Here is a 206,786-nt window from a genome sequence, read left to right as displayed (position 1 = left end):
TTCAAAGCCAGCCTCAGCTACTTAGTGAGGCCCTCAGCAACTTAGTGAGACCCTGTTTCCAAAGAAAATATAATAAATAGCTCTGGGAGTTTAGCCTGGAGGTAGAAGGCCCCTGGGTTCCATCCCCAGTACCACAAACAAACAAACAAACAATGTACCCCTGGGTTCAATCTCTAGAGCTACAAAAAATAAATAGATAAATAAATAAATAAATAAATAAATAAATAAAAAGGCTGCCCCTGGGTTCAATCCCCAGTACCACAATGAATGAATGAAAGAATGAATGAATAAATAAATAAATAAATTTAAAAAATAGGGCTGGGGATGTAGCTCCAGTACCATCCAGGCGTGGTGGCGCACGCTTGTAATCCTAGCGCTTTGGAGGCTGAGACAGGAAGATCGCGCAGGTTCAAAGCCAGCCTCAAGTACTGAGTGAGGCTCTTAGTAACTTAGTGAGACCCTGTTTCCAAATAAAGTATAAAATAGGTCTGGGAGTATAGCCCGGAGGCAGAAAAGCCCCTGGGTTCCACCCCCAGTACCACCAAAAAAAAAAAAAAAAAAAAAAATTCCAGAACCAAAAAAAAAAAAGTCACTGTGACCAAGCAGACTGTTTGGTGGTTAATGCACATCAGCAGAGCTGCCCGGCTCTTCCTCTTCTGCTCAGTGCTGAGTAGCTCCCTGCACCGCTGTGAGTACATCTCGCCACCTCTCGGGTGTGTAGTCCCTTTTCTGTAAACGTCTAAGTTTCACAACACCTCTACAGCGTCTTCTCCAGCCACGGTGTGTGTCTAGTGCACCTGCGCCAACGTGTGTAGATCTTAATTAACAGTGACCTCCAACTTCCAGTAGTAGTCAGTTCGTTTCACCAGTGCGCCCACTCTTCATCCCCTAAAAACTCCTGGTGGCAAAGCACTTCCTTGCCTCACTCCCTGATGTCCACTGCCTCTGCCTCTGCAGTCGCCACTGTTATCCCTCCCAGGATCTACTGGGAGTGTAACGTTAAACAACGGAGAATCGTGTGTTCTTACAAAAACATTTATGATTAGTCCCATGAGTCAAGCTTTTCCGAATTACTGAAAATAAATAAATAATAAATCATCCCTGTTTATTCCAAGGCTTAAGCCCACCGAGGCCCCCAACCTGATTAATAATGCAGGAGGCAGCAAACTTCCCCTTATTAGCCGACCTTACACATTTCAGTGAGACAGACTCCACCCTGTGAAAGATGACACGCGCTCCCCCCAAACCCCGTGCAGTGATTAGATTAGAAAAGGCTTCGCTAATGTCTCCAAAGACAACCTTATCCTTCAGAATAAGATCCTGTCAAGAGCAAATCCTTCTTTCATTTGCTTTTAACCGGAGGAATAGAAGGAGTCAAATAGTGGTTTGTAATGGTTGGTGGGGGAAATTTCAGCTTTAAAATGAATTGAATCAATTTCCTTTATTTTATCATTTTAGACCATAGAAATTTAAAAGAATCCTGCCCAAGTAGAATCGCAGCGATCGACAATTCAGTCTTATATATCCCTCGTCCACTTCTTTTCTAATCTTCCCCTTTCCCTCTTTCTGACATTTCTATGTTTCTGTGAAGTTGAGAATCTCAAAGGGTAATAATTAGCTATGCATACCCCGTAACACAGCCACATGTTCGCGTGATAAGTGGAAACCTTACCGTATAGCACTGTTGAAACGACACTCTCATTGCAGGCTCGATTTACTTAATTTCGTGTCTTCCAACAACCAAGTCAAAGGTCACTCATTCTGCAAAATGAATGGCCGATATAAATTTTAAAAGGCATAAAGAAAATAGTTCTTCATCCAATGTATGGCCAACCTGTGGAATTTACTACTGGGAAGTCATAGATTTAGTGGCTGGATAAGTTAGAAAGGGCTAGATAATTTTTTATGACCCATCATTTTTAATAATTCTGTGGTTATGAGGACTAAGATAAAGGTAATGGAGTATCAAGGTTCAGTTAACAAGCTTATCATTTTAGGAGTGTAGAAGGAATTCTCTTGTGCCCTTATGAGGTTCTCAAGTGGCCAGATGCATGTTGAGATATCCCCTTTTGTGTGTGTGTATGTGAGTGGGGGATACTGGGAATTGAGCTCAGTATCCAAGCTACACTCCTATTTCTTTTTTTACTTTTTATTTTATTTTTATGTCTTTGGTGGTACTGGGGTTCCTGGAAACCCTTCCACCTCCAGGCTATACTCTCAGACCTATTTTTATATTTTTATTTGGAAACAGGGTCTCTTAAGCCAGCGCGGCTGACTTCGAACCAGCGCCATCCTCCTGTCTCCACCTCCCAAGCGCGGGGATTACAAGCGCGGGGATTACAAGTGTGGGCCACCACGCCCGGCTTACTTTTTATTTTGTAACAATCTTGCTAAGTACTGAAGATCTTCTCACTAAGTTGTTGAGGCTGGCTTCAAACCAGGGATCCTCTTATTTTAGCTTCCCAAGTACTGAGATTGCAGGTGTGTAGCACTGCACCCAGCAAGATTTGACCTCTTTTTAAAGTATTATAAACTGAACCGAATGTGAACCGAATATCACATGTAGCTCATACTGGTTTTTGTTTTGTAGTTTGGGGCAATGAAAACCACAAGTGTCTGCTTATTCTTTAATTCGGCAAATATTTATTGAGGATCTCCCATGAACCGTTATTGTTCTTAGTGTTGGGATATAACAATGAGCAAAACAGAAAAATCCCCGCTTCCACAAAACTCCCCCCATCATCTTATCCTACCGAAACAGGATCTAAGTTCAGCATCCCGTGATGTGTAACTAGAGTGCATCTGCCCCCACGCCCTGTGTGAAAGAGGGAGACAGGAAAGACTGGGTGCAGAAAACAGCCTCATTCAAGACAGGAGAGACGGGTTGTGAGAAGCCATTGGGTCATAGCAACTCTCAAGTCCAGCCAACCATGTGTTATTAGGTTTACTCTACTTTTTTTTTTTTTCTGTACTGGATATTGAACCCAGAAGCATTCTACCTCTGAGCTATACCCCTTAGCCAGGCCCACCACAACTTAGACCCTGTTTCACAATAAAAAATAAAAAAGGTGTCACTCAGAGGTAGAATGCACCTGGGTTCAATCCCCAGTTAAAAAAAAAATTAATGACTAAAGAGGTCAGAAATAAGAATTAGCTTTAACTATCTAGCTCTCAATTTGTAGCTCTTATTTATTTATTTGTTTGTTTGTTTGTTTGTTTGCTTGTTGCAGGTCTGGGGATGGAACCCAGGGGCATTCAACCTCCAAGCTACACCCACTGCCCTATTTTTTTTTTTAATTCTTTATTCTGAAACAGGGTCTCACTAAGTTACGGAAGGCCTCACTAAGTAACTGAGGCTCTCTGCGAACCATGATCCTCCGGTCTCAGCCTCCTGAATGCTGGGATGACAAGCATGCGCCACTGCGTCCGGCTAAGTTGTAGCTCTTATTATCATCTATGAATTCTGCAGGAAAACTGCAGAGTTCCCTCTTCAGTCCATTAAAAAATAAATCCAGGCCAGGCGTGGTGGCGCACGCTTGTAATCCCCGCGCTTGGGAGGCAGAGACAGGAGGATCGTGCAGGTTCAAAGCCAGCCTCACTGGCTTAAGAGACCCTGTTTCCAAATAAAAATACAAAAATAGGCCTGAGAGTGTAGCCTGGAGGTAGAAGGGTTTCCAGGAACCCCAGTAACCCCCCACATGCACACACAAAATTCAGGCCCGGGCATGGTGGTGCACACTTGTAATCTCAGTACTTAAAGAGGCTCAGACAGGACTGCAAGTTGGAGGCCAGCCTTTGCATCTTAGTAAGACCCTCAGTAACTTAGTGAGACTCTATTTCAATATAAAAATTGCCTGGGTATAGCTAGGAGGTAAAGTGCCCCTGGGTTCAACCTCTAGCACCACAAACCAACCAACCAACCAACCAACCAGCCAACCAGCCAACCAATCTACTTCTTTTACATGTTGCCTGGACATCTCCTTAGCTGATGCTGTGAATTCCCTGGGTCCGTTTCCATCTTCCAAATGGTCATAGCCAATAGTCGTGACCTCGCATCACTGCTCCGTCACACGGGCTGTCATCTTCTCAGGGTACTAGAGCAGTTTCTTCACCAATTTTCCATTTCCTGCTGACAGTTTATTCACCATTTTCTCAATTTGGGCTGACAGTTTTCCAGTCACTTTCCCAGCATCTGTTCATTGCTTTGTCTTGAAGCCATCACTAAGTAGTTGAAGTTGCTGTTACAGCAGCTTCCCAGTCCTGATACCACTTTAACAGTTAGCTTCTGCTGCATAACAAACTATCCAAAACTTTGTGGGTCATGACAATATTTACTGTTTCTCACAGTTTTGAATTGACTGAATGCATTTTTCATAAATTTTGTTTTCACTTGGTGCTAGATTGTCTAGGGTGGCTCCATGTACATCCTGTGGGTGTTCTACATCTGGGGGAGTGGTAGCTATGTGTCACATCAGTGAGTGGCCCACACTCATCCCTAAGACACGAAGATATATTGTACAGGCACACTCATGCCACCATTTGCAAGCTACCACAGTCCCCTTCTTACTTCTCATCTTCTTTATTCTAGTATGGAGAGAAACTATCTTTGTTAACAGCTTGACTCAATGCCTTACCAATTACTTAAGATTGGCTGAGTCAAGATTGTCATATTTTGGGGCATGGTTTAGTACTTGTGAGATTTTTTGCCCCTTTATTTATCATTAGGTGGCTGACATTTTCTATAAAACTCATTGCCCGTAAGATGCATATCAAATAAAATTATGCATTTATTTGAAGAATTGAATATAGTAGTGGTAGGTCACATGAAACTTTTTTTTTTTTAATGTTCTGTTTTCTCTGCATTGAGATTAGTGGTTTTAGAGAAGGAGGAAATTTTAGAAAAATAAGTAGGGGGAGTGGGAAATGGAATTACTTCTGGAGGAAATTATCTTCTTAAGGTTTCTGCATTCTTCAATCCCTCACAGGAATCATTTATTTCTCTCATAAATCTGTAACGATGGTACAGTTGCACCTAATGGTTTGTAATTTCCTTTGGTCAGCAAAGAGAAAAATGCAGGAATTAAACAGCACGTGAACTCGGGAACGTCCACCCCATATTTTCTAACGGCCTCTGAGATGGCGAGCCTAAATGATCTCACTGGCGGCAAACCACGGCAATATTTGAGAAGATGAGTTTCTAGGCATAAACGGAACGCAAATAATGAGATGGTTTCTTCTGCCCCACATAAATGAAATATTGGGCACTGTTCTCTGCAATGAGTCAGCCTGCCGCCTGCCCGCGGGCCTGTCATAGAATAACCAGTGTCGACGCCCATTTCCTATTCTAATCACATTTAAAAACTTAACATACTTATCCACTAAAGGCTTAAGCCAAAATTTTGATTTGTTTCACTGAACTTTCAAATTCATTCCTCGTTATTTCCAGATCATTATTCCGCTTCCCTCAAAACTTTAGTTTTTGTTAGAATAAATAAGTAAACCTTACTTAAAAGCATGTGTTTTAAACCAAGACGCATCTTTGTATGCATGTTATTAGGAATGATACGGGAAGAAATCAGCTTAGCTACTTGAAGGAATGACTTTGTGGAATGGGTTGCCCGGTCTAAGGTAAGATGAACACAGTATCATCTGAAGGGTAAACTGTTCGCTGCTTTTCCATGAGCAGTTTATGGGCAATAGGAGTCTTTTTTTCCCTTTATGTCATATCAGATACATCAGTGCTACTACTATTACTTACATGCCTGCTCTCTCTAATCTAGAATATTCAGTTGTCTTCTAAATTCTTTGGCCATCATCAAATCACTGTGCGCACTGCTATCAAAATAATTTTCCAAGCCGGGCGCGGCGGCGCACACTTGTAATCCCCGCGCTTGGGAGGAGGCGGAGACAGGAGGATCGCGCTGGTTCAAAGCCAGGCGTGCTGGCTTAGGAGACCCTGTTTCCAAAAATAAAAAAGTATAAAATAGGTCTGAAAGTGTAGCCCGGAGGTAGAAGGGCTTCCAGGAACCCCAGTACCACCAAAATAATAATAATAATAATAATAATAATAATAATAATAATAATAATTTTCCTTAAACAGTCATTCCCTAGTTCAGAAATAGTAACCATTTCCTCCTTGCCTACAGAATAAAACCCAGACTCCACCTCGCATCCCGGGCTGTCTATGGATAGACATATTCCACCTTCATCTTATCATAAGGATCTGAGCCGTGAGGTTAACTGCAGCTCAGCTCCCAAGTGGCTTGTTTGGTCGAGAGTTGACTGGGGCTTTTTTTTTAATTGAAGGTGCTGAGCATTTTACATATGATAAAGAAAAAAATCTCTTACTTTAAGTAGACAGAGGTGCCCGATTTTTTTTTTTTTTTTTTTTTTAGGTCTATGGATGGAACCCAGGGGCATTTGACCTCTGAGCTACACCCCTTGCCCTATTTTTATTTTTTATTTTTGAAACAGGGTCTCACTAAGTTGCGGAAGGCCTCACTAAATAGCTGAGGCTGGCCACGAACCATGATCTTCCAGTCTCAGCCTCGCAAATGCTGGGATTGCAAGTGTGCGCCACCACGCCTGGCGAGGTGCCAGATTTTTTTTTTTTTTTTGGTGGTACTGGGGTTCTTGGAAGTCCTTCCACCTCCAGGCTACACTCCCAGACCTATTTTATATTTTTATTTGGAAAGAGGGTCTCTTGAGCCAGCGCAGCTGGCTTCAATACCTGCACAATCCTCCTGTCTCTGCCTCCCAAGTGTGGGGATTACAAGTGTGTGCCACCATGCCCGGCAAGGTGCCAGATTTTTAACAAGTCTGAAAACCTTGTTTCATTTCAGTCTGTAGGAATTAACACTGCTCCAGGGCTCCTTTGCAAGTTGGATTTAACAAATAATTTATTAGAGCCGGGCATGGTGGTGCACGTTTGTAATCCCCGTGCTTGGGAGGCTGAGACAGGAGTATTGCGCAGGTTCAAAGCCAGCCTCAGCTACTTAGTGAGGCCTTTTGCAACTCAGTGAGACCCTGTTTCAAAATAAAGAATAAAAAAATAGGGCAGGGGGTGATGCTCAGAGGTTGAATGTCCCTGGGTTCCATCCCCAGTACCGCAAAAAAAAAAAAAAGAGAGATATTTATTAGGAGATCTTCATGTGTTGGATATTTTGCATATAATGATATGTGTGTGTACATGTGCATGCACGTGTGTGTGTGTGTGTGTGTGTGAGAGAGAGAGAGAGAGAGAGAGAGAGAGAGAGAGAGAGAATGCTTGTCATAAAAGTATTGAATACTAATAAGGAATGTGTATGTACTTAGGTGCACTGCAAGAATGAATTTGTTGAAGCTGAATTATTCCTCCTCCTCCTCCTCCTCCTCCTCCTCCTCCTCCTCCTCCTCCTCCTCCTCCTCCTCCTCCTCCCCATTTTTCTTCTTTGTGGTCCTGGGGATTGAACCTAGGGGCATTCTACCTCTGAGCTATATCCCCAGCTCTATTTTTTTTTTTTTTGAAACAGGGTGTCACTAAGTTGCCGAAAGCCTCACTTAAGTAGTTGAGGCTTGACTGCGAACCTGCAAGCCTCCTGTGTCAGTCTCTCAAATTCTGGGATTACAAGAGTGTGCCACCATGCTGGGCTTAAAGCTGAATTTCAATATATTTAAATTATATATTCCTCGATTGTGGCTGGGTTTGAGTTCTGAATTCCCAGAGTAATTAAAAAAAATAGAAAACTCAGTTTAATCCATCCACTTCCAAGATTTTTTTTTTTACATCTACTTTGAAATAACTTTCTCAAGAGCCAAAAAGAATCTGAAATGTTATCCTATTTGTAAGCTGACAAGTTAGGCTGTTATCCTAGTTGTAAGCTAACAAATTGCTGCCACAGTGTTAAGGGTGACCGCAGGAGACCTCATCCTCCTGCTCACAGTATTGGCAGTAGCCAGAGAATGCATAGCATTAGTGCCAGGTCCCTGAGCTTTTTTTTTTTTTTTTTTTTTTTTGTTTTTGGTGGTACTGGGGTTCCTGGAAGCCCTTCTACCTCCGGGCTACACTCCCAGGCCTATTTTTTTTAAATATATTTTTATTTAGAAACAGGGTCTCCTAAGCCAGCGTGCTCAGCTGGCTTCGAACCTGTGCGATCCTCCTGTCTTGGCCTCCAAAGCGCGGGGATTACAAGCGTGCGCCACCACGCCCGGCTTCCCTGAGCTTTTCTCCTTCCAGGCAATGTGGAGAGGATCAGGCATTGTCTACTTTCATAGACAATATTTTCGAAGACAATGAAGAATAAGATAGCCCAGGAACCTTGGTTTTAGAAAACTCAGATAATTTATATGGTCAGTAAGCACGCCTGCCATTTGCTCCAAGAGACAATGTCTCTATATTCCAGGGATGAGCGCTACCCTCACCCTTGAGAGGGACTATCTGTCGCACCACACTCACCCTTGAGAAAGCTGCCTGGAGCCAAGGACCACCATGAAGACTGAGCCCAGCATCCGGGTTATTTTGGGCTTGCTGCCAGCTAGACACCTTGAGTAGCAGTAGGCAAGCCGTGACTTGAGGGCCCTCAATTTAACTTCATATCTTGATTATCTTACCATTATATTTTATTTCTCTGGCTCAGACTTTAGGTCTACAAATGAGTCTCTTATCGATTTGCAAATAATGCTGGAATTAGTTTCATTTTATCCCTCCACACTTCAGCATGTAGAAGTTGGATTTTATAGGAAAAAAAATATAGGGCTTGAGGCCTGGTTCTGCCAATGACTACATTGTCCCTCTGTTTTTGTGGTTTATTAGATACTGAAAACTATGAAACAGTGGATGGATGATATAAAAATCCTGAGAGAAAATGTTTACCAAAAAAAAATTTTTTTTGGTGGTACTGGGGATGGAACCCTTCTAACTCCAGGCTACACTCCCAGACCTATTTTATATTTTATTGGGAAACAGGGTCTCTTAAGCCAGCGAGGCTGGCTTTGAACCTGCGCGATCCTCCTGTCTCTGCCTCCCAAGCGCGGGGATTACAAACATGCGCCACCGTGCCCGGCCCAAAATAAAACTTATATATGGAGAGCTTGCATCAGCAGGCACAAGGCCCTGGCTTCTGTGCTGGCACCATGAAAAATGAAAAGAGGGAGGAAAGAGGAAAAAAGAAGGAAAGAAAGAAAGGAAGAAAGGGAGGAAGGAGAAAGAGGAGAGAAAGAGAGAATGAAAAAGAAAAGGAAAGGGAGGGGGAAGAGTAATAAAGAGGAAGAAACAGAACATAGAATTAAAAAGATAAGGGCTCTAACAGGAGAGAGGCCAGGGGGATTCCAGGTGATGCGGAGGAAAGCCCACAGTGGCAGGTAGCCAGCAACCTGGCAAACAGTTCTGTAGTTTGTAATAGGACAGAGGAGTCTGCAGGGAGGTCTCCGGGAACAAATTAAATTGATAGATGACAGGAGGTGTTCTATCGCACCGAGAAATTTCTGACAGCAAGAGCGAGTCAGTGACAGGTACTCAGGACATCGGGCAGCAAAGAAAGAAGCGGAGGAAGGAAAAAGTCTTGAGAAAGGAAGCTGAGCAAGAGACGTGCCTATAATAGACTCCACCTGGGGGGTTAAGGGAGGAACTCACCTTTCATCAATGAACTACATAAATCATGCTTAAAATTAAAATAAAACAGCCGGGCGTGGTGGTGCATGCTTGTAATCCCCATGCTTGGGAGGCTGAGACAGGAGGATCGCACAGGTTTGAAGCCAGCCTCAGCTACTAGCAACTTAGTGAGACCCTGTTTCCATATACAAACATAAAATAGGTCTGAGAGTATAGCCCTGGGGTAGAAGGCCCCTGGGTTCCACCCCCAGTAACACACACACACATGCACACATGCACACACATACACAAATTAAATTGAAAAACCAAGAAGTGATAGCATTAGTCCATTATTTAGAAAATATATTTAAGCTGAGACAGGAGGATCACGGTTCGAGGACAACTTCAGCTACTTAGGCCCTTTGCAATTCAGTGAGACCCTGTTTTGAAATAAAGAATAAAAAATAGGGCTGGGGGTGTAGCTTGGAGGTAGTATGCCCCTGGGTTCCATCCCCAGTACTGAAAAAAGAAAAAGAAAAGAAAAGAAAGAAAAAAAAGATTTAAGCACCAAAAGAAATAGCTTAAAAAATTAAAAGCAGTTACCATAAGGAATCAGAAATAGGAGTTGGGGAAGTGTAGATTAGGAGGACCACTTTTGGTCTTGTTTTATTTCTTAAACTCTGAGCATGCACCACTTTGATTGAAATAAAAATGAACATCAACATGTAACACATTAGTTGGTCCATTGCTGGTCAAATGCTTAGCAGTGATTGGCTGAAATCAGAAGTAGGATGCAGCCCAGTGCCAGAGAGGGAACGCACCCAGAGGATGGGAGGTGATGTGGCTAGGAGAGGTGAGATGTGTATATCCAGCTCTTTTACAATTTTTTTCCTAGGGCCAACCTCGGCTGGATCTTTGATCTTACCTCATAAGCTGCATTAGAGCATGAATTCGCATTTAAAAGCTGCGCTGACTTGTTGGGTCTACATGGCATGTACTTCAGCACCAAGTGCTGTCTTGTCTGAATGGGAGGAGACAGCACAGCCTCACTGAGCACCTAACTCCATGGCTGGGAGCTTTGTCCCAGTGGAGGAATAGTGCATGGTTTACTGAGTATGTGTAGGGGATGAGACGGCAGAGAGAGAGAGAGAGAGAGAGAGAGAGAGAGAGAGAGAAGAGAGAGAGAAGAGAGAGAAGAGGGAGACAGAGAGAGAGAGAGAGGAGAGAGAGGGAGGGAGGGAGGGAGAGAGAAGAGAGAGAGGGAGAAGAGAGAGACAGAGAGAGAGAAGAGAGAGAGAGGGAGGGAGGGAGGGAGGGAGAGAGAGAAGAGAGAGAGAGAGAGAAGAGAGAAGAGGGAGACAGAGACAGAGAGAGAGAGGAGAGAGAGGGAGGGAGAGAGAGAGAGAAGAGAGAGAGGGAGAAGAGAGAGACAGAGAGAGAAGAGAGAGAGAGGGAAGGAGGGAGGGAGGGAGAGAGAGAGAAGAGAGAGAGAGAGAGAGAAGAGAGAGAGAGAGAGAGAGAGAGAGAGAGAGAGAGAGAGAGAGAGAGAGAAGTCAGCCATTGCCTTCCTGCAGAATTTAAATTACAGCTCCCCTGGGCAGGGATGACGCCCGATTCAACATTCTGAATTGCATCCAGCGATTGTTATTGCTCAATAAATATTATGGCAGTAATGTTTGGAGGGCTGGGTGCTTGCAGTTTAGACAAAACTATCACCAGTCGTGTGGAAGTGAGCTCAGCCCTCGGTCGTCTTTCGAGCTGGCTCTCAAGTGTTGAGCCTGCCTGTCGTGTGGTGCTTCCATGGTGGCACTCCCCAGGACAGGGGCTCCTAGCACAGGACCCGGAGCTCTGTGATGGCTGCAGCATCTTCTTTGTGGATTATATGCCGTGTGTAATATGTACCAATGATCAGGGAAGGTGGCTGATAGGGAAAAAAAAAAAAGGGTAGTGTAAGAAAACTGTATTGCGGCCATCAGACCCCCACAGACTCTATGTATTAAAGAAATTTATGTATTAAAAAAAGAATCTGAGCAGCTATTATGCTCAGAACTCAAGGCACGACACTATGGGGCTGCAGAGCCACAACCCCGTGTGCCAAAAGCTTGTACTTTAGATGGAGATGAGCCACATATAGGGCCGGTGTGGGCCACAGTGCCTGAAAAAGCATGGTCTCTGGAGTCGGAGGAGCTGGATTTGAACTCCCTACGTCCCAGCTGCATGGTTGTGAGTTACTTTGTAGCAGACTCTCTAAGATGAAATAATAATGGTGGTGATGAAATGAACTGCTTCCTGCTTGGAAAGTATCTGATAGAACACAGTAATATCTTGAAAGGTATTAATATAGCCGGGCGTGGTGGCGCACGCTTGTCATCCCAGCATTTGGGAAGCTGAGACCGGAGGATGGTGGTTCGCGGACAGCCTCAGCTACTTAGTGAGGCCCTTTGCAACTCAGTGAGACCCGGTTTCAAAAAATAAAGAATAAAAAATAAGGCAAGAGGTGTAGCTCTGAGGTAGAATGCCCCTGGGGTCCATCCCCAGTACTGAAAAAAAAAAAAAACCACAAAAAAACCAAGTGTCTTTTGAGGAAATTCTCTCTGTGTGTGAGTGTGTGTGTGTGTGTTTTACTAGAGATAGAACCTATGGGTAGTCTACTTTCAAGTTACAAGTTACATCCCTATCCCTTTTAAAATATTTTGTTTAGAAACAGGATCTCTAAGTCGCTAAGTATCTTGCTAAGTAGTTGAGGCTGGCCTTGAGCCTGCTAGCCTCCTGTCTCAGCCTCCCAAGCAGTGGGAGAACAGGAGTGTGCCACCATGCCTGGCTAAATTTTCAGTATATTTTTGACACATAGAATGTAATGATGATAATAATTTCTGCTAATATTGATTAAATTTCAAGGGCATATCCAGAACCTAGAATTTGAAATTATTTTCTTTCTGAAACTTCACTAGGACACTACTATGAGGAAATCTCATGTATAGTTTGTGCTACTAAAAACAAGCCAAAACAACAGAAAAACAGAGCCCAGGGCCAGAAAAAGCTTGAAGATATGTCAGATTTCAAAGCTCAGTTTCCACAGACAAGAAAATGTGGTTGGGTACTCCATAAAAGATGACATTTCGGGCTTATACGGTGTCATTTCTGGAGTCTGATACCACTAGATAAGATCTGAAGTCATTTATTTCAGAGCATAGAGGACCAATGCTATAATATGATACGTTTCTGACAGTAACAGAACCCCAGCTTGAAGTGGCTTGAACAATGAGGAATTTCCTTGGCTCATATAATGTGGACTAGAGGTAGACAAGCCGTCTGCCATCTGGTTGATTGACACAGCGACTCATTTCCTAGGGGCCAAAGCTCTTCCTCTTCTCTGTGGTGTCCGTGGTGTCTACTCTACCTTCAGGCTGGTCGTTTTCATGTTGGCAGAGGGACTTCCAGTACGAATCCCAAGTCTTCACTTTTCCAAGGTGGAATGGCGTGTAGACCATCAAGCGATGCCCAATAGCAAGAGTTCTGGGGAACTGGCCTCAGGGAAGACACAGGACTGATCTGCCAGGAGTGAGCTGGGTGAGTTTGCCAATAGGCGGATGGGCAGGCATGCGAGCAAGTGTACTTATTTGGAGACTTGAGTATATTTTGTTCGGAGTCAGTAGTTCTCAACGGAAGCTGTACATTGGAATCATTAGGGAGATTATGATGGATCAATGCCAAGTCCAGTTCCCAGAGACTGATTCATTTGTTTAGGTATTTTAACTTTTGCAGTGGTCCCTGGAGGATTTTTTTTTTTTTTTTTGGTGGTACTGGGGTTCCTGGAAGCCCTTCTACCTCCGGGCTACACTCCCAGACCTATTTTTACATTTTTATTCGGAAACAGGGTCTCCTAAGCCAGCGCGCATGGCTGGCTTCGAACCTGCGCGATCCTCCTGTCTCTGCCTCCCAAGCGCGGGGATTACAAGCGTGCGCCACCACGCCCGGCTCCCTGGAGGATTTTAATGAGCAGTAGGATTAAGAACCATCTTCTAGGAATGAAAGTCTAATGCTTTTAGAACACAGCGGAGAAATCAATCCTGGGATTGATTTTTTTTTTTTTTATGGTACTGGGGATGGAACCCAGGGGCATTGTACCTGAGTGACACCCGCAGCCCTATTTTTTATTCTTTATTTTGAAACCAGGTCTCACTGAGTTGCAAAGGGCCCCCTAAGTAGCTGAGGCTGTCCTTGAACCACGATCCTCCTGCCTCAGCCTCCCAAATGCTGGGATTACAAGCGTGCGCCACCACACCTGACTTTGGAATTACCTTTTATTTTGATTCCTACATTTTTATAATGACAACAAAAATAAGACGCTAGAAACACTCTGCTGCATTGCCCTCCCTTCGTTGCTAATCAACAGTATATTTGTTCATTGATGTCCAGTCCGTGTGTCATCTCCAAATCCCCTTTTTCTTCTAAGTTGATTGCTCTTACCTGTGGCCAACACGTCACGGTCTCTCACCTGTATCCATGTGCAGTCTTCTAACTGGATCTGGTATCTTTCCCTTCAGTTTTTCATTCAGGGTTTGCACAGAAATTGTCTGTTGGCCCAAATATTCCCATATCAATCATGGCATCCCTCTGTTCAAAGACGGCAGATTCGTTGGTGCAGCCCACTAAGCCTCCGTGGCCTGGTTCGTATCTACCTTTTGTCTTCATCTTATCTCATCACCTTTATATTCACGCTCTGCTTTTATGAGATTGAATTACTCAGTCTATCATACATATGTTTTATCCACCTCCCCACTAACACCCTGCTTAAGCTTGCCTTTTCCACAAAATACTTTCTGATAGTTCAGCTGAAAGGTATATCTTCTTTCTCAAAGCTTCATAGGACATTAGCTGAATTTCTCTTGTGGCTTACAGTCTACCTTGTAATGGAGAGACACGTACACGACTTCCCTCACAGTCTGACATCTTTGCATCCTTCCCTATGCTTATGTTTGTGAAATGAATGAATGAACTTTCACTCAGATTCTTCTTTTTATAAATTTTGTACTATTTCTGTATGCTTCTGTGGTTTCAGAACCGTTAGAAATTTTACAAGTGAGACTTGTAGCAAAAATGTCTCGTGTCACCAGGTGTGATGGTGCACCCTTGTAATCCCAGCTTTTGGGAGACTGAGACCAGAGGATCGCAGTTTGAGGACAGCCTCAGCTACTGCGCAGTGAGGCCCTTTGCAACTCAGTGATACCCTGTTTCAAAATAAAGAATAAAAAAATAGGGCTGGGGGTGTAGTTTGGAGGTAGAATGCCCCTGGGTTCCATCCCCAGTACCATCAAAAAAAAAGTTTTATGTCACCCAGTGACTTGGTAATGCTTGCCGTTATCTGACTAGTTCTACAACTACTGTCACCTTTATACAAAGTTAATAAAATTCACACAACTTCATCCTCATCTCTCAGATGAATAAACTGATACTCAGATAAATAAAGTAACCTGCTCCAGTTCCTCCATTGGTAGACAGAGCTGTGACACCTGCTCTCTCACAGAGGAGCCCTCCAGGACAGGGTTAAAACTGAAAATAGAGATGGAGGCTACATAAAAGCTGCTGATTCCCCCCACCCCAGCTCAACTAGCCAAAGTCAGGCTCCCATCTGCTCACTCACACCGCAGTCTAGTCTGACCTCTTCCCAGTCCTCCCAGCAAAGCCAAATTCACTATCAAAGAAGAGCCCAATCTGTGTGCAATACCGTGAATCTAGCCCAATTCAACCCAGCAGAAACCATTAGAAGTGTGTGTGTGTGTGTGTGTGTGTGTGTGTGTGTGTGTGTGTGTGTGAGAGAGAGAGAGAGAGAGAGAGACAGACAGACAGACAGACAGACAGACAGACAGACTGAGACTGGGGGTGGAACCCAGGGTCCAATTATTTGGAGACAGGGTCTTGCTAAGTTGCTGATTAGAATTTTAAAAATGAGAGAGAACAAAGCTATAAACGATAAATAAACTTTTATGGGGTAAACAAAGTTGATATGAAATCTCGGCCTCTTGTATTCAGTCTCTTGCGTGTGTGTGTGTGTGTGTGTGTGTGTGTGTGTTACTAGGAATGCAACCCAGGGGCATTCTACCTTTGAGCTACGCTCCCACCTCCATTTCATTTATTTATTTTTTGTTTTAAACAGGGTTTCACTAAGTTCCTGGGGGCCTTGCTATGTTGCAGAGGCAGCCCTTGAACCTTTGAGCCTCCTGTCTCAGCCTCCCAAATACTGAAATTACAGGCATGAGCTACCATGCCCAGCTCTTTCTTGCCTTTTACATATTCATAGGACACAGAGGTTATGCTTCCCTGACCTCAACGTTCAGTTTCAAGGTGAGTTTTTCAGACTGTTATCTAGATATTTTCCAATAAGAAGATTTGATTTTAGCCTTCTAGACATTTACCTAACACTTTCCCTTTCACCCACTGACAGCCTTACAGAAAACTATGAACACCAGTTGAATAAATATGGGTTTGGTGCTGTAGGTATAGACCTGGAAAATTAATTTTAATGGGAATTTGACAACCTGGTTCTGTAGCTGTTACGAGAACAGGGTTATTATTTAGTTCAACAAAGAGGAGGACATCGTAACATCGTTTTTCTTACTCAGAGGTGTCCCTATACTATAAATACCCACCCTAAATCAATCTTGTAAAAGCCACGTATAAGCATGAGAGGTTATACCAGGAGGGAAAGAGCTGGTGTGTGTGTGTGTGTGTGTGTGTGTGTGTGTGTGTGTGTGTGTGTTACTGGGGATGGATGGAACCCAGGAACATTCTACCTCTGAACTACATCCCCAGCTCTATTTTATATTTTATTTGGAAACGGTATCGCTAAGTTGCTGAGTCTGGCATAGAAACTGTGATGTCCCAATGTCAGCCTCCCGAATCCTGGGAAGGAGTCTCTTTTTAAACTGGGAGTGAGAACATGGGCCTGACAGCCTGAGGGCCATTAGGAGAGCTTTCTCTTGGACTCTCTTGGGAGCGCAGCCCTTTGGCTTTAGTCCCACACCTGCTCTATCTGGCCCCTGACCCTCCACCGAGCCATGTTCAGGATGAGATCAGCGTGAGCCTCCCTCAGCCCCATCTTCCAGAGGCGCATCTTTGTCTCCCAAGTAATAATGTACAAGTAGACACACGGGCTCCCCGTGCACCATGGAGATTGTATGACGAGATGTGAAACTAGAGAGAGCATTTCCCGGAATGTCTGAGGTACAGAGATTTGTACATCCCTAGAGCGCCGTGCTTCTCCCTGGTGGAGTCCTCTATCATTCTCTAGAGCTGCTACCTAACGAGTCCCACCTGAGAAAGGAACCAGCTTGGTCATAAGTACGACTCTGACTCTAAGTCAGAGAACAAATTAGGTGACCAGAATAGTAGCTGATGTTTGATGCTCATCAGTCTCTCCATATTCAAATCTCTCTCTCTCTCTCTCTCTCTCCCTCCCTCCCTCCCCCCCCCCCCGCCTCTCTTGCGGTGCTGGGGATGGAATCAAGGGACATTCTACCTCCGAGCTACACCCCAAGCCCTGTTTTTATTCTTTAGTTTAGTCTCACTAAGTTGTGAAGGGCCTCACTAAGTAGCTGAGCCTGGCCATGAACAAAGATCCTTCGGTCTCAGCCTCCCAAATGCTGGGATTACAAGCGTGCGCCACCACGCCCGGCTCTTAAATTTCTTTTAGTAATTTTCTGTAGTGCAGCTGGGCGGAGTGGCGCACGCTTATCCCCGCGCTTGGGAGGCTGAGACAGGAGGGTCGCACAGGTTCAAAGCCAGCCTCAGCTACTTAGTGAGGCTCTCAGCAACCTACTGAGACCCTGTTTCCAAATAAAATATAGAATAGGTCTGGGAATATAGCCCAGAGGTAGAAAGCCCCTGGATTCCATCCCCAACATGACCAAAATAAATAAATAAATAAATAAATAAATAAATAAATAAATAAATAAATAAATAACAAAGAAACTAAGCCATGCATGTAATTCCAGTACTTGGGAAGTTGAGATGAGACGCTTTCAGGTTCAAGGACAGCCTCAGCAACTTACTGAGGCTCTCAACAACTTAGTGAGACCTTGCCTCAAAATAAAAAATGAAATAGGACACAGGGTGTAGCTCAGGGGTAGAATGCCTCTGGGTTCAATCTCCAGCACCAAAAAATAAACAAACAAACAAATAACAAACACTCACTGGCCTGAGTGTCCACCTCGGCAGTACATAAAGTAAGAGTTGGAACTAGCCTGAAAGTGTAAGTTAGTGGTCAGATAATGTCACCACAAGGTAGGCAGCCAGCCTTAAAAATACAGCACTAATAAGATGTGTTAAGTCTCTCCTTCAGCTCTGTTCTCTGAAAATACTGCTGGAACTGAGCTTACTGAAAGACTAAATCATCCTTCATTGGTGAACACTGGTTTAATTTTCCCTATAAAAAAGTTACAACCTTTCTATTTAAAATAGGGTATTTTTTAACAAACAGTATCTCATCTGATTACCTGGCACCATAAATTGAAATGCAAGGAGCCTCTACTAAGTATGTCGTGAAGTCTCAACTTAATCTGGGTTAAATTTAGATTAATCTACTTTCTTCGTGTTCCGGTTGGTCATGTCATGCTCTGCTTTAGGTAAACAGAGTGGCTTTTACGCCTAAGGCCATCGGAGGTAACACAATAACAACGACAGGGTTCAGGACACACCTCAAAATATGGCACTGTGGCATCTGAGAACACAGTAAGGGTCGCTCACCTTTCTCCCCTCGAGCGGGCCATGAAAGCATTCTCTGACTTTCTTCTAAAAGAGGTCATGAGACCTTCATTCCGGAGGGATCTTCCTTGTACCTGAAGAGCAAGCCTGCACGACAGGCCCAGCTCGCTCGCCTCCGTTTATAACCATTAGATCAAGGCTTCTGTCGTCCGATGTTTCCACGCACTTCATGAACAGACACAGATTTCTTTATTCCTTTGGGTGTGGGTTTCTGAACACCTCTTGCGTAACAGAACTTAAACAAAATTGTGTGCTTTCATCGTGTTGATCTGTCTGCGTTACAGGACTCTTAATCATGAGTCTTATGATGGGCAAAGAAAAGATTGCTTTTCCTCTCCTATGCCGATTACTATTTGGTTTATAAATATTGCAAATCCATATCTGAGCCTCTCGGCCTACACAAAAAATAAATAGATGTAAGCTAATTTTTTTATTATCTGGTGCTTGAAACAGATTACTAATCTTCAAATTCCGAAAATGCCACGATTAGATTTGTAAGGAAAGATTTTATTAATCCAGACACAGAAACAAAGGAAAAGATTTTGTAACACACAACACTGAACTAGGAGAGGTGAGCAAAGGCAGCATGGGGAAAACAGACAGCAGACTAGAAAAAAATAATCCTTAAATTTTTTTCTTTTACCCAAGTTCTCTAGGACTTCAGAGCTTAGTGCCGGCATGAGTGCTATTTTATTCTTTGTGTGTTTGTGTGTGTGGCACTGGGGATTGAACCCAGGGGCGTTCTACACTGAGCTATACCCCAGCCGGATTTTATTTCTTATTTGGAAACAGGGACTCCCTAAGTTGTAGAGGGCCTCGCTAAGTTGCCAAGGCTGGCTTTGAACCTGCGATCCTCCTGTCTCAGCCTCCCAAGTACTCAGATTACAAGTGTGCATCATGACGCCCAGGTGCCGGCCATGGGACTACCCCAGGCCGACACTGCAAGACCCCTTCAGGTAGTGCTGCCAGTAACTTAGTCCTGGTGTGTGAGATGGAAGTGGGACTGTCCTGGCGGTTTGGAGCCCTTCATGCCAGAAGGATGGTGTGTGTCGTTTGTCCCTCATCCACATCCCTCCGTCTTCCCGTTTGGAACACAGACGCCACCGTCTTGGACAATGAAGTTAAAGGCTTACGTTACATTATGAAGCAGCCAGAGAAAAAGCACCAGGGTCTCTTCAGTGGGAAAACATTCCCGAATTGTGCGCCTGGACTCTGAAGCCAGAGAGAAATCAACTTTTATCCTGCTTACGCCATGGCACTGGCGCCTCTGTCATTTGTGGTCAAACCTGACTCTAATGCACACACCAACTTTAGGATCCATTAGTTAGCTGGGTGCGGTGGGGGCACGCCTGTATCCCAGTACTTGGAAGGTTGAGATAGAAGGATCACAGGTTCAAGAACAACCTCGGCAACTTAGTGAGCCACTCAGCAAGCTAATAAGACCATGTTTCAAAAACAGAAAACAGAGCCGGGCGTGGCGGTGCATGCTTGTAATCCCAGCTAAGACTGGAGGGTCGCGGTTTGCGGACAACCTCGGCTAATCAGTGAGGCCCCCCCCACAACTTAGTAAGAACCTGTTTCAAGTGAAAGAAAAAATAGGGCAGAGGCTGTAGTTCGGAGGTCGAATGCCCTTGAGTTCCATCCCCAGACCCGCAAAAATAAATAAATAAATAAATAAATAAATAAATAAATAAATAAATAAAACAAAAACAGAAAATAGAAAGGCCTGGGGTTTAGCTCACAAGTAGAATGTCCCTGGGTTAGTACCCCTCCTCCCAAAGTAGATCAGAAAGCAGCGCTGGGCTGGGGTGTAGCTCAGTGGTACATCGTGTACTTTGCTTGATCCCCAGCACCACCTACTCACACACAGCAAAGCACACACAAATATACACCAGTGAAAAGCGTTCCCCAGCACACAGGTGCACTGCAGAGTAGTGCTCATCCCAGTCAAAGTAATTTCTATCATTCTATAAAAAAATAAATCCATGAATTTAAAATATACAAATTAGCACCTGATTTGTTCTCAAGAGTGTGGGAAATTCATTGTGTTATGTGATATCTGACAGTACATTTGCTTGTGCGCACGCACACACACACACAGACACACACACACTAGCACTAGCAAAAGCTGGCTGGAGAGCAAGGAATTCCTACTACTAGACTCACTAATTTTATTAAACTTTTTTTAAAAGAGCAAATTTGTGCTTCTTTCTCCGTCCCACCTTCCTCCCCTTCCCATGCGCTCAGGAGACATTTCACTCTCTACTTAGAGAAAATAGAAAACTTTGAACGGTAAATCCTTAACTTTGTATTATCAAATCTCCAAGCCCTCATATGTTTATACACATACGAGGTGTTACAATAGAAGGGAGGTTGCTACTTACCCAAGGCCAAGTTCTCCATCTGTGCTTTGGATGCAGGCCTTCTTGTCTTCTCAGAAAGTCTATGCTATAGCCTATCTCCTCTCCTCTCCTCTCCTCTTCTCCCCTCCCCTCCCCTCCCCTCCCCTCCCCTCCCCTCCCCTCCCTCTACTCTACTCTACTCTCCCCTCCCTCCTCTCCTCTTTCTCTTTCTCTCTCTTTCTCTCTGTACTAGGGATTGAACCCAGAGGTATTCTACCACTAAGCTACATCACCAGCACGAGTTCATTCTTCATTATGAAACAGGGTCTTCCTAAGTTTCTGGGGCTGGCCTTGAATGTGTGATCTTCCTGCCTCAGCCTCCCCAGTACTGGGATGGCAAGACTCCTGGCTCTTTCTTGTATCTTAAATATTAATGTCTTTTCAACAGGATTATTCCCATATGCTTCTAAACAAGCTTATTTTTACCCATTATGGAAAGATTTCCTGGCTGATATTCTCTTCTTCCTCTGCAGTGTTTAGGGAACACGGGCAACACTTGCCTGTGTGGTTCTCTTTTCTGTACATTTGCTGCTGACCATGTAGCTGAGACAGTATGTCTCCATATTTAATTTGGTCACATTTTGTAGCCCAAAGAGACAGATATTCTATCAGGTGACTTCATATATCTGCTATTACTGTTTCTGTGGGTTTAATTCCCAGAAGGAAATCTTATTTCCTCTGTTCTCTTATTCCTAGGAAATACCTCAATGCAGCTCCCAGATAGACAGCATTAGTTTTTACAGTATTTTTTCTTAATAAAAGGCTTTCTCATAATCAGTGCGTATGTGTGCAGCAGCTAGATAATAGCAGATTCTGCAGATTTTTGTCTTCGAGACTTAGAGTTTTCAAATTTCCTATAGAAAGCTCACCAAAGCAAAGCATTGGATTTCAGTGACAGAGGTGGGATTGGGGTTCAGTGATAGAGGACTTGCCTAGCATGTGCAAGGGCCTGGGTTTAAACCACAGAATTAGAAAAACAAAAGCAAAACCCCAAAAGCAGTTCACCAAGTCGTGCAGTGTTCACCGAGCCATTCCAGCAGAGAACGAAGTTACCCCTCGCAGACCTGATTGTTGGAGCTTGTGTTTACATCAAGCCAAGAGTTATTGTTTTGCAAGTTAGTATTTAGTTATATGAAATCCAGTGCCGTGGAGCTTAACAATACTATTTTAACAGAAATAGGAGTGAATATTTGTAGAGAAACAATAAATGTTTCACATTTACTGCCTATTTTATGATTATGGGCCTCAGTAAAAAGAAGAAATTGAATAGGTTTTCTCTGCATGGAAATTATGTTAAAGCAAGGAGGAAAAAAAGAGAGAGAAAGAGAGAGAGGGAGAGAGGAAGAAAAATTCAAGTCAAGGCAATAAGAAGATGTATTTTAGGAACAGACTTTCATTTACATGTCTCCAAATAACAATTTAACCCAGGCAGTAAGAATGGGCACTTCCTCAGAATTTTATGTTGGTTTTCTGATTTGTTGCTACTTAAGGAAACACATAAGGGCGGCAAATCCCCAAAACATTGGAAAAATCTAGTATTAAAAAATTTCGGTAGTAAATTCTCACAGATGAACCTTCACGAGTACTAGAAATGTAAAGTGTGTTTCTACGAGCGTGTGGTGAGCTAGCGGAGGTCACGATGATGAAATGGAATAACTTCCATTTACCTGACATACAGGCAGCTCTTACTTAAGTGGCATCTTCAAGAGAATCAGAACATAGGTACTTCATTTAAAGCCCGCACACTCACAGCACAGGGGATTGAACCCAGGGGCATTCTACCTAATAGCCCAACCCTATTTTATTTTATTTTTTAATTTTTTTGGTGGTACTGGGGTTCCTAGAAGCCCTTCTACCTCTGGGCTATACTCCCAGACCTATTTTGTATATTTTTTAAAATTTGGAAACAGGATCTCTTAAGCCAGTGAGGCTGGCTCCGAACCAGCGCATCCTCCTGTCTCCGCCTCCCAAGTGTGGGGATTACAAGTATGCGCCACCACGCCCGACTATTTTTTGTTTTTTGAAACAAGGTCTCACTAAGTTGTTGAGGGCCTCACTAAGTTGCTGAGGCTGGCCAAAATCCTCCTGTCTCGTCCTCCCAAGTACTGGGACTAAAGGCAGTGTGTCACCACCCCTGGCTTCAATGGCTCTTTTGCAAAAAATAAATAAATAAATAAATAAATAAATAAATAAATAAATAAATAAATAATTTGCAATGAAAATTCAAAACTATCTGGTGGAAATAAATATGACTACTCCCCCAAAAGCTTAGTCTTTTCAAGAACAGAAGCTTGGACTGCTGTTGCACATTTTATAAAGCCAAAACATAAGTTTTAAAGCTTCCTGAATAAGAACTGTACAATCTAGCTTTTAAAATTATATGTTTTAATTTGCAATGTTTCTGAATTCCATCTGAAGAAATTTTATTCTGAGCACAAGTAAAGAAAAATGGCACTATTGGGGCAATCAGGAAGAACTTTAAAGATTCCTAGAGAAATTAATCAAGGCTGCACTGGTATAGATATGGCCTTTGTAAATATGAGTTACCAAACTATATTCATGAGCTAAACCAAAAGTTAGGGATGAAAGTAGTTTTGTTGATGGAAGATACGTTTGATGTATGAAGAAACTAACAATTGCGTATATTAATTAGTAAACTAAAGACATAGACATTTTATTTTCTATCAATAGTTCTATTAGTTAAAATGGCATGTAGTGACTAGTGTGATTACTTAATGCTCTTCTGTTGATTATTTAGAAATCTAGTTTATGTATATGAATTTCCTATTGCTGCTGTAATCAATTGCCACATACCTCGTGGCTTAAAACAACAGAAATTTAGTATTGTACAGTTGTGAAAGTCTGCAGGGTGAATTTTTTTTTTTTTTTTTTTTTTTTTTTTTTTTTTTTTTAGTTACTGGGGATTGAACCCAGGGGCATTCTACCTCCCAGCTTCACCACCCCTACCCCGCCTAAGCCCTATTTTTTTTTTTTTTTTTTTTTTTTTTTTGCGGGGCTGGGGATGGAACCCAGGGGCATTCGACCACCAAGCTACACTCCCTGCCCTATTTTTTATTCTTTATTCTGAAACAGGATCTCACTGAGTTGCAAAGGGCCTCACTAAGTAGCTGAGGCTGTCCACGAAGCACGATCCTCCTGTCTCCACCTCCCAAATGCTGGGATTACAAGCGTGCGCCACCATGCCCGGCTTATTCTTTATTTTGAAACAAGGTCTCACTAAGTTGCAGAGGGCCTCACTAAGTAGCTGGGAAAAAGTGTGATTCTCCTGTCTGAGCCTCCCAAGTACCAGGATTCCAGCGTGCGCCACCGCGCCTGGCTTCTGAAATGGTTTTAATTGGGCTTAAGCAATTTCAGGAGGCCTGACTTCCTTTTGTAGGTTCTAGGGGAGAATTCTTTGTCATTTCCAGCTTTTCAAGGCCACCTGCGTTTCTTGGCTTTGGAACGCTTCCTCTATCTTCAAAGCCATCAGCATAGAACCCTAAAATCTCCTTGTGTCTCTGTTGCCAACTCTTATCTCCAACTCTGACCCTCTTCTAAGGACTCCTATGATTATGTTGAGGTAATAAACACCTGGCTAATCTAGGATAATCTTCCTACCTCGGGATCTTTAATCATTTCTCCAAGTCCCTTTTAATATGTGTTCTAACATATCTACAGGTTCTGGGGTTTAGGATCTGGACATCTGGGGGCTCCTTATTCTGCCTACTGCAGTGTGATTGACTGGATAATAGTTCTAATTCTTTGTTCTCTGCCTGCAAATAGGATTGTACTTTCACATGCTTTCCAGAAATTTTGCAGTGCCACCCTCGGTGCAGGTAAGGAGTATTTGCCACCACTTGGCTCTGGGATTGACCATGCGGTTTGCTTTAAATTATGTTTTACACACTTGTGACACACTCAAAGGCCTGGAAAGTGCAGGACGGGGCTTCTCTCCCTTGAACTTCTGCTATTGCCAAGAGAAGATCACAGCCAAGACATGACTGCTGAGGAACAGAGCTGAGTTGCCTGCGCGGAGCCTACCCTAGATCAGGCAACTCTGTGCTCGCCTGGGGACAATCCACGGGTCTCTGCAAATAAATTATTGTTGCTTCTAAGTCAGTGAATTTTGGGATAGTTTGTGCTGCTTTATTTTTGTAGTAATAACCAAGGGATGGAGGTCTCAGATCTTTTCCTCTTTCATGATCTTATCTTCTGCTTATGGGTATTGTACTGCTGGAGAACATTTATTCCTTGAACATTCAACTACTAAATATGAGTGATATTAACAAACATTAATCAATATATTATAATATGTAATATTAATATTAACAAATATTGTATTATGGCAGTGTTAACAAATACTAAATTCTGGATAGAACCTACCCAGGCTTCATTTCTGCAGAGCTTATGGAGAATACTGAAGAAGAGAAAGGGGTGGGGAAGAGATGGGACTTGAAGTTAATATGGACGGCAAAGACTTGGTTGTGTTGATTCATCATGACAGATCTACATTGTATGCTATTCATTGCACATATTTTCCTTGATTAGTCTGTGAATGTGCTTGGTGTTAGAGATACATAGAAAAAGAAAATGCAGCTTTTGTTGTAGTATTTAGAAATTAGTGATCATAGTGTTGTAAAAAGACGGCAGGTTAATGAAATCTTTCTGATCTGTTCAAATTCTGTATTCATAACAAGTATTACAGCTCTGATTAAAAAGCATCATTGGATAGGAAATTCTTGCATGTTGGTGGTACTGGGAATTGAACCCAGGGCATTCTACCTCTGAAAAACACCCCCAGCCCTATTCTGTTTTTTTATTTTGCTACAGAGTCTCGCTAAGTTGCTGAGGCTGGTCATGAACCTGTGATCTTCCTGTCTCAGCCTCCCAGGTACTGGACTTACAAGAGTACCAACATGCCTGGACGGGAGGGGACATTTAAACTACTAGTTTAAGTTTGGGTAGTCTTTATTCATTTTAGTCATTTAGTGACATTTAGTCATTTAGTGCCTCTCAAGTTATGGGTTGTTTTTTTTTTTTTTTTTTTTTTTTTTTGGTGGTACTGGGGTTCCTGGAAGCCCTTCTTCCTCCGGGCTACACTCCCAGACCTATTCTATATTTTTGAAACAGGGTCTCTTACGTCAGCCCCTGGGTTCCACCCCCAGTACCACTAAATAAATAAATAAATAAAATTAAGAGTATCTTCTAGTATGTAAAAGTCATGCATGATAAAAACTAAAAGCATGTAATTTGGGAAAGATTCAGGAAATCCTTTTTTTAGTGCTCAAACAAGTAAGTTTATGAATTATATACTTGACAGCACAGCACAGGAAAAAAATATCTTTTGTTTGTTTTTAGACAAGGATCTCACTAAGTTGCTCAGGCTGGCCTCAAAACATTCGATCCTACTGCCTCGGCCTCCTGGGTAGCTAAATTATAGGTGTGTGCCAGTATAGAGATTCATTTTTTATATCTTTGAAAATAACTAGGGTATTATACAACCAAGTGCTTATAGAAATATGCAGCAAGTTGGCTGGAGAAGTATCAGGTTTATCAGTCCTTTTATACGTGGCTTCTTGGGGAATTTACGTGCTTGAAGTGGTAATACAGTCTTAGGGAAAAAGCAAAGGCGCAAACAGGCAGCTCGGTTCTGGATACGCTGTGCCTTTAGAATGGTGGTCAGATCACCAAAGCACATCAGGACATTAGATCGCAGAATTCTCCTGGCCTGTGTCTACATGCCTGGGATGGTCCACAAGCTCTGAAGACCTCATAGATGCCAACGGTACTAACTTTCTTTGCTTACCAACCAACTAGGAAAAAAAAAATATAAAAGAGAAGACTAGAGATGCAGCTTCTTTAAATAAAGGTGCCTTTAAGATTGTGTTGTTTGCCGGCGTGGTGGCGCACGCTTGTAATCCTCGCGCTTGGGAGGCGGAGACAGGAGGATCACGCAGGTTCAAAGCCAGCTGTGTTGGCTTAAGAGACCTTGTTTCCAAATAAAAATATATTAAAAAAAATAGGTCTGGGAGTGTAGCCCAGAGGTAGAAGGGCTTCCAAGAACCCCAGTACCACCAAAAAAATAAAAAATGAAATAAAAAAATAAAAGACTGAGAATTAAAAAAAAGATTGTGTTGTTGGGAATGAGGGTGAAAATAGTTTTGTATTAGGAAATGGGACTGAACACACATTTGATGGATGAGAAACAGGGGAAAAGTTTAAAAATTAAGTGGGCGGTGAAATGTTGAAAGGGATGGAAGAATTTCTGGGCACAGGGATGTACAATGGAAATTAAAGGCAAATATACTAAGTAAGTACTTCAAGTTCCACGAGAATGTATCTGTGTGTTTTTCTGTTTTCTCAGGAGTGGGATGTGGCTTTAAAAAAGAAAGAATTTGGTTGAGCCTTTTCAATTTTATCTGATTTTACTCTTATTGGTCTCGGAGTTATCATTTGTAAAACACTACTGTTTAATATTGACAACTTTGAAAGTCACTGAAAAAAATTAAATGGCAATTTAATGTTAACAGCTGCTTATGGTTACCAAATCCATCAAAGCCCTTCATGAATACATTAAGCACAAACCCACTAAATTACTGTTGCCGAAGACAGCTTGGTATTTTAAAATTGCCTGGTGAAAATAGGTGTGCTATAATAATCAGAAGGACTCTGGTCACAATGTGGTATTTTGTCTTTACATAGGGAAGGAAACTCAGATTATGATTTTAATTAGTGAATCTTCCAGAGCCTCTGTCAACTTAGCTACTAAGTGATCTCTAGGAGTCTATTAGAAAATCTTGTTTCACCTAATTCAGGCTTTTTAATTTCTACAATTAAAAAACAAAAATAAAATTCCTATCTCAGAATGATTTATATGGGAAAGAATAGAGAAAAATTCAGCAGATAATTCATAGAGCCACTTGTGATTCAAAGCCCAGATGTGAGGCCTCCACAGTTTAATAAGGCAGCTGTGTTCTTCAATTTTATTATTCTAGAAGGCGGTCTTTTCTAAGCATTGTTAAGGATGTTGTAGGAATCAGAGTTATCTTAAAGAGAAACAAAGCACACTGCACAAAATATGCCCCGGGACACCTGGCTTGCTCTGCACGCTAGTCCTGAAACCATTCTTTGGGGGCCCGGTGCTGCCTGGTTTTCCTCGGAATGTTGAAATTCTAAAATGCCATCTTAATGATCTTTCATGCAAAGGTGCAGTGTATTCAACTCAGGTATTATGAGATGTGATTTCTTAATCCAATCTAAGCCAAGATGCACGGGGGATAGGGCCCATCCGCTCTCCTGAGTCTAAATGGTAGAATTCCCAGGTGTGCAGGTTAAGGTCATTCTTGGGAGCAGAGTGCACTGGAGACGTTTACACAATACCAGAAATTTTACGCTTTACTTCTGAGGTAAGTTGAAGGATAACTTTCTCTAATTCTGTTATGAGCCAAAAATACAGTGGAATTTTCAAGGCCGCTCAATTGTGCCTCTGGGTAGAGAGTAGAGCTTTCAATGCAAAGAAGTGAAAGGGGAGAATCAAAAGTTTTTGTCCTTGGATGCACCAAGTGCTCACAGGGCGAGGTAGCCTCCCCAAGCCGGGGAGGAGGGTGGAGATCTCCTGGTGAGGAGCACTGTGCCGGCGAGACAGGGATCAGGAGTCTTCACCTCTCTGGAAGTCCAGGTGGAACATAACACAGGCCTATGAATCAAGACGAAGAGTGAGGCAGTAGGTGTCCATCAAAAGATAGAACGGATTACGAAATTAGGGGACATACACACAGTGCTCGCAATGGCATTTTTAAAAATTTTGTGGCACTGGAGATTGAACTCAGAGGCATTCTACCTCTGAGCTAAACCCCCAGACCGATTTTTAAATTTTCTTATTTGGAAACAGGGTCTCACTAGGTTATGGAGGGCCTCGCGTAAGTTGTCGAGGCTGGCTTCAAACCTGCGATCCTCCCATCTCAGCCTCCCAAGTACTGGGATTGCAAGCGTGCGCCACCATGCTGGGCTCACACAATGGCATTCTACTGAGCCATAAAGAAGAATAAAATTATGTCATTTTCTGGGAAATGGATGGAACTGGAGACGATTATGCTAAGTGAGATTAGTCAGTCACAAAAAGTGAAAGGTCAGATGTTCTCTCTCTTATGTGGAAGCTGGGGTGAGGGACACAGGACGGACTTTGGACAAAGGAGAAAGCTTAGTGGAGTGGGAGAGGGACCGCAACCAGGGAGGGAGAGGGAGACTCGGTAAGGAAGCACTTCGGACGTACAAGATGTACATACACAAACTTACCAAGGCCCGTCACAGTGTCCTGCCGGGAGGAAGAGATCGGGGTTGAAGATGGGGAGGCTCTCCGAGTGCGGCATCATAAACGCCCCTATCACTTGGAACTTCATCCCGATGTGTGATTTTAAGGCACCCCAAAGGGGGAGAGTGGGCGAGGCAGGGTCGGATGTAATTAAAATAAGTATGTCCTTTATTCAAAGAAGGCAAGGCAAGCACTTGCTCAGAGCCCAATGGGAGAAATTCAGTGAGTAGAGCTAGGCTAGAAGGGTGGAGGTCATGACAAGGCTCGCCTTGGGGAAGGCGGGCGTGTGGCTCGGTGGGAGAGCCCTGTGCGTGTGCAAGACCCTGGGTCCCACCAATGATGAAGCTTTTGAGCCCTGAGTGTTTGGAGGGGGAACCAGCTCAGCTTAAGGAAGGAGAAGGCTGCTACCTGCACAGGAACAAGTCCTCTCACAGGTCTCAATGGAATAGACAGTTTCTCACCTTATTTTTATTTTACAGAATGCTGAAGACATATGTCATTAATAACTCCAATCCAGTCCATGTTAAATTGCTGCTTCTTCTTATATTAAAATGATTGGCCAGGACAGCAAAGGGCCTGAGAGTATATTTGTGTGTATGTGTGTGAACAGGATGGACAGCAAGAGAGAATGAGTGTGCGTCTTATCTTGTTAACTCAATAAAGTAGGTGAATAAAATTAATAATAATTATGTCCTAAGCTTGGGTTTTGCTCAGTGGTAGAAAGCACTTGCCTGACATGCACAAGGCCCTGAGTATGATCCCCAGCAGAGTCAGAGTCAAGTAAATAAATAAATAAATAAATAAATAAATAAATAAATAATAAATAAAAATGATAACCTAAAAACCCAACTCATGAGCTGTACTTATCTGGTTGGGTTCAATGTCACATATTTTAAAAGTAAATGACTTCATATGAATCCTAGTGAGAATATAATTTTTTCTCTCTTGACAGCCACACAATGCTAAACTTATACCTATCACCTCTAGAAGATTCAAATAAAAAGAAGAAGAATCTAGAATATAAGCTGGGTATGGTGGTGCACACTTGTAATTTCAATACTTGAGAGGTTGAGACTCGAGGATCGCAGGTTCGAAGCTAGCCTCAGCTACTCAGTGAGGCCTTCTGCAACTTAGTGAGACCCTGTTCCAAAATAAAGGATAAAAAATAGGGCTGGGGGTATAGCTTGGAGGTAGAATACCCCAGGGTTCCATCCCCATTATCACAAAGAAAGAATTTAGAAAGTAAACACAAACCTTCATCTCTAAAATTTTTGTAAAGAACCATTCGTGGATGATTTGGAAGCCAATCTATTTTTAAGATTTTAATTAGTCTGTAAAATAAATGCAATTTTGGCTGCTTCTTTCATTTATTCCACTCTTTGCTTGCAATAGTATGAGTCTGTCTCGGTTGCTCTATCTCTTGGGTCACTTGTTCTGGGAGAAGCTAGTCTCCATATCACGAGCAGCCGAAGGGGCCTGGCGGGCTCCAGCCAACAGTCCTGTGGGTGAACTATCCTTAAATCAGATCCTCCAGCCGTGGTCCAAGCCTCAGATGAGTACAGCTGAGCCTGCATCTTGGCAGTAGCCTCATGCGAGTCTGAGCCAGGACCATTTGCTTCAGTGGCTTGTGGATTCTTGACCATCAGAAACTGTGTGAGATACTGTTTTTGTTTAAGATGCTACACATTTTGTCATGCAGCAATACATAATTAATGTAACGCCCGAGTACAAATATCTGTCTTCCATATGCATATAGAAGCTAAACAAAAATAAAAGTTAACAGAAGCAGAGAAGAGTATATTGTGTTTTGATCTATTATTTTCTTCAATTTTCCTCAAGATGTTTTAAGCCTAGGACCGTGGGCAAAAACTAGCCAGTTCTCTAGGCTAATTTTGAAGCCATAAAGGGTAGCTTTAGTTATAGGGCCATTTATGTGTATCTTTGAACCGGGAGACTTACTTTTGAGGACACAAATAATAAGATTTTCCCAGAGTCTGGTCTATTTTTTTTTTAAGTTGGATAATAGGAAGGCCACTACCTCTCTCTGGTACAATTTACAAGTTCATTTATTTTTATTATTATTATTATTATTATTATTATTATTATTTTATTATTATTATTATTATTAAAATCAAATATTGTCAGTTTAAAGAATATAAAGTATGATTTGACTTCCTTCTCAGTTTTTGTTATGGAAACATTTAGACATGATAAGAGAACATATTAACTTTAATCTCTATTTCTCTTTCCAGCTTACAATCAATTTCTAGTAACTTTCACAATAAACAGTAAAAATGATAGAGTATACAAAGCTTTGCCCTAGTGAATCTATTATGGACCTGTGTCTGAGAATGGTTTCCTAAATAGGAGAAGGGTGTTTTATACAAAAAGCCCATTTTCTGTTATTGCCTTTTTTATTTGGACTACTGGATGTCATCTATTTTAGGGCGATCTTAACAGCTTCCTGTCTCTCACTAACAAGAATGACTTGTCATAATGAGCAGTGTAGACAGTGTCCATTTGATCCACTCCAGAAAGCTGTCTATTTGATACATGAGTGAATCACCTCAATTCGACTATGGGAAGAGTGGAATATACGTAAATAAATGAGAGAGAATTAAAACAGTGGTCAGAGCCGGGCGTGGTGGCGCACGCTTGTAATACCCACACTTGGGAGGCTGAGACAGGAGGATGACACAGGTTTGAAGCCAGCCTCAGCTACTTAGTAAGGCTAAGTGTTTGGTATTATGTTAGAGAATTATATAAAAATATCATATTGTATTTGGATACTTAATTTTTAATAGTACTGCTTAGAAAAATATATACACTTTTTTTGTGTGTGGTACTGCGGATGGAACCCAGGGGCATTCTACCTCCAAGCTACTTTCCCAGCTCTATTTTTTTATTCCTATTTATTTCTTTATGTATTTATTTATTTGCAGTACTGGGGATGGAACCCAGGGGCATTCTACCTCCGAGCTACACTTCTGGCATTATTATTATTATTATTATTATTATTATTATTATTATTATTACTATTGTTATTATTATTTTGGTCTTTTTTTTGAAACAGGGTCTCACTGAGTTGTGAAGGGCCTTGCTAAGTAGCTGAGGCTGTCTGCGATCCCCGTCTCCGCCTCCCGAATGCTGGGATTACAAGCGGGCGCCACCACTCATATATACACTTTTTTGGTGCTCGGGATCAAACTCAAGACTTGTGCCACTCAGCATTATGAAATATCTATAAAGCCATGTTAGGTTTAGAGTTCCGGTTGGGGATGAAAGATAAGTTATTACTACTTTTGTGCTTTATGGGAACTGGGAAGTAGTACTAAAGTGATTCTCAAAATGAAATCTCTAGATTTCTGGCATTCATCTATAGGAATTGTATAAAAGACAATATCAGAATCTCTGGGGGACAGGACTTGAGAACCTACAATATTTTAGGAGGGTAGAGGAATAAACAATTTACACTTCTATGGCTGCCATGATACATGTTCCAGGTACAATAGTAACATCTAGGAGAGATAACAGATTATAGTCACTGTCTGTATCTAGGGAAATGTAGGTAAAACTGACATTCATGTGTGGTTTTCAAAATGATAACGCGGTGCCAAGCAGAAATGGTGGGTACGGCCTGGAGCACCCCAGTGGTTATTGTTCCTAAGCATAGTTTTACCAAAAGAAATACACAGTAGACACACACGGAACACCTTGCTCTGGTGTCTTCATTTTCCTTGATTACCAATAAAGCTACACACTAGGATTTGAGTAATTTTAACAGTTAAGAGGCTCTTGAATATCGTTATTTAACATCCCCATTACACACACCTTAAAAGAATTTAAAGACCCAAAACGTGGCTTTTTGGATTTTAGAGAAAACATTAAGATTTACAAATAGAAAACGCTAAGGATTCATTGACTAAATGATTACGTTGGAGTAAATAGATTTTATAATTTTATTCTACTAATCATGACCAACATTTTTTAAAAATGCTTGTAGGGCAGTAGTAGCTAAGATCTATTTAACCTTTTTTTGGTTTATTTTAACCCCCTCTTTGAAGGATCGTGCCTGGGACTCCCCATCCTTCCATGGTGGTGGGGGAAGGCAGTCACTCCAAGGGTAAGAATTATGCAGAAAAGAAACGTGAGAGCCAATCAGAATGTTCTCCGGGCTCCAGACAGGCGCCTCCGAAAGGACTGGCGGAAGATGGGACTTGGCTACTTTCATTCAATCGGACAAAGGCGACCTTCTTCGGTTAGCCAGGTCGGAAATTCCTTCTGGGTTACCAGACGAGGTGTTAATCCTCAGTGGAGCTGACCATTAGCTAGAAGGACCCTCGATCGGAAAACTTCTAGGCACGGCGGAGAGACTGTTTTTCGGGATCTTGGGGAAACGCTCAGGGGTGGCTGTGGTTCCAGTACCTAAAATGGCGACCAGGAGCTTCAGAGGCCGGTCAGGTGACGCAGACTCAGTGCGCTCCCTCCCCACTAGCGGCTCCTCCCTCGACGTCCTTACGCAGTGTGGGCGTGGCTTGCCCGAGGCGCTGTACTCAAGGGCGGGGGGGGGGGGAAAGCCAAGATTACGCATGCGCAGTCGGACGCTGAAGCCTCTGGGCCTCCTCCCCGCCCCTCGCCCCGCCCCGTTTCTCCGGGCGGGGCTGGGCCGAGAGTCCAGCTGCAGCTGGCTGGAGAGCCGGCGACTTCCTCGTTGAGAGTCCCGGCCTGGCAGCGTCCGGACTCGTAGCCCCGCTGGCCTTCCCCAGACCACTAGCCCGAGTCCAGGTCACACCCCAGTCCCGTCCCGCCGGCCATCCTTGCAGCACAGGTCCTCTCCCCGCACGCCCTGCGCCCCCTAACATGCCCAACCCCAGCAGCGCCTCCTCTCCCTACCCCCTCCCCGAGGAAATTAGGAACCTGTTGGCAGGTAACGAGCGGGAAGGGGGCGGGCGGCGCTGCTGGGGCGGGGGCGACGGGACGGCGAGCCGGCGGGGACCGAGCGCTCAGACCTTCCCTCCCCGCCCTCCAGAGCCCCCATCCCGCACCCCGGGTGCTGATCCGTGGGGGCGGGACGGGGGCGGGAAGAGAGGTGTTTGGGCCGAGAAAGGGAGTGGGCGAGTGTTTTGTGCGGGGATGGTGGCGCAGCCCCTCCGCCGTCCTGGGCTGTCCCGACCCCCACTAATGAATGGAAGCCGGACAGTTCGGTGTGCGTAAAGAGGGCTGAGTGTGCAGGGAGGGCAGAGGCAGGGGGATGATGAGTGTGCGCGTGAGAGCTGGGAAGGGAGCTGAAGCCAAAGAAGTGGTTCTAGGGTGGCCTGGCCCGCGGAGGTGGAGGATGACGTGCAGAGGTGTCAGAGCAAGGGTAGGGGTTAGGAGGTGCAACGTGCCCATTTTTCTTGGCCATGAAGTCCACTTGTATTTTAAGACCTTAGAGGAGGGCCTGGTTCTCGGATGGCCACTTGTCTTCAGCCTCAGTAAATACTAAGCCCAAAAGGAAGGATGTGTTAAAAGTCCTCCTTCCTGTGTCACATCATGAAAGCACTTCATGTTTGCATCCTCATCTTCCTCTTTTCAGTTCTGGGTTCCCATTTATGGGAAACTTTTTATTTTAGGAGTTAATGTGTTTCTTCAGAGCTGCTACGAACCCCCTATTGGTTCAGTAATGTATGGAGATGAGTGTCTTTTCTAAGGACCAATGAAAACTCGGTCTGCACAAGGTAGAAAACAGATACTTTTAGGAGAGCACAGACCTTGCCTATCCTGATGTTCTGGAATTCTTACCATCATTTACTTTGTCTCGTGCATTTCAGAATTCCGGAAATAGAATTGATTATTTTACGTTAGTTGTTTCCAACATATTTATCTTTCAGTATAGATCACATATAACTGGATTAAAAGAATTTCTCTTAGATGCCTCTGTTACAATTTGCTTATTTTAACTCTTGAAAAACTATGCCATCGCAAAGATGACATTTGAAATAGTAAATGACTGCTATAGCAGTATGACTGCAAATGTCCTCCTGTATTGTATATGCTATGTTGGTGGTTAGCATCATTAATGTGATTGAGAAAATAAAACTAAGGGTATGAATGCAGACTTCTGTTTGCAGGAACATGTTGGAGTGTGATGAAAGCATTCATAGCGGTACAGTATTTCACTCTTAAGATACGCTTGTTGTCATGATGGGTACCACTAAGGGAAATACTGAAGGAACTGTAGAGACCGATTCAAGTCACCTCCTATTTTACTATGACTTTCACATGAGTGAGAATTTTGTCTTACAGTGCTAGAAAGACTTGTTTAGAATACTGTTTTAATAAACAGATCTGGGAAGTGCTTGTTATTCTAGAAATAAAGGTCACCGTTTTCAGGTTACTGTAGGTCTGTACTTTTTAATTTTAGAAATAAAGGACAGATCTCTGCTGTGTGTTTTTAAAGCTTTACCATTCCCACAGCATGCAGTTTGCTATTGGATGCAGAATCACCCATTCCCAAGTGGTATGATGTGTGGGATATAAAACCCTTTATTCTCTGATCCCTACTGATGACAGTATTTCATGGGGCTCTTATTTGTGTAATGTAACTAAAAGCTCAGAATTACATATTTAAATTACCTGCCAGTGCTAACTTCCTAGTATTTAATTGACATTTTCAGTATTTCTTACTATTAAAGTAAACCACCTATTAAAACATATGAGATATTAAACACAAATATTAAAACTCTGGAGATTATAAATGTGGATTATACTTTATTTTCAGAGGATATATTCAAGAAGTATGGCTATGAGTTGGGATAGATATATTTTTAAAGAAATAAAACAAGTGAACCCAGGGTTTTCAGGATCTGAAGTATTTGTTTTATGTATTCAAAGAAAGTTATTAATGTTTCATGTTTAACTGTAATTAAAATCTTCTAGGAGACAGAGAAGGCTTCAAGAATAGATGATCTCAGCAGTCATTTTCCACGTTTCACCCAAATATATTTTTGGGAGCATGATGAGTTGCGTAATTCAAGTGTATTCAGTATAGTACATGAATACATTTAGAATTCCAAAACTACAAAGGAAGTGTTTGCATTGATTAGAATTTTGGAGATATCGCTGGCTTATCTAGTACATTTTTTTTTTTTTGAAACTAAGAAGGAGCTATTGGTACTGATGATTGTAAGTAATCTGGTGCTCTTAAAATGGGTGGCAGGTTCTGGAATTCCAAGGCAGAGAAGATAAGGACTGAACCCTTTCAGGAGTTCAAAATCTTTTGCTTTGAGGAAAAAAATAAAGTCAAAAGATAATGGTTTTCAAAATAATTTTGCAGGGCTATTTCGGTTTATGTTTCATGTGCCTATTACCTAAATAGTTAAATGTCATAGATGTTAAGTATTTGACATTTAACTGCTTGGTGGGGGAGAAGTGTTATCATAATTATTCCTTTTCTTTGTCTGTTTTTCATTCTGATTATGGTAGTTTTAATCTAACCTTTCAATATTTGTTTTCCTCTTCCCCTTTTAAGGGCAGTACATAGAAATATATTAAAAGAGATAATCAGTTTTAACTTGCATTTAATAATATCCTTGAAAAGGTGGCAATATAGTTTAACCATTAGTTTTATTTTCTGTATAATCAGTATATTAAATCTTGAAGGCCTATACTTTCTACAAGAAGCGTTCAATTATCATTTGGTTGCAAAAATAGAAAAGAGTTCACAGAATTGTGGTTAAAAAAATTTTTTTTAGCCACCATATACACTATAGGCAACTTTTTTTCTTTTTGCCCCACAATAGTGGAAGGACAGGTTTAACGGGATAATTAAAATCATAGTATAATCCCCAATATTGCCCATTTAATCTTCCCCTACATCTAAATATTTTGACTAGGACTAGGAATAATCTTGATTTATGTGAGTTTTCCCTCTGGCAGGCAAGAAGGTGAGAGGAACAAGAAATACTGCTCGCTGCCTGCTTTATTTTTTTTTAATCATCTTTGGAATATTAGCTTATTTGGGGGTTTGCTATCACATATTCTAATTCACTCTCATTCATTCATTTTACAGCAACAAAAATTGAAAGGGAAGCTTAGTATCTTTTTTTTTATTAAATTAGAAATTAAAGCACATGTTAAAATAGTTTTCAGTGCCCTGAAAAGTCAAACCGAACAATAAACCAAGTAGCTCTATGATTTCTTTGACCTTGAGATTTTGATCACATGGGACTTCTGACTCAAATTATTGCATATTTCTCTATTGGGGATTTCCAGAACATTTTTTTTAACCTTCACACATTGTAATAGATAACCCCCTTAGGGGCACTAGATGAAGAAGGCAATTCAGCTGAAGTAGGGGTGAGGTTTTCTCAATGCCAAGCATAGTTTATGTTGACTTCCATCTTTCCAAAGTCCTATGTATAATTTGGTCAATATTTTGGTTTTATTTCTCCGGTGAGAATTATTCATGGTGCATCTCCATACTCCCTCTGGGGTGCTGGGCCAGTCTGTAAAGGGAAGACTGCCACCTACTGAGTCACCAATAGGCACCTATTTCTTCGCACCTGGAGTTTTCAACAGAACAAGAACAAGCTTGCCTCATTTTGGCAGCAATAACTAATGAGCACAAAATTGAAATGAGAACATTTAATCTCAGAAATCCATCTGTGACAGACACCTCCAAGATTCCCTCTTCTAAAAATAGGAATATGAGTTTGTAAGTCAAGGGACCAGAAGTTTGTACAGTTTTTTTTTTTTGGGGGGGGGAAGGGGGGTGTCTGGGTCCAGTAGTATTTAAGTAGAATTAAGATGTGGTGTTAGGAAAATTCTTTGCCTATTCCTCTTAAGCAAATAATGATGCCCTACATTTTCTTGGGCGGGTATTTTGGATAGATTTTTCATTGAAACTATTTTCATCTCAGATTACTAAATGGCTTTTGATGTTGTGTGCATTTTTATAGTCACTCAATCCTGCTTATCATTGGTTTCCTTTAAAGAGAAATCCTAAGCATACTAAAAATAAGCAGTATATGAAAAATTTCCTAGTGAGTTTATCTCTACTGATACCAGCACTAAGGTATTGCTGGAAAGAAGGTAGGAACAACAGGGTAGGGGAAGCCTCTGGTGATTTGAAACAGTTCAGTTGTCGCTCATAAATTTAAGATTAAGTGTCATATATGGGTGATAAAAGTGGCATAGGCTAGGTTTTATATACTCATTATTCACTTAGTTTGTCTTTTTCAATTAAAGCCAAGTCTATCTTTTTCATTCTACTGAGTTTACATTTCTTTTTCAATCACATTCTGAACACATTATCATAGAGGCTGCCTAACAGTGAACACAGTGTAAATCTCCGACTAATGTGTTATTCACTGCGGCTGCTTTGAAAAAGCGCGGTAAAAAGATTTTGCTTATTGTAAAGTGCGATATTTCAAGAGCCATCTTTTAGAGGCTGAAAGATGGTCAGCCCCATCTTTCAATAGTCTGCCGTCCTGGCACAATAAATCACTTGGCCCGCAAAGCCAATTTTGAAAATTTCGTAGGATGATTGGATTATAAGATTTCAGTCTGTTTTCCTGTAGTCCACAGTTCAACCATAACCTATAAACGTGTTAGGTAATCAAGGGAAAGACATTGATTAGAACAATCAATAACTTTTCAATTAGCCATTTTCCAACTTTGGGCATTTGGCTCCATCGATCTGCAGATGCCCTGTTTAATTGATTTTTATATTTTCACCAGGAGCCCTTTGGTCAGACCATTCTGTGCTTTAACCGAGAAGAAAAGTATCTTTTTTTGTTCTGAGCTTAACTCCGGGCTACTACTCTTAACCCATTAAGTTTGGTGACAGCACGTTTGGTGAATATAAAGTGAAATCTAGAATAAGTGGGAAGGCCATTTGGGGTGCCTCGGACTGGTCTTTACAACTTACTTTATTGATCTGGAACTGAGCAAATGGTGGTGAATTTAGCCCACTTCCTGCCCCCTCCTCTATACAGTTCAGGCCATCACAGAGGCTGTGTGTGTGTGTGTGTGTGTGTGTGTGTGTGTGTGTGTGTAGATATTGGGTGCTTGGGGACAGGGGGATGGCCTGTGTGGCTATTGGCTATTTACCACCTCCATCCTGCAGGTCTGATGGCTAGCAGTTTGGTAGTGGGGGTTGGTGGAAGCAGTTTGGTAGTGGGGTTGGTGGTCAGTCTTTGCTATCTCCTGGAGTAAGAACCTGTACTAGGTACTCAGATCCCGGGAGCTGATTAATTTTATCCCGGGCAAGAATTTTAAAACTGTTCCGACATTGTGTGGGTCCATCTTTTCATTGTGTGACCTATAGGGAAATCGGTAGAAAGCTCTGTGTGTGTGTGTGTGTGTGTGTGTGTGTGTGTGTGTGTTAGATACCTGTCCCACTTTTCCCCAGGGGGAGGGGAGTGAATTGAATACCAGTTCTTGGTTTTCCTGTTTCTAACTGAGAGGTTTCTAACTGAGCCAGAACATGCCACCTTTTAATTTTGTTTTCAGACCCTAACATTTATGGACAGAGCAGTTGTAAATCTGAGATTTTCAGCCGCCCTGGGCCCCAGATCCTTACAGCTGTGCCTGGAGATAAGGCTCACTCCTGACCACAGGAAGGTGTAACTGGAATAGAAATTGCCACCCTGTTCACTTGGGCCCGAATAACTTTCCTAATGATGACTTGGAGGGTAGAGGTTCTTCTGGGGTTAAATGCAGACCTGCAGTACACACCGCTGCGGGTGGGGGACAGTTGGGGTCGGAAGGGGGATGCGTTGGGGACCCCCTTCCTTGGGCCTGCCTTCTCCACCCGGGCCCCCTGCGCTCCCATCCCCTTCCCTGGGCGGGCGCCCCAGGCCACGGGCCAGCGAGGCAGGCTGACCTTTTCTTGTAATCAAATTACAACGTTTCCCGGGATTACAGGCAGTGGGGAGTCAGTGAAATCTCCATATGAAGCCAGGGACACGACCCCTCAGGAAGGTAACGAGGCCGCGCTGCCAGCTCGCTGCTTGCAGGGCTATTTAGAGCACAATAAAGGCTTCAAGCCTCTTTCCCAACCGGCCAGAGGAGCGCTCGACTCACCCAAGACTTTTATTGCTGCCTTTTGAAATATTACCCCGGCTTTGAGCGACAAAGCCGCAGACCCGGCCCCATTTGTCTGGCGAGGGCGCTGGCCAAGCCCGGGGCTGCGGGGCAGCAGCTCCCAGGGCGGGAAGCGCGGGCGGAGGGTCCAGATGGGCCGAGCGCTGGGTGGGAAGAGGGGCCAGAGCATCCCTGGGAGTCCGGTCCCCCGAGCATCCCCGGGAGCCCGCACCATCCCCGCCGCGAAGGCCGCTGTGGTCCTGGAGCCCGGTGCTCGGGGAGGCTGGCCGGTCCTTTTGAAAATGACCAGGACAGCACGTAGATTTTAGGCAATCACCTGGCTTTCAAAAGCGTAAAAACCAACTGGGTCTGTGGACCACAAAGATGATCGCAGGGACGTCGTCCCAGTTCAAAGTTCTTGTGTGTTTAAACAGCTCAGCAGTTCCTTCTCGCTGTCGTCTCTGAGAAAATAATTACTGAAAAAGTTAGGGTTTGTTAAATCCCGTTAGTTGCCTTTTTTCTAGGAAAAGCTTGGGAATAAATATATTTAAAAGCGATCTCTACACGAACAGATCTTTTTCTTTACCCGGTCTCTGAATCCCCTTCCCTCAAAAAAGAGCGATTCTTCCTGCAATTCCGCACTCTTTCAACAAATGTTTTCTCATAAATAGAAGCACGGGCCAGTATTGCAAAAACATTTTGGGGAAGCTTTTAGGAAGTAGTCCACAGAGCGTTACAGCCCCCCCCCCGCCCCCAGTTTTTATAGAACCAAAATGACCTTTTAAAGAAATAACTCTTGGGCTGTAATTCGTTCTGTTATTGCTTCCGGAGATAGAAAATAGATCCTGTTTGCTCAAACTTGGATTGTATAATGAAAATGTAAAATAGGCAATTAAATACTCGAGGACGAGGGAATTAAAGACAAACATTGAGTGAAAATAACATTACGGAGAATATTCAGTAGTCATTGTCCCCGCGATTCTCCAAGTATCGAGTCCGCTTAGAAGACACAGAGTCAGCAGTTTGGATGGACGCTGGTCCCCCGCTTCTACCACTTAAGAAAAAAAAAAAAAGAAAGAAATATCACCATATAGATCTCAACAATCGTTTCCATTTCAGCTGATGGCTGGATATCCAAAGGTTTCCTGCTCCGCTGGGTACAAGTTTCTTACAAGTTTCATTATTTTGAACACACTTGCGGAGCCTCTGTCTAATCTGCACTGGCTCTGGGTTATGTCTCTGTCCCCGTTTAGAAATAGGGGCAGCTCAAGGAAAGTGAAGCTGGGACATTTTACTTTCATTTCATTTTGATACTTGCTTTTAACTTATTGGTCGTTAATGGACTTCAAAGCAGAAGCCATTTTAAAAAATGGTAAGGTTAAACTTTAATGCTTTCAGTGGCATATGGACTTAGTGAAGTTACCTTTACATGTTTGTTATGGGTGTATAAGAACTTAATCAACTTTCCTTCCTGGATCAAAATACTTTTGTAATCAAGAATTTAAAATGTATTACAAATATTACATCCCATATATCAATTATAAATACAGCTATCAATTATAAATATAGTGGAGAGATTATTTTTTTCCTATTTTGTATTACATGTAATAGGTTTTGATACCATCTTTTGTTAGTATAAATTAGGAGACAATGTAGTTAAATAAAAGGGAAGTAAAACATATATGTCTCTCCCATATGAAATCTGGGTGATTAGTCATGCCTACGTAAAATCTTTAGTGGTAGCCTCTATCCTAGATACTTCAATTTGAACTTTGAAATGCTCAAAATAAAATTCAGTTGGCGTTTTGGGAACAATGAGAATGAAACTATTACAAGATCAATGGATCAAGAACTTCTTGGAATTTTACATGAGAGAACCAGAGAACCGAATACTTTAGGAGTTTACTAAAAAAAAAAATTTTTTTAAAGAAGCTATGGGAGAATGTTAAATGAAGTCATAGAAATCTTATTTCTTGGATGTTGTATTTTTAAATAGCGGAAGAATCTATTTTTCTCTTCTCCCTTTTATGTATGAAATGTTCCAGGTGGTAATGCGAGACCCGGAGCAGAAGCTCCCAGGACATCACAGCTGGCTTTCTTTTGGGTTTGGGGTGACTAGAGTGGGTGGGACCCAAAGTAGGGAGCAGGCTGTGACTTGGGAATTTTAGTTAGAAAAAAACATTGATTTTTTTTCCTTAAAGCATTACACATTATGTACACCTGAAAAACGTATTACACCAGAAAAAAAAAACCAGACCCTTGCAGAGACGTTAGCATATATTCATATAATATTTGAATAACTTGTTCAGATAGGAACTCACAAAATACTCTAAAATGATAGTAATACATGCATAAAAGCTTAGCGCTTGCTTTTCTATAAGAGAATTTATTTTATGGGGCACCCTAGTTTATTAAAACTTGTGAGCTTCTTCCTGGTCTAATGATGCCTAACATTCAAATAGTATTTGCTGTGCTAAGCATAAGTGCAGCATACACATTTTATTAGCTGAGTGCTGAATAGATTTGTCCAACTTAGTGTTTGAAATGCAGTTCAGCTGTTACGCTTTGGGTTGATGAAGAACTAGAGCGGATTGTGCAGATATTAACACTTAGATGTGGAAACATTTATACTTCTCCTCACAGAAATGATTCTTTCCAATAATTCATATCCTCTTTCTTATATTTCACGGTAGATGTTGAAGCATTCGTAGCAGGTGTACTGAGAGGGGAAAATTTATCCAAGAAAGCAAAGGAAAAGAGAGAATCCCTTATTAAGAAGATAAAAGATGTAAAGTCTACGTAAGTTGCTCGCTTCTAATTACTAATTTCTTACTTAGAGGCAACTTTGTAATTAGGAATTGATTTTAATAAGGAATTGATTATGCAAAGTTAAATTTTTTTTATGTGCTCATTTATTGGTATTTCAAAAGGACAAAATGTATTTCCACTCTAATAGTTTTTAAACAGACATATTTATAGTGACTTGTTTGGGTGAAAGTTCTTGACTACATTTTGTTATGCATTCTAGCAAAATCCAACTGTTTATTTTGATTATCTGAGTATTTATTTGGCTTACATGATAAAATATAGGTAGATCGAGGATTTTAATATGAATAAATATAATATTTGAGGCACTAAAAATGATTTTCATTGTTACTATATTAAATTAGTAAATGTAACATACCTTAGAGGTATTAAAGATAGATGTTCACTTCGTTACACCACTCAGATCTTTAACAATAATTTTATTATAAATTCCAAGGGTATTTGAAATTGTCATTTCAGGACAAAATACAGTTTTTTGGGTTTGAATTATTAGCACTGATTAGATCTTGTTTTGATTTTTTTTTTCAACCTCACTTAAAAAATGGTATTCTTTATTTTGCAGCTACCTCCAGGAATTTCAAGACAAAGGTAACTTTCAAGCTTAAAATTTTTCTCTTCTGTGGAGATTTTCAAGATGATAACCTAACACATCCTGAAATTTGATCGCTGGAATTGAAATTTAAATTTCCATACTCTATATTTAGACTTTCAAGATGAGAGTGCTAGCTCCCCCTGCTGAGAAAAAAATTAAAAAACATATCCAGAACCTACTCTGCAGTCGGCTGATGCAGAAATTGTACACATTCAACATTCTTAGGTTTTGTGTTTTTAAAAGCACATTGTAACAGAAATTTGTTAGGACAGGTATATACCTGGAAAGTGTATACTTACAGGAGGGATATTTCAGGGAAGGGGAGGAGAGAGAGCTACCAACCCAGAGCCCTGTAACACTGCAGAGGTTTTTTTAATAGGGTGGTGGGAGCAGTGGGCCTATGGCTGGGGGTGCCCAGGCCAGGTTTTTAAAGTATGCTTTTATAAACAGTATAATTTTTTTGCTTGAGAACATGAGTAAAGTCTTCCTCAAAAGGTAGTTTTTATTTTTTATTTTTTATTTTTTGTGGTTCTTTTGATTTGAATAAACGTGCTCCTTAGAAGTTTTGGGGGTAGGAATTCAGTTTACTTTTTGAAATATATGGAGGTTCTGGTAAACCAGTTGTCTTGCTTTCGGTTGGGGACAGAGCTGCTTAGCGTGCTGAAAGCCCGATCAGGAAAGGCACAGGAAGTTTCTACCACGTCATGCATGGCTCTTCCTTCCATGATGCTAATTCACAGGTCACGACCTAAGCTTGTGGACACTGGTATGAGGCTCACAATCTGAGGCCAGTTAACCAGAAGGGAGCTAGGTTCTGGGTTTGGGGAAGGAACAGGGTGGCATCTTTTAATGGGGGTTAGCAGGTCCCACACAGTAAAATCTGCGTTTGTGCAACTGCTAAGTGACACTATAAGGACAGTCCCAGTAAACCAAGTACTCAGCAGACAGATGTAAACGCAGTTAAAAGGAAGCCACCACTTCTCTTCAAGATCAGTGTGATTGGAGGGGATGAGGAAAATAATCCTCTTACATTTTGCTTAGTTGAATATAGAAGTGAGTTTATGTGTTTTAATTATGATAGCTCTCTATATATGCTATTTATGGAGGAATATTAGATATCAGATTTTGCCTCTTTTCTTAAAAGACATATTTTGTTCCAGTGATTATTTATTGAGCTCTTATTGTGGCGTAATTATTTATGCATTAAAATGTGAAGTTAAGAAAGCATGATGATATGAAGCCATTTTGTAATTGCATATGGGTAGGGACTTTCCCTTTGGAATTCTGTTTTAGGACTTGTTCAGGTGTGTGGATATTAAAATTACATTACTGAGCTGCATTATTTGTCTCTGAAGAGAGTGGAAGTTTATATAGTATTTGATAGAACCTGAAAAATGAGCCGAGAATAAGGGTTCAAACAATGCGGAATTCAGACATCCCCAGGATCATTTTCTGCCGGATGACATTTGTAGTTGGGTGCTGCTGCAGTGAGTTAGCGAATCACCCAGAGTGCGGCTCAAAAGTGAGCTGGTGGGTAAATTAGGTGTATACCGTGGAGACACGTGAGAAGCTGAGTAATTTTAGGCCATCGTATCCTACAAGGGCATTCAGCTTGTTCTGAAAAGACTTTTTACAGTGGGTTAAGATAGTGAAGGGTGCTGACCCAGTGGTTGCAAAGTAACTAGTCAAGATACGAGAAATTTATTATCTGATCTTCGCATCCAGTGAATTCATCTTCGTGTGTGTCGATGGTGCCAGCCCCTCTCGTGTTCCCGTGGGGGTCTTGGGTTGTCCTCATTCAGGGAGAGCTGTGAAGAATCCCTTCTGGTTGTTTTCTTTTCTCTTTCTCCGTCTCTAACTCCGTCTCTCTGTCTCTATCGAGTCCATACAGGGTCATAATGAAGTAAGCAGAAGCTGTTTTCCTCTGTTTATCTTTATTATTGTGCGTAGCTTCTTTTTAAATGACAATTATATACCATTTTAGTACTATTGTTGGGAGAAAAAAGAACTGAGTAGAGAGGTATGCAATAGAATGAGTGAATTGGGATTTATTAATTTCTGATAAGCTCATTATTAAGTTCTCTAAGGTACACAGATGGCCGTCATCTAGTTCTTCTCCCTTACACTCTAGAGAATCTTCATTCTGAGCTGTAACACTCTAGAATTTATAGAGTGAAGTATTTCAATTCTTAAATTAATCGGATGTCATTGTTAGTGAAACAGCCGCAAGCTGCAGAAATCCTGAAAATCGTTTTCATATTTACACTTTTGATAACAAGAGTTTGTATTGTTAGCAATTGTTTTATTATAATGGCTCCTAGGTGGTAAAGCTCTGTTTGCTAAGCTCATTTTGTACTTGTTTTGTATATTTATTGCCATAGAAAGCTATTGTTTTAAAACTTCCCTTTTCGTTGCTTTTTTTTTTCTTGTGCTACTAGAGATTGAACGCAGGGGCATTGTACCTCTGAGCTCCACCCCCAGCTCTGTTTTTTATTTATTTATTTATTTTTTGATCACTGCTTTAATTTATGAAGGTGCCCCTGTATCTCCTTATATACTCAAGGCTAGATTCCCTATTGAAGAAGTCTGACAAATTGGAAATTTGCAATAATTTTTCAGTTGGTTTCCTGAATTCCTTTATTTGTATTTAAGATTTGAGTCCATTCAGGTGGAACACATTTTGCTTAGCCTAGTCTCTGTCATTCATTTGAAATATTGCCTGTTTTAGCTAAAATAGAGTTCTTTATTTCAAAAAATAGATGCTCAATAAAACCATGGCAACGCATAGTCCCCAGTTCAACTTAATTTGTCCAGAAGATTTAGGTTGATTTTGATAATAAATTCAGTTTTCAAGTAATATCTTGGAAATAATGAGAAATTATTAAGAGAGGGGAATGAATATCAAATAAAAAATATTCCAAGAGGAGTGGGCGTGGTGTCACACACCTTAATTCTAGTAGCTGGGAGGCTTAGACACAAGGATCACAGGTTCAAGGCCAGCCTCAGCTACTTAATGAGGTCTCCACAACTTAGTGAGATCCTGTTTCAAAATAAAAAATAAAAAATAGGACTGGGCGTGGTGGCGCACACTTGTAATCCCCGCACTTGGGAGGCTGAGACAGAAGGATTGCACAGGTTCGAAGCCAGCCTTACTGGCTTAAGAGACCCCGTTTCGAAATAAAATATAAAAATAGGTCTGAGAGTGTAGTCTGGAGGTAGAAGGGTTCCATCCCCAGTACCACCAGAAAAAAAAAAATCCACAAGAATGTTTTCAATATTTGCAAAATATTAGGGTCTACAAGGTGCCCTGGGCCTCGTGTACACTGAGCAGGCACTCTCCCACTAAGCCACACTCCCAGCCCAAGGGTCTACAGTTTTAAAAATGTGAATATATTGTTATAGATGCTATAGCTGAAAAGCTTTCATTTTCTCCTTCAAAATTTTTCTTCTTTTTAATTGTAAAAAATTTACTTTATAATAGATTTTGCCCCTAAGACTCCATTAATATTGTTAAATATGCACAGACTTAGACGGGTGTGGTGGCACACACTTGTGATCCCAGTACTTGGGAGGCTGAGGCAGGAGTATCACAGGTTTGCAGCCAGTCTCAGCTACTTAGTGAGGCCCTCTGCAATTTAGTGAGACCCTGTTTCAAAATAAAGAATAAAAAATAGGGCAGAGGGTGTAGCTCAGAGGTCAAATGCCCCTGGGTTCCATCCCCAGACCTGCAAAAAAGAAAACTAAGAGTGATGTGTGCATGTATGCCTATACCATCCTGTACACCATTAAGATGTATGACTATAATGCATACACACACACACAAAAAGTCTCCCTTATAAACAACCTTTAAAAAAAAGTAAACTTGCTGGGCGTGGTGGCGCACGCTTGTAATCCCCTGTCTTGGGAGGCGGAGACAGGAGGATCGCGCAGGTTTGAAGCCAGCCGCGCTGGCTTAAGAGACCCCGTTTCCAAATAAAGTATAAAAAATAGGTCTGGGAGTGTAGCCCGGAGGTAGAAGGGCTTCCAGGAACCCCAGTACCACCAAAAAATAAACAAAAAAAACAAAAACAAAAAACCCAAAGGTCAACTTTAGGTTTAAACAACGTTTTAGAAATAGCAGGACTGCTAGGTAAGAGGAGATTGATTTAGTGTGTCCTAATGGAGTCCTTCAGAAGAGCAAGAAAGGCACAGGTTTGGCGATGTCTCATTCCCCCTCTCTGAGCCTTCCTATCATGGTCTGGTGGAAGTTGGCCCGGGCTGCCGCCGCCAAGTCTGAGCAGGTAACCACAGCCCTTTCTTGCCTTCTGCCCTCGCCGCCCTTGCCCTTGTGCAGTTCTGGGGAGCAGGTTTGAGATTCTGGGGCCTCAGCTTCGCTTCTGAGGCAGTGCCTGAGACGCCTGTCCTTATTTTAACGCCCGGCCTCGGCTTCGTGCGAGAAATTCCATCTATTTCTCTGCCTGCTGTAAATCAGCTTTGCAGAAGAATCTCCAGGAAAATCTTATCTTTCGGTGACCTGTATCTTCCAACCTCTTAAAAATTAAAAATTTTGGCCGGGCGTGGTGGCGCACGCTTGTAATCCCCGCGCTTGGGAGGCGGAGACAGGAGGATCGCAGGTTCAAAGCCAGCCTCAGCTACTTAGGCTTTCAGCAACTTAGTGAGACCCTGTTTCCAAATAAAATAGAAAATAGGTCTGCGAGTATAGCTCGGAGGTAGAAGGTGTCTGAGTTCCACCCCCAGTACTACCAAAAAGAAAAAAAATAAATAAAAATTTGGTAAGCAGTTACAAGCTAAGTACTTCCTGCTGTATCTTTTGCTGTTTTATTATTACTTGAAAAATTCGACAGAAATTGATTTGGTTTTCACCTGGAGTGATTCTGACTTCTCCCCTCAAGTTTGTCTTGAATGGTTACCATCAAAATTGTGTTTTATTTATTAATGTATTAGTTTAAAGTTTAAATTTACATTTGCCTAATTATCTGTATTTTTGAGTACAGTGTGATATTTCAACACGTTCTGAATTGTAGATATACTATTTAGGTAATGTTTATCCAGGTGTGAGGGCTATGTTTGACAAACGTAAGCAGTGAATGGGATAAATCTCCCTCAATGGAGGGAGAGCTTCTTGGGCTGTATCTCCAGGAATTGAGGAAAATGTTACTTGGTGGTGCGCTTGGGAGGCTGAGACAGGAAGGTCACAGGTTTGAGGCCAGTCTCAGCATCTTAGGGAGACCCTGCTTCAGGCCTGCTTGGGGTGTAGCTTGGAGGTCCAGTGCCCCTTGGTTCATTCCCTAGTCCTAAGAAATAAAAAGATAATGAGCGATATAAAGCCAATGGCCATTAGTGATTTGAACCCAGGTCTTTTCATTGATAAATAGTTTTCAGAGAAACGTGCAGCTGTCACTGGCCCAGCTTCATTTTGCTGTGGCTGCTGCTGAAACCTCAGGAAGGAAGCCTGGGATCATCGTCTCTTAGGCTGTTAACTTTGTATCGTTAATTAAACTTTTGAAAGTTGTGGGATAAATCAAATGCTTTTCTAGGGAAACAAGAAACCGTATTAATGAGCAACAACCCCGTAATTATCCTTGTGAGTACATAACAGGGACACATTCATGTCTTTTCTTTGCGCAATAACTTTTACAAAGAAGTATTTTTAAACTGATCATTAATTTTATGGCCACAGAAATGAGATGCAAAATTTATGCTGTTGTCACTGGCACGGGCTCAAGACACCACTGGCATTATGTGCGAGCCTAATCGAATGGCTGCCAGCTAATGATTCTGTAGACATTTCATTTGAGCGAGCTCTCCTTTTAGATGTCTGATTAGTCTGTAATGCTTTCAATTATGTCGGTAAATCGTATTGGCTACGTTTACCTGATGCCCGCTGTTGATTTGGAGTTCAGTTTTTTTTTTATTACATAAATACAAGTTGAACATTTTCCTTTTAATTTATAGAAGTCTTTGCAGGTATAGCTACAGACACTTACTACCCTCCCCCCCCACCCCAGGAAAGGAAAAGGCTTTGTACTACTCAACAGCGACCCCTGCGTTCAATGAAAGCTTTTTATAACACAGCAGTTTTTATTCTTGATTGGCTCGGACTATAAGACTAGGGAGGGGTAAAAGGATGGTCAGGACTGGAACCGCAATAAGATGCTGGAGACCATCCCGAAAACGGATGTGTCTTTTCAACGTAACTCGGTTGTTAAATGGGCTTTCCCTGCACAGACGCGTCTAAATTTGCCTTCGGAGTGGATCCCAAGAAAGCTGGGATGGGACCAGGGGAGGGAAGCTATCAGGCCAGTAGCAGTAATTCATTTATTTTGTCTCAGATCGACACAAATATTATACTGATTTAAAAATGCTTTTCAATTAACTACAATTCTTAGGATGGGTAAATTGAAGAAAATTTCACTTTACTATATAATCTGAACTTAAAAAAAAAACCAAAAACGGAAATCTTTAACATGTCAGTGACCAATTTGTATAGAATAAATATTTTTATTAAGTTTTATTGAGCTTGTAACTTTAATAATGATCATTTTGCTTGTGTAATAGAGACTGTGTATATCAAATGTATATATGTGTATATAATGCATATATATATATATATATATATATATATACACACACACATTTGTACCTAAAAAGGTATAATGGATATTAGCAAAATATAATAAATTACTTCTGATTTTTTATGTTTATTTTCACATCTATCTTGAGAGATTTAAGCCTGAACACCTGAAGTTTTTGAAAACCCTTTTCATATTTTCTCTGGTTTTAATCTTTTTAAATTTTTTTTGTAGTTTAGCGTGGCATGATATGCTAAAAACTATGTTCTGGTGATGTATTTGGAATATCCTAATATCTTATTTTTATTTTAGCAAGATTAATTTTTCGAGTGTGTGATATGAAACGCCCTTAGAAAATTCATACCATGGAGGTTTGTTTTAAGAATAAAAGGATTCTCTAGCTACTAAGAGTGACTGAGAATTTTATGATCTGTTACTACGTATCCCATGCACTATTATAACACATTCAAAATATTTTTGGTAATAGCTCATGTGTCTTCTTTTTAACCTTATCTTTGAAATCAGAGCACTTTCCTTTTTCATTAAAGAAAATACTATCAGGTACCACTGAGTGGTCCAAAAAGGACTTTGAGCATCTCAGAAGAAAGATGACTTAAAATCTACAGAATGAGTGGTATTTATTTGTATTTCTTGGAATTAATTAACTAATTAATTAACTAATTAATTTATTTATTTTTATTTATTTATTTTTTGTGGTACTGGGGTTCCTGGAAGCTCTTCTACCTCCGGGCTCCACTCCCAGACACCTATTTTATATTTTTATTTGGAAACAGGGTCTCTTAAGCCAGCGCACACGCCTGGCTTCGAACCTGCGCGATCCTCCTGTCTCTGCCTTCCAAGCGCGGGGATTACAAGCGTGCGCCACCACGCCCGGCCTTAATTAATTTATTTTTACTCTTTTTTTTTTCCATGTTAGTGGGGCTGGAACCCAGGGACACTCTACCATTTCCCCACATTTCCAGCCCTTTTAATCTTTTATTTTTGAAACAGGGTCTTCCTAAATTACCACATGCCAGCCTCTAAACTGCTGTCCTCCAGTCTTAGCCTCCCAAGAACCAGGATTAGAGGGTGCTTCACCATGCCAGGGTTCTTTGGAATTGTAACCGGGGAAGAAGCATCACCTTATTAAGTAGCAGAATCCTTCAGGACTACAAAATAGCCATCTCTGTGTTCTGCTCTTGTCTCCATGAAAAATGGCACCATCATCACAAGATGTAGCTGACAGTTGCTCATGAAATAGCAAAAGCATAAGGAAATAAAGATGAATATCTAATTTAAAAATATGTCAGTTCTGTCCTAAAAGAGGCCTTTACCAAGGCTGTGCTGAAAAAATAGGGTGGCGCCAGCAAATGGGTGTCAAAGGGTACAGACGTTCTTTTGGAGAAGCTAGAAGCTTCCGTGTGGATGTGCCTGGCCACTGTGGCCTGCATTCATTCCTGGGGGATTATCACCATGCCTCTTGAGTAATCCTCTTGGGGGCGAGTTTTTTCTCGGATCCATAATGGGTAACTTGAATTGTTAACAGATACTTGATATGGATACTTTATTTTTGAATTCATGTGAAACGTAAGTGCTTGCCTATAACTAGGCTAGCATATTGCTGATTCAAGTATATTTTAAAAAAAAATGATTTCAACTCTATGTATGGAAAGAACTCAAACCACAAGATCTTATCATGGGGATTAAATGACCTAAAATAAATAGGCAAAAGAAAAAATCCCCAAACCCAAAACAAAACAAAAACCCTAAACCAACTCAACCAAAGATTTCAAAATCAGTAAACTGGCCAGAACATTAAAAAAATGGTAACATATCATTGAATGAAAATTGTTGCTAAATCACCTTGTTTGAATTTAGAAAGGATTACATGAGTTTTAAAGCAGTTTTCCCCAGAAAGGATTCCTGCTCTCGGAAATGCCACTGAGTATTTTTAATCCATTCTAATGTGATTTAGATGTATTCTAATCTATTCTACGATTTTTAATGAAAACAACTCGTTTATATGGCTTCACATGCCCAGTTTCTCATCACAGTCTTTCAAATTATTGAGTTGGTAGGTGGAATTACTTGAGTTATTTTCTCAATTTATACGTCTTATCTTTGAGTCTTGTTACTTTGATTTTTCAGCTGCTTGTTTTAGATAAACACTCGGCTATATTTTGCTTCCACTTTTTGAGTTCTTTGTAGAGGCCATTGTAAATTTGGGATTACATCCTTTTGTGTCACAAATAAGCAGTCGTGTACTGACCTTCAAAAACTCTCATGATGTTTTCATCACAATGGGTGCAAACTAAAATAGGGCCAGACCTGTTTTCTTCTGGTGACTGAATAGTAAAACTTCCCTCCTCTGACAAAGGTGACGTTAAGTTAAATGACTAAATCACTAAAGACAGTTCTCTGATTCCTTTTTAGGTGATGCAGAAGAGGAGGAAGAATATGATGATCCTTTCTCTGGGCCTCCGGACTCGATTTCCTTAGCTTCAGAGCGATTTGACAAAGATGACGAAGCCCCCTCTGATGGTACGCGACATCTTTCTGTTGAATCTACCCCTTTCATTTTCGTACAAAACAGTGCTTTTTACTTCTTGTGGTCTTATCAGAAAGCCAGAGGTGAAAGCTCTGAATAACTCACCTTTTACCAAAACCTTTTAAGGAACGGAAGAGCTCTCTCTAGTGGTCCTAGTTAAGCTTTCCCTAAGTATGTAGTGACTACTCTTTTCTAGGAAATTTTCTTCACTAGAATTTTTAGGAGAGTGCTCACATCATCATAAGGATATTGTTAGTAGCAGTGTGTTGGTTACTTTAATATGATCATATTCTTGCTTAATTTTATTGTGCTTCTTAATGGCCGATTGGATTATTTATTGTATAAATAATGAAAAGGGTTTTTGATCTATTTTTTTCTGAAAACTTTATACAAAACGAGTTCATAAAATATTAAATTAATTATTCCTCCACTGCCTTCTCACATCCAGACAGTTTTTACCAAATGGTTCTTATTTGAGTACACATTTTCAGTTTCCTGATTGTCATGTAAAATACTCTATATTCTACAGTAATATCATAGCAGTTTGTATTAATTGAGTTAGCAATAAAGTTGTTTTTTTTTTAATCTCTTAGTAATTTCTAAAAACTCCTGAATGTTGCCAAAGTTATGAAACTGACTTTAGTATGGCGTGTGCTGTCTCTGTTACAGCCGACTGAGTACTTCGGCATGACAGAATCCTTATAAGGGTGATATATAGGTATAAATTAAGAATGTGTATCGATAAATTAGCCATGCATATTAATTTGTGGCACTCAAAGTTTTACATAGGCATAGAAATGAATAATGCCTTCTGCCACTCCGTGATGATCAAACTGTGAAGTTCCATCTCTAAATACAATTGCTGAATGAAAATATGCTTCCTGCAGCAGAGCACTCCACATTTTATGTTATCCAGATTATTCCCTCTGGAAACATAAATTGCTTTTATGAGGTATAAAATTATGTCTATTGCAGAACAGGGATAAGTTGGGTACATGCATAAGTGATAAACATTCTAACCACTGATTCAGAACAAAACAATCTTTTTTTTTATATCCAGAACTTTGTACAATGTGTAGCAATAATAATCATATCCATTTTATGTTGAATTTTACATTTAATTTCTATTTTTGAAGGAAGGGGATTTTTTTTCCTCTTCTGTTCCCTTCCTATAGTTTTACAAAGATGCACATTTCTCTTTACTTCTGCTTATTATCCAAAACGGAACAGTACCATTTCTAACCTCATCTTTAAAAGCATTTCTGTTAGAAGAGGTTTTATAATTGATGAAATAATATTTTTTATGGTAAAGCAATGAATTGTTATGGAAGCTGTACTGTTTTTCAGACATATAACAATTATTTGTTCTGCTTCTCTATAAAATGTTGCATGAATATACACATATACACAGGCAGAAAAAGAATACTTCTACTCAGGAGTACATAAACACATACAAATATACAAAATGTACTCATAAAATAGATATACTTTGAATTTTTCAAAATAACATAAATATTTTGATGTATAGAGGAGCATTATGTGCATTCTTAAAAAATTGCAACCTAAAAAAAAAATCCAACAAGTAAATATCTTTGGAAGCCAGAAATCTTGTAGTGAGTGTTTAGAAAAAGTGTTCTTTTTTTTTTTTTTTTTTTTTTTTGTGGTACTGGGGTTCCTGGAAACCCTTCCACCTTTGGGCTACACTCCCAGACCTATTTTTATACTTTTTAATTTGAAAACAGGGTCTCTTAAGCCAGCGTGGCTGTCTTCGAACCTGCGCGATCCTCCTGTCTCCGGCCCCCAAGCGCAGGGATTACAAGAGTGCGCCATCACACCTGGCGAAAAAGTGAATTGTCCTTAAGTTATAGTGTATTTATATGCGTATCATGATTTCCTTTTTTGAGTAGATAACCTATCGGGTTTTTATAACCAGATATTCAGAAAAATCTATTAATATCACGAAAATATTTATTGTTAAAAGATTGGCTTATCTATTTGTATATTATTTAACGACTGTGTGTAGCATGAGGAGTTTTGTGTTTTGTTAAATATCAGTGCGTATTCATCAGTGTTTAAACAATTTGTAAGCAGGCTAGAAATTTAACTTTCAGTATTGTTCTCCTTCTATACACAAATAACATGATTTTTAATAGTTTTATTTTTTCTTCTATGAATGTTATTATATTATTGTTGGCTAATTTTCACACTACTGCTTGGATTTTTATTTTCCACTCTAGATCTCATCTTACAACAGTTTTCTCCCTGCGACTTAGATTTTGCTTGTGTTCTCTTTTCTTTGCTGAATAAATGTTCCTTTATTATGTGATCTCAGTAAAATAATATATTAATTATAAAAGCTAATGCATTTAACACTAAATGTAACCGATTTAGCACAGGTCAACGAAAGGCCTTTTGTCAAATCGGATTGTTGTTTTGTCCTTTTGACTTTTAGCTTATGGTAGGCACTAACAAAGTATCTGAACTTTGATGGATTATAAACTCTAAACATGATATGTATTTTTCATAATGCTAATGTAATTTTGAAGGTACTGAAAAGGTCAGACCTGCACATCTTTGTGTGCATTCTAAGTCTGTCTTTCCCTTTAATATTTCTTTTTCTCTGCGCCTCTGGTTCAAAAGTTCACTCAGTTCCCAAATGGCCACCTAATTTTCCAGTTATTCCCTCAAGCCATATGTGTTTTGGTTTCTTTATGGTTTATTAGGTACTGTAGGAAAGTAGCATAAGTTATATCTTCTAATGAAATTCAAGCACACTTCAGTGATGCTTCGACTTGATTGCTGGTAGCAATTAAATCACAGCCAAGGAGGATAATGCGTAATCTCACAAGGTCCAGACACCCTATAGAAATCGAATCGTGGTGGAAACAGAAAACACAAACAGAACCGCCAACCCCTGCCAGACACGCTGTTTCCAGCCTGCCCTTTCTTTCTCTCTTCCTTTTTTTTTTTTTTTTATTGGCCAACTGCCTGATTGATAGCAAAATCATAACTTGCCGCATGCTAACAGGCAGAGTTCACTTGTAGGTTATTGTGAGCTGATAAAGGGTTAGATGGAGTTTTGATTTTCGCATTGGACCTTGGTACACCAGATTAATGGAATTTCAATGAGCGACTAAGAGTAGCCACAGCGTTGTCAGAGAAACAGATGGAGATTCTATAGTCATGTCTACTCGTTAATACTCGTTGCCTGAAAGGTGTGCTGCTTCTCTACACAAAAGAGTTGATATAATTGATTTTTGAGTGGTACATTGAAAAAAGCACCTTATTGATGACTTAGAATTGTAACATGAATGTTGACAGCTTTTCACGTGGTTTGTAACAAACATATTGCACTCTGTAATTTTTCTTCTTTCCCTTTGAAATAAAATGGAAACATTAGTTTTTGAAGAGAAATATAGAGACGAATAGCAAAAATAAAGGAGAGAATTCTATGTTAAATTAGGAAAAAGAGAAGGAGCCCGCATTTTATGTATAAATGCTCACACGACTGATATGAGAGTTTCATTTTGATATGGAGATATTTAAAAGAAAGCACACTCATTAGAAGTTTCATTTTATTAACTTGGTGCTTTGGTTTTTTCCCCCCCATAAAATAACAAGAATTCAGAGTGGTTTCTGGACTATTGCAAATCACTGTTAAAAGTTTTATGCTTATTGTGTAGCTGGAGATATATTGGAGTGTTAACATAATTGGTGCATGTCAGTAATCAGATACGATTAGAGATGATGTGACTTAAAACCTTAAAGAAGACCGTGCCCCAGTGGACATGTTTTCAGCATACAGGCACGAAGGTAGTGGATGTAGGCTAGCCTTTAGATACTCCCCATGACTTGACTTTCCATTTTTCTATTCTTGAATCATTTTTTATTTATTTTCAGCATTTGTGAAGGAAAGCTGACCACCCAGCACTGTGGAAGGTCCCTGAGGTAGGGCGAAAGGATTCAGTGAGCTAGGAGACATATATTGGCCCCGCTCACCAACGATAGGTCGAAGGATCCCAGTGGACGTTGCTTACAGATCTGATTCAGGCCTAGACCGTAATCATTTTGTGGATAAGAATCTGGCCCCTCTAGGGTGTGAGCGTAGGAAGGCTAAAATGAAACCCAAGGTAAAGAAGAATCATTTATTGTCCTAGTATCTTCCTAACTAAAAAGTTCCAAATAAAATAGAGCTGTGGTCATTGGCAGGGATGTAGGTTTATATGGAACAGTATTTGTTTAGGAATGGAATTTAAAAAAAAAAGATTGTGTCTGAGAAAAGGCTAAGTTATTCCAATCTTTGTTTACAATATTATGTAATTTTTTTATTTTTGGTGTACATCTTTTTTAAAAGAAACCCATGTATAAAAGTTTGGATTTACAAAATAGGTAAATTACTTATTCCAAAAGATTGCTTAGGAAAGGATTATGTCTAGGATACCTGTGAATAGTGGGCTCTCACTACACACCTAAAATGTGCTTAGTTAAAAACCTCTCCATGTGTACACACATAAAATTCAGTGTACCAGATTTTTGAGGAAGGTATGGATTTTTGTGTGTGTGCATTTAAAATTAGACGTAGCACTAATCAGTTCTTGTAGAAGCCAAGAGATAGATGTTTTATCTTTCTTTGAGTATCAGTAGAAAGTGAAACAATATTTACAACTAGGAAAAGAAAAATAGATTCTTTAAATAACTTATCATTTAGGATGTTTTTTTAACTACAATATCATGTGTTTTTGATATGTAAAATTCTATCTTTGTATTTTAGTCTAACAATTTATTTGTTATCCTATTTTGCAGGACTGGGTATTGAACCCAGGGCCTTACTCATGCCAGACAAGTACTCTACCATTGAGCTATGTCCCTAGACCCTGAGAATTTAGATTAGCTTATAATTTGAACATATCTGTATAACATATATTACTACTACATGTATAGCATATTACTATTACATTCTTTTTTTTTTTAAACTTTTATTGGTTATTTCAGTATACCAAATTGCTGGCTTGTACATGTTCTAGCAGGGTAAGAACAGTGCTTATTTTAGTTATTTATGTGATGTGTGCAGCACAGTTTCAAGTATTTTGGCAGAAGAAAGGGGCTTATAGTGTGGGGAAGTGGTAAGAATATAAAGGACATGTTTTTAACTCTAAAGATAAATATTATGTGATTGAGGATATAAAGTACACAGCTGTGAAATATTTTTGTGGTACAAAGATACAGATGAGTAAATGAAAGCATATAGTCATTAAAAATCACCTAAATTTTTAGGCTACTGAGTGGGAAAATATCTTAAAATAAGCCAATCGGGCAAATAAGACTATAACACAGTAGACTGTAGAAGAATGGCTTCATAGGTCATAAAACTCAACATCATTAAAAGCAATGCATCTTTAACTCGATAAATAATCAGTTATTTACAGGATGAAGGGAGCAATAAAGGATTCAAAGATGAATAAAGTAAAGTTCTTATTTTAAAAAGCTATGCAATTGAGATGGGAAGTAAGGTAACTAAAATAAGGTAACTAGCAATCTAGCAACTTAGGGTAACGCAGACTCAAAAAGGAACAGACACCGTGTTACGATACCGGATTGATTTCATCTGTACTAAGGCAAGTAATTGGTTTCATTGATTTTACTTTCCAGTTTGTTGACCAAATAGGTCATATGTTTTAGCATCATGGCAAATAAGCCAAATCATGAACTTTATGCCTGAATTCTGAGAGTTGAGAGTCAGTTGTAGAGGGGGCCTTTTATTTAAGTGAATCTTACTTGGTTTTGAAGTTTGCTGGAGAGAGTGGGTAAAGATGCTGAAAAGAGCATTTAAAGGAAAGGTCCAGAAATTAGGTTTTCAAACTCATTGATGATCATTTTTTGGCCAAGCCACCTAGCCTTTCTGGATTTTTGTCTGGTTTGTTTAATGAAGTGCTTGAGTCTTGTGATTGCTAGAACACTAGATATCTGTGTCCACATTTCAGAATTAATACACTTAGTGGTAGCAGCCTGAAGAAAATAGGTTTATAATAACCAGCAGGGAGGTTGAATTGAAAGAGTAGAGAGGGTCTTGGTGGTAGGCGCACAGTTTGCAGTAGGAGGCCAATGCCAAGTTAAGTTAAAGAGTTTACCTCTGATTTGGTCATTATTACCTGAAGCAGTATACAGATGCCGCAAATGCAAATTTGAGGGATATTTTCCTGGCAGTTAAATGTAGGTTGAATTAAGGCAAAGCGACCATCTGGTGGAATCAGCAAGCTAAGTGCTCGACAGCATCTCTGCGAGGTAGATATTATTATTACTACTTGACAGTTGAGGAAATCTAATGCGTCCTACTAAGTGTCAGAACTGGAATTTGCTTTCATGACTCTTGGAGTTTGAGAATCATGCACCCCTCTAAAAACCCTTCCATTTTCCCTCTTCCCCAGCAGGGATACTGTGCTCTCATTTCGGGAACGTGTTGGCCAGAGCCCGGGCTGGGTTAGAGGAGTGGGCGTTGGGCTGAAAGGGAAGGGCGCTTCTTAGCATCCTCCTTCTCAGTGTGCTGTCCTCATTCCTGCAGAGACAGCACCGCCTGGGAGCTTGGCAGAAATGCTGAGTGTCTGTCCCCACCCAAGACCTACTGAGTCTGGTCAATACTGAATGAGATCGCAGGTTCATATTAAAGTTTGAGAGGCTCTGTTCTAGAGGCATTTATCGTATTGACCCTTGCTGCTGAAAAGTAGGGTGAGCCGGACCGTGCAGTTGCATTTAAGGGCTGCGTGTGCATAGATATACGCACACTTGGCTCTAGCAATGCCCCAACGTAGGTGAGAAACTACCCTTCTCTGTGCCACCTCGAGGTCTCCACTCCCAGCACTCTAGTCTGGTCACTTGGAACCTGTGCTGTGATTTCCTTTGCTGTACAGGACCCTTTTCCAGAGGCTGCTGCGTGTGGGTAGAGTTGTCCCATTTTGGAACCTCTTTCTAGAGTTCCTTTTATCTCAAACTCTCTGTTGAGTACAATGGAAAGGCTCTAATAAATTACTGCTGTGGATATTAGCATATTAATAAGGCAGTGCCTTTAGTCCAAAGGAGTCCACACCCCATTCAGACCTTTAGGGATCATTGCCTGGCTGGTGGTGAAGATGTCTGGCTACAGCAGAGCCTTATTTCTCATAAGGTTTAGGCTTATTTTCTTACTGTGTATCCTATGGATTTGGCTCCATTCTTTGAGGGTTTCCTGTTTATAAACTGAGCCACAGAGCAAATTTCATGTCTAAAAAGCAAAGCATGAAGGCTCCTTAAGATAGTGGAATGACCATTTCGGTTTTAGAGAAAGGCATGCTTTCTAGGTATAGGGTCCCAAAGATAGCCCCCATTTTTTTTCCCCCTAGGAAACCTCGTTTGGAGTGTATTGGCTAGCTTTTCCATCACTATGACCAAAATATTGGACAAGAGCAGCTTAGAGGAGGAAAGCTTCTTCATTTGGGCTCACGGTTTCAACAGTCAGTCCATGGTCAGGCTGCTCCAAGGCAGAGACATCATGGCAGCCGGTGGGGTGGAGAAAAGCTACCTAGTTTACGGCAGCTGGAAAGTGAAGAGACCCAGGAAGAGATCTGTGGAAGGGACCATTCCCCCACTGACCAGCCTCCGCAGCTGCACCCCGCCTGCCTTCATTACCACCCATTCAGTCCATTTCAGATCACTGATCCACCAATGGAATATTCCCGAATGAGTTAGCAGCCTGACTTGATGACTTCACCTCTGAACACTCCCGCGGTGCCTGCCCATGATCTTTTCTGAGGAATATGCCATATTTAAAGCATTACACGGAGGTGGGTGGTTGTGCTCATGGTTGGGCAACATCTTCAAGGAAAGAAAATAAATCAAAGATTTTAAACTGATATTTATTGAAGCAGTAGGTCTGGCACTGTCTGCCCATTCTTTCTTGGACATTTTCTTTAATCTCTTCAAAAGTACCGCAGGAGTACCACCTCGCCTCCTTTCAAAGGTGCAAAAACCAAGACTGAGACAGCTTAAGTCTCTTGACTAGAACTCCAACTCCTGAGCAAAAAACTTCAATTTCTTTGGTCTTTCTAGCCCATGCTACTTACAAAATGAAACTAGCCTTTGCTTTTCAATTGTAGGAGACCTATATGTGGTTAAAAATAAAAGCCAGCAGAAGGGGGTAGAAGGTTACGGCTTTCTTTTCAGGCTTACTCTGCCTGGGAGCACTCCCCAGAGGCAGCTCCTCCTAACGGGTTCTTCTGTAGTTACCAGAGTAACTGTAGACATCACATTTCTAGGTCTTGTTTGACCAGTATCTTTTGACTTTCTATGTGGTGGATGTTTTCTTAACCTCCTACTTCTACCACCCAGTTTTTAATTATTTTCTTCTTAGTGCTTTTTTGTTGGCTTTTGACTAAAATAGTCATCATTGTTCCTTCCTCTGGTGCTAGAGATTGAACCTAGGAGTGTTCCACCACTAAACTACCTCCCCAGCCGTCTTAAAATTGATTTTTAAAAGTTTGAGACAGGGTCTCACAGGTTTGCTAGGCTAGTCTTGAACTTGCGATCCTCCCACTCCCACCCCATGTGTTTCTGGGATTGTGGGCATGCGCCACCATGCCTGGCTTCTAATATTTTATTTTGTAATGCACCAACCTCATACAATGCTTATTGACTGCCTGTTTTAAAATACCAAGAAATTAGCGTGCCCAGCCTTCCTTCCATCTTTCTTCCCAGTCTTTAATTCCAGTTTAGTTAATTATGCTATTTTTGCATTGGTAAGCTCTTTAACATTTGTATTTGATCCTCTGGCTCTAAGTCGACTGCTTTGTCTGCATATTGGGTTTTAAACATTGGTTCTTTCCTTTCATGCTCTTAAGTTTCCCTCAAAGGATGGGAGAGCCTCTGAGCATCCTGTTATGAGAGAAAGACCCAGTGGGATGGTGAGGGAGGGGGTATGGGATTCTTTTTGCCTCTCCTGTTCTGAAAGGCTTTCTGCGAATGGGAGGTCTGGCCAGGGGTTTGAGTCAAGCGAGCTAAGCCTTCCGATAGCCAGCTTTCCCACAAGGTGTCTGAGGACCACAAGGTACGCTGATACCCACACAATTGCCAACGTTGATGTTATTAAAGTGTTTTTCTTTAAAAACAAAAAGAGGCTGGAGGTGTAGTGCACTGGTAGAGTGCTTGCCTAGCATGAACAAGGCCCTGGGTTCAATCTCCAATCACACACACACACACACACACACACACACACACACACACTGTTTCCATCGGGACATTAGGAGACAAGGTTGATGTTCAGCCTCCATTGCCCTTATAATAACACCAGCAGACCATATTTTCCTATTTCACAACTCATCTATTAGAATAGTTCCTAGAGGAAGAAGTAAGCCTCCTGGCCACCAGGCAAAGGTTGTCAAAATAGCTGGGTGTGGTGGCACACACTTGTAAATCCAGTATTTGGGAGGCTGAGACAGAAGGTCTCAGGTTCAAAGCCAACCATAACAAATTAGCAAGGTTCTCATTAACTTAGTGAGACCCTATTTTGTAATAAAAATAAAATAAAATAGTGTTGGGGGTGTAGCTTGGAGGTAGAATGCCCCTGGGTTCATCTCCAGTTCCCCCCCCCCCCAAAAAAAGTAGTCAAAATAAGTATCTCAGTCTAGTCTTAGATATAGTTACTTAGAGTAAATGCTGGATTTCTGGAAGAACCTAGATTCTATAAGCAATAGCAAGGGACTATTTCTTTCCTAAAAGCATCGCAGTCTTTTGAACCCTATGGATGGTTTCCTAGTAGTTGGGAGATACGGATGAACCAGCGTGGTGTGTAAAGAAGTCGGTGCCTCTTCGGGTCCTGATTTGGTCACTAGCTGACTGAGCTTCTCTGATTAAGGCACTGCCCTTAGGAAAAGGGCTTTAATTCTAGAGAAAAGATTACTCGTATTTTAGGCAAGGCAGAATCCAAGTTCTTAGGACTCAGAATGATCTCATAAGGAATTGATCCTACCAGTAAAACGAGTTTCTGTTTTGGACTTGACCAAGACCATGTGATGACAAGTGGTGTTTCGGGTAGATGGATTGAAGGGGAGGCTCTTCCATTACACCCCCAGACAGTGATCAGGGACTAGACCAGTGTAGGACGATGAGACTGGAAAGGAGGGATCCATGGGAGAGGAACTGACAGGGCTAGGCGGTGGATGTATGTAGAGTTTAGAAAAAGAGAGGCCAAAGACTCAAAGTTCTCAGTTTTACTGATTAGGAAAATCGACTGAAATGTGGAAAGTGGGAGGAGAACAGGTGTGGGGAAGATGAGGAGGATGCCGAGTGTGGATTTAGACTGTTGAACGGAGCTAAGGGCGGGCCACCAAACTGCCCAGAGACTAGTCAGCTCGAGAGGCGGGACGGGAACTCCCCGGGCCTTGGGGCAGATACAGGGTGATCTTGATCACTCGAAAAATGGATCATAGTGGCTGAGAGCAGGTTCTAGAATCATTTGGTTGCACGCAGATAATAGCCTCCTCATTACTTTGTGACCATCAGCAAGTCTCGAACCTCTCTGAGCTTCCTCATTTGTCAAATGAGGTTAATAATAGTACCCATCCCCCATGATTGTTACTAGGATTAAATAGGATAAATCCTACCCAGAGCTTAGAGTGCTTTCTGGCCCACAGTGAGGACATATTCAATTCAAGGCACTGTTACCCTGTTTAATGTAGGAGATTAATGTAGGAAATGTAGGAGATTGCCTACATTCCCCCCCCCATGTTTAAAACATGTGGGTGTCTGTGGTATTGTCTCTTTTACTCTTTAGCTCGTAGCCTTCACTGGCTACGCCGGATATTGTAGGATTTGCAGTTGGAAGTTTTAGGGATTCAGAATACCCGATCATTTTTTAAGCTGTTAAGCTGGATATTTTCTGTTGAAAACCATTAGTGGTTAAATTTTCTGTAGCAAATACATTATGTCTTTGCCCAGAATGATTCTAACTTTCTGAGTCTTAGGTTCTTCCTATTAAATAATGAGCATATTAAATATGAGAATGAATAATTTTTTTTGGCGTGTTTGGTACTGGGGATGGAATCCAGGGATATTCTACTTTTTAATTCTTTTCTTCTTCCTTTCTTTTTTTAGGTACTGTGGATTGAACTCAGGGGCATTCTACCTCTGAGCTCCATCCCCAGCCCTATTTTTTTTTTTTTTTCTGGTCTCGGTATGAAACCCAGGGGGATTCGACCTCCGAGCTACACCCCCTTCCCTTCCCTATTTTTTTATTATTTATTTTGAAACCTGGTCTCACTGAGTTGCAGAGGGCCTCACTAAGTAGCTGAGGCTGTCTGCGAACCGCGATCCTCTGGTCTCGGCCTCCCGCATGCTGGGCAGCCCTATTTTTTATTGTTTATTTTGAAACAGGGTTTCCCTGAGTTGCAAAGGGCCTCACTAAGTAGCTGAGGCTGTATTTGAGCTGTGATCCTCCTATCTTAGCTTCCCGAATGCTAGGATTATAAGTATGTGCCACCATGCCCAGCTGAGAATGAATAAATTTTATATCTAGAAAAGTTTTGTGGACAGGCACCATGAGCTCAGGAGAGAAGGCACTCTATTTTATATCTAAGCCTAAGAGCTAGTGCCCCCAAATGGACACACTTTTGAGAGTATTTGAATGAGCTTGAACTACATTAGAAGAATCTTATGTAAGGCAATGTATAAAAAAAGAGGGAAAATGGTGAAAATTATTATAAAACAAGGACATCAATCACTATCTAATAATGTTAAAAACAACAATTTCGGAAGAAAGCCCTCAACTAAAACTCAGGGCTGGGCAATCAGTAGGAGCAAATAAGTGCTCTGTTACTAGATAAGCCCAGAGAGGGGCAAGGCAAAGATTGTTTTGACATTTTTACGAAGATCAAACAAACAATACAGTCCTTAATATCTGCTTATCAAGTTTTTTTTTCCTCTCTCAAAACTTTCATTTGGTATCAGGGCTTTGGATCAATATATAAAGAAAAATTAAGCATGCTACGAATTTTAAAATAATGGAGATACTACTGGGCATGGTGGCATGTCTATAATTCCAGTACTTAGGAGGCTGAGACAGGAGATTTGTGGGTTCAAGGTTAGCTTCAGTAACTTAACAAGACCCTCAGCAACTTAGTGAGACCTATTATTGTTTTTAATATGGTTGAAAGTGTAGCTCAGAGGTAGAATACCCTGGGTTCAGTCTGCAGTACCACACACAAGAAATGAAAGAAGGAAGGAAAGAAGAAAGGAAGGGAGGGGAGGAGGAAAGATCTTAATGAAGAAAATGTCTCTGCAAGGTTTAAGTCAACCCAGGTCAGGTATTTTCTTGGTGACTCTCTATACATAGGTAACATTTTGTAGAACAGAGTTGGGAATAAGCCTGAAGCAAATTTTAAATTGAATCTCCTAAAATTATGACTTTTGAGAACATATACACTTACTGAGTTAGACAGATGACTTTGATTTTTACCAAGTCCATCAGCAGTCTGGACTAGGGTCTAGGATTTTTAAAGTATTTTTTTTTTACTGCATTATTGAAATATATTTAATATAACTATGGAATTTACTCATTGAAAGTATAAAATTCAGTGCTGTTTTCCTATATGTAGTCACAGAGTTATCCAACCATTATCCTCATCAGTTTTATTTTTTATTTTTTTAAATTTTTATTGGTGCATTATATTCATACATCATATTGGGGTAAAAAACTTGTGTGTACAGACATGTAATACATCACTGATTTAACCCCTACCCAATTCTCACCTCATCAGTTTTAGAACGCTTTCATTGCTACAGTAAACAATCTCATAGGATGAGTGATGAGGGGTGAGCAGCCACTCCCCAGCTCAGCCCGCCCCCCCCCCCCACCTCCTGCGTAGGCCAGCCAATCACGAATGTGCTTTCCCCATATATTTGCATAATCTGGATATTTCTTATACATGGAATCAGTATGATACCTAGCATTTGCATCTGTTTAGCATTTGCATTTGCTTAGCGTACTGTTTTCAAGTTCACCTATGTTGTAGCATGTATCAGTTTTTCGGCCCCTTTTACAACTCAGTAATACCGTCTGGTGCGTTATCATACATCTTTTGTTTCTCGCGTTGTTATTATACACCTTTTGTTTATTGTGTGTTATTATGCACCTTTTGTTTCTTCATCGGTTGATGGGCTTTTGAGCTGTCCCCTCCTTTTAGCTATTGTGAATAATGCTTTGTGAACATTGGTGCACACGTTTTTGTATGGATGTATGTTTTTATTTCTCTTGAGCATGTGCGGAGGAGTGAAATTACCAGCTCATATCATCTATGGAGGTTTTGCTCTCTGAGGAATTGCCAACCTTTTTTCTGAATGGCTGTACCATTTTATGTTTCCCAGTTACAGTGAGGATCTTGATTGCTGTATGTAATCTTCAGCACTTGTGATTGGCTTTATTATTTTAGGCATCCTAGTGGATGTGAAGTGGTATCTCATTGTGGGTTTTTTTTGTTTGTTTGTTTGATTTCTTTCTAATATTGGGGATTGAACCAAGGAGCATTCCACCTCTGAGGCACATCCCCTGCCTCCCTTTTTAAAAATACTGTCTTGTTTTGGAAACAGGGTCTCATTAGGTTTCTGAGAGTTTTGCTATGTTGCCAAGGCTGGCCTCAAACCTGCAATCGTTCTGTCTCTGCCTCCCAAGTACTGGAATTAAAGGCATGTATTACCATCCTTGGCTTAACTGTGATTTTGATTTGCATTTCTCTCATGACTATTGGTAGCGATCAACTCTTCTTGTGCATGTTGGCTGTTTGTAAGTCTTGGGAGAGTACACGTTTGAATCCTTATCCCCAGTTTTCACGTGGGTTTTCTTTTTATTGTTAAGTTCTGAGCTATTTATATATTGTAGGGACTGGTCTCTTATAAGATTCATTGCTTGTAAATATTTTCTCCAAATTGTTGAGTTGTCATTTCACTTTTGTGATCGAATCCTTGACGCACAAATGTTTTAAGTTGTGATGAAGTTTTAACTTATAAATTTATGACTTCTTTGACTTTTTTTTCTTTTTTTTTGTGTGTGTGTACCTGGGATGGAACCCAGGGACATTCTACCTTCGAGCTATACCCTCAGCCCTATTTTTTTATTCTTTATTTTGAAACAGGGTCTCACTGAATTGCAAAGGGCCTCACTAAGTAGCTGAGACTGTCCACGAACCGTGATCCTCCTGTCTCGGTCTCCCGAATGCCTGGATTACAAGTGTGCGCCACCACGCCTGGTTCTACTTTTGCTTTTGATGTCATGTCTAAGAAGTCTTTGCCTAAGTGAAGATTCTTAAGGTGTTCTCTCTCTTTTCGCTCTCGCTCTCGCACGCGCTCTCTCTCACACACACATACAGACGCACACTCTTGGTACTGGAGTTTGAGCCCAGGGGCGTTCTACCTCCGAGCTCCACCCCCAGCTCTATTTTATTTATGATTATTTTTTAAACAGTGTCTCACTAGGTTGCTGAGAATCTCACTACTTGCTAAAGCCTTGAACCTGCAATCCCCATGTCTCAGCCTTTCAAATACTGGGATCCAGCATACGCCACCATGCCTGACTCCCTCTCTTTTTCTCTTAAGGTTTTCTTAACTTGAGCCTAAGTAATTTCTCAAAATACTTAGATTTTCATTCTAAGAAATTGTGAGATTAGTACACTAAGTAAAACAGGGACCTATTATATTCTCCCTTTTCTGTTATTGTTGCTTTGTATATGTTTTAAAATTGTGCAAATGGCAGAAGATAGTTTTCTTGCTGTGCCTTTTCAGCTCAGTAAATGCCAGAGTCTTATAGCCTTTAATATCATTTAAAAAAAGAATGCCTACTTTTCCACGTAGCACGTGAAACCTTGTTCTCACTTCTAGCCCTGCCATCCATGTTTAATATTCAGTAAGTTTGCTGTATTACAAATATAACATGACTCTTTCCAGTTAGTTTTACTTTAACAAGTTATTTCTGAGAACACCTAGTCTAGGGAGATTATCTTGTTCGCTTTCTGACTTTCCTGGGCTCAGCTTGGTCAGTGCATAGTTATGGCGGTGGGATCTATGAGGCGCTGAAACTGAAGCCTGGAAAGTGCTTACTGTCTGTCCTTAGCTTTCAAAGAAGAAAGTTTGTTTCTTTGCATGGGTCTCTTCTCTCTTGGAAAGACGCTGTTGCTTCCTGCATGTCAGCCATCAAACTAAGCAATCTTGCTGGAAACTGAAACTAGGCCAGAGACACAAAGGAAGTCCTGTGGTGATGTGAGCTGCACTGCTAGTGAGCGGTGTCAGCCCCGGGCCTGACCTGTGATCTGCTCATCTGTGATCTATTGGGGACTGGTCAGCGTGAGGCAGCCTGCGTACAAAAATTGAGAAGAAGCACCAGGGAACACTAGAGCAGCTCACATGTAGCCTTAGCCAGGTACATAACATTTTATTTCCAGTGACTCATATTTATTTATTTATTTTTCATGTTTTGCTCTTGCTTTATAGAAAAATATTAGTTTGTGATGTCTTGGGGTGATCAGGGTAGAGTGCAATGTCGGGCCCTTTATCACACTGACCTAGGGTCAAAGCAAAGGATTAGAGTAGTCCCAGAGCTATGAACTCATAGTGTCGGGGAATTTTTTTTTTTTTTTTTTGGTGGTACTGGGGGTGGAACCCGGAGGCTTCCTACCTCTGGGCTATACCCCCAGACCTATTTTATATTTTATTTGGAAATAGGGTCTCACTAAGTTGCTGAGGCTGGCTTTGAACCTGCGTGATCCTCCTGTCTCAGCCTCCCAAGCGCAGAGATAGAAGCGTGCGCCACCACGCCCGGCTTAGGGATTTTTTTATTTAACCCTTATACCTTCCTCCATGCCGTCTTCCATGGTCATAGTTGTGTTTTGATTTTAATATTAGATTTATTTTCCTTATGTAGAAACTTTAGAGATTCCTAGTCCCACATTTCTTATCAAATAAACTTTTAGCTTCCAATGCCACAGTCAGATATTTAACTATATTTTCATGTGAAAGTCAAGCAAGGGGCCAGTCTCAAAGCTTTTTATGTGGAGTATTTAGAGGGTCGTGTAATGCGAATTTCATCTGGTTCTTCTTTATGCCGTGAGAAGCAAATAGCGTCATACTTGAAGACTCTACCCGAAAAGCGATTTCATCTCAGAGGTGTGCTTTTGTGTCAATTTGTGTAAATGTCTCTAAAAGCATCTCCTTGCTTTTGAATACCACCTGTGAGATGTTTTATTTTGAACATGCTTACCACTTTTTCAACAATAAAGGAAGTCAATAAAAATAACATTTTAATATAAAAATAGTAAAATGGCGCACTGTGGGGAACAGAAATGCACATATATTTCTTTCATTGAGTAGGACTTGCTTTGGTATTGGTATCCTGGGATCTATGCCCTAGAATATATGTACACTACAAACCTCTAATATGCTTAGAATAGGATTTCTCTGTTAAAAGAAAATTCGTCTTGTAGGAGGTGAGGGATTGATTTTTTAAAAATAAGTGTAATAAGAAAGGGTAACAAGTTGTATGTTTTAGGCAGGGTGCTAGATGGAATAAAATTTAATTCAATAGATTTTACTGTTATGTTAGACTAGGGCAGTAAGTAAAATGATTAATAAGAAATGTCAACTGCTTTTAAAATGTTAACTGCTTTTAAAGGCCTTAAGAATTTGTACAGGCAAGAAATGCAAGGATTAACTCTGAGGCAGGTTGGTATAGTCACTGCTACAAGAAGCATGTAAGGGGAAAGAAGAGAATAATTACGAGTGGAACGAAGGCAGACTTGATAGTAGAGGTGGCGTCTGGGCCCGATCTGGGAGAATCAGAAGGTTCTGCTAACGCATCTAGATTGGTGAAGCTGCCCAACGAAGGGGTGTATTGGCCAGAACTAGTTTAACAGAGGCAAATCACCACACTTCCGGCGAGGTGATTTGGATTTTTGACAAAGGAGCCAAAAACACGCTGGAGAAAAGACAGCCTTTTCAACAAATGGTACCCGGAAAACTGGCTCTCTGTACGTGGATTAGACCCCCGTCTCTCACCTGCACCAGAGTCAAGGTGGCTCAAAGACCTAGGAGTTGACCAGGACGTCTGCAGTTACTAGAAGGAAAAGAGTTTTACTCAGCCCTAAAGAAGAACAGGACGTTGTCATGTGTAGGAAAATGAATGGAACATTATGCTACGTCATCTCACTCAGTCTCGGAAAAAGTGAAGGGTCAGATGTTTTCTGTCATTTATGGAAGCTAGAGGGAAAACAAGAAAGAAAAGGGACTTTACATGTAAGAGGAGAGAGGCTAAGAGAATGTTGGGCGGAGAGAGGGCAGGAGGAATGGGAAGAAGCGGAAAAGGAGGCTCAAGGAAGGAACAGCTCAAGTCGTAATATGAAGGCATCTACCACGCTCAGTCTCACCGACTCGCACGGGGGGGTGGGGGGAGCCAGGCGGAGTGTGGGTGGAGACACACCAAGTGATGCGTGTGTGTGTGAATGTATCATTTGAAGCTTCATTATTGTATGTAATTACAAAGCACCAGTAAAATTATATAAAATAAAATAAAACCCATAGACTTTGCTTCTTTAAAAAAATGAGTTAGGAGCAGGCTGTGGTGGTGCACACCTGTAATCCCACTTCTTTTCTTGGGAGGCTGAAACAGGAGGATTGCAGATTCAAGGCCAGTTGCATTAACTTTGTGAGGCTCTCAGCAACTTAATAAGGCCCTATTTAAAAAAATAAAATAAAATAAAATGGTGCTGGGGGCATAGGCCAGAGGTAGAATACTCCTGTTTTTTGTGGGGTTTTTTTGCGGATCTGGGGGTGGAACCCGGGGCATTCGATCTCCGAGCTACACCCCCTGCCCTATTTTTTTTTTTTTCTTTTTATTTTGAAACCGGGTCTCACTGGGTTGCAGAGGGCCTCACTAAGTAGCTGAGGCTGTCCGCGAACCGCGATCCTCAGGTCTCAGCCTCCCGAATGTTGGGATTACACGCGTGTGCCACCACGCCCGGCTCTGGGTTTTTAATTATAGTATTAAAAAAAGAGGAATGCAAGGGCAGGGAGAACGAGGGCAGATGACCAAAGCTAGAGTTAATGTTTGTAACTCAAGCACTGTGAGTACTCTAGCTTTTGCAGGAGAACACCTACCTACTTTTCTCTGAGATTCCTCTCAGCAAATGCAAAGAGAGAAAACTGATTAGGTAAAAGGTTTATAGCGTTCTTGGTATAAATATACACTGGGTACTCTAGAGAGACGGCTCTTAGCAGTACTAGGATCAGTGAAGTGTCTTTTACGGAGGCCCAATTCTAGTTGGGTCCCCATACAAAGACACAGGGTGGTTGCAGACCGGGTGACATCTCCGTGCGAGATGGCTCGCTGCTTGGGCTCATCAGGGGTCCTACTTAACAGAAGAGACGGGGCTAAGCTGCCACCACACAATGAAATAGTAAAAGTTAGCCAAGAAAATAGTAGATGAAGCAAGCAGAGACGAGGGTTGTGAGGAATGAGTCCAAAGACGGGATTTAGTCTGTCCTGGGAGGGGAGCTGCAGAGAGAAGGGAGGAGGAGGACGGGCTGGGTGCGCTGCTGGGGAGAACCCAGCTGGAGGTCCCTTGGTCGGCTTGCCGGGTGGGGACCACGGAGAGCAAATTGGACTTCATGATTGTGTAAGGTCCACTCTTAGATCTTTTCATTCTTAGATCCTCCTTCGAAGGGTTCATTCTTAGGTTTTCAGGAAGTGAGAGCATCTATAAAAAATGAGAAAATGGATAAGAAAGATTGAATCGACTGAACTTGAAGGGGTATTGAGAAAACTGATTAGAGCTCTTTGGAAGGGAGTCTGAAATATGGGACAGAGAAAAGGAGAATCACTGATTTCTTTGCCTTAATATGTTGAGTAGCATGTGAAAGATACGACACAGATTTGGGTATTTAGAATCAAGACATCTGCCCCAACTTTCCTCACAGGGAAACCGAAAGAGTTGCTACATTTGTTTCTAAACAGTGACCCTAAGTTAGAAAATATTTCTTGGTGGCTTTCTTTGACATTCATTTGAATGCTGATATGACTGTCGGCCTTTATTTTTCTTCATTTTTATTGTCCCCCCCCCCCCTTTAACTCTGGAATCTTACCTGTTACTCTGTTTTGTCCTGGCAGCTCACTTACTGCTAGGCAATATTCAAGGCAGACTAGGTAGACTTCCAGTATCTGCATACTATGTTTTCAAGGGTCTTAAAGAGGATAAACTTTATATTTCATCATTTCAAGGATAAAGTATACTTTTGTGGTTAAGGGCTCAGATTATCTTAAATACTTCAATTTAATCCTGATTTAATACTATGATTTTGGAAAAATTATTTTCTCTCTAAGCTTTAGTTTTTTAAATTAAGAGAGGGGTGATTATAGCCTCTTACAATATTGTCGTGAGGATTAAGGTCCTGGTACCTAGGACATACCCAGTGTTAGCTCTTTGCCATTTTTATTATTATTATTATCATAATCATCATTATTATTGTTATTATTATTATTATTATTTGTGGTACTGGGGATTGAATTTAGGGGCATTCTACCTCTAGGCTACATCCCCAGGGCTTTTTTTTTTTTAATTTTTAATCAGGGTCTTGCTAAGTGCCTGAGGTTGGTTTTGAACCTGTGATCTTCCTGGTTAACCTCCCAATAACTGGGATTACAGGTAGGCAACATCATGCCTGGCTACTTTGTGGCTATTTTAAGGTCACAAGATAACCAAAGGATTGGATGTTTCTTTTGATGTTACTGCATGTTTTCTCTGGCATTTTTACCCATTTTGAGCATGGGTAGTTTTAAGTTGTGTCAGACAATATTGTAGTTAGCCATATAATATTCTAAGAAGCTAAAAAGTGAGTTGATAACACAGTGCTTGTTTTCACAATTTAACATTCAACTTTATTATAATTGCAGCGGGCACTTCCGTGTGGTAGTTCATACGTGTCTCAGCCTATGTTAAATTGCAGGATCTTTATTTGAAGTGTGTTTAGCTGCCTGTCTCTGTCAGGTGGTAGGAAGTAGTGAAACCATAGCCTGTGCATTTGACAGCAAGAAACCTGAGAGCCTTTAACTGGATTACTGTGTTAGGAAAATGACAATGGAATAGATATCTTCAAATTCAGAATGGCTCCGCCTTTGGCTGGCTTTCCCTATACTTGCTGACCAAAACCAGAACAAACAAATCACATTGTCACTGTGGAGTTAAACCAAAATTTTCTAAGTAATGCCACATTTAAAATGTGCCAGGAGATAACTTTAAAAGAACTTGTTAATGGATCCTGTTTTACAAAAGGAAGAATTATCTTTTCAGTGACAGTGACTCATTAAAATTTTAAATATTTATTTTTTTAAAGAAAGAACCTATACAATGACCGTATGTTTTATTATTCATTAAAACCAAAGTCATTTATTGCCAGTTGAATTTTCTCAACTGGAACTCGAATACCGATATCTGCAAAGTTTTTCTTTTGGTTGATAAAAAATGTCTGAGAGATAAGCATATTCTTTATCTGCATAGTATTTGGATATTATATAATCCTTTAGTTTAAATTGTACCGCAAAATATTTTTCCAGCCGTTTGGCTACTTATTGAATTTTACTAGAGCGTCTTATTACCATGAACTATTTTTCCCTATTGACATTATTTTAATTCCTATCTCTTCTTCTGATTTTTACCTAAAATATGCTAATATATTTTTATGACTCTCTCTATATAGAAGCCTAGTTACCTATATACATATATTTCCGTGAATTAGCTGTATTCCTCTGAGAGTAGAAAAACGTTGCTAGTTTGTTACTTAGGTTGAAAATATGAAAGTGGAGAAGGTATTTTTGCTGCAAAATTTTGATGGCGGAATGTGTCCTAAGGAATTGAAATGCTGGTGCCCATTTGAAACTTTATGTTTTTGGGCAAGCTCTTTGAAGTATACACGTCTAATTTTTGTTATATAAGAGAGAGTGAGTTAGGTGTGGATTAGGTAAAGCATTTCACCCAGATTAATTTTTCCACCCCTGTGGCTGCCAGTGCCCATGGTACAATTCAGATACTGCGTTGAGCAGCTCGGAGTAGGGGTAGCAGTGTTTTTCCTTCCTTCTGTAGCACGCTAGATAAGTGGCCTACAAGGTTTCGGTGAACAGCAGTCAGATTAGTGTGTACCTGTGCTTTGACTAAAACTTCTCTAGAAGCCTTTTAAATTCACTCCTTGATTTTAAACTTAAAATTGAATTAACTGGAAAACTTTTTGCCTTAGCAAATTTATTCACTAATGAAATCTAATTGATCTGTCACTGATGGGTGTTTGAGACAAAACCCAAAGACCATCTGTCAGTGTAATTGCTAATAGATTAAGTGCATCGACAAACATTTATACTGTAAAATTATACCTTTTTAGGAGCTGAAGCATCAGCAGCCTGAATTTTCTCTTTAATATCAGTACAGTCTTAATTTTCTTATCCCTCTATCTGGCCTACCAAAGCTGGCGTGATGCAAAACAGCTGTATGTGTTCATAAGTGATGGGAGGCCAAGGGAAGATGGTCATAAAAGAAACAAAAATTCCCCCAGCCCTAACGTTGCCAGTCGCTGCTGGGTGCACAGCCAGCTTACGTCTCAGAAGGATGACTAACGCAGATATTAAATTTCTCATCATCTCGCAGATTAACAATGTTTGTTATCTTTACCATACGATTCGACTTTAAAGATGTCTTGAGATATTGCTGTTTCTTTAGCATCCCTTAGATAGCACAAAATGGGAGATGCTTTTTTTGTGAACAAAAATGAGAACAAAGTTTTTTTTTTTCTTAATAAAGCGTGCAAGTCAGTTATTTAGTTATGAGCCCATCATCTGCAACTGTTATCTAGCCATAATTCTCCTTTTGGAAAATATACAGAAGTTTAACAAATGCCACCATCGTATATAGGGCAAAAGGAAAAATTAGAAAAAACACCATCTCCCCCACCCCCACCACATACTGAAATGTGTTAGTCTTTATCACATCTGGATCTTACGCATCTCATCTCACTGTCCTTTGCCAGGATTATGATAAAAACTGAGATTATAGCCTAATTTTTACTACACATTATTTTATCCTTCCCAGCGCAGGCTAGGACTCTTTAAACCTTGAAAAATTCTCAGGCACGCTATGTGGAATCGTTATTAGGGTATCATAGGAAGGATGTCGTGAGTTGGTGGTAATTGATTTATCCCCATCATACTGAACCTCCCACTCTTCCTCCACTTTGTCCTCCCTTGGGCAATAATCACGGGGTCGAGCTGCCAATCTGTAGACTTAATTTTTTGCAGCAGTACCATCTGGCTGCTTGGCACCAGAAGTTATATTGGTTCTTTGTGGTTGCTGCTGATTTTGTCATATCGTTAGACAGCTTAGAGGGTGCTTCCTGCTTTTCCATCCTACTTTTCTTTCAACTAATTATTGATTATTAGTTAGAGAATCTTCTTTTACCATTTCTGAGAGCATGGCAGGATTTTAATGCGAAAAGAATAGAAGGCACCCAACCAATTTCTGTGTGTCAGCCTGGGGACTCTTTTTCCAGTATTGTATTCTGTCTAGTTCTTGATTAGCTCTCCTTTTCAAAGAGATTAATTTAAAGTTAATTGTGGGGGTTTTTCTGTTTCATTCAAAGCCTGTATATTTGCTTAAAAATTACTCAAATGTATACTTAAGGTCCTCTTACGTTTGCAAATCATGAATATTTATATTCATCTACAATTATTCAAATGTTATTTAAAGTCCTCTTCTTATATCTCCTAATCACAAATATTTAGAGATCTCTATCAGTGGCACAGATAATTTCTAACTCCTTTAAAGAATGGCTACTCGTTTGTATTTATGTTTGATTTTGTTGATGAGTTGGTTTTCTGTCATTTCTAATTCCGTTGATAAACAATTGAAAAGGATGTGAAAAGTTCAGCTGAGTTTCAGTAGTTAAGAAAAATTGCCCAATCACATATTTTGACAAACTTCTCTTATTACTTAGTAACTAGGCATTTTTGATAAAGGCAAAAATTATTTTGACCCATTTGTTTCTAAAGATCATAAATAAAAATAATTTCTTGAACTTTTTAAAGAATCTGCATACAAAGCAGACCATTTCGACAGGTATTTATTTTATTATATTTGATCGCATTTACTTTTAGTGGAATAGGCGAGACATTTTTTAGAAAGTTTTTAGAGGTATTCATTCATACGAAAACATCGTGCTTTTAAAATTTCAATTACATGTTACGTAATCTGTGTTAAAAATATTTACTTTGAATGCTTTTTCTCATTGGCATAAGGGTATCTGAAGTTCTTAAACAGTGAGTTAGCTAGCAGTATTTTAATCCCACCATATCGGAAGCCTACTAACTACAAACTAGATTTTGCCGAGCTTTTTCAGAACGTTAGATAAAATATACCGCTAAATTGCTAAAATCGGGTTGTGGTGTGGTGTTAAAATCCAGTTGTTTATAATTTTTACGTTTTTAGGATCTGAAGAAAAGGAGCAATAAATGTCACTCTGTAAGAAGAGCTAAGTCAGGTGTCAGTGAAATGATTCATGTGCTAACAGGAATAGTTAACATGCATTTTATTCTACTGTCGAGCAGGAGGAGGTGGGCTATAGAAAAATGAATTCTTCACTAAATAATTCACAACAATTATATCAAATTTTAATAACTCCAGGTAAAAGGCACGCATATGATTCATGTTCTCACAGTCACCTACGTTAGAGATTGATTGTGCTTTCTTTAAACAAAAATGCACTCTTATAAATGTTTTTAATTGGTAAATCATGATTGCTCTCATATTTATAGAGTAGCATCGTTCGATCGGTTCTCAGCTACAACTTCACGTCACGTGAAGCCTACATATAACCACTAATCTCTTGTCTCGAGTGCCAGCTCATTAGAATTGGCTCCGGCATCAAAAAACGCCCCTGAATTGTTTGTTGGCTTTATCTTAACTCAAATATGGAAAGGGGACAGTAGAGCATTTTTCTTTAGAATCACAGAGAGTTCAGTGACCTTTCTGTGGCAAATTATGTAGAAAGAAAATATTTATATTCATTTAAAATAACCTCCGTGAAGAAATAGTCTCATTACCCTGTTTGATCAATTTCTTGTAGCCTGAGCTGCAGCAAGCTGCCACTGCCCCGGGTTGATGGAATACACTGGGTAGTGGCTAATGGTGATGGCGCTCATCAGGAAGGGTTCAGCCAGCGGTCAGCAACAAATAATTCAAGACTGTTTCTAAGTTTGTGGCTGGTGGAATTTGCTTCTTGCCCCAAGCCAGCGGCATTGCTGAGCTGGGCTATTTGATAGAAGAGAAGCGTATTTGCTTCTTAGCAACTGCACATTTGCACAGCCCACGGTCCTCCAGTTCCCCTTTTGTGACGCTGGAATAATACTTTATTGTTGATTGACGGACAGAAGAGTTTCTAATGCAAGGCATGCTTATAGCCCTTTCTGTAGCTGTTGCCTTTAAAAATTTTAGGCTACATATTCCCGTTTTTTTGGAAAGTGTAGCCCAAATATACACAGAGTGTAAACAGACATGGAAACTCCAGTGTGTTCGAATTTTAATATGCATGTTGGCAGGGAGGTTCCCTCAGCTCGAGTACTGTTACTTTTTGCCTAGTAGGTTCATTTATAGACGATAAAGCCTGCCCCTTACTACGTGTACACTCTGGGTAGATGCACCTTCCAATTAGAATTAATGCTGGATAAAATTTAACCCATATCGTTTAAAGGAAATTGATGTTAATAGAGTTATTGTATAGCTTTTTCACATTGAAGAACTAGTTTTTAATGTATGATTAATCCAATTTTGAGTTCTGAATACACTGTAGGTATCGAATTTGGAACAGAATTCTCACTGGACTGAATCTTTGAAAGAAATATGTGTCTATAATAAAAGACAAAAGTATTTACAGCCCTGCAGTTAAGAAACAAGTGAGAAGAGATAAAGTTGGGAAGGACAATTTGAGTTTTATGATCCTGAGAAACCAGGACTGGAAAGTTTTTTTTTTTTTTTTTTTTAAACATGGTTTTATGGCTTTCTCACTCAAATTATATGGTGAAGACTTGAGTTTTGAGATTTTTTTAAGGAAGATGGTATAGAAAAATGATACAACCATACATCATGTTAATGTTACTCTTGCATTATTTTCTGATGATTGGTTTTTTAGAAAAAATATACCTACTGTGTACCTAGCTGTAGAAACTATTTAAGCCAATATATTTTGATATACATAATTTAAATCCATTGTTTTGATAACTTATTGACTTAACTCAGAATATAATAAAACTACGTACATAAGATGAATATAAGGTTAACTTAAAAATATTTTCCCATGACATTATATTTAGAACATACCATGAATTAAACAAACCTTAAGGAAGGTTTGTTTAATTTTTGTCTCCTAAGATCGAGAATGAGAATTTCCACAAGTTAAAATGAACAACAACAAAAAAGCGCACTGGTGTGAGTTTTCCATTTAGCAAATTTTGAAATGTGTTTTGGGACTTGGGGAAAGTTAAAGCAAGTGTGGACATTAACACAGGCATGAAGTGTGTGTGTGGGCAAACACTCTGGATTCCCAATAAAAGGGCCTCAGGGCCTATCAGTATGCAGAATATGACCATCGCTGTACTTACTTACTAATAAATAGCCACTTTAGTGGCAACCTGGAGTCCAAAAAGGGAGAAGGAGTGAGGGTGAGCTGTCTGATATCACAGAGCAGTGATGTGCCCATCACATCAAGCAGCTGTCCCTTTGCAGTTTCGGTCGACATATTTGAAATAGTTCCTTGAAAAACAAATTGAAGCTCTAAGAAAGATGGAAAATACTTTTAAGTGTGGTTTTAAATTGTTTAAAAATTAACATGCCTGCAAGGAAATTGCCAAAGTTAGTGTGTGAGCTTGATGGGCTATAAATTAGGATTATAGCTTTTGCTAACATTTTATTTATAAGGTAAACGATGGGAGTTGAGTGTAATAAGGAAAATGTTCTTTAAATTGCGAAACTCTTGCAAATAGTTGCAAAATGGCATCTAAAACCTCCTATCCTACTACATTAAAATTACCTGTATTTGTCTATATCATTATGTGGCATTTATTGTTAAATGCTCTCTCTCTTTTTTTAAAATATACAAATAGCTTCACAGTTTCTTATTTTGGGATACTTAGCAAAGGGCACTTTTCTTAATAGGATTTATAAAAGTTATCACTCACAGGTAGCAGGATCTATTTGATTATTAACTACGTTCTTCCCATGATCTTTCATTGTAAAGATAAGAAAGACAAAGTAATGTGATTTATTGTTTTATTATTTAAAAAGTCATGGCCCAGAGAGCTTTGGTGACTTGTCCAAAACCTCAAAGCCAGGAACGGTGGCACGGAGGTGGAAGTTTGGGTCTGTTTGTTCTCTTAAGCGCTTTCTCCTGTAGAGCACTGACACCTCTGCCAGGCTTGTAGTGTATTGGATGTTAACAAATAGATGAAAGCTCTGATGCTTAGCTTTGTGACCTAGCCAAACTCCTTGGTTTCGTTTATATATTTGTTTATGCTGGGGACCAAGACAAAATCTCAAAGCATGCTAGGCAAGTGCTCTACCACTGAGCCATAGCTCCAGCCCCTCATTTCTATTTTTAATTAAAATGTTGGGGGTACTAGATATTGAATCCAGGGACATTCTACCTCCAAGCTATACTCCCAGCCATTTTTAGTTTTTATTTTGAAATAGGTTGGTTATTTGCTAAGTTGCTGAGGCTGGCCTCAAAACTTTGATCCTCCTGCCTCAACCTCCCAAGTACTGGGAATACAGGCAGGTGCCCAGCTTCCTTATAAATTTTAAGATTTTTTTTCTGTTTTTATGGAAAATGTCTTTAGAATTTTGGTAGGAGTTGCATGTATGGACTTGAGCTAGTATGGACATTCTCTTTTTCTTGTATGTGTGTGTGTGTGTGTGTGTGTGTGTGTGTGTGTGTGTGTGTGTATTGCTGGGAACTGAATCCAGGGACATTCTACTTCCTAGCTACACCCCTATTCCTATTTTTATTTTTTATTTGGAAACAGAGTCTCACTATGTTGCAGAGAGCCTGACTAAATTGCTGAGGCTGGCTTTGAACCTGTGATCTTTTGGTCTTAGCTTCCCAAGTACTAGGGTTATAGGTGTATGCCATCATGCCCAAGTATTTTCAAATATTAATTCTTCAAAAATTATTCAGGATATCTTTCATCTTTCCATTTTATTTGTATCTTCAGGTTTTTTTTTCATGAATGTTTTATAGCTTTCAGGGTACAGATCTTTATTGCCTTGGTTACATTTATTCTTAAGTATTTTTTTATAGCTTTTCTAAATGGAATCTTTTTCCTGATTTCCTTTTTGGATAGTTCCTTGTTAGCATACAGAAATGCTAGTGATTTTTTTCTGTTGATTTTTGTATCCTGCAACTTTCCTGAATTCATTTATTATTCTGTGTGTGTTTGTGTGTTTGTGTGTGTGTGTGTGTGTGTGTTACTGGGGATAGACCCCAGGGACTTTCTACCTCCGGGCTATACTCCCAGACCTATTTTATATTTTTTATTTGGAAACAGGGTCTCACTAAGTTGCTGAGAGCCTCACTAAGTAGCTGAGGCTGGCTTTGAACGTGTGTGACCCTCCTGTCTCAGCCTCCCAAGTACTGGGATTACAAGTGTGCACCACCACGCCTGGCTCGTGTATTAGTTCTAAAAGTATTTTGGTGGAATTTTCAGGGTTTTCTGTCTATAAGATCATGCCATCTGGAAACAGACACTCTACCTTCTTCTTTTCCAATTTGAGTGCCTTTTATTTATATTTTTTTCTGCCTAATTGCTCTGGCTGGGACTTCCAATGTTGTGCTGAATAGAAGGGCAAGAATAGATATCTTTGTTGTATTTCTGGTCTTAGAAGGAAAGCTTTAAACTTTTCACCATTGAGTACGATGTTAGCTATGGACGTGTCTGAGTATGACCTTGACTGTGTTAAGGTCCATTTCTGCTCTACCTAACATGCGGAGCTGTTTGGATTCCTTCAACTTTCTTTTCTAGTTAGATTAACCTAAGGATAATAATACCTATAATATAGTTATTTGAGATCCAAATGCAAGTTTTCTTTGTGAATCAGAAGGTATTTTATAATAAGAAGCGATTTTTCTAATTTAGTAGGTGGCAGATCTAAGATCTAGATAGTTGGAGGAATCTGAGTTGGTGTTTATTGCTTTCTGACCATGGGAACGATAGTCTTTGTAGTTCTTGAAGCCACTTAGCATCCTTGGGGATGATGTTTCCTCATCTTGAAGATGAGCACTGAGGATGCAGAATGGCCACGCAGCCTCCTAAGCTCACGTGTCTAATGAACGTCATCACTGCAGACTGCCATGTAGAGGACTTGACTGTACCGGCACCACGCTGGGTATCTCTTCTGTTATACTTCTAATCTTCTTAACGTTTCGATATGGGAAGCATTATATTGCTTTGTTGATAAAGAAGCAGCTGCGGCTTAGGGTGGTTACGCAGCTAGGGAACAGTTTGAAAGCCAGGATTCGAATCAAAATCTAGTTCTCCGGTGTGTGTTTTCCTTGTACAGCGTAACCTGCCTCCAAGCTCCACCCGTCTGAGTCCAGTGGTGAGACACGTTCCCCTCCACAGCATTCCTGTTTTCTTTAAGGAACAACCCATTAATATTAGCAAGTGTAATGTCTGAATCACCTAAGTGGCTCTTTATCCCCCTACTTTAATCCCTCCCCCTGCCCCAGCTCTAACACTAAGATGGAGAAATTTCTACTGGTTTTTCTGATGAAATTCGTTGTAAGGAGAGGTTTGAAGGCATATTAGCTGACATAGATACTAGTTAAATAAACTTCATTGTAAAGCTGTAATTACCTAATTATTCTTTTTCTTAAAGAAGAGAGATAGTGGTAACCTATACAGTGCTGACTGGTATGTGTGCTTTTTCTTTTTCCTTTTTTGCTTCTTCTTGGCACTGGGGATTGAACCTCTGAGCCACACTCCCGGCCCTTTTCATTTTTTTATTTTGGAACACAGTCTTGCTGAGTTGCGGAGGGTCTTGATAAATTGCTAAGGCTGGCCTCCAACTTTTGATCCTCCTGTTTGAACCTCCCAAGTGCTGTCATTATAGGCATGCGCGCCCTCACCTGGCTGAGATCACTTTTATAAGCACCTTCTTTTGTCATTTCAGTAACTGTTTTGCTCATTCTAACATTGTTCATCTTTCAATGAATGAAATTGATTTTATCACTAATAGTGTTTTAATTAATTAATTAATTAATTTTTGGTGGTACTGGGGTTCCTGGAAGTCCTTCTCCCTCCGGGCTACACTCCCAGACCAATTTTTATATTTTTATTTGGAAACAGGGTCTCTTACACCAGCGCGGCTGGCTTCGAACCTGCGCGCTCCTCCTGTCTCCGCCTCCCAAGTGCGGGGATTACAAGTGTGTGCCACCACGCCCAACTTCACTAATAGTGTTTTAATAAGGCTAGAATATTATATAATTGGTATATAAAATGCTGGAATAGACATCTTATTATAGTATAATTTTTAAGTGATGAAACTTTGAGATAAATTAATAAAAGTATAAGGAATTCTAGAATAGTTATTTTGGGGAAAATGCTCCCAAGTAAAAATACTAATAAGAATTAATGTCATCATGGTAGAGAAATAGAAAGTAAGACAAGATCCTTTGGTCATATACATTAAGAATCACAGGCTAAAATTTAATGCTGATGTACTATAAACTCAGATATGAATGGTGAGAATTTGATTCGCCAGAACCCAGTTATCCAGTTTCTCTTGTTAGAACCACTTTTAGGGAAAAAGCAGATACATTCATAAAAGCATTTAAAAAAATTTTTTTTGGTACTGGGGATGGAACCCAGGGGCATTCTTCCTCCAAGCAACAGTCCCAACCCTATTTTCTATTCTTTATTTTGAAACAAGGTCTCAGTGAGTTGCAGAGAGCTCACTAAGTAGCTGAGGCTGTCCGCGAACCATGATTCTCCTGTCTCGGCCTCCCGAATGCTGGGATTACAAGCATGTGCCACCACACACAGCTATAAAAACATACATACATACATACATATATATATATATATATATTTTTTTTTTTAAGTTTCTCCTTGAGTCTAATCTGGAATCTGTGTATATTCAGTTCAGTTGTTTTTATGTTGAGAGTATAATTTTGGCATTTATTAATTCAACAAACATTTAGTGTACACAGCTGTGTTCAACGATTCCTACCATAAGTGCCGGAGACCTAGCTTGGAAAGGTTAATAAAGTTATTAGAAATAATGAGGATGTTACAGAAAATTATTAGATCATGGGAAAGATAGTTAAAATGTTAGCCATGTATCCATGCAAAGATGTCAGCTGGAGTATGGTATTATGAGAAGACATCAGTAGAGAGAGAAAAAACGCGGAGCCGTGGCTTGAGCCCAAGAGAACACATCTCAAGAGTGGGGATTCTGCAAGACCCAGAGTGGGCTCCTAGGCCCCTGGACCTGGACTCAGAAGTCACACCGCGTCACCCCCAAAACACAGAGACTCGTGTAAATACGGACGTGTGTACATTACAGATCCATGTATTTCCCACTCTGCCCATTGCAAGAGTCTATAAGCAACGACGGGACACACGGAAGCCTGGGCCTCGGGCTTTAACACTCACCCCGTGCTGAAAGGAAGCGGAGCCTCTGAGAGAAAACGCTAAAGTCAGGCACAGACAAGGGAAGTCCTAGAGGAGCCTGGGCAGCGTACGACGTGACGTGCGCCCCAAAGAATGGGAATGTATTCTAAGAGTAACACAGGAGCCAGCCTGGAAGGGTTCTCAGTAGTCACTTCTGGACAATTTCAGCATCAAAGTAAGATAGTAAAGGGTAATAACAGACTATGTTGAATAAAATTGGAAAGGCAAGTCTATGCTGACATTCATAAATAAATGGAGAAGTGAGCCTCTTCCTTATCATGGAATGCCAACTAATGAACACATCATTAGAAATCTATCAACAGAGCCAGGAGGGTGGCTCACACCTGTGATCCCAGTACCTGGGAGGCTGAGACAGGAGAATCGGTAGGTTCGAGGCCAGCCTCCGTAGCTTAGTGAGACCCTCAGAAACTTAGACCCTGTTTTGAAATAAAACATTTCAGAAAGGATGAGAGTGCATCTCAAGGTTGAACACCCTTGAGGTCAATCTCCAGTGACACTTACACACACGTATCAAAAAATGCTGAAACTGACTTATAAAAATTCAATGAGAAATAGACTATTTATATTGAGGTATTCTCATAATTATTCATCAATTATAAGGGAAAAAAGTAGTAACTTCAGGGTACAGGAACCTGGAAGCCATTAGTTTAGCTAAGTGATTAAGTTAATGTTACCAGTATCAGACAAGCAAACATTATGTGTCTCCTTATATGAAAGTCCTACCAGAAATGTACAATCCATTTACCTTTTTGTTTTTGGTACTGGAGATTGAACTCAGAGCATTCTTCCTCCAAGCTACACTTCCAGTCCTTTTGTATTTTTTGTTTTGAAACAAAATCTTGCTAGATTGTGGAGAATCTTGCTACTTTGCTGAGGCTGTCCTCAAACCTCTGATTCTCCTGTCTCAGTCTCCCAAGTCCTGGGATTACAGGTGTGCACCACACCTGCCTTCCTCCCTCTGTACAATGTCTCCATCTTGCTGAAAGTGTGTGTGTGTGTGTGTGTGTGTGTGTGTGTGCGCGCGCGCGCGCGTGTGTGTGTGTGTGTAGGGAGGGGTGAAGAAACATTTGATTAATCTGAGTGAAGGGTTTATGGAAATACCTTGCACTGTTTGTGCAACTTTTCTGATGTGTAAATTGCATCAGAATAAAAAATAAATAAAATAACCAGGTGTGTTGGCACATGCTTATAATACCAGTACTTGGGAGACTGAGACGGGAGGATCGCAAGTTCAAATCCATCCTCAGCAACTTAGTGAGACCCTGTTTCCAAATAAAATAAACAATAGGTTTGGAGGTGTAGTTCAGAGGTAGAAGCCCCTGGGATGACACAAATACACACACACACACACACACACACACACACACACACTTTGATCTGAACGATGAAAGTGACACTTTCCTTCTGTCCTCCCAAACCCATATGAAAAACATCAGACAGATCCCAGGTGAGGACACTCTGCAGAACAACTCACTTGTACTCCTCGAAGCTTTCCGGGTGATCAGAAACCACGGCCAACCGATCTGAGAAGGCAGGGCCGCCGAGGGGGCCCGTGGAGACCGAGGCTAAATGTGGTGTGGTTAATCAGGGCGAGACCCTGTAGCAGGAGGAGGACTCTAGCAAAATACTTTAAATCACTTTAATTGAAATCACTTTAGGGTCAACATAATCCCTTCCTAGTCAAATTGATCTTTTTTTCTGGCTTTCCTAGTCAGATTTCTCTGTTTTCCTGACTCTGCCAGTGTCCGCACGATAGTTCTCACTGACACTGTGCCTCCCTCACCCCCCTTTTGCCACCCTTACCTCTCCTCTGGTTGTTTCTTTTCTTCTCTCGATTAGCAAACATCCCTGTGCTTTTATTCTGTCCTCCAGGGAGTCTGCAGGCAAGCCGTGCGCCCATGTTCTGGGTGGACGCGCAGTGGCCCAGCCTTTGGGCCCATCACCCGCAGACTGCGTGCCACCTTGGCTGTTGGACCCCAGCCGACTTTGCAGAAAACGATCGCAACCACCATCACATGGCAGAGAAGTGGCCAGTCCAGCTCAGCAGCCCACAGGATTATTGTTATTAATTAATTAATTTATTTATTATTTTGTGGTACTCAGGATGGAACCCAGGGGCATTCTACCTCCAAGCTCCACCTCCAGCCCTATTTTTTATTCTTTATTTTGAAACAGGGTCTCACTGAGTTGCAGAGGGCCTCACTAAGTAGCTGGGGCTGTCCTAGAACTGCGATCCTCCTGTCTCAGCCTCCCAAAGCTGGGATGACAAGCGTGCGCCCCCACACCTGGCTCTATTATTCTCAGTATATTTCCCCCTTTGCTCAAGCCTGTAATTCAGAGTAAGTCATTTCAGCTCTGCTAACTTACACCACTGCGAAAAGCAAAATTGTAACAAGAGATCAGCCTTTTTTTGTACATTTGAGGCAAATATTACATACGGCAAAATGTACAAGTTTTGATGTGCAATTTGGTGAGTTTTGAAACGGGCATGTATTCACACGGCCTATGCTCCTCTCAAAATGTAGATGATTTCTCTTGCTTCAGAAAACTCATGCTTTCCCAGCAGTCAGCTCCCACTCCACCCCTCTCCAGCGGAGCCTTCCGTTTCTGATTCATTTTCTCACTGTAAGTTAGTTTTGTCTGCTCTAGACTATTTTAAAATTGCTGTTTATTTTTGGGGTCCTGGGGATTGAATCCAGGGGCACACTACCGTTGAACTACATCCCCAGTCCTTTTTATTTTTTATTTTTAAATTTTTTTATTGGTGCACTGGAGTGTCCACATCATAATGTGGATCACGTTGACAATGACATGCATTCACGCCGTACTCGGTGCCCTCCCCGCCCCGCTTCCCCGTCTCCCTCCCTCCCAGTACTGAGTGCCCAGGTTAACAATGTCATATTCACAGGCACACACATAGTCGCCTATAGCTTTTCCACTAATGAACCTCAGCCTTCTTCCTCCCCTACCCCTCTTTTCTGGCTTTGCTGAGGTTTTCCCTTCATTATCTGGAGTCCCTCTGGTATCCCTAATAGTCCCTAGCTTGAGCATATTAGAGAAAAAAACATGTGTCCCTTCTCTTTCTGTGCTTGGCTGATCTCACTTAACATGGTGTTCTCCAGGTCTTTCCATCTTCTTGCGAACAGCATCTCCCTGAGTTGCTGCGATTGGTCTGGAACTTGAGATCCTCCTATCTCAGCCTCATCCTTTGTTTGTGCCTTTCCAGTGGCTTTCTAGTGAGCTCTCTACCTATAGTCCACTTAATGAATTCTCAGGCTTTTTTGCATGCTGGTATTACCAGGTAATCTTTAAAAACTACTGATACCTGGCTTTCATCCCTCGATAGTAGTATGGTCAGTATGGTTGTGACCTTACCATTGAAATTCGTTTTATTTGTTTCTCTTTTTGTATGTGTGTGGTCCTAGGAATTGAACCCAGAGGCATTCTGCCTCTGAGATACACCCTCAGATCAATTTTATTTCTTATTTGGAAACAGGATCTCACTATTTGTTGAGGCTGTCCTCGAACCTGTGGTCCTCCTATCTCAGCCTCTCAAGTACCAGGATAAGCGTGTGCCACCACACTCGGCTTGTTTGTCTCTTTTCAGGATGGATTTGAGGTGGCTAAAAATCTTTTTCACTGAGGATTCTGAGAATCACATCTTGCTAACAAGTGTGTGTGTGTGTGTGTGTGTGTGTGTGTGTGTTAGCAGGGATTGAATGCAAGGGCATTCTACCTTTGTGCTACACTCCCGGCCCTATTTTATTTTTACTTTGAACAGGGTCTTGCTAAGTTTTTGAGAGTCTCACTACATGCGAGGCTGTCCTTGAACCTGCAATCCTCCTGTCCCAGCCTCCCAAGTACTGGGATTACAGGTGTGTGCCACCGTGCCAGCTAATTAATATTGATTCAGTTAAAGTCACACTTCTAAAGCTATCAAAATGAAGTTTCATTAAGAAGAAAAATTTAAAAATCCACTTATGAGTTTATCCATCTTTTAACCTAACATTAAAATATGTAATACTTCAATAATTTAATTAGGAAGCTTGGAGCTTTCTTGTGGGAAAAATAATATGTCTTAACGTTAGTATGTTCATCAAAAGGAATAAATAATTTACTGGCAAGAACTAACGTCTGAATCCTTCACATTCTTCCTCCTTGGTTGTATATAATTACTGAAGTGTATCGTCAACGTGATAAGGAATTTGGCCAGAGTTTCAAAGATGGCGGAATTTGATTGTTTAAACTGAAGCAAATACCGGGTAGCCAGAGTCGTACCGAATTTCCGTGGCTCTTATCTTGAGGACCTTTAGGACTTTTCTGTTTATATAGTAAAAGCTCTTTAATTGATATATAAACATTTATGCACTCACGGTCAACCGTATTCCGCCCACTCATTTGATCACTTTCTCTTTCCTCTGAGATTATTGGGACAAATTATTATAGATGAAATATATTAGCTTTGTAATTTCTATCAGTGAAAATTCAAAGTTTTCTAATGTCTCACATTGAAAAATATAAAAGAGCAGGAATGATATCATTTCAAAATGAACAAATAAACAAGAAAATGCAAAAATGGATCAACTTTTAAAAATTGGGCTCCTGCTGTGGACCGTAGTTCAGTTGATTACAGAACCAGATGATGTCAGATAATTTACATCTTTGCTTTTAATTTGTTGTGACCATTTCCAAATCAAAGAATTGGATGACATGCTTTCAGCGACTCTGCCTAATTCTCCGCAGATAACATAACGCTCTGGTCTTGGCTTCTTTGGGGCTCTAGTTTTCTAAGACACGCACATTTCCTGACAGCCAGGCTAATGAATTGTTTTTTGAGCCTGGATCTTGTAGCTTTAAAGAGTCTGTCAATATTAGCAAGTGTACAACTTGAGTCATGTAATAGTGGTTCTGTATTTCCTTTGTCAGTTTTTAGAAATGATTTTTTTTTTTGATATGTGAAAGTTGCAAGTAGCCGAGAGGTTTTTCTTTGATACGTGAGATTTGCAGAGATTATCATACAAACTAAAGTGCTAAGTTCCGTGACTCGTTCGAGATTACGTAGCTTGCTAAAGGCAGAAACGCATCTGTAACTTAGAATAGATGCCTCTTATTTGGGGTTAATATCCTTGTCTAACACCCTTACTAGTCTAACGTCCTTGCCAGGTCACACAAAGCAGCAGCTACTGTACAGACTGTTTAATTAGAAATTAATTTTAAAACTCGGAATTATGCAAAGGAGACCGTTCCTAGGGAATTTGGTGGGGCAGTCTGCGGTGTGACTTAAGGGTCGTTGGGCTTCCCCGCACACGGTAGTGGTGCTGTGGTGTCTCTCATCTGGATACAGAGCGCCTAGGAATCTTAACGTAAGCATACTCCACTTAAGACTTTCCATTTTGGATTCTAGGGCACAGGGTTAGGGAAAGAGCTCTCCGGAGGATTCCTGAAACTTTTTCTCGTCTTGGGAGAATTAACAGTTGAATTTCTGGTCAACCTACTTTAGTTAAGAATCCTTGGTGACTGTGCCTTTTCTATTTCACATGCAGAAGTTCAAAGTCGGGTAAAAGTAAGCCTATCCGACCTGGGGTGGGTGATCCTAGAAACAGCGGTAGAGAAAGAAGTCCAGCATTTGAGAAATAAGGCCCTAATTGCTAGCAAAGTCTGTGCCACAGCTAGGCTGGAGTAGTCTCATTTTCATTAGGAAAGAATTGGTTTCTGAAAAGGAAAAAGTCATGGGGGAAACTTCCTAATAGCTTTATTACGTTCTTTCTTGTGAAATTATTTCTGCAACGTATTGATTAATATCTAACCTTAAGAACTATATGTAGGCATTTCCCCATTATAATTTTGAAATATGGGAAGTTCTTGCAAACACTCTTAGATTGCCTTCTGTCTGTCTGCCTTGTAAAAGATCCTTTTAGTTAAATGGACCATCCTCCTTAAATGATGTCATTAGCTCGGATTGAAAAGACATCGCCTGCGGGGAAATCATTTAATTGAACTAAAGTGCCTTATTTCTGGAGATCTTGGAGCTGCTTGCTCACTCTTATCATCAGATTAGGTAATTTATAGCAGATATTTTTTCAACTCTGCAGATGATAAAACGTTCAAAAAAGTAATCTCCCTTTTAAGATATTTTGGTGTTAACATAGTTTTCCATTTATAACAGAGTTAGAAATTGATGGTTCTTAAAATGTAGGCTAGCATCTTATTTTTCAGACAAAAAGTGTTTTAGCTCATTAGACTAAATTATTAATGTATTTGGGTTAGGCAGATCAGTGGGTCCAAAATAAATGTTTGTGACTTATGTAGAAATGAACCAACTATTCTGGTTAGTAAAATCTCTTCCCACAGCCTTTTTTTTTTTGGTTTGTTTTTTAGTCAGGTTTATTGAGGTACAATTTATATACAATAAAGTTCACTCTTTGAGTACCCACTTTGTTTAGCTTTGATAGACGTATGTATCTGGGTAACCGCTCCACGGTCATGCAGTCTGGAGCACGTCCACCACCCCAAAGCTCCCTTGTGCTCCTTTGCTGTCGCTCTCCTGCCTTCATTCCCATCTCCTCCCAATCACTGGTCTAATTTCTACCCTTGCAGTTTTGCCCTTTCCAGAAAAATTATGTAAATGGAATACAGTATGTGGCTAGGAAGTCCTCACACTGAGTGTGTGGCTTTTACGATTTAACCAAGGCGTTGCAGATACATGTAACTCTTTCCTCTTTATGGCTGAGTAGTAGTCCATCGTATGGACGTACCACAGCTTGTTATCCACTCACTGACGATGGGCGTTTGTGTTCTTTTCAGTTTTCATCAGTATGAATAAAACTGTGCCAAATGTTTGTGTACAGATCCGTTTGAGGACTCACGGTTTATTTCTCTTAGGAGCGGGATTGCTGAGTCTGTGTACGTTTAACTTGAGAAAACTGCGGTTTTCTGTAGTGGCTGCGCCATTTTTCATTCCCACCAGCTGCTTTGCCTCCTCGCCATGTTTGGTATCGCCCATCTTTGCATTTTAGTTCTTCTAGTAGGTGTGTTAAGGGTAGGGTTGCCTTTTTAACTACTACTATGTATTATGTTTATTTGTAGTTTGTAGGATTGCCAACTATAAAGCTTTTAGTTTTTTCTCTGTATTGTTTAAAGACACAGATTTGAAAACTCTAACCACTGTCTTTTCTTTTTTCTTTTGTGGTACTGGGGATTGAACTCCAGGGCATTCTGCCTCTGAGCTACACCTCCAGCCCTTTTCACTTTTCATTTGGAAATAGGGTCTTTGTAGGCTGCTGAGAGTTTTGTTTTGTTGCTGAGGCAGTCCTCAAACCTTGATCCGCCTACCTCAGCTTCCTAAGTACTGGAATTATAGATGTGTGCCACCATTACCTGGCTTAACCATTGTGTTTTTAAAAATGTGTATGCATTACATTTTGATAGCACTAGATAGCCATTTTATTATGTTTAATACTTTCATTGGTGCATTCTAATTATACGTCATGGTGAGGTTCAAAGCGATAAAAACATGCAGGCACACAGCACTTAGTGTAAAGGGATTTTAGGTAAGTGAGGAGAGAGATCAGTAAAATAGTGGGAGGTTGCCAGGTGTGGTGGCGCACACTTTATAATCCCAGCATTTGGGAGGCCCAGACAGGAGGATTGCGCACGTTCAAAGCCAGCTTTAGCTACTTAGTGAGGCCCTTTGCAACTCAGTGAGACCCTATTTCAACATAAAGAATGAAAAAATAGGGCTGCTGGGGGTGTCACTCAGAGGTAGAATGAATGTGTCCCTGGGTTCCATCCCCAGTACCACACACACACACACACACACACACACACACACACACACAAAACAGTGGGAGATTGGAGAAGGGAGATTGGGAGGAGAAAAAGGAGAATCGATGAAGATTAACAGCTCAGATAATACGATCTCTACATATGAAGGCACAGACACTACACCAGTGCTGCTGTTTATCATGCTTACAATCTTTGAAGCCTAAAAACTTAAACCCCAAAGTAACCAAAATAGAGCATCTACCTGCTTATCTGTGAGTCTGCGTTAAGCACACCTGATTGGTTTGGTTCATGGAATAAACTGAGCACATTTCAATTACTTTCGGTATTACAAGAATGCATCTGTTATCATTGAATCAGTATTTTGCCCCTGTTTCTAAAATGGAGGAAGCAACAAATGTCTCCTTACCTCTTGAAGTTTTCCCTGTTAAGAAATGTTCTACTGAATTTCTCGGCAACTCTCCATGTGCTGAGTTAATTTGCCGAATGAAGACAGTAGCTTTTAGAGTCTCAGTGCGATGTTCAATACGTACTGTTTCCACGTGTATTTCTTTAAGGAAGACATTTCACCATCTTTGACTATCAGGATTTTTTTTCTTTTTGCGGTACTGGGGGTGGAACCCAGGGGCTTTCTACCTCTGAGCTACCCTCCCAAACCTATTTTATACTTTATTTGGAAACAGGGTCTCACTAAGTTGCTGAGAGCCTCACTCAGTAGCCGAGGCTGGCTTCGAACCTGCGCGATCCTCCTGTCTCAGCCTCCCAAGCGCGGGGATTACAAGCGTGCACCACCACACCCGACTGGACTATGAGGATCTTGAAAGTTCTCTGCTGTAAAATCTTCTGGTCTCTTAGCACAATAGAGTGTTGCTATGTTGAAGGCTTTCAGTACAATATGATTATTTGGTAATAATTTTGAGACCCTATGAAGATGAGGTTCCTGATTTTCTTCTTAGATTACACAGTTTTGAAAGGGGAAAGCTATTTTACATAAAAATTAAGGGCAATGCTGTCCAAAGATTATTTAATAATCTGCAAATCCTAAATTAACTGCTTTATCCTGAGTAATAAAAAAAAAACTCTAGATGTCCTAGGATATTGGTTTCAAAGCATATGTGAAATATAAACTGTTTCATTAAAATGACCATTATATGAATGCTCTTACTGAAGTAAAAAGTAGTACCGATTAGAGCAGTATGTTAAGTCACATCAGTAATTGAATCATAAGTGGTAAGCCTTTTCCTAGTATTTCTTTTGAAAACTGGTTTGTTCATAAATACTAGCACCTCATAGTGTTTTTTTTTTAATATCAGTTCCTCATGCCTCATATTGCAAAATTCACATGTAAGAGTTCTAAAATCTCACCTTGTTACATTTAGGTAATTTCATGGTACGTAGCTCCTCTGCCATTCGTTTGATGTGACCCTCACCCAGATCAGTCCTAACAGCAGCCAATTTTCTCCTAGTCTCGAGTTCACTGCTGGGTCAGCAAACTTTTATGGAGAAGAGGGTGAAAGGGAAGACTGGTCTGATACAGGTATAATAGGCAGCTTTTTGTATCCAGGTGAGAAGGTTCCTTGCTTCCAGACCTAAGTAATTAGGGGGGGTGAGAATCCTCACCAATAATTCAGCCAATAAAGGTGTTTAATGATAGAATGAACAGTTAGAGGTGATGATTAATTAGCCTGGGCACGTTGGGCTGGCCAGTGTGCGTGCAGTAGCCCAGGCTGGCCATCAGCTGGTAGGCATGCAGCCCTGTAAAGGGCTTTCTGCTCTGACACTGGTCATATATCATTGCAGCTGTGCCCTTTGATTACTGGGAGGGCTTGCAGAGTGATTAATAGCCAGGATCAATGTTTCTGCCCAGCACATGACATTTGGTCACAGAGCAACCATATACTTATTCCCCTTTGGCACAACGCTTAGGAGGAATGAAGGATGAGACCTGCCAATTTATAGCTGAGGAGCTTCCAGTTTATAAAATGAGTCAACTTTGACTGTACAAAATTATTCCCCATTGAAATAATTAGTGCAGCATTAAACACAATTAGGACTAAAACTATGAGAGCATGCTCGCTGAACGCAAGCCAGTCGACAGATGGTTCAGGCTTGATATCTGGCTGCCCAGGATGACCAAGAGTTATTATTTTGCTGAGAGAATGAAAAAGCCTGGAAGTGAATAGTGGCTACTTAAAAAAAAATTAGGTAATATGATGTTAAAATGCACATTTAAAACACTGAAATGTTAGCGTGTTCAGCGAGACAACTCTGTGTCTGTACACAAAGTACTGACTATATCTATGTGGATGGCGCCTATTAGTAGCACAACATGCATCCGTTGCAAGCAGCCACTACTTAAAACAAATCTGGTTATATGAGGCCACTTTAATATCTGGTCTTACTTAATGGCATATTTTGGCCTTAAACTTACTGTTTTCAGTGCTTATAACCTCTGCCACCATTGTGGACATCATATATTAAAAATTCAACGACACAAAACTAATGTTTCCATTCAAACCGTTTAAAAATCTATAGCCCTTTACCTTGAAATCCTTGGTATGTAAATTAAGTTTCCTTATATTATGTCAGGATATAACGCTATAATGGCAAAAGATGTGTCTTTAGCTTTCCAAACTAAAGTTTCACGAATTAAAAGTCTGTGTATTCCTCGCTGCAACTTAGTGAGACCCTGTTCAAAATAAAAAATAAAATAGGGCTGGAGGTGTAGTTCAGAGATAGAGTACGTCTGGGTTCCTCCTCAGTAACACACACACACACACACACACACACACACACACACACACACACACACACACCTGTATATTCTAATGGGGCTGAACATATGTCTTGTGACCTTTGATTGTAATAATAATACTGATAGTAATGGTTCCTTTTGTGCTGGCAGTGCCGGGTGGCTCTTCGTGGCGTTTCCTTCACAGTACTTTACTGTTTCTGCACCAATGCTAGGTGTGCTTCTTGGCGCTGAGTCATTTAAATCTTGTTCACTATTACTCTAGAGAGGGTCTGTGGGGAAAAGAATGCCCTACCGATGTAGTATTCCATATAACTTTCAATTTATTTTCAAACTCCATGTGTACGCAGATGGCTTTTAGCATGTACTTTGAGGGATGCGAGATTTTAGGGTTTGGGAGATTGCAAGAAATATGTATGAAAAGAACTTCAATTTGCTAACTTACACACATGATTAGAATTGGATTTGTGTTTGTTTGTTTGTGTGTGGTACTGGGGGTGAAACCCAGGGGCTTTCTACCTTCAGGCTCTACTCCCAGCCCTATTTTATACTTTATTTGGAAACAGGGTCTCACTAAGTTGCTGAGAGCCTCACTAAGTAGCTGAGGCTGGCTTCGAACCCGTGAGACCCTCCTGTCTCAGCCTCCCATGCGCTGGGATTACAAGTGTGCACCACCACGCCCAGCTGGATTTGTGTTTTATGCTCAAGATTATAAAAAAAAAAATCGGAGCCAGGTGTGGTGGCGCACGCTTGTAATCATAGCATTTGGGAGGCTGAGAGAGGAGGATTATAGTTTGCAAACAGTCTCAGCTACTACTTAGTGAGGCCTTTTTAACTCAGTGAGACCCTGTTTCAAAATAAAGAATAAAAAATAGGACTGGGGGTGTAGCTCAGAGGTAGAATGTCCCTGGGTTCCATCCCCAGTACTAAAAAAAAAAAAAAAAAAAAAAAATCATTTTTTTTAACCTGAGGTTCTTTTTTCCCCCTGAATCATTAGAAAACATATCAGACTAATATGGTTTGGTATTTATACACCCCTTTATTTGCAGTTAGAAATCTGATGAATTTAAATTCTCACCATTTCAGGTTAATCACTTGATTTATGACATATTTACATTTCTTAATTTGTAATGTAAGAAAAATATGCTAATTATTACCTAGATTTATATGCTAGGTTTTTAAAAATACTAATTCTAGGTGCCTTCTGATTTCTCTTCTAACATTATTCTTTTCTTTTTTTCTCTTAACTTCTGGGAAGATGAAGGATAAAAAGGTTCTTTGCTTATTCAGGACGACAGCCAGTGGTACCTGTTGTAAGAAACCAGAATCATTGCTTATTATCTTCCGGCTGTCCTGACACTGTGACTTTGTAGGAATACAAGATGATCACAGTCATCTTTCATAAACATTTTAAATAGTTCTTTATAAATATTCAGACAAATTTTCTTCTTTGTTCCTAGAATCTATAGGGAGTCTATTCTTGTGTACCCACACAGTTCATAATACATTCCCTTGATCATCAGCAGAGATTTTATGAGTTGGTGGGAGTTCAGAAAGAAGAGTTTAAAAGTCATCATGGCTGTGAATGAGAAGGAAATTCTGGGGTCAGGGGAAGAGAAGAGTGTGGCTTCATTCTCACCTGTGCTCTAGTATGAGATAGCTGGACATCGTGTACATGCAGACTAAAACCAAGTTTAACTGATGGCTGCTGGGCCTTGGATACCCTTTCTTCATTTCCTGTCCCATGTGGATATATGTTTTCTAATGATTAAAAATTAATTAGCTCTGGGAAAGAGATGCAGTGTGTTGAGTTAATCACACAGCAGATAATTGCTCTCTAAACTAGAATGAACTGGAGGAGGAGGACAGAGAAGATTTTCTTGACCTTAAAAAGCAAACTGGACAAGCCTATTGCTAGATCCGAGAAGTAGGCTCTGAGGAGAGGGCATTTCAGAGCTGTCACTGTGGAGAAGGTACTTGATACAGACGGAGACGGCACACGCCCTGTAGTGAAGGCCATGGCAGTGCTTTGAGAGGCCACACTGATTACCACTGAGAAGACACACACGGGCACTCACGCACCCTGGCAAGGCGCCAGGCCCTGTGCACTGGGCCCCTGCCCTGGCTGTTCTGGACTTGACCGTTCAGCCTCTCCTGAGAGCTGCTCCCAGGCCTCTCTAAAGGACCCCCAGGCTCTGCCATCATTCTCTTGTGAGCTATTTCACATTTCTCCAATATGGGGCACTTTTTTTTTTTTACATGGTTTTAACATTTTATTTGTTTCTTGCGCCCCCCCCCCTAGAATGTAATTTTTGTGAGGTTACAAATCTTGTGTAATACTGTATTTTCAGTTCTGGAATGGTTGCTAACGACTATAGTCGAATCAGTAGATTTACTTTTCTACTAGATTTTAATCTTGACTTAAAGGAAGAAAAAGTTCCCTGGGTCCCGGTCTTTTCTGTCATGACTGTCAAATCATTTGTATGTGGTATGGTCAATACAGCCCTTGCAGACTTGTTACTGGGTGGAAAATTTGAAAATAACTCTGCATAACCTCAGCCCTTACTTATCTGCTTGGGAAACATTCAAACAGAAAGCACAAGTGGGGAGGTCGGGAGGTTTATTTAGAGAAGTGATGGGCACCATGTGAAAGGCCGTCAAGAGGGGGAGAGGGTTATATGCCAGGGAAGGGGCCTAGCATGGCCCATTCTTGGGATGGAAGGTGACCTGGGGCACCGGGGTCACGTTCCAGAGATGGGGCCTGAAGTGGTCCATTTCCAGGTGCAAAGCAGTGTAGAGCCTGCCACGTGTTGGGTTTTATGGTCTTCCTGGACACTTTCTTTATACAGGCTACATGTGGGGGTGATCCCTGCATTGTTTCCCTGCCCCCTTCCCACAGGAGAGGGGTCAAAGTGAGCAAGGCTCAGCAGGTGCACTTCGGTTTATCCCAGCTCACCCCATTTACTGATGTCTAGCTAGCTACCTACCAGACCCAGCCAGGAGGACCCTGCTTCAAGTGCTGTGCACCAGCAGGAGGCGCCGGCTGGGCATTTCCTCACGTGTACTCTGCCACACAGGTCCAGTCCTTGGGGCTCAGGGATGTGCCCAGCTCATGTCTGCACCTTACCCCGCTGCACTCAGGTCTGGGTTCCCAGGTTCCCAAGATAGCCCTGAGCTTCTTCCCATGGATGTGGGAGGCAAACCTACTGTCGTGTATGTGCACAGCCATCGGAGGTGGCTGTGGGTTGTGTACAGGGGAGCGCAGACAGAGCGTGGTTGGGTGAGCCTGTGCATGCAGCTCTTTGGGGTTTGGGATGGGGCCAGGGTGGGAATAAAAGAGATGTCAAACTCTTAGGAGTCTTCTACATTATTATTATTATTATTATTATTTTTTTTTTTTTTTTGCGGTACTGGGGATGGAACCCAGGGGTATTCTACCTCCGAGCTATACCCCCGGCCCTATTTTATATTCTTTATTTTGAAACAGGGTCTCACTGAGTTGCAAAGGGCCTCACTAAGTAGCTGAGGCTGTCCACAAACTGAGATCCTTCTGTCTCAGCCTCCCAAATGCTCGGATTATAAGCGTGCACCACTACACCCAGCAGGAGTCTTCTACATCATTGTGATGGTGTTTACTTGTCAAATTTGAAGGATAGACCGTGTTTTAGCTAATATTTTTGCTATTTATAGGTAGATGCTATGTGGGCTTCCATTCGTATTCTTGTTCCAGTCCCACAGATACCAGGGAAGGTTTGAGTGCTATATTTTAAACTTACCTTCCTCAGAATCCTAAACGCATGGCCCTTCCTTGGAGCTTGGGAATAGTTTTAACAGGGGTGTGTGTGTGTGTGTGTGTGTGTGTGTGTGTGTGTGTGTTTTGTTTGTGGTGCTAGGGATTAAACTAGCCCTATTTTTATTTTTATTTTTTTAAATTTGGAAATAGGGTCTTGCTGCTTTGCTGAGGCTGGCTATGTGTTTACCATCGTCCTGTCTCAGCCTCCCCATGGATTACAGGTGTGCACCACCGCACCCAACCTAGCAGGCTTTTAGTGAAGGTGAAACCAATTAGAACATACGCCTCATGAGCCAAAGGGAAAAAAAGAGGGATCCGTGCCCCCCCAATTTTATTCTGAACATTTTCAGACTTACCACAAAGAAATGGAAGAATTTTGTCCGTAACATTTTCCTCTCGTGCTGTATCACATCTCAGCATTCTGTCTCTCCTTTCCTCAGCACTCTTATTTTTTTGATGCATTTCAAACTAAATTGCCGATACCAATATGCTTCGCTCTCAAGCCCTAAGAGTAGGAATTCACTTTTAGTAGGAGACGAAAACCTCACTTTCGGTGCTTAATCTTCAAAATAACTTGACAGAGCTGGTCCTGTTCCCCCTGAGCAGCGAGTCTGAGCTCCTGGCACATGGCGGTCGGCTTTCGGAGATACCTCTGTGGATCGTTATTTTTTGTGACTTGACCGGGCACCCGGGGATTTATATCTGATTTCATTCTGGCAAATCAGACTTCAAGACTATAAGGACGAATACAACTGATTCATTTCCTTCAGAAACAAATCCTGGCTGGGGGCCTGGGACGGCAACCTAGAACACAGGGTTGTAAGCAGGGACTTAGAGGTGAATGCTTATTCACTGGCTCTTACGGCAGAAGGAACCCTGATTTTTAGTATTTGCTGATTTCCATTGGCAGATACTCCCACCACGGAGGAAAAGCTTTACCCCTATCAACCTAGATCCAGATGATTGAGGGCCTGGACATTTTGATGTTTATTCACACGTATGGGATGTTACGGTAAGAACATCCTGAGTGACAGTGGGCAGAGGTTGCCATATCAATTTAAAAAGAGCGTGGATGGTTTTGAGGGGGCTTCTGCAGCTGTTTTTGGCTGATTCTGGACAAGTTGTGCTGTAGTCAGGTAAGGGACGTTCACACAGGACTGTGTTCTGCCTCTGCTCTTGGGTTTTCGGTTCCTTTAACAACCAATATGGTATCACTGGAGAGTTTGAAAGAGATGCTAACAGTTGGTTTGTGGTCCAGCCGCAGGCGGCCATTGCATACCATGGGGAGTGTTATCATAGAGGAACATCTGTACAGGGGAGACATTCTGAAAGCTATGTCTTAAGCTGATTGTGTTTAAGCTTATGTGCTTAAGCTGACTCTTGAAGATGAGTCTAAGTTAATAATAAAGGGCAGGAGAGCGGGCTAATCGATGCTGGATGATAGTAGGTTGGTTCAGATCCCACTGGGTACAACTTATTGCTAGTGAATTCAGAGATAACCAGAGAAACGGTAGTGAGAAAATAGGTTTTGAAACTCACATTTTCCCCCCAAAGCATCCAGCTAATAACAGTATAGATTAGAGGAAGATCAGAAGAAAGGTGGGAGGGAGGGAAAGGGTAAACAAGATATTTTTAGGAACGTGAGTAGCCAGAGCTGGGTGACTTGTTTGGAGAAAAGAGCCAGGGAGAGCTGGATATCTGCTTTAGGTGGGTAACAGGGGGACAGTCTCTTTCACAAGGGTAATAGGAAAGAGAGAAATGATTTGGGGAGATTTATTTATTTATTCATTAATGTATTCATTTTTGTGGTTCTGAGCGTGGAACCCAGAGGCTTTTCAACCTCCGGGCTATACTCCCAGATCTATTTTATACTTTATTTGAAAATAGGGTCTCACTAAATTGCTGAGAACCTCACTCAATAGCTGAGACTGGCTTCAAACCTGTGCAATCCTCCTGTCTCAGCCTCCCAAGCACAGGGATTACAAGTATGGGCCACCATGCCCGTCTGATTTGGGGAGATTTAAAAATAGATTCAAAAATAGTCAGAATAGCTTTGGTGACATGAAGGTAGCAATGTTGATAGATATATGTCCAGAACTCAAGAGAGCAATCTGGGACAATCGTATGTATTAGAGGAAAGGCCAGAAGAATCTAGCACATTCTGGTGCTCTTTCTGTGCAGCTGTATTAGTCTCCTTGGGCTGCTGTAACAAAAAGACCATAAACAGGGCAACTTATAAACAATAGAAATTTTTTGGGTACAGTTCCGAAAGCTGGGAAGTCTGAGATCAAGGTGCCAGTGGATTTGCTATTTCTGATGAAGGCCCGCTCCTCATAGATGGAGCCCTCTCTGTGTCCTTGCATGGCAGAAGGGCAAGGTCGCTCTGGGGTCCTTTCTTATAAGGGCACTTTTATAACCCCATTCATGAGACTCTTTCTTCAAGATGTAGTCACCTCCCGAAGGCCCCATTTCTTAAACTGCCACATTTGGGGTGAGATTTCAACAATTAAATCTCATGGGCTACATAGTCACACCATAGCAACACGTTTCTAAAATGTATTACTTCATACAATTTTTTAGATAACTTTTTTCCCTTTGGTTAAAAGTAGACAAACTTTTGATCAATCTCTTTAGGAGGTGCCTGAGATAGTATTTACTTATTGGAATTTGAAGTGGTATATGGTGACTTACATCTGATTTCATTCGAGGATTCTCACTACCATATAGTAACTATCAGTTAGGTATGTGTTGTTGTTCAGTACTAAAAACCGTTCCTCAACATGTGTGTAAATGATATCACAGTGTCTTAGAGCCTGCGAAGGAGTCAGCAAAATCACCAACCCCTGCTCATGCCAGGGGTGAGCCAGGTATTGACACTCCACCGGCCCTTCCTCTGTGACGATTAGTTAGTGGAGACAGACAGACGTTAGTCATATAAGCGTGAAAACAAAGCCAGTATTTTATGGAAACTCCAATAAGCACGAACTTCAAGGAGAAGCGCCTGACCACCAACACGGGGATCTGTGTTCTGTACTTGGGCTGAGGTCTGAAGGGGCCTGACTGTGAAGAGCAGCGTGGGAAGTTGGTGCGGTGGCGTGCACCTGTAATCTCAGTACTTGGAAAGCGGAGACAGGAGGATCACGGGTTCAAGGCCAGCCTAAGGATCTTAGTGTGACCCTGTCTCAAAATAAAAATACATACATACATACATGGAGACTAAGAGTATAGCTCAGATGTGGGATGCCCCTGGACTCGATCTCCTGTACCATAAAATCAAAAAAGGAAAGAGAAAGAAAGAAAAAGAACAATGTAGAGAAGACTGATAGCAGGGCTGCTGCTGAGAGTCTGTGTCCGAGTGTAAGAGACGACAGTAGCCTGGTCTAGAGCAGCGGTGCAGGTGCTGATAAAGCGGAAGTCACGGAGAGCTTTGGTGGCCGTGCCATAGGCCTTGGGTGACGGATGGGTAGGGAGGGGGTGTCAGAAGTTGATGCTTTGCTTTCGATTTAATGCTCTTTGTTTTATTCAGGAGTTGTCACTGATCCAGTATTAAGTGAAATCAAATGGCAGCTTCACAAAGCCGACAGATAGTAGTTAGCTTCCTGTTAAAAAGTTCCCCATCAATAAGTCTTTTTTGGAACTAGGAATTCATTGCAAAATTGATTTATTGACTATTGTAGTAGCAGATAAATATGCAAATCTCTCTGCCAGGAGCAGTAGTGCCCAGGTTGGCGTTCGGACTTTTATCTTCTTTTGGCAGGTGTATGCAGTCGTCACCGATATGAATTGTAGCGGTATGCAAAGTGGGCAAATATACCATTATTGTTTTCAGAAAGACTTCATCTTTCTTTTACTAGGGGAAAAAGAAAACCACAAAAAATCCTTTTTCCATTGGGTTTTAGATGTGCCTGACTCTGTTCAAAGGCAACCATTACACAAGGCACGGTTTTATGCGGGTAAGAGGAGTGCATTTGTACTGACTGCGTATTTTTGAGGGACGTGTTTCCATCTTGGTCTTTGAATACAAGCACATCTCTTGGCAGGCATTTGGTAAGATTGGATAAATATCTTTTGTTGCACTAATGACAGACAACAACTATAGTGTGTGTGGGGGTTCTGGGAATTGAATCCATTCTACCACTGAGCACACCTCCCCCCCCCTTTAATTTTTTTTATTTTGAAACAGGGTCTTTCTAAGTCACTACGTTTGAATCTGCTATTCTGAATCAGTCTTCCAAACACTGGGATCTCCCAAGTAGTGCACCCCTGTGCCCAACTATAACTATAGTTATCTTGTAAAATAAAAAGTGGTAAATAAAGTTAACATTATGCTAGAAAAAATTATACTTCCCTCTTTTTTTTTTTTTGTAGTACTGGGAGTTGAACCCAGAAGCATTCTACCTCTGAGCTACACACCCAGCACTATTTTTTAATCTTTATTTTAAAACAGGGTCTCCCTGAATTGCAGAGGACCTTATTAAGTAGCTGAAGCTAGCTGCGAGCCTGTGATCCTCCTGTCTCAGTCTCCCAAGTACTGGGATTACAAGTGTGTCACCACACCCAGCTAGAAAATTTTATATTTCAGTGATCTCTGTAAGCTTTAAATTGCAGAAGCATATTCATAATAACTCTGCAGCGCCAGACCCTTCTGCTCTGCTGTTGGACTGGAGCAAGTTGGTAAAAAAAAAATTGGGCTCACAAGTTAGACAGTTAGGCATGATTTCTCATGTGAAAACAAATTTTGCCAGCTGCACATTAGAATTTAGGAAACCAGATTACATCCATTTTGGTTTTATACACAGAGAATTTGTGACTGCAAGGGTTTGTTTTTGTGTTTAGATTGGCAAGCTACAGCCAGCCACCTGTTTTTGTATAGCCTGTAAGCAAAGAGTGGTTTTTATATTTTTAAGTGATTGGAAAAAACTCAAAAGAATAATTTTTCCTGACACGTGAACAGAATATAAAACTCAAATTTCAGTGCCCATAAAGTTTTTGGGATACAAAAATACTTGTTTGTATATTACGTATGTCTGCTTTCAAGATACAGAGGTAGGATTGAATGGTGACAGAGTTTGGCCAGTAAAGCCCCAAATACTTAATTTCTATTCCTGATCTAAATAACCTCTAATGAAGAATGGAAATTTGGGTCATTCAAAACCAACTGAATTATTTTGAGAGCAGGACAACAGAAGTAAGAATTGCACTAAGCAGAATAAAACATCACTAGCCCCAAAACAATAGCAGTAGCTGGCACTTAGCAAGCATCTGCTATGTGGCAAGTACTTTTTTTTGGTGGTACTGTGGTTCCTGGAAACCCTTCTACCTCTGGGCTACACTCCAGACCCATTTTTTAATACGTTTTTATTTGGAAACAGGGTCTCTTGAGCCGGTGTGGCTGGCTTCGAACTTGTGCGATCCTCCTGTCTCCGCCTCCCAAGCGTGGGGATTACAAGTGTGCGCCACCACGCCCGGCAGTGGCAAGTACTTTTAAAGATACTTTAATGCACATTGACTTCATTTAACATGCAGGACTCTGGGAGAATCCTGCGTATCCTCTTGTACAGGATTCAGCACAGAGAAGTCAAACAACTTGTTCGAAGTCTGAAGGGCTAAAAATAGGCTAGTTGAGCTGCCTTTCCAGTTTATCTCAATGATTTTCTCACAGGTGTGTATCTTAGAACTACCTTCCATTGAGTGTATTATAGTTCTTGAGTAAGAAATAAGGACACGGGCTGAGAATTCCTAATCTGAAAATCCTAAATCTAAAACGTTCCAAAATCTGAAATATCTTGATTAGCACAAGTGGAAAGTTCCATACTGTGAAACTTTGTTTCATGTACAAAATTCTTGAAACTATTATATAAAATTACCTTCAAGCCAGGTGTGGTGGCACACACCTGTAATCCCAGTACTTAGGAGACTGAGACAGGAGGATTGCAGGTTCAAAGCCAGCCTCAGCTACTTAGTGAGGCTCTCAGCAACTTAGTGAGACCCTGTTTCCAAATAAAATATAAAATAGGTCTGGGAGTATAGCCCTGAGGTAGAAAACCCCTGGGTTCCACCCCCAGTACCACAGAGAAAGAGAGAAAGAGAGAAAGAGAGAAAGGAAGAAAGAAAGAAAAAGAAAGAAAAAAAAGAAAGAAAAGAAGAGAAAAGAATAGACTATAAAATAGGGCTGGGGTGTAGCTTGGAGGTAGAATGCCTCTGGGTTCTATCCCCATACTGAAAAAAAATACCTTCAGGCTTGGTTTATAAGGCATATATGAAACAAAAATGAATTTTGTGTTTATACTTGGATCTCAAAATACCTCATTATGTATATACAAATGTTCAAAAATGAAAACCCCAAATCATTTCTATTCCCAAGCATTTTTGGATAAGAGACATTTAACCTTTATTTCCTCTTGGTTGACTCTTTGCCTTATTCTTACATAGGGTATTTTAGGTTGTATTTGTTTGTTTTTTTTTTTAAAGCAGACTTTGGGTGTTTTATGTGATACTAGAAATTGGACCTCTTTTCTGTTATTTATCTCCAGTTTATGAACAATCTAATAGTTTATGCCTTACACACACACACACACACACACACACACACACACACACGTCCCTGATAAGAATCTTGCAGTAACGTCTTCCCATTGCTTTAAAGTCAAGTTCTGGCGTCTTGGGAGACCGCCATAAAGTCTTACACAGTCAGCCTGAGCCTGCCCGTCCAGTCTCACCTGGCGCCCTCTTCCTTTTCACTGTGCTCTGCTATGTGGGTCGTAAGTTTCTTGAACAAAACAAACCCTCCCTGCCTTCGCCCAAGCACATGCTTACTTCTTCTCTGTGCCCAAGCACATCCTTCCTCCTGCCCTCTGTTGCGTCCCTGGTGCAGGTCTCCACCCCAGCGCCTCCTTGGACCTTCCTTCTGCTAGGAGTTTCCTTCTCTGCCCCTGCCCTGTCCCCTTCCCTCGTTACAACGCTTTGCTCCGCGTGTGTTTCTGCGTCCCTTGTTGCTCCGTCCACCTCTCTCGCTGAACTCTCAGCTCCTCCAGAGAAGGGCCTTGGCACCTTGGGGACCGTCGTAATCCCCATGCTCAGCACGAGCGCAGCGTGCGGCCCGCCTTCAGGAAATATCTGGGAAGTGAGTAAATGGACGAGGTCTACTTTCAGTGCTACTCTGCAGCCTGAGAACTTGTCACCGAGAAATACGGTAGCTGCTTCCTAAACCAAAAGGCCTTTCAAATTCCCTTTCTGCTCCTAACTCCACCCCACCGATTGACCTTATGAAATAGTGCATTGATAGAGTCGTTTGCTCCCTCCAGATCCTACAGCATGGCAGACTGCCGACTGAATCAAGTCCAAACTCCTCTGCTTGTATTTTAAAGCTCCCTCATCATACTCTTTGACTTCTCTTTCCCATAACTCTTTGCTTTTATAGGCTGGCCTTCTCACAGACCATCGACATTTATTCTAAATGCTTTCTATTTTCCAACACCCATAGGAGGCCAGCAGCGTCCGTGCCTTCTCTTGGGAATCCAGCCCTCGTCCCCTGATTTCCCCTTGCAACTACTGCCAGACCCACTCGTAGAACTTAGAATTCGATCATATGCGTGAAAAGATCCGCCAATGGAAGTCTTATTTGTATGATGATATGGAATGTCCGTTGTGAAAGTTCTGTTTCAGAATCCCAATAAGAAGCTAGTTCTAATTTAACCAAAATATATTCTAAAATATATCATAGGATGGTATAGATACAAGTGCTTTGTCTCATAATTGTCAGTTTGGGGATTAGAGAAAGTTGGAAATGCATACCATTTCTGTCTTGGCTATTCATTGAGATACTGGATGTCAGTGGGTGAAGTTACATTTTTATCTTTTTTAAATTTTATTGAGAATAGTTAGGCTTCAGATTTTTCTGACTTAGGACGTAAAGAACTACTTGTGAACTCAATGGAATTTATTTAATTAATTCAGAATTTTTGTCAATATCACAGAGCCAGGAGTAGGGGTTGAATTATCTCTATAAGAAAAGATAGGGGTTTTTTTTGTCTCTTGTGTAGAAAAGATAGTAGAGGAAATTATATATATGTATATATATAATATATAGTATGTGTGTGTGTGGGGGGGTACTGGGGATGGAACCCAGGGGCTTTCTACCTCCAGGCCACACTCATAGACCTATTTTATATTATTTTGGAAACAGGGTCTCACTGAGTTAATAAGACCCTCACTAAGTAGCTGAGGCTGACTTCGAACCTGCACAATCCTCCTGTCTCAGCCTCCCAACTACTGGAATTACGAGTGTGCACCACCATGCCCGGCTCATTCTTATATTTTATAAATGGCCTTTTAGTGATAGCAATAGGTAATGCGTAAGGTATTTATAGGTAATTTGTAAGGTTTTAAAAGTAGAATGCATCCCATCAGACCTTTATGTGGAATTGTCGATATCTATTTGGAATCCATCTTTCTTTCCACAGTCCAACAAAGAACACTTATTACTTATACATAATATTTTTAAAAAATTAAATCCTGTCACTCATTCAGATTTATTGCTTTCATTTCGATTAGTAGGTTTGACTTCTTGAGACCTTTGAAATTCTAGAGTTAAGCTTAGGATGTCTTAGCTACTAAGGCACATGTTATATAGTCCAAAAAATTACTCCTTTAGCTACTTTTTATGTTGACATTGCAAGATCATAATTCATTTGTTTCTATCACATCAAGTATTTGAAGGAGAGAAAATAAATTTATTTTTGCTTTAAGTTCATGTTCTCCATTATAGGCACATAGGCTACATGTAGGTAACTTATATAGACAATGCTGGAATTATGTTACCATTACTTAGTCATGAAATATATTCCTTTTAGGCCCATAAGGAAGCCAGGCATTTGATGTGAGGAGTTACCTGCTGTCCCAGATAAGTGACTTGCCTGGGACCGACCGCTAGGAGTGGCAGAATGTGGACTGGGAGAGCCATTGTGATGACCCAGAGAGATGAGAAACGAGGAGCGCTTAAGCTACAGAAATACAGGATAGATCAGGACATACTTCAGGGATGGAGTTGATGGGACTTAGCGGTTGATTCGACGTGGAAGGTAGAGGAGACGTTGAGGCAGGTCCGAAGTTTTGCAAAGACCACCTCGATGTGGTGCCATTCATGGAGGTAGGGCCCATGGGAGGGAGAGGAGGTGCGGCTGGATTTCAGTGTCAGAGACAGGAGAGAGGGGGCGATGAGCCCAGTCTCAAACACATTGAACTTAGCAAACACGAGGTCGTTTGAAAATGTAGACTTGAAGTTGAGAAGAATGGCCTTGGCTGGAGTCCTCAACACAGAGGAGGCAGGCGTAGGTGGACTCATGGTGGAACTGTACGGAGGGCGTGAGCAGCTTTTAAGAAGAGAAAGCACCGAGGCTGGAAAGCTGGGGGGTATCGACCTTAAGGACTGGGATGAGGAGGGTGGGACCCTGAGGAAGCTGACGGATGCCAAACTGCAGAAGCACGGTCTCACTAGGTTGCTGAGAATCTTCTAAATTGCTGGAGGCTGCTCTCGAACCTGTGGTCCTCCTGTCTCAGCCTCCTAAGCACTAAAATTGCACCACCACACTCATCTAAACCATAGTCTTATAAAATATTACTTCTGGGGAAACGGGGCAAAGCGAACAAGGGACTCTTCTTATAACTGCATGTGAATCTATGATCATCTCAATGCACATTTCAGGGTAAAGCATGATTCTTGATGTACACTTGAATCACAGTCAGCGTTTGTTGGTCATTGGGCAGTTATTTTCATACTCTGTTGGTGTAAGATAGAGTGTGTGAAATATCTATTTTACTCTGAATTAAAGTTCTGAGGACCCGAAGCTACTGAGTTTAGATTCCAGCATCGCTTTATTAAGATGGTGTCTGTTGATGCTCCTTTGGAAGCGCATTGGTTGGAAGCTGTACAGCAAATATAGGCGAGGAAGGCCTGTTTCAGGCCAAGAAGTACCTCAGGAGAATTCAGACTTATTAAAAATTATCATGGATCCTCAGAAGGGTAATAAATTTCAATTCAGATAACCCAGAGTAGAGAAAGAAGGGTTTTCTCCTTTATATCCTGAGTGGAGGGACAGGAAGGGAGGCCTGTAGAATGGCAGCTCATACCATTTTCCATGGTAAGTGCGCCCGAGTGATGTTTGTGGCTTAGTATGGCCCCACATTACGTAATTACACACCCGGATTGCTCATTTGTCTTGAGGACTGTCAAGTGTGTCTGAGCTGCACGCCACGTGGAATGTTTTTCTGGATAATGTCATCTTGGTCCCATGTGAGATGTATTTCGTAGAAGACAGAGTGAATCATCAAGACGTCTGTGGATTTACCTAAAAAAGCTGGGATCACTGGGCGTGGTGGCGCACACTTGTAATCCCAGCGCTTGGGATTACAGGAGAGAGGAGGATCGCACAGGCTCGAAGCCAGCCTCAGCTATTTAGTGAGGCTCTCAGAGACTTAGTGAGACCCTGTTTTCAACTAAAGTAGAAAATAGGTCTGGGAGCATAGCGCAGAGGTAGAAAGCCCCTGGGTTCCACCCCTAGCACCACACACACACACACACACACGCACACACACACACATCTGGGAATGGGTGGGTAGACCAGGCGAAGAATTATCATGGGAAACGTGCGAGTAGTGTTAAAAGTATATTAGTTAAATACTCAGGATTCTGTGCACAGCTGAGTGAACAAGAAGTGTACTAGAAAGCGATATTTTATATCTGCCACCAATTAAAGTTACATGCCATAAAAATACTCTGGCTCCTGCAAAACAAGCGCCCGCGTGGGTTGAGTTTCACTTGGAATCTCTGGCTCTCTGGACGTTTGCCAAGTACTTTGTAAAGTGCTGCATACAAAAAATCCAATAGGCTTTGGTTTTCCTGATATTTACCTAGTGCGTATTGACTGTAACTTGGAGTTTTATTTCCTTCCAGTGGTATAATTTGACTTTATAGCCCACCGCGGTAATTACAGTTTAACACAAAAATTAAAGCCATCCTTTCAGTGTAAAGGATGATCCCTGTAACAGGTATCTTAATCTAATAACCTTTATTTCTTCAACATGCACTTATTGAATAATTATGTTCCAGGCATGTACCAGGAAGATGAATAAAATGTGGGTGTTTCTGCCCTAAAGTAGTTTATACCCAAGTGTGTATCTCCCCAAACCCGGTACAACGCCCTCTTTGTTGGTTTCCTGTTTGTGACACAGTAAAAGAACGGCCTGTCTAAAAGCGCTTCAACTTTTTCTTTGACTGTTTTCACAGTTTGCTATAAGAATATTAATTTTGCTTTATATGCAATTATCACTGTTTTCAGAATCTACTAAATCTGTAGCATTTTGTGAGTTTGTGCATTTACTGGCAGCTTATAAATTCCCATTTTATTGGTAAAGAAAGACAGTTACACAAATATGTTTATTCCACTTTAATAAGTAGGCAAATAGCCTATAAAGTGTCTCTGTGCTTTTGTCTTCATTCCATACACACAGGCATTCACATTGCTCTGCGTTCTGTACAAAATGTGCAGATGCTCAGTGGCTCCTGCCTAGACCTTATACCTACTCACTGGTTTTGCAAGTTCACTCTGACTTTGTGGGTACCGGTTACATCACCTGCTCATCTTTAGATGTCCAGTAGGTATGTTATTCTCCCTCCCCTTCCCATTAAGCCTCAAGGCTAAGTGTGGACCAAAGTTCAGATTTGCTTTCTCTGTCTCTGCTGGAAGAAGTCCGTTAGAAGCAGGCTCTGTGATTGGAGGGGGCTGATCTACCTCTTCTTCTGAGGGCTCAGGTTCCAGGCTGATAAGCATTAAAAACCCAGCTTATCATTAATTATGCCTTGGGGTAAGTTGATATATTAGCAAGTTACAATAGTTATCTTAGAGAAACCATACTTTTTTGCTTTTGTTGGGTAAAATTTAAACATCTAGCATAAAAAAAGAATAAAATTCTGTGTTATAAATCATAGCCAGAAGGTTTTTGAGAGGATGATCTGATTTTCTTTGAAATAGTATTTGAAAGCTTTACCTAAGCAGTTACTATACTTGCCTCTGGTTTTAGTAGTTCCTCCCTTAGGCATGTATAAAATGTGTGTGGTAAAGATCTTTAAACCCATATTTGCATAAGTAAAAACATTTTAATTTTTTAGCATATGAAATATTAAAGTTGGGAAGATGTTCAAAAGCTGGGTACGGTGGCACACACCCATGATCCTAGTACTTGGAAGGCTAGGATAGGAGGATCCTGAACAGATTCAAGGACAGCACAGAGTGACTTAGCAAGACGGTTCAAAATAGAAGGTAAAATAGGGCTGGGGTCTAGCTCACAGGAGAATGCCCCTGGGTTCAATTTCTAGTACCCCCTTACTCCATACAAGATACTTACATGTTGGAGAGACTATGTCTCATTTTATAAGCGAAGTCTGGAAATAAGGAATTGGCTAGTTGAGAGGCAGAAGGAGTCCTGATCTATTTCTTCTATCAAAAATGTCTGTTACTGCTATTTTTTTATTTTACACTTGTTCTCAACACACATTATAAGGTATACATGGTTTCTAGGTGGTTACAGACATTAACACACAAACACACACACATTTGTAGAGTATATCAAGGCACTAATCAGCTGTTTGATTTCTGAATTACAACCTTTTGTCTAGCTTTCATTTTTTCTCACTTAAAGAGTATTTGACATTTTTTATTCATTAAAGAAATAGAAGACTTTGGGGCTCAGTCTGGGGTTCAGTGGTAGAGGGTTTGCTCAGCATACGTGAGCGCCTTCGTTCAAAACTCAGAACCCCTCTCGTCCCCCAAAAAGGACTAGAAATAGCACAGATTTTTATCATGATGGGGATTATCAGTTCAGGCAGGAATCAGTGAATTCTTAAAATTTATAACTGCTAAAATTAGTGGATGGATGTTTGAGGGAGAGCAGGATATTCATATCATATCAAAGATACCTACACCCCCATAAGATGTCTATTATCTACACAGTAAAAGTCATAACTCGACAATGGAGAAATGTGGCAGACGCTGCCTTCAACAGGTCATGAACCTAGCACCACCAGTGGCCGTGGATCGCATGTGCCTCCCAGTTGAGCCAACATAATGGAGATGAGTTTTGTATAAAATCTATTGTTTGCTTTGTAGCTTTGAAATTCCTTAGAATAAAATATTCAGACTTGATTTTTTTTTCTGAGTCTGCAAAAAAAAATGTATGATGTTACTGGGTCACTTCCAATGTAGCCACTTTTTTTCTTTTTTTCTTTTTGAGATTTTCTTTTATGAAAAGTCTCAATACATTTGATTTTTTAGGGTAAAAAAAAAACTCAAAAAAATTTTCAAATTATATTCCAGCAAGAATTTGGTATTAATAAATATAAAAGGAAATATTCACAGAAACCTAACTTAAAGATTTGCTTCAGAACATGTAAAATTTCCATTGGTTGGTGACATTCTGTTTTTTTATTAGTTCCTAAAAAGAAACTGATGCCTGACTAGCAAGTTAGTTAAAATATATTGTTAATATTCTATGGGTGTTGTTTCCTTGCTATGCATTTAACATTGAAAAATTGGGTTGCAAGTTTATGATATTGGTGACTTGAGTGTCTAAATATGACTATGAAACATTTTTGAAAGAAGTTAGACATTGCTTTCCTTTGATAAATTTAGTTACTTTCACTTTAAAATTTTTTCTATTTCTTAGAAATGTATTTAGGTTATATCTAAAAGTATAAGCTGTTTATAGACATCACTGTGACTTAAAAATAAATTTAAATAATTTAATTTATTTAAAAATAAATCCTTCTCTATGATATACTTTGCAGAATCGTGTGTGTTATCTGCACATACGTATACACATACTTAACATATGCACGTGTTTATGTGGGAGGGAACATTAATGATAAAATCTTAAGGAATTTCATTAGAAGTTTTAAAGACAACTAGCAAAAGACCTAAAAGATCTCCATATGAGGATATAGTTTGTGCAACAAACGTGGTCTTAAAAAGTTATGTGTAAATTGAATTTTGCAATATCATAATTTAAGTGTACTGGGGAAATACCACTATTTCAAGATAGTATTAAATAGCATTGGTGACTGTGGCCTCTCAGTGATTTTTATAATAAGAAAATTTACTTTTCTTAGCTGCCGGCAAACTTCACTATTTGTCGAATGTTTTCCTTATTCTCTTTTGGTGGTACTGGGGTGGAACCCAGGGGCTTTTCTACCTCCGGGATACACTCCCAGACCTATTTTCTATTTTATTTGGAAACAGGGTCTCACTTAGTTGCTGAGAGCCTCACTAAGTAGCTGAGGCTGGCTTCGAACCTGTGTTATTCTCCTGTCTCAGCCTTCCAAGCGCGGGGATTACAAGTGTGCGCCACCACGCCCGGCCTTGTTCCACTTATTCTTGACGTGTGCAGATCGCCTGTGCTGTTGAACTGGTATTGCTGTCTTTTGATGCACTTTGTATATCGGCTCTAATCAGTAAGGCTGATTAGAGCCAGTTGTCCTGTAGGATCTGGGGATGTATAGAATTCTTTTCATAGCAATTTCAGTCTACCAGCAAATTATTTTGCTTCATATCTGAAAAAGCTATGAAGTTTTCAGTTTGCAACTCTTAAAATAGGCTACATACTTTCTAAGACACATTTGCATTACTTTGGAGATGTAACCTAAATTTTCAAATGTTTCAGAAAGTCATTAGTTTTGACCTATTATTATTCGTTTTTAATTAACATATGAATTGATTATTACTAAATAAGTTTAAAATTATTAGGTTTTAAACTTTCGATATTGGCTTTGAAAGCTCAATCCTAAATTAAAGTATATTTGATATGAAACAGGGAACATTGCTACAAATATCAAATTAGACAGTAAGCTGAAAATGCTTTCCTCTTTGGCTGCTGCAGGGGCCCGCCCTTTTCCATTCACTACTGATGTTTTTAAATGCCGATCATTCTGGCTCTACTTTCTCCAGTTTTGTTCTTTAATCACTACAGGCTGGCTTCTGATGCACACTGCCTCTTCCTTGGCATCTCAGCAGATCAGTGTAGCCTCCTAGTTTCCATATCGAGGAAACAATTTCTAATACCTGTCTTTCTTGACTTTTCTGAAACAGATGATACTATGGGCTCTCGGTGGATTCCTCCTCCTCCTCCTCCTCCTCCTCCTCCTCCTCCTCCTCCTCCTCCTCCTCCTCCTCTTCTTCTTCTTCTTCTTCTTCTTCTTCTTCTTCTTTTGTGGTACTGGGGTTCCTGGAAGCCCCCTACCTCCGGGCTACACTCCCAGACCTATTTTATAGGTTTTATTTGGAAACAGGGTCTCTTAAGCCAGCGCGGCTGGCTTCGAACCTGCGCGATCCTCCTGTCTCCGCCTCCCAAGTGCGGGGATTACAAGCGTGCGCCACCACGCCCGGCCTTTCTCTTCTTTTTTGTACTTATTTCTTACTTTCGGTGCTGGGAGTCGAACCCAGAGGCATTCTATCTGCAAGATACATCTCAGCCCTTTTTATTTTGAAGCAGGGTCTTACCAAGTTGCTAAAGGTTTCACTAAGTTGCTGAGGTGGGCCTTGAACCTGGGATCCTCCTTTCTCTTCTAAAATTCTGTATGTTTTTGGCTTCTGATTGTACAGTTCTCTCCAGATTCTCTCATGCTAGTCTTCTCTACCTTTCTGGGATCTCCTCTTTCCCTCAGGAGGAATGAAAAAGATGAGACTTAATAGCTTGGTTGCTGTTCTGCCTAAATTAGGCACAACTATCCAGAAGTCACGTTATATAAGGGAAGAGTTTATGTTGTCTTTTAAAAATTAATTTATTCAGTTTCTTTAGTTAGGAAATAATTTTCCTTTCTAGGCCCATTCTTTACCTTTAATTTGACATGAATTTGCATTTTTCCCTTTAAGTAGCCTCCACGGATATGTAGGCTATCTGAATTTAAATAACTCTGTTAAGAAAATTTATGTTGGGCCTTTAGGTAAAATTCAATATTTTCCTAAAGAGGAATCTGTCTTGTCACCTAATTGCTTGGGACAAGTAAACATTTTTATTTTATAACTTTTATAATATCTGTTCCTCTCAGTACAGAGTATATTTATAGTATTGCTAATCACTTTTCAGTGATTTTCGATGTGCAGGGCATCTTTCAGCGTGAAAGTGCATCCTTTTTTTTTTTTAAATTCAGAGCTTTGTTTAAGCATTAAGATGCTCCTTTTTATTTTATTTTATTATTTTATTTTGTTTTTGATACTGGGGCTCGAACCCAGAGGCATTCTACCTCTGAGCTATACCCCATCCACAACCCCCTTCTTAAAAAAAATTTTAAATTTGAAACAAGGTCTCACTAAGTTGCTGAGGTTGGCCTCCTGTCTCAGCCTCCCAAGTACTGGGTTCACAGGTACGCACCACTTCACCTGGCTTTTTTATTTTATTTTATTTTATTTTGGGATTTGTTTTTTTTTTCTTTAATCATAGAACTTTAAAGTAGCTGAGATCAATAACTTTTGCTTCATACTCAAGAATTCTCCAAATGGGTCTCTACCTGTGAATGTCTCTTCCTGGCTTGCATACTTCTATTCACTTTTGCCTGAAAAATTACTAAGAGTGCACACTTTATGAATAAGCGTGCTAGAATCCACCAGAAGAATGGCTCAAGCCCCAAATAAAGATCCATTTCCCAAGGAGAGCGAGGGCAATAAATCAGGTGACAGGGTGGGAAGGGACAGTGGTGCGCCTGTGCGTCAACTTTGGGTTTCTGAATGTTAATGTTAAGTTTCCTTTACAAAAGGCCAGTGTTTGTAGAGCTTAGCTCGTCAGCCATATCCCGTGTCAACTGTCAGGCCATGTTTAGTATGTGGAGACGTATTAATCTGCCATGGCCACCACTGTAAGAGGCTGGGATAAAGCGAGGACTGGAGCAGATGAAGAGGGATTAACCGTGTGGATTGAGCAAACTCTTCAATCACGGAGCCAGTGACTTTACGAAGGATTAGCTGCTGCCTTTGCACATATTGATTACTGGTTTGCTACTCAGAACGGAGGATGACACCGCGCACGCAGTTGCCGCGCGGCGCGCCCCGCCAAGTGCACATCCTTCATATTAATGGATTTGTCATAGGCATTATAGAAACTGACAGATTTATTGGAGTAGCAGTTGCTGGAACTGTTATGGTTAAGGTTGTGTCAGCATATCTATTAAAACTTCAGGGTTTTAGAAGTTTATGGCATAGCCGTAAAATTTATTTCCCAAGTGGAATTTGGAATACCAGTTATAGCCTGGCACAATTTTTATGCATATTTTTACATCCGTTTGAAGGCGTGAAAGTTGAAGTAGAGCAAAAGAAAAAAATCCATTATTTTGTTATTTGTGAATGTAAGTCGAGTGTCCCTTATCCGAAATGCTTAGGACTACAAGTGTCTTTGATCTGGGATTTATCTTTTTAAATTTTAGAATATTTGCATATATGTAATGAGCTATCTTGGGGATGGGATCAGATCTAAACATGAAATGTGGACAGGGTATACAAGATCTGGTCTGTGTTTCATATATACCTTATGCACATAGGCTACAGGTAATTTATATACTATTTTTACTGCAGCTGTATTTTGAGGTCAGATGAGGATTTGGTCACATGTGAGGGTCAGAGCTGCTCACAAAGTTTTGGATTTTGGAGCCTCTCAGATTTCTGGCTCAGGCTTGCTCACTGTATTACCAAATCTGAATGCATTTCACTTTGAAAAACCTTGTGTCACCCTAAGAAATTTAGTAGTAAGTGTTCAAATGATCTGTACTAGGAAAAAAATGTATTTCTTTAACTTTTGTCTTTGATGCTAAAAGGTGTTTATGCAGAGTTGTTTGCGTGCATTTTTCTAACCCTCTGTTCCCCCATATGCTATAAAATTACGATGCACCCAATTAAAATATTCATATTGAAACCTAATAAATAATTAATTTTAAAAGTGTTTATAGTTCTTTTAAGAAACTGGTCTTCTTGCAGGTATTTTCTTTGTCACAAGGAGGCGGCTCTTCCGTCTTGCAGGGTGAGCCGGACGTTTTCTAATACGGTCCTGAGGGGCCGACAGGTAGAAAATAGCAAAGAAGCCCCACATTCCAGGCGTCTCGCTCTTGTCTCCTCAAAGCTCTTCTTCAGTGGAGACGGTCCCTAATCAAGAGTTCCTCAAAGGCCAGGATTGTCACTTTATCCCTGGCCCTACCACGGCGCCCAACTTTCTGGGCCCTTAATAAACGTTTGATGACCTTGCAGTGTGGTAAGCAACTAGTTCCTTAGTACTATCTTTGATTATGGTAGTTTCCTTTGACATTACTGTGAAAGATGTATTAAATGTTTAAGAACTATTTTAATGACTCAGAATTAAGTAGCCTGTAAGTAAAAATCAGCTGCATGGTCATTAATACATCTGGCCCTCCCCTTCACTCTGAGTTTTGTGCTGATTGCAGAGCTGTGCCCATCAGTGTTCTTGTGGTTTTGAATTGGACATCATTCTCGTAGAGCATTTTTACAAATTCTATAAACGTGTGTTAAGTTAGTTTCTTAAGTATGCCATTTTAAGCCGTGTGGACAGTTTACTTTAAAATAGTTCTCCTTTTGACTTCACTCTAGATTTCGAGGCATCCTCCCAATTTCAGAATCTCTCTCTTGCTAAGAGTCTACTGAAGAGCTGGGCGTGGTGGCGCACACTTGTAATCCCAGAATTGAGATTACTGTGGATGGCAGACTAGAGAAAATGTCAAAGACTTGTTATTTGGGGAGGGGTACTAGGATTGGAACCAGGGGCATTCTGCATCTGAGTATAGGGCTGAGCTACACCCTCAGCCTTGTTTTATTTTGAAACAGGGTCTTGATAAGTTGCTGAGGACCTTGCTATATGACAAGGCTGACCTTGAACCTGTTGTCGTCCTCCCAAGGTCTGGGATTATAGGCATGAACCACCATACCCAGCTCAAAGATTTTTGATTTAAGTAAAAATTAGGAAGCTGCCTTCTTAAATAAAAGCAGGAAATGAGTGTTAAAGCATGAAAACAGGGAATTAATTTGCTTTAATAAAATCAAGTCATCAAGTAATCAGAACAGGACTGTGAATTGTGCAGGCCTTCATTTAGCTATGTTTACCTTTTATTATTTAAGATAGAGGATCACGGGTGTATTCATTTCGGGTCACCCCCCTATGCCATTTTGGCATGGGGCTGTATTTCTATTTTCTGTATTTCTATCTTTCTAATAAACTTCTTTAAATCTTCAAAAAAAAAAGATAGAGGATCATTTTATGTTTGAAATTACTTTCAAGCTACATGTCTTTTAGTTTAGTTTTTTTAAACTTATTTCAGTCACCCCTCAATCATAAGGTTCTTTGGGAGATGGAAATAAAGGGACAATAGTTTATGTGCCTATTTTCTTTCTTTAAGACAAGGCCAGAAATGTAAGCCATATTGTACCATACATTAAAGAAGGCATTACAACTTTGTATATTCCTATTTCAGATACAACCTGTATTATTAATGGTTTGGCATTTTTTGAGCATAGAATAGAAAAAATAATTGAATAAAATGAATTTTAAAATGTTACAAATTAAAAAGTGTTATACATATTCTTAAAACAATTTGAAAAATGTATAGCTTAAAACACAACATAAAGCAATTGTGATAATAAATAAATGAATGAATCATCCTGTGGCCTATTTGAAAATAAAACATTTGAGCGGAAAGCAGCTAAAGAATTCAGTATGAATTATATCCATTTATTTCTAAGCAATTTGCTGGAGGAATCTGCATACGAAAAGAGCTTCCTTTTTGTCCATAAATATCAGTTTTCCCAGCACTGATTTGTTTCATGTTTGTGTATATGCAAGAAGGAAATTTTTTTAAAAAAGCATTGCTTTAGGAAGCAAAATTGATCTTGTAGAAGATTGGAAAAAATATACTCTAAAAGTTTACCTGCATGACATTTTACAATATATCATTCTGCTAAGGAATTAATTTAAAATAACAGTGATTACTTCAATGTCAGAGGATGGTAATTCAAGAATGTTGTCTTCTACAACTTCTAGAGATGCCACTTGCTTATTCCATCAAGAGTAGAGCATAGCATTTCAGAAAATGGGCTTTCTAGGCAGGCTGACTTGGGGGCCTGGTTCCACTTACTGAGTGTGACCTTGATTTCCCATTGGTAGCATTGAGCTAATAATCCCTGCCTCATGGGGTCGTGTGAGAATGAAATGAGATGATGACTGTATCAGGCTTAATTTGTGGTGAAGACTCCATAAAGGTGAGCTATTGCGGTCGCTACCTCATTGAGCCAGGCTGGGGTTTGCAATCATGCCTTGATAGTGCTTCCAAAAAGGCATCTTTAAGATTGTAGTGTAGAGACATGAAAAAGGTTGTGTTGGACACAGAGGTACCACAGGCAAGGAAGAGAGAAGTAGAACCAATTATTGATTGCTATTGTTTAAATTTTACACATAAATTATTTGACTTTTAAACCTCCTGCAAGAAATTTTCGGTGAAGTTGGATTTTATTTTTCCTGGTTGCTTATTTTAGGTAATATTTAGAAAAGGTCCAGATGTATAATATACCCTGGTAAATATTTGCTTACAAATGAATTGAGTATTCTTTTTTATTTATTCTAATTGTATAGTAATTTATTTATATACTGTTAAGTATTTTTTCACACATCAGATCTTTTTTTGGGGGGACAAATGTCTATAAGTAGACGTTTGTATTCTTAACTGATGCTTAATTTTTATGTTTTTGTCCTAGTGATTTGTCTTTTTAGCTTTCTTACTGTTTTCTGTAGACCAAGAGACTTGTGACAAATTTGCATTTAAAAATAGTAGCAATAATAACAACTAACATTTCTTTTTTTTAAGTGCTTTTATTGGTGCATTATAGTCCCACATCATAATGTTAATCATGCTGACAATGACATCCATGTACACAGTCCTTGGTGCCCCAGCCACACGCCTCCCCATTTCCTCCCACTGAGATTAACGATGGTGTATTCACATAGATGCACATAGTCGATGTTAATATTTCCATTAATGACCTCAGTCTTCCTCTTCCACTTCCCTTAGACCTTCTCCCTGGCTCCGCTGAGGTTTCTCCTCCATTATCTGGAAGTCCCTCTTGTATCCCTGGTCATCCTAGATGCCATGTCTCCTATTATCTATAGTCAGAGATTTGAAAACTAAAGCTTAATGAATCCAAGCAACTTGCTAAGTCATAGAACTAGTAGTTAAGCTGCAATTTGAATGGAAGACCCAGGGTTTTAACTACAGCTCGAAAATGCAGTCTCAGATTTGAGGCACCGTAGTTATGGAAAAGAAAAGCTTTAAAACCTAGTTCATAATTGTATATATTAGATTTTGTAATAGAATCCCTGTGGAAATTTTTTTGATATATTTAGAAGTATGTTTATAACCTAGGGAGAAATGTGTATTTCATTCTAAACTTCTACTTCACCTTCTTAAAAGTGTTTTTGCATCGTGCAGACTTTTTAAAAAGGCTGTTGTTTTTCAGAATTCAAGTAATGTTTTCTTGCACAGGGTGGATGATTAAGATATAGGCAGATTAAAAGTAGCTGAAAAGTTATTCTGTGTAGAGGATACAATTCAGTTTAGATTCCTTCTGAGAAATATAAAGATTTGCTATTAAAAAGAAGCAAGATGAGAAACCATGGAGAGTGCCTGATATAACAGCTATATAAAGTGAAAATTTCTCATATGGAGCCTTATTTTTGAATGATTGATTTGGTGTATTCCTATGCTCTCATCCCTGAAAATAACTGAAAGATTCTTACAGAGTTTTCCAAAAATCAGTAACTCTGGAATTTTTAAATAAAAAAACCCATACTTTAAAATTCTATAAGGAATAAGTTGAATATATTGTGAAAACATAATACTTAATGTTATGTAATTAGATAAGGCACTAGTAGTCGTGGAGTTTTTTAGTGTCTTAAGTTGATGAGAAGACAGCAATCCTATATTAAAGACTTGTAAGTGCACGACCATACTATGAATATGTAACGATATATTAAATATGTAAAATTAATATATTAAACATGTGGATATGAAAATTTTAGATATTAAAATGTAAATATATAAGAAGATTGTGTAATAAGGCTGTCTGATTATATACTTAGACATACTATAAAGTCAAAGAAGCAATTTTATTTATTTATTTATTTATTTATTTTAATTTTTTATTGGTGCACTGTATTCATACATCATAGTGGGATACAAACTTTTGTAGACATACATGCACACATCGCCCAGTCAGCCCCCACCCGATCCCCACCCCATTCTCTCCCCATCCCTCCCTCCCATGCTTGGCTTAGTGGTTGACATCTAGTATTATAGCAATTTATCCAAACTTAAAAATGATAATCTCACATAACAGTTTCATTTGTCTGATACCAAGCTTTTGATGACTTAAAGATAACATTTCAATATTTCTTTTTACTTTCTTTGTTACCAGAGAATATTTTTTTTCTATTTTTTTTTTTGGTGAAACTATCATATATTTATATATTTATTTTTCAGAAAAAAAAATCTATCCTAATATGGAATATGGACTCGATACCCACAACGATCTTGAAAAAGAACAAAGCTAGAAGATATATATTTTCTGATTTCAAACCATATAAAGCTACAATAATTGAAACAGTATAGTACTGTTCTAAAGGCAGATATATAAACCATTGGAGTTAAATACAAGCCTAGAGCTAAACTCTTCCCTATATTGTCAAGTTATTTTTGACAAGGTTTCCACGAACATTTGGTGGTGGAAATAATAATCTTTTAACTAAATATTGTTAAAAAATAATAATTACATGGAAAAGAATAAAATTGGACCCTTACCTAATCCCATATACAAATATTAACTCAAAATAGATAAAAGACCTAAATATAAATCTTAAGACTATAAACTTTTAGGAGAAAATCTGGGTCATAAAACCTCACAACATTGAAATTGGCAGTGATTTCTTGGATATGATTTCAATGGCACAGGCAACAGAAGAGTATACAAACTCCCTAAAAAATAAAAAAAAATATTGTATATCCAAAGACAATGTAAACAGAGTTAAAAGTTACTAATAGAATGAGATAAAATATTTCCAAATGCTTTATCTGAAGGTATATTAATATTCCAACTAGAAATCCTAAAAATCAACAATAAAGGCAAACAATACAATTTAGAGATAGGTAAAAGACTAACATAAGTAATGAATCTCCACAGATAACCAATCTTAGTTGTCTGTTGGATGGAAAATCTTGTTTCTCTGGTTCTGGTGAGTGTTACCTATTTCTTCTTTGTAGTTAATCTCTTTGAGTATTTTCTCTAGTGCTGGTTTTGAAGACATAAATTCCTTCAGTTTCTGTTTGTCATGGAAGCTTCTTATTTCTCCATCTAATTTGATAGAAAGTTTTGCTGGGTAGGAAATTTTTGGCTGGAAGTTGTTTTCTTTCAGAGTTTGGAATATGTTACTCCAAGCCCTTCTGGCTCTCATGACTTGGTTTGGGAAGTCTGGAGTGATTCTAATTGGTTTGCCTTTGAATGTCACTTGGCCCTTTGTTTTTGTTGCCTTTAAGATTCTCTGCTTGGCTTCCACATTGGTCATTTTGACAATTATGTGGCGTGGGGATCCTCTTCTCCGATCCTGTCTAAAGGGAGTTCTATAAGTTTCCTGGACCTGTGTATCGACCTCTTGCTCTATGTTTGGAAAATTTTCTGCTATTACTTCCTTGAAGAGATTGTTGATCCCTTTGGTTTCACTTTCTTTTCCCTCCTCTATTCCAATTATTCTTAGGTTAGCTCTCTTAAAATGGGCCCATATTTCTTCAATATCTGATTCCTGCTGTCAGATATTTTTTTCTAGATTAGAAACTATGCGTTCATTTTTGGAATGATCATCTTCTAAGAGCGAGATTCTGTTCTCCATGTGGTCTAATCGGTTGTTTGTGCTTTGACTTGAGGCCTTTACTTCATTAATTGCATCCTTTATCTCTTTTTGGCTCTCTCTGAGTTCTTTTCGAAGCACCTCTATTATTTCTACAGTTATTTTCCTGATTTGATCTTCTAGAAATCTCTAATTTTCTGTTTTATCGGGTTCTGATATTGTGGGGTTGTGGGCATTCATTGCTCCAGTATTATTCCTCTTTCCCATGATTTCGGAAGTTTGTGCCTTCTCTGGGTTCTTCCCTTGGGTCACTATGACTTCACTTAAGGTGTTCTGGATCTCGAGTCAGTAGTATCTCAGACCCCACTACTCCTTTACTGGGTTGTATCACAGAGTCTCCGACCCAGGGAGTGGATAGAGGCTGCTTTAAACTATGGGGGGTGCCAGGTTGCACATTCTCCTATGGTGTGATATCTCTGCCACCGCCACTCCCCCACTGGGTCAAGTCCCAGGGAGTACAGTACTGGGATTTCTCCTCTGTGGCCCGCAATTTGACTCACTGTTCTTGAGTACGCAGATGTAGCCGTACTGAACTTGGTGAATTCGCTGCTGCTGCCGCCGGTGGCAGTATGGCGCCGCTGTCACGCCCTCGGCCGTGAGGCTGGCGTATTTCTTCTTGGTTTTGATTTCCACTCTGAATCCCTGCAGCGTGTGCTGAGCTCAGCCACTGGGAGCTTTAGATGTTCCTTCGCTGAGAAATCCCGCCTGGCTGTTCCGCATCGGCTCACCTCGGCTTGCTGTAGCCGTCCGGTGAAATCGCCGCTGCCGCCGGCAGTATGGCGCTGCTGCCGCGTCCTCGGGGGTGAGGCCAGTGTATCTCCTCTGTGGCTCTGAGCTCTGTTCTCAGTCCGCTTTCTCTCTGGAGCCTGGTGATTTTTTTGTTTCTCTGCTGATGGTGTTCTCTGGCTATGAAAGGCACTGATTTTGTGGTAATGGAAATTGGTTGTTAGCGGGGCTCTTAAGCCCCGCTTTTCTCGGTCGCCATCTTCCCGGAAGTTCCAAAGAAGCAATTTTAAGTGGATGGGAAGGGAAAATTTAACTCTCTAGCTAATATAATTCACACATACTTTTGGCCTGTGACTTTTGTGTACTATTTTAGTGGATATTAATAAACATTCTATTTTAGACTTCTTGTAATTATTCTAGGATTTTACCATTTGAATTTCATATACTTTGGTAGATTTCTATGAATATTAGTCCTCAGCAGCCACAATAAGTAAAGAAATAAATATTTGATATAAAATAGAAGCTTTTGATTGGCTTCTGAATATACACAATCTGTTGGATCATGTTCATGAGCCCATAACTTAGATATAATACTGACATCCATTGTTGTCTTTATGGTCCCAAATAGATATACTATTAGATATACTTACTAAATAGATAGACTTACTAAAGATATAGTGGAATTCTCCCGAGGCTATTGGCATCTCATTTCATGGAGTAGAGTTAATAAAGGCAAACTTGACTTATCCTAATGGTTATTCAGTTTTTGCTGGGGAACTTTCAAAGTGACTTGCTACTTTTGAGAGAAGGGAGGAGACGGGCAGTTGTAGGAGCCGTGATTGCAGCCTCTGTGTTTGCCCCGTTGTTACATAGGCGGCCTATCAGCCTGCGAGGCCCCACACATCCCCACGGTGGGCCCTCCTGAGAATTCTGTGGTTCCGCTAATTGGAAGTTTACCATCTTTGTGTCTAAGCATGGAATGAGCCTTTCTCGTTTCTGTTTTTAAAGGAAATGTCATGATAGCCTTAGAGATCACCGGGATTAGCGTAGTGCTTGGTTAATCCCCCCGAAGGCAGCAATCGTGGTGGGTAAACAAGCACGTTGAAGGTCTAATGTGAAGCAGCAAAGCCAGTCGTCTTTCCCAGTTACTGCAGTTATTATTTTCTTAAAGATTATTGTTTGATACATCTACCAAATACATAAAAAATGTCCTTTTTGCCACACACACACAAAAAAAAAAAAAAGAAAAAGAAAAGAATAAAGGAATAACACAAGGATTTGAAATTCCAGGTTTCCATGTGGAGGATCAAGTCACTAGAATATGAAAAATATTGAATTTATATACTTATCTCATAGAAATTCCAAGCTAAGATTTTATCTGGAAATTAAACCTTTAAAATGATAACAAAAACAAAAACAAAAAAAAAACACAGTTATATGCTAGAGCTAAAGGAAGCTAACCAATTGCTCTACAAAATTATGTGGTAGACAAGTTCTGCATTTGATATCATTGAATGTTGAACCCATTTTGGACTCTGGCCATTTGTTAAAAGACAAGAAAAAGACTAGTGTGGTCGTATTTCATGGGAGAGGCTTAAAAATGACTAAGTCGTGCCCCCAGAGTGAGTGATATCATCCCCCAGAAGGTGCCGGAACAGCACGTAGATACACAAAAGAACAGATTCGTCACTGTGCCTTTCTGTTTTTTTTCCCTAAAGGAGGCAGATTTTCAGGGAGCACTGGATAATTTTTTTTTTTTTTTCTGAAAAGGGGGCAGTTAGCCAAATAAGTTTGAGAGTTGGTGACCTAACCTCTTTTTCATGTTTTAAATAAGAAAACTGAATTCTAGAGAGGCCAAGTGACTTCCTTAAGGTCACAGAACCGGGATTTGATTACAGACTTCTTTAGTCTCTACCATAGGTTTTGAAGTCATTATCAATGGAGGGCTAAACTTCTGGATAGCTGCTGTATTGCTAAAATATATTTATATCCAAGTTATATCTAGATTTCTCTCCTTGGTTGGGAGACAAGTTTTTAAGACTCTTAAATACCTTAATAACCTAAGCATATTCAGTTGAGTCTAAGGTTTCTCTGTGAATATAACCAGAGAGAATGAATATTTGATATGGACTAAGAAAAACAAATTTTAGCATTTAATTTTGGGAAAAAATCATTTTATGTTTTACTTGGTCCAAGAATAAGGATATGTCTATTAATGGTAAGAATGTATTGAAGTTCCTGAAGAATTAATCCAATAGAAATGTAAAGAAGCGTATATAACTTTTTAAAAATTTCTTACCTGTCTCTCAGGAATTTATTGCACTTATTTATAATATCATCTAAGTCCTGCCCTTATAGAAATATATTGAAAAGTATCAACCTTTTGAAATCATTCAGTTGCAGTATATTGCTGTATTCTGAGACTATAATATATTAAGGTATAGGAGTTTAGAATTTTTTTTTCTCTTGAGATTTATAGGAGAAGAAGAGGAACTAGTCTGTGGATCTGAAATAAAGCTAATAGGCCTGGATTTAAGCAATTTCAGTCATTAAAAATATACGGGTTCTAGCTGGGCGTGGTGGCGCACGCTTGTAATCCCAGCATTCCGGAGGCTGAGAGGAAGGATTGTGGTTCGAGGACAGCCTCAGTTCCTTAGGTCCTTTGCAACTCAGTGAGACCCTGTTTCAAAAGAAAGAATAAAAAATAGGGCAGGGGGTGTAGCTCAGAGGTAGAATGTCTCTGGGTTCCATCCCCAGACCCGCAAAAATGAATAAATAAATAAATAAATAAATAAATAAATAAAAATACTCGGGTTCTGATGAGACTGACACTTGACTTGTCTAAAATGGATTCTTCACTCTTTCCCTGCCCTCCCCCCCACTTTCCACAGGAAACCAGTTTCCTCCAGTTGCAGCACAGGACCTTCCTTTTGTCCTAAAGGCTGGCTACCTTGAGAAACGCAGAAAAGGTAAGCTAAAAACGGTTTCATCCTTGGATAAAATGTTTGCAGTATCCATGTGGAACCAGTATTTTATGAATGGATTAAAGCATTTAGGACTATGAGAAAATCTGAATGACATTATCCAAACCATAAAATGTCACTTCTACCTTTAAATAATTGTGTTTTTTTCCCCCTGTGGTACTGGGGATAGAATACTAGGGGCATTCTACCTCCCAGATACACCTCCAGTCCCATTTTTTAGGCTTTTTATTTTTTTTGAAACAGGGTCTCACTGAGTTGCGAAGGGCCTCACTAAGTAGCTGAGGCTGTCCACGAACCACTATCCTCCCGGATGATGGGATTACAAGCGTGCGCCACCACGCCTGGCTAAATAATTTTTAATAACAAAAATTAGGTCAGGATTTGGTTGTAAGCCGGCTATCTTGATAAGTGTGGCAGGAGCTGTTTCCTGTGACTTCTGGCTATGCCTGTGCTCTCCAGCATGGATTTCTGATCCTTCCTGCCAAGTGCAGGCCGTCCTGCACCCACCGGGCACGCACCACAGCTGGCTCAGATCAAACCGGCACCTCATCTGCCATTATCTTTGGTTCGTTCCGATGTTCCTCTCTACTGGCCATGATAATTCAAAATCAGAAATGAAATAGGGCACGGTGTGACCATATGGGAACCAAAAAGTGGAAAGTCTCTTTGAATAGTTGAAAATAGAGTTGGGGGTTTAGGAGGGAGGTAAAAACACACCGACCGGGTTATCAGAGACCGCTGCTTTATTTGGACCCAGCACCCTCCGGAGAGTCAGCCGGCTGTGGGGGAAGGGACCGACAGGCAACGCATCTGGACAGTTGTGCATAGTCCTGAATGGCCGGCTGAGTCACACGGATCAGAGGCACCGATGTTTTATAGGCATGCTGATTCTCTCGTGACATCTGTAGTCTCGCGAGGCACCTGGGGTTTCTCGATATCTCCGCTTCTGGCTTCAGGGTTCCGCTGCGAGATCACATGGGGGAGGGACCCAACTTTTCACTCTTCATTCCGGTTCTATTTATATTTCTGTAGTCTGTCCGGGCCCTGCTGTTTATAGGCAATCATCTGCATTTCGTTGCTTTTCTTAGCTGTGTGTGTGTGTGTGTGTGTGTGTGTGTGTGTGTGTGTGTGTGTTGCTAGTGATTGAACCCAAAGGCATTCTACCTCTGAGCTATGGCACTAGACCTATTTTTTATTTTTTATTTTGAAACAGGGTCTCAGTAAGTTGCAGAGGGCCTATGCTCCTGGCTCAGCCTCCCGATTGCTGGGATTACAAGCGTGTGCCGCCGCGCCCTGCTTAGCTGAATTTTGAAGCTGAAAGATTGATAGAAATAATTCAGGTCTGCCCCTTCCCCATCTTTTTTATAACAGATGAGAAACCAAGGCCCATATGAACATGGCGGTGATCTCTAGGCTGTGTAGGAAATGCCCCTTTGAGAATCGTCTCCGGGAAGTTTGGTGGCCAGGCCATTGATTCCGTGCATTGACCACCCCATCTCCGCTTCGTTTCATTCCTTTTAACCTTGTCCAGACTTCGGGTGTTGATTTCTACTGGCTTCTTTTGTTTGGAATAGAAGATACAAATTAGTCATAGAACGTTAGAGTTAAAAGGACACTGAGAAGTTATATTAACTGTTTTTTCCTTTTGCAGTAAGGAAACGACCTTCCATTCATATGGCATGCGCACTAATTAAACAGTTTATTTTTTCCTCCTTTTTTTTATTGTAGATCACAGCTTTCTGGGATTTGAATGGCAGAGGCGGTGGTGCGCTCTCAGCAAAGGAGTGTTCTATTACTACGGCAGTGATAAAGGTAGTGTTGGTGTCCGTTCTCTCAACCTTGATCACATCAGAGTTTGGGGGTTGTTTTTCGGGCCCGTTCCCCTAGGTTTGGGACACAGAGTAAACTGAAGACACATGGAGAAAGAACCACTGAAAGCTTTTAGCAGTTATAGTCTGAGAGTAATTCACAATTCTATTTCAGTATTTGATAAATGCTCCAAAACTTAGAATGTCCTAAAAGTTAACATAAGCACATTTTATTGAATGAGGGAAGAGGGCGAAATGATTCCCTTCCACGGGGCTTGCAGCCGAGGAGACACTATCCAGGCACCCATCATAGAGTTTCTGGGAAAGTGAAGGTCGTTGAGGTGTGAGAATTTTAAAGGCAGGAAAATAAAATATCTTAAAAGAAAAATTCACATAAAATAAAATGTGTACTATACCTTTCTAGGCTCCCTAACACATGTGAAAACATCAGAAATGTATCTACAGAGCTTGCTGTATCCTGGACCCTGTCCTAGCACTTACACTGATTTGTTCGGTTCACAACTCCGTTACCTACATACTGTTTTTAGCCTCTTCCCATTTTATTGTTGTTGTTGTTGTTGTTGTTGTTGGTGGTGGTGGTGGTGGTGGTGGTAGGGTGTGTGTGTGTGTGTGTGTGTGTGTGTGTGTGTGTGTGTGTTTTACCAGGGACTGAACTCAAGAGACATTCTACCTTCAAGTTACACCTCCAGCCTGATTCTTTATTTGGAAACAAGTTCTCTCTGGGTTGCTGAGAGCCTAGGTTGCTAAGACTGGCTTCAAATCTGTGATCCTCCTGTCTCAGCTTCCCAAGTACTGGGATTACAGGTGTATACCACCGCTCCTATTATTTTATTATACTGGGGACTGAACTCAGGGGCAGTTGAAATCAGGGTTACTCTACCACTGAGCTGAATTCTCAGCCCTTTTTACTTATTTATTTAGATAGGGACTCACTAAGTTGCTGAGGCTGTCCTTGAACTTGCAATCCTCTCGTTTTGGCCTCTTAAGTAGCTGGGATTACAAGCATGCATACTTGCCGGATTACAAGCATGCATACATACATGCATAAGTGGGTTTAGACCCACTTATTTTACTGTTGGGAAAACAGGAGGAATAGAGGTTAAATTTTTTGTTCAAGGTCACAGAGCTGGTAAATGGCAGATCTGAGATTTATGTATAACCTGGGCAGCCTGGTTAGAGTTCAGGCCCTTAACCGCATGGCCACTGAATTAATTTAGAAACAGTAAGGTATGTTTGGGTGCTTCATTTGTTTAGTAGTAAATCTTTTTGTCATAGTTCATGTAATTTAAAATTTCTTGCCTTAAAAACCACAAAAATAATGAAATTGAACATTAGGAATTAAGGGTTATATAGAAATAGGTAGCATTCATTTACAAAAAAGATACTTTAAGGAGAAAAGACATAAAAGTCCAGTACCATTAAATATAATTTTTCTCATGGAATTGTTACTTATCAGTGTTACTTGGAAGTTTGTTTTTTAATATTTGTAGTTTTTAGGACTTTTTAAATAAAAAATGCACATGAGCTCATTTTCAGTAAATCTGAAATACTTCTAATTCTAATTCATAAATCTAAGTCATAATTCTAGAAGTCAGCCTGCCCTTTGACCAAAAAAGATGAACAAATTAAGAATTTACTGGCCAGTTTGTATGTATGTATGTATGTATGTATGTATGTATGTATGTATTTATTTATTTATTTATTTATTTATTTATTTATTTATTTTGGTGGTACTGGGGTTCCTGGAAGCCCTTCTACCTCCGGGCTACACTCCCAGACCTATTTTATATTTTATTTGGAATCAGGGTCTCTTAAGCCAGCGAGGCTGGCTCCGAACCAGCGTGATCCTCCTGTCTCTGCCTCCCAAGCACGGGGATTACAAGCGTGCTCACCACACCCGGCCTCTTTCCCTAATTTAGAACACATATGGTACAGGAACACACCAGCCAGGGGGAACAGTAGACACCTGCACAGGAGCAAGTTGCTTGCTAAGGGTCAGCAGGTGGTTTTGTCAGAAAAATCTAGAATTCAAGTTTTATTATGATTATCATAGATTATAAACTTGTGTTATCATTACAGGTATATGTTCTTGTACATTATCTAATCTGAGTTTAAATCCAGAGTTTACCTTTCCACAAAGAAATATTCTTTTTTTTTCTTTTTTCACCAGATAAGGGGAGGAAGATTTCAAATCCTTGTGACATTGGTTTGATTACATTTCTCATTTCTCATTTCTCTAGTCACTGAATACAGTGTCAGTGCTTCCTCATTCCATATACTAACTGGCATATACTAACTGGCGTATACTAACTGGCGTGTACTAACTGGCGTGTGCTAACTGGCGTGTGCTAACTGGCGTGTACTAACTGGCATGTACTAACTGGCATATACTCACTGTGAGGTCAGGAGCATTTATATATACTTCAGGTCCAATGTTCTATAGCAAAATTCTAGCTAAAATTTTAAAACTTTAATTTCCATTCCAGTTTTTTCTCGAGACTCATGGTAGTAGCATTCTTAAAAATTCAAATTTTAACTTCTTTGTAGCCTCTTCAATCAATTCTGCTCTTTAAAAATTAGCATTTTAAGCCAAGCCTTGTGGTGCGTGCCAGTAATGCCAGTACTTGGGAGGTTGAGCAGGAGGATCTCAGGATCAAGGCTAGCCCCTGCAGCTTAGTGAGACCCTGTTTCAAATAAAAATGAAATAGCCGGGTGTGGTGGTGCACGCTTGTAATCCCAGTACTTGGGAGGCAGACACAGGAGGATTGCAGGTTTGCAACCAGCCTCAGCTACATAGTGAGGCCCTCCACAACTTAGTGAGACCCTGTTTCAAAATAAAGAATAAAAAATAGGGCTGGGGGTATAGCTTGGAGGTAGAATGCCCCTGAGTTCAATGCCCACTATTGCAGAAAATGAAAATGAAAATAAAATAGGACCTGTGGTGTATCTTAGTGGCAGAGTGTCCCTGGTTTCAATTCCCAGTTAGTATGTGTGTGTGCGCGCATTCATACACAAATAAAAAATAGCATTTTAAAATTCCATTTTTATGTTGCTACTTGAAGATCTGACTTTTATTTCCCTAAAGTCTTCCCGTCTGTTCCTATAAAGCCTCCTGTTTCCAGTGTGATTTCAGGTCTGTTTCTCATGGTTCTTTTCTTCTTCGGTTGCTTTCTTTGGAATTCTAAGTTAGTTCCTCTCCTTTTAGGGCCTCTGGGGGGAAAAATATCTGCCTTTAGATATTTTAAAACCTCTTGTTTGGCACGATCTTGGTTTCCTTTCTTCATATCTGTTTTCTTTCCAGAGAAATGTGTCAAATAAAAATTTTCTTTTCTTTTGTAAAATCAAGTAGCTGATTTGCACAGCCCTGTTTATCGTATGTGTGAACCACTTACCTAAACTTTGAAAAGAGCTATATAGATATATGAGAACTGTAATCCTCCAACTAGGTAGGATTCAGATAAATGGACTAGCGAGGCGCAGAAGGAGTTGATACCACTTACCAGGTTAAACTGTACTTTGTTACTGTTTGACAGGTACATAGCTTACACTTTCTACCTTATTGTGTGTGCCAAAAAACATATTGACCTATCAAGATAGTAATGGCTTAGAAAGAGTAGTTCCATCCTCTAGGGTATAGAATGCACTTACCTTTATGCCCATAAATATTGTCGGTATTTATTATTCATAGCCATTTGGGGCCCTTAAGTAACAAATATATACAGTACATATTTTATTACTTTATGAAATCATGTCCACCTTCTCATTTCCTTCCTCTTCCATGATCGTTGTAAGCCTCATTCATCAAGTCTCCAAGATCCTAGATGTTCAGATTTCTACCAAGGCATCCGTTCACTCACTCGCTCAATTATTCATATTTTTATTTGGTAAACATTTGTTGGGCACTTGGTAGATAAAAGGAACCAGGAAATCCACAGATCCTTAGAGGTGCTACATTCTGGGCTGTGCGGGTTATTAAGGAGAGGAAGGGGGAATGCTGTGGGATTAGAGGCGGGAGCTAGGCAGCGTGACGTAATCTCAATGCAGTGCAGGAAGTCATTCACAGAAAATATCCTCGGATCACACAGGACTGAAAGCTACTGACTAGAGGACTTTGAGAAGACTTCTGGTAGAGAAGACACGTGTGTGTGTGTGTGTGTGTGTGTGTGTGTGTGTGTGTGTACTTGGGGATTGTATCCAGGGGCATTCTACCTCTGAGCTACACCCCCAGCCCTATTTATTTACTTATTTATTTATTATTTATTATTTATTTATTTATTTTGTGGTATTGGGGATGGAACCCCAGGGGCATTTTACCTCCAAGCTATACCCCCAGCCCTATTTTTTAGTCTTTTTATTTTTGAAACAGGGTCTCACTGAGTTGCGAAGGGCCTCAGTAGGTAAAGTAGCTAAGTAGCTAAAGCCGTCTGTGAACCGTGATCCTCCAGTCTCCGCCTCCCACATGCTGAGATCACAAGCGTGCGCCACCACGCCCCGCTTAGTTTTTATTTTGAAACAGGGTCTTACTAAGGATCTCGCTAGGTTGCTGGGGCTGGTCTCGAACCTATGACCTTCCTGTCTTTGCCTCCCAAGTACTGGGATTACAAGTATAGACCACCACACCTGACTACTTTATTGGATCTAAGGGATGAGTAAGAGTTTCCTAGATAAATACAACGTTTGAATATATGTGCATCCCTGTAAAGTTCATATGTTGGAAACCAACTTCCAAGGGATAGTATTAAGAGACGCCACTTTTAGCGGGTCACTCAGCCATGAGGGCCTTACCCGCATGAATACGGCTTTGCCCGTAAGTGAGCTCTGCAGCCCCACTTTTGCCCTCTGCCTTCTGCAGGCATGGCGTGCCCTCCCACATGCTGACCCTGCCGGCACCGTGAGCTTCGACTTCCAGCTCCTGTTACTCGCTACCCATCTCGGGTGTTACAGCAGCACAGACAAAGACAAGAAGGGTAAAATGGCCATTCAAAGCAAGGAGACAGCAGAGACTTTTAAGATGATCACAATAAACCTTAACGAAAAAGCCTTTATTTTTTGCCTTGATCGTTATGAGACCTTGTAACAGTATAGAAAAGTTAAAACATACAGCTGATATTTGGTAAGATTTCTTCAATACAGAAGTAGTGAGGTACAGGCTGAATTCTTACTGGGGTCTGACAATCAGATGTTATTGGTTTATAATAAAGCAGGTCACAGATTGATTTAAAATTTATGCGCATAAATTAAATATGAATATATAGGTTAAAGGTGGATATTTAAAATCAAATTGAGATGATATGTGCATGTATGCCTCTACCATCTTGTACTCCATTAAGATGTACAACTACAAGGCACCAATAAAAAATTAAAAAATAATAAAATCAAACTGTACTGCTCTATGCATGTATCCACTTAAGTAGATATATAGATGTTGCCATTGTAATTGTCTGTATAGATGGATAGATAGATGTGTATTTCAGATAGATACATAGCTATAGCAACATCCATAACTATAGATATTCTTTGAACATCTATGTGTCAGGTGCCATTATTACAAAGCAGTATAATACATTTACTCAGAGAAATGGGCACAGAGGGTCCATAAAACAGTGTAATGTGTGGGAAGCAGCTCGCTCAGGCAGGGAGAGCAGAGGCCACTGGGCCAGAAGAGCCAGGTCAAGTTGTGAAGGCTTTGCATGCCCAGCCAGGAGTCTGGGCTTTCTTAAAGAACAGTTAATGTTTCTAAGCATAGAAGGTAACCAGTTGGCATAACAGACTGATTGGATGTTGGAAAGGCCACATCATCAACAGACAGCATGGTTGGAGGAGGTAAGGCTGGAGGCAAGAAGCAATCTGAGGTTGAAAGCAGCTGCCAGTGTGCAAAGGCCGAGTTTGCACAAAGCTGCTGGTTGTTTTAGGTGTTTTCCCACTCTCGTGTTGCATGGGCTGCAGCAGCCTTTCTTTTCTATTGTAAGAGACACTAAGATGATAATATTCGGCCGGGCGTGGTGGCGCACGCTTGTAATCCCAGCGCTTGGGAGGCAGAGACAGGAGGATCGCGCAGGTTCGAAGCCAGCCACGAGCGCTGGCTTAGGAGACCCTGTTTCCAAATAAAAAAATGTAAAAATAGGTCTGGGAGTGTAGCCCGGAGGTAGAAGGGCTTCCAGGAACCCCAGTACCACCAAAAAAAAAAAAAAAAAAAGAGGATAATATTCATGAGATAGTAAGAAGATACTATCTGTATGGTGATTGTCTTAATAATTTTTGTTATGGTAGTCTAAAAAATACCATAATTATCTGAATTTCAATTTCAGAGGAAAACAGTAGGTATAGCCAAAAGTGTAGAAACAAGGGCTTTGGCTTTCCTTTCTGCAAAAATACCTGTGATTTATTTATTCTTTATTCATAATGAACTCATACTAACTTGTTTTCAAATCATGTTTATACCTGTGGTCAAAACTGTGTAGCTGTAGTGAGATGTCACATAGAACCACATAATCATGAATGATTTTTATGTTTTTGTATATCGGTTAAATTAATCTAATTAAAAACAAAACAATTGTGTAAGTTAAAAAAAGAAAATTTGTGCGTGAGTTAGCTCTCCTTTACTAAAATAGAATCTCTGAGGTGATTAGATTATTGGGAAAAAAGGCTCATTTGGGCTCACAGTTTTGGAGGTTTCAGGCCATGGTCAGTTGCCTTTTTGCTTGTGTGCCTGTTGCAAGGCAGCATATGATGGTGAGACCTCATGGCAGAGGAAGCTACTGGTTTTATGGTGGCTTGAAAGCAAAGAAAGAAGAACCTGCTGGGGTGTTAATATTTTCTTCTAAGTCATCTGCAGTGACTTAGCTTCCTTCCACTCTGTCTGACCTCTGTCACTTCCACAGGCTGTTGACGAAACCTTCAACACATGAGCCTTTGGAGATATGTCAGATTCAGACTACAGCAGTGACAGTTTAGGAAAAGCACTGAGTTGTTGTGTTGCAATGTGCTGAATTGAATTTGACTGCCCAGGCAGACTCTGTAAAGTAAAAAAAAAAGAGGAGGACTTAGGATATAACCCATTATGGCTACTTAGGAAATAGGCAAAGATAAAGGTGCCCGTAAAGGAAGCTGAGGAAATTTCACCCCAGTTTCAGGAGGAAATACAAGGTAACATTTATTTTGTCCACTGTGACTTCATAAATCACATGTTCTGTCAAGGGAAGTGTTTTTTCTAATGCTAGTGTATATTAAAACCACCTGAAATGGTTGCTGAAAGTTGGTTTTTGGAACCATCTTTAGGGATTCCAATACAGCAAGTGCAGGGTGGTACCATTTCTGCTTTTTTAACAGGTATCCAAGGTAGGGGATTCTTGAAATACTCTTTTTTTTTTTTTTTTTTTTGATAGTACTAGTAGTGGAACCCAGGGGCCTTCCACCACTGAGCTTTACCCCCAGGTCTATTTTATTCTTCTGAAGCAGGGTCTCACTAAGTTGCGGAGGGCCTAAGTACCTAGGGCTGGCTGCAAACCTGCCATCCTCCTGTCTCAGCCTCCCAAGTACTGGGATTACAAGCATAGCTTGAAATACTCTTTAAGAAACACCTTCCTAGAACACAATGTGACATTTTTTTAAAAGCAAGGCTTTTGACTCAGACTTATTTTATGGTCCTGGCTTTTACCACATAATCATTTGTGTGATTTTAAGTAAGTTGGTTAATTTAATGTTTGTTTTCCCATCAGGGCTGGGTATTTTATCACTTAGAATTATCAGGAGGCATTATGAGATATGCTATATTAAGTCCCTAACATATAGAAGGAACTCAGTAAATGTGTCTTTCTTGCAGCTTAAAAAAAAAAAAAAAAAAAAAAAAAACAGAGCATACCCTTAAACCTCAAAGCCAGTGAGAAGAGTAGAAGGAAATAGCTGACATTAGCCACATGCATTATGTTTTGTAGGAGATTAGAGCCAACTGTTTTTTTTTACCTTGAACATACTGAGTTAGAATTGTGTAAAATTAAGTTACTGGCTTAATGGATTTCATTATCAAGTTTTTCCTGGCAGCCTTCAGTTCTGTAGACATTAAACCCAAACAGCAAGATAGAGGCAAGGTTAACATGTGAAATACACATTGAGGAAATTTTAATAGAGGCACAGGCATCTCAAAAATCCTGAGGGCAACAGTGTGCTATAGCATTATATAAAAACATACTCAGTCCAGATGTGGTGGTGCATGCCTGTAATCCCAGTATTTAGGAGGCTAAGACAGGAGGATCACAGGTTTGAGGATAGCCCCAGCTAGTAGTGAGACTCTTATCAACCTAGTGAGACCCTATTTCAAAATAAAAATGAAAAAAATAGGTCTGTGGGTGTAGCTCAGGATAGAATGCTCCCAAGTTCAATTCCCAGTACCATAAAAGAAATAAAATCAAATGCATACACACATACGTACTTACATACTCAAAATGATACCACTAGATTGTCAAGAAACATTAAATTATGATTAAAACACATTGAGAAGTTGGGGAAGTATCCCTTTTTAGAAAGATTTCCTCACAGTACCTAAAATTTTTAAAAGTGTTGACATCAAAGGGAATAAGCTTCTGCTCTGTATGAAGTTCACATTGACAAAATATCTTATTAGTCTTTGACAGTTCAAAGTAAATGAACTTATATGACCTTGTTTTCTGTTCAGTAGGCATTTAACTGTTTTAAGTAATCTATATCAAATCAACAGGTTTTCTTGAAACTCTTCCAAAAAGTGCTGTTGAACTAACATATATATATATATATATATATATATATATATATATATATATACACACACACACACACACACACACACACACACAAACATATACACACACACACACACTTTTATGGGTAACTGTAGAATGTTGAAGTTTTCTCTGTCCAGAGAGAAACTGATGTGGGGGAGAGGAGCAGGTCCTATTATAGCCTCGTCTCCCCAGTTCTGGTCCTGGACTTCCATACCATATTGACTGGTGGGAATTGTGGCCACTTTATGGTTATGGTTTTACAAAAGCTCTTGAGAATTCGTTATGCCTTCCCTTCTGTTCTCTTTAACCTCTCTGGTTCCCCCTCTACCCGACTTGGCTGTTACCATGACTCTTTTTTTAAAATTTTTTATTGGTGCATTATATTCATACATCATATTGGGGTAAAAAAAACTTGAGTGTACATACCTGTACACATAACTGATTTAACCCCTACCCAGTTCCCACCCCATTCCCTCCCCTTCCCTCCTTCCCATGCTTGGCTTAGTGGTTGATTTCGCTATGTTTAAGTACATTGCGTGTTTTAGAGAATTTCCTTCTTCCTCCCTCCCATCCCCTCACTTAGCTTGTCTTGTTTGCTCCTCTATAGGATTTCCTTTTTCATCTAGAGTTCCTCCTATGACCCATTTCTCCTTAGCTCTCACATATTAGGGAAAGCATCTGCTTTCTTACTTTTTGTGACTGGCTAATCTCGCTTAGCATAACGTCCTCCAGTCCCATCCACTTCCCGTAAATGCTGTATAAAGTTTGTCTTGGCTGCTTCAAGTTTGTGCACATATATTCTCTGTTCTTTCCTTTTGTGCGTGTGGTATGGAGATTGAACCCTGGGGCATGCTAACCCCGAGCTACACCTCCAGCCCTATTTTATTTTTTGAGTTTGAAACAGGGCTTCACTAAGTTGCTGAGACTAGTGGTGAACTTGCAATCCTCCTCTCTCTCTCTGCCTCCCAAGATCTGGGATTACAGCGTCTACCGCCACACTCAGCTCCACATTCTACCTTCTCAAGTGCTGTGCCGTGTTTTTGCTATGCATAATTTTTTTGACACCCGGGCTGGCTTATTTTCTTTTCCTCTTTTACTTATCCTTGAACAATGACATGTCTATATAATCTGAGGTGCTTACCATAAATTATATGTGTGCTTCTCTCTTAGACTCTAACAGAAGATCTGATACATGGCCCTGTAAACATATTTCTGGGGATTTTGTCTAAAGTAGATCTGCTGGTGCAGTTGGGGTCAGGTCACCTGATTTTGTTACCTGGTTGTTTTATTCCTAGAGAACCTAGTTTGGGAAGGTGTCCTGTTCCTTCTAACTTTTCCCAACTCAGGGATTTTTTGTTTGTTTGTTTTTTTGGTGGTACTAGGGTTCCTGGAAACCCTTCTACCTCCGGGCTACACTCCCAGACACCTACTTTTTTTTAATATTTTTATTTGGAAACAGGGTCTCTTAAGCCAGCGAGGCTGGATCCTCCAGTCTCCGCCTCCCAAGCGCGGGGGATTACAAGCGTGCGCCACCACGCCCGGCTGTTTGTTTGTTTGTTTGTAGTACTAGGGATTGAACTCAGGAGCATTCTACCTCTGAGCCACACCCTCAGCCCTATTTTTATTTTTATTTTAAAACAAGGTCTTGTTAGGTTGGTGAGAGTCTCACTACTTGCTGAGTTTTTATAAAAACCACTTATGGTTTCTATAGAGCTGGTTTTATATCCCCAGATGCAGACTCTCCTTATGCATTCGTTTCTACCTCTATATGTTGCACTGGTAAGAACTTAAGACCCGAAGTAGAGAGAGACAGTACAGACTTCAGGTCTGATGGACGGAGTGAGCGGAGTCATTGAGCCCTGAGCAGAAGTGGGGAGTGGCTTTGCTCTAGTTCTGCTCCTTGAAAGTATTTTTTTCCAGGGGAGTTTAAGGAAATCCTTCAAAATTGTGTGAAATTTTGGATGCCTTCCATATTTTGCTTCAGACTACTTCTACAATTAGTAGTAGAAATTAAATTTCTTTTGCCATTTAGCAGATCATTGACTGATTATTTGTGGAGTGCTTTGTGTGTGTGTGTGTGTGTGTGTGTGTGTGTGTGTCTGTCTTTGAGTGGGAAGGTGGCAAAGGTCTAAAAAGTGTGATTAGCTTTTGTCTCAGCATACCTCTAATACTACCTGGCTTATTTTAAGTATTTAATATAAATTTGTTGTAAAAATTTAATTTATATAAATTTATTAAATGAGGGAATTAATGCTTTTGGTCTTCTTTGAGAATTTTAGGAGAGCCAAACATTCATAACTATTTATTATTTTAATACTTTTTCCCCAAAGTTAGATATTTTGTAAAATATGTCCTGGGTGTACCAGATCCATAAAATATTCTGTGAAAAAAGGGTTTTCTGATTGAAATTTAATTAATATATAAGTATGCTAAGAGCCTAAGAAGAACACATCTGTATAATCTGAACTTACACAGCTGTTTAATTCAGCAAAAGACTCCCCAAATTCATGCAATCATAGAAACCTATTAATATAAAATACACTTTAAGAAGTAGCATACCTTTAAGGTATAGTTTGTGAGTCTTACAGAGTTGATTGTAGACTCTTTCAACCAGATAAACTTTAAAATTTTTAATTTGAATTTCTCAGTCTCCCAGATACAGAAATTCTAACTAAACATAATTAGATTGTTCAGGTTTAAGTTAGGAATTTTTTTTTTTCATGTCTGGGGATGGAACCCAGGGGCATTCAACCTCTGAGCTACTCCCCCTGCCCTATTTTTTATTCTTTATTTTGAAACCAGGTCTCACTGAGTTGCAGAGGGCCTCACTAAGTAGCTGAGGCTGTCCACGAACCACGATCCTCCAGGTCTCAGCCTCCCGAATGCTGGGATTACGAGCGTGCGCCACCACGCCCGGCTTAAGTTAGGAATTTCTAACTCATATTTCTCATTTGACATTTTCAACAAGATGTGATCTCCACGACCTTGTAAAAATGTATGTGACTTCAGGCACTAAAATAGAGTATTTAAGAAAAGAAGATAGATATTTCACTGATGCACTGAACTGAGTTTTTCTTCCAATAAATGGAAACATTTCTAAATTTCCCCTCAACTTAGTAAAATAGGCAGCTTATCCCTACTCATGGTTTCACTGTTGTGTATTATTATTATTGTGGTCCTAGGGGTTGAACCCAGGTGCATTCTACCTCCAAGCTATACCCCCAGCCCTTTTTTAATTTATTTTTTTGAAACAGGGTCTCACTACGTTGCCGAGAGTCTTGCTAAGTTGCTGATTCTGGCCTCAAACCTGCAGATCTCCTGTGTCAGTCACCCGAGTCCTGGGATTACAGACGTGTGCCACTGAGCCTGGCTTCCATGTTGTGTATTAACCTAGGAAAGAAATCTGTCTGTGCAGCTTTTTTTTTTTTTATCTCAGCAGCACAATTGAGTGAAGTGGGAAATCTGGCTTGTTTGATTCTGTTTTAGAATGTCAAATACTTTTGTAGTTCTGTGTTGTCTTTAAAATAATATCTGCTCACACTCAGGCCCTCGTCTTGTGAATCTTCATCATCAGAGCTCAGAGTGCTTTCGCTAGTTTAGCTGTTTACTGACCAGTCAGGAAACATCTCTTTCCTTTTTCTTTCTTTTTTTGGTGACTGATGCTCTGTACTTAATTCCCTGTTCTTCTCTATCAAAACACTTCGTTTTCCCTTCACATCTTTTTCATAATTCGTGGTTTGGTTTTGTTTTGCTTTGCTTTTAGAATTTAGAGCGAGATTTGTATCAGGCTGGGAGTTTTTTTTATTTTTAAAGGAAAAGTTTCTGGACTCTGTTTTGGTGTATGTATGGTGGTGAGGGAGGTGTTGGTGAAGGGAGAGAGCATTAAGTAAATCTCGACAAGTTTCAGCTACACAGGTCTTCTCACTGGCTTGCTAAGTATGAAAGAGACACCGTTTTCTAGCGGGGTTGTCCAGGAAGGTCTCACTCTAGCTCTCTCTTACATCCAAGGGTCTCACTTCTGTACCTCCTCTGAGCAAGGCCACCTCCTCTAGACTTTTCCTCTGGCTCCCTACAATATTCTTTCTCGACCTCACTGTTCCATATTAGACCGCATAGTACCGTAGTTTAGAATTAAAAATGACCTATAGAAATGTTACTTACACATCACATTACTAAGCAATATGACCCAAAGAGTCTATTCTTAGACGCCAAGAATTGACAAACCTAAATAAAAGATAATTGACAACATTTATATTCTCTGTGGTAAATGAAATTCTAACTCTGGTTTTATCTTCAACAGACAAACAGCAGAAAGGTGAATTTGCAATAGATGGCTACCGCGTCAGGATGAATAACAGTCTTAGGAAGGATTCAAAGAAGGGCTGCTGCTTCGAAATCTCTGCTCCCGATAAGCGTGTCTATCAGGTTGGGGTTTTTATGTTCCCTTGAAATTAAGTTGATAAGATATTCTGATTGCATTTATAGGGGCATTAACATTTTGTTAAAACAACTCTCGCTGACATGTTATTAATAATAAAAAATACTGGGTTTTGTACCTTGAACATTCACATAAGAGGAAATACATTTAAAATCTGATTAGTTCAAGTGATATCTTCTTGAAAAAGAGCAAGCGAATATGTAATTTGTCAATTACTTCACACATAGCATTTTATATCTATTTTAATAGAACTGATTTTCTAAAAGAAATTATATAGCCAAAAGAGGGAAATTATCAGAGGGAAAATATTAGAGTGTTAATGCATATCGTATGGCTCAGGGGTGTGGGAGGAAATGAAGATAAAGGCAGCATCAGCTCTGCAGTTCAAGAGCTATCAGCTAGACATCAATATGGAATGTATGTTTAATAAGTTTTAAATATCTGAGATTGCAGCTGAAAGCCAGTTAATTAAGTTGTCAGGTAGTGTGTTGGAATCTGACAAGAACATTTTTAAGAAAACTGTACCCAGCAGTCTAAAGAAATTCATGGGTGTCTTCTAATTGTCAAGGGCAAATTTCGTTCATCACTTCTGTCTTTGACATTGATGAAGAGAAGCAGCTTTTTTTCCTGCACAGCTGCCAGCTGCTGATCAGAGTTTCAAATCCATCATCCTCTGCTTCAATTACGTAAATTTGTCAAAATTAACTGTACATTATAAGAAGCATCCTTGCAAGAAAAGTACCGCTAGACATGAAAAGAATTACTAATGGCCTTAAAGAAATGATAAGAATGCAACATGCCTTCCAATTCTACTGCGAGGATTTTTGTACTTACTGTTTGTTTATTTGTTTGTTTTTATTAGTTTACGGCAGCTTCTCCCAAAGACGCTGAGGAATGGGTACAGCAGCTGAAATTTGTATTACAGGGTAAGAGAACCGACTGAACATCAATAATCACAACCTTGGAACACTAAGTAACTGCGTAGTTTTGGTTTTCATACACAAAAGCCTATTGATTTCTGTGAGGCTGACCAAGGGAACACATCTGGTTTAACACACACCAGTCACTTCAGATTTCAAAGAGCATCTTTTCCATAAGTACCAGTTGACAACTTTAAAGTTCACGCGTCTATAAAACAACCAATTAAAAAAATGTTTTACGTTAAAAATATAGTGGACAGCAATATCGTTGTTCCCTTGTAGGGCAGTGTTTGTGTAGGAAGTATAGTTTCAGAAGTTGTGTTTGCAGTCTCTTATTATTTGCATCATGAAACCTGTTTTGTAGATATGGAATCTGATGTTATTCCTGAGGATGATGATGAGAGAGGAGAATTATATGATGACGTCGATCATCCTCTACCAATCAGCAGTCCGCCAGCGAGCAGCTGGCCAATCAGTGATGAAATTTATGAGGAGCTTCCAGGTACTTACTTTCTGGTGATTCATTTAAAGATACTTGAGCTCTCTTTGCACGTGTGTGTGTGTGTGTGTGTGTGTGTAATTTGTCACCACATTGACAACTTGAGTAGAAAATGGTGAGCTGTTAAGAATGAAGACAAAGAAAATCTTCCTCACTCTATGTTACAAAAGGGGTTCTGCTTGAGGAAGTCCGGATGCACACTTAGGAAAAGTGAAACATTAAAATGAAGCAGATACAATCTTCATCTCTTGGGACGTTTGGCTCATTAGCATTGTTTATGCTACATAATTTTTTAATTAAAAAATTGACTTGCCTTACAGTTTTTTCCACCAACTCACACATCATTTTTTATTTATCCATCTTGGAAGTTCCATTAAGCAGAAGTCCCACGCACAGCCCATATGTCATCCACTTCTGCCTGCGTTCCTCTTTGCTGGGGTGTGCTGCGTTGTCTTGGAGGAATGTAACCGCACTACCAACAAAGGCCTTTTGAGGCTGGAAGATTATTTTTATTGATATTTTAGCAGCAAGGTGAAATCAAAAGTAAATGCTTATTGTAAATTCTCTGACCCGAGTAGGTGTTTCCGTGCCTGCCGGTTTCTGTTATGTAACACAAAATTGCCTATTGGCTATTTGACTTGTAGTTTTGAGAATCCACCTCAAACAGAAAGAGAGACACCCAAAGTTTAGACCCTACTTTACGCTATCACAACACTCAGCGAATTCCATCATTAATAGTCTAGGTTGAAATGAGCTTTTTTTTTCTGGCTATTAAGAAATCAGGAGTAGAGAAGAAAGAGGGATTATAAGCAACATAAGTGAGATTATAACTAGCATCTTGAGGAGAGGCTGTTTTCCTTGTGATATAAACTTTTAAAAGTGGTTTTAAAAATACTTAGGATGTTCCAAATTAATGTCCATATGTCATCCTCAGTACTATCAGTAAAACATAAAAATTACAGCATAGTCTTGAGAGTAAGACCCAGAGTTTAAATTCTGGGCTCTATCATTTATTGGTTCCATGATGTTATAAATCAGTTTCTTCATCTATAAAATGGGAGGAGTATCACGGGGAAGGGCAGATGAGGTGATCCAGCTTGACGCTTGGATCACACGAAGCCACAGTGCATTGTAACACCATTATTACTTCCATTCTTACATCTGGTGAATTCTTGCAGATGCTTAAATGATGGCACAATAATGTTTTTTTGACCAAGTAACAATGAATAATTATAACTATTATAAATTCAAGACCTAAAACTGACAGAAGACGATTAGTACAAAAGTGTGATTTTATGGGGAACAGCGATCTGTATATTTCAGTTACCTGGTGGAGCTGTGCGCCCATAGCCTCCTCCTTTTGGGTTTATCCTAGAGAAATGGCATTTGCTGTAGCATCGGCCCCTGTTCTCTAGGGAAAAATATTCTTTGGCTGCTTGCTTTTAGTCACAACATGGTTATTTTTGGGCTGGGATGTAGCTCAGTGGTAGAATGCCTGCCTAGTATGCATGAAGCCCTTGGTTTGATTTCCCCACTACCATATAACAACAACAAAAAACAAACGGTGCAGTTATTTTAGTCTTTACAATATTTCAAAGAACGTGTGAGAAGGCATACTGAAGTAAAATGGGAGAGTGTGTTACCTTTAAACCTGATATTACTGTCGTAGCACTTCCTCTCTGGTGAATGTGTTATCATCATTGCCTGTAAAGTTGTGTGATTCTTCAACTTGACCTTTCTTTCCCTACCACCCAAAGAAAAAAACTGATGGAGAAGAATGATCATATATTCATAGTCATTCCCATACCAAAGAGTCAAGAAAAAAAAAAAAAAGAAACATCTTTTATGTCCTTTTCACTACAGATGTTCTTTTTTGTCCTTTTTTTATTTTTTTGGCTTGGGGCCACATAATTGTTGCAAATAACTGGTTCCTCTAAGTAGTGTTACTTCGTGCTATGGTACTTGGAGAAATTTTAGCTGCTCTGAGATTTCTTTGTCCCTGGCTGAGATCCCCGGTTGCCGTATGGGGTGATTGAGCTTGATAGAGCCCTCAACTATGCCCCTGGGAAGGGAGCTGCTGCAGCGAGCTGTGGGATGTCTACTGCGCCTTCCTTCCCCGTGTGACTGAGAGGCCCTCCAACATCTGCACAGCTCAGCAAGTTTGTCGAGTTTGAGCCAGCAGCCGCAGAGGGGATTTTTCTTAGTGAAGGCCCTAACGTTATTTCAGAATTAGAAGTCTGTTTATTTGAATACCTAAGACTAGGACGGTAACTTTTTAATTAAAACTAGTATCTCTTTCTCTCAAAATAAGAATGACACTTACTGCTTTCTCTTCTGTGAAATTTGAAATCTAATATTGAGATTGAGGAGATGAGACCGGTGGAGAAGCGCAGAACACATTTATGTACTGTTGGGATTTTTCCAGTTCCGTAAAAAAAACAAAAAAACAACAAAAAACTCTATCTCCCTGGAATCTGTCTGGGTAAGTTCCCAGAATGAAGGAATGCTACTCTTTCAACACAGTTTTCTGTCAATTACATATTTTTGAAGACTAGACCTCTTGGTTAAAAGATGAGGCAAACAGGTGTGTTTGAAGAAAATCCTCAGCATTCAACATGCTCTTTTAAGCCACAAGCCAAAAACGAAGCTTTTTGTTAGTAAGTGTATTTTTTAAAATGTGAAACAAACCTTCAGTGTTTAAGCTTCAAGATTAATAAGAAGATAGCATTGTTTAAAAACTTATATTGTAGCCGGGCGTGGTGGCTCACGTTTGTAAATCCCAGCATTTCGGAGGCTGAGACAGGAGAATCATGGTTCAGCTACTTAGTGAGGCCCTTTGTACCTCAGTGAGACCCTGTTTCAAAATAAAGAATAAAAAATAAGGCGGGGGTTGTAGCTTGGAGGTAGAGTGCCCTGGGGTTTCATTCCTAGTATCTAAAAAAAAAAATTATTTTGTAAAGCTAGACATGGTGGCACCTTCCCATAATCCCAGTACTTGGGAGGCTGAGACAGGAGGATCATAGGTTTGAGGACAGCTGCAACAAGTGAGACACACACGCACGCGCACACACACACACACACACACACACACACACACAAATTGTATTGTAAAATATCCCTTGAAAAATGCTTATAATTCCACGAGAGTATAAATAGTTTCATTGTAATTGTTTTTCAGTTAGAATATTCTAACTTTAATTACAGTACCTTCACTTTAATTTCTTGTTCATTAATTTTTAAACCAACTTCATAAAAGAACAAGAATAAATTTCTCTATTCTTTGTGTTTAGGGGATTTATACGTATGTGCAGAAAAGTTGAGGCAGTGCTGTTTCTGGGCAGTATTAAAGGTATTTGGCTTTTCTTCCAACACCCTAATGTTTTGGCATCCTTTAGGGTCTATTACTTACTAGCATAGGTTAGTCAGCTTTGCATACATTGTAATATTTCTGCAGTGTATTTTTGTTTGCACAGCTAATACATGGGTCGAAGTGTGTTCAATAGTTCTACTCCGCAGCAATAGGTTCATTTGGTGAAGCACAAATTCCAGAGCTAATTGCTCGTTATTTTCATTAGGACTGGAGAGAACCATTTTGTCTCATTTTGAGTCCTGAAAGCAAGAGAAAAAATACTTGGGAAATTGTTGCAGAACTCACCCCAAGTTGTTCTCTTCTAGTTCCTGTGTTTCTTGACGTCCCCTTCCCTGTGTCAATGGCAGGCAATTGTGCAGAAACAACAACAGAAAGATTTTTTTTTTTTTTTTTTTGGTACAGACTGAATAGAGTCAGCCCAGTCACAGAATAGGGCCTGCCCTTTAGCCTGTTAAATCTGCAGCTTTAAAGAATTGTACTTGAAATGTCTCTGGCAAGTAGACTGGAGAAGAGAGGACAACATAAACCAGGAAGACAAATTTCTATTCCATTAACCTATTTTTTTAAGAGTGATTTCATTTTTTTTTTATTGGAATGAAAGATTAAACTATTCTGAGCCAGAAAAGGACGTTTTTATTCTTTGGTCATTCATTTACACCTAAATTTATTCAGTCCAACTATCTGCATCTATATTGAAATATAAAGTAAAATGCAGGTTTAAGGTTTTTATGCAAAACTATTATGTATACATAAAAAGGACAGTGTTTTGGTACTTAAATTTGAGGTCGTTTCTAGCAAATGGGCACAACTGCACATTTAATCAGTAAGTGGTTACAAATTCAAAGTATATTTTAGCTTTATTTTTTGCTGAATAATCACCACTCATACTACTAAGTTGTTATAAAGGCAATAGAGACCCTGCCGTCTCTGGTGTTAGTGTTGTTATAGGCAATGGTATGTTCTGAATTCACCCCTTTTTTTCTCATTCCATCTTTGGGATACAGTGGAAAGATGCCAGTTAACTTCCACAGGATCACATACATTCAACATTTTCATATTGTTAGTACAGGCAGCCTGCCAGCATTCTTTTTTCTTAAAACTATGGTACTGAATTAAGTGTGGTGATATCGGGTCCTAATACGTAGTATGATAAATATTTTCTCCAAGTAGATAACTAAACTTAGAGTCAAAATTTTGGATGATTTTAGCTTCAAACTCTGCTGAGAGGGTTATCTGAGGTTATTAAAAAAAAGAGGGAAACGTAAGTTAGGGTCACTGCACAATATAATATTTGTTCCTATTTTATCTTTATTAAGTATAGCTGTGTTTTCAGTGTCCTTTATTTGTTTTTATATACTTTTTCGGCTCATTGTAGTATTGTATCATAATGTAAATCATAGTGACAGTGCCCTTCAGGTTGCCTCCTTCAGAGTACAATTCTGTTCATCACGTAGCTTTTCTCTGCTTTGCTGTTGATATTGCAAATATGTTCTTTTCATTACAAGAGATGGTTTGATGCCTATTAAAACCCAAAAATACCTATGTGCATGGAAAATACATCTTTCTTTTGGTAGATCAGATGATCCATTTTTGCAAACTGGAACTATGTCAGTGGTCCTCAACCAAGGGGGGATATTTGGCAGTGCCTGGAGACACATTTTTGTCAAAACTCTGGTGTGTGTGTGCACGCGTGTGTGTTGGACATCTAGTGGATACAGGGGAGGGGTACTGTGAAACATCTTACAGTGTACAGAAAAGACCCCACTACAAAGAGCTCTCTGGCTTCAACCAAGGGATGCAGTAGATAACTTTTGACTCATTATCTCATCAGTCATCTCTCTTGAGTTAGAAAGATGCATAACCCCGCCGGCGTGGTGGCGCACGCTTGGAATCCCCGCGCTTGGGAGGCTGAGACAGGAGGATCGCGCAGATTCGAAGCCAGCCTCAGCTGGCTTAAGAGACCCTGTTTCCAAATAAAATATAAAAATAGGTCTGAGAGTGTAGCCTGGAGGTAGAATGCCCCTGGGTTCCATCCCCAGTACCACCAAAAAAATGAAAGAAAGAAAGAAAGAAAGAAAGAAAGAAAGAAAGATAGATAGATAGATAGATAGATAGATGCATAGCCCAAGTTCCAAGTGAGTTTATTCCTTTTTGTGCGCACAGCATCGATTTTCTTACATACATAAAGTAAGGCTTCCATAGATTGTTTTAGGTTATATAAGTTTGTCTGGATGTGTCAATCACTGCTCCCTTCCTTCAAGGGACAGAATTGAAGTCCTTTCTGTCTTCAGGGAAAGGAGAAAGATCAAGATGACCTCAAAGGCCAAATAGTAGGGAAGTACTTTCTCCATTCCCACAAGCTGCTGTCTGTGAGGGAAGAACTTTTTATTTTATTTTACTTTTTGACATGGTAGCTGTGTCAATACTTGGTGCATTCTCTTCTGATGGGGTTGTTTTTTTGAGGCCAAAGAGAAAGACTGTGTGGGTTGAGGGCCTGGGCCTTCTGTGAAGCGAGCCCAGCGTTCTGGAAGGTTGCAGGGCTAAGCAGGAGCAGGGCTGCTTGGATGTCTGGCATTGTCTTATTTTCCTCACCCCCTGCCCCTTTCCGTTCCCATCCTTCTCTTCTTATTTAATGTCCTTCAGTCCACCAGTATTCTTGAGCACCTACCACGTGCCATTGGACCTATGTTGCCATCCTGATTTGGCCCTGTAAGGGGCCCGGCCCTGCTGCTCCTTCTGACCCAAGCCTTGGCCTACTACTACACCCTCAAGTCCCATGTTGATTATGTCACTTGCGTATGTTATATTATTTAATGGCTCATGAGTTGGCTGCTTCGCTTCTCCGACATAGGAATCCTGTCCTCCAGTAGATAGTGTCAAAACTAGCCTTGTGCAAGCGCTCACCACGCTTGCCTTCAGGCCTCTTCCTCTCTCTCTGCTTCTTGTCTCCACTTTCCCTGCCCCATACACCTGAATCCTCACACTGTGTGACTAGCAGATTACTGTGGTCAAGAACAGGGACTTTGACGGGAAAAGAACATCACTTCCAATCCCAGGTCTGCCCCTTCCTGCATGCTTTAGCTAGAAGAGAGGTGGTGCCTACAAGAAACAGTAGTCGGCAGGGAGAGGTCACATGTCAGTGACGTTATCAGCAGGTCATTTTTAATGAGCCTGTCTTTTTTTAATTTGAAAAAGAGGGCGAGCTAAATGTAGCCAATAACTACAGTGTTAGCCAGGCCACGATGGAAGTGGTGGAAGCCTGCTAACTGAGTGCTGGCCTGGGTAACTTTAGTCTTTTTTTCCTTCATAAATAGGAATTAGGTATTAAAACTTCAGTGTAAGTAAAAGAACAAAAAAAAAAAAAAAGAAATCTTAAGTTTCCCAAAGAAATAGAGGGGAAATATAAAATGACTGCATAGAAAATGTTAAACCCAAGAGAAGGCAGAAATGAGAACAAAGAAGCAAAGACAAAATAGGGAAAATAAGACTTATTATAAAGGCATTTACAATAAACGTAACCTGACCAAATTAATGTATTAAAAGAAATGGCCACGTTTTGTTTAATCCAACAGTATTTTTCTTAGAAAAGATACACCTGAAACAAAGCCATGCAGAAAGTTTCAAAGTAAGGAAATGTAAATAAATATTTCAGGCAGTCCTATTCAGAAATAGCTACTATGACAGTGTTGTTATCAGTCAATATAGAATTCAAGGCATAAAGCAATCATAGGACTACAGAATGAAATGGAATGTCATTCCATAATAATAAGAGAAGATAAAGTTTAAATGTATCGAACTATATAACCTATAAGTCAATAACACAAACACTTCAAAAACAAATTGACACACCCTCAGTTATATTCAGAGATTTTAACATACCACTTTTAGAAACTAGCGGACCAGAGAAGCAAAAATTAGTAAGTATATGGAAAATTGGGGCCACAAAATTAGCAAACTTGACTTAATAGATCTAAAAGGATATAAACCAGCATTGCAAATAGCAAAGAATATATTCTTTCAGTGTACATCAAATAATCATGGAAACTGACTACATATAGATTCACAATTGAAATCTTAACAAATTTCAACGAATCCTTGTCATAGAGCCTTATATTCTTCACAGCAAAATTTCATTAGGAGCCAGCACTATTCAATATTTAAAAATACCCCATCATCCTTTACATTCTGAGGCTGAAAATAAACTCCTAAGTAGCTAATGAGTTAAAAGAAGAAATCACAAGAGAAATGTCAAAATATGTAGTTCAAAAAAGCCTAAAAATAGCACAGATAAAAACTTTGGGCATCATGCTTTAAACCATATTTAGGGAAATCAATGATGAGAAATGACTCAAGAACTAGCGCTGAATAAGCACCCAGCACACGTGGAGAGACGGGAAGGGGGGTAGAAACATTAACGAGAGAAAAGGCCTTACAAAAAAAATCACCAGAAGTTATTGGATTAGTTAGCCTCTGAATTTGAAGTTTTCAGGCTCATATATTTATGTTTACATTGCATGGGGAACCAGCTAACGTTTATAAAGTAAGAAGAGAAATTACACTAATAGGGTTGGCTGTTAAGGTTTTTCCGTGACCCTTATGTGAAGGATCCTAACACTGTGCCAGAATGTCAAATATCCAACTCACACAGCTCAGTGCTTTTATCGCTTGCCACCAAAAAATCTTGACAATTAGTTTAAAGGCTTCTAACTACCTTCATATCAGATTTTTTTTTTTTTTGTACTAGAGGTTGAACCCAGGGACATTCTACTTCCAAGCTACACTGCCAACCCTTTTTAAATTTTTTTTTAATTTTAAAACAGAATCTTTCTCAGTTCCTAAAGGTATCATGAAATTTCTGAGGCTGGCATTGCATTTGCAGTCCTCTGTCTTAGCCTCCCAAGTGCTGGGAGGGACTACAGGCATGTGCCAGCGGGCCCGGCTCTTATCAGACTTTTTAACTGGAGTCTTCATTTTGCAGACACGTGATTTGCTTTTTATGTAGAATGTAAGCAGATCATAGCTGCCTTTTGCTTTGAATTCCTGCATATTTTCACAAGTCAGACTGTGGCAAAATTTATAGTAGCTTCATAAAAATGTGATTGTGTCTTTAGGTCCCAGAAATGCACACGCCCACAAGTATTCAGGGGCACGCATGCCCTCGCATCCGCGCATGCACACACACTCCCCTATGTGAACACATACATCGCTAGAGACAGACTGCAGCAGGAGAGTATCAAGCTTCACTATTTTTTGCAGATGGGTCCGCTGGGAATATCAACTTCCTAAGAGTACTTGGCTGCTTACTTTAAAGCAATGATTCATAAGAATGGACAAGTTCAACCCAGTGTCAGTGATAAATATAAGCACTCTTCATATCTGGCCTCACAAGTACTAAAGCAGGGCAAAGCTTTCAACAAAGTGGAAAAGAATCCAATCAAACTTAATTAAGCGTAAGTGAAATTTTACCTTGATTTTGTTTCAAAGAAAACATTCTTTTATAGATTTGTTCCTCTTTATTAGAACTTCATTAGAATTCTCACAAAGAAATAACTCCTTGTAGCTACTTATCCATTAGTCCCTTTGTTCCATATTCCAGGAATTGAGATGGGACAGAAAATGTTTTCTCAGAGTAGAACAAGGGAATTCGGTTGTAGAGGAATCCGAGTCATATTTCCAAGCGCTTTTGGGAGTCAGATCCCAAATCCCCTGCCTCCTCCTCTGGCCTCTCTGACAGTCCTCAGCCTCACCCTGCTTTGCACAGCGCCTGCCTGGGAGGGCGTCATGCCCGGTCCCCATCACGACTGTGCCCTGTGGGTTCAGTCTCTCCAGCTGCTCAGTCCGTCACCCAGAGGTCTGGTTCCCCTGAGCTAGAATCACTTCTTCAGAAGGACTTCAGAGGACTTTCCTGCCCTCCATCTTGGTCCTTACTTTCATACTGAAAATTTGATTTTACTGAGCTCCCCTTTTGTCTTGATATGGCTCCTTCTGTCCTCCCTAATTTACTTTTTTGGTACATACAGTATTTATAGCTAAGCATCTCAGCACTCTTAGAATTCTTGATGCTTCCTCATTCGGATTCTTTCAAATGATTTGTTTTCTAGTTGATCCTGTATTTCTTCAATAGTGTAACTTTTTGCTTCTATTCTGTCTTAGCTTTTCTTCATATAACCTGATTGGTATATAGTTCATTCATGTGATGGCTATTTATTAAAAGTCTATCACACCACGCTAGCTTCTGTTCTTGCTGTTGAGAGCGTAGACCTGAAAAAGCAGGTAAGGTATCTATTAAGATAATTTCAGATTGTAGTAAGTTCTCTGAAGGGAGATAAGAGGATACTGGAGATGACCAAGTCGTTTATGTTCTGTAGTCGGGGAGGAGGTGGCATATAAACTGAAACCTCTTGAGTTAAAGTGGTAAATGCAAAAAGCCCAACAGAGGTCTTTGCAGGCGCAGAGAACACCAAGTACAAAGGCCCTGAGGCTGGCCATTGCTGGGGTGTTCAAGACACAGAAAGGAGGCCTGCAAGCAGCCAGGCAGTGAGAGGCTGAGTGAGTGGGGAGAGGACCCAGAGCCAAGTCAGCTGGGACCGTGTAGAACCCACGCACAGCCTGTGTGCAGAAATGACTCCTGGGGCTCCTGGGCTGGGGCGCTAAAGGCACGTATGTATAATTATAGGAGATCGCCCACAGTCATCAAATGCTGCTTTTTGTGATGTGATCAAATGTGACGAAAGTTTTGATTTAGAGAAAATTCTTTGTCTTTAGACTCTCTGGGCAACTTTAAACTAGTATCACTACATGTAAACTAGTATCACTACATGGAGTTAGAGCAAAGTAAAATATCTTCACTGGGTAGCTAGTTTGTGGAATGAATATAAAGAGGTAATATTTTTATATTCTTTATATATGCTGATAACTATAATGATAATGGTTAGCCCTGAGTGTGAGTGGGGTACTTTTCTGCATACTAGCTCATATAGTAAACAGATCCTTTTTGACATTGGTACTGGTACCATCCATTTTACAAATAAGGAAACTAAGGCCCAGGAAGATTTAGTAACTTGCTTGGAATCACAAACTAGGAAGAGGCAGAGCAAGGCCTGGAACCTAGGCTTCCTGACTCTGGACACCCAGCGGCCAGGCTGCCTCTCAACAGAAATGTGGTTCCGATCACCTTGTTCTTAGCCATCAAGCAGCGTGTGGTGGCGTGTGTTCGAGAAAGACACTGGGAAAGACCACAAGCCAGTCCGCACTCCTCTTCACATCTGGCTAATTCTCTGAGCTCTCACCTCACGTCAAAGAACTATGGGCTATCAGAACAAATGCATATGCAAGATCAAATTTGCCATCTTCCTTACTAATTTCCTCCTTCCTTTCCTATTTCTGTTAACAGTACCACTAGTCACTCAGGTTATCAAAGAATAGGGAAAAAATGCCCTCAAACCCATCCTGCCTCCTTCCTTGATCACCCATGCCCCCTGTCAGAGCAGGGGCCGAGTACCATGGTCCTGCCGTTGCACCACCGCCCCCCCTTTCGCCCCGCATTCACTCAGCCTCTATTGATTTCCCTCGTGGATCATTACACACGCTCCTAAGTGCTCGCCCCTTTCCTGTGTGTGTTCCTCTCCCAACCAACCCAGTCCATTCTATGCGTTGCCAACAGATGGATCTTAAAATATAACACAGCCAAATCAATCTCTGCTGGTGACCTCTCTGGCCCCTTGCTGAGCCCTCCGGGGAGCTTCCATTCTCATTTCTACCACTCAGGTAGAATGCTCAGGTAGCATTCCTCGTGCTCTGCCTAGACTGAACTTTTCACTAACCTTAGGCCTGCCCCTGCTTCGGCTCCGTGCCTTATGCTAAACTAGCGTGCTGGGTTCATGAATCCATGCAAGGGCAGAAATCCAGACAACGTGTAGACAGAAAACTGCAGTTGATTTTTCACCCCCAACTACACCATCCATGCCCAACTCGACTATATCTTCTGAACTCTCACTGTTTATCAAGTACAAGGTGGATGCTAAGCCGAAGGGTAAGTAGCCTCTGTCTTCATATATACAATTACAAAAACAGGCTATGGAATCTAACTCTAAAAAAAGCAATCAAAGATGTATGTCAGCCGGGCGTGGGGGCGCACACTTGGAGTCCCAGTACCTGGGAGGCTGACAGGAGGATGGCGGTTCGCGGCCAGCCTCAGCAACTTGTGAGGCCCGCCACAACTCAGTGAGACCCTGAGACCCTGTTTCAAAATAAAGAATAAAAAATAGGGCTGGGGGTGTAACTCAGAGATAGAATGCCCCTGGATTCCATTCCCAATATCGCAAAAAAAAAAAAAAAAAGTGTATATCACTCTATCCAGTTCCCAAGTCTGGTGTACTATACCTACACCCATGTGTAACATTCTTAGTCGCTGCATCAGAAACAATGAAAAAGCCCTCGTTGGTTCTGTATATGTGGTAAACCATTTTCTATTATTGGTATAAATATGGTATTCTCTCAAAATCCACTCAGGTAGAGCTCTCATCTTATTGAGACGCTCTGTGTTTCTTGAGCATGGTACAGTGTTTTATGAGTCTAGGATGGCTTCGTGCTAAACACAGTGTGATGTCATGTCGCAGTAGCAAGTACAGGATCAGGGCATCCTCCAGCAATGTTCTGGGTCGATCTAGAACAGCTTAGTTAGTGTTGGAAGACACCAGGTGTAACAATCCAAAACCTTCTTTATAAGCCAGCTAATGGCTCTAGATAATGGGGAAAGAGATCCTCAAATAGAAGAGAATTCAGTAGTTTTTAAAAATCCTGTCCTGCTGCGGTTCCCTAATGCTGAATGGCTCTGTGGTGCCCACAGGGTGAAGTGCGTCCCCCTTACCTCGGCATTCAGGGCCCTTCCCCAGTCTGACCGAACCTCGTGTCCTAGCCCAATCCCCATCACAACATGGCAAAACCCACCTGCTCTTTGCTCTCCCGCAGACACGCTGTCCTGCACCTTCGCCGTCTCCTTCATACACTCTGTCTGCACGGAACGCTCTGCTCTTGTTCATTTCTAGCCAGGAAAGCCTCTGCTGCCCATCCCAGCACTACTGACCTCTGCTTCTCTGGACTTGGGTAGCACCGTTCATCCGAGAATTATTCACATGTGACTTTCTGGCCTTTTAAAACACGGGTACCTGCTGTTCTGCACGTCTTACTCACTTCACATGCTGTTATATGGCAAACAAGCTAATGGGTGGATCATTATCACTTACCATTATTATATTTATAAACTCATCCAGGCTGAGATCAAACCTTACAATGCAGGGTATATCCCTTACATACATGCCTTCCTCGTAGAAATTAATAAATAGGAGTGCAAAGTCCCACTAGTTCAACTAAGAGAAACGTTCTTTCTGTGTGATGATTCTTTTCCTCGTAACATCAATTATTACTGAACAGTTAACCATCAGTGCTACTTTGAAGAATGGGAGGTTTCTCCAAACTTCATCAAAATCTAACATTACCATTCCAGTGAGCATGGGCTCAAGTAAAGCTATGAAATGTAATACATCGAGTGACGAAATGTCCTCATATTATAAATCTTTTGTACCATTAAGGATAGATGGTCCGCAGTGCACAGCAGGACCAGCCTGGGTTCCTGGCTCCCTGCGGTGGGCCCATCCTCCCAGGGAGGCCTAGACCTTCTCCTTCACTCCCTGCATTCATTATAGGTAAAGTAGACCTAAAGGACACAGGATCATAGCTATATGTTTTTTTTGTTGGTTTTTGGTACTAGGGATTGAACCCAGGGACTCTCTACCCCGGGCTATACTCCCAGCCCTATATATTTTTTCTTTGGAGATAGTGTCTCCTTTGCCCAGGCTGACCTTGAACTTGCGGTCCTCTGCCTCAGTCCCTCTGTCACTGGGGTTTCGTGAGCCACTGAACTCGGCCACAACTATGATTTTTCAAAGCTGATATCTACAAGGCCAGCTGTCCAAGGAATTACTGTTACTAGTAAGCAAATGATGAGTTTTGCATTTCAAAATACACTCAGATGTGCAAAGTTGCACAAGCAGGTTAAAGGAACAGTGAAAGAAGGTTAATAGCCAATGCCTGGATGCCTAGAAAGAGGAGGGCTGTGGGTAAACTCGCTTACTCACTCCTAGTACCAGCCATGGCACACTTTCCTTTTATTTTTTTGTTATTATGTCTGAGGTAATAGACCCTATTTCATTTCATTTTATTTTTATTGTGAATCAGGGTCCTGCTAAGTTGCTAAGGCTGCCTTGAACCTGCAATCCTCCAGTCTCAGCCTCCCAGGTCCTGGGGTCACAGGCGGGGGCTGTCACCATGGCACACTTGAACCCTCTTTAACCCACTCACCCTTCCCTGCAGTGAAGCCAGCTCCTCCTCACGCCCCATGGACCACAAGTCCTGCTCCTGATTTCACATTGCCCACACTGTCTCATTCGCCAGCCAACCTCAGTTTGTTTTTCTGATTTGCCTGTTTTCTCTCCAAAATCCCTTCACATCTCAGTTGGCCCTAGAAGCCTAACCTGACGAAATGGTTCAGGTGTAAAGGTCATTTATACCCATAACCCTGTGTTGCTTAAGACTTTAGTATAAAGGACAGCAACCCCCAGATATGTACATATGTTAAGTTTTGAGCTTAGTTGCCTACTTACTATTTCCCGAGAGCTAGCATTCATTTAAAGGTATTCTGAAAAAAAAAAAAAAATCTAAAATTCTAGCCAAGAAACTGAGAAGGCAGGCTGACAAAGTGAAAACCCGGAATGGGAAAAGTATAAACCTGCTTTTTTATGCAAGCAGTTCGATATTCAAAGTATTCATGCAACGGATATTTATTGGGCAGTTATGACATGTCAGGCCCGGTGCTAGACACTCAGGATACAGTGTTGGCCAATGTTACTCAAGGTTCATTCAGTAGGAAAAAGTGTAGCAAGTGAAAGGAGTCAGGTATGAAGAGGTAACCAGAGCCCAAAGCGAAACAGAGAAGGAGCCAGAGGTCCAGGGGCCGGACAAGACATCTGAAGGGGCCTGCTTACTCCACGAGCTTTCTGTGCTTCTGAACACTGCCTTCTAGAGCATTCTGAAGATGAATGTAAAGAGATCAAGGTGAAGGAGTTTACTAAAAAAAAAAAAAAAAAAAAGACTTCTTTAAAAATACTTAAACTGGGCGTGGTGGCACATGCTTGTAATCCCAGTGCTTAGGAGGCTGAGACAGGAGGATCGCAGGTTCGAGGACAGGCTCAGCTACTTAGTGAGACTCTCTGCAACTTAGTGAGACCTTGTTTCAATATAAAGAATAAGAAACAGGGCTGGGGGTGTAGCTCGAAGGTAGAATTCCCCTGGGCTTCATCCCCAGCACCACACACAAAAAATGAATTAAGTAAATAAATAAATAAAATATTTAGACGGAGTAACTATTTATCTTTTTGGAAAAGGCCAAATATTGTAGCATATTCAGTGTTACAGAGAAAGAGGAAATTTATATTTGTGAAAAGAGTTACAAAAGAATTAATGAAAAAGAAAACAACTTTAAGAAGTATCTCTTAAGCCAGGCATGGTTACGCACGCTGGTAATCCCAGTTCTTGGGAGGTTCAGACAGGAGGATCCCAGATTTCAAAATAAGAATACAAAATTGGGCTGAGAGTGGAGCTCAGAGGTACTGGGCTCTATCCCTAATACCAAAAAAACAAAACAAAACAAAACAAAAACTCTGAAATCCCCTCAACATTTAAACCTATTTTTTTTCTTTTGCCCTATCAGCAATTTAAAAATAAAAGGCTTTCTAAAGGAAGTGGTGGAAGAAACCCCATTGCTAGAGATATTAAAAACCAGATGGTCCAGAGCCCCAGAACATACTCACTTGGGATCCATCCTTCACAGGATGGAAGTACAGGGACCAGGCTAGCGTAAAATATGGTTCCAGCTTGGCAGTGCTGTGGAAGTAGAGGTTTGCATTTCCTCGGATTTCCCTTGGCTTCTGAGCTCTCCTCTCTGCCCTTAGGGCGCTCTGAGTTGGTAGAGCAGGAACTGTCGGGCGCTGGGCCGGCCTTCTGTAGCGGTGTGTATTGTGCGCTCCGGAGGCTTGTCCCTGCCCCTGGGGAGTGCCGTGCGCCCTGGGTTCTGGAAGTGTTTCTGCTGGAGCCTCAGGGGTTGCACAATTTTTTTTTTTTTTTTTTTTGCGTTAAATTTCTCGGTTTGGGCACATGACGTTGGAGGGGAGCTCAGATGATACAAACACGGGGTTTTGATTTCTCGCAGAAACCCCATCACCAAAGCCTTCCAGAGCCCTGGGAAGATGAAAGGCTTCCTGTGGCTTCTCTGGGACACTGGGGTCCCAGTCGCTGCTCCTCACAGGCCCAAGGCCCTGTCTCTTGTTCTGCCCATGTTCTGACTCCAGGCCTTACCCAGTCCTGCGGACGGCTGTCCCTGCGAGGAGGCAGAGACAGGTTTGTTTCAGCTTGGGGGCTGACCTTATTGCTAGAGGTTGAATTCTTAGCCACCAGTCATTGATTATTACAAAGATACTACAAACAGAGACTTAATTATAAATAAGTGCTCGGTTTACAGATATAAGTAAACGCAGTTTTGAATATGTACTGGAAACAAGACTCCACGCGAGGCATCTAATATCCTCTCTCCTGGGTCCTGAGTGCTGATGGCTCTATACTCTTAGTACTCGTTAATTCTTTTTTTTTTTTTTTTTTTTTGAACACAGGGGCATTCTACCTCCATGCTATACTCCCAGCCCTATTTTTAAATTTTCTTTCTTCTTTCCTTCTTTCTTCCTTTCTTTCCTGCTTGCTTGCTTGCTTGCTTTGCGGTACTGGGGATGGAACCCGGGGCACTCTACCTCTGAGCTCCACCACCCCAGCCCTACTTTTTATTCTTTATTTTGAAACAGAGTCTCACTGAGTTGCAGGGGGTCTCACTAAGTAGCTGAGGCCGGCCACGAGCCTGCAATCCTCCTGTCTGGGCCTTCCGAGTATTGGGATTACAAGCGTGCGTCATCACACCCGGCAACTCATTACTTCCTGACATAAGAAATTTTCGTTGAATTTATGAAGGAAGAGATCTTAAATGGCTGTTGAATCTGTGAAGGAAATGATCCTAAATAGTCACTTAGTACTATTTAGCGTAAGAATGGCATCTATATATACGAAGAACTACTCAGAAACTATCTCAAGGTAGAGTCCCATCAGACCCAAGTGTAGACTTTAGTTTTATAAGCTTGAGAAGAATACACATTTGCATTTCAAGTCATGTTAAATCAGGTTAACGTGGTGACTTTACAGTAAGTCTTAAAAATGGAGTTGGCATTCCAATCAACTGAAGTCCTTCTAGTTTAAATAACTTATTTTATTCCCCATGCCCGTCGCTTTTCTCCCCCGGAATGTCAAGCCCGTTCTTGCACTATTCATTTGTAAAACGTATGTGACATAAACATTATGTGACAGAAGTTGTTTGTTATTAAGAGAGAGAGAATATCATCTCAAAGAAACTTGTCGTCTGGAAATAGTAAAAATCACACAAAGTAATTTTATTTGTATCCGAGCCTCTTCACTGTTGGCTACGTTTGTGACAGCCGATTTCATATTAAACATTAACAGTATTTTTTATGCTAGAATGTGCTACGGTAGGGTGCCGATTTCACTCAGAATATTTCTACTTGGAAAGAAGGCCATTTGGTTAATTGATATATACTCGTGGGCTAGTTATGAAGATATCAGACATTATGTATGTAAAAAAATTAGGCTGCCATTTTGCGTAAAAAAAATTGTTTTCTTTTTTTTCAGTACCTGGGGGTGAGACCAGGTTTCCTTTATGCTATACAGATATTCTATCACTTAGCTACATTCCCAACCATTTTTATTTTCTTTTGAGACAAGGTCTCACTGAGTTGCAAAGACTGGCCTTGAACCTGAGATTTTCCTGCCTATGTCTTCCCAAGTAGCTGGGGTTATGTACACCACCGTACCTGCTTGGTGTTTTGAAGTTTCACTTTACCCTTGAATCTTGTAAAATTGCTGGTTTTGGAGACCAAAAACGGTAACATATTTGCAAGTTTTATTTGCTTCAAACCAACAGGAGCACTTGCTAGCAAGAGGTATGGCCTTTAGGGTGTGATAGACATTAGTATAAATTATATGATTATAATGAACAGGCTGTGGGCACAGTGAATTTGCTGGGAAGAGACTATTGGACTTTTGGCATAGATAATAAAACTGTAGTTATATCTCTCGCTTTCAAGAATAGAAGAAAAACATTGACATATTTTGAGTTTCTCGTTACAAATAAAACAAATCTTATTTGTGAATTTTAATGTAAATTTGGTGGCATTACTTGAAAGAAGCCTATCTGCGCCATGTTGGGTCTTTTGGTTTGTGAATTGTGTATGGGAGTGTCTCTGATTGGTTTTGTTTGGATTTTATTTTTCGATATAAGGAAATACCCGAGAGACAGGCTCCTGCTGGATTTTTGGGCGCTGTGTCGTCGGCGCTGTGAGCGCACGTTGTCAGTTGTTTAAACATTGCTGGATCCGCTGTGGCTGGCAAGAAGCATCTGGAAGCCAGACTTCCCTGTGGACGCAGGCCAAGCCATGTATTGTATTTCCTCGCTACAGTGAACTATATTGAGAGAATTTTTCTTCTTTAGTTTTTTGATCCAGAAATTATTTTCCCAAGCTAAGGAAGGGATCATCTGATAGAAGTCATTTACAGTGAAGCTACCTGGATTCTGGAACTGCTGGTCAATCAGTACTTTTATTTAGAGTGCATGGAAACACTTCACCCCAAGCATGGACTTCATTCTCATAGCTCATACTGTTCTTCTAAGTAGACTGCTTAGGGAAATCGGTTTTGTAGTTTCATGTCTTCTCTTTAAATCAGTGGTTTAATCTAAGTAAGGACAGGAAACGTTGACTGACCCTTTAAATACCGTATTTGGGCACGCTGTTTAATTTGCATGTTTGATTGTTTCATTTAATTATGTGGAAACAAAACCCTAAGATGCATCTTAATATTCCATACATGAAAAATTTATCTTAAATATCCTGTTTAACTTTACAAACAGTTGTGATTTGGGGATGAGGAAACAAGAATGCTTTGCCATACTTGAAAACAGGCCAGGGGTTAGTCTTGGGGCCCTGACGCTGCCTGGGCGCCGGCCCATGAAGGTGGCGGGGAGCTGCCTTCCAGAGTGGACAGGCTGACTTCATTTGCTACCCTGGGACCCTCTGACTGAGACCCTGGAAAAGTCAGATCTGGTATGCCCTCCGTGTATATTAAAAATACCCTGGCTCTTTTACAGACGAGCAGACGTTTTGTTTATGTTGGCTTCATTTCTGGAATCCAAGTAAGAGAAATGTTCAGATGAGAGTTCAGCCGGTCCCTTTAGGGGGCCAAGACTGAGCGAGAGTGTTGAGTTTTAACCTCAAATTTTGATTCTGCTGGACTTCGGAGAGCATCAAAATACTATTTGGAGGGAATGAACACCAGGACCTCCACCAGATGAGCTTTGTGCGTCTAACCTCCCATCTTCCCCTGCAGGCTCTGGCTTGCGTCTTTTGGCAGCTCCTCCCCGCAGAAACATCTTGGTTCTCGAAGATCTTTCCCTTTCCAGACTTTATAACACATTTTATCATAAATTTGTCTCTGTGACAAGAAAATACCTCTTAACTTTAGAATTGAAAACACCTCCAAGACATAATTCTGAAAGTGGATGCACAGCCCTCCATGGGTACGTGGCAATCTGTATCCTAAGCGTGCCATCCTTTTGTATTATGCAAAGTGCTTTAATTTGCTGCATTTCTCATGTCTCGCCGCAGTCAGATCCGGTGAGGAACTATAGCGATCTTACTCAGGATTAATCAATCTTCCCGGGCTCCTGGCTCGGAGGGAAGCAGCTCTCGGCCTGCGCGCTTCGGGCTCGGCCTTACTCTGTTTCTTCATCATATTCAGTCTCTGGGAGGGAGGTGACGGGAGATGATTTTTCCATTTGCAAGCTGCCTTCCAACGGGAAGAAAAATGGAAGGGGCAAATGCCAAGCTTTTCACTTTCGGGGGCCATTACAAACATGACTCTTCTCCCGTGTTTCGGCAGCGGACGCTGTTTCTCAAGGGAGCTATTTTTTCCCCCGTAGACTGTCAGATTTAGCCAAGTTATGTTGTCTTGGAAGAGTGTTAAAAATAAGAATGTATATCACTACGACATCATGAAATTAACTTTCTTATAAGCTGCATGTTATGGCAGTAGGTCAAAGTGCGGTTTACCTAATTAACAAATATAGGAACAAGTGATGTCTGCAGTCTTAAGCTGCGAGGGAAGAGAAGCCATAATGCTCCCGAACTTGGGCTCTGGAGGGGAGCAGGCAGCCCAGCTCCAATCCTGACACTACTTCTTCAAGCTGGGTCATACTGAGCTAGTTACTTAAATGTTTCTATGCCTCTGTTTCTTCATCTGGAAAATGGGAATGACCTTCCTCAATGGGTCTTGAAGACTGATAATGTTTCTGTATAAGGTGCCATGCGGGGCCCGGTCCAGAGTGAGTCTTCAGATTATTATTGTAAGCACCGTTGTTATGGGTTTTAAAAGTTCTAGATTATTTAGGGACTTTGAAATGGACTCCAGCCGGGCGTGGTGGCGCACGCTTGTAATTGCAGCATTCGGGAGGCTGAGACAGGAGGATCGCGGTTCGCGGACAGCCTCAGCTACTTAGCGAGGCCCTTCGCAACTCAGCGAGACCCTGTTTCAAAATAAAGAATAAAAAATAGGACTTGGGGTGTAGCTTGGAGGTAGAATACCCCTGGGTTCTACCCCGTTACTGCAAATAAAATAAGAAAAAGAAAAAGAAAAAAAGAAATGGACTCCAGAGAAGCTACTAGCCTAAGCGTCCTTTTTTCTTCCATATTTTATTTTATTTATAAGTTTAACGTATTGAAAATGGTGTACATTTAGACTGTCCTTCGTCCCCTCTCCCCCCCATTTCCCTTCCCCCCTCCCAATAGAGAGTGTCCAGGTTAACCATGTTGTATTTATACTATTACACATATTCGTATGTAGCTCCTCCCTTGAACAACCTCAGCTTTCTTCCTCTCCTATCCTTCCATTCTAGCTTTGCTGAGATTTCCCCTCCATCATCTGGAGTCCCTCTGGTATTACCACTACTCCCTAGCTTGGTCATATTAGAAGCCTAAGCCGGGCGTGGTGGCGCACACTTGTAATCCCCGCGCTTGGGAGGCAGGCGCAGGTTCGAAGCCAGCCTCTCTGGCTTAAGAGACCCTGTTTCCAAATAAAAATATAAAAAATAGGTATCTGGGAGTGTAGCCCGGAGGTAGAAGGGTTTCCAGGAACCCCAGTACCACTAAAAAAAAAAAAAAAAAAAAAAAAAAAAAGAAGCGTCTTGATGCCGTCGAAAGAGGATGGTTAACTAGAGCTCGCTGTGGGCTCAGGGAAATGGCAGGCCTTAACTGGACTTCAGCCAGGCTGGAGGCAGATTCTTACCAAGCCCTTACATTATGATATTCTTATACAGAAAATATGTATAATATGTGATATATAATGCATCTTATGTGAAAATACATGATATATTAGTCTCATCAAACCCTTATAGATACACAGACCGTGGGATAGCTGACTCTGCTTCTGGGTCCACAGGGACCGATGCTGTGAAGACCTTAGGGCTTTATTCCCAGTGTTGCCATATCCAACGTGTTCATCGTGGCCTTGGTGGATTACACAGGCCGCTCTGAATGCACTGAAGTCATGGGTCAAATATAACAAGATGAATAGGATAAGCGATCCCGCTTGCCCCAGAAGTCTGGTTACACAACTCTGCTTTGCAGCAGATAGGGAAAGCACAGGATTCTGGTCAACAACGCAACGTGAGTCAACAGCAGAGCATAGCCCTGAGATTGGTGCTTGGGGAGTATAAAGTAATTATCAGACAGCGTTCCTGGGTTGGCAAGAGAGCAATATTTTTTCATATGGTAGAAAAACACTACTTAAATATTTAAATAAAACTTACCCTAGAAAGTTCAGGGAAGCCGTTCTCAAACTCTTTGGTCTCAGGATCCCTTTACAATCCTAAAAATTACCGAGGACTCCCAAAAGTCGATGTGGGTTATGCCTCTCAGTATTTACCGTACTGAGAACTAAAACGGAGAACTTTTAAATGTGTATACTTATTAACGAGTTTAAAACTACAGTGACATGCCGCCGGGCGTGGTGGCACACGCTTGTAATCCCCGCGCTTGGGAGGCGGAGACAGGAGGATCGCGCAGGTTCGAAGCCAGCCGTGCTGGCTTAGGAGACCCTGTTTCTAAATAAAATATAAAAAATAAGTCTGGGAGTTTAGCCTGGAGGTAGAAGGGCTTCCAGGAACCCCGGTACCACCAAAAATAAATAAATAAATAAATAAATAAATAAATAAATAAATAAATAAATAAATAAATATTACAATGATAGACCCATTACATATATACTTATGTTTAAGAAAAATAACTTTCCCCTAGAAATTCGTGTGAGGACTCTGTTCTTATTTACATGTTTTGCAGCTCTCTTGGATAGGCATAGTAACAGAGACAGACTCTGGTATCTGCTTCCACCTTGTTTTTCTGTGTTGTTTTACTTTAAGTGTAGTCAGCGTGGAAGAACTCCACCCTCCTACCGACACATGGCAGCAAAGGCAAGGCTTAATAGTCCTCAAAGGTCATTCCAGATATTCTTCTTTTAAAAGCTAGTTTCACAGTGGAATCTGAGATGGTATCGGCGAACATTAAAATTCATGATCTAGTCAGGCGCAGTGGCACACACCTGTAATCTCAGTACTCGGGAGACTGAGGCAGGGGGATAGCAGGGTTGAGGCCTCAGCAACTTATTGGGACCCTATTTCAAGATAAAAAATAAAATCGGGCTGGGATTGTAGCTCAGACGTAAAATGCTCCTTGGTTCAACTCTGCAGTTCCGCCAAAAAATAAAAATAAATAAATAAAAACCTAAGGATCTGAATGGACCTTTTATCCACGCATGATTTTGTAACATCATGCACGGGTCATTTGGAAAATATTGTTTCCCTACATTATTCAAAACTTCCAAATATTGACACAATCAAAAATCACATTTTGTTAATGTTATTGCCTTTCCCGTTAGAAAAGTCTTTAACTCCTGGGGAACTGCAAGGCTTTCAATGGTGGCTATCATTCTCATTTTTGCTTGAAAGCTCAAATTTTATCATTGACCATAAGTATTATGAATTATTTGCCTTGAAATGATTAAATTCACTCTATTTTTGAGAAAATTCCTGCCAAATTCCCAAGTCTAGATAGCTGTAGTTTGTCATTCAAGTAAAAATAATGTTCAGTGGAAGAAAAAAAAAGGTGCTTGTCCAGCTGCGCGCTCACTCCTGCACATCTGGCGGCGCAGCTCCAACTTTGTCTCCCACAGTATTAAAAAGTCATGTACTCGGGGTGGGTATTAAGTGGAAATAATTTTTACTGCTTCATCAAGGACATTCTTCAGCGAAACTGTGCGCTCTCTCCCTCCCTCTGTCAAATGCTAGTGCAAGACAGTGAAGACTGCGTGACAGTGCGGTACCACTGCGTTGATTTATGCTAAGTTGTCAGCAGTTTTACCCATCGTTGCTTCTCAGCATCAGTGCAAATGTTAACACAGTGAACAAGGCACATAATTTATGTCTTGGTATTATGAAAATATTTTGACCTCACATACCCTCCACCCCCTTGAAAGGATGTTGGAAATCACTGCTGCAGACGGAGCCAAGAAGTCTAATGGTGATGTTTCCTCTTGTACAACTCTGCTTTTTCTTCCTTGGCTTCTTGGAAATGAGGCTGGGGTACACTGCACTCAGTGAGGGAGGGTGTATTTGCATAGGTTCATTTGCATGGGTGCATTTGCATGGGTGCATTTGCATAGATCTATTTGCATAGGCAAGCAGAGGAAACAAGCCAGGTCCAGTAGTCCATGGTTTCTGCCTTCATGTATCTGCTTTTTTCTGGAGGTTGTAGCAGGCAGTTGGAGATCCTTAAGAAACAGCCGCATTGCAATTAGATGATCTCATCACCCGTCTAATGACCATTAGGTAATATTTTTATCTAATGGAATTTAAAAACAGAAACAAAACAAAAAAAAACTAAGTATATAAAATACTTTCTCAACAGGGATTCGGAACAGTTTACAGTGAACTACATCTACATTTGTGATAAGAAGTGCGTGGAGATAATGAAATAAATACATACACATGTGGGATGTTCTTGTTAAAAATAAGAATCGAGAGAAAACAACTGGGGTCCTGACTCAGTGGCACACACTTATAATCCCAGTAGTTGGGAGTCTGAGACAGGCAGATTGCAGGCTCGAGGCCCACTTGGTGATTTATCGAGACCTTCAAGAACTTAGTGAGACCTTGGTTCAAAATAAAGTGGCGGGAGGTGTTGCTCAGAGGTAGAATGCCCCTGAGATCAGTCCCCAGTACCAAAAAATAAAAGAAGAAAAGAAAACGGAAACCCAGCTGGGGGTGGTGGCGTACACCTGCAGTCCCAGCTGCTTAGGAGACCGAGGCAAGAGATTACAAGTTTGAGGCCAACCTGGGCAAGTTAGGAAGACCCTGTCTCAAAATAAAACTGTGAGAAGGGCTGGGGTGTCTCTCAGTGGGAAAACAGTTGTCTAACATGTGGGATTTCCTGGGTACAGTCTCTAGTATTTCAAAGGAAGAGAGACAGAGAGACGAGTAACTGAATAAAAGGGGGCCTTTTAAAAGGAGGTGTTTAATGGTGGTTTGGGATTGATCAGAAATTTAACATTTTTTTTTCTAAAAACAATTGTTTTCTGTTTTGCTTGTCTCTGTTTTCCAACTTTTCAGCAAGGACCAAATATTGCTTTTATAAAAAGAATAAGAAAAAAGGTTTATTTAAATGAAAAAGGAACTATAATTATATCAGAAATATAGAGCCTACTAGTTACTGTAGTATAGTTATATAATTGTTACTATATATTATAGTTTATAATATATATTATAGTATATATATTATAATGATATAATTGTTACTATAACTGAGAAATTATTTAATTCAGACTTTCCTGGGTTAAAGGACATACCATAGTATTTGTAATAAATTTTAATTAAAAGGCTAAGAGTTTGGGCTTTATGGGCTAGCAAGGGGAGGTTTACGTTATAAACCCAGGGGTGGTACACTGAGACAAAGAGCCATGTTCCATAATTTCCCCGTAATCTAACACTCTAGGAGTAGGGCCATCTTCTGACTCACGGTCAGTTCTGATGGACAGAATCTGGCCTATTAAAGCTTTATTTTTAACCTGTCTGCCGAGATTGCTGTGTCTGATCAAGAGAAGCAGCCCTGAGCAGAGGCAGTGTTTACAGGCGGCCAGGGTGCAGGATGCGGGGGAGGCAGGGGAGGATCCAGGCTGCGTGACCTTGACCCCGACCTCAGCGTCCTTACTCTTTTCCCTCTTTATGAAAGGGGGAAATGGAAGGCGATAGCTCAGATATCTCTCCCTTCAGAGATTTTTTTCCTTGATCCTGTCAAATGAGATCTTTGCTTGAGTTTGCGTTTTCCCCCTCAGCATCCCAGTGTTAACACATGCAGTGCGTTTGTGAAAAAAAAAATCATTATTTTCACATTCCTGTTATTAACGTCAATAGTACAGTACAGGAATGTGCTACAATCTAATGGCATTTCCCTTTCCCCTGGACGTGCAGTGATAGCTTTTTCCTACTAAACCATATAGAAGAATAGAATGCCCAAGTTAAAAGTTAGATTGTGTGATTGAACAGTTATTGCTTATTTTTTTTATATCATGCTGACCTTCTTGGTTGTGAAATTCAGACATTTTTGCAAAGTACTTGCTCGTGCGGAATAAACTTGAAACCTCATACTACTTGTGCATGTTTCCCCCCACCCCCCAAGTCTAGAAATATCACTGTCTTCCTTGAGTCCTTGCTCCAGGGCTATCAGATCTATCTTTCTTTCTTTCTTTCTTTCCTTCTTCCTTTTTTCTTTCTTTTTCTTTTTTTCTTTCTTTCTTTTTTGTGGTACTGGGGATGGAACCCAGGGCCATTCTACCTCCAAGCTACACCCCAGCCCTATTTTTTATTCTTTATTTTGAAACAGGGCATCAGTGAGTTACAGAGGGCCTCACTAAGTAGCTGAGGCTGCCCTGGATCCGCGATCCTCCCGTCTCAGCCTCCCGAATGCTGGGATTATAAGTGTGCACCACCACGCCCGGCAGTCTTCATTCTTTGTGCAGAGATGGCAGAGAATTAGGAACAGGGTCAAAGTTACCTGAGTTAACTGGAGCGGGGACGCTGCCCCCTTCGCCTCGTTTCCAGGAGCGTAAACATGGCTGTAAGTGTGCCTTGTCAGTCATCTTTATCCTTCTGCTTGGAAGTTTATGTAAGGCTAACACATTAGTTGGTCACAAAAAAATAAGAAATCAAATGCTCTTCCTAATATGCAGAAGCTAGGGAGAAAATGGGTCATAGGAGGACTCTAGACAAAGGAGGAGGGTCTATAGATGAGCAAATAAGGCGACCCGACTGAGGGGATGGGGGGATTCCCTAATGCACACGATGTACTTTAACAAACATATCAATGTCAGTCACTAAGCCAAACATGAGAAGGAGGGAGAGGTGGGGATGGGGCGGGAACTGGGGAAGGACTAACTGGGTGATGTGTGCATGCGTGTCTCCACCATCTTGTATCCCATTAAGATGTATGAATACAATGCACCAAGAAAAAATTTAAAAAAATAAAAATAAAACAGGCAGGGGCTTAGAGCTTTAAAAAATATATTGTATTGCCCTGAAATACATGTCAGTCTATTAAGTAGATAGAAGAATCCTTTAGAAGCATCATGTTTATGTTGCCAGTAGCTGTGGGTTTATAGGCCTGAAGGACCCCACTCTCCCTCCTGGATCCTGATCCAGGCGGCTCTTGCCTGGATCCCTTCGACTCTGCCACTTGCCCACCCTCCCCCAACCTGCACAGCTGACAGGGGTCTTGGAAGAGAAGGCGGAGGGAGGCGTCATTTGTCTGAGTGTCCTTTGGGTAAATCCTCTCACGTTGCCCCCTCCTTGCGCATCCTACCACGCCCCTCCTGCCTTTCTGTTCCATCCACTCGGGACTTCTTGCTCACCGTGAACCCGAGTCCTTGGTGAAAGGGGAAGAGTGGCCCAGTGCTCCGAAATGTGGGGGAACTTCTCCCCTTCACCATCTCCACTTAAACATGTTTTCCTTCTGGAAATTAAGTGAGAAAGAGAAGAAACTGGCTGGCCTAAAAAGAAATCTGTTTTCAATTATGAGTCGTATTAGAAACCCTCACAGAACACTCAGTACTGCGTGCTGGTGTTAGGGGCAGGTCAGGGTGTGAAATAGAGGTAGAGAAAGTGCTGGAAAAGGGGAAAGGAGAAGAGGCAGGTGTGTGTACTTTTGGCCTCTCAAGTTGTCGGGCATGGGTGCACGCTTTTAATCCCAGAATTCAGGAGGCTGAGACAGGAGGATCACGGTTGGAGGACAGCCTCAACTACTTAGTGTGGCCCTTTGCAACTTAGTGAGACCCTGTTTCTAATTAAGAATAAAAAATAGGGCTGGGAGTGTAGCTCGGAGGTAGAATGACCCTGAGTTCCACCCCCAGTACCACAAGCGCGTGCATGTGTGCACGCGCACACACACACACACGCGCGCGCGCGCGCGTTCACACACACACACACACACACACACACACACACAACTGTTTTTCAATATAGAACCTGTCTACCTATGTGAAAATGTTTTCCAAGTCCTCAAGTAGCCAATGTTGAAATAAAGTCTGCTGAAGCAAGGCATGCTAGTACATACTTTTTTTTTTTTTTTTTGGTACTGGGGATGGAACCCTTCTAACTCTGGGCTACACTCCCAGGCCTATTTTATATTTTTATTTGGAAACAGGGTCTCTTAAACCAGCGAGGCCGGTTTCGAACCTGTGCGATCCTCCTGTCTCCGCCTCCCAAGCGCGGGGATTATAGGCGTGCGCCACCATGCCCAGCTAGTACATGCTTTTAATCCCAGCACTTGGGAGGCTAAGACAGGAGAATCACAGGTTCTCAGCCAGCCTCAGCTACTTAGTGAGGCCCTCCACAACTCAGTGAGACCCTGTTTCAAAATAAAGAATAAATAAAATAGGGCTGGGGGCATAGCTTGGAGGTAGAAAACCCCTGGGTTCAGTCATCAGTACCACACACACACACACACACACAAAAAAAAAAAAGAACACAAGAAAAGAATCTGCTTATAAATTGATTTTTTTTGGGGGGGGGGTATGGCGTTAACAAATCAAATCCAGGATTTCACATCTACCGGGCAGGCACTCCACCACTGAATTACACCCCTAGCCCTAAAATTGAAGGTTTTAATGAAAATCAAGGAAGAGACAACTCTAGCGTAGAGTTACGACTTCATAGCATAGCCCGAAGCATAAATCTCAGCTCAGGTGTTCTCACTGGATGTGTGCACCTGGGCAAGTTACTCAAACTCCGTCAGTTTCATTTTTTGCCTTTATAAAAAGATGGGGATTTATAAACAAGTGCCTATTAGAGCCTCACATAATTGTTATGAGGATTTAGTTACATAAAACAGATATAAGCACGGATAGTACGGACCTTTAACCAATAAATATGAACCATTCTTGATAAAAATATATGTAATCACATAATCAAGTGAAGGCTGGGCAGGTAGTGATCTATACTCAGATTGTTTTCAGGGCACACCGTTTTGATTCTCTGTTTTATGTCTCTGAAAACACACTGCAGCTCAGCAGAGCTGTGTGCTGCAGGTGTTTTGTGGAAAGGTAGCCACCGTTCCAGTCAAAGCTGCTCTTCCCCGCCCCGGCCTGACGCACGCACACAGCCTGCCCTGGGGCCGCCGAGGGTCCTCACGCAGAGTGGTCTAAACATGCCACTTGCTTATCACTCTTCGCTTTGGTCATTCATCTTAAAAATAAGAACATTGGCCAGCAACAGCCATTTTATAAAAACTGCATAGCTAGACAGACTTGCGGTCCTTATTAGGGCAATAATCCATCTGTTATGGAACTGGATCAATTTGGAAATTAAATTGATTAATCTAAAAGGGAGGGGGAAAAAGGTCTTGACTTTCCCAAGGTAAGCGTTTTCTCAAGTAGATTTTCCTAAAAAGATTCGGGGAGACTCAGTTATCTGTTTTCTTCTCCTTTTGCTCAAACCAGAAAAAGGGCCAAATATCCATTAGAGAGATGGGGAACGGTTTATGTTTTGAGGGATATGACAGGGTCTGATTGAGCTTGGAACTTCATATTTTCAACAGGGTTTAATGGTAAGACCTTTTGATAACTACAAGAGCATTTCTAAAACTCGTCAACTAGGAAATATGTGACTAGTTTTGAACCAGGTTCACATGCAGTTTACTGTTGTTCTTCTCATCTTGTCTGATCACCCAAAAAAACCTCCTGATGATTCCTTTAACAACACGTGATTGGAATAATAACTTCACACGTTGAAGAGTTGTGCACCGCAGCTGAGAGGCACGTAAATACAAGCTGCTTATTTGCAAGAAGCTTCCAGATTTGCAATATGATTGCTATGGAAACCACATAATGAAAACCTTATAACCATCTGTGTGGCTTGATGGATTTTACTGCATAGCTGAGCTGTTTCTGTTTACTGTTATTAAAATGTTGAATGGAATATATTAACCCGCAAACATTGACTATTTGAGGTATTAATTAGTATTGTATAATGACATCAGGCCTCAACACCAAAATAAAATATGCTTAACAATAAAGCCAAATGAAACAATGTGCGAATGTATATATTTTGGACATATTATGAAGGCGATTATTGCCTAGAATTTGGTTCACTTGGTCTTACATTTTTTTTTAAATTAAGTGGGAAGTGGTTTGCTCTGTTAATAACTGAATATGTTAGGATTTTTGCATGATTCTGAATCCATTTGTCCGCTCAGTATTTATTGAACATCTCCTTGGTGCCAGGGTCTACGCAGGGATTTTAAATCTGAGGATTTTTAATTTTAGAATTTAAAAAAAAGCATACCAGCTGGGCAGAGTGGCACATGCTTGTGATTCTAATCAATATTTGGGAGGCTGAGAAAGGAGGATCACAGGTTCAAGGACAGCCTCCGCAAGTACTGAGACTGTCATCAACCTAGTGAGACCCTGTTTAAAAAATAAAATAGGGCTGGGAGTGTAGCTCAGAGGTAGAATGCCCTTGGGTTCAATCCCCAGTACCAAAACAAAGAAAACCATACCAAATTTGATTTTATTGTATTTTCTATGGAGGCCGTTTATATTGTTATTCCAAGATAAAATAAGTTATTTGAATAATATTAAGAAAACGATGATGACATGCCTAAGACTTTTGCTGAAAAATATTCTTACTAGGCTTGACATAGAAAAAGGAAATGTTTTTAATGTGAACTTGTGCTCGAAAATACTGCTTATTAAATACCGTCTCACATGGACTTCAGCTCGGATACCTCATAGTAACCGCCGATGCCCAAGTACGTAGTTTAATATAATTATTCTAATAGTTTAAGAATATATTTCTTCAGGATGAAGCAGTCTGACACCATTATACAATCCTCAGCACACGTTTAGTCACTTGAATTTTAATAAAATAAAAATAAATTGGTAATGAGGTTTTTCTAAATTCCTTTCCAGTGTCTCATTAATTAGCATGCTTAATTTTTTGATATGGTGCTGACTCTGGGGGGCGAGTCTAAATCCCATGGTGTCTTCCAACACCAAGAATAGTGTTGACGCCGTGGACGTGTTGCGGCTTTAAACTGCGGACAAGTGCCCTCCACTGCTCTGATATTTACTCCTTGCTCTTGAATTTGTGACCAGGTTGGAAAGGGAGTGGGTACCCGGGAAAGAGGAGGTCTGAGGAGGAAGAAAAGTTTTCTCTGCCACCTTTTAAAAAATTAACTACCTGTAAAGTGAGCAGATGGGCCTGACCATAAATGTCCTTCCTAGCTTTAAAGTTTGTGCGCAAACACCCCATTAGCCCCTTTATGATAACTACTTTGAGGTTTGGCCTAAGTGAAGTAACTGTTTAAGAGAGAAGGACCCTATTAAATTGCCAAGGTCAGGCTCCACCATGCACTGAAGCGCCAGATATTTCCAGCTGTTTCTTATATTGGAGCTTTTATTATTTGGTTTGAACTGCATTATAAAAACTCAAAACAGTAATGTTTGTCCTGTAGGTACAGTAGCTCCCCAGCTCGACTTAAATGCTGATTTTGATTCATCGCCATTTAAAAGCTTGCGGGAGACTCCTCGATGTGCGCGCAGGCCTGCCTTCTCCACCACCCTTTACGGTGGCGCCTGGACCTTTTCTCTGGGAGGCCCACCCGGACATTACATCCCTCAGATCAAAGCCCTAACTCCTTGTGTTCCCCAGCAACACAGATGGTCTTGGCTAGCCTTTTTTAAGTAATGATACCTATTTCTCGGGAACTGAGCTCAAAACCCAAGCCATCCTTGGTCGCTCCCTCTCCCCGTCTCCTCCACACCCAGCCAGGCAGGCGCGGAGCTTATCAACGGTAGTAGTGCCTTCACCTCTCTGGCCACTGGCCACCGGCCTCCACCTTCCTGTTTCCTCTGCTTCTCCATCCAAGACTTCCTTCCCCTTTATCTGGACGCTCTGACCGATCTGGGTCCCCTTGATCCAGACTGAAACAGCGGGATCAATGATCATTCCCCAAGCAGAGGGGCGGGCCTGCCCGTGTGCTCTGAGCCTTCCAAGCCCTTACTGCCCCCCCCGAGCCAGCCTCAAGGCCCTCCCAAGACGTCCAGGGACCCTCGACAGCCACTAGCTTTGTCCCTCCCCACTTCCCCTGTGAGTCCCATGTTATTTAGCTACAATAAAGTTCACTGTGATGTCTCCTCCTCCTCCTCCTCCTCCTCCTCCTCCTCCTCCTCCTCTACTTATTTTGTACTGAGAGTTGAACCCAGAGGCCTTCTACCTCCAAGCTACACCCCCAGCCTTTGTAACTTTTTGTTTTCAAGCAAGGGTTTGAAGTTGTTCAGGGACCACACTAAATTACTGAGGCTGGCCTCAAACCTGCAATCCTCTGTTTCAGCCTCCCTGTATTTGGATTACAGGCATGCACCACTGCACCCAGCTTGTATTCTTTAAAAGTTTGTGGGTTTCCCTCTGCCTGGAAATAGCTGTCTTCCTGTCTCACCTCACTTAAATCCTCCGTGTCTCACGTCTTCTTGGTTTTCCTGCTGGGAGCTTTCTCTCCTGCACTTCCCAGCTTTGCATCTCCTTGTCTGGGTTAGGCTCCTCCATCCCTTTCCTTTGCAGCTTGTCTTCTGCCCCCTCCATGTGATCAGCTTCCTGAGGGCAGAAGCTCCCCATGACCCGGCCCCTTGGCAGATCTCCTCCCCCTGATAGGTAGTGAATAGCCAATGAATAGCCAGGCACGGTGGCGCACGCTTGTAATCCCAGCATCCGGGAGGCTGAGACGGGAGGATCACAGTTTGCGGACAGCCTCAGCTCCTTAGTGAGGCCCTTGGCAACTCAGTGAGACCCTGTTTCAAAATAAAGAATAAAAAACAGGGCTGAGGGTGTAGCTCGGAGGTAGAATGGCCCTGGGTTCCATCCCCAGTACCGCACACAAAAAAGTCAGTGAATATTGATTAGCTGATTTGATAGCAGTGCTGCCTGCATGTCTAAGTCTTGCGAAGTTTTACTTAAAGGTTTGGGTTTCCCTTGCGATTGGAGCCCAGCCTTTCTGGCTGTTGTCCCCGCCTCTCGCCTTAAGCATCTCTTCAGTTGGTTGAGAATCCTTAGGTGATGTCATCACGTGGTCATGTAAGAAAGTGGTAATGAAATAAATGTGCAGACTTTAGGATGAAAGAGTTGAAAACTTTGATTCTATTTAAAGCTCTTCTTATTTAATTTCATCATATTTCTTGCCATCAGTTGGGAAGAAAATATGATGGGAGAATGTGGAAAAAACAGGTGGAGCATTGATCATAGGTAGGATAAAGAATGTGGGCTTTGTAAAGTGTGTGTGTGCGTGTGCGTGTGTGTGTCTGTGCCTCTATGTGTCTATGTTAGTTGTTACTGGGATTGAGCCCAGGGGCTATCTACCTCTGAGCTGCACCCCCAGCCCTTGTTATTTTGCATTTGAGGACACAGTCTCTAAATTGCCCAGGCTGGTCTTGAACTTGCAGTCCTCCTGCCTCAGCCTCCTAAATTGCTGGGATTCCAGGTGTGTGCCACCACACCCAGCCCACAGCCTTAACTTTGAATAGCGTATTTATGAAACTACATCACCTTGTGAGTCTCAATTGTATGTGTAATGAGGATTTTTAAATTATTTATGAAATATTATCCCCCACAGAGTATGACACTAAAGGATTACTTTAAAGGATTTTTAAAAGGATTATGACTGGAAGGATTACTTTGAAGGATGGAAATCCTTCTAGTATTTTCTTGTGGAGATTAAATGAGAAAACATATGGAAGCATCTGATACTCAAGAGATGACTTATAGGTTAATATATTTTATATCACACATTTCTCCTTGCTCCATTGATGTTTTAGGAACCATGATTTTATCTGTGACATCCCTGACACACGGTATAAAGTAGTTTGTTGTTATAATATTGGGTGTTATTTTACTGGCTTTAAAGATTCTAGGTTGCTCCAGGTGAGTATAAGTATTTTAAACAAAATATACAGTGCATTTCTGTATATCTTAAGCTTTATCACGCCAACTCGATAGACCTTTGGTTACTCTTTGGAAATAGTTGGCACTTTGCTCAGGGTTAAACTTCTGACAAAGGAATACGCGTCTTGTGTAGTTGTATTCTTGTATAAATAGTATTTAGGAGCCATCTACTTTTGGTTTTGTTTTCAAATGGGATGAGAGCTCTATCATTGGAACCCCTTCATGTGCCATTACTCTCGTTTATTTGCAGAAGAAGAAGAGGACGAAGCATTGGCGCAAACAGAAGAACCAAGGAAGATGGGCCAGGACAGCCCCCATCCCTCCCCCGGTAACCATGGCGCGGCTTCCTGGCCAGGCTCACTGGGTTTTGTTTTAGCCACTTTCTTGCTGCTCTGAGGACATCTGCACAGCTCCCGGGCATGGGCTTGCTCTGTCTGGGTATCGGCTTGTTCGGTCTGGGTATCGGCTTGTTCGGTCTGGGTATCTTGCGGCTGAGAGGCTGCTTTCCCCCACTTAGGATGCATGGAAACCACTTGAGAAGGATTTATAAAGTAAGCCAATTTATACAAGGTATTCCTTCCTGAATTACTTTGTAATGACTCAATTAGCTTTCATTTCTGCACAAAGGAGATTTAGTTGCATAAATTAGCTTATCATCATTGAGGAAGTGTCAGTGCTAAAGGACAGTTTATAGATAGAACATGCAGTTGCTGTCAAACCTATAAGAACGTAATATAGACATCTGTGTATACTTTGTGCTTGAGCAGAACAGACTTCTGCCATTCAGAGACTAACAGGGGACAACAAGTTGCCCAGGGGACTGGCAATGTAGACATCTCTGAAAAGGTCAACTTGACACAGGCTCTGACAATCGACCCACAGCTCTGTCTTCTTTGATAAAAATCAGATAAACTTAAGGCCGCTAATTGATCTGCAGCCTGTTTAAATGTTGGCCATGCATATCTTCATTGCATATGATTAACACAGAAAGCAAATGAATTGGGTAAGAAATGCCAGAGTCCAGTGACAGCCGCTTACAAATTGGAAAAGGACACTATTGGCCTAGAAAACCGGGAAGGATGTCCTCCTTATCCAGTTCCACCTGGCACACGGCCCCAAGTACTAATTATGACCGAGACTGGAAAAATAACCGCACACGCTGGGTATGAAATCACATGATACAGACAACTTCTCTTGCTGGTTGTTATTTCCAAATAGCAAGAGATAAACCATATCTGTAGTGCAAGCGGGAGGTTAGTTTTGATAAATCAGCAATTATTTTACATGGAAAGAAGAGAAACACCTTCTTATCAGGACTTTACACCTCTGCAGAGCCGCATGTCGGCCGGGGCGAGGTCTGCCCTATCATCCCCGGGTCCAGCCAAGAGCTGGAGCTGGGGTCACCTTCCCCTCGCTGATACGTCCATACATCACTCTTGCGAGCTGTCAGAGGCAGGGTGGACGAGAAGTGTGTGTTCAGGAAGTAGCTTTCCAGAGGCCTTCCTACGCTGACATGTGGAAAGGAAACAGGCCCGATTCTGGCCCTGAACAGGAAAGGCAGGAGCAGGTTGCCGTGAAAGGTTTGGGTTTGCTTTTTTCAGAAAGGAAGCGAGGACAGAGTCATTAGATGTTAGCAGTCCCGCCCTGTAGAGTACAGCCGTAAAACCCCGGGGCTTAGTGAACCCTGAGAACCGGGTTCAGTAGGAACTTAAGTATATCGGTTTGGCAGTATGAATCACGAAGCTTTCTTTTAAAATTTCTATGCAGGTATAGGGGGTAGGCATATTAGATAGGATATCCTTTCCAAAGAACCCAATATGTATTTTGGACTAAATACAGTTGTATCTTTCAAAGAATTAATTCTTGAAAAAGAAAGAAAAACCCTTTGTAAAGTAACGATCTTCCAAATTTTTGCCTTTGAAGGTAGTGAAGAACTCAGGGTTGCTCAGAGGAATGCCAGAACAAGGTGTAGCTGTTCATGCCGGAGCTAGAAAGCGCTGCAATAATTCTTATCATTCATGACATGAAATTCTTTGCAAGCAACAGTTTTAAGGCTTTTGCATAGCGGTGACCTCCGCTCATCCCTACGCTGTCAGCAGGGAGGTTGCTCGCCATACCAGGCAGAGAGAGTTGACAGAGCTATTGCTGTCTTGCTAAACATCACATGATGTGAACTTCTAACCTTACTCAAGAATGTTATATATTTTTCACATTGACTGATTTTACTAAAAAACAAAAAAATCACAGGCCACTCTAACGTAAAATATGTAAGCAAAACCAAAATGGATCTTGTATTTTTTACGAGTTCTTTCACGTTGAAGTGTATGTGTTTTGCACGTGTGCACCCGCGCACACATACACCTGCGTGATCCCAGTTCATTTTTTTTAACACTGTAATATAATTCTAAAATAGGTTTCAAACCTGTAACACCTAGGGAGAGATTCCCCATTATCTTATTTTATATTTCACCCACTGCTATCGTGTTTTAAAAATCTCGTCCCCTTTGCAAAAGTATTTCCAGTGTTTACGCGTGTAGTTTATACTTCCGTTACGATTCTCCTGGCCTCGGCCAATGATCTGTTGATAAATGTTTTCCAATCAGGAGCAGGTACATTATTTAAATCCTTCACAGTATGGCTAATTTATTTTTCTTACTGTTTTTGGATCATTCATGCCTCTCGGGACAAAAAAACAAACACGATAAGGTAATTTTCCTTTGACTGGAGAAGATCCTTTTGAAAATACAGATCATGACGTAGATAGAAGAGAAAAATTAATCCAGGTAGTGAAGGCAGATAAAGAGACTTAGCTGCTGTTTCAGAATGTATGTGTATCAAACTGTGCTCTGTCCCATCAAACAATATGTATCTCCGAACGCACTGTCCTTTTGAGCTCCATCTATGCAAATTTTTTGTGTATATATGAACGTGCTTAAAGATTTCTAAAGTAAAGTAGAGGAGCTTGCTGCTCTCTATGAACCTGATAGCTCTTATTATATATAAAATATATATACATATATCATGTCAAGGATTCAATCGTGACTCTCCTGAGGAGATCAGGCTAATAAACCTATACTGCCAGGATTTCCTCCCTGGCCGTGGTTATTTATCTCTGCTTTATAACTAGTACTGCGTGCTGAAATAGCTAGGCTAGGAAATCACACGTGCATGTAGCCGAGTGTGGCATAAACAGATTATTTTTAACGGAGCTCACATATGGGACGAAGAAATGAGGTCGGTGTTTGGGTAACATTATCATCAGGATTATAGAAAGCACGGTTGAAATGCGTCTTCCCAGCCCTGCCAGATCGCTGGCTCCGCTGTGTCTTTACAGCAGTGAGGTTTAATGAAATGCTCAGGACGCACGTCTAGGGAGAGATGCATCTCGCACACGGTGGGGGTCTCCCTGCCCCTCGCCTGCTCCTGTAACTCCCATTAGCGTTAATGGGAGTTTCACCAAGTGCATCGAGGGGCAGACAGACCCCAAAGTGATACGGATTATGTGTTAGAAATCACCACATGCTTTTCCTTCTTTCTTCCTCCCTCGCCCCCCTCTGGAAAATCTATCAAATGAAAAACTATCGGAGGAGAATCAACAAAAAGGGGTAGAGCAGCCCCGACAGCTGGGGAACCCATCGGGATGCCACGGCTAAGCCAAAACCCTCCACTGCAGTTTCGAGCCCAAGTTTTGTGCCTTCCACCTTTTGCTGAGCCGAAGGCTCAGCAGCCTGGGGCCACTGGCGCCCAGACCAGGCCCCGCTGTTTAGACCCTGCCCATACCTCCCGGCCTGTTGCTGTGGGGGAGGGGGAGGACCCTGCACCAAATGACGTCATCCTCTCTTTGCTCTAATTCCTTGACTTTTAAGCTGACACTGACGGACTGCACGGGGCGTAACATTTGACCCATTTAGCAGTTGATTTAATCTGACTAGGATGTTTCAACTTCTAAATCTCTATTTGTCTAAATAAGTGGTTTTTAAAGGAAACCAGTCACTTTATTATTAAGTAATCCCCCCCCCCCCCGAAAAGAAAGAAAGAAAGAAAAAGAAAAGAAATTGAAAATGTTTGGAGCAATCTGGCCAGCCGGAGTGCCCTCTAGTGTCCATTTATAGAATTTATTTAATATATGCTTTGGGGGGAAAATTAATGAAGGGTGGCCACAAGCATTGTTAGTTCTTGGTTGGATTCCCAGGCTTGTGTACATCCCTGCTGGTGTCGGTGATGAGCACCCAAATGCTAGTATGGAGAAGTCAATAAGGTGTCTGTCTCTCGTCTGCCTCCCTCCTCCTCTCTCCGTCTCTCCTCCTCCCCTCTTCTCCTGCCTCCTCCCTTTGCCTCCCACTCTCTTTAAATTCTCAGAAGATTTTCAAAAATCGTGGGGAATTTTGCTAGGTTTTGCACTCTCCCGCCCTACTTTATTTTCTTACACATGTCATTGAGAAGTAGAATTCTATAAATATTCAGACTCCGTGCTATTCACACCCTCTCCCTTGGCTTTGATAACGTTGGGTAAGCTATTGAGGGGAGTTTTACATTTTTCCAATAAATGTAGCACTTTGTGTGAATCAGAAATTCGAATACTCCAGGAGAACAGAACTAAGATGCAGCCCTGATCCCGGCACGTGCCTCCGCTGTGCCCCTCAGCCCCCAAAGATGACGTCCCGGCGATGGACGTTGGCCGCGTCCCGCCCGGCTCGTGAATCCCCGGACATCTTATTGATATTGCTTGCATTCTTTTTGTGTTAACTCATCAAAACTCAATTATCATGAAATTAAAAACAGGAAACGGTTCTCAGCGTAACAAAAGCATCCGGTGTATTTAACTGTGCGGCTGTGTTGCAGGAACCCCACATGGTATAAGTGGCAAAGCATTTATTACCCGGTTTATTGTGGTATCACAGAGTGGAGAGCGCTAAATAATCAATCAGTTAATGGTCTGTATGGCAGTTGAGCACATCACATCCATTGTGCTTATGCTAGTAGAAGGATGAGCTGATAAGGCCGGTGTGCGGTGCGTGTTTATTCAGAGCTCGATGTCCTAAACGGGCTGACAGAAAACTGGGAAAAATGCAACCTTAGCACCAGCAGTTTCAGAGTTGCTAACATATTTGAGAGACAACTTTGGGAGGGTTTAGGTTACAAATATCTCCAAAGAAAAGAGCTACAACTACCTCCGATAGTATCTCCACTTTATGCTCTTCCTTTAACCACATGAAGGCTTTGGGGTTTAAAAAAAATGGTTCCCTAGTCTTTGATTTTATATTCATGTATTAGTTCCTTCGTCATCATTATTATTAAGTGGCCCAAATTCTGTTCCGTCCATCCCATGGGTACCGCTCCTTGTGAAGTGTGGCGGATTCCTCTCCACACTACGAGAATTGGCTTAGGTTTGTTATATAAAGTAAGTAGGAAGCCACTCAGGTGCTGTTTTGGTGAGAAAGTGCTGTAGCTACGGTTGTTCGATGACAGGCAGAAAAAGGAACAAAGACATTACCCATCAGAGCTTTTTGAAATTGATTTTAACTAGATGATAGAGAGAAGTCGATTCTTATGTGGATGTACCAAAGTATCCGTTGACTCAAGATAGGATTTTTTTAAAAACGATTTTGGCAATCTGAGGCGGTCCTTTAACTTCTCTGGGCGTCAGGCCTAACTCATACTTTTTCTTTCTTTTCTTCTAGGAGATAAAAGCACTGATTATGCCAATTTTTACCAGGGCTTGTGGGACTGTACAGGAGCTCTTTCTGATGAGTTGTCATTTAAGCGCGGTGACGTCATTTACATTCTTAGCAAGGTAAGAAGGTACCGCACAGGACAGTTGTGCAGGGGATACCTGAAGTTTGATTTTTATGCGCTTGGATTTACACCGCTAGGGAAAAATGCCAATTGGAATTCTCCTAGGCCCTTGTTAACAATTGTGAGTTTGCAATAATTAATTATTTTGTCAAGTGAAATATAATCAAAATTTAAACACAATCAGATAACAGGATTCAACTTAGAAGTGTGTTTATCCCTCACTTTGGGCCTTGGCTTGCATCCACCCAGGGTCTCCTCCAAAAACAATATACGTATGTGAAAGTTAACATTGTAAGGTATTAGCTTATTTATTATGGTTTTCTTTCCCCTTCCTTTTTATTCTTCTGTGTGCTTATTCTGATTTTGTCTGCCGTTGACTGCTGGAAACACTGTGTTTACAGAACAAGTTTTTCATCTTTACATAAATAACACTGGGTGTTCCGACAATTTAAAAGCAATGCTCTTCTATTCAGACAGGTTTAGGTAATTTTTTTTCTTTTAGTTTAACACACTGCATTTGTAAAGATAGTGACAGAGTATATTGCTGTAAACTCTTTACATATGTAAAAATCTTTGTCTCTACTTTTTAAGGTACTGAATTAGTTGGAGTCTGTTATTTAGACTATCAGCTCTAAAAGTGAGGCTCTACTCCTAATGACAAGTGTGAGGTGTGAGCCTTCTTAATTTTCATAAGTATGATTTCACCTACTATAATTTGGGGATTAAAAAATCTTCCTCTCTTGGCTGTGGCTTGCAGACAGCCTCGGCTACTTAGTGAGGCCCTTTGCAACTCAGTGAAACCCTGTTTCAGAGTAAAGAATAAAAAGTAGAGCTGGGGATAGAGCTCGGAGATAGAATGCCTATATTCCATCCCCAGTCCCACACACACACACAAATCTTCCTCTGTCTACTTTGTGAGGCTATTTTATGTATTTATTTACTTATTTATGTGTTTATTTTGTGTTACTGGGGATTGAACCCAGGGGCATTCTACCTCTGAGCTACACCCCCAGCCCTTTAAAATTTTCATTTTTAAATGGGGTCTTGCTAGGTTCATGAGAGTCTCACTACTTACTGAGGCTATCTTTGAACCTGGGATCCTCCTGTTTCAGCCTCCCAAGTACCGGAACTACAAGCATGCACCACCACGCGTTGAGGCTATTTTAGAAACAAGTGACGCATAGAAATAATTTAAATATAAGCTGGAAGTTCTAAGCAGCTGATGAACCTGCGAGCTCCACATGGTTTCTGGATTAGAGAAAGACTTTTGGGACTCTTCAGGGAGGTGATGGAAATAAAGTCACAAGTTGAATTTAGCACTAGGTGGCGAGTGCATAAAATCGTAATACAGACTCTTGGCTTCACAAATAAGAGAATTTATGTGAAGACAGTGACAGAGACAGTACTTAAGCTAAGTGTCTCGACTCCCGGTCAGTACTTTTCCCTCTCTTTTCTTTCTGTAGCTCCCTTCTTCCTTTCCTTCTTTTCTTCCTTCCTTTTAATTTAAAGCCGTCATAAAGTACTTGCAATGTGGCAGGACCCAGTCTCGGCACCAGGACTACAAAATGAATAAGATATAATCACTTGAGGATTATTGGAGAAAAGAGTATTTAGTGGTAAGCAAGTACAGAGATACCTGCGGGTTCAGGTGCCCAACTACGGGCTTGCTACTGACTTCCCTGCTCATTAGTGTAGGTTTTTATTTTATTGTTGTTCCAAGGTGTTCCAAGAAGATGCTCTCAGTTCGTGGAGGCTGTAGCTAGCCACATCCACATTATAAGGCTTAATTCCGTCTATTATTGAGCATTTAATTGTCCTGAGTTAAGACAGCAGCTTTCTGAGTTAATCAGTGAATGAAGAAATCAAATTAATTCATTTCAGTTCTTGTCAAGAAACTTTTTTGAAATCACTTTGAACTTACTTAACTCTGTTTCTTTAACCGATTTGGCTGCAATTATATATAAATTAAAAGGTTGATTAGTTTCCATGTGGAATTTTCAAATTATAGGGATAAACGCCATACAACCATATACTCCTTTTCAAATATGAACTTTACATAAAGGCCACGTGGTCAGTTCTTCACATCTTCTTTATGATTCATATGATCTCTGTCTTGGAAAGCCCGGGTAAATAAGCTTCTTATTTCTGCCAGTGCCTCTAAAGACCATTTTCTGTTAGCATGAAATTAAAAGCAGAACCATAGATGTGTATACACTTTTAAGATGCCAGGGTCGGTAGTTCCTATTCTTCCAAACTTGTTTTGTGGAGATGGTAATCTTATCTGTGAAGCCTGATCATAAAACCAAAATCCAGCTCATGGGACACATTAACTTCCATCTAAAAGTTTAAATGCTATTATTTGGGAGAGAGCTGACCCTAACAGTGTCTTCTATTAGCCGTTTTGAAGGCTCAAAGTTCCACCATTATTGTCGCAGTTTCATTCGAGACATTCGTTTTGGTTTTGGAAAGAGGAGTCGGAAAGGAGACCTTGGCCAGCCCATTATCAGTATCATTTGAATAACTGAGTACTCACAGTCACCCAGCTGTGGGCCTATTAGAATCAATCAGGTAAGATTGAGGGTAGAAAGGAAGGGCGCTAGGTCTCTCTGGTGGGATTGGAGCACATTCGGAGCCATTGATGGGTGGCTTGGAGTGGTGTTGACAGTCTGGTTACTTTGGAATTGAGTGTATGTCTGTGCACACTCTCATTTTCCCGTCTTGGGTTGGCTGAGTTCAGTTAAAAATTTCTAGAGGCGCTCTCAGATCTTTTATTGGGGCGGCCCTTTAACTTATCAAACTGGAAACACGGACCATACTTAATGCCGTAAATTCATTTAATATATGGCTGCATTCAATATGTGTACAGTACCTACAGTTTTGAATGTGTTGGTGTTATAAATTAAGAACTCAAGCCGGGCGTGGTGGCGCACGCTTGTAATCCCAGCATTCGGGAGGCTGAGACCGGAGGATCGCGGTTTGCGGACAGCCTCAGCTACTTAGTGAGGCCCTCTGCAACTCAGTGAGACCCGGTTTCAAAATAAAGAATAAAAAATAGGGCAGGAGGTGTATGTAGCTCGGAGGTCGAATCCCCTTGGGTTCCACCCCCAGACCTGAAAAAAAAAAAAAAAAAAAGAACTCAAGGCCTTTAGTAGAAGAAAGCAAAAAAATAAAAAAATTTTAAAAAATGCTCAAAAGGGCTTATTTCAAGATCATGGTGGGACCAATGTTTTGTACTGATAGATTTTTTTTAAGTGCAGTTAGGATAGAAATTGCTAGCATTGTTACATGCTTAGAACGTTTAATCTTTCTTCAAGATATATTTAGATTTCCTGGCAGTGGGATGAAATTTTACCAATCTATTTTTTTACACCATCTAGTGGCTTAGAATGAGTGGTGCAGGTAATTGCGCTAATGTGCAGGAGCAAAATGGTGTCATTAATTCAACTTTAAACTTAGCTATGGGTTATTACTTTCCTATCTCATGTCAATAAAGTATTAGCATTAATCATGAAAAATGTTGTTCATCATTCTGAATTAAATACAGAAATGGTATACATAAAGTACATTTTAAAGAATCTAACATGTTTGTGGAGACATAGAAAATGTGTACTTTGTAAAGAAATTAATGCCGTGACATTTTTAATGAATAAAGTCATTTAAAAGATTCTAAAGAAATGTAGCTTGTTCTTTGTAATGAACGGATTTAAAGTTTTAGTTTTATTTTTTTATTTTTTGGAAGAGGAAATACAGTTTTAAATGATCACTAATTTGACTGACCTTCAACAAGTCCTGTAAGTTTTAAAAACTGCTCTTTTTAAAAAGGCAGTATAAAATAGTTTCAAGGAAGATGCATTTTTTGCACCATAAACAAACATTTAGAGAAATCAAGAAACAAAATGGCATGCATTATAATGCAAAGTGTTTTAATTTTGTAACTGTGAGAGCAGAAAAACATTTAACTGGTTTGGGGACCAGGTTGTCTTTATTAAAAGATCACTGTGGAAATACAGTTTTCTTTGGGAATCTCCTTCTTTTTCTGTTTTGCAAGGGAGCTTCCATGGAGGGTCGGCTATGCTCAGTCAACCCCCCAGGGGGGGTATTTATTTTAAGCCTCTTTTGAGAGTTATACAAATCTTAGCCTTTATAACTCTTATTTTTTTCAGTGAAAATCAAATGCTGCAATAAAGAGCAGACAGACACGTTGCCCTTCCCCCTTTCCTTTTAATGTTTTCCAATTAGCAGCTGTCATGTGACCCCTGGCTGAGCTAGCCCCTCCTTCAAAGTGTCTTGCATTTTCTTAGTTTTAACCTTTGAACCTCACTAATCATAAATCTAGATACTGCTTGCCCAAAAAGGCGGCCAGTAACTTTCTTGCTTCACAGTTCTTTTTGTGTAGGGTCGCTCCCATTTTCCCCCCTCCCTGTGTTAAAACAAATGCCTCAATAGTTCAGTGGCTATTTGAAAATTTTATTAGTAACCCAACTGCAACCAAGGACTTGGTATCAGACCCAGTAGATAGAGAGAAAAGTTATATTGGCGATACAACACTTTCTATTTTTTTTTAAGACATCAAGGTTAAATTTTTTTTACTACTTCGCATGTCAATGTTGTTTTCCCCAAACCATGAACACATATTGTAGTTAATAGTGTTTTCTCAGATCCACATTTGTGAAGTTTTTATATGCTGTCTGCAGCAGGAGCCAGCTCATACAGCAGCCGGCTTGTGCCTGAGCCTGCAAACCTCTCTGGTTATGTCATTCCATCTTGGTGTTCTGGATTTACATGCACTGCTAGTTTACCTTTCCGTCTGTGCTCACTGGTAAATTGCTAACTGCATTCTCATCCTTACTTCTAAAGCAGTAAATTATTTTTAGAGACTTAATAAGAGACTAGCTATACTCTAGCAGGAGAGAGGCATGCTACTTTGATTGATATTAAAGGGGGAAAAAGAATTCTGGAATATTTTACCCAAACAAGGACATACATGGCTCTAACTTTTAGCATTTGTCAAAAAAAAAATAAAATATATATATATATATATTTGGTGGCGTTGGGGTTCCTGGAAACCCTTCTACCTCCGGCTACCCTCCCAGAACTATTTTTTTTATATTTTTATTTGGAAACTGGGTCTCTTAAGCGAGCAAGACTGGCTTCAAACCTGCGCGATCCTCCTGTCTCCGCCTCCCAAGCATGGGGATTACAAGCGTGCGCCACCACGCCTGGCCAAAATATTTGATTAAGTCAAAAGCAGGAAATGTAGGTTAAGGCAGTAGCCATTAATATACAACAAAGGAGCATTTTAAAGTGTAAATTGGTTGGAGTTCCATTCAGTAGATCCATTTATATGTGTTAGGTTGATTTTTTTTCAAGTGATAGGTGAATTATGACTGTCTTTGACCATTTGCTTCTCATTATAAGAATATAAAGATTTAGTTACTGTGGGGCTTTTCTTTCTTACCTTTGCTTTAAACCTATGAAAATAAATAAAAGTCTTGCTGTAAGTTGGGGATATAGCTCAGTGGCAGAGCACTTGTTTAGCGTGCTCAAGGCCCTGGGTTCCATCCCCAGCACTGTGGGAAAAGAGGGAGGGAGGGAGGGAGGAAGGGAGGGAGGGAGGGAGGGAGAGGGAGGGAGAGAAAAAGAGATTCGAGAGAAGCAGAAAGTCTTGCCGAGCTCCAATGGCAGAGGGAAATGTCGAGGTTCTTTCCAGCAGCTCCCTTAGCTTTTCACTTGTGACCATGTGACCCAGGGTGCCACAGACAGCAGGGCCAACTGCTAGGCTGGGACGTCTCAATGCAGGACACGCAATGTTGGCACTAAGCTGGTCCCAGAGTGTTACACATTCTATAGCTTTGGGAAGGGGGAGGAGCATTTGTTCCCATGATGGCATTTGTCTGGAGCGGAAGGCATTAGCTTCTATGCTGCCAGTGTGGACGCGGGGGAAGCAGGAACCTTGTTGACCCCCTGCTAGTACCCATCTCTCCCGAGGAGCGGAAGCAGTTTATGGGCCCAGAACCCTGTCAAAGCAGGTTCTAGTTCCACTCATCCGACGCCTTTCGCGATCTTTTTTTTGCCAACAACGTGCTCAAGTATCTCCCTGTTTTCTCTTATGTCAAATGGAGGCAGCATTCCAGAACCAGGGCCACACGAGTCAGGCTGGGAGGCTCAGCCCCTGTGGAGGCTCAGAAGGCAGAGGGTGAGCCGAAGGCCACGCCAGCAGAGGCCTACTGAGCAGAGGTGGCGTGGGGCTGCTTTGGGGAAAAGGCAGGCTGCAAAATCCACACGGTTTAATTCATCATGGAATCATGGAGCGTTTGCCTGAAGCAAAACAGAACCTTATGGAAAAGGACTACGTTGATCATTTATTTTTTTATCTTAAATTAAACAGGCCATGAGTCTCTAGCCTGGCCTGGAAGATCGGGAACTCCCTCAGTGTTAGCTGCACGCTTTTACTCCCTTGAGATGGCTCCTCCTGAGCCCGCAGCCAGGTATCCCAGGGAAAGGAGACAGGAGAGCAGAGGTAGACACACTCCTGATGAAGGGGAGTGTAGGGAAGGGTGGAGATCAGTGAAGCCCACAGTCATTGAGGGAACATTCATAGGAAACAGACCTTGAGCTAGACCTTCATATGTAGGTGGAGTTCATTCATTCTACAAACATGTAAATGCTTATTTTTGTGCCCCTTAGACACAAAAATAAAATCCAAAAGAACCGGTCTGTAATAGAAAAGGGGGGAGGGGGGTCTGTCACTGAAGGGGAGCAGAGAGCCAGAGCCAGTCACAGAGCAGCGATAGATAACCAGGACGCGAGGCCATTTCTCTTTCCTTACCTTGAGAGTGGCAGGCAGCCGGAAGACGGCAGGAAGCCAGCCACCCTGACCTTTCCAGCTGGGGTTTTCTCCTACATCTCATGCACTTTCCCGTCCTCCTCTGCGCCTTCTGTGTTAACCACAGTCTTGGCTGCTCACTCCTCCAGAAACACACCAGGCTCTTGATCTCTCCAGGACTCTGAGCCTGCTGTGTGTTACTCCTGTTGCTTTCTTGGGTAAAGCCTCCTAAGATCGTAGCGTAGAATTAGTTGCTTCTTTTTTTAATATACATTTCTTCTATTCACTCAGCAGTCAATATCTGGTTCTCTGCTCCTTTCTCTGTAAACTCTGAACTTCTTCAAACACTTTAAATATTTTTGAGCAGTATGGCCGATGCTCAGTATACATTTGCCAAACTACAGTTAAAAATAGAAAATATTCCTGACTTTTTGAGAGAGAATGATAAAGCATTAGTTAGGGGAACTTTAATGCCAGCCCTTTACTTTTTAGATGAAGATATTGAAGCCAGCATAACTGGAGAAAATTAATTTAAAAAAAAAAAACAAGTTAAAAGACAGTGGAATTTCTGTGGTTGAACTTTTGCCTTGGCCCTGAACTTCTTGGCCGCCAAACCGAGGGAGAGATAGGGAGCTAATGGTTCCCTTTAATCATGAAAGAGGGATCGTGGCCTTTCCTAGCACTGAGTACTTTAAAAAGATAAATTCTCACATGAATTACTAGAGTATGTACTGATTATCAGCCTCTACAACTTCATGTCCTAAGGAGAAGAGGGGCAGGTAAAGCCTCAGCAGCAACAGAACAATTATAGTAAATATAACAAGACTCCATACAGGTGATTCTGTGAGGAGCCAGATGTCTGCCTTTTAGACTCACTATATTAGGTATACAATTGGATTATCGCAAAACTTCAATGAGGAATGTAAATACATCAAAAATACCATCCCAACTTTGCCTGTCTAGTTAGATCAGAGCTGGGATGAGACCCTGAGTCTTCTGAGAAGATAAGAAGGAGGAAGAGCGGGAACACTAGACCTTCTGCCCTTTCTACCTGCACAGGGTTCTGCCTTAACCTCTTCGGTGCCTGCAAATAATGCATCCCATCTCATTTCTTCTAAGAACTGGGCTTATTTGTCCTAATTCCAAAGGACAAAGATACCTTTCTTTCCACAGATGGAATTTAAGCTCGGTAGACCAGGCATCCGCATACAGCTTTTGAAACCTGGTGAGCAGCAGCCGGCCGTGAGCAGGAGCAGTGCATTTCAACTGCACAGCTAAGCTTGTACGAGCAACGCACTTTGGAACAACCATTTGTTCATTTATTCTGTACACGTCTACTAGACACAAAGGGAAAGAGTCTATTGGCAGTTACATTTTAGCAAAGGGTTTAGGAGATCCACTGAAGACTGAGTCTATCTCATCATCCAGTAGCTATTTATTGAATGCCTCTTACACACTTGATGAGTGTGCACATTATGTTAGTCGAAGGATAAACAAATTTGCAGAAAACCTACCGAGGAATAAAGACTCAACTTCATATTAGAGATGTTATTGCGAGTTAGGTAATTCGGGGGGAAATGCATGGTGACGGGTGACTCAGCATTCGTCACTGGGCAGGACTGCCTGAGGGAGGGCTTCCCTGGGAACTGACGCAGGAGCGGGTGTAGTAGTGGCTGGGGCCTGCGGGCCAGGGTGGGGACAGGGGAATGTTGCTAGCCAGCCAGATAGGAACCAGCCAAGCAGAGGACCTCCTAGTTGATGCATCGGGCGCCCCTTGAGTTCCTGAGCAGCGGGGTGAACCGAGGCAGGAAGTTTCTGGGACGATCAGAGAGCACAGTCCTCGGGGAGAGGTGATAGAGGCCTGACCGTCAATGGCGACGGTGGAGTGGGTGGAATCAGGAGCAGTTAACACAGTCATGCGTTGGTGGGTGAAATACACCAAGCGCCCGAGCCACCCTCGACTGAGCCTTCATCTTTCTCTGCCTCTTGTTCTCTTGAATCACCAGTTTGAATATCTGTCTTTACTGCACGCTGTCATGACTGTTGCCGCTAGAATTTTTAATTGTGTCTTTGGGATATAGACTAAAATTTGATATAAGAATTAGGTTCTTACTATATTACTTACTTGTCTGTCCTTTGTTTCTCTTGCTTTAAAAAGCAAGAGAGAAAAAAATAACAGTAATTCTTTGAGTCAGAAGAACTCCAAGTCACACCTGCATAGTAAATTAGGAAGTCACGAGGATGATTTTTATAAGCCACCAGGAAACTTAGTGTCCTCAAGCAGGTTCCCAAATAATGGTGTCCAGATATCACAGAGGGCCTCAAGGGACATGTGCCAGCTCCCTCATTTAACAGGTGGGGAAACAGAGTCAAGCAGTTAGAGGGTAGATGGTAACATTAAACCCCGAGGGTGTCAGTTCCCGTTGTGCATTTCAAGAGAGCCTTTTGAAATGATGTATGTATGAGAAATGAATGATTCTTATAAAACCTCCAAACAGAGGAAATAAAAAGGAAGAGGCTGAAGAGGTTACCAGGAAGAAAATATTTATATGCATAAACACCCATTTTGTCTTCACGCTACGGTGATACTTATGAATGATCACAGTGGGTACTTGAAAATAATGGCACCGTCCAAGCATTCTTAAACTTACTGTGTTTTATATTCTGTCCATAAAATTGCTTTCACTTCTACAAAAGGCAGATATGTTTGGAAGCACATGTACATGTTTGGGAAGAGGACATGCAGCCTTTCAACATTTCAGACACCTGTTGCTTTCAAACATATCAGTGGGTAGTTTCTAAAAGAGCCCGACATCACAAAACCTCCAGCGGTGTTTCAGGTTTCAGCAAAGGCAGCTCCCTTTCGCCATATGGTTTGCTGAAAGTGGATTAACATGGCTGAGAAATTGGAATCACGGTGCTGAAAAGGATTTAAGTTAATGTCGGGGCCTTATTTAAGTGTAAAATAATATATCAGCGAAGAGAGAAGACTTAGTTAATGAGTAAACATGGACATATGTTTACCATTGTGTTGGCTAGAGTATGTGTTTCGCTTTATCAAATCTAGTGGGTTTTATTCCGGCCTTATTATGCAATTACCTTAATTTATTGCTCAATAAATATTAACTGGGCCTAAAATTTTAACCATCACATAAAACAAATCAAACAATTTTAACGGTCTGAAAATTGAAATACAGGAGTCACATTGCAAGCATTGGAGGCCACCTGCCTATTATTCTCACAGATTATTGGGCAAAAAAAATTTTTTTTTTTTGCTTCTTTGACTGCCACATTACATTTTGCCTTGAAGCCATCCATTTTGCAGATATTGAATTTCTTTTGAGAGCCATTTTTATACAATAAGCATCACTACACCTCTGGATCTTGATAGCATTACTGCGGGAGGAGAAAGCAGCTTTGTGATAGTAATTACCTAACATTGTCAGAAGCTGACTGCAGGCCCCTTTCTAGTGATAACAGACTAAGCACATAATGTAGCTTTATAGCACATGATTAATAGAAAATAATTACACGTCCTACAAAGGGATGCAATATTTCTTATAAATTGACTAGAATGGTTTCCTGTAGATTAAAGGACTCTTCATTATTTTATCGGTCCTGCTGAAGTGCAGTCACTTGGCTGTGTTGGCGTTTCAGTGGACGGTAAGCGCCGAGTGGGGTGCAGGATACAGAGGCAGGCCTTCTGGTACCCGAGACCTCGGGTGTCCTGAGGATGACACGGAGCTTCCTAACCGGTCAGAGATTTAGATGGCGGCCCGGTATGGTTTGTCTCTTTTATTTTTTGTTCATTAAACAAGATAAGGTTTGAGAGATGTTTTTTAATGGGTCACCCGCGACTTTGTGCCATACTGTAATTAGTATGTGCATCACATGATATGTGTCATTCATAATCACGTTTGTTTGGAGGCAGCAAAGAGGAAAGGCAAAAACAGATTTTCTCCTGTAGAAGGAAACCTTGCTTGAGGTTGAATTTTCAGGCCGAAGTTTATAGCACTGTATTCCAAGGAGCATTTTCGTCCCAATCTATAGGCTGCAAGAGTTTAACGGGATTCCTGTTGCTCCGGAGGCTCGGCTAGGGACAGTAACGGTGGCGGGGACAGCGCCCCCTGTGTTGGCAGAATCCGCGACGCTCCCCGGTCACGGTGCAAATCCACGTGTGCCTCCTGGATCTTTCCTTCCCTCTCTTTTAGCCTACGTCTTAATTCCACACAGGAGTATGATATGGGAATTTTTTTTATGAATGTAAAGTAGTAAATATTCTAGTTTTTATTTTACTCTTCTGATTTTAATCTGTGAGCTGTTAGAGTCCTTTTATGAAGCATTTCATATCGTTTTCAATTATTTTAAATTAAGTGAAGCACTTAAGATGATTTTTAACGTAAAGCCTCTTATTCTCCCTAGAACGTTACTCGTGAGGAGTTTGCGTACGGCTGAGTACGCTCCTCTCTGCTGTTTCCTACGGTGCTCTCTATTTTGGGAACATCACTTGTCTAGCAAGTGCAGGATTATCTCAAGTGTGCAGTCTGTCATCTGTCCCTCGTAATGGAATTTGCTGGAAATCAGATCTTAAGTTTGGGTGTGAGTGAGCTTTTTGGAGGACAGTAATATGCCTTTATCATCAGTAGAGTTATAACCAAAGTAAGCATCATGAAGTCACAGGAACTCCCTGGCTTATTGTTTGAATTTAAACACTTTCACCCCATTGAGCACCTCCTCTGAAAGCAGGCTTGAGCCCACAATCTGCCTTCTTACTGGACGATTTCCGTGTCTACCATTGAGAGACGCGTTCCTCCCCTCTTTTCAAGTGGTCTCTGAAAAACCTAGGACTGGCCCCAGGCAAGGGCTTCCAAGCTCAGGTGTGTCCTGTAACGATCCTCTTGACATCCTTCAGCAGAGGCCTCTGGCCTGGGGAAGGCTAAGTACATTTGTTTTGTTAAGCATCAGACTCTAATTGTATTCATTGCCTTAAAAATTGAAAAAGGCAGTTTTATTAGGCCCCTATTAGGATATAATGGTTGCTAATCATAGCTTTCGGTCCACTGGTGTTTTATTCTGATAACGATGTTCTGCGTAGATCTTAGTCATCGTCGCTGAGTTCTGGACCCAGAGGATTCTTGCTGCCGAGTTGGGTTTATCCGCTAAGTTCACACCATTAAGAACTTGAGTCTGCTGCCCCCCAAACCAGAGAATGAGAGGTGTGGGATTGAAATCATTCCCACTCATTTTGTTCTTCCAGCACACCCAATTCCGACACTACTGCCACTGTTTAAAAGATGCGTATAGATTTTTATGCTACAGTCTCCTCATTGGTAGACAGCATATCAATACATACATACTAACTTTGCTACGTTTGTACTGAAGGACGGCATAATTTTCCTTTCTGATGGTCAGCAGCCTGCTAATCTACATGGATGTGACGTCTGTACTAGTATCAGCCTTCCCTCCCCACATGTAACTCAATATGCATATGGACCATTTGTCTATGACTCAGATGTTGGAAAATCATAACCTATTGAATTACTTTGGGGATTGATTTTAAAAATTTATCTTCTATGAAAAATTAAATTTGGATCCTACGGTGCTTGTGCCGGGTATTGCTTTTGGAAGATATTATTCTTGAAACTTGTAATTCGTTTTACTTTGTTTGTATCTCACCAAACATAAATAAATTTGAGATAAAAATCCATTAGTCAATCTGGCAGACATATGAGACCCGTTATGGAGTGTTCGCGATGCCCAAAGCGGTGGCGAGGCCGTCGGTGGGGGATCAAAGGAGGGAAAGAGCGCAGGTTTGTTTATCTCCTGTTGCAAAGTAAATGCAGAAGCGCCTCATCAATCACTCTTTTTTTACAGCTAGATTAATATTTTGCTTTAAAACTCGAGATACTTTTATTTCCTATCGATCTTCCACTGGAAGGTGACTCTGGCACCACCTTAACGTTCTTCAAAGGTGGCTTTGACCAATCAAAGGAGCGGTCAGTGCTGTAGGGACGCTGTTGTAAAGAAGCTCACTTGTCTAAACTGCGCGTATAAGATTTTCCTAAGAAGGGACGCACTTCTCCATTCTATATTGTTTTGGGTTCTACCTAAATATTAGCAGTTAGTTTTTTTGTAATACTGGGGATGGAACCCAGGGGCATTCTACCTCTGAGCTACACCCCCAGCCCCCCCCTTTTTTTTTTTTTTTTTTTGGTGGTACTGGGGTTCCTGGAAACCCTTCTATCTCTGGGCTACACTCCCAGACCTATGTTTTACTTTTTATTTGGAAACAGGGTCTATTAATCCAGCACGGCTGGCTTCGAACCTGCGTGATACTCCTGTCTCCACCTCCCAAGCGCCACCACGCCCGGCTCCCCAGCCCTATTTTTTATTCTTTATTTTGAAACAGGGTCTCACTGAGTTGCAAAAGGCCTCACTAAGTAGCTGATGCTGGCCATGAACTGTGAGCCTCCTGTCTCAGCCTCCCAAGTACTAGAATTACAAGCACGCAGCATCATGCCCGGCTAGCAATTAATTTTAACTAAAATTAATTTTATCCTTGGTAGAAAATAAGCTTCTTGAAGGCAAATACAGTACCTTCAGGATCCTGGCTTTAATTTTAACAGCCTCTGGCACTGTTGCTCATACTTAAAATGTTTCCCCAGACAGTGGAGAGAGAGAGAGACAGACAGACAGACAGACAGACAGACAGACAGACAGACAGAGGGGCCCCTGAACACCAGCTTCCAGGCATGGTTTCGGGTTACAGGTTCTTACTGCCAGTGACTGCTTCCTACTCCGGTAATAAACAAGCTCTGTGTTACACATTCATTTAAAGCTTTGTCTAACAGCATTTTTAAAGTATCCAGAAACAAACAAACAAAAGATGAAAATGTTTCCATTTGCAGCTCGAGCTCTTGTTAACTTTAATAAAAAGAAATAACGTTTCCAAGAAGTTGCATACAAACGACATGATACTTACACCAGTCTAAAGGTTAATATTGCATATTGTTTCCAATTAGGAATACAATAGATATGGCTGGTGGGTAGGAGAGATGAAGGGAGCCATTGGCTTGGTGCCTAAAGCCTACATAATGGAGATGTATGATATTTGAGAGTCCTGGGTAAGTACATTTTAATCCAATATTCTGTAATAGCTCATATGTTCTCGTAGTCTCTTCCTTTTTTGAGTCTTTGCCTCCTTAAAGGTCTTTGTAGTTTTCTAGTAACACAAAGATGGCACCCCTCCCAATCTTTTCTGTTTAGTTTGATCATTATTTTTTTAAATAACTTCCTAGAATTTACTTCGAATATGAATAGGTTTAGAGAAACCTCCTTCGATAATAACCAGCTGTTTTCCCAGACCTTCTCCTTTTTCCTAAAATACCACTTTTATGGCCTTTTGAGAAATTGACAAAATGTTGACTAAACATTCATTTTTCCTTGGCTAAAAGTGTGATTTTTTTTTCCTAAGCAGAAAAAAAAATCAACATTTCGACTAAAGGAAAAAAAATTAACACGCAGCTTTGTCTTTCTGCTTCGTGGAAGGAAGTGGCCCCTGGTCGGCGAGTGCTTTGAATGCGAATGAGGATTCAACCCAAGAAGCCTCAGGAAAGCATGTGTGAAGGCCCACACCTTTCTTTGTGTTTTGAACATTCCTCCTGTCTTTGACTCTTATTTTATACAGCCGTTTATTTAAATATCCTTCTGCCATGAAATTAAACAAGGGGCATTAATGTAAATTAGATGCCAGTAGTTCTACCTGTTGCTATTTTGCAAAGAAATAATCGCACTTTTCATTTACTCATTTGATTCGTATGAAGAATTCATTACTACTTTATGTGGAACACAGTCACGCTTTCAGTGTGAGTTGTCATTTCTATGAATCATTGGACAGTGGGTTTTTTTTTTAAGTGTAATATATAACTTTATAGAAATTTTAATTGAATACGTCACGTGAGTTTTTGGCAGATGCTAAAGAATGTGTGTATGCCAAAGCTTTGTAGATCACTCACCATGGTTAGAACAATAAAGTCCATGCAGCACGAGCATGTTTTCATGAAAGAAGTTTTATAGCGTGGCAAATTTACTTCCTGTTAAAAATAGCCACGAGAAAGAAAAATAATAGAATTACAAATGGCAGTGTGCCATCACTTGCAACACAAGAGCAGACTGGAACAGGTTTGTGCAAAGCAAGTAGCCAGTTTTTTTATACTGAGGCTTCAACCCAAGGGCATTCTGCATCTGAGCTACACCCAGTCCTGCCTGGTGCTGCTTGAACAAACTCTGCAGAATCACACCATTCCCTTCTCGTGGGTACTTGAGATCAGAGATATTTGAAATGCATTTCAAGTTCCGCTGTGGCCGTATTATGTATCAAAATGCCTTAACTGGATGTTCAGTTATTTGAGAGACATAGTCCGAGATTGAATCATTACTTAGCAAGTACTATCAGTTTTGAACTTTGCAGATCTTCGCTGTATATAGGTAAAAATATTAGCCATGCTAATGAGCCAATAATACTTTAAAACGTCATTATGTATGTAAAACTATTTATAAACAATGCTAGAGTATTTTATAATTATCCCCTAAGTTCCACGATCAGTTTATTCCAAATGTAAAAAAAAAAGTCGAGAGACTAAGTAAACTCGAGTTTATATCCTATAGACACGTCAAGTCAAAGTTGTCAAAGTCTCCGTTCATGCGGTCATTACCCCTTTCCTGAGCTAGTGCCACTGAAATAGATTGAAATCGTCTTGGCAAAGTCAGACAGGCCGAGACGAACTGGTTGGATTGGTTGTCAAGGCCAGGTGTTTGAGAAGCCAAGAGGCGGTCCCTGGCAGGGCCGCCCTGCCGGTTTCCAGTAGCAGCCAGTAGATGGCAGCAGCTCGTCGTCACCGCAGACTCAGCACCTGGAACCCCTCCCCCACGGGGGACAAATCCTGGCGCCGGGAGATGTCCGCCTCCTTATACAGTTAATCCAGGAGAGGGAGTCCTCTGCCAACTGATGACCAAGGATTCCAAGCCAGAAAGTCTCTCCGAACGGTGACAGTACAGAAATAATAGACTGCTACTTCTGTCCAGAGCTCCCCTGGCCTTTGTTCTTTTGAAACTTGAATATAGGAGGGAGAGATAAGAAACGAAAGATTCAGAGTTGGAACGGCAGGAAAAATACCCATTACTTCCCACCCGTGACGACTCTGTGTTCATTTGACGAGAACATTTGTATGTTACCAGGGAGAAAGTTTGTTGTTTTTTTTTTTTGCCCGTGACAATACATCACACACTCCTCAAGATCATAATGATATCATTAATGTGAATTTAAACAACGTGGCTTGTTAGAAAATATGCTAATTGTTATGGTCTCATTATGTTTGCTTAGCTTTTATTTGTTTTTCTATGAACAGTTAGAGAGCTAATTTTTTCAAAGGTGATTGTAAGTCATATTTTATATAGCATTTTGCTTGATTATTTGCTCTGTACTGCATTTGTACTCTATTGCCATTAGCTCTTACAATAATGTTCCACTCTGCAAATTTTTAAGGTTCAAATAAAGTTTAATTGTTTGCAAACTGTTATGATGCTAATAATTCAACAGCCTGCTGTGTTACTAATGAAATTACTTTGTTATGATTAATTTGGAAAATAGTGTGTTGATTGTAGTAATTAAGCACAACAAGGTGAAGTAAATGATTCTGATGCCATCTGGCCTCCAAACTGAATGAAGAAATGAAATAGGGCCGTCATCGGAATGTATTCAAAGAAGTAAGGATAATACAGATGACTCGCGTTACTCCGGGATTTACACTTAAGCGCTCACTCCACTCTGCCTCTGCCACGTTGCTGCACGTGACACTTTCTTTTATGAAAAGGAACGTTGTTCAGACCAGCCATCAGCACGAATACTTTAAGCTGATTATTTTTACTGTGATTTAATTACAGATAATTACATAAAGTATTATAGGATCATAGAAAAATCACTTTTCAACCATCCATAGGTGAAATCTCTGTTTGGGCTTTTTGGTGTGTGTGTGTGTGTGTGTGTGTGTGTTTTCTATCAATGTACAAATACTTGGAACATAGCCTGTCAGAAAAGGTACATCTTCAATAACTGTCTAGAATGTTTGCAGTCGAGGCTCTCTCGTGGTGCTGTTGATTTCTGCTTTTCCTATCATTTCTGAATGTCTGCCCACTTCATAGACTGTATGGGTCATGATTGAAACCAGATCTGAGTTACATATTATAGATGGAATTTGCGGATCATCCACTAGAAGAAAAAGGACCTTAATACATTGTGCTTTAGAAGCTTGTGTGACACCCAAGTAAAGCGAGAATTGTGAGACTCTTGAAATCAAGTAAAGTTCTTCCAAATTCTACACAGAGCGTTTGTCGGCATTTGGCTGTTGGATGGAACCCTACACTTTTACGTCTCTTGAGTTTGTTATATTCAAGAGCGTTGAATACTCATGAGGAAAGCAAGCCTCGTGATAAAGAAGGTTAGTGGAGATTAAAACATGATCAAGCCATAGAAAATACATCTTCCTTCAGAGAGTGAAGGAATAGAATGAACGTGTGTGTGTGTGTGTGTGAACATATATATTAAAACATTGTGAAACAGGGCATCTTCAGCTGTAGCCCATTTATTACACACCTACCACCTTACCCTGGACTTCTTCAGAATGTCTGATAGAATCCCTGATAATAGCATTTTGCCGTGATGAGATAAATACCTAGGAAATCGTGTGATCATAGTGACATTTCATTAATGTTCCGAAGGGCTTTTCCTTGTTTTTTACTAGTAGCCCCTGCTCTGTCGTTACTTGGGTACACATTGTGATTCAGTGCCGGCCTGCTACAAAATTCACGGCACACATGCCATCAATACTTAACAGGCTTGATGCCCCAGGATAGCTCGAGACCTGAGACTTAAGAGAAAGAGTTTGACCTCGCTAGCTGGTAGAGAAGATGCCATATTTTCTTAGCTTAAAATAATAATAAATAAATCAGGCTCTTTAAGAGCAGGGCCTCCTAACTCCACCCATAAGCAGAATGGATTTGTTAGTAGCAGGGTGAAGTGAGTGTAGCTAAAAGGTGAACCATGATGCCGTGTTTAGATGTTTACCCCCTTCCTGTGCAGCTCTGTGGCTATAAACAAGGAGCCCAGTGGCCGAGGCGGTATGGGGCAAGGGCTCTAGTGGCCACTTCGCAGGACGTTCCAAGCCCCCCTTGCCCGTGCTCTCTTGGGAACTGCCAGGGGTCCTGCTCCTGCTTCTTCTCAGAACCATTCCACCCATTTCCTTGGGTGGATCAAAAAGAAATTTCTGAAAATAGAAAGTTGCTTTGTTGTTGCCAGATCACCCATAATTCAATGTGAGTGTGTGTGTGTGTGTGTGTGTGTATGTGTGTGTGTGTGTGTTTGTTATCCTTTACTCTGTTTCTTTAAAATCGTATGATTATGTTAACTCTGCTTTACACCCCTAAGATGAAAAGGACCCCAAGCTAGACAGTCGCTCAGTGGTACCCCTGCTTAGCCTGGCTCTGGATTGTGGGAAGGGGCTGAACCTGAGCAACTCAGAACACTTTCAAGTTGCCAAGGAGTGAGATGGACATGGCCCCAAAGGCCATCTCTTGAAGAGCCTTTCCCAGCGCTGGAACTTGGGAGGATGTTTCCCCGGGCTTCTCGCCTCTTCATTTCTCTGTGATTTATTTATTATCCATCACTCAAAGAGGTAATATAGCACAGCACTTGTCTGTTTTCTGTTTATTGGCCTCAACTTCATAATATAAAATATCTCTCTCCTGTGAGAGTATAAACAGGTGCCATGCGAAACTTCAGCAGCAAGGTCCCTCTTGTTTGAGGAAAGTGTCACACAGGTGTTCTCAGAGGAGGAAGTTCAGGACAGCGATGTATGCCGGCTACCGAAGCCAAGTTCCCACAGACCAGCAGATTCCTCACGCTGCCTCCTGCTCACCCCATGGCCGTCCGGGGAGGAAACCTCTCCTGTCAAACGTGCCATTTGAACTAGTACTGGCAATGGCTCCTGGCCACCAGATGTTTACTGTTTATCATGCTGTGTGTTTTTCAGTCAATCTCATAATGACCCCATGAGCCCAGGTCCGCTATTTATCCCCACTTTCCTGATTGGGAAGCTGAGGGTAATTTGTTCCGTGGTCCTAGGCCGTCGGTTACCTATCCAGGCCTAACGCCCTCCCTCCACTTAATTCAACCCTGTCTTGTGACACGATACCGGGATCGATTCAACCTAGTTTTATGTCTGTCTTTGCATACATTAGGCTCCCTCCAGTTGTTTATTGATCACGGACAGTAACATGGGTCCTATAAATAGCCTGGAACGTGTACCAAGGCTAACACAGGGGAGGACAGTTGGACACTGAATCAGTTTTGTGGCACCGGGGTCACCAGGTCAGGTCACAGTAGCGCAGGCGCACTGGTGGGTTGGCCTGGACGCAGGAACACTTCTAAGAGCAAACTTCCAGCCCAGCCAAATAGGAAGCCAGCCGAGGTGGCAGAGGCGAGAGAGGACCCCAGCCCAAAGGCATCCTTCCTGATGACCCTTCCCCTTCCTCCCTGTTCTCGAAAGTCAAGCCCAAGTAAACCGTGGAGCCAGGAAGGGCTGAGAGAGGGTTGTCAAACTGCCTGCTTCTAGCTCAAACACATGTTTTAAGGGGATGATGGACTTTAATTTGTACAGTTTTTTAAAGCAAGTTTAAAGATTATTAAACTTCACAATCAGTGAACAAACTTGATTTGAAATGTGCCTAATTTTGTAACCTGATGACAGCAGATGCCTTTGTTGAGATCTGAGTTTAAGAAGTTTTAGTGGACTCTCTGGTACGTAAGTTCCAGGTATTAACTGAGCACAAGCTCATATTCCTTGGGCACCCACACAGTACCTTGTATCGAGAAATATATATAAAGAAAGTCTCCTATTTATTTATTTCTTATTCTTTTGACCTCAGAGTTTGGAGGCCAATAGGACAGGACATATACCAAAAAAAAAAAAAAAAAAAAAAAAAAAAAAGAGATAGGAAGAGCCCACATTCACAAAAGGGCTCTAGATGTAGCCAGAGGAAGGAGCAAAATTAAGCCTCTGAAGGCCTAAAAAGTACCCTGAAATATTGACTGTTACCATGGCTCAAGAGAACTGGGTGCACCAATGTTCAATTACCTTTCCAGGTATATTTCCTTCTGAATAGTTCTCCGAAATGTCTCCATCCCTGGAATTCACAATGTTGTGTTTCTAAAAGACAACTGAGGACCATGTTGCCCTGTCTTCAGCTTCCCAAGTTGATCTGGTTGGTGTAAAGTAACCTGTCCCATGCAGGTGGGTGCCCTGCTCATTCCAAGTCCGGGTCCAGCAGCCCGTAGCATCCCGGTCTCCCTTCTCATCTTTCCCGAGGAGCTGAGTCCCAGGAGACACGGACATCCCGACTCTCCTCACTCTACAGAGGCACTCATCCCAGCTGTGCTCCCTGCTTTCTGTGAACACAGCGAAAGCAAGTTATATAACAGGATCTGGTAGGCATCCTGACCCAAAGAATCAACAGGCAGCCATCTTGCAGGGGGCTGCCGCGATCTGTCCCTCGCTGGGCTTCAGCTGGTCAGCATATTTGATCTATTCTCTATCATCATCTCCGGGCTTGCTATTTATCTTCCTATCTAATGAAATGATTCCATTTTGAATAATTACATCTAAGTGCCAACAGTGCAGTGTGCGAGGGCCATTTCAAACAAAAACCGATGTGGACTTTCTCAAGTAGATTTGTAGTCGAAATAAAATAGACAGAACATAAACACAGGGAAGGGCGGGAACAGCCTCGGCCTCAGGTAGCCGGCCATCCTTAGTGCAGTTCTTAGTGGGTGAAGCCATTAACAGTGCTCCTAAGACATAAAAGAAAAGGTAGTCCGATTCTGTTACTTCTGAACCTGGAGGGCCATGTAGGAAACAAACTGGGACTTTTTTGTTGCACACATACATATGTGTACACACGTGGATATTTAAAAAATACACAGAGGAGGCGGGAGCATTTCAGAATTGCCTCAGATGGGAAGATTGGGGTTTTTTTTTAATAAAAATTTCTGAAATGCTTGTAGCTAAGTTATGAAGTGTGAGTGGTGCAGAGGGGAGCGTGAATACCATGGGCATGTTTTGTAGGGCTGCTACCAGTTGTGGGCTGACACATTCTGGAAGCTGGGAGTGACTCTTGCCCCTTTAGCAATATAGTCTGTGGTCAGTGGGGACCACGTTGTAGCAGTAGGATGTTCAGAGAGTAGGAAGTAGGAGCACAGACACTGGAGTCGCCCAAGTTCCCATGTTGTTTTCTAACGCACTGCCAACTTGGACTAAGTTTTCAGGTTCGTACAAGCAGGGTAGCACCTGTTCTCCCTCCTCACATAGGTGCAAGTGAGGTTGCATTTGGAGGAACTTGAAGAATCCACCGCAGTGTCGAAGGTGACTTTCCTGCCTCTGAAGATGTAAGAAATGAAATGAAACGAGTCAGGGGAATAAAAAAGCATCAGCCAGGCATGTGGTCCATGCTTGTAATCCCAGTACTTGGGAGGCTGAGACAGGAGGATCACAGGTTGGAAGACAGCGTCAACAACTTGTGAGGCCCTCTGTAACTTAGTGAGACCTTGTTCCAAAAACAAAGAATAAAAAAAATTGGGCTGAGAGTGGACTTCAGAAGTAGAATGCTCTTGAGTTCTTCTATACCAACCACAAAAGAAGGAAAGAAGGAAAGAAAGAAAGAAAGAAAGAAAGAAAGAAAGAAAGAAAGAAAGAAAGGAGACAGAGAAAGAAAGAAAGAAAGAAAGAAAGAAAGAAAGAAAGAAAGAAAGAAAGAAACAGAGAAAAAAAGAGAAAGAGAGAGAGAGAGAGAGAGAGAGAGAGAGAGAGAGAGAGAGAGAGAGAGAGAATGAGAATACAGCTTTGCCTGTAATACTTCTTAATCTCATGCAGTGAGCTTTGGGTTGTGTTATCACGAGAACTGATGTGAATCATCCTAGGAGAGTCAGGAGTTCAGGATTCTCCTATTATTTTCCTAAAATCTTAAATGCATTTTTGCCAGTTAATGGACATCTCAATGAGAGATATTATTTCTGTCTATATCATTTCTAAATAAGCTTTCCTCATGATATTTAAAACCATGACTCTGCTGATAATAGTCTTTAGGTATATGTTGTTTGTAGTTGGTTGGCTTTAGCAGAGAACTTGTGATTTTTTTTTAAACAGATACCGGAAGGAAAGTTTTTGCACAGGTTGCTTCTGTCCCTCATTTACCCCCTTGATGAACTTTTCTTCCACGTGGGTATCTGTAGATGTTTCTGTGTGAGTACACACCTCCCAGTAAGAATTTTTTCTTCTGATGCATGTCTAGAAATAAGACAATTTTATTTGATCAAATGCATCTTGTACTATAGAACTAATCGTGGTTTGTAGTTTGCAAAAATATGGGGCTAGAAATGAGGGCAAGTCAGAGCCTCATTACATGGAACCTTAATGCTTTAATGTTATAACTTTAGGCAAAGCTAATAAAAAATGCAAAGGACTCTTAAATAATTTAAATTATCTAAAAAATTGAGCGTATTCCTTCAAATAATAATGGCTTTCATGATCTGATTTTTTAAAATTCATTTCTCATGTCTTGAGTTATTAGAAGTATCGATAGCAAAGTTAGTTTGAGTTTATTTAAGATTATTAAATATATTTGTTATCATGCAGTCATTGACAATTTCATTTTTTAGCCTCACAGTTATAATCTATAGTGTTCTACAGTATATAACTCCAGGGTCATAGCCAATGCTGTCATTTTAGAACAGACATCATTTTTAGCTCTCCTCTTTAAAATAATGCTCTGCAACATGATTCCTTGATTATTTTTGAGCCATTAATCAATTTGAGGGGGAAAAAAAAGACATTTTGGGTGCCTGTATTTTTGGATTCCTAAGAATAAAAGCTGTCCCTACCATCTTAACCTTACCGACTTATATTGAGAAACCGTTATTTTTATGGTGTATGTTCTTGACTATCTTTATCATCTCTTGAATAACAGAAAACAGTGGGAATTCAATGAATTGTACCAGCTGTGATGAAAGATCGGCCTGGTCCTAAAACTTTTCTTCCTCCTCCCAAATGATTACTGAGAATTGTGCATCCTAAGCGCGGGATTTTCTTCCCGTGGTGCCGTAGTTCATAGCAATAAATACTTTGTATTGATTACTACTTAATTCTAATGGAAGCATACCAAGGCTGCAAACATATTATAGCTTAGCAGTTACTCCCTTCATTTTTAAACAGTTTCTGAATTTTAAAAATTGATAGGATTGCACTGAATATGCCTCAGTTATTGGATCCGTTTCACATCGTTCTATATCTTCCTTAAAGAGTAGTTTGTTTATAATGTGCTTTTCTCCCCCCAGCACTCTACTGCCTTTTTTTTTTTTTTTTGCATAACAGAAATCTGTCATTTCCATTTTAGCTCACTTTGGAAACATAAAAACCATATCAGAGCAACGCATTTACTGATTAGTATAGAAATACACACACAAATGAATAGAAGGGAGCCATGTGGAGATTGTAAATAGAGTCAAATTATTCAAATACAATTGTAATCCATTAATCTGGTTCCAGGCTGCTTAAGAGAAGTATTTCTAAACAAGGTTTATCTCTTTCAAAACATATTGAGAAGAGAAAACAAATCATCTAAAACAAACCCTGTGGAGTTTTCTTTTTGTTTTGGATTTTGAAGGAAAGAGAGAAGCAGTGTCTGCCCTACCCCTGGCCTGTAATTTATTCTTAGGCCAGAACAGAGTGTCATTTACATACTCAGTATTAAAAGCTAGTTACAGTCGTTAGAGGTGGGCTCTCTACTGCTGTGGATTAAGATAGCCAATGCAAGATTTATTTGCAAGCAATTTCGAGGCCACAAGGGAAGTTGTTTTCCTTATGAAGGAAATTTTGTATTTTGCATATATATATATATGGATGGAGAGAGAGAGAGAGAGAAGGAAAGCTTGGGAGCTGGTTGTTTCTTTGAATCCTAATACAGTATGTCTTCTTAATGAACCGCCGCGGTGCCCAGAAAACAGCTCCCTGCAAATAAACATGCTCCGAGTGATTTAGCCACAATGTCCAGACTGTGTAAACATCTAATTATTACAATAAAATTGTCAATAAATTTACATTACTGCTCCCTTTTCAAACGTTAACCAACTTTTTCTTTGCTTGATAAAAGGGCATAAATTGTGTTTTTATGGGTTGTTGTTTTTGCTTTCATTACACTACTTGCTCAACTCTAGACAAAAGCCCGCCAGCCTTAACGCCTTGAGTTATTCCTGGATGGAGAAAACTCCTACAGTTGTTTATGAACATAACGTGCTGTGTTCTCTCTCACAGCGAGATGGACCCGGAGCCCTCAAGAGCTGAACTTCGGTCACCGCATTCTTGCAGAAAGCCATAATGCCGGTATTGTAGTCACTGCCGCTTTAAGAGAGACACAAAGAATTAGGGCCCCTTAAAATCCACTATTAGAATGGGAATTTAAGGTACATTAGGAGCAAAAGATAAAAACGGCAAAGCGCCATCATTCCTTTTAACAAAGATTCTGTCCAGTTTTCGGAATTATGATATCATGTTGAACATAATTGTGGAATAACCCCCCCTACACACACACCACGTATTTCTTATATAACCGGTACATTAACATTAGAAAAGCGATATTGAATTCTAATGAGGTCTGGCCTAGAAGCTCTGCTCGGGAGAAGAATGAGGGTAATTCATTTGTATTCTGCGAAGCACTCGGAAATCCACGCACATCCCCACGGCTCAGCGCGGCGCTGCTCATCTGCTCCTCCTCGGAGGGGGATTCATGGCTCTGAGCAGCATCTGAGCTGGGGAAAATAGCTAACCACTTTCCTGATCGCGCTGCTACCTAATGGCTATTTAATCTGGCCGCTCTGTGTGCGATGGCTCTGGCTTTTTACCTGTCTGTCCTCTTCAAAGATCCTGAACGCGGGAGGCAGCGTACCTCTGCAACTGCCAAACAAAGGAAGCCTGGGGAAATTTGGGAGGGTCACTGTGATTTCACCATCCTCAGTAAACATGTCGGTTTTAAGTAAACAATGAGATGACAGTGAGGTATTTGTTCATTAAAGAAGATCGGGGCAAATGTTCCACGCGATCTGCTATCGGCGGTGCAGGAAAAACGGCGTTCATTTGCGGGTCTTGCTGACATTCCGAGGACACGGCCCATTTTGGAAAGTTATATTTAGCCAAACCAAGGAATGAAAGATTTTAGCAAATTGCCACGTAAAATGATCTGCACAAAAAGGCGTTGGGGAAGGGAAGGAGGCCTGAGCCAAACAGATGGTACCCCCTGCTGTGTTTTTGATTGAAAAAGAAAGGTAACATTTGCAGCCACGTCAAAGAGACAGTGATCAGCTAAACAAATTGGTCTCCAAAGTACCCCATCACTGAAGCACACCCCGCTGCAGGGTTCGGGCAAGGCTGTATTTCAAAATAATGCTATGTCTGCGTCTTCCCTAAGTGAGGGGATGTGTCCCCTTCTAGTGCGGCAAAGGGAAGAAGATGAGGTCTTTGTTGAAATCGGCTGCGGTGTTATCTGCAGAATAAGCAGTAGAGCTCAGCGAGGGGCCGAGTGCCGGCTTTCTCTGGTCCCCACCAAATGCCGGCAAATAATATTTCAGAAGACCCAATGGCTTTTTATATGTCGCTCACTTTCCCGAGGAAGGTCTCCAGAGCTTGCAGAGACGGAATTGCTATGTGGCTAATAAACACACACACACACACTCACGCACGCACGCACGCACGCACACACACACAACACCAAACATCACAAAAGGCACAATTGGAGGAAGAAGAAGAGAAGATGACCGGGAAAAACTCTTCTTGCACTTGAATTCAGTTCTGAAATACAAACATCAAAAATGGCAAAGAGTGCGTCAGTGCAAGGGGGGGGGGTGGCTCATCTCAGCTGACAGCCTTATTCCGCTTCAGTAAAGACAAGGTACAGAAATGTCCTTTGGGTGACATTCAAAGCTCGATATAAATCCTCTGCTTTATGAGACTGCAGTGCAATAAATTACTTAGCCTAATTGTAGA

At 40.9% G+C, this 206,786-nt stretch overlaps 1 protein-coding gene across 1 annotated transcript; it reads left to right on the top strand.

The window, feature by feature from the left end:
• Nucleotides 1-33,904: 33,904 nt before the first annotated feature.
• On the top strand, nucleotides 33,905-194,759 carry SKAP2 (src kinase associated phosphoprotein 2; the record flags this gene model as incomplete). Its single annotated transcript, XM_080701665.1, has 12 exons — nucleotides 33,905-33,971; nucleotides 42,805-42,910; nucleotides 43,500-43,525; nucleotides 52,535-52,642; nucleotides 125,363-125,440; nucleotides 127,184-127,267; nucleotides 140,341-140,465; nucleotides 141,341-141,404; nucleotides 141,763-141,900; nucleotides 175,273-175,350; nucleotides 180,704-180,816; nucleotides 194,667-194,759. The coding sequence occupies 12 exons, from the start codon at nucleotides 33,905-33,907 to the stop codon at nucleotides 194,757-194,759; spliced, it is 1,080 nt and encodes a 359-aa protein (XP_080557791.1).
• Nucleotides 194,760-206,786: the final 12,027 nt, after the last annotated feature.

The sequence above is a fragment of the Muscardinus avellanarius genome, assembly GCF_963383645.1.
Source record: "Muscardinus avellanarius genome assembly, chromosome: 9".
NCBI classification, from domain to species: domain Eukaryota; kingdom Metazoa; phylum Chordata; class Mammalia; order Rodentia; family Gliridae; genus Muscardinus; species Muscardinus avellanarius.
Note: the sequence above shows the minus strand (reverse complement) of the source record. Positions and strands in the feature narration are given on the sequence as shown.